Genomic DNA, 240,208 nt, shown 5'->3' with positions numbered 1-240,208 from the left:
CTCTATGTCTTGCTTGGTTTTAAAGTCTTTCCCTTCCCAAAGGTCTGACATGTATACTATTCTGTGTTTACCCAATTTACTTATGGTTTCCTTCTTTATGTTTAAGTCTTTCACCCATTTTGAATTTATCTTGGTGTAGGGTGTGAGGTGTTGATCAATTCCTAGTCTCTCCCACACTGTCTTCCAATTTTCCCAGCAGTTCTTATCAAATAGTGAATTTTTGTCCCAAGACCTGGGATCTTTGGGTTTATCGCATACTATCTGGCTGAGGTCGCTTTCCCCCAGTCTATTCCACTGATCCTCCTTTCTGTCTCTTAGCCAGTACCAAATTGTTTTGATGACTGCTGCTTTGTAATATAGTTTGAGGTCTGGGACTGCAAGGCCCCCCTCATTAGTGTTTTTTTTCATTATTTCCCTGGATATCCTTGATCTTTTGTTATTCCAAATGAACTTTGTTATGCTTTTTTCCAAATCAGTAAAGAAATTTTTTGGGAGTTCCATGGGTATGGCACTAAATAGATAAATAAGTTTGGGCAGGATAGTCATTTTTATTATGTTGGCTCGTCCTACCCATGAGCAGTTAATGTTTTTCCAATTGCTCAAGTCTAGTTTTAGTTGTGTGGTGAGTGTTTTGTAGTTGTGTTCATATAGTTCCTGTGTTTGTCTTGGGAAGGGGTTTACATTCTAATGGGGAGTGGGGAGCTAACATATAATCAAATGGGCACAAATGAAATAGTATCTGTAAAGTGCCTGGCACAAAATAGGTGCATAATAAGTGTTTCTGGTCCTGTTTTCAGCTCAGCTGGGTCTTGGATAACATTTTGTCACCAAGCATGTACTCTCCAGCTGGGTAGGACCTTGCCAGAACTCTGGCTTCTCTGGGAAATCTGCTGGTATTATTCATTTTCCTTTGTTTTATGATATCCCCTCCCCAGATGTCTGGATACTTTTAGCCAATTTGGAAGCATTATTAATTTTCCTTATTGCTTTCTTTGCTTTTGCCCAGTTTCTTAAACTGTTTTTTTTCTCTTGATGTCTTTGACAATTTCAGGATTTTTCCTAGTCTGACTTACTTTGGGATTCCATCCTCTGGAGTGTGACTCCCTGGGGGCTAGATCTGAAAAGCTCAGAGTCTCTTCCCCAGCAGGGCAATTTACATGTCATTGACTTCAGTCTCTGCCCCAAGGACTTCTGGGGGGCCAGAACTGGCTTCAGTGGCAAGCTAGGCTCTTGCCCTCAGGTTTAGTGGAATTCCACCCAGAGTCACGTGACATGTTCTTCCGTTCTCTGACTGAACTATATTTGAGCATCCTGCTCTGCTGCTGTTGCAGCCTGAGTCAGTTTCTGTCTTTTGGTTTTCCCAAGTAGTGTAGAATTGAGTTCTGCTGCAGGCTTGGGGGTCAGCTTGTGCAGCCCAGCTGTTACATGGATGTGGGAGGTGGGAAAGGGATGCTGAATGGCAGAGCTGGGGGTTATTGGATTTCCACCTCATTTGGATTTGGGTTTGGGTTCTTGGTTTCCTAGATCATGGAGACAACGGAAATTGCTTCATCTCTTGTACATAATTCCTTTCTTGGAGTGGTTTCAGGGGTTGTGTGTGTGGCTCAAAGAAAATGTCCTCCAACTTGATGGCCACATGACCAGGAACCAATCTCCTTTCTTACTTCATGCAACCAAATCATGTTCCATTGTGTTCATATACCATAATTTGTGTATCCATTCTTCTTTTTTTTAACCCCTCACCTTCCGTTTTAGAATCAGTACTGTGTATTGGTTCTAAGGCAGAAGAGTGGTAAGGGCTAGGCAATGTGGGTTAAGTGACTTGCCCAGGGTCACCCAGCTGGGAAGTGTCTGAGGCTAGATTTGAATTCAGGACCTCTCATCCTTGGGCCTGACTTTTCCATCCACTGAGCTACCCAGCTGCCCCTCCATTCTTCTGATAGAGGTCTTCTTAATTTCCAGATCTTTGATGCCCCCAAAAGAACTGCTATAAATACTTTTGTACATATGTATATGTCAACATGGAATCTAGATGCCCCCGAACTTGTAGCCTAGAAAGATTAAATGAACCCCAGTTTACTTAGCTTAAGGGTGAAGGCTCCCGGTTTGACCTGGTCACACCAGGAGAGGGAAAGTCCTACTACAGTGCCTCTCAAGACTAACAGACTTTAAGTTGTTGAGTATCTCTTTTGTCCCAAAGGTTTCTCCCCTTAGGCCAAAGACCTTTCCCTTTTGTGTCCATTGTAAAGCATTAACCCCTCACTGTAATTTCTGTCTGGAACTCTTCTTTTTCCTTTATTACCATTGTAATCTCCATCAACTGTCTCTCTCATCCCAAGCCCCCATGTTTCTTCGATATGGGTATAATAGTATGACTGATCTCCAGACCCATGAAGCTCACTGGAGGATAAATGGGAAAATGCTTGGAACTAGAAGTGCAGGGCATTGTTATTTTCTAGGTAAACGGTTGGACCTCTTTTCTTTTTAAAGCAATCTGCATCTTTGTTCTTTATTAATATAGTTTTTGACACCCCCAGAGTCCCCCCAAACAGCCAAAGAACCTCTCCCACCCCCACTCCAGGGATTGAGCTATCCCACTTAATCGTGATTATGATTGATAAGTACATGCCACTCATTCTTCAACTTATCCATTGACAGAAAGGAAGGCGGCTTTAACAGCCTGATAGCACCTTTGTCCATTGTATTCAAACTGAGGTTTGGGGCCTTTTGGTGCCTAGCTTCTTAGGGGAAGGAACACCTTAGGTTAAGGGTGAAGCTTGGCTTTCTCTAGAGCCTCAAAAACGGGAGTCAGGCTTTGCCTTTCTCCCTCCAAGTATGCACGTGTAGCCTTTTGTGTCTCGGGTCAGTTTGGAGGCGCCAGAGCCTGGGTCCCCCCCCCCCCCCCTTGCCCATCTGGGCAGCTAGGGAGGCAGCATCACGTTTGGATCCAACTTTTTGAGGCAGAGACTGTTTTGGAGTAGTCTTTGCACCCAAAGTGACCACCGCCCTAGGAAGCGTTAACGAAAAGTCTGTAGACTTGTGGCGGGCTGCATCTTCTACCGGCCATGCAGGTATCCTAGGGTGTAGTTCCGGTAGCAGCCAGGGGCCCACAGCACTACTTCCGCGGGGCAGCTCTGGCACCCCCGAAAGTAGTTTTTCACTTTCTTTCTCCCTCGGCCCCGCCCTGTTCCGCCCAGCCGGATTCCCTGGGAGTGGGCTGCGTGCGGGACGTGACAGTCTTACTTTATGCGTCACCCCTGCCCACTCACCCCACCAGCCTTACGATGGACGGGCTGGACCAATGGCAGGGCCCCTGGCCCCTGGCCCTGTCCAATGGGGCTTCGGGAACCTCTGCAGGCTGGGCGGAGCTTGGGGAGCTCCTCGAGGTGCACGGCACAGGGCTCTTGGCATAAAGCGCTGACCTCGATCTTCAGAGAAGTCTCTAGTTTAGGCAGTCCGAGTTCCAGTCGCCGCCGCCGCAGCAGCAGCATCCGCATCTGCATCCGCCTCCACAACCACATTCTCAGCCACCGCTCCGTGCTGTCCTCGTCGCCAACATGTCCCTTTCCAACAAACTGACCTTGGACAAGGTGGACCTGAAGGGGAAAAGAGTTATCATGAGGTAATAATTCCCAGCGCTCCCTCTGTGGGGAGCCTCCTTCTTGGTCCCCTCCTCTTCCTTCTGGGCCCTCAGAGGTCCCCTCATGTGCTTGGGCGAGGCAGGGTGTGGGCATCCCTCCTTCCTGTCTTTGAAGGCCGCTAGGCTAATTCCCTCCCTGCCTCTCTGGTCCCCCCCGGCCCGTGCCGCCTCTGGGGGCTCAGGATCCCTCGCCTGGTGGGGCGTTGGTCCATTTTGCGGCACTTGGGGATCCCTGCTCCTGGGAGGGCTCCCAAAGGTCACCCCTCACCCTGCCCTCATGTGGGGCCGGCGTGGACTCCAGGTATTACATAAGGAATGCGGACTCCTTTGGGCTATGCTTCCTCCCCCCCCAGCCCCCGGAGGATTGGAGGGAGGCCTGTTTTTTTTTTTTTTTCCAGCTGCTCAGTCACCATCGGATAGGTATGAGAAGAGTGTCTCCAAGCCCTTGGAATTAAGATATGGGGCGGGGTGCGGGGTTCGAGGTGCTGCCCGCCATTCTCCCTCGAAGCTTTGTGTAACAGGCCTGTGGCCACCGCATTGGACCAATTTTTAGATAAGCGTTTACAACATCCACCCCCCCCCCTTGGGTCCCCTCTTCCCTGCCCCTGACGACTGAATGTGGGTGCGGGATCTTGGGATAATCCTTTTAGAGCCGGAGTAGATCTTAAAGGTCATCTAGTCTAATAGGCTCTGAAAAAGGAAAGGGGGGGATGGGGTGGGGAATTTGTCCATTGACCCGAAGCTAGAAAATAGTAGAGCTGGCGCTGAGACCCGGGTTCCCAGCCTTGTTTATCCTTCCAATTGAGATTCCTGTGCTCCCTGTACTGTCTTGCCAAGCATCCCTTCCCTCCTGCCACTGCTTACAACGTGCTTAACATAAATTTGCTTCTCCACACTTTCTTGTGCGGTGGCAAGTACCTGTGGTATTATTCCCACTTTGCATATGAAACATCCCGGAAGGATGGGATTTTTCTTTCAGGCCCTGGGACTTGGAAAGGGAACTTGAATTCAAATCTTCTGAAACCCAACCCCCACCCAATTTAGTATTTTGGGAGTTGTGGAAAATCCCAACCCAGATTAATGACTAAAGAAAGCTTGGTCCTAGGTTCAAATCTGGCCTCAGACACTTCCAAGCTGTGTGACCCTGGGAAAGTCACTTAACCCCTATTGCCTATTTAAAAAAAAGAGAAGAAAGTTTGGTTTAGAATTAGAGAGCATGGCTCTGCTACCTGTGTGACCTTGGTAGTCACCGTGTCTCAGCCCCAGTTTCTCCCTTTTAAGTGGGAGGGTAAAGTAGAATGACTTAAGGCACCCCCCCCATCTATGATCAAAAGAGCAAATGGAAGCCAGCCATTGAATTGTGGAACATTTTTTATTTCTCCTGGTCAAAAAGAGTCCCTAGGCTGAAGGCCATTTATGTATATGCCATTGCAATCCGCCATCTTTCCTTTTGAGGGAAATGCTTGATTGACAGGTCCGGATGTATTTATTGGTTGTCCAGGGTCTCTCCCAGTCTGGATAGACCTTCTGGCCCTCTATAAACAGATCTATCAGGCAGTGGGGAAGTCCCTTCACCATGCTGTTCCTTTAGCATCCCCGAACATTTATTTAGAAATAGAGCCTAAACTCTGGGCCGAATTTAACTGGGCAGAGACTAGAGGAGATCATTTATGGGAACTCCCCATCTCTAGTTTAGCTATGGCTTAAGTTGGGCAACATGACCCTAGTGTTGCCATGCATCATCCCAGTCATCGAGCAGCACCAACCCTTTTCTGGTGTCCACATTTTTAGATAAGGGACTCTGAAAGGTAGGTTATGCAATCATGTTTTAGGCTTTTCTCTTTCCTTTCCCCCTTCCCCTCACCCCATCTCTAGGTTCCAGGGTTCTCAAGGTCACCTTCACTTGCTTTTGATTCTTCCTCTGCAGGAGGGTGGGGTGGGGTGGGGTGGGATGGGGGCCTCCAGATTACATTGCTGGTGGCTTGCCTCTATCTGCAGCCCCAGGCTTTCTCCTTGCCCCTAGATATGGCAAAATAGAATAGAACTTTGATTTTTGGTACTAACCAGGTTGAGCTTGAAGAAAAGTGGTAGGTGCTTATCTTTCCCTCTGGACCTGATATGATAAGCATCTTCCTTCAAGGCTCAAAGTTTTACCTAATTTAGCTCAGAGCCCAAATTAGCCAGGCCCCAAAAGAAAATGATCTGTCCAAGGTCACCCTGGTGGCAGAGGCTTGTCTATGTCCTAGGTCTCCTGTCTGCTGGAAACTTGGGCAGGCTGAAGCTCTGGACTTTGCCCCCTCTGTATGCCAAAGCTTGTTGTGATCAAGAACATTGTGTGGCTGCTGAGGAAGTTTCATTTTTTGCTCATTTGTGTGGGTCTTTTGAACGCTGAATCCCCCTGGGGATTATGGGACTGGACCCACTTTTTCACTAGGCCCAGTCAGCCATGTGCTTGCTGCCAATTCAATTCGCTTTTGCTTTTCTGCTCCTGTGGTAGCTGTTGGCAGTAGCTCAGAGCCCTGATCTCCTCACCTCCTGCTTTTCCTCTCCAGCAGAGAGAACTATGAGGTTTGCCCACTTTTTGGGCACCCTATCTGGGATGTATAACATGGCCTTGTGTGCTGAAAATATGGTTAATAAAGTGCAGCTAGTACCTTGTGGTTTTCTCAGCCCTATGAGTAAACTCTTTCTGGTGCCATGATTATGCACTGTCATTTCCTTCTCCCTCCCAACTCTTTGCCAATTTGTAAGCATCTCTTTCCTCATTTTCTTTGCTTTTTTTTCCCTCCAGAATGCTGCAATCTGACAGTCTGGGATGGGTTCTGGATGAAAATGGAAGCTCGTGGGGGCTGAGAACAGAAGGGAGAAAAAAAGGACTTTCATTCTTTTTTCATTTGGCAGCTTTTCTGAATCTGTTCTTTTCTTTCTTTCCCCTCCCCCCTTCCTCTCCCTCTCTTTCTCTCTGTCTCTCTCTCCTTCCATCTTTCTCTGAAGATAGAGGGAGAATAGAATATATGACTTGGGTGGGATAATAGAGATTGGAATCATAGACAATTAGGTAATTAGAACTGGAAGTGCAGTTTAGAGATTATTTAATAAGATTTAATTTCATAAATGTGGGAACAAAGAGGTTGACTTATCCAAGAGAGGTTGTGACTTGTTAGTAGTGAGTAGTAGTTAAGAATAGAACCTGCCTCCTGCCTCCCAGGCTTTCACCTACACCAGCACGTGGTGTAGAACTGACAATGTGAACCTCAGGCTTCTCTATGCAAGGCAAGCCCTAGTTCTGCCTTGGGTGAGGGAGGAGAGATGTGGTTAAAGTGCGGGTAAGTATGGGTAAAGATGCCTGTGGCAGTCCACAGGGGAAGATGGAGGGAGAGCCCTCCTGAGCTAAGAGGAAAACTTGCTTTGCTCTGAGAAACAGCCCTAGGAGTCTTCAAGAAGCAGCTTTTAGTGATTAATCTTGAGGTTGCTAACCATCTGGAGACCTGACCTGGGGTGTGCTCCCCTTTTTGACTTTCTGGCTGGCTTGTGGCAGTGTGAGTCACCTGATTTCTTTGCCTGTTCGTGATTCCAATACATGTACTACCCCTGCCTTAGCATGCTAAAAGGAAAGAGCTGGCTATCCCCAAAACCCACTCCCTAGCTCCACTGAGCTTGCATATTACAGGTGAACTCTGGTCCTCACCAGTGCTGAGGAACCTATTTGCACGTGACAGGAGTGAGGATGAGAGCAGAACTGGCTTATTTTTAACTGGTAGTAAGAGAAAGCTATTTGGATCGGCTTAATCCTGCTCAAGAGAGCATGCTTGTTAATGGCAAACTGACAAAAAAGAGTGATGGAGAAAATGTTAGTAATGCAGCTTCAACTTCAAAGCATGGCTCGCCAACATTTATCAGTAACCTCTGGTTTGGAGCCTTCCTATTTCTATCTTTGGGGTTTTTTATCACCACCATTACTAGCTCCCCACCCACACAAGAAAAGAAAAACTTAGGCAGAAGCAACTAGTGGCACTAGTTTAATTTGATAACACATGCCACATTTAACACTTGTAGGCCCCCACCTCCATTGAGAGGAGGGAAGTGTGTGCATTTCCTTGTGTTCTCTCAGGAGAAGCCAAGATTGGTTAAATTGAAATGAATTTTAAGCTGTTTTGGTGTTATTTGCATTATTATAGTCATACATATCACTCTCCTGAGCCTGCTTAGGAATAATTCAGAGCAGTCCTTCCATGTTTCTGAATTGCTCATAGTCATCACTTTTGAGGACACAAACACTTGCATTATATTCATGTTATGATCTATTTAGCCACCCCACAGTCAGGGAGCAGCCAGTGTTTCACCCAAAACTATTTCTATGAATACTGGAGTAGACACCCAGTGGTTGGTCAAGGGAATGAGCAGTTGGGAGATTTCAAAAGAAAAAGGATTCCTAAATGTTTTCCACTAGCCTGTCTAAAGTAAGAGCAGTGCCTAGCAGCCATTTCCCCTTCCCTAGCTCGTCTTTTACTCCCTTCCCAAAGCTTTAACCCCTGACTCTGAAAACCCTGGCTCAAACAAGTCTCTGGTTAGCTTTTTAATCCAGTCGGTTACCTTGTATTCATATAGCACTTTCTTTCTTTTTTTTTTAAAACCCTTACCTTCCATCTTGGAGTCAATACTGTGTATTGGCTCCAAGGCAGAAGAGTGGTAAGGGCTAGGCAATGGGGGTCAAGTGACTTGCCCAGGGTCACACAGCTAGGAAGTGGCTGAGGCCGGATTTGAACCTAGGACCTCCCATCTCTAGGCCTGGTTCTCAATCCACTGAGCTACCCAGCTGCCCCCCATATAGCACTTTCTTTACAGTTTTCTCCTAGTGTAGACAGTACGTACAGGAACTCCAGTTTACAGGGGAAGAGAAGTGAAGCTTTCCCTCTTTCTAATAAATACGTGAGGCCGAAGCTAAGTAAGGGCTGAGATTTCAGTTTGGATATGGAATGAGGAGGTCTAGACTTGACTTAGCTTGAGAGAAGATTGGGAAGCGGTAACGGATGAGGAGGTAGCAGGGGCTTTTGTGTAGGTGTGTTCAAGTGAACAGGAAAGGTAGGACTATAGGAAGTGATGAGGGCCCATTGCAGTGGTGGCAAGAGAGCATGTGAATTTAGCAGGTGAATGTCTCTTGTCTGACTGTGACCCCTTGCCCCCTTCTCTCTCCTTCTTTGTTGGAGGAGGAGAAGAAAGCTTTAGCTCTTTCAGCCCCTCCTGCCCTTAGCTTCTTCACCCTGGGCCTTCTGTGGGCTTTGTGGGATATTGAACCATGAAAATAGAATCCTCTTCATCCTGTTTGAAATGTAGACTGAAGCTGGCCTGGTGCCCTGCTTGTGATATTTAAAAGGAGATACTTGGGATCCAATCAAATAGTCTGAAGCCACCTGCTGCCATACAGATCTCGTTCCTCAGTAGTCTTTTTAAAAAGTTCCTTAAGTCAAACCACTTGATTTTTCCTATTCAATTGTGTTTGTAAGTTTTGCATTGAGCTCTACTTTCTGACTGGAAATTCTTCCTAATTTCTTGAATTTGATTTCTCATTGAACTGCTCTGGAATTTCCTGCTGCTCTTTTAAGTTTTTTGAAGTTTTGGAAGTTTTTATTTAATTAATTTGCTCTTTTAATATAATACCAGAATCCAGAATTGTTCCTTCCCCTGCCGTAGTTCTAGAGAAGCGTTTCTTAGCCTTGTGGGATGGAGCTCAGGCCTTCAAGGCAAGACTTTATCCTCCTTTCTTTCATTAATTCCCTTCTCTTGATTATATAAAAAATTGTTATTTTTTGATATTATGATAATACAGTCACTTCCTAATATCTACAGCTTCCCCCTCCTGCAAGCAAAGAAAGAGTTCAACAAAACCAACCATTTAGGGTTGATTACCTTCTCTCAACTACCTGAACTCTGTGATTTTTAAAAAATTGGTTATTTATTGGTTGTAGAGAGTCAGAAGGTCCTGAATCAGAGTCCTACCTTAGATACTAGGTTACCACTGACTCCCTCCAGCCTCAGTTTCTTCTGTAAAATGAATATAACAAGAACATTCACATCTTGGGGTTATTAGGAGAATCAGCTGACATCACATGCGAAAGGCTTTGTAACCTTGAGAGTCCTATGGAAACATGAACCCTCACTTTACAGTAGCCGACTCTAAACTCTGGTAGGTCCTAGCAAGCCTGGGAAAGGCTTTTAGGGTCAGTTTTTTTAAACCCTTACCTTCCATCTTAGAATCAATACTGTGTATTGGTTCAAAGGCAGAAGAGTGGTAAGGGCTAGTCAATGGGGGTCAAGTGACTTGCCCAGGGTCACACAGCTAGGAAGTATCTGAGATAAGATTTGAACCCAGGACTTTCCATCTCTAGCCTTGACTCGATCCACAGAGTCACTCAGCTGCTCCCTAGGGTCAGTCTTGATCAGGTGAATTTTTGGTATGGGAATTCTTGAGAGGGGTTATAGTCTGTCATTGGAGGGAAATCTCATGAATGATCAAATTCTTGCAGTATGTGCTTGTCAAGAAGCATCATAACACCACATTTTACTGTTTTTAGGTAGATGAAAACATGAGAAGCCTCTTGGTATATAGTAGGTGTAGATCCTCAATTGGGGTTGGGAAGATCTAGATTCAAACCCAACATCAGATACTGGCTGTGTGATTCTGTCACTTAATCTCTCTGTGCCTCAAGTTTCCTCATCTATAAAGCATGGGCATCCAAGGGCTAGCTCTACATCTATGATCCTGTGATATAGACTGTGAGGTGCCAAGGAGTCAGGAAAATATATAGGTCATCTTATTTTACCCATCTGGCAAGAATCATTCATGATATTTTAAAAATTGACAGACAAACCTTGGTCAAGTAGGTAGGGGAATTTTAAGGACAGGCATCTGAAAAATGTTGGGTTTTCTGGGTTGGCTATTGTTACAGAATCACTTTCTTCTAAGTAAAGTAGACCTGACAGTACTTCTCCTTGTGCTGGAAGGACCAACCTGGTCCCTTTATTTGGATAACTTGTGAACACTGGACTGTTCAGTGCTTTATCTTTGTCTCCAAATCCCAGGGCTTCTCGGTGGTTGTGAGAATCCACAAGGGGGTGTTAGTCTTTTTAGTAAGACTTGATTTCCCTGCTGAATTCTTGATCTTTCATTTTCCGTGATCATGCCTCTGAGGACTTGGAGAAAGCAGCAAAGTGATTTGATTGCTCTTAGATCCGATCCCTGTGAACTGATTATTTATCTGGTTGCCTTCAGAATAAGCCTCCACCCAAGCATCTCAATGTATATCGCCTAGGCAGAGATGATTCCAGTTTTTTAATCCTGGAAACCTAGTGTCTTATGAATTAAGATGGCTTTGGTACTTCCAGTTCATTTAAGTGGTTCTGTGAAGGGTCCCGTCCCATCTATACTACTTTTAGTTCATTCTGACCTTGCAATTTTTCTTCTTTGTAGGGTGGATTTTAATGTTCCCATGAAGAACAAAGAGATTACCAACAATCAGAGGTAAGATCCTTAGGAAGTCCCTACACAGATCCCTTGGGCCTAGTTGGGGTTGTGGGCGAGTGTATAAAGCAGGGCTTCTTTGCCACACTCTGTGTCATGGACCTCTTTGGCAGTCTGGTGAAGCCTGGACCTCTCCTGAGAATAATGAGAATTATTAGATTGTAAACTCCCTGAGGGCAAGCACTGTCTTTTTTGTATCTCCAGTATTTAGCACAGTACCAGGCATATTGTACATAATAAACGTTATAATGATTTTCAATACATAAATAAAATGCAGAGGATTATAAAGGAGGTTAGTAAAAATGGATCTCTTCCCCCACCTCCCCAGGCCAGGTTTTCATGATCCTCCCCTGTCTCCTCCAACCCATCTGCCTGCCCACAGACTCGGGTTTAGCACATCTCTGTAAACAGATGATTTCCAATAAATATCATTAAATAATGTTTAGAAGACCTGTTTAGACCACGAACTCTTTTCTACCTAATTGCTCACAGTTTGATTTGTAATATATCATAATCTGGAGATATGATAGCCTGAGAGGTAAAAAAACTTAAAACCAAAACAGGTTCCATTGGGGAACAGTGTCCCCCCCCCATTATTTTTCTAAAGGTGCTTCCTCCTTCCCTTACCTCCTCATTGGGAAAATTTTAAATGTTTCGAATGATGAATACTTAAGATGTCCTATTTCCTGGCCTTCATTGTTCCAAAATGGTATCTAAGAAATACATAGTAGAAACATTATGTATTTTAGTAATTGCTGCACCTGAATTAGTCAGTGTGCTTAAATGAGGCTTTTTCCCTCCTAGGTGTCCAAACGAAAAATTTGACTGTCTAATTTTTTTAAAAAATTGACCAAATTCTGTTCCTAAGCAAGAATAATTTGTGTTCTTGGCTCCAAGACTCAATTAGAAATGATACTACATTTGATGACTTGATGCTGGAGGGATGCTTTCCAATGTTGCAGAATATTACTGTCTTGAAGCTTTTGGTCTGAGGATGATGGATGCACCATGGTGATGAAGTCTTTGCCTCATATTGCCTCTTATTCTTTTTTTTGCCTCTTTTGGATTACTCCATCTTTTGGAGCATGCCAAAGAAGTCTGCCTTTGGAAATGGCACCAAATTCAGAGCTAAGCTAATGCGTGAAAGCCCATCTTTGTTTGGGCAAACCTCTTGTTTTCAGAAGTGAAATTTATCAAAATTTATAAGAAAAAATGGAGACTGGTGTTAGGTTAGCAAATGAGGCCGATAAGACCAAATTTCATATGACAGAAGTTGTATTTATAGAACCATAGGGATCCCTCTGTACCTGAGCAAGAATCTGACAAGAAGGCATCCAAACCAGCCTTTGCTTGAACAACTCCACTAAAAGGGAATTCCTTTCCCAATGCAGGAGGTACCTCATTCTATTTTGGAACTGTTTTCCCATTTGTTGAACCCCAATCAACCTCTGTGGTTTTCTCTATCTCTTATTTCTCCTCTCTGGCCACATTGAACCAAATTGAATCCTTCTAGACAGCAATCCTTTTTTCTAGACTTAGACTCCTTAGTTCCTTAATCTCTTTATCATTCAATTTTCCTTCCATCTCCAAATCTAATTAATATTTATGATTTTTTTGGTCTGGCATGGAATTCTGCCTGAAGACAACAGTGAAATGGACTCGATCTTTTCAAATACCTTGTCCTTCTGATCTTGGACTCCATTAAATTTTGCTCCCCCTTTTTTTCCTCCTCAGCTACTTTTTCTGAAGGTACTTGCCTTTTGGATCCACTTTGATAGTGTGGGGGACACAAAGTCCAAAAATCAGTTTTCTTTGTCTAAAGTTTTCACTTTCTTCAAGTTAGTATCTTCTAACTCAGTCTAGAATAATATTTAATGTCTAAAAATTTTGTGAGTCACTATGATTATTGTATGAATAAACCAAGTTTTAAATATACTAAATGAGATAACATAAAAAATAAAGCTATACATGAATATATAATTAATAAACTTAATGTAACAGGCATGTAAAATTGCATTATTTTGATTTCTTTAATATTTCCAGTTTGTATTTATTTTTAAAATTAAAACATCTTTTAAGAGGGAAGAAAGTCTGCCTCTTCTTCCCTACCATCTTGTCCATTTCAGATATCTACCATATTGACATGATGTAGAAGACTACTATTAATCAGAAGATGAGGATAAGATTATTATCCTAGATAAATGACATTTATTTTAGAGATGTCATGATACTCCCAGGAAGTATCTCATGAAGGAAAGGTCCTTATTAACTGGTAGAACTTTTTTCTCTTTATTACCTCTCACTTTTTGGTTTACAGAATCAAAGCTGCTCTTCCTAGCATCAACTACTGTTTGGATAATGGAGCCAAGTCTGTTGTTCTCATGAGCCACTTGGGTCGGCCCGATGGTATCCCCATGCCTGAAAAATACTCTTTGGAGCCAGTGGCTGTGGAGCTCAAATCCTTGATGGGCAAGTAAGTACTGGACTTGGGGTGTTGAGTGGACTCTATGATGAGTTATGTTGACAGGCATGTTTGTTACTGGTTTCTAATGTTCAGTCCACTCACTTCTCTGCACTTCTCTTGATTCCCAGAGATGTTCTGTTTCTGAAGGATTGCGTGGGTCCAGAAGTGGAGAAAGCCTGTGCTGACCCACCTAATGGTTCCATCATTTTGCTGGAGAATCTCCGCTTCCATGTAGAAGAAGAAGGGAAAGGCAAAGATGCTTCTGGGAACAAGGTAAATCATTCTGTTTAGACATCACTGAGTACTCTATCTGATGAGTGGAAAGTGAGGGGATGGATATGTAAAGGGTGGTAGAAACAAATTTTATTTTGTTTTTTAAAATTTTATTTAATTAAGAAAAATTTTCAGGGGACAGCTGGGTAGCTCAGTGGATTGAGAACCAGACTTAGAGATTGGAGGTCCTAGGTTCCGATCTGGCCTCAGACACTTCCTAACTGTGTGACCCTGGGCAAGTCACTTGACCCCCATTGCCTAGCCCTTACTACTCTTCTGCCTTGGAGCCTATACACAGTATTGACTCCAAGATGGAAGGTAGGGTTTTAAAAAAAAATAAAAAAATTTTTTTCCATGGTTACATGATTCATGTTCTTTCCCTCCCCTCCTTCCACCCCCCTCTTCCATAGCCAACACTCAGTTCTACTGGGTTTTACATGTGTTGTTGATATTTGCACTAGGGTGATTTAGAGTCTCCATCCCCAATCATATCCCCATTGACCCATGTGATCGAGCAGTTGTTTTTCTTCTGTTTTTCTGCTCCCACAGTTCTTTCTCACAAGTCCCTCAGATTTGTCCTGGATCATTGCATTGCTGCTAGTAGAGAAGTCCATTACATTTGGTTGTGCCACAGTGTATTCTAGAGACATTTTAGTAGGCAAGGTGCTCTCTTTAGAAAGGCCATAGCCTCAGCTTAACCACTTGTATAATGATTCTTGATGCTGTGGCTCTATTTTGCTAGAATATGATTTAAATGGAAGAATCGCTCTGGAAAGGTAGTGGGAGTTTCTGGCATGATTCTGAATGTTTCTAAGGTTTTTTCTGATGTGGGGAGTACAAAGGGAATGGCTAAGTTACTAGGCTGAACAACATTTACACAATGACATCATCTTGCCCGGGATTATATCCTTACTTGGAGTTCAGAGGAGGCAGGTGAATGATATGCTCATGGCCAGATTCCCTAGGGCAGCATTGGTGGAGACCCTCTTCCCAGTTCCAGAGGACATTTTTTTCATGCCCCACCCTCTGTCCAGAAGCCCCAAACAAGTATTTCTTCCCTCAGCTCTCTCCAGTACAATATTAAATAATAGAGGTGATAGTGGGCATCCTTGTTTCACTCCTGATCTTATTGGGAAGGCTTCTAGTTTATCCTCATGGGAGATGATGTTTGCTGATGGTTTTAGATATATGCTGTTTATTATTTTTAGGAAAGGCACTTCTATTCCTATACTTTCTAGTGTTTTCAATAGGAATGAGTGTTGTATTTTATCAAAGGCTTTTTCTGCATCTATTGAGATAATCGTGTGGTTCTTGTTGGTTTGCTTGTTGATGTGGTCAATTATGTAGATGGTTTTCCTAATGTTGAGCCATCCTTGCATTCCTGGTATAAATCCCACCTGACCATAGTGAATAACCCTATTTTTGTAAATATTCATCCATATCACCTAAGCTCTCTCCAGTAAGGTAATTCAGGGGCTCACAGAAGGACTTTTCACACAGAAGTGTTCAAAGTATCTTCAGATGTGAATTAATTTTCCTTTGCAATATCTCTGAAGCAGGCAGAAATGGCTCTTCCCTCCAATTTACAGGAAGAGAAGCCGAGTCTTGAGAGACAGAGGAATTTGACCGATGGCAGTTTTGTTGCTACTAGACCCATAGTTGAGGCTCCCAATCCTCTGAGCACTAGATTATTGCAGAGATTTGAATGATACAGACAGAAAGCCAAATGCTGGCTTTACTTTCCTATTTGCCTGAAGGCTAGAAGGAGGAGCCAGAGGTGATCTTAGCACTTTCTGCTTTTAAGGTCTTGAATGCCTTGGAAGGAGCAGAAGTTTCAGGCCAAGAGTCTCGCCTCATTTTGCACATCTGACATTTTCTTAAGGTCAGCGGGGGGAGTGCCTGCTTTTAAGCAGTTTCTTTTCTTAGCACCAGGAGCCCTGGTCCTGCCTTCTCCTATTTTTGGCATCCTCTTATTACAGTAGTAGTAGTAGAGTGCTGACCTACAGTTTAGCTGCCCTTTCCCACTGAAACCCAAGACTTGAGAGTTTGGAAATGGCAGAAAGCAAGTTAGTTGCAGCCGCACGGAGGACCTCAGAGCAGTGCCTTTTGGTGGGATCTATACTGTTCTGTCTACTACAAGATGGCTGCCTAGTTCCATAGCTCACCAGGGCTTCTCACTTGCTTTAAAGTACCATTCCCAAAGCCAATAAAAGTTCAGCTAGAAGGCGGCTTTGAGGTGGTCGTCCCTTTTCTGGCAGACTGCTGACAAAACTTGGGAGCTTCTAGCGCCAGACTAAAATGTAATTGGGAAATGTTTAACAAGGGAAATACAAATACTACAACATGGATAACGATGATTTGTGGCAGTATGAAACACAGGGATCGCTAAGTTTGACACCACTGCTGTAGAGTACTTTGCTCCTCAAAGCTTTGTTCTCCATCCATTCTTTTGACCAGTTCCAAGTGGGCAGGGAGGGGTTCTCTTACCCCATGGAGTAGAAAAGAGCATGACTTAGAAGCAGAAGGCTTAGTATCTATGTGACCTTGTGGAAATCGCCCAACTTACTGGATCTTCCATGTAGTTAGGTGAACAGTGGTGATAATACTTGACCTTTTGAGCTGCCTCTCAGAGAATGCTTATGAAGAAGCACTCCTCTCCACATACTGGCTCAAAGTTGGGCTCTCCCTCATCATCTTGTGCTTTCCACTGACAAGATGATTTTTTCCAAGCTCCCTGGGCTCCCTATTACTTCTAGAATCAAAGATGAACTCTTTAATTTAGTATTTCAAACTCCCCCAATTCTTCGTTCTAACAACACATGGTCTACTTACAGTTCCTCCAAAAGAATACTCCAGCCTCCCATCTCTGCACCTTTGCTTTGACTGACTCATTCCTGGAATGCTCTCCTTCCTCACTTCTGTCTCTTAGTTTTCCTGATTTTCTTCAGGATTCAACTCAGATTCTACCTTCTTCAGGTCCCCCCCCAGCTATTAATGTCCTTCCCTCCCTCAGTGTGTTCCACCTACTTTGTATCTGTCTTGTACCTATCTACTTGTTTGAATATCGCCTCCTCCATTAGAATGTGAGCTCCCAGAGGGGAAGGCCAGTGTTTTTGTGTCCATAGTACTTACCCTGTGCCTGGAAAATACTAAACACTTGAATAGTGAGTGCCTGTTGATGTAACTTGACCTGACTGGCATGGCTTCTTGCCTTTTATTCCTCAATAGCAAATGACATTTTAGAAGAATTTTTGGGCAACAGGCTGAGCATTAAACTAGTATCTCAATTACCCCCTTCTCTTGATTCTCTGGGTGATTTGAAGAAAACCCATAATTCATCTTAGCCTGCTTCCACCAGCTCTAAGGGAGGTTCCCCATATACAGGGAAAGGCTGTGATTAGGTGTGAGATTTAAAATAATTGAGGTCTTAAACTGTGGTGGTTAAAATAGTGGAATATATAAATTGTGATAGATATAAGAGAGGGTGAGTAAGTTTGACCGCAGAAATATGTTTCACTACAGTGTCTTGGGTTTAAAATCAAATATAAGGTGGTCGCCAGGGAAATATTCCCAATTATTCAAATACCCAAGTCAATTGGGTTTTATAGAGATTTTAATTAACAATACAATGAGTAATCAAAGAAAGAGAGAGATAGAGTAAAAAAAGGAATAAGTATGAAGGGCCTCAAGCCAATATGGCCTAGACCTGAGTCTTAAAAAGAGAAATCAGTCAGTTTTTTAACACTTACCACAAGGTCTGACTAAACAAGGATTTTAGTGACACCAGGCCAGCGTCCTTCCTCAAAGAGTCTTCCAGCCAGAGATTGTTTTCAAAGGGCCTCTCTCAAGAGCCTCAAGAGCTCCTACGCCAGAGGGACAGAGCCCCTCAGAGGAGCTCCTCAAGGAGCTCTCCTTCAGAATGAGAATCAGAAACCAGATCTTTTGCTCTTCTCTGAGCTCTTATTTTTAAGGGCAAAATTTCCTCTGTCACCTCCCCTAAGTCCTTACATCTACCAATCACTGTAGATGTTTCTAAAGGACCGCCCATTCTTAGTCCACACCTTAGAAGGTGTGGATTTTTGAGTAATTCACACCAGGAAAGCTCTGAGTAAGTTTTCCAGTTCTTTGTTCCTTGTAAATTCACAAGTTGCTTGACCTTTATAGGTACTTAGCTTAAGAAAAGTATGGGTTTAAGTACTTTTCATTGTTCAGAAAAGAGTTTACAACTTTATCTTCCCCAGGGCAGACCCAAGTAGGTAAAGTAGAATTCTCACATTCCTGCTTTAAGTAGAGTTCACTGCCCAAATGGGGAATGGTCTTAATCCAATCTTATAAAGTAGGGTCTGAGAAATTTTAAGGTTTACATAGGTCATTTTGGAAATAGCCCCGCTGGGTTTCTTTGGAAAACTCTAGGTTTGGGTTCTACATCTTGGTCTTTTGACCATTACATGTCACTGTACTAATAGTGTTTGGTGTCTGTCTGCTGTTCTATGGCTGCCTTTTTCTTGTATGTTTGCATCTCCTGAATCTGTCACCTCACACCCTGACCTTTTAGGAAGTGTCATGCCATCCCTTGGGAGTGTCCTGAGTGATTCAGTGGTATTTTGAGTCATAGGTTTTATTTCTTTGAGATTCTCTGTTTTGGCCCACTTATTCTGGGCTGCTCAGGAAGCCATGTACAACTGTAACCAACTCCAGCTTTAATCTAAATCATCGTCATTGCCACAGTCCCATTTGCCTTCTATTTTGTCTCGGCTTACTGTGTTTGTTTTTGTGAGGGATTCTGCACTTTGAAAGAAGTTCCTTAGTACATAGCAGTTGATGTGAATGTAGAACAAAGTCACTTCTTGTACAAAGGCAGATGTATTCAAATGAGACTGGAAGTGAGAAAAACCAAGGGGATCAGTGGCTCATTGAGGTCCAGGCCATCAGAGGCTGAGCCCTAGAGTGGCTCAAGTTTGTGCAGTTTTGGGGAGGAAATCTATATGCACACAAAAGTCCAGGTGCCTCCTTTGATGGTTGAGGAACTTGAAGCCCACAGAGATAAAGTGACTTTTCAAGAATTGCCAGCTAGCAAGTGACAGAGCTGGGATAGGGATAGTCTGGACCAAGTGGAGTGTCTTCTAACTAATTTCAAGCCTAGTGCCCTTGCCATTATCCCATAGATACCTAAAGCATTAGAAAGAGGAGAAGAAACAACATATGATCTTGTTGGCAATTAAAAAAAATTATACCTACCTGTCCTAGGTCTATAGAGGTGTCAAATAAGATTACCTCTTTTTTCTTTCTAGAGAACACTTATTTTTCAGTTGCTTTCTGAGTTACTGATGTTCCTTGTATTTATTTTCTCAGATTAAAGCAGATCCAGCCAAAGTAGAAGCCTTCCAAGCTTCCCTCTCCAAGCTGGGGGATATCTATGTCAATGATGCTTTTGGTACTGCTCACCGTGCCCACAGGTACCCAGTTCCTTCCGTTGTAATGCTGCGCCAAGAGCCTAATAGTGTTGTTTCCCAGTAAGGTCGGGCTGATCTGCCCTCAAGATGGGAGAGGGGAGAAAAAGTTGAAAGTCATGCCTTCAGTGGTTCATGTTTGGTCTTCCTGAACCCAAATGGGACAATAAAAGCTCAACATTATCTGACAGAGAATGCTAGTCTCTTACATGAAGTGGCAGGGGTCCAAAGCTTATATGTCATTAGTAGGAAACAAATTGAGAAATCATCCCCAGCTCTTGTCGTCAGCTGGCTAATTATTTATTGTGCTTAAGTCCACATGGAGGGAGAGTTTTGACTTGCTCTGTACTGTGTGTTCTCTAGAACATCATGAATTGGATAACCTAGCTAGATTTTTGTGTTGGGCCTCCCTTCTCAGACCTTTGATTTGTCTTTTACCATCTAGGAGAGCAATTTGGGGTTAATTTTGAGCAGTACTAGGTTCAAAGGAAGATAAAACCCCAATCCCTGTCCTTGTGGAACTTTCAGCCTGGCAAGGAGAGGAGATACAAACCCAATTTCCTGTCTAATCATATGTTGAAAGCACATAAATAAGATACAAAACAAGGTGCTGAATTCTAAGAGGAAAGTAAAGTAATTATCAATGGGAAAACAGGGAGTATTTCTTGGAGGAGTTGGCCTTTAAAGGATGGGTAAGAAGACAATAGATAAAAAAGGGGAGGGAGGATATTGCAGGCATATAGATTATCATAAGGAAAGGCCCATTTGGAAACAAAGTCCAGGATGGCTGGAATATCACATTCGTGGAGGGAAGTGATACATACCAGATTGTAGAAGACCCTGAATACACAACTGAAGAGTTCTAACATTTATCCAATGAGCCACTGAGAGCTAGTGAAGAGTTGAGCCTAAAGAATGACAGGAGGACTAGATCATGCGATTTAGATGTAGGAAGACCTTGATATCATTTAGTTAATATACTTATCTTTGCCTTCCAGAAAGGTAAGTGACTTGTTTGTGCTCTCACAGCTCATGCTTGAAGGATGTGGCATTTGACTGCAGATGATAGTGACATGCACAGTAGTGTGTGTCCAGGAGGCGGGAGGGAGGGGTAAGCATTTATCAAGAGCTTGCTTTGCTTTGTTCCAGGCCCAGTGCCCCATGTGATTTACAGATATCTCCTGGTGCTCTAGGTGCACATATATCCTCCTTTCTGCTCTGATTGACTTAGGGAATTAAACCCTGGAAAAGAAGGGGTGGTTCAGATTTCTGTGTGATGGCCAGCAAGAAAGACTTGTTTCACTTTTTTCAGGCAGTGATGAGAAGCCACCCTCACTTTTGTACCAAATCCTTGCTCGCTTCTTTTTTTTGTATTTTTGTTTTTTTAAACACTTACCTTCCATCTTGGAGTCAATACTGTGTATTGGCTCCAAGGCAGAAGAGTGGTCAGGGCTAGGCAATGGGGATCAAGGGACTTGCCCAGGGTCACACAGCTGGGAAGTGTCTGAGGTCAGATTTGAACCTAGGACCTCCTGTCTCTAGGCCTGGCTCTCAATCCACTGAGCTACCCAGATGCCCCATCCTTGCTCACTTCTAAGTTAATGTAACATTTTTAGGTTTAGGCCTAAAGTGGGGAGTCCCTGGTCAATAGCATGTAGGTTTGTTATTGGGACCACAAGTCTCACTCCAAAACATGATAGATCAGTGTCATTTTGCTCTTGCTGGTCCTTCTTGCCCATCACTGGGAGTCAGAGGCTCAGCTTGTTTCCAAGCATCATTCTTTCTTACTTTATGGGTTGAAAACCACAATCCCACAGTATTCCAGAATGGATTACAGCTAGCCTTGGAATTGTCTAGAACCTGAATGCCATTTCTTTGTCTTTCTCTCCTAGTTCCATGGTGGGAGTGAATCTGCCCCAGAAAGCAAGTGGTTTCCTCATGAAAAAGGAGCTGACCTATTTTGCCAAGGCCCTGGAGAGCCCAGAGAGACCCTTCTTAGCCATCTTGGGCGGGTAAGAGGAGTTCTTGCAGTTGAACTGATGGTTAGGGGTGATCCTTTTGTTTTTCTTCACTTTTGATAACTGGAGCCTTTAGATTGTTTATGAAAAAAGTTTCCATATAAATTAAAATTTCTTAGGCCCCTGTATGCCCTTCCCTTGGCCATAGTCCTATATGAAGAAGGCAGGTGGGCAGGCAGAAAAGATCTCTTGTCCCTGATGGAAAAAAGCTAGAAAATGTATTTTTATGTGGTTAAAGTCCTGGGACTTTCTCAAATGGTTCCTTTTCCCTTCTTGGTATTTAGTTATCCCTTTACCCTAAAAGAGATAGGAAATGACTGCCTAGATGAGGCTTCCTTGGGTCAAAGTTCTGCTTCATGTCTGGCAAAGTCACTTGTGTGCCAGCTCTGAGACTCTTGACTGGCAGTCCATGACCTTTCTCGGCAATACTTAAGAGTCCATGGGACAGAAAACACTCAGCATTTCCCAGTGTAAACTGACCCTGAGAATGTGTTTCAGATAACTCAGAAGTTCCACCCCATAGGAGCTGGGCCTCCTAAGCACAGAGTTTCAGGATCCTGAAAGTTTCAAGTGGGAATGGGAATGTTTTCACATTCCTTTTTCCCTCAAAAAATAAGACAGTGAGAATATTCTGGAGTTCTGCCTGAAAACTTCTCATGTTGAGATTGACTTTTAAATTACTATGTCTTTACCTTCCATTTGGGGATTGTGAATAGAGACCACCTATTGGTGCTTGGAAACTAAAAGAATTGAGAACAAAATCAGAACTGGGGTTTGATTTGGTTTCAAGTCAGCCTGGCAGTAATCATTTATTGAGCACCTACTATGTGCTGTGTGTAGTGGGGATAAAAAGAAAGGCAAGACATTCCCTGTCCTCATGGCTCTCACGATCTGATTAAAGCTGATAAATCACAGTCCATTAAAGCTGATAAACCACTGTCCAGCTTTGTCTCCTGCTAATGTGTTTGCCTTTCCCATTCTTTTTAAAAAATTGTCCCTCTTGTGAATTATTTTGAGGTGAATTTCTTGTCATGCAAAATAGCATATGGGCTTTACTGGTGAAATTAAGTGCCCTACCCCTTAAATCTCTTTGTTTGGATGTTTTGGAGGAGGTCTTCTACCACCTTTCTTTCCAAAAAGAAAATGTGTCAAAGGGATAGAAAGCACACATCTCCTTTGCTCTCCTTTCCTTTTTTATAAACAAAAGGCCTCCCCAGCCCCTCCTTGTACTGATGGAGGAAAATAAGGGATTTGCTTATCGAAGAGTGGGGTTTTGCTAAATGGGGAACTTTGCATCGGGAAATGGAGTTCTTTTCAGAGTGAAGGCTAGACTTCTCAAGTTTGTGTCTAGTCTCTGGTTTTTTGCTCTTACCCATGAGTGACAGTACATCTGGCTCCATCATTCAGCGGAGGACCAAATGCTCTTGAATCAAGTGACTGGCACACAGTACCCATACCCAAGGCTATAAATTGAGGCCGAGAAACAGCCAGGTGGTACTCCTGACCCACAACCCCTGGAATATCCTAACTGGAGCCTTTGGATAGATTTGAACCCTGGGATTATTTTATCCCAGAGGAGATTTCCATGATCTATATACACATGCAAAAATATTTGAGGGGAGAAGTGCCATGGTATAAAATTGACTTGGGATATTGATGCCTGGACAGTCAATGCCCCTTTGTGGGATATTCATGTCCATTTCTTTCCCTGGAGCCAAAAAATACAGATGCTTCCCCCCCCCGCTACTTTTTAAAAAAAATATTAAACCCTCACCTTCCGTCTTGGAGTCAATACTGTGTATTGGCTCCAAGGCAGAAAAGTGGTCAGGGCAAGGCAATGGGCGTCAAGTGACTTGCCCAGGGTCACACAGCTGGGAAGTGTCTGAGGAAGTGAACCCAGAACTTCCTGTCTCTAGGCCTGACTCTCAATCCACTGAGCCACCCAGCTGCCCCCACTCCGCTACTAACTCTGGACTTCACTGAGTTGGCAAGGACTGGCTTCATTTGGATGGTACTTCTTTGTTTTCTTTAGAGCTAAAGTGGCGGACAAGATCCAGCTGATCAACAATATGCTAGACAAAGTCAATGAGATGATCATTGGTGGTGGGATGGCTTTCACCTTCCTCAAGGTGCTCAACAACATGGAGGTATGAAACTAAGGCTGCCTATGCATGTTTAAAAGGAAAAAGAAACTCCATACTAACAATCTTAAGCTAAAACAACTCTTCACAGCCCTCAAATTCTGGTTTTTCCTGATGAACAGCCCCCTCTACTTGCTCTTCTCCTTTCTCTGCATTGCTCTTGGATATTGATGAATCATTTGTTAGCTCCCATCTGTTCTGTGAAGCAATCGTTTTGGGGGTGTGTGTCCCTGTGTAGATGTCCTTAGCCCATAGCCTCATTCTTTCTGTCTGTCCTCTCCAGATTGGAACTTCTCTTTTTGATGAAGAGGGGGCCAAGATTGTCAAAGACCTGATGGCCAAGGCGGAGAAGAATGGTGTCAAGATCACCTTGCCTGTTGACTTTGTCACAGCAGAAAAGTTTGATGAGAATGCCAAGACTGGCCAAGCCACCGTGGCCTCTGGCATTCCTGCTGGATGGATGGTGAGGCCCTTTGTTCTAGGCCTTGTGAGGCAAGAGAGGAATTTGTTCATTTAGCCTTCACTTACTGAGTGTCTGTTGTGTGGAAGGGATCACTTTGAGAGAAGGTGCCAATACTGAAATAGTATTATTCCCTTGAAAGAAGGCTCTGGAAAATGGTGACATTGAACCTGTTAAAGAACTGGGACCACCAACTCCTGATTTTAGTTTCAGTATTGCTACAAGTTCACATTTGCAGACACTTAAGTTACATATAAGATTAACCTACCTGGCCTTTCCTAGGGAGGTAAGCTGCAAATAAAATGAATGAAATTAATATTCTTTTCTGTTCCTTGGGATCAGTTTCTCTACAAGATAAGCAAGTAGCTACTTTGGGGACTGCCCTTTGGTTCCTTAGGGTGAAGAAAAATGTTTTTTTTTGCTTCTAGGTGGCCAAGTACATTTCCTTCATGGCTCAGCTTTCATTTATCTTTCTTAGGGTTTGGACTGTGGCCCTGAGAGCAGCAAGAAGTACGCAGAAGCTGTGGCCCGGGCCAAACAGATTGTGTGGAATGGACCTGTTGGAGTATTTGAGTGGGAACCCTTTGCACGGGGAACCAAAGAGCTAATGAACAATGTGGTGGAGGCCACCAGCAGGGGCTGCATCACCATCATAGGTAAAGGGAACCTACCCAAAGCCTAGCCATACAAGCTGACAGACCAGCTTCTTAGGCCAAATGGCATGCATGGCTGCCACCTAGGAGAGCTGGGATGAACCTTCTCTGGGTACTTGGCTAGATCTGGGGAAATCATTGAGGGCTGGAACTGAGGTACCCTTGTGTGGAGGCAAGGAAGGATTCACTGGTTTCCTTTTGAGTGTGAAGAGCACATTGCTTCATCCTTAGCGCTCATGCAATGCTCAACTTTCTTTTCTCTTTTGCCCATCTCTTGTTAGGTGGTGGGGATACTGCCACTTGCTGTGCCAAATGGAACACTGAGGACAAAGTCAGCCATGTGAGCACTGGGGGTGGAGCCAGTCTGGAGCTGCTGGAGGGTGAGTCTTCTGGGACCTTTGCTTCTCCTGTCTTGGGGGGGTCGGGGAGACAATGAATGGAATGAAAAGTGGGGAAAATTCAGTTTTGATGTGAGGAAGGTAGATTGGTATTCTCTAATTTGTTACTGTCAACTGGTTTGAGGAACTTTTGGGAGGTGACGATGTACTTAAATGTGTGGGATCATCTTTCTGGTGCCTTTATTTGAAAATTCAACAATATCTGAGTACCCAATATGGTCATTTGGGGCTAGTCTCATAGAATGCTGATAGGTTTGCCTGGCAAAAAAGCCATCATTTGTCATTGTTCAACTGGCCACGGCTTCCTTCTACCCTTGCTAGCCACTCTGTTCAGGGTTCCTTAGGCTGACCCCTTTCATGAGGCTAATAGTCAATTTAGCTAACATTATTGAGAAGGGGGTGAGATGTTGTCTCCTGGCCTAGACATCTGCTGTAGTGATTCATGTGCAGATCTGCCTGAAAGAGGAGGGCTATGTAAGATGACCTTTTCTAATCCTTGGTTGGAGAAATGAAAAGAAGTGAGATCATTTTACATTGACCTGAGGCCTCGTTTGGGTTTCCTCAGCTGTTGGCAGCGCTCTAGCAGGGACTTAGCATGACTTGGATAATGACTTGGATGTTCCTTTCAGCTAATTTAATAGAAATTTTGTTCACACCAGTGTGTAATGTGTCAGGATGGTGGAGAGGTGATTAGTCTGGCTCCACTGTCCAAAGAAAAAGCTAGAAAATTCTGGGCCAGCTGGCATTTTCACATTTCGAGGGCTTTTTTCATTTTAGCATAATCATACATAATGTTCCTTTCTCCCCCTCTCCAAGACACAAAAATAGGATGTGTATAACTTGCTTCCTCCAGATTTGGAAAAACAAATAACTTTGTAGAAAATGCTGTTAAGTTGGATTCCAGTTTCATAGGTGGGGAAACTTAGAGGAGAAACAGTTGGGCAACTGTCATGGTGTACATGTGTTCCATAGGTTCTAGGAAAGGTTGAATAGAGCAGATCTGATTATGGGCCTAGAGTAACCGTCCCATGTGCATTTCCTCCCTTCCAGGCAAAATCCTTCCAGGGGTGGCTGCTCTTAGCAATGTCTAAAGGTTAGCACTTTTCCTGTCTGCTGGTTCCTGTGTACAACCCATCAAACTTGACCCTGCAGTGCTTCCTGAACCTCTCTCCTTGGCATTAGGCAAGTTTCTCCCTCAAGACTCAACCAGGGGCCAGAAGATGGGGCAATGAGAGCCCCAGAAGCAACTCAACTCCTCTTGTTTCCTGGGTGTGCCTGTTGTCAAATCTCACTTGAACTTCCTTAGTGTGTCCAAACTATTGTGATCTGTAGAGTATAACATACGCACATATTTATATTTTGCCTTTAGAAAGAAAAAGGCTAAAGCCGCTGTTAGCCATACTCTCTTGAAATAGTTTGTTTTATTCAGCTTTGTCAGAAGCTGTTTTTGTCATTACCTACACACAGTATGGAAACAAGAAGAAACTCCAGTTTGGGGGGAAGGTCGACCTGTTAAATAAACATTTCATAAAAGTGCCAGCTCAATTAAAACTGTTTTCTTTCTTATTTCTCTTCTGTCATACTTATTGGTGAGAGTAAGATGGCGGTATCTGGAGAAGGGCCCATTTGTCTTTGCCATTTTCTACTAGGACAGTTCCCTGTATTCAGGTATATTTTCAAAGAGCTTCCAGTGGTTCCACATTTATTTTCTCAGCCTGAGGCCTGGGCCGTCCAAGGGATGGATGCTGTTGGGTAAGTTAGAGGGATGAACTTGGCTGAATGCAGAGGAAATGTTTGAACTAGCAAGTTAATGGGGCAGGACTGCCTTGGAACATAAGGGGATTAAGCCAAAGCCTCATTTGCTTGGCTATTTGAGAGCAAGGAGAGGATATTTTTTTTAATTGGAAAAAATGGCATTTTTGGTGTCTTGTGACTATAGGAAGCTTGAGGAGGTAGTTAGGCTCACATTTTAGATCTAACTAAAAGGGAGTCATGGTAAGGAATAAGAGTCTTTTTCTTCCACAGATGAGAAATAGGCTCAGAGAGGTTCTGTAACCTGCCAAAGTCACATGGAGAAAGAAGGGGAGAGCACAGATAAAACATACTGTGTGCTAAGAGGATCTCATTGGATATAATTTACTAATATCGATATAATAACTAATCCAGTGTTCTTTCCATGCTGCCTTTGCCTCCAACCAGCAGAGCTGGGAACAGTCTGGATGGCAGAGTGGAAGAAGCTCGAGACATGCAACTGCTCAATTGAAAAAGAAGAGTCATGGGGAGTCTTATTGAGTACCTCTTAGGCTCACCACTGTGGGCAATGATCTCTTTAAAGACAGATTTGTAGATGTAGATAGACAGTGAAGACTTAGGTATGAAAATATAGACCATGGGGGGGTGTGCATGTGCTTAGAGATCAGTTGATAAGACATGGCTATTTTGTAGGCGGTGGGGGACCGGGCACTAGATCTATCTATGGTCTAGGGTACTCCTTGGGGCAGAAACTCCCATTAGTGTAGATGATCACCTTTGTAGAAAGAGTTGCCAAGTTCTGAGAAGTAAGTGAATTGCTAAAGATGATAAAACTAGTACAGGTCTGAGGCAGACTTTGAACCTTGGACTTCCTGACACTTAGGATAGTTCTCTAGCTACTTATATTAAAATACATACTAAATTGTGGGTTGTAGAGAGTTGAGAAAGGGGGAGAGGGAGGAAGAAGAGAGTCCCTTCCTGCCTTATGTAGTTATGAAGAAATCATTGAATTTTAGAATTGGAAAGGACGAGATCTTCAACCTCATTTTTCAGAAGAAACATTTCTCCTGGTAGCTTCTGTAGGAAAAAGACCGAGGTTGAGGGGGAAGGAAATTGTGTAGTTGCTTTGGAGAAGTTAGGGTTACTAAAGGCCAGAGATCCAATTTGGAGACGAGAAATTGAAGAGAATGTGAAGAACAAGTCCCAGCTTCAGATTCCTCTTCTGCCTTCAATGAGACAAGGTTGACAGTAAAGGGAGCCGCCTGAGGATATGAAGAAAAGCAGGAGAAAGCAGTTGGCTAGGTAAGTAAAGTGGATCAGTGGGCGGGGCTAGTAGGTGAATCCATTGGTGGGGAATGTGCAGGAAGAGGATCAGTTGAGATCATTGGTTGTAAAGATTTTAAATATGCTTTGGGTGAGAATGCTATAGTGGGGGATTTATCTGGGCTCTTGCATTTGGTGACTCAACCCAGGTATTCTGGGATACCACCTTAGTAGTGATGAGGAGGTAAGGGCTCCACATTCTAAGTTCTTAAGGACATTGAATTGTTCCCAAAGGAAAAAAAAGGCTTTCAACTGGTAAAAAGGGGGAATGGAAGTGGTCCAGGAAGGATTTGACCTTTGTCAGGAGGCTCGACAATGGAAGATGATGGGAAAGTGTCAAACATTTAACAAGGGAGAAGGCAAAGGACAGCTACCTTGTGAGAGTGGGAAGACTGGTTTGAGGCTTCTAAGGGGTGGAGGAATATTGGATATGGTGGAGGAAGGCATTTGTCCTCCAAATGAGGTATAATAGAACCACAGAAACTATTGGGGAGGAAGCAATCTATCTAGTACAGCAAAGAATGGTAGTTGGAGTTCTTAGCTTTTTGTCTAATCCAATGGCCAGAGATAACTGTAATATCTGTATATCTATCTCCGACAACCCAGAACTTCCAAGACTTAAGGGAAATGGATCTACACACTTTGTCATTCACATAGTCATTCACAAGCGATAGAGCCAAAAGGGACTTAAAACGTATTGGGAAGTCTTGGGCATGAAATTATAAACCCTAACAGTGAGGTTGGCATTCTCATTGCTGCCCACTGAAGACAAGGGATGCAGAAAAGAAAACATTGGAGTGGGATGTGAATCATGGGCTAAAAGAATGGGATTTGTACTTTTCAACCATGATTTACAACATAGGGATGTTGATTTTTTGCCAGGGTTGGGGTACAACTAAGCTAGCCTGGTAAGAATGGATTTGCACATGATACCTGGTACTTCTAGCATTCAGCTTTGTCACTTGTTCATTACTTCTTGAGACAGTAATGCTTTGTGATAATGCGTTTCACTACTATTTCTGTGAATCAATGATTCACTCTTTGTCCTGTCTAGTCTTCAGTATTACTGGGTTTTCTTTGAGGCGCTTGGGCCCAAAATCAAGTTTAGGAATGTTAATATTACCAAACTATTAATACATGATAACAGCACATGGGTGGCTCAGTGGATTGAGAGCCAGGCCTAAAGATGGTAGGTCCTGGGTTAAAGTGTGACTTTTAACACTTGGCTGTGTGACTTAACTCCCATTGCCTAGCCCTTATGCCTCTTCTGCTTTGGAACCAATGCACAGTATTGGTTCTAAGACAGAAGATAAGGGTTAAAAACAACCCAAATGTGGTAACAAATCTCTTTCCCCTCAAGTCCAAGTTTAGCTACACCCTCCAAGGTTAATTTCTGAATGACAGTTTCCATTAGTTTAATGCTGCAAAAACAATCATTTAAAAATCATTGGATTGAGTTTTATTTAAAAATTGTGGTCTTGCCTCTCCAAAGCTGTTGAATCAATTCTTTTATATTCAAAATAATTTTCAATTCAACTTTGAATCTGAAAAGATTCAAAAAAGAACAAAAAATAGAATTCTATCCATTCTTGCTAAGTTTGACATGGATTGGAAAAACAAATTTAGATGATAGTTTTTCTTTTACTTGCCTTGGTGATAAGGAAGAGGCAAGAGAATGTACTTGTGTTTTAATAATTTGACTTCATTCCATTTGACAGTATCACTAATAGGATTTGGAGTAGACTGTTGCCAGGTGGGTAAATAATCTACCTTGTAGAGAAGGCTAAAAGGATTATAGGTATCCCACACTTGTCAGTCCCCAGTTCTTGTCTGATAATGTCTTTAAAGTTTATGGAGTGTGTGTGTGTGTGTGTGTGTGTGTGATTATTTCCTTTACATTGGATACCCTTGGGTTCCTTTAAACAGTGAAGCACTCCCTAGTATAATAATTCAACTTGGTAAGAAGCATTTAATTTTTTAAGAATCTTGTATGAGATGAAATGTGTGTAGATCCTCACTTTTGAAATGAGAAATTTAGTGCTTCCTGAACATGTGAGCTAAGATCACAATTTCTTGGGATAATGTGAAAGTTTGGAATAGATGGGAAGTGGAATAGAATTTAAATTTAAATCCACCTCCAAAAGGAACGGGGACAGAGATTTGGACTTGAGAGTCTTCTTGTTGGGGAGAATATGTATGGAGAATAGTGATGGGACTAGATTTTGGCCTCCACAATTTAATACAAAAGTTAGTGAAGGCCTAAAAGTGGAGCCTAGGAATTCAGGGGAGAGACTGAGTAGGGGATGTGTGGGAGCAGCTTTATTTATTACTTATCCACAGAAATAGCATATATAAATAAGGATGAGTGACCAAGGCTTTTTCCCAAAATGGACGCATGGTTGAAATGTCAAGAGAATGAAACTTTATTTAGGATTGACTCCATACAGCTTTAGCTTCATAAATGATTCGATACGTAATAGACCTTCCTTCCATCTTCCACCATAATTATGAATAACATTGAGTTATAATTATTCTTTTTGCATGCAAGTTCTAATGAAAACTACTTAAGATCCTACTAAAGTTTAACAATCTTAAAGAGGAGAAAAAAGTTTTACAACTACATTAGACACTGATTTGTTTTTTTTTTCCTACGAATTAACATGATTACATTTATCTACTTTAGAAATGCACTGAGGCTGTCCGATGAAGCCGTTTACAAGTTATCATAATCATCGTCATCTTCATGTTTTCTTTTCAATGCATTTGGTGACTCAACCGGGGTATTCTGGGATACCACGTTAGTAGTGATGAGGATGTTTTTTTGCCCCATCAGAGAAGGGTTAATCATAACATTCTGAACAGCAGGAGCTGCTGGAGCAGCTGTAAAAGAAAAACAAAACACCCAGAACAGTTAAATGCATACAGGATGGAATTCCAAGGTACAAATAGCCTGCCTTTTTCTTTTTCACTTTAGTTGTTTAAGAATGAAGGAGACTTGGGCATGGTTTTTGGCAATAGGGATAAAGTCGGTAGATAGGGATTAGCAATGTCTTGGGAGTTCGGAGGGGTGGGATTGCAGTTGTATGTAGAAGGATTGGCCTTGGTGAAAACTGCAGTGAAGAAAGTGGGGACAGAAGCCTTCATTATGTGAGATGAGAGAAGGTATGCAGGGAGCTCATGCGAAACAGCCTCAACATTTTTGGTGAAGTATGAGGTGAGATCCTCAGCTAAAAGAAGGAGTGCTGTGAAGAAGGTGGAGGAGTGATGACAAGGTGTGGAACAGATGATGGTGGAGAGTTGATATAGTGAATCAAGGTAAGGAGAAAGAGAAGCTTTGCCTTGTTGCTGTCGGGCACATCTGGGATCAGACTACACATCTGTAGCACTTCTATATGAAATCTCTAACCTACAAAACACCATTGGGGTGTGTGTGTGTGTGTGATTATTTCCTTTACATTGGATACCCTTGGGTTCCTTTAAACAGTGAAGCACTCCCTAGTATAATAATTCAACTTGGTAAGAAGCATTTAATTTTTTAAGAATCTTGTATGAGATGAAATGTGTGTAGATCCTTTTTTTGAGGTTAGCAAAATTATTTTTGAGGAGGTCTGGAGTTCAGGTACACATAACCAAATCATAGCCATTTTCTTAAAAGCTTTGTACCTTTGAGACACCTGAGGATTTCAGAACAAGCACAGGACATATTAGACATCTTGCTGCTATTATTTGGTAAACAGATTTACACGATTACAAATTTACATGAATAACTGAAAGAATAATTGAAAAAAAGATTCATTACCTGGCTTGGCACCCGTTTCGTTACCTGGTTTGGCAACAGCAGATTGGGAGGGTGGCATCTGCACAGCAAACCTTTGATTTGGTGGTGGCCCTGACGCAGGGGCACCAGCTTTATTTGGAGCAGCAACTGGCTGGGCAGGTGGGTTGCCTGTAATGTTAGTCAGATGACTTAGGACCAATATCTAAAGCAATTTCTCGTTTCTTAACTTATGATTGTCTTCAAAGCACAAGGAATAAGAAATTTGGGAAAAGGATCATGGAGTTGAGAATATAAAGTAAATCAGTAGACGAACTCAATGTGCTCATTGGAGGAGAGGCTGAAGGAAGGTGCTGGAGTGTGGAGCTTGGAGGAAGCATGAGAGCTCTAATAGCTCAGGGTATCTGAAGGAGACTTCAGTGCTCTTTATATATGCAAGAAGGATTTGGATCAGATTTTTTCTGCTTGGCCCCAGTGGGCAGAACTAGTGGCAGTGGGTGCAAGATGTAAAGAAGTCCATCTAGGCTCCCTTTTGCTGGGCTGGGGGTTATAGAAAGCCTTTTAGTTCTAAGTAATAATTAAGGACAACTGAGGTCCCCGCCAATATTGCTATCTTACTAAAGGTGAGAAAATATAAGCACACGGAGACTTTTGAATCACCTTGGACTAAAACCAAAATCCAGGCATTAAGAATATTTCCCCCCAGTACTCTCAAAACTTCAATCCTTTGTACTAGAAACCTACCAGCAAGAAAAGCTTACCCAAAGTAGGAGTGCTGGGTCTGCTGCTAACAGCACCAACACTCAGGCGAGGAACGGTTATCCTTCCAGGTGGAGCAGGCCCCTAGAAAAAAAAGAAAAGTCCCAATTCTTAATTCTGATTTTGATATCTTAAATCCATCTGGACTGTTGATGGTTTTAAAACCCTTGAATTTACAAAGAATGTTTTCTTTACAAATAACCCACAAACCCAACGTTATGACAAAAATTTATAACAAAATTATGTTTCCTCCCTTTCTCTTTTAATGTTCCTGTTTTAATATTTTTTCTGGCATTTTAACTCAAGCTGTCCCATATATCCGGAACATTTTAAAGTTACTATTTATACTTGGTAACTAGCACTTGATCCATTACAACATCCTCTGATCTAATCTCAGTCTATTTTTCTTCTTGACTCTCATGCTATGCCTGTTTTAGTTTTCTCAAGCCCCCATCACCACCAATGCCCCCCATGCATCCTCTTTGAGATGACCTTGCATCCTACCTGTTAGAGAAAGACAGAAATAGCACATGAGAAAAAACCCGTGGCAATCTACATGCGCTCCCCCCTCTTGGCTTTGCTCCCTTTCTATTTACTGACTCCTTCCTCCTATCTACAAGCATGTTCAGGTTTCTTATCCTCAAAAGAAAAAGCTTCATCTGCCCCTGCTATACCATTAAGCTCCTCCTATGCTCCCAGAGCAGACTAGCATTGGTTGCCCTAAGTGGCTTTCCAATGTCACCACTCTACTAAAGTTACTCTCTTTGGTCTTTTAATAGGATGCTGTCCTTTTCTCAGTCCACATCCTCATGCTATTTACTCTTACCCCCTTTAGTATTCTTTCTTCTCATGGCTTCGGTGATGCTTTTCTCTTCCGGCATTCCTCCTACGTATGTGACCATTTCTTCTCAGTCTCCTTTTCTGCTTCCTGCCCCTAATTGTGGGCCTCCTACAAGACTCTACTCTGGACCCTGTCTATTCTCTGGATGATCTTATTTGTTCCTATGGATTCAAATAGCCTTGAAAATGACTTTAAAACTATATCCAGAACTAAACTTTCAAACTTTTCACTTCTACATTGACTACTGCTTATCTAGCATATCAATTAGCAATTTATTAAGCCTACCACATGCCTACACAGGCACTATGCGAAGTGCTGGGGATACAAGAACAAAGAATTAATCAATCCCTACTCATGAGGAACAATGGGGGAGACAAGCACATATATAAAAATCTACATAGCACAAATATGAAGGGAGCAAGTACAAATATATACAAGGTAGATTGGGAGGGAAGACACTAGCAAGGGGATCAGGAAAGCCTTCATGGAGATGGTGCTTGAGCTCAATCTTAAAGGAAGAGAGATTCTGAGGCAGAGATAAGGAGGGAGTGCATTCCAGGCAAGTGGGATAGGCAGTGCGAAGGCGTGGAGATGAGAGATGGAGCATCACCTGTGATGAACAGAAAGCTGGCTTGCAGAATAAGAGGTGTGAGGAATATGTCTAATGAGAGTACCAAGGTGAGGGGCCAGATTGTGTAGGACTTTCATGAGGGCCAAATTTAACTGTGTAGGGCTAGAGGACTCATGTGGTCAGATCTGAGCCTACAGAAAATTATTTTGGCAGTGGTGTGTAGAATGGTTTGAAGAAGTGAGAGACGATATTAGGAGGCCAATTAACCATGACTGTTGCTGCGATAATCTAGGTGAGAAGTGATGAACACTTAAACCAAAGTGGAAGCTGTGTGAGTGGAGAAAAGGACTAGGTGAGTCCTAGTTGAGAGATGTAAAGATAGAAATGGCCAGATCTGGTCATTGACTCAGTATGTAGGGCGAGGGAGAGCAAGGAGATGAGGATAATGCCAAGATTACAAACCTGAGACTGGTAGGATGGTGTCTGGGAGAAAAGACAATGAATTCTGTTTTAGACAAGTTGAGTTTGAGATTTCTCAAGGTCATATAGTTGATGTCCAATAGACATCAGACATTTGGTGATGCAGCTAGATACATAGATTTTCTTTTTTTAAAAACCCTCACCTTCCATCTTGGAGTCAATACTGTGTATTGGCTCCAAGGAAGAACAGTGGTAAGGGCTAGGCAATGGGGGTCAAGTGACTTGCCCAGGGTCAAACAGCTAGGAGGTCATATTTGAACCCAAGACCTCCTGTCTCTAGGCCTGGCTCTTAATCCACTGAGCCACCGAGCTGCCCCCTAGACACATAGATTTTCAAGTCAACTGCATAGATGATTAAATCCATGGGCCCCTCAAATTGAGCAGCATCCTTAGTATCTCAAACTCAATACATCCAAAATGGAACTGATCATCTTGATCCATAGACCTACACCAAGTTTCCACAACCTCGCAGTCACCCAGGTTCATAACTGCATATTCATTCTTATTACTCTTTCCTCTCCCTCCATATACCAAAGTTGGTCTAAGTCTTGTTGATTCTACTTCTTCATCTTTCTACTCCAATTGCCTGCATCACTTGCCTGGATTATTGCAATATTATCTTAATTGGCCTCCTGTTTCCATTTTTCTCTCATCTCCCATCCATTCTCTATACAGCCGCTAAAATAATCTTCCTAATATACAGCCCTGACCATCTCAGGAACTACAGGTTCCAGCCAAACTCAATTACTAGTGTTTCCCCTGAATTCCGCATTCTACCTGATGCTTCTGAATGTGCCCAAACCATCCCCTATCCCCAGATGCACTCTCACTTCAAGGCTCATTGCAGGCATCATCTCCTAAGGGAAGAGTTCCATGATCCCTTTAGGTGTTAGTATTCCTCCCTCAAATGATGTGGTATTGACTTATCTATGTACATGTTATATATCATTTCTCTCTCTTTATTCCTAGTGTCTTGCACCCATGCAGTATATATTTGTTTGCATTTTGTCTCCCATTAGATTGCAAGCTCCTTGAGGGTAGAGTTTGTGTTTGCCTCTTTTGGTATTCCCAACCTCAGCATAGTGCCTGGTGCTTAATAAATGTTTATTGATAAGCACCCAGTGTATCTTTGTGGAATTTAATTGATTCCACTTCCAATGATTGTATTTGCATCAGTGAAAACCTTCACTGAAAGACATCTTCAGTGATGGCCTTTCAGGCAGGGAGGGTAGCCGGGGTGCTGGTAGTGGACCCCTTCCTGGAATTGGAAGAGGAGGGATCAAATCCCATCTTTGCTATTCACTAGTTAGCTATGTCATCTTAGGTGAGTACTTCCCCTCCATGGGCCTCATGATTTAAAGCATGTTTAGCATGATTTAAAGAAAGCTTAGCAAGCTTTCTTTCAGCTCTAATCATGGTGACAGCATAAGGCAGGCCCAGCTTCTGATGTTACACATCTTAATATACTTCAATAGGACTCGGACTTGTGCTTTCATTAGTCTAGGGAATTTTGGAGGGAAGAAAGTAGGCATCTCTTTTCTGACTTACTAGAGAGTTCTGAAAGAATAAGTGTCTTGTTTAGGGTCACACAGTCAGGGTGGGTCAGAGGTGGGACTGGAACCCACAGCTTCAAAACAAAGTTCTGATTTTGAGGCTAGCTCACTATCTCTTATATCACATTGCCTCATTTCAAAAGAATAGCTGACTAGACTTTTCAGTACTAATAAGTTATTTTAGCTACTGTCTAGTCAATTTTTTTACTATGGGATAAGGAAAAAACTTATTTTCTTTTTTAAAAAGAATCACAAAACACTCACCTTTTTTGGTAAAGGCTTAAGCCTGTAGTTTGGTGCTGTTAAACAGTATCTGTCGGGTGGGAGTCTAAGTCCTGAATATGGCTTAATCAGTGGTAAAGGGGTTTGATTTTTTTGTCTTGCAATATCTAACAGAAACTGAGAAAAATAAACCCTAGTTAGTGCTGTGTTCTCTCTCTCTCCCCCTCTTCCCCCCAGATAAAACATCAGATGTTTAAATGAAAATTACTCACATCTCTTGGGGGAGGGGAAGTAAAAGACTGATCAGATCGACACTGGATTGCCAATCGCACATCATCTGCATCAACAGTGGCTTTCTTAGCATGGCTTGAATAAATTTTTGCATCATCCAAAATTGTTGTTACATATCCTTTAAGAATGGAGACAATTTCCTCTTAGACATATGAGAAAGGCTTCATCTTATTTGGGTTATGTTACAATAATATCTCTTATTTTTAAGAATTAATTTGAGATCTTATGGCTCTTAAATATATATATATATATAATGTGTGTATGTATGTATGTATATGGAGAGAGAGAGAGAAAGTTTGCCTTATACTATTCATTTAAATACTTACCACAATAAAAATAACTGCCCTCTCTGAGTTCAGCCCATTTTGTATACTTTTTAAGATTAGTTTTATGTGGCTGATGTAGAAAATACAATTCTATCAGAATTATAGAAGACATTAATTAGTATAAAATTACTTGACTGAATTAGAGAAATTTTGGTTTATGGGTCACTCACGGAAGGCAAACTCCAGCATCTGATTGATTACTTTTGGCTCATAATCTGTAATTCCCATATCCTTCAGGATTTGTGCCATCACCTGTGGGTTTAAATAAAGTAGTAAGCTATCCTCACCAAAACATACAGCCTCAAAACTGAACTCTAAAAGTTTGGCTAAAAGCAGTCCAAGGTCACAAGTACCGTCACCCGGAGAGCAAGTTGTTCCCTTTATGTATGTCTAGATTTCAGACGTGTCTTCCTTTTCTGAATATCTAGTGTTTCCAATTCTTAAAGACTTCCAAATGAACTCCCATCCTTTTCCCCTATATGCACTCTGAAAGTCACTAGTTTCCTTTAACCACCTCACCGAATTTCTGCATCTAAATTTTTTAGTTAAAAGGTGGGTGTGAAATAAGAGCTTGAACATTTACTTAGCCTGTGTGTGAATTTTTTCTCCCAGGAAGTTTGCTTCTGGAGGAGTGGCTATAGCAATTTGTCATTTGGGGGATGGAGAAATGAGGCTGGCATTCTTCCAAAATAAATGAGCAAAGGATATGGCCAGGCAGTTTTCAAAAGAAAAAATGCAAGTAGAAGCTTTCTCAGTAAATAAAGGACTAAAGCAAGGATGCCAGCTCTCCCCACTATTATGTGATAGTGATTCTAGAAATGCTAACAGCAATAAGACAAAAGAAAGAAATTTAAGGCATAAAGATAGGGAAAGAGGGGATAAAACTATCCCTATTAGTTGATGACATGGATCTGATTTACTTAGACAATCCTAAGGAATCAGGAAAAATACCAGTTAAGACAATAGCGTCAGCAAAATTGTAGACTACAAAAGAAATTCACAAAAAAAAAATCATTGTTCTATAATAACAAAGTCCAAAAGGCAATAAATCCCACTGAAAATAACTACAAAATGCATAAAATACTTAGGAAGAAATCTACCAAAGCACCCTAAATATTTGTAAAGATTCAATTATAAAGTGCTGCTTAAAGAAACAAGCGAGAAGCTAAAGGAACATTCAGTATTCACGGTTGGATAATACCAACATAACAAGAACCACAACACCAAAGTTAATTTACATTTTTAATGCTATACCACCAAATGGATATATTATAGAATTCAATCAAGTATAAAATTCATTTGGAGACAAAAGATTTTAGAATAAGAAAAATAAGAGGTAAGGACAAAGGGGGAAATAGAACTTTCAGATCTTAAATGATAAAGCAGCAGTCATCAAAACCATCTAGTATTGGCTGAAAAAATAAGAGACAGATCAATGGAACAAACAAGGGAGAATCAGAAACCATTGAATCGAATAACTAGTATTAGCTGGAAAACAAATTAGGAAAGAACTTTTTTGATTAAAAACTCCTTAGAAAGCTGTAAAGCAGTATGGCAGAAACTAGGTTTAGACCAACATCTTATGCCATATTCCACAATAAATTCTAAATGAATGTTAATAAAAATACCATTAAAAATTCAAAGAGAAAGCAGATCATATATGTAAGTAAAAAGGAGACAAAACTATATTTGCTAGTTTTCTTAGAAAATCCTAGGGAATCAGTAAAGATACTAATAATTAAGCTGCATTAGTGCAAGCTACAGAAATCAACAGATTTAACCAAACCCAAATGGCAACAACTTAAATAGCTAAAGGAAAATTCACAATGTTCATGGCTAGGCCATGCCAATATAAGATAAAAGCAGAAGTCATCAAAACTATTTGGGATTTTTTAAAAATAGAGAATTTATAAATGGAAACCAATAACCCAATGTTTCAATAAACTAGAAAACATGACTCAGGAAAGAACTCCCTATTTCATAAAAACTTATGAGAAACCTTAAGAATGCAGTCTGGCAGAAATCAAGAGTTAGATCAGTATCTTATGCCATATTCCACAATAAGTTCTACATGGATACATGATCTTAGCATTCAAGATCATATCATTAGAAGAGAATCGGGCCATGAATCTTGCAGCTCTGGATAAGAAATACAATCTTTTTCTCTTTAGAATATAAAAATGTTCAATTAGACAAAATAAATATTACAATACCATCAAGTCAAATACATAAAAATAAATCCACAATACATATGTAAACCCATATGGGACTCATAAAAATGCACTCAGTAGCTATGGTGAAGAATGGGCAGAAAACACGTGTACTTGTTTCAGTGTCACTGGCCCACGCAGGAACTGTTTGGTCTTTTTACACCAAAGACCAGGGAAATCTTTTTCTCTTCTCTACTTAGAAACAGCCTTTATAAACTCTCAGTTAACCCATCACCTAACCTTAAAAGGATTTCCAGAATTTTAGTGCTTAATATTAATAGCAGTTCTCTTTATGACAAAGAACTGCCAAGGTCGTCAAATTGGCTCTCTAACATCCAATTGGATGTTATGCTGTATAACCAGAATGGAGCTCATAGCAAAATAGTTCAGTTTCACTCTTTAATAAATAAGCCAGCTCACCTGTGCAAAGGGCAGCAGGCACAGCTCCCCCCCCCCCCCCCCCCCCCCGCTTTTCCTCCTCGAGCCAGAGGTGGCAGCAAAGAGTAACAAGCCCTCAAGAAAAGGGTCACTTCTCAAAGTCTAGGTGACACTGGTACTCTTGGTCAATGAAATCAGTTCTCTCTGACAGGGGAAGGAAGCCTTCCCTTAGCTGACTTCTACCTGTTTGAACTCCAGACTGGGCAGATTTTCACCCTACCCTGCAGTTCTCTTCTCGGGTTCCTCTTCCTCTGTGACTGCTGTCTTCTCTGGTCCTTCTGCTGCTCTCTCTACCTGTAGTAGTTGGAGTTCAGTGACTCACATGAGAGCATCTTGGCTTTCAGTGATTCTCCTTTTACTTAAAAAGCCATAACTCCCCAAATAAACCCTGTCAAATTGAGTTTTTTAAAAAATTAACGCCTTTTTTATATCACCAAAAAATTCCCCTCTGTATCCCTCCCAAAAAGACATGTCATATGATAGAAACATTTTAGAGACTACTGCTCCCCCATCAGCAAAACGTGATAAAGTCTAAAATTATACAATGTACCACATTCACTGACCTTCCACTTCTGCAAAAGTGTGGTAAAGAGTGTCTTTTCTTATCTCTTCTCTGGGGCCATGATTTATTTTTTGTAGTTTTGCAATATTATCTTTTTATTTTTTTTTATTGTCCCTTCTGTTTACACTATGGTATTCACTTTGTATATTGTTTTCTTAGTTCTGCTTATTTAACTCAGCATTATTTCATGTATATCTTTCCCTGCTTCTCTGTATTCATAATCATATCATTTCTTATGGCACAGTAATATTCCATTACATTCTTAGACCACAATTTGTTTAGCCATTCCCCAATGAATTGGCATGTGGTTTATTTTCAGTTCCTTGCCTAAACTAAAAATGCTTCTATAAATATTTTGGTGTATAGGAGGAACTTCTTTTTATCAGTGGCCTCCTTGGGGTATAAGTGTAGTGGTAGTATCTCTGGGTCAAAGGTATGTTCCTTTGAGTTATTTTATTTAATTAATTTCAAATAGAAAGGGAAATTCCATTGAGAATAACTATAAAATGTGTAAAGTATTTGGAAATCAATCCACTAAGCAGACAGAAGACTTCTTTATTTTGAATATATGAAAGAATATTCAAAATCACTAATGAGATATACAAATCAAAACAATCTTGAGGTTTCACCTCATGCCTGGCACATTGGCAAAGATGGGAAGAGTTAACATTGGGGGGGGGTCAATAAGCACACTAGTGCATTATGGAGCTGTGAATCATTAAAACCATTTTGAAAAGCAATTTGGAATTACTCAAGTAAATTGACTAAAAGGTCTATCCTGTACCTGGGAACCAGAGATTCCACTTCTAAATTTATACCCCAAAGAGGTCAGTAATAAGAAAAAAGTCCCTATATGTACCAATATATTTATAGCAGCACTTTTGAAGTGGCAGAGAATTGGTATATGCCAATGATTGGGGAATATTTCAATAAAGTTTGGCACATGAAAATCATAAAATATTACTGTGCTGTAAGAAATGAGGAATTTGATTAATACAGAGAAATAAGGAAAAATGTACAAGATTGAATGCATAAGGAAGCAGAACCAAAAAACATACAGGGTCATTAGAACAATGTAAATGAAAAGAATTGTGAAATTATAAATGTTGCAAAATTATTAGGAACAAATATGGTCCCAAAGAAGAGGTAAAATATTAATAATAGTATCACCAACACTATAATACTTTAATATTATATTAACATAATATTAATATAATTTATAGAAATACTTTGTTCTTATAGTGTTACAGATTCTAGATAATATCAAACAATAGTAAATAATAATTATTGACTAGAATATACGGCATTTAAGGTTTACAAAATGTTTTTTGCACATTTAATTTTATACACGCAACAACCCTGACAGGAATCAGAAAATCCTCCCCTCTTCCCTGCTTTGCTGAGGTGGGAGATCCAAGGGTGTGGTATATTTGCATATATTTTCCAGAATTTTCTGGATATTGATCAATTTTGCTGATTTTTCTTCTTTTCTTTCCCTTTAAAAATATTATTTGTCATATGAGATGGCTCTCTGGGTGGAGGTGGGGAAAGGAGAGAGGAGGGAAGAGGGAGGGAGGGAGGGAGAGGGAGGAGGGAAGAGGGAGAGAGGGGGAGAGTGGAGGGAGGGAGAAAGGAAGGAAGGGAAGGGTTGCTAGGAGACATTTTGGTTATATAAAAATGGTAGAAATAAAAATTTATTTTAAAAGAGAAATGAAAGTAATCAACCATTATAAGATGGAATACTCCAAATCACTAATAAGAAAAATCCAAATCCAAACTGTAGTTTTATTTCCCATCCATCAGACTGGCAAAGATGGTAAAAAGGTCTAAATGGTAAAAATTGTCCTAAGGGGCTGTGGAAAGAGGCACAATGATGGTGAAGAAAGGCAAAAAGAGGATAACAATTTACAGGATGACCTCAGTAATGTAAACGATAACAACCTTGAAAGATTGAATACTCATTTAGTACAGCGAGCCAATCATGGCGTCTTTCAATTCTCAGCTAAAATCCCACCTTCTGCAGGAGGCCTTTCTCGATCATTCTCTACGCTAGCGCTTTTCCTCTGGCCATTACATCCACTTTATACTATATATATCCTGACTGTTCAGAATCCTTTCTATATCCTCTTCCCTTTTAGAATGGGGGCTCCTAGACAGCAAGGGCCCGTTCTGTCCCCCCCCCCCTTCTTTGTATTCGCAAGCACTTAGTGCACAACGAACCATTAATCAATGCTTGCTGACAGACTGACGTGAAGGAGGCACACATTTATTTTCTTCTTTATGTGCTTGCTTTCTATACGTCTTCGATCATTTTTATTCTTTGGAATGACATTTTAATTTTTTTCTATCAACAAAAATCTGCTTTCTTTCCCGAGCGCCTCCCCCCCCCCCCCGCCCCCTCAAAGAGAAAGCTTTGGGGGAAAAACAACCACCAACTCGTACAGTCAAGCAAAACAAATTCTCGCACTGGCAATATCCATCTTCTGGTTGATCAATGCGGGGATTAGTAATGGACTGAAAAGATTTGGTGCAAGGGTGGGCTGTATTGCAGAGGTGGGGGGGGGGCGGGGCGGCGGCAACAATGGGTCGTAGAAGTAATACTAAGCGAAAAAGGCTGTAAAACATTTAACAAAACAATCCCTGAGCTAATCGGACGGCCAAAGGAGCCTATGTGGGGGCGGCGGGATTGGGCGGGGGGAGGGGGGGAGCCGGAAAATTTAGAGCCCAGAAAGGCTCTTGGAGAAAGTCAAGGGGAAGGAGGGTGGGGCAGGCGCAGCGGAGAGGCCTCTGCGACATAAACTCTGGAGCCTGAGGGCTTCAATTTGCTAGGGTTCTAGCCGCAGCGCGAGAGGGGGTGCGGTGTGTGTGTGGGGTCAGACAGACCCATTAGAGGCGCCGGGAACGGCGGCCACAGCTGGGCCTGGCAATCGGAGGACCCTCGCCCTCTTTTCCCTTGTCCCCGAGGGCGCGGAGCCTACCAGCTGCGCGCCTCGCTCACACCTACCAGAGCATCCTTTGGCCCGCTCTTGGGAGATGCCATCTTAGCCGGCTCCATGGTACTCGACAGCTAGACTTCCGGTGACGGGCAACTGCGGTGCTCTCTTTATATAGGCCCCGCCCCTGGTTTGTTGGCGGAGGAGGGGCGGGGGTGGGGCCAAAAGGAGGACCGCCGTTTTTTAACTTCCGCTTGGCGGCGCTGTGGAGGCAGGCGGCGGCGGGGGCGCGGGCGGGGGTCTAACTCAGGGGCAGCAGCACTTCTTTACCGCCCCCCCCAACGGGAGTTCTTTGAAAGCAAAGAGGAGCCCCCAAAACGGGTTGGGGCGAACCGAGGAGGAGGAGGAGGAGGAGGAGGAGGAGGTGAAGGAAGAGGAAGAGGAGGAGGAGGAGAAGGAGGAGGAGGAGGAGATGGAGATGGAGATGGAGGAGGAGGAGGTGGAGGAGGAGGAGGAGATGGAGAAGGAGGAGATGGAGGAGGCGGAGGAGATGGAGGAGATGGAGGAAGTGAACGTGTCATTGGGGGCCCTGCCCGCTCCCCCCTCTCCCGCCTCCCACCAGTCAGACAGTATGGTGCGTACCGGCGGCCCACGAGCCCAGCGGCCCCGGCCCAGGAAGCCTAGACCCCTACCCCTACCCCCACCCTCACCCCCTGGTTCTCTATATACCGCAGGGGCTTTGGCCGGTCCTTGGGCTGGGGTCGCATCCCTCACTCAGCCTGGGGTGGGGGTGGGGGAGAGGATGCTGATGGGAAGGGGCAGCCGAGGCACTGGCGGGCTCGCGCTCCCCAGGGTGGGGGGACGGGCGGGGTGTGTGTAAGGAGTAGGGGGCGAAGCCAGCTCGCTAGCTACCTTGAATGCGACAAGGCGTCATAACCCAGACCGAATGCGGAGCTCCCGAAATCATGGCGTACCCTTCCAGAAACGCCATCCTTCCCAGCAAAGAGAGCTCGGGGCCCAGCTCAGCCATCACAGTTGTGCCCTCTCAGTGGAGGCAGGCTGAGGTTGAATCCACCACACCTTTTCTACTCGTTCTGAATTCAGACCATTAATGTCTCCTCCTTTAAAAAAAATGAATACCTTGTTAGATCTCGATCCTCACCCCCCACTTTATCTCTAGCTTTATTGAGAGTCATTATAGATGATGTCCCCAAAGTCTTAGTGCCCTTCAAAGCTATTAAAGTTTATGATTGTACTAGGACTTAGGGGATACTCACTTTAGCCAAGCCAAAGAAAGGAAGAAAAACGAAGAACTTGGAAAGTCTAAAAGAAGACAAACTTGTTGATTAATATGATTTTGGGGTACCTTAATCATAGATATTGTGAAAGTCAATGGCTTAATGTGATAGGACAATGCCATGAATACACCTGATGGGTCATACAGATTGTCCCCAAAGTACAGTAACACTTAAAAGAGCCCTAAGATTTTTTTGACGCCCTCTAAAAGCAAGTGAACTTGAAATCAGTCACCAACTATCATTCTCTTGGCAATTGAAAGTCTGGTCAAATTTGAGAAAAGAGATCTCAGCACACATGTAGAAGGTTGTAGAAATGATTATTAGTTTCTGATTTCCTGTCATCCGACACATGAAACACTTTCTCTGTTACATGTATTAGATTAAGCACCCTATAGGGTTACAAAAAAGGGGCAAAAACAATCCCTGCTTCCCAGGATCTTCTGAGATAGAAAACATTTAAATAATTAGGTACATATGATATATAAAGAGCAGGTGTTTTTTCACCACCACCATCTTCTGTATATTTGGCAGTGACCATTTCATTTCCTCCCATATCCTTAACATCCACTAGACAATGTCAAATAGGGGGTGATGTCACAAAAGTCACAAGGAATGGTTTTGTCTCCCTCTTTAGCTACTTTGTTCTTTATTTTCTCAACCTTCCACTTGCAAAAACTGGTGCCAGTGACAAAGGGTGGGGGATGACAATGGTAAGACTTGGAAATTTGGCTTTGCTCTCCTAGACCCCAAACTTAGAGAAATGAAGGCCACAAGAGAATGGCCAAATTGGACATCATTTATTCATCCTGAGTTCCTCTAGAATAGTTGGGTGCTAAAAATGAACAAAAGAAAAAGCATTTATTAAGCCTTGCTTTGTCCCAAGCACTTAGGGACTGGAGATGCATACCGGAAAGCAAGGACAGTTCCTGCCCTCCCAGGGGTTTATGGTCTAACTGGAGAAAACAACACACTTAATAAATGGATGATGCCAGGGAGAAATACTTTGGTCTGGAAGTTTATAGAGATCGTCAGTGGGGATGTGAGAGTATCATAGACATATACTCTACCTAAAATGATGGCAGAGTTGATTTCATGATGGTTCCAGAGCTGGAAATAGGGAGGAAAGGAGAGGTTCAGGGGGTGAAGCATGAAGTAGTGTTCCAACAGAAGCAGTCACTTGTTATATTATTTACCAAGTGAAATAAATGATATTATACTAACCCTCAACTTCCACTTGTCTTAATTGAACCTTGACACCATTTCTCTGGCTTAAAGTGCTGCTTAGTTTTGTATTGCAAGATTTTTAAGGTGACCAAATAGACAGGGTGGGATGGTGGAAAAAACACTCTATTGGACTCTATAATCCTGTATTGATATATTTGGCTTCTAGGGAAGTTGACTCTTTTTTGACCCTTAGTTTCTTCTGTAAAATGAAGAGTTTGGGCTTGATGACCTCTAATCTTTTAGCTCCAGTCTCTCAAAAGCTCTACCCCTTTCTCTCCCCTCTGATCCTATGCTTGAATTCAATTAAGCAAATACTTATTAGGTACCTACTACCTGCAAGGTAAGAAGCAATGGATTAAGAGGACATCTCATAGTTGTTAAGACCTGGGTTCAAGCCAAGCCTCCATGATCCTGCCTGATGAAATTACAGATCTGGACCTTCCTCACCATAATGCACATATACCTTGTGACAAAAGATGTAAGAAAAAATACAAATATGTGATTTATTTTAAAAACAAACAAATAACAGTCCTGTTTCACTTTTGTAGCTTCAGCTGATCAAACAGTATTCCTGGAAGCTCTCACCACTCTCAGAAGAAGGAGGAAGGAATATGGGAACTGAGGAGAGGCTGAGGAGCCTAAGTAATGAGTCACTCAGCAGCTAGGTAAGTGTTTCCAGACAACCTCCATTATGGGGCCATTTTCCATAAATTGGCTACTTATAAGATGGTTGACTTGTTATTTCTGTGTCTGACACATCCGTCCCCAAAGCATGGCAACCAATTCTGAATGTTCTGGGGGAGGTCAAAGTTGTGATTGATGGCCTATAAAACATCACACACTAGTTTGGACTAGAGAAACCTGGGAATGCTAGAAAGTGACACGTTAAAAGGAGATGATGTCCAGCTGTGACTGAAAATGAATTTTACTAAAAGACTAAGAATCCGAGTTCCTATCCATCCAGGTGCCAATAAACTGTTAAAACACTCACCTTGATTCAACAGCTATTGATTAGCCATGCCATTCTTTGAGATCATAGCAAAGGGACCGACTTTTTCTTTCTGGGTCCTGGATTGGCCAGAATATCCCAGAAAACATTTTAGCATTGTCTAATGGAAAACATGCTAAGCTTGGAGTCAGGTTATTTGAATTCAAACCCTGATGAAGCTATTTACTAGGTTTACAGACTGTAAGTCATGGAGCCCCAATTCTGGCATTGTAAAGTATGAATAACATAAGAGTTTTTTGATAGAGCTCTTGAGAATTATGAGTTATTATGATAATAGAAATACGACTATATTTGAAATTAGAGGCATTGAATTGGAATCACAGATCTGTTATGTCCTCCCTACCTTATCTTGCCACTAAACCATTCTGGGCCTACTTTTAAGAAATTGCTTTTGGTTTTGTATTCATTTCTTTTTCTTTTAAACCCTTACCTTCCTTCTTAGAATCAATACTTGGTTCCAAGGCAGAAGAGAGGTAAGGGCTAGGCAATGGGGGTTCAGTGACTTGCCCAGGGTCACACAGCTGGGAAGTGTCTGAGGCCATATGTGAAGCTAGGACCTCCCATCTCTAGTCCTGACTCTCAATTCACTGAGCTACCCAGCTGCCCCCTCTTCTTGTATTCATTTCTGATGGATCTTGGCAATTAGACCCCTATCCAAGATATTTGATGCAAAGTTCTTGTTGTTGATTTCTAATCTACTTGCTTATCTTATTGGACTAGTGGAAATTTTGTTTCTCTAAATGCTTTTACAATTTCAGTCAGCCAAAATTATTTGGTTTCTCTTGTCATTGTCCCTATTCCTTGTTTGGCCATGAATTCTCACTCTAGAATGGCTGAACAAGTTATGGAATTATATGAATGACTGCAATATTATTGCAGTTGTAAGTTATTAAAAAAGAGATAGACTCAGAGACAATACCTGAGAAGACTTGTATGAACTTTTAGGTAGGGTCAAGTGATCAGAATTAGTAAAATAATTTCTATAATAATGAAGAAAAAAATCTTTGAGAGACTTAGTAAATCTGATCAGTGCAGAGACTCACTAAAATTCCAGTGCGTCAAAAATGAGATGTACTGGGCTACTTCTTGGTGAGGAGCTCATGGACTCAAGGTATCGAATGACACAGAGTTTTGGACATAGTCAAAGGGGCATTTGCTTTGCCTGATCCTGGTTATAAGAATCTTTTTGTTTGTTTGTTTTTCTAAGTTAGTGAGAGAAGATATCTACTGATAATGCTGCTAGGAAAAAAGAGGGTATCAGAACATTTTGAAAATCCACACAAGAGAACAGAAGGAATTTGAGAAGGTGACACAGACAAATAGGACAGTTGAAAATATGTTGAATTTATTATTAGAGATTTAGGGTTTTACTACTTGTATGGTCTTTTTTTGGATGTTAAAAATATAAAATTTATTTAAAAAAACAACACAACAAAAAATTTTCTCCTACCTCTAGCTATGAATGGTGCCTGATGAAATTTTCTTATGCTTTTTTAAAAAAATCACATCCCTTGACATATGGTGTAAGTAGTTAGTTTCAACCTAATTTCATACGAACTGCTTTTTGGTGTTCTTACCACTTCTTGCTAAACAGGGAGTTCTTCCTCAAGTTATTTACATTTTGGAGGATTACTGAATACTGAGTTACTGAGTGATTATTCATTATCTGGTCAGTTCCTCTGATCTGCTTTTCTTTTTTTTTTATCTAGTGCCAAATGGTTTTGGATTTTTTATTTTTTGAGAGATTATTATTTTTTAATTTAAAAATTTATTCTTATTGTCATGCAAAACACACTTCTATACTGGTCATTTTCCCAAAATAAAACCATAAATAAACACATGTGAAAAACGACTCTAACAAGTTCTTTGGAGGTGGATAGCATTCCCCATCAGAAGTCTTTCATGATTGTCCCAGATCATTGCATGGCTGAGAGTAGCCAAATTTTCACAGTTGATCATTGTACAGTATTGCTGTTATTGTGTACAATGTTCTGGTTCTGCTGATTTCACTCTGCATCAGTTCATGCAGATCTTTCCAGCTTTTTCTGAAATCATCTTGCTTATTGTTTTTTATAGCACATATATTAGGTTTTAAAATTTTTATTTTGTTTTTAAATTTTTCCCATTTTAAAAATAACTCTAAGAGCTAGGAGAACTTGTGAAGGCTGTACTATTTTTAAAAATTGACTTAGAAAGTTGGCAAAGGAGAAAAAATTAGGAATCACCAAATTACTAAACCCAAATAGTTTGGCACTATAGTTTAAGAAATCATAAAATTATTCTGATCTATTAAAATTACATGGCAAGGGGCAGTTGGATGGCTCAGTGGATTGAGAGCCAGGCCCAGAGACTGGAGCTCCTGTGTTCAAATTTGGCCTTAGTCACTTCCTAGCTGTGTGACCCTGGGCAAGTCATTTAACCCCCATTGCCTAGCCCTTACCGCTCTTCTGCCTTAGAATCAAGTATCAATTCTAAGAAGGTACAGGTTTAAAAAAAAAGAAAAGGAAAAAATACTACATGGCAGAGTGAAACTATGAGGAATCCACTTGTCCCTACTAAAAGAAACCCCAAATAGAAAATCTATAAGAATATCATAGCAATTTTAGTTGCTTACAAGTCAACAGAAAACATGTTGCAATTATTCCAAAAGAAAGAATACAAATATCAAATAGTCATTATCAGTTTCACAAAAGATTATTTTGCGTCTACTAAAAAGTGAAATCTGAAAGAAAGATATGCTATAAATCAAAAGAAAAACACAAGAAGATATATGCTATAAAACTGACTATAATTGCATAGAGTGCAAAATGGATCTTTAATGAAATCAAGGAATTCCATGTACTCCTGATAAAACTCTAAAGCTGAGTAGAAATTTTGAAATGCAAACCCAGGAATCAAGAAAAATGTAGAAAGGTAAATGCATTTGATCAATTGGAAGGAATTGCAAAAGGACAAAATATGGACATGTATTCTAATAAAGGAAAAGAAATGTGTTCTTTTAGAAAAAAATAAAAATCGCTCCATCATTATAATTTCCTTTCACATAGTTATTATTTCTATGACATGTTCTTTGACCTATCCATGTTTAAGATTTTATTATTAAATATACATTTGGGTCTTTATCTTTTGTTTGTGCCTTTCTCAACTAATTTCTATTTTTATTATGTTATGTTTTCTAAAGTATTAACTTTTTCGCATTGGTTTGCAGTATCTTTGTGCCCTATTACATGTTCAGGTTTTCTGTGAATTCCACATGGTGCTAAGAAAGGTGTATATTTTATTGTCTCATTTAGAAGATTTCATAAGTCTTTAACTTCAATTTCCCCAGAAATTTGTTCAGTTCCATATTTTTTGTTTATCTTTGTTAGACATATTCAAAACTGATAGATGGATATTGAAGTCTCCTGTCACTATTGTATTACTATTGTCATCTACTTGAAGCTCAGATAATATTTCTTTTATGAATTTGCATGCTAGCATATTTGGAGGATATAAGTTTATTACTAATATTAGTTTGTTGTCTATGGCTGCGTATGGCATAATATAGTTTCCTTGTTTAGCTCTTTTCACTTTTTGAATGTTTCTTTTTGCTTTGTTTGATAGTATAATGGTAACTCCTGTTTTTTTTTCCAATTCACTTGATGCATAGTAAATTTTTTCCCTTCCCTTTAGTTTTATTTTGTGTATGTCTCTATTTTTTAAATGTGTTTCTTGTAGGCTAACAGATTGTAGGGTTTTGTTTTCTTCGCCAATCTGTCACTCTTTTTCATTTTATTGGATTGTTTAATCCATTCAGTTTAAAGTTATTAGAGCTAAGTTTATATTTTTCCTCCTTCTGTTTCTAAAATAGTTTTTCTTTTTCAAGTTATGATTCCCCCTTCTTCTGTAAACACAATATTATGTTCCCTCAGTTACTTTACATTAATCTGTTTTTAATCTGTTCTCACTGGTTCTTTCCCTCTCATCCTCCATCCCCTCTTCTGGTTTGCTACCTCTTTTCCCTTTGCCTTTTACCAGTTCATTTTTCTCTCCTACCTTTTTTCTGATTGTATAATCTTTTCCTTTCTTTTTTCCTTTTAGTCATTTCCCACTTGTTCTCCTTCCCTTTGATTAGTCTGTTCATAGTCTTTAAAATTTCATTTTTTGTATTCCATTTTAGAAATTTCACTCTTCACTTTCCATCTTCTCTATCTATTCTAGACCCTTCTATGATTGTAATTATCTGATCTCTTTTTTTTTTTTTGCTCTTGATTCATCTTGCAATCAGAGTTTCCAGGGTATCCATTCTAGTTTCTCTCCTCCAGGCATTTGTAACTACACTGCCTTGTAGAGCTTTCCCTATGGTGCCTCACTTCTAGAACAGTGCCAGTTATTGCAGGTGAAAGAGAGGCCACTGTCTTATAGTAGATCTGCTCCTCCCCCTATAGCCCATCATAGATCTATACCCTCCTCTGTTGATTTTTTTCCCTACATGTGCCTGGAAATCTCATCTCTGTGTTTTTTGTTCTCTCATTTCTCCAGGTGTCAGTTGTCCTCAGGAGTCCTCCCTGCCTTCCATTATAGGACAAGTAGAGTTTTCAAGCACCAAACCCTCCAGGCTTCATCAGTGTCAGGTCCTTATCTCCCTTCAGTGACCATCTCTTTTTATTTGTAGAAATATTTATTGGTGCAACTCCATCCCACTTCTAAAGTAAGGCCTCTTTTCTTTCCTCTCCCTTTTCAGTTCCCCCTCAACCATTCCCCTCTAGGCTCTTCTCTTGAGACCACAAGGGGCATCTTCTCATCGTTAGCTCTTGATCTGACCCTGGTGTTCCTCTTTATCCTTTTACTCCCTTTCTCGATTTTTATGTACCTCTCATATTGTCATATAGTTCCACACAAAAAGCAGTGATTGACCTGCAGGTAGGTCTTGTTCATAGTGCCCCCTATCTAGCCTGTTACCTCTACCTCTACCTTCACTCTTGTCAGCTTGTGTCTATTTAGAAAGAAGTCTTGGGGCAGCTGGGTGGCTCACTGGATTGAGAGCCAGCCATAGAAATGGGAGTTCTGGGTTCAAATTTGATCTCAGACACTTCCTAGCTGTGTGACCCTGGGAAAGTCACTTAACCCTCATTGCCTAGTCTTTATCACTCTTCTGCCTTGGAACTAATATACAGTATTGATTCTAAGGTAGAAGGTAAGGGTTTTTAAAAGAAGAAAGAAAGAAAAAAGACTCTTAGGCTCTTACTGCTGCTCTTGCCTCTTGCATTTCCATTGTTTGGAGTGTTTGAACAAAATGTTTCAAATTCTCCTTTATTGTTGAACATTTATCTTTTTTTTTTCTAAAGTTAATCTCAGATATGCAGGATAGGTGATCCTAGGCTGTAGCCCGAGTACTGTTACTCTTAGGAACATATTTCCTGTCTACATTTTCTAGTGGGTACAAAATAATCTTGTTTTCTGAACGTCCTATTCTTTGTATATTAAGGCCTTGATAGCTTGCAGAACTTGTCATTTCTGAACTGAATTATTACATTTAATCATTATGTGCTTTGAAGTTTGCAACCTTATTGTTTTTTCTGTAGATGATCTATGAATTCCTTTAATTGGAATTTCCTTTTCTAAAAATTCATTTAATTTAGAATTTCTGGGTAGTTTTATTATTTTCTTCATTATGGTGTTAATTTTTATCTTGTATGCTTCTGGGAGATCTAAGAGCCTTAGGTTTTCTGTCTGTAACTTGTCTTCAGGGTCAGTAAGTTTTACTTGCATAGTGAGCATATTTTCTTTTAATGTTATTGTCTTTTGCTTTTCTTCTTCCATGTTTTTGAATTCCCAATATATTATTCTCTCGTGTTTCTTTGAGGAAGTTGACCATTTCAAATTCTAGTTTTTCTATTCTGCTCATTATTTTTCCTGTACAGGAAATAAACTGTGCTCTAATAATTTTCATTTCCCTTTTAAACATTCAGGAGCCACATGCTGTGGTTTCATATTCTCCTCATATTCTACAGGGTCCTCTGTCTCATCAACAGTTCGATTATATTCCTTTGTTTTGCAGTATTTATTCATAGTTGCCTGAACTCATTTACAAATTCTGGAGGCTTTATTTCTTTCTGCTGTTACTGATTTTCCTATTGACTTATCTGTTTATGCTCAAAGTCTTTGAGGTTTTTTTTATTAGAAGGGCTCCATTTCTTTATTTTAATAAATTATTTCCACTTATGATCGTACCCACCTGTGATCTCCATATTAAGGAAGCCAAAGCTGATAGGGATCAGTCAGAATATGGGAATTCTGAACTGCACGGTCTGATCTCATAGCCATACTCAGTCTGTCATGAGGATGATGATCTCTAGAGAACCCTGGGCCACTAGGCTAACTAAGGAGCAGTGAAGTGACCCAGGTTGCAGATAGAACAAGTCAAAGCTTTCATACTGATCAGTGTCGGGATCAGGGCCATGAGGGGCTACTATACTTTTACCTGGGAGAGATAGGGAGACCCAGTTTCAAAAAGAAAAGTAAATTGTTACTCGTAGCTTTCTAACATCACCAAAATTTCCCCCAGAATCCCTCCTCTTTCCCCCTCCCAGAGAGACAACCAATATAACAACTAGTATTTTTAGTGAAAAAAGAAAAAGAAAGATAAAATCAGATAAACTGATCAATACATTGAAAAGGTTTAAAAATATATGCAATGTGATATAACCATGGACTTCTCGCCTCTGAAAGATTGGGATGGCAATGTCTTCTCAAATCTCTCTTTGGAGTCATGCTCGTTCTTTGTAATTTGGCAACCCTTACTTTTTCTTGTTTTGTGCACGTTTTCCCCATTTCCACTGTTGTAGTTATTTTGTATAGCAATTTATTTTTTCTTTCTTTTTTTAAATGACTCCTACCTTCTGTTCTGTTACCTAGTAACATCTCTACGATAGAAGGGCAAGAGCCAGATAAATGGAGTTAAGCAGCTTGCCTGGGACCACAAAGTTAGAACGTGAGGTCATATTTGAATGCAGGTCCTTCTGAATCCAAGCCTAGCACTCTATTTACTGTGTCACCTAGCTGCCCTTGTTTATCATTTTCATGGTTCTTTACTCTGCATTAGATCTTGATCCTACCTTCTACAAGGAACATTTTCCATTTCCCCTTGATGCTAGTGCCTTCTGTCAATGGGTTATCTCCAACTTACCCTCTATATTCCTACCTAGTTGTTTGCATGTTGGATTGCCCCCATTTAGAACCTGAGCTTCCTGAGAGCAGGGACCGTTTTTGCCTTTTTTTATATTCCCCCATTTGGGTATAGTGCCCGGCACAGAGTAGATGTTTAAATATTTCTCAGCCGACTGCTTCTCTACATTTGTTGTTTCTTACAGCCCAGTACTATCCCATTACATGCATCTGCCACAATGTGTTTAGCTACTTCCTTCCTTATCGGTGGGCATTTCGGTTTCTACTTTGTTTCTAACTTTGCTGTCACAGAAAGTACTGCTAGAAATATTTTGGTGTGACTTTCTTCTTTTCAATGACCTCCTTGTGATATAAGGCTAGTAGTAGAATCTCTGGCTCAGAGGATATGGATATTTTATTCCCTTTTTGGGGGTACAATTCCAATTGCTTTGTACCAACAATGTACTAGTGCGCCCATCTTCCCACAGCACCTCCAATGGTTGCCGAATTGTGGGGGGTGAGGTGAGACCTTAGAGTTATTTTGATATGTACTTCTGTTATTGTTAGTGGTTTGAAGCATTCTTTCAAATGGTTGTGAATATTTTGTAACTTCTTTTGAGAACTTTTTGTTCAGATTCTTTAACCATTTATCTTTTGGCCTTATGGTTGTGTGTATGAGATTTATATCTATAAACACATATGTGTATGTGTATATGTATACATACACACTATATGAACACACATACACACACATATATACATGAAATTCAATACCAAACCCTTGTCTCAGATATTTGATGCAAAGATTTTTTTCCATTTGACTGCTTCCCTTCTCATCCTGGATGCTTTGATTTTTGTCTGTTCAGAAACTTTTCTGTCTCATATAACCCAAGTTATCCATTTAATCTTTATAATTGTCTTTATTCCTCATTTTGTTAAGATGATATCTACCTGAAACTGTGAAGGATATATGTTCTGTTTCTCTTCCAGTTTTTTGATGGCATGAGATTTAATATTAAGGCTATGAATCCATTTAGAATGTTTTTGGATTTTAGCATAAGGCTTTGTTCTAAGCTTAATGTCTACCAGATTTTATTTATTTTTACATATTTAAAATATTTTTATTTTTTATTTTAATAACAAATTTCCACATAAGTTTTCCAAAGTGATATGATCCATATTGTTTCCCTCTCTTCTTCTCTCCCCCCTCTTGGTGCTGATGAGCAATTCAATCTGGGTTTATGCATATATTATCACACAAAACATTTCTATATTATTCATTTTTGTAAATGAATAATCTTATAGAACCCAAATTCCAAAATATATACCCAGATAAGTAAGTGACAAATCCTATGTTTTCATCTGCATTCCTACTACACAAGTTCTTTCTCTAGAGGTGGATAACATTCATTTTAATAAGTACTCAAAAGTGTCCTGGATCAATTCTGAGGACTTATTAAAAAGAATGTATTGCTCTTAGTAGCAAAGTCTATCACATTTTATTGTTCTTCAATATTGCAGTTGCGGTAGATGATGATCTCTTGGTTCAGTTTATTTTACTCTGTATCAGTTCACGTAGGTCTTTCCAGTTCTTTCTGAAATCATTCTGTTCATCATTCAATAGTATTCCATCACTATTATATACCACAATTTGCTCAGCTATTCCCCAAATGAGGGACATCCCTTTAGTTTCCAATTCTTTGCCACCATAAAAAAAGCAGCTATAAATATTTTTATACAAACAGATCCTTTACAATTTTTTTTTATCTCTTTGGGATACAGACCCAGTAGTGGTATTACTGGATCAAAAGGTCTGCATTCTTTTACAGCCCTTTGGGCATAATTCCAAATTGTCCTCTAGAATGGTTGGATCAGTTCACAACTCTACCAATAATGCATTAGTGTCCCAATTTTGCCACAACCCCTCCGACATTTATTATTTTCCTTTACTGTCATATTGGCCAATCTGGTAGGTATGAGGTGGTATTGAGTTGTTTTAATTTGCATATCTCTAATCAAGAGGGATTTGGAACCACTTTTTCCATGTGCTTACTAATAGCTTTGATTTCTTCATCTGAAAATTGCCTATTCATATCCTTTGAGCATTTATCAGGGGAATGACGTGGATTCTTATAAATGTGACATAGTTCTTTATATATTTGATTTTCTTTGGAGGTCATCTTTCATCCTCTTTACATTGTTTTTCATCTCCTTTTTCTCATCTTTCATCTCCTTTGCCTCATTTTCTAGCTGGTTGATTTTGGCTTTCAAGACACTATTTTCTCATTTTAGTTCAAGTGCCTCTGTTTCCAGATGACTGATCTTAGTTTTTAAGTTCTTTTCCCAATTGTCTTCAGCCTCTCTTAATTGTGTTTTGAATTGCATTTTGAGTTCTTCCAAAGCCTGTATCCAATTTGCTGGTATTTCTGATTTTTCGTTTGCTTATCCCTCCCCCTTTGTTCCGCTCGCTGTATAGAAGCTGTCCATTGTAATTTCTTTCTTCTTTTTCTGTTGTCTGCTCACATTCACCTCTTCTTTGCTCCCCGTATTTGTCTGTTCTCTTGCTCCTCTCATTTTTTTGGTTTTGGGTGCTTCTGTCAGTCTCTCCTCTTGGAGTTTTGACAGAAAATCTCTTGGTGCAGTCTGTGGGGGAGGGTTATTGAGGTTTGAGCTTCCCTGTCCTCTGGAGGCTTTTGATTGGATTAAAGTCCATCAGTCAATGAGTATGGGTATGGAGCCTGGGCTTCCCTGAGTTCTGAAGACTTTTTATGGGATTAATTTCAGCTTGGTTGGGTTGGGTGTGCTCAAAACCTCCTGAAAGGCTGGAGCAAATATGGAGGATACAGCTCTGGCCAGGCTACCAGCTCTATGCTCTCTCTCTAGCTCCTTCCCTGCCATCTGTGTTTGATGCTCTGAGCTTGGCACAGCCCTGCCCGCAAGGTACACCCTCCAGACCAGCACCTTTGCCCACCCAGAAGTTCCCGCTACCGCTGGAGTCTCAGTGCTCTAGGTGGGCGGGGGGAGGGGTCCTGGGACCTTCCTTCTGCCTTCCCCTTGAACCCGAGTGTTCTCGGATTCTGGCTTTTTTTGGGGGGGCGTGCCTTTTGAATTGAGTCCAGCAGGAGGGTTCCTTGGCTCTGTCTTGTTGTTAGGTTTGATTTTCAGTCCCCTAGGAGCATTCAGTTTGTGATTAGTAAGGATGGGTATTCAGAGGTCTGAACTTCTGCTTCTTCTAGGCTGCCATCTTGACTCCGCCTCCCCCTTATATATTTGAGAGATGAGACCTTTGTCAGAGAAATTTGTTATGAAATTTTTCTCAGTTTGTTGTTTCTCTTCTAATCTTGGTTGCATTGGTCTCATTTGTACAACCCCTCTTAAATTTAATCAAATTAATAATCAAATTACTACTACTAATAATCAAAATTATTCATTTTACATCTTATAATATTCTCTTTCTCTTGTTTGGTCATAAATTATTCCATTCTCCATAGATCTGACAGGTAAAGTATTCTATATTTCCCTAATTTACTTATATCCCTCTTTATGTTTAAATCATATGCCTATTTTGATCTTCTCTTGGTATAAGGTTTGAGATATTGATTTAAACCTAATTTTTGCTATCCTGTTTTATAATTTTCTCAACAGTTTTTGTCAGATAGTGAGATCTTATCCCAAGAGCTGAGATCTTTGAGTTTATCATATACTACATTGCTGAGGTCATTTACCCCCTAGTCTATTCTATTGATCCACCCTTCTATTTCTTAGCCAGGACCAGAATTTTTTTATACCTTCTGCCTTAGAACCATTGGTTCTAAGGAAGAAGAGTGGTAAGGGCTAGGCAATAGGGGTCAAGTAACTTGCCCAGGGTCACACAGCTGGGAAGTAAATGAGGTCACATTTGAACCTAGGACCTCCCATCTCTAGGCCTGGCTCTCAATCCACTGAGCCCCCTAGCTGCCCCCCAAATTTTTTTGATAATTCCTGTTTTATAGTACAGTTTAAGATGTGGTACTGCTAGGCTACCATCCTTCCTATTTTTTCATTAGTTTCTTTGATATTCTTGACCTTTTGTTCTTCCAGACGAATTTTATTATTTTTTCTAGTTCTATAAAATAGTTTTTTTGGCCCTGAACAGGTAAATTAGTTTGGGTAGGATTGTCATTTTTATTGTATTAGCTTTGGCCTACCGAGGAGCAATTAATGTTTTTCCAATTCTTTAGATCTAGTTTTAATTGTGTGGAGAGTGTTTTGAAGTTGTGTTCATATAATTCCTGTGTTTGTCTTGGCAAATAGATTCCCAAATATTCTATTGTCTAGAGTGATTTCAAATTGAATTTCTCTGTCTAACTCTTGCTGCTGAGTTTTGTTGGAAATGCTTGGAAGGGATGATGATTTATATGGGTTTGTTTTGTATCCTGCAACTTTGCTAAAGTTATTAATTATTTCAATTAGTTTTTTAGTTGATTGTCTAGGATTCTCTAAGCTTACCATCATATCATCCACAAAGAGTGATAGTTTCATTTCCTCGTTGCCTACTTTAATTCCTTCAAGTTCCTTTTCTTCTCTTTATTGCTACAGCTAGTGTTTCTAGTACAGTATTAAATAGTGAGAATAATGGGCAATTTTTGCTTCACTCCTGATCTTGCTGGGAAGTTCACCAGACTTTAAATAGGAAATTTTGTCCTAAGTGATTTGTTTTCTGATTTAACAAACATTGACTTACTGAGTTCTGTTGTTTCCGATTCTCCCCTGACTAGGCTTTACTCTTGATCTACCTCTCTATTTTCAAACTAGTGCCAAAGAGTTTGCTGACTGCTAATTTTTTAATATGTCACAAGGGCTGGAAGTACCATTCTTCCTTCATCTCTACCTCTTTTAATTATTTTTTTTTAATATTCTAAATCTTTTATCTCAATAAAATTTTGTATTATTATATCAAGTTCCATAAATTATCCTTCATTTTTATAGCATTAAAATGTATATTACCTTTGCTTATATTGTCTTTTTTATTAGAGTAGCATGACCTTTTTTTAAACCCTTACCTTCCATCTTAGAATCAATACTGTGTATTGTTTCTAAGGCAGAAAAGTGATAAGGGCTAGGCCATGGGGGTGAAGTGACTTGCCCAGGGTCACCCAGCTAAGAAGTGGTTGAGGTCACATTTGAACCCAGTACCTTCCATCTCTAGGCCTGGCTCTCAATCCACCGAATCACCCAGCTGCCCCCACCATGGCTTTTAAAAAACACTTTTTTAAAAATTTCAGATAATACTTTATTTTTCCCAACTACATGCAATAATTTTTAACATTCTTTTTTCAAAAATTTGATTTCCAAATTCTCCTTCCTTCCATTTCCACTCTTCTCCCTGAGATGGCAAGCAATTTTATACTAGGTTATTCTTCATGTGCTCATGCAAAACATCTCCACACTGGTCATGCTTTGGAAGAAGACTCCTATGAAACAGAACCCCCCCCCCAAAACCCACCAAAAAAACCAAAATGAAAAATCGTTTATTCTGATCTGCTTTCAGATTCCATCTGCTCTTTCTCTGGAGGTGGATAGCATTTTCTACCGTAAGTCCTTTGGGATTGTCTTGGATCATTGTAATGCTGGGAATGACTAAGCCGTTCATAATTGATCATTATACAGTACTGCTCTTACTGTGTCCAATGTTCTTCTGGTTCTGCTCACTTCACTTTGTACTTTTTAATATTATAGTTTTCCCAATTACATGTAAAAATACTTTCTAGTCTTCCATTCACTTCCAAGTGTTACTGTTCCCTCCTCCCATTCCGTTGTATTTACTTATTTTTGTGGACTATTGATAGTGGGCTATATTTTCTTTTCCTTGTGGCTCTGCATATAGTAGGCATTTAAAGTAATGCTTATCAATTCAATATATTGTTCTTCTGATTCTATTTTAGTCAAATCGGTAAGCATTTGTTAATTGCCTACTATGTGTCAGGTCCTGTCCTAGGTATACAAAGACCCAAGCCATGCATGCCTTCAGAAAGCTTCCATTGTATTAGGGGAGATGTCCTAAGTATTTATAAAGTGTATAAAATGAATAAGAGAGTATTGTGAAAGGGAAACTAAGAGATGGTGGGATCAGGAGAGTCATCATTGAAGAAGTAACATTTCAGCTGAGTTTGGAAGGAAACCAGCTGAGGAGGTTGTCTGTAAGTGGCAAGAAGAGAAGAAATGTCATGGTTGAGCCCCTTCAGCTAGATCATCCGGTGTGTGAAGGAGGTTAATGAATAATACGCCCAGAAAGTAGCTTAGAGATGGGTTAAATACCTGCTGTAGGAGTTTGTATTTGATCCCAGGAGTACTAGGAAGCCATTGGAGGTTACTGAATAGGAAAGAGACAGGGTCAGACCTGTGCCTCAGGAATATCACCTTGGTAACTATCTGGAGCATATATTTAAGATCAGAGGCACTTGAGACATCACTTCATCCCAATAATTCTATATTCTTCTGATTCCTTCATACTTCTCTTATTTACAATTCTATTCCATCACATCCACATGCCAACATTTGTTTAAGTCATTTGCCAATTGATAGGCATCTGTTTTGGTTCCAGGTTTTTGCTACTACAAAAGCTTTGGTGTTCATTCAGCAAGCATTATTAGCATGAAGGCATTTTGCTAGGCACACTCAGGATACAAGACAAAGGGAGAAACAGGACCTGCCCTCAAGGAGATTATTTCTTATTGGGAAAATGTGTATAAAGAAAATGAAATACAGTATATATTATGTACAAAATGGATGCTAAGTTACTTGTGGCGTAGATAAATGCTACTTTGGGGGATCAGAATAGATTTCCTCTAGGAGGTGGCACCTGAGCCAAAACTTACAGAAGCCTGGGATTTCTTGAAGCAGAGATGAAGAGGGAGGACATTCCAGGTATGCTTCTGCAAAGACCCAGAGACTGGAGATGGAATTATGCATTCAGAAAGATCAGTTTGGCTGGACTGTAGAATGTTAAAAGGAGAGCAAAAGGTAATATGGTTGGTAAATTAGACAGGAGCCAGATTGGAAGAGTTTTAAAAAGCCCAATAGAGGAGTTGATATTTTATCAGATAGGGTAGAGGGAACTAGCTATTCATGAGAATGACATAGTCAGACCTAGAATTTAGGAAGATCAATTTACTCTCCCTGGCTTGAGGGCCTTCTCTTTTCAATCCATTTTCCACTCATCGACAATTAGAAGGATCTTTTAACAACCCAGGTGCAAAATTCTAAGGTCTTGAATTAGGTTAGTGGGCCCTGAATATGTAAGGAGAGAGAAAAAATTGAGATATACTGTGGTGTAGGCAGAATTGATAAGATTTGAGGACTCATTGGATGTAAGGGAGAGTAGAGTTGAGGATGACTCTGTAAAATCTGTTACCCTAAAAAAAGAACTACATATCCCAAGAGCCCACTGACTTCCTGTCATTACGTACTTCCTGTACAGGCAGAGGATAAAGGGTATGGGCTTTGGAGGTTCCCTCTCTCTGATGTAGAATTAGCATTGATGGTGGTAAGTGGGGTTGACTAATAAATAGCTAACTAGCCATAGGCATGTGGTCTTTGTTTTGTATCTTCTTTATTCCTTGATTTCTAATGATCATTAATAAATCTCTTAAAATATAATATTATTATTGAGATTTAATTTTAATTTTTAGACTCTGGGGTTGTGAACCTGAGTGACTGGAAGGATGGTAGTATCCTGAGCAAAAACAGGGAAGTCAGGGAGAGAAGTGGATTTTAGGGAGAAGGTAATCTGTTCTGTTTTAGGCATGATAAGTTTGAAATGCCTATGGCAATCCATTTGGAGATGCCCAATAGATAATTGGTGATGTGGCATTAGACTTCAGGAGAGACTTTGTCTTGGATATACTTGACGTATAGCCAGTAGTGCGATCATTGGGGCAGAGGGTGTGAACAGTGGAGTAATTTTTCTCACATAATCTTAAAGTATTTTCCAGAAGAGTTGGACCCATTTGTACCTCCACCAGCAGTGTTCTTTATTTAAAAAATCCTTAACTTAGACAATTAAAAAAGAGCATTTACATGCACTGAGCAGAACATGGATATTCCACATGAAACCATGAATCTTATACCACTAACTTAAAAATATTTTTTTACCATCATAATATCTTTCTTTCTGTTCTCTGACATTGTTATTATCTTAGCATAGGCCCTTATTACCTCACATCTGAACTGTTGCAATAATAGGTTGGACAATATGCTTATTCCAGGCCATCTTGGCTGTCAAAGTGATCTTTCCAAAGCATGCATCTGGCTATGTCACTCCCTTACTCATTAAATTCCAGTGGCTCCATACTACTTCTAGGATAAAATATAAAGTTCCCTCTTCAGCACTTTAAAGCCCATTATAACCTGATCTCCTACCTTCCTAGTTTTCTTACACCCTCTACTCCATCATATACTTTGGATTCTAGTGACATTGACCTCCTTACCATTTCTTGAACAAAACCTTCCATTTCCTGACTGTAACTGACTACCTGAGGCTTATCTGATGGTTTGCATAGTTTCAGGTTTTATGCCGTAGACATAAAGGTTCTTGTGTAAGGAACTAAATTTTATGGTTAGACTAAATATATGAGAATTTTAAAGATAATTTTGTGGTCGCCGATTTAAAAATTAATATAGCCCAAGTCAAAATGACTTTCAGTAGCTTTATTTACAAAGAGGTGGAACGAGTGAAAGTAGAGAAATGTGAAAGAGGCTAGAGTAAGAAGTCTACCTTATCACCCTAAAGGTTGCTCTGGTCCCCCAGCTCAAACCCTGCAGGGCTCGTAAATCCCTCAGCCAGAGGAGTTGGTGGTGAATAAACAACGGTTCAACCCATGTGGCCTCCTCCAAAAAGGGGAGGCCTCTCTGGAACGAATCTCTCCAGAAGCCAAGAAAGAAGGGTCAGCTTTTTTCACTTACCCAAGTTGTAGCTCCAAGCTACAGTCACAGTCCAAAGGGGAAGATACAAGGGAAGTCTTACCAGAAGCAGTTCAAGTCGCCAGCCCTAGGTCCTTCAAGCTGAAGATTCAGGACAAAGACCTCTTGGACAGGAAGTTCAGGAAGTTGATTATCTTTTATAGTCTCTTTTTTATGTCACTTCCTGTCCAAGAGGTTTATGGAGACGAATTCCTGTCTTTAAATTTGCTTAACACTGCCTAAGGGGCTGTCAGTCACTTCTGGAGGTGTATCTCACTTTAGTAAGTGATTTGTGAACTTAACACTAAGTAGGGATGTCTTCACTTTTGGTTGATTAAATTTAAAAGTAGGCAAGGGGAGAGTCAATCCCATCTTCACACTTGTTACATAGCATTCACGTGAGATAGATTTGGCTACAAGAACATTAGTTAGTGAGACAGACAATGAGCCCAAGATATTGGTTTAAAACTAAGAAAACAACAGTGGTTGATGTTAACATCAAATCAGACAAATGACTAGTGAAAGTGAATGGAAAAGTGAAGAATCATTGAAAATAATAAAACAGCTAAAGGAGAATCTTGATCTAGGCCTTAAGTACTGTTGGCAGGGGAACATCTCCTGCTTTGGGAACATTTTCTGGTAAAAAACAAACCAAAGTGAATACTTGAAGATTTGGGTGGGAGGAGGAAGAAAAGAGTATTCTCTGACTTTATCGGTTAAAAATTTGGATTAACTAAAGCATTAGGTGGTAACACCGAGGCCTTATATTTATCTTATTTTTTTCTAGGTCAGTTTCTTTTCATTTATTTATTTATTTATTTTTTAATTTTTCCCTGGTTACAAGGCTCATGTTCCTTCCCTCCACTCCCCCAACCCCCTCCCATATCTGGCTCACAATTCCACTGGGTTTAACATGTGCCATCAATCAAGACCCATTTCCTTATTATTAATATTTGAACTAGGGTGATCTTTTAGAGTCTTCTTTCCCAGTCATAGCCCCACCAACCCATGTGATCAAGCAATTGTTTTTCTTCTGAGTTTCTTTTTCACAGTTCTTCCTCTGGATGTGGATAGTGTTCTTTCTCTTATGTCCCTCTGAATAGTTCTGGATCATTGCATTGCTACTAGTAGAGAAGCCCATTACATTTGATTTTACCGCAGTGTATCATCAGTCTCTGTATAGAATGTTCTCCTGGTTCTGCTCTTTTCACTTTGCATCAGTTCCTGGAGATCGTTTCAGTTCACATGGAATTCCTCCAGTTTATTATTCCTTTGAGCACAATAGTATTCCATCACCAACATATACCACAATTTGTGCAGCCATTCCACAATTGAAGGGCATCCCCTCATTTTCCAATTTTTTTTACTACCACAAAGAGCATGGGTATGAATATTCTTGTACAAGTCTTTTTCCTTAGTATCTCTTTGGGGTACAAACCTAGCAGTGCTATGGCTGGATCAAAGGGCAGTTAGTCTTTTAGCACCTTTTGGTCATAGTTCCAGATTGCCCTCCAGAATGGCTGGATCAGTTCACAACTCCACCAGCAATGAATTAATGTTCCAATTTTGCCACATCCCCTCCAACATTCATTACTTTCCTTTGCTGTCATGTTAACCAATCTGCTAGATGTGAGGTGATACCTCAGAGTTGTTTTGATTTCCATTTCTCTGATTATAAGAGATTTATAACATTTTTTCATGTGCTTACTAATAGTTTTGATTTCTTTATCTGAAAATTTCCTATTCATGTCCCTTGCCCATTTATCAACTGGGGAATGGCTTGATTTTTTTGTACAATTCATTTAGTTCCTAATAAATTTGAGTGATTAGACCTTTGTCAGAGGTTTTTGTTATAAAGATTGTTTCTCAATTTTTTGCTTCCCTTCTAATTTTGATTACATTGGTTTTGTTTGTACAACCCCTTTTTAATTTAATATAATCAAAATTACTTATTTTGCATTTGTAATTTTTTCTAACTCTTGCTTGGTCTTAAAATCTTTCCTTTCCCAAAGATCTGACAAGTATATTATTCTGTGTTCACCTAATAAGTAATATTTTACGTTTTGTTTCCTTCTTTATGTCCAAGTCATTCACCCATGCTGAGTTTATCTTGGTATAGGGTGTGAGATGTTGATCTAAACCTAATCTCTCCCATACTGTTTTCCAATTTTCCCAGCAGTTTTTGTCAAATAGTGGATTTTTGTCCCAAAAGTTGGGATCTTTGGGTTTATCATAGACTGTCTTACTGAGGTCACTTACCCTAAGTCTATTCCACTGATCCTCCCTTCTGTTTCTTAACCAGTACCATATGGTTTTGATGATCACTTCTTTATAGTACAGTTTAAGATCTGGTACTCCTAGGCCACCTTCCTTCACATTTTTTCATTTTTTCCCTTGATATTCTTGAGCTTGTTCTTCCAAATTAACTTTATTATTGTTTTTTCTAATTCTGTAAAGTGTTTTGGTACTTCAATGGGTATGGCACAAAATAAGTAAATTAGTTTGGGTAGGATTGTCATTTTTATTATGTTAGTTTGTCCTACCCATGAGCAATTAATATTTTTCCAATTATTTAGATCTAGTTTTAATTGTGTGGAGAATGCCTTGTAGTTGTGTTCATATAGTTCCTGTATTTGTCTTGGCAGATAAGATTCCCAAGTATTTTATATTGTCTAGGGTGATTTTAAATGGAATTTCTCTTTCTAATTCTTGCTGCTGAAATGGGTTGGAGATATATAGAAATGCTGATGACTAATGTGGGTTTATTTTGTATACTGCAACTTTGCTAAAGTTGTTGATTATTTCCACTAGCTTTTTAGTTGATTCTCTAGGATTCTTTAAGTAGACCATCATATCATCTGCAAAGAGTGATAGCTTGGCCTACTCATTGCCAATATTAATGCCTTCGATTTCTTTTTCTACTCTAATTGCTACTGCTAGTGTTTCTAGTACAATGTTATATAATAGAGGTGATAATGGGCATCCTTGTTTCCCTCCTGATCTTTTTGGGAAGGCTTCTAGTGTATCCCCATTGCAGATGATGTTAGCTGATGGTTTTAGATAAATACTGTTTATTATTTTTAGGGAAAGTCCTTCTATTCCTTTACTTTCTAGTGTTTTCAATAGGAATGAGTGTTGTATCTTGTCAAAGGCTTTTTCTACATCTATTGAGATAATCATGTGATTTTTGTCGGTTTTCTTGTTAATATGGCCATGTGGATGGTTTTCCTTATATTGAACCACCCTTGCATTCCTGGTATGAATCCTTCCTGGTCATAGTGAATAACCCTTGTGATGACTTGCTGGATATTTTTTGCTGGATATTTTTTTTTTTGCTAATATCCTATTTAAGATTTTTGCATATATTCTCATTAGGGATATTGGTGTATAGTTTTCTTTCTGTGTTTTTGACCTGCTTGGTTTTGGGATCAGTACCATATTTGTGTCATAAAATGAATTTGGTAGAACTCCTTCTTTGCTTATTCTGTCAAATAGTTTGTATAATATTGGGATTAGTTGTTCTTTGAATGTTTGATAGAATTAATTTGTGAATCCATCTGGACCTGGAGATTTTTTCTTAGGGAGTTCTTTGATGGCTTGTTTAATTTCTTTTTCTGATATGGGGTTGTTTAGGTAATCTATTTCTTCCTCTGTTAGTCTAGGCAATTTATATTTTTGTAAGTATTCATCCATATCACCTGTATAAATGGAGATTTTGAACTCTATACTTCAACCCCCAGAAGTCCTTGGTATTTCCCAGAATTCCCAATATTCTCACCTGAGTCTTCACGTAGGTGAGATCACAATTGGTTTTCAACTGGCAGTAACACCAGTTACTACCACGCTCTCTTCCCTTCCTTTGCAAGATGTAGAAACTATAGTGGTAAACTAAGCTCTGGGACTTTGAATGGGCTAATCAGCCATTGGCACATGGTCTTATTTTATATCCTTGATTTCTAATAATCCTTAATAAACCTCATAAAATATAATATTTTTATTATTAGAGACATAATTTAATTTTTACAGTTAATGGCAACTACAAGATTGGATGAGAACTTCTCAATTTTTTTTTAAGATAGCCTAGATAATTTTTTTAAGTCACATTTCTCCCTCCAAGGTTCTCTTGATTCAGTTTGCTCCTGCTGCCTGCTTCTGTGCTCCAGCCATCCACTCCTGCCTCCAGTCATTCGCTCTGGACCTGCTTGACCCAGATCACTCTCCCAGTCCCAACCCACTCCGGCCCTGGCCCCATCCCCCATCCCCCAGCCCCAGCCCCAGCTGATCTCCAGCCTCCGAACTAGATCGCCCCAGGCCAGCCCCAGGACCCAGGCTGCTGGTAGCTGCCACTGTATCTTCAGAATCACAAACCAACTGGTAAAAACTGGGGTGTTCTTTCCTTAGACAACAATTAGCCTCCACATGGCAGGGGACCTCAGGGGGGTGAACGAGAAGAAGGAAGAGACTTTTCCAAATAGGAAGTTGATTACAAGTATGGCGTATTCTATGAGAGAGCAGTGCATTTCCTATTTCAAAGGATATTTTTTAAGTGCGTTGATCCTTTTACTTAATTTACCTGAGATTCAGGGGAGAAATTCATCTCCCTGCAACTCTTTTCCATTTGGGCCTGCCCAATTTGAGATTCCTAAAACCCATGTTCTTCCTTGCTATGGAAAATCCTACCACAGTACTGGCAAAAGGCATCTCAACGGATAAAGCAAAGCAAAACAAAACAAAAACGAAGTTTAAAGAGACTGGAGGTTATATTTTTAAGGCTTTTCAGACTCCAATGTTTTATAAAAATCTCTGTATTTTATTGCATTTTGCTGATTGTTTTGTTTAAGATTTAATTTTGTTGGTTTTAAGTTCATATGTTAATGTATTTAATACTATTCTGTTACACTGAATCATTTTAATGTACTGGGTTTTAACTACTGTTATATTATTTTGCTTTCCCCTATAACTATACTGAATAAACATTATTGAATAAGCCCATATATATAAAACAGCCTTTTTTTCTATTTTGACTTTGTAAATTGTCACATAGAGGATGCACAGACTTCATCAAAACTGGTTAAAATTGTGTAACAACCTTTGGAAGATTTAATGAGCTAAATGTCTCAAATTGATTTTAAGGGGTCTTTAGACATTATTTTTAGATTTTTTTCAACAACTCTGATCCTTTTGCCTGCCTCTAACAGGAGGTAAGGTCAAGTTTAGTAGATGAAGTGAAATACAATTATAATCCCCACCTCCCACATTTATAAAAATGTGAATGGATGGGATATCACAGTCTCATACCAAAGGAGCTGGGAAGTTAATCCCAGGGCATCGTACCTCTGAATGGCTCCCAAAAGAGGAGCATCTCTCATTTATAACTCTTCAGGTCACTTTACCTTTTAACCAGAATGATATCTGGATTTCTTGATGATGTTCTAGACCCAAATAAGTTTTACTTTGTTTAAAAATGTATTTGCCAAGGTTGAAATATTGCTACGCCTGTAAAAATTGTCACAAAAGGTTTTTTTATGTCATACAGCAACTTATGTGAAATATGATAGTGGGTTTGTTTGCTATCATAATTAATTGGGCTATTGAGAATTTTGGGGATATTGGTACTTTTTGAATTTGCATTACATGTTGTACTACTGTTATTTATAAAAAAAACTGTTACCTTGTGAAAATCATTTGCTTGCACTCACAGTGGATCATAGCCAGATATGAAGAGGAAATGGATCTTATTTTTGGTGAGAAGCCTTGTATTCTACATTTCCTTACCTGACACAGTGTGTCAATGATTTTAAATTATATACATTTTTTATTTTTAAAACTCTTTTATATTGTTTTTGCTTGCATGTGCAATAAACTATTTCAGTTTTTATTTTTTCTCTCCTTTTATATTTGAAGCATGTCACCAGTATTGAGATTTTCTTTAACTTTTTTTGATTTTGCAGTAATATAAGTTTAAAATTCATTTGCTATAATGTCAATGCATACCCAAAAAGCTTGAGACTATAAAAATGATGCCATTAATTGTTTAAAAAGATTTATGGGACTTTGCTTAATGATTCTGTCTGGTTCCAGGACAAGAGAATACAAAAGAGCCATTGCACAGTGCCAAAGAAGCACAAAGCTAAATTGCATAGTGCCTATTGAGCACAAGGTCAAAGAGACCAACAAATCCTGGTGGGATTGATTTTGAGCCATGGCAAGAGGACTTGAACATGTTTGAGTTTGTGGCTGTTTAACATGGGTTAAAGGCAGGTCTTCCTTGTTCCACATTCTACCAAGTATTTTGAGTTCTAAATTTTTATTATTAGAGATAATTTAATTTTTACACAGCTAGATTGCCACATTTGTTGCCATATAATTGGGCATAATAGTTTTTAATGATTGCCTTAATTTCCTCTTCATTCGATGTGAGGTCTTCCTTTTCATATTGGATACTGTTAATTTTATTTTCTTCTTTCTTTTTTAATTAGACTGACCAGTACTTTTTCTATTTTATTTGTTTTTTTTTCAAAGTACCAGCTTCTAGTCTTATTTATTAAATCAATAGTTCTTTGACTTTCAATTTTATTAATTTCTCCTTTGATTTTTTAGGATCTCTAATTTAGTCTTAATCGGAGGATTTTTAATTTGTTCACTTTCTAGCTTTTTAATTTTCATTCTCAATTCATTGACCTCTGCCCTCCCTAATTTGTTAATATATGAACTCAAGGATATAAATTTCCCAGAGTACTGCTTTGGCTGTATCCCATAGGTTTTGAAAGGATGTCTCATCATTGTCATTTTCTTCAATGAAATTATTAATTGTTTCTATGATTTGTTCTTTGACTAACCGGTTTTGGAGAATCGTATTGTTTAATTTCCAATTGATTTTTGGTTTACCTCTCCATGTACCCTTACTAATTACTATTTTCATTTCATTGTGATCTGAGAAGGTTGCATGTATTATTTCTGCTCCTTTGCACTTGTTTGCAATGTTTTTATGCCCTAATACATGGTCAGTTTTTGTGAATGAACCATTTGCTACTGAAAAGAAGGTGTACTCCTTTTTGTCCCTATTTATTTTTACTAACTCTGATTTTTCTAAGATTTCATTCACTTCTCTTACCTCTTTCTTATTTATTTTTTGGTTTGATTTATCTAGTTCTGATAGAGGAAGATTCAAGTCTCCCACTAGTATAGTTTTTCTATCTATTTCATCCTTGAGTTCCACTAGTTTCTCCTTTAGAAATTTGGATGCTGTGCCATTTGGGGCATACATGTTAAGTACTGATATTTCCTCATTGTCTATACTGCCTTTTATTAGCATGTAATTACCTTCCCTGTCTCTTTTAACTAGATTGATTTTTACTTTGACTTTGTCAGATATCATGATTGTGACTCCTGCCTACTTTTTATCAGTTGATACCCAATAGATTTGGCTCCATCCTCTTACTTTCACCCTATGCATATTTACCTTCCTCATGTGTGTTTCTTGTAGACAGCATATGGTAGGGTTTTGGATTCTAATCCACTCTGCTATTCGCTTGCGTTTTATGGGTGAGTTCATTCCATTCACATTCAGAGTTATGATTACCAGCTATGTATTTCCCAGCATTTTGATTTCCACTCCTAGTCCTGCCTTTTCTTCTTTCACTATTTCCTTCTACACCAATGTTTGTTTTTAATCAGTCCCTCTAGTTCCCACCCTCATTTTACTTCCCTTTCTATCCCCCTCTCTTCTTATTACCCCCCCTTATTTTCTTTGCAGTCTTTTTAAACTACCCCCACCTTCTCCCTCCCTTATACAGCTTCCTTCCCCACCAGTCCATCTGTTACCCTTCTACTCTCCTATAGGGCGCGAATCTATTCTCTGCCCCAATGGATTGGATTGTTCTTCCCTCTTTGGGCCGATTTGAATGCACGCAAGAGTTGAGTATTTCCTATCTCCAACCTCTTTACCCTTCCAGTGTATTGATGTTCTCTCCCCTCCCACCACAAACTTCTTTGTGACTTATAAATTTACCCCCCTTTTGTTTCTTTTCCCATTTCTTTTAGTATTATCCTCTTTTTTAGCTTTAGTTGTATGTATATATATATATATACATGTTTATGTATTTATGCATACATATACTTATATACCTATTTATGTCTATTATTCATCCTATACAATTTATCACTGTTCCCTCTAAGTGTAATTCTTCTAGCTGCCCAGGTGGTAACAACAATTTTTAAGAGTTACCAGTGACCTCTTTTCTTATAGGGATACATATCATTTTAACTTATTGAGTCTCTTAAAAAGTTTTTTTTGGTTGTTTTGTTTTTCTTTTTTCCCTTTTTTATTACCTTTTGATGATTCTCTTGAGTTATGTGCTTGGACATCAAATTTTCTGTTCAGGTATGATCTTTTCTTTACAAATTCTTGGAATTCTTCTATTTTGTTGAATGACCATACTTTCCCTTGTAAGAATATAGTCAGTTTTGCTGGGTAGTTGATTCTTGGTTGTAGACCTAGTTCCCTTGCTTTCAGGAATATCATATTCCATGTCTTGCGACCTTCAGTGTAGATGCAACCAGATCCTGTGTTATCCTCACTGTGGTTCCATGGTATCTGAATGACTTCTTCTTAGCACTTTGTAATATTTTTTCTTTGGTCTGATAGTTCTTGAATTTGGCTATAACATTCCTCAGTGTTGTCAGTTGGGGTTTAAGTAGAGAAGGTGATCTGTGGATTCTTTCAATCTCCACTTTCCCTCTTGTTCTAGAATATTCGGGCAGTTTTCTTGAATAATTTCCTATAGTATTATGTCCAAGCCTTTTCTTTTGTCATGGTCTTCTGGTAGACCAATGATTCTTAAATTGCCTCTCCTCGAATGATTTTCTAAATCTTCTGTTTTGTGAATGAGATGCTTCATATTTTCCTCAATTTTTTCATTCTTTTGGTTTTGTTTTATAGTGTCTTGCTGTCTTGTGAGGTCACTTAATTCTAGTTGTTGTATTCTGGTTCTTAAGAACTGGATATCATCCCTGGCTTTTTGGTCATCCTTCTCCTTCTGGCCTGATTTTCTTTGGAGGTCATCTTTCATCCTCTTTACCTCATCTCTCATCTCCTTTGCCTTATCTTTCACCTTCTTTGCCTCATCTTTCATCTCCTTTGCCTCATTTTCAAGCTGGTTGATTTTGGCTTTCAAGACACTATTTTCTGTTTCCAGATGACTTATCTTAGTTTTTAAATTCTTTTCCCAATTGCCTTCAGCCTCTCTTAATTGTGTTTTGAATTGCATTTTGAGTTCTTCCAAAGCCCGTATCCAAATCGCTGGGATTTCTGATTTATCATTTGATGATCCCTCCTCTTCTGTTCCATTTGCTCTTTGTTTGTTGCCTGTATAGAAGCTGTCTATTGTAATTTCTTTCTTCTTTTTCTGTTGTTTGCTCATATTTACCCCTTCTTTACTCTCCATATTTGTCTGTGTTTTTGCCCTCTCATTTTTTTGGTTTTGGGGTTTTCTGTCAGTCTCACCTCTTGTAGCTTTGACAGAAAATCTCTCCATGCAGTCTGTGGGGGAGGGGTGTTGGAGTTTGAGCTTCCCTGTCCTCTGGAGTCTTTTGATTGGATTAAAGTCCATCAGTCTGTGGGGGAGGGGTGTTGGTGCTTGGGCTTCCCTGACCTATGAAGACTTTTGATGGGATTAAGTTCAGCTGGGTTGGGCTGGCTGTGCCCTGAGGCCAAAACCTCCTGGCTGGAGCAATATGGAGTGTCTCAGATGCTATGACCAGGCTTCCTGCCCTGTGCTCCATCTCCAGCTCCTTCTCCACCACCTGTGTTTGATGCTCTGAGCCTGGCACAGCCCTGCCTGCAAGGTACACCCTCCAGATAAGCGCCTTTGCCCACCCAGAGGTTCCCTTTGCTGCTGGAGGCTTAGTGCTCTAGGTGGGGAGGGGAGGGGTGCTGAGACCTTCCTTCTGCCTTTCCCTTAAGCCTGAGTGTTCTCGAATTCTGGCTTTTGGGGGGCATACCTTTTGCATTGAGTCTAGCAGGTGGGTTACTTGGCTCTGTCTCATTGTTAGGTTTAATTTTTAGTTCCCTAGGATCATTCAGTTTGTGATCAGTAAGAATGGGTTTTCAGAGGTCTGAACTTTTTCTGCTTCTATGCTGCCATTTTGACTCTGCCTCCCTCATTTTATTCTTACTACCATGAGAGTTAGGTGCTGTCATCATCCCCATTTTATAGAAGAATGACAAATATTCATAACCAAGCAAAACAAATTCTTGCTTTGGCCTTGCCTCAGAAATGTGTCTCAATCTGCACTCTTGAGTGTATCACCTCTTTATTTGGAGGAAGGTATTGTATATTTCATCATGGGTTCTCTAGGATCATTTTTGGCTCTTGTGTTGATTAGAGTTATTAAGTCTCTCAAATTTCTTTGTTTTTTTTTTATATTGTTATCATTGTATAAATTGATATGACTTGTTCTCTTGGTTAATTAGTTCATGCATTGTTGCCAGGTTTCTGAACAACTATCTCCTTAATCATTTCTCCTAATCAAGGGTATGCTGATAAATGCTTAACAACTGGTTTTAAATTTGGTCTGTATTACTAACATGTTCTCTATCACTTTTTAAGATGTGTTTTATTTCATTAAATGTTTCCCAATTACATTAAAACATTTTTAATCATTCATTTTTTCAAATTTTGAGTTCCAAATTTCCACCTTTCCTCACCCTTTCCTACCCTTTGAAGAAGCAAGCAATAGGATACTGATAATATATGTGAAGTCATTCAAAATATATTTACTTGTTAGCCATGTTGCAAAAGAAAACACACAGGATAAAAAAATAAAGTGGAAAAAATGCTTCAATCTGCATTCAGATCAATTTTCTCTTAGGAGATAGATAACATTTTTCATCACAAGTCTGTCAACCTGAATATAGAACCACCAAAGTAATAGTTATAATAACAGATCTTTAAAAAACTTTTTTAATTTGAAAATTATTATTTAATTCCTTGATTTAGAATATTTTTCCATGGTTACATGATTCTTGTTCTTTCCCTTCCCTCCTCCCACCCCCCTCCCGTAGCCAACGACCAGTTCCACTGGGTTTTACATGTGCCATTGATCAAGACTTATTTCGATATTATTATTTGCATTAGGGTGATTGTTTAGAGTCTACATCCCCAATCATATCCCCATCGACCCATGTGATCAAGCAGTTATTTTTCTTCTGAGTTTCTACTCCCACAGTTCTTTCTCTGGATTTGGATAGCATTCTTTCTCTGGATGTGGATAGCGTTCTTTCTCAAAAGTTCCTCAGAATTGTCCTTAAATAATAACAGATCTTTAATGGAGGCAGACAGATTACAATCTGGCAAGACACATAGTACTATACTAGGACTTTTTATCAAACTACAAAGGGGTATTTAAATAGATTTTTAGAGAAAGGGGAAGGGGCAACAGAAAAGTTTTATGAGTTACACAAAAGCTTGAGAAATATGCAATAGCCAAAGGCTAGAGTAATTGGAAAGGTACTGTTGTTTTCTTTAACTAAGTCCTGGGAAAGAGACAAAACCAATTCATGGCTAATTCATTAATTTATCTTTTGTGATCTTTGTTTCAAAATTCTGGGAAAGGGTCATTCTGGAGATTCTTTGAAGACAACATTGTCAGCCCTTCAGAAATGTCATGGATCATTGTCTAGATCAGAGTATCTAAGTCTTTCAGGGTTGATCATCATTACAATATTGTGGTTATTATGTACAATGTTCTCCTGGTTCTGCTCACTTTGTTCTGCATCAGTTCATATAAGACTTCCCAGGTTTTTCTGATGGTATTCTTGTCATTTTTTATAGCATATTAATATTCCATCACAATTTTATACTACAACTTGTTTAACCATTTCCCAATTTGGTCAATATCCTTTGATAATACAGTTTTGTGAGAATGGCTCTTGTTCTTAAACATTTGAATGAATTCCTTCAGTATCTTAAATTCCGAACTTTTAGTAGCGAAACTTGCTATGAAATTTTTTTCCCCATAGTGATATTTTCCTTCTAATTTTGGCAGAATTGGCTGTGTTTGTGCTAAACCTTTTTGTTCCATGTAATCAAACTTGTTTATTTTATCTTCTGTGATCCTTTCTATCTCATTTGGTCATGAACTCTTCTTCTAAAACTACAGATTTGAAAGTGAATTCTTCCCATTTCTCCTCTAATTTGTTTATAATGTTATCTTTTATATCTAAATTATTTATCAATTTAGCACTTATTTTGGTTTATAGTGTGGGTTGTTGGTTTACATATTGTTTTGTCAGATGAGTTTTCTGGTTTTCCCAGATGTTATTGTCAGAAAATGAGTTCTTATGCCAGTAGCTATGATCTTTGGGTTTATCAAATATAAGGCAACTGTGTTTGTTTGCTTCTACAGGTTATGCACTCTTCCATTGGTTGATCTCTTTTCCTTTTTTACCCAATATCAAATTCTTTTGATAATTATTGCCTTGTTGTATAGTTTAAGATCTAATAGGTGAATGCTACTAGGTCCCCTTTTATTCCCACTTTTTTATTATTTCCTTTCAGATTCTTGACTTTTTGTTCCTCTGTTGTTGAGTCATTTCAGTCTCATCTGATTCTTTGTGACTCCACTTGTTTTTTTTAGCAAAGATACTGGAATGGTTTGCCATTTCTTTCTCCAGCTCATTTTAAAAGTGAGAAACTGAAACAAATAGTAGGTTAAAGTGACTTAATTACCAGGACTATACAGCTAACAGGTGTCTGAGGCCAGATTTGAATCCAGGAAGAAGAGTCTTTCTGACTTCAGCCCCAGCACTTTATCCACTGTGCCACCTAGCCACCATTTGTTCCTCGAGATAAATTTAATAATTATAATTATGAATTTTTTTTGCCCTACATAGTTATCCTCTGGTAGTTTGAGTTGACACAATAAATTAATTTAGATAGTATTTTTATCTTTATTATATTGCCTTGACCTAACCAAGAGCAATTCATATTTCTCTGGTGATTTATGTCTGTCTTTATCAGTGTAAAGAGTATTTTATAGTTATATTCATATAGTTTCTATGCGTGTCTTAGTAGGTAGATTCCCAAGTATTTTATACATTCTGTAGTTATAAGAAATGAATGGAATTTCTCTTTTTGTCTCTTCCTGCTGGGTTTTTTTTAGTAATATATAAAAGGGCTGAAAATTTATGTGGCTTTATTTTATATCTTACAACTTTGCTGAAATGAATTCTTTCACTTAATTTCTTAGTTGACTGTCTAGGATTCTCTAAATAAGTATCACTTCATGTGTAAAAAGCAATATGATAATATTGTTTCTTTATGCCTAAACTTATTTGCTCTATTTCTTTTTTTGTCTTATTTAATGATAGCTTGCCTTTCAAAATAGTGGTAAAAATGAACATTCTGACTTTACCCCTAATCTTTTTGGAAAATCCTCTGATTTATCATCATGACATATAAAGCTGGCTTTTGGCTTTAGACAGATACTATTTATCACTTAAGAAAAGGTCCATTGTTTTCTATTTTTTAAAAATCAGGAATGAGTATTGTATCTTGTTGAAAGCCATTTATGCATCTACTGATATGATATGATTTTTGTTATTGTTCTTATTAATATGATCTATTATATTGGTAGTCTTCCTAAGATAGACCCAACCCTTCATTCCTCCCATCAATCTAATCTTTGTGATATGGTGGTCTTGTCTCCTTGTTGTTATTTTATTTGGAATTTTTCTGTCAATTTTCATTAGAGATATTATTTTATGGTTTTCTTCCTCTGTTTTGATTCTTCCTGGTTTAGGTATAAAGATCATATGTATAACATAGAAGGAATTTGGTTAGATTCTCTTCTTTTCTAATTTTTTTTCTCATAGTTTATATGGTATTGGAACTAATTGTTCTTTGAATGTTTGAAAGAATTCACTTGTAAATCCATCTGATCCCAGGATTTTTTTCTTTGGAATCTCATTTATGAGTTTTTGGTTTCTTTTTTGAGATTGGGTTAAATCCTTTATTTCTTGTTATATTAATCTGGGAATTACACATTTTTGTAAATATTCATCCATTTCATTTGGTTTGTCAGTTTTATTGACACATAATTGGGCAGTATGGTTTCTAATAACTTCCTTTATCCATTTGTTGTGAATTCACCCTTTTCATTTTCACCATTTACTCTTTTAAAAAATCAAATTACATAACAGTCTATTTCATTGATTTTAAAACCCAGCTTAGTTTTATTCAGTAATTAGGTAGTTCTTTTGCTCTTAATTTTTTAAAAAACCCTTACCTTCTGTCTAAGAAGCAATACTGTGTATTGGTTCTTAGGCAGAAGAGTGGTAAGGGCTAGGCAATGGGGGTCAAGTGACTTGTCCAGGGTCACACAGCTGGGAAGTGAGGCCAGATTTGAACCTAGGACCTCCTATCCCTAGGCCTGGCTCTCAGTCCACTGAGCTACCCAGCTGCCTCCCTTTTGCTTTTAATTTTGTTAATCTCTCCATTTATTTTCTTGATTTCTACTTTAATGTTTCACTGTTTAAATTTTTTTTAGTGTTTTAGTTTTTAGTTTAGTTTAATTAGTAAATTTTTAGTTTAGTTTATGCCCAATTTATTGATCATTTTTTTCTTTTATTGATGAAAAGGTTTTTAAACCCTCTAAAATATAAAATTTCCCCTAAGGATCATTTTGTGTATATCCCCTAAATTTTGTTATATTGTTTTTTTTGTTGTCCTTATCTTTCATGCAAAAGTCTGTATGTCTTATGACACCATTTCTAGGATTAAATAATTTCATTTCTAATTTTTTATGATTTTTCCAAGCAGTACTTTATTGAATGCAATTTTTATTGCATTATGGTTAGTAAAAGATGTGTTTAATATATCTGCTTTCCTACATTTGTTTCTGGAGTTTTTATGCCCCACTGAATGGTCGTTTTTGTAAAGATGTCATGCAGAGTTGTGAAATATATATTCCTTTCTATTTCTATTCAGTAATTGCTAGACGTCTATCGTATCTAATTTTCTGAAATTTTCTTAAGGTCCTTGACTTCTTTCTTAATTTTTGGTTATGTTTATGTAGTTCTGAAAGGGGTACATTGAGGGTCTCCAACTGTTCTACTTTTATCATCGATTTCTCTCTATAACTTTTAGCTTTTTTGTTTAGGAATTCAGATGTTACCCTACTTGGTACATGTGTGTTTGAATATTGTTATTAATTCATTGTCTGCATACCCAGCCTCTCCCTTAAGCTTTATTATCATATCAGTAGTCTATTTGTTTTTTATTAACTATACTTATACTGAATATATATTTTATATGTACTCATTGTCTCTCCCATTGGAATGCAAGCTCAATGAGAGTAGAGATTGTTTCCTTCTTTGTACTTATATCCCCAGAGCCTACCATAATGTTGGGAACATGATGTAGACCTAATACTTGTTGACTGGTATGGAGGCAAAGTCATGTATTCTTCAACGTACTGGGGTTGGAGGACTGGAGGAGAGAAAGCAGAAAAAGTGGCCTGAGAATTTAAATGGAAAACTGGTTTTTAGTAGAAATATCACCACGGATACATCTGAATAATTTTTATAATTTTTATTGGCCATTTAAAATATATTATCTATTTCATAGTTACAATTTAGTTAACATTTATGTATGGCAGTGTTGACATAAGTTTGAGATACTTTAAGCAAATTACAATACATGGGGAATAATGAAAAGCAGGAGAGATCTAGTATATTCATACTCACTAAGGTGGATCAATTTGGAATGTCTGTCATTGCAAAATCTACACAGCTTTTTTCTGTAGTTCTGTGAAACATACTTTGAGGCAATTCTAAAGCATTTAAAATTTCTAGAAAAGTAAAATTTTGCTTCGTATGTACTCAGCCCAAATTTTAATCTATAAAATCACTTGCTTGCAAAAAAAATCTCTCTAAGCAGGTTCTGTTTTCAATGCAGCTTCTTCTTTTTTTTTAGGGAAAAATAAATATTTGCTGAAGGCAGAATATTTTATAATTCACTCAAGAAAAACGGGCAGGACAAATTCTTCAAATGTAATACTAAATAGCTGCATAAAACTGAGTGTGGGGAAAAGGCATTGATGGTATGATAAAATGGTTAAATTCTGCTACTAATACATTCAAACATACATTTTCCAGGACTTAATAAAAATAAATACAATACAAAATGAATGTATTTTAGAAAATGTTAATTTAGATTGCACCATAATCTATTTTCAAAAATCCTTTTTTTAATGTTTTCCACACCTCAAAAATAATATCTCAAACCTTAATTGTTTTGAACAGCTGCCATTTCAGCAACATTCTTAAAATGTTGAATTCTACTTTTTGAAAGATTTAAAGTTCCGCACACTACTTATATAAAACATGCTACAAACCAGTGCGATTCTTGATGCACACAGGAAGATACAAAATGTCACAGAATATGCAAATATTTGTAACATAAGATCTTATTGTCAAGTTAATTGAGACATAAAACATTCAAAATTTGTGGCTTCCAGCTTTCAAATTCACAACAGAAATCTTGGGTAAGTAGAGAATTTAAAAACATTTACAATAAAAGGTTCGAGAAGGAAGTCATATGAAGTGCATAGTCTTTTCTACAAAATCCTGCAAGGAGTTTAATAATGAGAAATTGTACCATTAGATCAAGATGCAAAATGATCTTTTTTTCAAGAGGAGATCTTTTAAAAATGCTTTATAAATGCAATGTAAAAACATGAGTTATTACATGTAAAACATTTAATAATCCTAATTAAGTTAGAGGTTGAATTTTCTGTTTAGGCCAAGAATAATACAAAATTATTTGCTGAATTTGGAGTCAAAACAGTAAAATGCACTCTTCCCAAAAGACTGTGCCTCTTCTCTTACCCCACTCCCAAAGAGGTACTACAGACTTTCTGTCCAAGCACCAAAATATCACCATCTTCTTCATTTCAGAGTGAAGTTTGCACTGGGCCAAAACTGATTACCAAATGCTGGAAACATTACTTTGAAAATTACAGTACAGAGAGTATAAGACACATTTTATAATATTTCAGAAGAATGCAAGTAGTCGGCCACATACAGTACATTGCTCTCTGTCTATAGAGTCTTATTGTAAGTAAAGTTCCCAAATTGTTGGTACCCTCACATAGTACTTTAAATGATATTAAATATTTAACCTCAACATTAAAACAAAATTATAAGTATTCATTTCACAAAACCACAAATCAAGGCAGGCAATAATTTTCTTCTACAATACATAAAATTCAGTAAAGGATTTAGAAGTGTTCTATATTCCAATCTATGCTCAAAAGAAACACCTGTCATTGAAAATTCACAAATTCTAAACTATATCAAATCTTTCTTAAGAAATCAAAAACTTCTACCTCTTTCTCAAATGTACTTAAAAGGACTTCAACATAAATCTGTTCTTCTAACTGGTTTATTCTAGGCCTAGCAGCTATGTATTAAGGCAGTTCTCCTGATTTTCTCTTACAATAAAACCTGCTTACATAAGACGCAGGAATATTTTAATGTCAATTACATATTCACGGCAAGGCTTCTGCCATATAATCCCTAGCTTTTAGGTGACATTTGAGAAAGAAATCTACAAATCAACCTTGCACAACCATCTCCAGCTATGATTTGAGATAGAACTGCCAAATAATCAGAAATGTTCAGACTCTGCTAAATATTTTTGACTAATTTATTTGATTAAAAAGTACTGAATGGCAACAGCACACAAAACAGCGATAATTGCAAATGCTACGACCAGGATGAATGCGAATTGATCATCGGTTAGACACCTCTTTTTGCTTTTATTTTCTTCTATTAAGTCATCATCCTGGGGTGGGTCTATGTCTTTTTTCTGAGATGAGAATACTGTACTGGGACTGTATGCTCCTAATAGTTCTTGTAATCCACCATTTTGTTGATATTGTCGGCCAGCACATACTCTGAATCGATACTCACAGTTGGTTTGAAAATTTGTGAAACAGAATGAGGTATCTGGCCCCTTGTATACCTAAAGAAAAAGGAGTTTGAAGATAAGAACATTTCTTTTATTTTTCCAGACAATGTAATTTCATAGAGAACAACAAAAATCTGTCATGTCCGGAGTATTTATTTATTATTATTATTTTTATTATATAGAAATATATATAATAATTATAATTATATAAATATATTTATATATAAATAAAAATAAATATAAAATATAATTATATAAATTATATATAAATATATAAATTATATAACATAAATATAAAAATAAAAAATAGAATACAATATATTTTATTATTATTATTATTTATTGAAACAGAACAAAAATCTGTTAAATACTCATTTTGGGAACAAGAGATCAAATAGGTGCATATTTTAAGCTGTGGACCAGATAGATAAAAGGAGAAACTCTTTCCACAGAAGTCTGTATGTCTCGATAGGGCTAGATCTCTTGGGTAAAGATACAGGTGAGATACAATTAGGCAAGGTGAATTTCCCTACAGAATACCACTAGCAATAAGATAATCATGTTACAAATCTAAAGAACAGGATTTTGCTGGCAGTTACCTGATCAGCTCCTCTCCCACTGACAAGCTGTAGAATGTAAATGATGCTGTCTCCTTTCATAGGGGGGAGAGGCTCCCATGTAACCTCACAAAGATTTTCTTCCAGCTGACATATTTTGGGTGCTGGAAAAAAAGAGGAGACTTCTAAATTCAGAGACTCCATTTTTCCTAGAGGATTTGAAATCTATGTAACCCTCTCAAAAAATGATCCACCATAGCTACCCTCACTGCTTTTATCATTTTAAGTGTAAAAACCTTTTGGCATACTAATCCAAGGATCTTAATAGTTTGAAAGAAAACCCTAGGCATTTTGGTTTTAGATAGTTGCTCTGTTTTGACTTGGACAATGAGGTCTTTGTATTTCACATCACATCACTTCAGTGGATCTGTGATCTCTTTGGTATAAACACTGTCTCCAGTGGGACAGAAATCTATCCACAGGTTTTCATGCTGCCAACTGTCTTCTACATAGATGTTTTGGTAAATTCTCTATAGAAGGTTGCTCCAATGCACTGCAAGTCTCTCTGGCCCTATTACCTTACTAGCAGAACACGCCGCCTGTTCACCTCTTAACCCTCATGCTCATTATGTGAACTGGCCCACCTCCTTCTCTAGGCATATATGTTCTTGATGCTATGACCAGTCCATTGCAGCACATTTGTGCTCTTAAGGCTTTACATATCTTCTGACTGGTATGATGCTTGTGTTAATTGGGTTGTAATCTTCTCTGGTGGAGGGAGTGCTCATGCCACTGAGATACCCTTAAGCATCAAATGAGGTCATCATCATTATTATCCCCATATAGTGGAAGGTGTAGGTCTGGTCCCTATATGCTTTCCTACTCTTTATATTCGAATACCGATTGTACACTAGAATCACTGCTCAAATGTCTAGCCCAGTTTAGGTTAGTTGGAGCAGAAATCTGCCCCAACTGAACTGCAGAGTTGATGTTGGTGTGAGGTGTGAGGTGCCCGTGATCTGGCACAGCAGGAAAAAGTCAGTATTTATCACACTTTACTAACCCTGGGCAACATCTGAGACTGTAGTCAGGAGGAGGCCCAGTAAAACTATGTATAAAACAATTCAACTGAGTTCACAATTGGGAAAAACCCTTTAAAGTCCCTCTCCTACTGGCATCTCCATCTATTATGGACCAGTCATTTTTAGAAAAGAAGTTCTTCAAATACTTGTATGACTTTGTGATCTTGTCAGCATGGGTACTCCCTCCAGCAATACAGAAAAGAACTGAACTATCCTAAGTTACAAATCTATTTCATCATTACAATTTTTGATTTAGATAGATACCACACAAAGAATACCCTCCATATTGCTAAAAAAAGCTGGCCAAAAGGTATCTTTCAAGGACTCTCACCGAATTAAGTCACTAACCCCGACTGATAGTATGACAACTGCCCTCTACACTTGGATCTGTGACATCGTTGGAGTGGTTATTCTCACCAAGGACAAAGACCTCTCTCTAATTTAAGGATGGTTATTTAAGAGTCAGAAAAGAGACAATCGTCTGGCATTCCTCTTGGTGAGTGAGCTCTCCTGGAGCTTGTGCGGGCAAAGTTTTGGAAAACCTAGAGTCACTTTCACGTACCCTGAGCCACTGGAAGAGGCCTTTTGTCTCACTAGGATACAAGCCTATTTTAAGGAACCGTATAGAGTTAAATGACATGATCCTACTGATTTTGCTTTGATGTTGTTAAATGCTTAAAATAAGTCTTTGCTGCTAATTTTTATAGGCAGGTATAAAAGCTGAAGTGAAGATCATGTTTAATGATGTCGTTAAATTGATTACCTTTGAGTGCGGCAGGTGGAGATTTGGTTGTAGTGAAGGTATAAATATCAGAAAATGGTCCTTCGCCAGCTTCATTATATGCTTGTATTTTAAAGTTATAAGTCGTACATTCACTCAGTCTCTGGACTTTGTAGGTGTGACAAGGCCCATTCAGAAGGGTGACAAATCTAAAAGAGAAAAAAAGTGGTATTATTTTACATTTTAACCACTCAGCCAGTTCTGCTCTGACCATCTTATAGATAGCCATTGTTGGTTGATTTTCATTTACAGGTTTATGTACTGGAATTCTTCTTTTAAATACAGAACTTTTTATTAAAGTTTTAAAAAACCCAACCCCAAAAGCATGAATGACATTTAGGAACTTGACCTAAGTTTTGATTTGTTGCCTTTTCAGGCATTTTGTGAAGGTTTTATTCAAACATAAGGCAGCATTTACTAAGAACACAAAAGAATTAAGTTGGGTTTTAATAAGATCACTTTCAAGGTCATGTAATACCCAAACAGGTCTGTAATTTGGCTGTAGCTGTAAATATCAAGATGTTAAACTTGGCAGTGGATGATAATATTCAACATTTGATTGAACCATGATAGCATATCACTCTTATCACCACTAAAGAAAAATACCTATCATTCAGAGAAAAATAGCAGAATGGGAGGGGAGAAAACTGGGTGAAATATTTATGTCATTAAGGGCTTCTCTATGAATATAAAATAAACTTTAAACCTTTTCCCCTATCATTGTCATCTGATGAGATTTCACGTCCTCCTGAACTGAGTCCTCCATCCCCAGTGGGGGGATGATCTTTTACTCTTCTAAACCTACATTGAGAAACCTAAACATGCTTTGTTCTTTTCCTTCTTCTCTCTGGAAGATGATGAGGTCCTGCCCCTTATCAACGCTAACCCTTCCACCTGTGCCCTTGAATCTTAAACCCTTTCTGTTTCTTCTATGACTATGCTCTTTGAATCTTCAGTTCCACCCTTCCCGGGATTACAAACTTATTTAAAAAACCCTGTCTAAAGAAGAACTTCATCTAGAACCCAACTAATGAAGCTAATATCCTTTTCTGCCCTTCATGGACAATTTTTTCACAAGAGTAGCCTATGCCCTACCCTTGGCCCTTGGTTTCCATATCCTCTATTGTACTAAAACCCTTTTCTCTAAGGTTGCTTGATGACTTATCTGTTAAAGGTCTAGTTTTTCTTGTCCTTTCTGTAGTGGTTGGTACTGTGAACTATATACCCTTCCCCTTCTGGATATTTTTCTCTTCCCTTGGCTTTGGTGATATGAACCTCTCCTGGTTCTTATATCCCTTTGATCTCTCCTTTGGCTTCTCCAGTGTGGGTATCTCTTCCAAGGTTCTGTCTTTCTCATGTTTTCTTTTTCTGCACTCTTTGACTTGGCAACCTGGAGAAGATAAGACTTTTTGTGGCAGGGGGGGAGTGGATATGATAGCTGGCTTCAAGTAGAACATGAACTAGAATAAGAATTAAACTTATTCCTCTTGGCCCCAAAGGACAGGACTAGAAGTGGTATGTAGAAGTTGAGGGAGATTTGCAGGGACAGTTGAGTGGCTCAGTGGATAGAGCCAGGCCTGGAGACAGGAGATCCTGGGTTCTAATTTGGTCTCTGAAACTTCCTGGGTATGTGACCCTGAGCAAGTCATTTAACCCCAACTGCCTAGCCCTTACCACCCCTTTGCCTTGGAACTGATACTCAGTATTGATTCTGAGACTGAAGGGTGAGGGTTAAAAAAGAGGCAGTTTTGGGTATTTTATGTGAGGAAAAAAGCTTGCCAATTATTATAGAGCTATCCAAAGGTAGAACAGGTTGCCTGGGGAACCCTTGAAACAAAAGGGAGTATGACTACTTGTCCGGTATCCTGAAAGGATCCCTTTTTCAGTATGGGTTGGACAAGATGGTATTTGAGGTCCTAACTCTGAAATCTTTGGGAATATATGAACTTGATATGTATTTGTCAACTTGACTCACTTTGATGTTGATAACTCCCTAATACCAGCAAACCCAACTTCTTCCCAGAGCATCAGTTCTGTATTTTCAAATGCCTGCTAGGCCTTTCCACTAGGACATCCATGACACAACAAATACAGATCTAGCAATGAATTCATCATCTTGCTTCTCTCCCCCTAACTTTACTTCTACTTATGGTTTATCATCTTCTTACCTAGACTTGAAAACCTTATTTTATGACTTGCTCTTCTCTCACTTTTCCTATACCCAATCAGTTGCCCAGTCCTATAGATTCTATTTCAGTAATCTTTCTTCTGTCTCCTCTCCTCTTCCCCCCCAACCTCAAATTCCCTAGTCTGGATCCTCACAATTTCCCCTTGAGCATTTGAATAGCCTTTTAACTAGTTTTCCTACATATAATCTCCCTTATCTCCAATCCATTCTTCACACTGTTGCTGGAATAATCTTCTCAGCTCATGGCTCTGATCATGTCATGTCTCTGCTTTAAAATCTTCAGTAGTTCCCTTTGCCTGCTATATCAACTTGTTATCCTAACATCCAAGGCCCACCATAATCTATAGCCAGAGTATCTTCTTGGTCTTGTTCAGAAGCGTACTATATTCCAGCCCAATTGGACGACTCATTATTTCCCCTCTTCTTGTACTGCCTTTTATCTTTGTCCAGGTTTGCGATGCACACCTAGAGTATACACATCCCTTTCTCCCACCTTGCCAACTCCTTTATCTGTTCATATCCCTTCTTTCAAGATTCAACTTCTTCTATTACCTCTTTCCAGATCCCTTTAGGTGGGCCTCTTCTCTGCACTTAGCACACTGAGTTATTTGTATACACATTCCATCTCTCTCATCCCCTCCCTCACTGTAGATTGGAAGGTTCTTAAAAGGCAGTTATAGTTCTCTATCCTCTTTGATCTCTGTACTCCCACTTTGAACAGAAAGTAGGAGCTTAAAAGTGTTTTTTGGACTGATCCTTGAATTTATAGGTTTTTTAATGGTTTACTATTGTTTCAATAGAATTCATTCAACAGCTAGCCCCCTTTAAGACAGCTCAAATGTCACTTCCTCTAAGAGACCTTTCTCATTCTTTCAGTTGTTAGTTTGGGAGGCAAAAGAGTAGATGGTGAAGGCAGAAGTGATACAACTTTGTATTTTCAGTTTTCTTATCCCTTACTTCATTCTATATACTATTTGATCCATTGACGTACCATCTCCTAGTATTTTCACTAACCTTCATGCTCAAGACTTTCCCCCCTCCTTATCTGCTTCCTAATTTCCTTGGTCTCCTTCAAGTTGTGCCTTAAACCTCTTCTGTGAGAAGCCTTTCTCCTTAACCTTAATACCTTCCTTCTGTGACTGCCTCCAATTTATCCTGTCTATATCTTGTTTGTCCACAGTTGTTTATATAACAAATGCTTGTCAAAGTGAAATATTTCTTGACAGCCTTCTACATGCAGTGCACTATGGGGCATCTGTAAAGAAGCATCATAAAATGTTCTCTGGGAGCTGACAGTCTAGCAAGGTAGGCAGGAATGGACATACACACTCGAACACCAAAAATAAGTAACAGAGAATGCCCGGCTAGAGTGGTCAGAGGGAAGAGGTGGGATGTGATTTGGGTCTTACATGATAGGTAGGATTTCAACAAGGGTATGTGTGAGGTGGAGCATTAGAGACAGGAGACAAACATGTTAGACAAAGTGTAGAGACATTAGGGCTGGAAGGGAGGATATAAGGTGGGGAATAATGATTGAGGAAGGCTTGGAAGATCAAGCTAAGGAATTTGGACCATATCCTATAGGAAAATAAAGAACTAGGGAAGGTTTTAGAATGGCAGTGGGATGATAATGATGGAAGAAACTCGTGTGATTATGAGTTACGGAATGAATAAGCCAGGCACAAAGTGAGAAGGGTGATAAGCAGGGTGATGGAAATAAAAACAATAGATTAATCTGATATGATCTTAAAGAATGAAAAGACTTGGTGACTCATTGGAGGGATCCAGTTAGATATGAAGGGGCAAGGGGAGTACTCAGATGATTCCATGTTTTCAAGCCTGGGTGCCTGGAAGGGCAGTATGGGCTGCAGCTGGATTTCAACCACTCAGTGTTTACCTCACCAAGGGTCAGCTCCTACTTTCTCTAAGTCCAACTCAACTTTGTTGAAGCTTACAAGAAGTTCCGTAACATCAGCCCTTTATCCTCCATGTTCTGTGACTTGATTCAGTTTTTCTTACAGTGACCTTAAGGCCAAATTTCTTTACAAAAGTAGTCCAGTCAGGCATTGCATATTATTTATCTCTAAGTAGGCTTTAAGTTCTCTTTAAGGACTTAAAATGAAGTCCCTCTGCTAACAGGTATCTCAGGAAATGAGTACAGAGGACTGATTTACTACCTTTGTTATACTTCCCATTACCCCCAATGTGGGGCCTCATCCCCACAGCATAACTGATAGAAAAAGGGTAGTCAAGATGGGAACCCTATGGGATGTCCCTCAGTTGGGGAATGACTGAACAAACTGTGGTATATGATGGTGATGGAATACTATTGTGCTGTAAGGAATAATGAACAGGATGATTTCAGAAAGAGCTGAAAAGAACTGATGCAGAGTGGAAACAGAAGGAAAACACTGAACACCGTAACAACAATATTGTGGGATGATCACATGTGACATACTTAGCTACTAACAACAATACCATGATCCAGAACAATTCTGAGGGACTTATGACAAAGAATGCTCTCCACCTCCAGAGAAAGGATTGTGGGAGTCAGAATACAGATGAAAACATTTAATTTGTCACTTATTTATTTGGGTTTATTTTGGGGGGTTTTGGTTTTATAAGATTACTCACTTAGAAAAATGAATAATATGGCAACACGTTTTACGCGATAATACATGTATAACCCAGACTGAATTGTCTGCCAGCTCTGGGAGGGGAGAAGGAAGAAGGGAGGGAGACAGTTTGGCTCATATAACTTCAGAACACATGTGGAAATTTGTTATTAAAAACAAATTACAAAAAAGGGTACCCTATGGAGAGGAGGGCAGAGGAGAGTATGCTCAATTTGTAGAACCCATGACAGAAGGGGAGAAGAGAATAAAAGAAAGTACATCCATAGGATTAATGATCTGATGAGTTTATAAAACCACCCTGGAGTACAGAAAACAGGATATGAAGCTTTAATCCATGAAGAGATTTTCACATATATTAAATAACAAAAGGTCTCACCTGCCAGTCTTATCTTCCATTTGCAAATTGAACTGTACAGAGCTGGAGAGTGAAATTCTGTTTGGGCCATCACCCCATTTCAGTTTTAGGCTTTGATAACTGAAGCACACACATTCAAGGACAGGAGGGTCTGGAGGTAGTGGCTTGGTTTTGGCTTTAATTGATTGGCTAAAAGGACTTTGTCCCAAACTATTGATAGCTTGTATTCTAATTCTAGGTAGAGAAGGAGAAAAAATAATGTTAAGTCACCGTTATGGGAAGATAATTACTTTTTCTATGTGAATGTGAAAATTCTGCTGGATGTACACTGGTACCAAAGATTTATAATCTAATACTAATAATACTAATAATATATTATTAATAATAATAATAGTAATAATACTAATCTTTCCTTTTTAAAATATGGAAGGCAAATTAAAAATTAAGCTTATCTTTATAGGTGAGCATTATTATTTATCGGAAAAGGAAAGAGGCCTTCAGTAGTTCCAAATGTCTCTAAAGAATAATCATGTTTACTGTCATCATAGACAACAGAATTTGGCGTCAGAGAGGAGAAAATCCACCACAGGGTTTTCTTTTAATTCTTCCAATGATGACTGTGTGGCAAATAAGCCTCACCAACCTTTGAAAGTAAAAAGAACATTTTCCTCCCCACGTTTCTAAAAATTAATTTCATTACTATTTTTTATGATGATGAAATCTCTATCAAGATACCTGTGTATAATCTGGTTGAGATTAATTTCTTTTTTGGTGGCGCTTCTACATATAGTAAAAAGCCACTGAAATGATATCATTTAGGTGATAACTTGATAGAGGATTAACTGAAATTGTGCTTTTTTCAGGACTCATTAATCATATCAGATAGGTAGGGTACACTCATACTGGTTTTGTGATCACCCTTTCTATCAAAGGCTTTGAGAAAACAAAAGAAACAAGACAGGTGAAGGGGATAGTTCTCTCTTTTCTTCAAAGCTAAGTCCATGGGAAGTGGATGAAACATTAGTGATGTGAAATAAATTCGTATGTTTCTGTGTTTGTTATAAATATAAACCATTTTAAGGTGAATTTAATGATAGCAGAAAATGAATCTTCAGAATTGAGATACAAAATTATCTTGAGAGGATAGTAAAATAGCGCCGAGTCTGAAAAGAGTAAAGTGAATAGTGGCTGGGGGAAGATTCAAACCAAGATCTCTTCTGCCTCCAAGTCAAGTATTCTTTTCATCATTCACATTATAACAAGTCTTCAGTCCCCATGCTGTTTCTCCCCAGTCTTCCCTCATAGAACTTCCTTTTCCCTCAATAGATGCTAAATGAGGAGAAGAACACAAGGAATACAGAATCCCAGCCAGATGGTGTTCCACAATGAAGGGAACTAATTAGTTGTCAGGAACAGCAGGTAGTGAATGTACTTTCAATGAAATACAAATACATGACAAATCCAGGCAATCCTAAGCCATATATAAATAAAAAGGCCCCGAGTAACATGAGTAACTTACCTGTACACAGTGTCCGGCTGCAGATTTTCCAGGGTGTAGCTCGTTACTCTATCAACAGTTACGATCTGTCTTTCTCCATATTCAATGTTATATCCAGTGATCTCCGACCCATGGCAGTTGGGTTCATCCCACTGAAGAGCGAGGCAAGTCGATGCCAAAGGAAGAGGGATCTTTCCTTCCAGTAGCCGTGGCAGTGACATTGCTCCTGGCACTGATGCCGGTGTTGTTACTATGCCCGTTCCCCCAAACATGCCAATTCCAGCCATATTCACAGCCTGAAAAGGATGTGCTTTTAAAGTCCACCAGTAGCTTGCTGGTTTTTGTTGCTAAATCTTACAACATTAAAAAAACTTATCTTGCCATCAGCCCCAATTCTTAATACCCAGTGCTAAATAGTTGGAATTTGTAAGAGAGCTGACAAGCTGTGTGCAGATTGTATAGCTAGATCAGTGAAGCACATATGCATGGTAATTAAGGCTGAAAAACTTCCTTTTCAGTCTTATTTTGGGATCTCTCATCTATTCTACAGCCATTATCATATTCCCAAGCTAAGCATAGTAAACTAAGCTCTTCTTGCCTATAAAACCCTCCCCATTATGAAATGATAGGTGGTTGTTTTTGAGTTTGACAGATAGAAGCAGGCCCAGGAAATGGGCTTTTCTTTATGCATGTTGATTAATTGGGGTCTCAGGGCCATATTAGACCTCTTGAGTTATATAGACATGTGGAAGCAGGAATGAAGGAGTTATGAGTTGGCATTAGGGCCTTTGATTTTCTGAGTGAAAAATTTCTTATATATTTACACTCTTAATGCATTCATTTCTTACTGATAAGAGTAAATGCCTAAATTGTGAAATAGATAACCTAATCTCACATGGTTTTCTTTCTCTGATGATGAGATTTGATCAGTGTGGCTTTGTGACTTCTAGAAGAAACCCTGATCCCTATTTCCCGGTGGTTCCAGTTAGATAGACGTGCCACTTTATCGGGATTCCCTTCTTGGTGGTTTCTCTGGCTCCTTCTCCTTTTCGGTGGTTGTTGTGACCCCCTAAGAGGGGCAGGGAACTGAAGGGCTTACCTTTCACTTCCCAAACAAAGTTAACCCCTATAGGAACTTGAGGGATCTGTAGAACACTCTTAACAGATCTTAACCCTTAAAGATTACTCCTGCAAATTATACGTCCTCTCCTCAGACCAATCACTACTTACTAAACATCTGTTTTGTACAAAGCACTGTGCTAGATGTTGGGAAATAAAACACATCAAAGAACTTGCAATATGTCTAATATCAATAATTAACAAAATTCGGCAGTAAAACTCCTAAACCAGTGATTTAGAGGAGTCCAGAGAAGAAAGATAACACTTCTGGCTGGGGTGGGAAAACTTCATAGAGGGTCTGGGATCTGAACTGGGCTTTGAAGTATAGACCAATATGATTCAGGTCGACCAAGGAAAGGGATATTTCAGGCAGGGTGAACTCTGTGAACCAAAATACAGAAGTAGACAATTGAGGGGCATAACCTTGGGCCTTAGTTTCGCTAAGGTTTGTGGAGGAGATAGAGCTGCTGTGGTAGGCTAGGGCCAGGGGGTCGAGGCCAGGCTCTGGAGGAGCTAAGACTAAGCTAATGAGGGGTTCTGAACAAGGGGGTGATCTTCATTCACCTCTATTTCCTGAGCATCTTGGAGAATACAAAGAATAGTGCAATAGTTTATTTAGGAAGATTCCACTGTTGAGCTTGAGTGGGGACAGATTAGAGTTTGGAAGAAAGCATCTCTACTGCCTTCCATCATGGGAAAAGACAGGTAGGGTGTTAGGGATCATTCCTCATGTCCCTCTTCTCTGCTTCCACATGCCCCCAAAGCCCTTCTGACCTGAGCAGTAATTTTGGTAGGAAATACACCATGGCAGAGGGCAGAGCAAGGATGGAGATAGGTTAGTAGTCATTTATTGTCATGGTCTCAAGTGAATTCTGACTCGGTTGTAGATACCTGTACTCTGCAAAAATAGGTAGTTGCAGGGGTAAGACCTTTTACTTCATAGTTCAAGCAAGGGCCAGTGTATATTACGTGCATTGATCCTTCTAGTTTTCCCCACTCCAGTCTGTAATCACAAATTTCGGCGCCATTGCACATAGGAACCTGAAAGATGTACCAAACACAACATTTGAGTGCCTTGGCAGCTCTCTGTAGTAGATGCAGCGCTGCTCCCTTCCCTCTGGAAACTTATGAAGAGGAGATTCATTCCCAACAGAAATACAGATGAACCCAAACGGCTAGAAATGGTGGTCCTGTACAAACGCCAGCCCAACTCTCTTTAGAGACCTGTGTACTTGGCTCTGGTTTGGGAGATGAGAAAATAATGGCAGAAGTTTGGGGTGGGGTTGAAATTTTGTTAAAGCTTTTAGAATTAAGTCTTGCAGGAAAGGAGGAATATCCTGGCTTGGAAGAGAAGAGAGAGCACAAGGGAAAATGGACTGGCTGGTGGCTGAGGCAGAAAGTTGCAGAGCATCAGAAGGAAGTGATAAGAGAGCTTAGGAGAGACTCTCATTAGCCAAAGCTGAAGATAAGGGAGGCCAAGGAGAGGAAGGGGCAGGCAAGTTTTAGTTGATTCAAGAGGTAATGGTGAAGCATTCTTGACTGAGTTCTAAAATGAGGGGGCAGTGTGGGACGCTGATCTTTTTAAGATTTTATATGGATTGCTCTAAGATTCTTAGAGAGGAAGTAAGATTCTCAAAGTTATTGCTGAATTGAGGGAATCAGCTTAGTGGGAGGAACAGTCCTGGAATTAGAATCTGAAAACTTGGTTTGACTCTTAGCTCAGCCACTACTACCTGTGTGAGCTTGGGCAAGTCACTTTGCTTTTTTTGCCTCAGTTTCCTCATCTCTGTAAGGAAAGAGAAAGGTATAGTATGATTATTGTTGTTCAGTGGTTTCAGTCATGTTCGACTCTGTGACCCCATTTGGGGTTTTCTTGGCAGAGATACTGGAGAGGTTTGCCATCTCCTTCTCTGGCTCATTTGACAGATGACACTCTATCGATCTACTGTGCCACCTAACAGCCTTCCAGTCTTACTATGAGAGCAAATGTAAAAAAAAAAACCCAAAACGAGATCATCCTCCTCACAGTTAGGCATGTGCGTTGGGGTGGTCAGTGACAAAAAGAAAAGTCCCATAACCACATAGAGCTTTTAACGAAGAAATGGAAATAGAGTCCCATTGATTGGGGGAATGGATAAACAAACTGTGGTATGTGATTATAATGAAGTATTTGGTGTGCAGTAAGAAACATGAAGGAGAAAGAATTCTGAAAAGCATGGTTAGACAAGTGAAGGACTGCAGAGTGAAGGAAGCAGAAGTAGGAAATCGGTAGACACGGTGATTTTAACAATGGAAATGGAAAGACCAGCACTGCCAAAAAGCCAAGGCTGAATGCCTGGTAATTTGAATGACCAAGCTTGGAGCCAAAGAAGAGATGAGAAAATCCATCTTCCTCCCTCCCTTTAGGAGAGTCAGGGTGTGTCTGTGCCCATCTACTCAGACCTTGGTTAGTTTGAACTTTTGAAAAAAACATTCTTTTTTTAAGAAGTTCTAAAAAACCCTAGTTCTCATTTTTATTGTTTAGGAAATAATAAAATGAGGAGGTTGGTCTAGATGACTCCAAAGGTCCCCTTCAGCTCCATATCCTCTGATCCCATGAAGCTCCCTCTTCTTGTTTCATTTAGGCCCAATTAGAGGTTAAGAAGGAGGGGCAAGTAGGATAGATAACAGGACAGAGTTAAAATAGATTGATCTAGGAATGAGAGTTGGGGAAGAATCTATTCTAGCCTAGGTTTTGCTACCAACTAGGTGTGTGCCTCTGAGCAAGGAACTGCAAGTCCCTCCTTTGGGCCTCAGTTTCTCCTTCTGTATAAGGAAGGAGCTGGAGTAGGTGACCTTTTTCCAATTCTGGCATTTTTAGGGACAGAGAGTGTATTTTAGCAGCAATAATGAGAGTTGGTTAAAACAGGTTAGAAGAGTTGTGGGAATGAAGAGAGAGGTGAAGCTTGAGAAAGATTATCCAGGAAGAACAGGGAACACCTGTTAATAGGCTAGATGTGGGGAGTCAAGAGAGGAGGAAAGAAGTGAAAAATAATTTTCAGGTTGCATGACTGCTCACTGGCTTACTTTGAACTAGCATATCTGAATTTGAGGCCACTCTGCTTATTGATTCCCTGACCCCAATTGGAGATCAGTCATTTGGCACAAATTAGTCTCTTAGAATAATGAGCTAATCAACTCCTGGGAGACAGAAAGCTTTAAAATGAAAAAGGAATCCAACTCCAGGAAGTACAGGTTAATGAGATCATTTGTAAACCTTTGTAAACTTTCAAAGAATATAGAAATGTCAGTGCATGTCCCGTAAATCTGGTTTAAAATTCATTTACAGAGGCATTTTTCATTAGAGCTGAGAAATTATCGAACTGCCTCATTTTAGAGATAAGAAAACTGAAATCTAACAAGGATTAAACGATTTGTTCAAAGTCGCCCAGGCAGTTAGCTGTCAAGTTGGGACTCCCACACAGGTGTCCTGTATGCTTTCTGTCACACCCACATTAGCAGCCCTCTTGCAATCAGCCTGGCCCCAGGGACTACACCAACTCCCCACCTTGACAGTGGGGGGGGGGCTGATTCCTGCCTCTCTGCACTGAACCTCCGACCCCCCAATGTCTTTTTTTTCAGACTGATAATCAAATCTATGTTACCTTTGCTCCTGTGGAGTGACAATCTACTGCCCTATGCCCTAGAGGCAGTAGGTGGCGCAATGGATAGACCACTGGGCCTGGAGTCAGAAAGACCTAAGTTTTAAATAGGGCCCCAGTCACTAGCTGTGTGACTCTGGGCTTAATTAAGCTGTTTACCTCAGTTTCCTTAACTCTAAAATGAGGCTAATGATAGCATCTATCTTAAAAGGATGTTGTGAGAATCAAATGAGATAGTGGTAAAAACTGCTTAGCCCAGAGCCTACCACATAGAGGGCACTTAATAAGCAGATGCTTCTTTCCTTCCCCTGGCTCACAAAGTAACGGAGATTCCGAGTGGGAGGCTACCTAGGCTGAAGCTGTTCCCTTATGCCCATTTATCGCAGGCCCCATCCTTCCAGTGTCTCTATGCTACTCATCCTTACATTGTGCCATCAAGAATCTCCAGTTTATTGTTAACAGAGTCCTTCATATCAGACCCATACATCCTCCCCCGGGAAAAAATGGCTTAGTCTATAGTTTGTACTTGTGGGCGTACATGTTGTTTCTCCCTGATGGAACACAGGCTCCTTGAGCAGAGGGAATGTTTCATTTTGGCTTTGTATCTCCTAGCATGGTGCCTGGCAACTAATAAATGCTTGTTAAATTGGATTGTTTAGCTTGGAAGCGAAAGAGGATTAATTTTTTTCCTGCTATTCAGTAAAGCCTCTATTAATGTCCTACTTAAAGGTAACCCTGGGGTCTCTTTAAAGTGCTACAGAAATGTCAGTTTTTCTTATTCTCAGAGGCTACACCAATAGCTGGTTGGAGAGTTCAACCAAGAGAGAAAGGCTTCCAACATGGGCCTGATGGGAGGCTGCAGACCTGTCATCTGATCACTAGCCTAGCTAGGTGTGGAGTCTCAGAATCAAGTGGGCTGTAGTATAAGGCCTTCTGCACCTACCACATCTTCGGAGAATCATCTCCCAAATCACTAACAAAGCCAGAGATCAATGTCCTGTGGGGAAACATCTAGTAAGATTATTTTAGAAAGATTTAACTATTGCCAGTTCCATCCCCAGAAACCAGGCAGTGAGTCCTGGAATCTCAAGAGTTGGAAGGAACCTCAGAGCCCCACAAGATTTTGTTGCAGCCTTCAAGTGGGGACTTGAGGGTTCCCCCACCTCTCGGTGTAGCCCATTCCATTTTGGGATTGCCCAAATCATTAGCAAGTTTTTCTTTTACTTTAAGCTTCAATTTACCTTTTTGCATTTTCTAGATCGCATTCTTTGATCATTATTAGAATAAGTCTGAATCTCTCCTCCAGGTAACATCTCTTCAAATACAGCATCATGATAGATAGCCGTCATGAGTCCTTTGAGAAGGTTTTTCCTAGGCTAAACATTCCAAACTCCTTCATACAGTTCTCATGTGGCATAGCTAATTTTTTTACTACTATGGTTTCCCTCTCCTCCAGAGTCTCCTAAGATGTGGCTTCTTCTCCATGGCCACTTGGCCTTTTTTGAATGCAGCCCAACATTGCGGTTCCATTCTGGGGCTAGCCATATCACATGGATGGCCCCTATGGAGCTTTCAGGCTACCAAAGTTCCTCAATCTTCTTGTCTGACTCTACTGCTCCTTTCCTTTCCCACCTGGTGCTTGTGAAGCTGATTTTTTAAAAATCGCAATGATAAAATTCCATAGTTGTCTTTATAAAATTTAATCTTAGCAGATGGGGCTTATTGTTCTAACCCACCAAGATCTTTCTGAATCACATCAGCCAATGTCTTAACTCTCCTGCTAAGCTGTGTAATCAGCAAATTTTATAAGCATGCCATCCAAATTATTAATATCAAAATGTTATGTACCAAAGGTGCCCGCCCCTCCAAGTACAGATCCCAGGGGCACTAAACAAGGAGGCATTAACTATCCCCCCTGGGAAAATCTGGGATTGTAAAATAGGCATCAGACTACTTTCCTTTCTCTTTCCAAGACACGAAGACTAGATGTCTCCATATATTTGGAATGCTTTGAGTATAGAGTTATAGAATAATATACTTCTCCATCTCCAAAAGAAGTGCTCTACAGAATTTAATATTATACAGAGTTAGTATGGCAGCCAAAATATAGGCCATTCTAATTTTGACATAACATGACTATGAGGGGTGATTACCAAGTAATGAGACTTTGGGGTGTGTTTTTGTCTTTGTGGTTGGTTTGAATTTTTTTTTGGTGGGATTCATTTTGTATTCTTTTTTGGGAAAATCAAGTTTGGAATGGAACCTTTCAACATTTTCAAAATTAATTCCTAGAAAATTTTCTTTGCCTGGTTTAATGGCAGACTTACCTGCAGCTAAAGTACTTCTAAATGTATTTTTCTTTTGGTCTACATCAGTGTTTTAGTCATAGGATTCTCCTTGGCTCTCACTTTCCTCCACATTCAACTCAGAAACTCACCCGTAATTTATTCTGAAGAGAGTTCCTGGGGGCACTGAGAAGTTAAAGGGACTTGTTCCTGGGCAAAAGTGTGTTAAAAAGAACTTGAACTCAGGTCTTCTTGACTATAAGACTAGCCTTCTATCCTGTACACACTCTAAATATTGTGTCCCAAAAGTCTTAGTATAATTTTAGGCTTTAATCACTATAGAAGTATAAATGCTCCAAAGGGACAAAAACATTTGAACGGTTAATTATATACATCTTGGCCAATACATTTCTCTAGTCAGTTTTCGAAGTTTATAAAAAGTTTTGTCAGCTGCTGGTGCTCCTCAGTGATTGGAAGGATTGCAGTTGTGATTCTAGCCTTAACATCATCTGAAGAACAATGTTTTGATGCAGAAATGATCATTTTGACCTGAGTTCACAAGAAAATCTATAGATTGATTAGGTGATTGAGGAAGCCAAGTCAGAGGTAGTCCTCTACCAATCCCTGGCTATTAAAGTGTCAGTCAGAAAAATCACAAATATAGTGCATAAAGACAGCATATCTTGTCAGGTTAGAAATTAAAATTAAAAAGTTATTATTAAGAATTTACAAAACTAAATGAGTGTAAAAGATATTTATATGACTGAACTTTCAAATCTAAACTTTCAAGTTTTTTTCCTTTTGAAGGGTACCATACTTCTGAAGTTATTACAGCTTACAACTGCACTCTGACTCAGGGAACAACCTGTATAAATTGATATTTACTAATATTAATGACTTTTTTGGTCATCAGCAAAATAACTTTGTTGACAGATTTATTCAACAAGCATTTATCCAGAGCCTCATATGTAAAAAAAAGTGTGTTCTAGCTGTTGGGGAATATTAAAAAAATGTCTGTCATTCTCTACCCTTAAGGCTGGTAGAGGAGGAAAAACAGTGACAAATGAATATACTTTGACACATCATATGCTAAATGAGAGGGTTAGCCTCAGTGACCTTGAAGGTCCCTTCTAGCTTTAAATCATTCCATCCTAGAAATGTCTTAAGAAATTTAGGAACCAAGTGTTATGGGATTAGCACAATCTTTTTTGAAATAAGGGGGTTGTTAGTTCCAGACAGCTATTGAAGATCTATTCTTATTTATCATCATGAATGAATAAAAAAGCATTTCTTTACTGAGGTCTTATGATATGCCAAGTGTTGGGGATACAAATGACTTTTCAAATATTTTAAGAGGACAAAACCCTCCAATCCAAATATACTCTAATGGATCTGTGATCAGGTATTCTGTAGTAGAGCACGACTCATTAATGCCTGCCCCAGGGAGCCCCTTGGTGTCTTCTAGAACTTTTGACATGGCCTGGATCCTGAAGGGGCACATAAACTATTCTCTGGTTTCCCCTCATTCTCACTATGTGACTGACTCAGTTTTCTCCAGGCAGAAGCTTTTCAAGATGACTGCTCATCATACCATAACACTTGCCATTTGCTATTAAATTAAGGTCCCCTATCTTTGCTGTGAACTCTGTACTAAAATCTGGAGAGAAAGAATCACATCTCATTTCGTTTAACACAAAAAATCCAACCCAAACCCCAAACAACTGCTCCCTAATCTGATTACTTCCACAATCTTCCCCTGACTGTTGCTAGCCAGCCACATTCTTCCTACAAAATTAAAAGACTTTGAAGGTAACTGCAAAAGAGGAATTTAAAGAATGTTTTAAGCAATGGAAGAATAAGTATCCAGGATGCATTCTGGTATGTTTGTTAGTAATAACAAGACAAATCCCACCCCAAACCCCCACAAAAAAGAAAAACACACCCAGCAGTCTCATTACTTTGTAATCACACCTCATAATCATCTTCTGTCAAAATTAGAATTATCTGTATTTTGGTACCACATGAATTCTTTGTATTATTAAATTCTGCAAAATGCTTGGAATTTATCTTCTTAGCTGTATTAGCTGAAAATTTCAATGGTATCTATTGGTTCTCCAAATGTATTACCTACTTCAAACATGAACTAGAAGACAGGACAAGTGCCAATGCCTTGGCATCCTTGATTCCATGATTACCTTTGGCTGAGGGTTTTCTAGGAAAGAGAATCTGGACCCTGAATTCCAAACCCAGATCTGATCAATACCTTAGGGAAAGCCTCAGGCCTTAAGGAGAACATCTAATAGGATCACTCTGCTCGTGCATGAGCAACACAAAGAATAAGAAGCTTGGCAACATACCTCCCAGCTGACAGCCACACTGGTAGCAGTCTTACAGGTTAACAGAGGTACGCCACACTGATCAGGAGGTCCTGGTGCTGTGGAGATCTGAGACTTGGCTGAATAAGGTCCAAACTACAAAAAGGAGTAATGGCATAAAAGAGATGCTGAAAGTTCATGCTGATTGAAAGAGAAGTCCAAATAGGTTTGAATTTAACAGAGCAGTTACCCCTGTCTTATTTGCTGCTTTAATCCAGAAGCTGTAAGTCCTCCCAGGAAGCAGATTGCTCACTGTGCACCTCAAGCCTGGGCCTTGGTAGACTCTTCTGCACTCGGCTTGGTCAGACTCGGCCATGTCTACTACGTAGTCAATTATCTCAGCTCCTCCATTCACAACAGGAGGAGCTAGGAAATGACAGAGTGATCATTTAAAAACACTTTTAAGACGTTATTTGAGAAACAGGTTTTTGGACTCCCTGAGAAATCATTATGAAGAATTCTCATAGTGACTAGAGTTTGTTAAAATGTTGGCCAAAGGAACAGGAAAATTTCAAATTCGATTCCCTTTAACTTCATAGAGGCAGGTTGGCATAAACATAGGAGACCTGAGTTTGAATATGCCTCAGTGGCCAAAGCTTTCCCAGAATCAGTGAAGGTAGGAGCATTTTTAGGAAAAAAAATCTATAGGACAGGCCTCCCATTTAAGAAAATGGAGCAATTTGCCTAATTTGACATCACTAGGTAATGCCATATCTAGGCCTAGAAGCTTTATCTCCCACCTTCAGCCTGGGAGATAGGTTTACTATATCCACTGGCTGATATGATTTTTACCAACAGAACAATTTGCTGTTGGGCAGTTTATTTAATGCTTACATGCAAACCTAATAGTATAACTGAAAATGTAATAATTCAGCATACTTTAATTTTAAACGAATCCAGTATATCCAAATCAGCATTTATAAAATGGCTAAAGCGGCGAGCCATGATTCCTATCACCAAAGGAGTTTGTTACAGAGCATTCACAGAAGGCTGCCTTTAAGTTTGATCCTGGTGGATTTAAGTACCTATTTGTAGATTAAACTATCAAACAGAGAGGTTGTAGTACAGAAAAATTGCCCAGTGACTCTCACTCCAAAATAATAAGCCATCTCAGAAATTATAATGGGACTCAGCTCCAAGAACATGATTCAACGTACATAAAACTTTTTTAGGACAAAAGTACACCTATCAATGGGACGAAGTCCAAGCAAGTCATTAAAAGATCTCTGCGTTCATTAGCAGACAAGAATGTGAATCACAGAAATGACTATCATCTAAAAAACTGTTCTTTTCCTAAATGCCAAATTTTAAAGTAATAACCACAGTGACTTGCATTTTTACTTTAAATTAACTGTACTCGGACTAACTATACCTAAAGTTGTACCCTAATACAGCAATTCATATTTTCTTTATAGTTCTCAGATGATTTTCTTCTCTTCCCCTTTTTCAGTTTTCCCATTTACCACCTTCCCACTTAAATGAACAATATTCAGTCACAGAATGATATCTTACCCCAGTGCAGGCTGATTTCTCTGGGCTTAGCCCTGTTAGCCAAGTATGGAGACCTGCAAGGTCCAGGAGGAACGGCAGAGGTGTGAATGGATAGGATATCTGAGGCCTGACAGAAGGACACAACACATTATATCCACACTGAAACCCAAGTTTATTTTATTTTAGGATTAATTTGGATACTTATTTTAGTTAGTACTTAAATTTTAAAATCTTTTCATTTTTCTCCTCACCTGGCTTTGCCCTGCAATTCCAAAGCAAAATACTCTCAACTTATATGAAGTGCCAGGTCTGAGATGGTCACATACGTGTTCTCTCAAAGTGCCATCGTATATTACATTCCATGTATTTCCTAGGAGGGAGACAGAAAATATCCAATCCATTTGTAAACAACTGAATATGCGTTTTTGAGAGTCTGTGATTTGTATTATTAAGAAATAACTACTTAGAAAATGAATACAACATGTTTCAATTCTATGTAATAACTCCAGAGCAAAACTGACTTTATAATCAAAAACAGAATGTAAAGAATCCTTACCATTTGAAGCTTCAGAAATTTCCAAAACATACTTGGAAATTTCTGCTCCTCCATTATCTTTAGGTGGATCTGAAATGACATTTTTCATATAAAAATTATTCTCAAATCAACAGAAAACTCTTTATCATTAGATATACAATATCAGTTAATGGTATTCAAATTCCAAGGTAAAAGTTTGTTTAGTACCTCACATATTTAGAAATAGTGATTCTGAAATAGAGTATTAGGCATTCCTTCCACTGATATAGCATGGTGGAGAGGAAAGAAAGCTAGAAAGGGAATCAGAACACCTGGGTTAACATCCCAGCTATGCCTTGGGTGACTTTGGCCAACTAACTTCCTGGTTCTGGACCTCAGATTTTTCACTTGTCAAAGGAGGGAGGGGGCGGACTAGATGACCTCTTGGGTTCCTTGTAGCACTAACCCTATAATTCTTTCAAGTCATCTGTAATCTACAGGCTCAGTGGGCTGCCTTCAGGCACTGAGAAGCCAAGTGACTTTTTGCCCATAGGGCCAAAGCTAGTAGGTGTCAAAGGCAGAACTGGATGGCACCTGGTTTTCCTGGACTCCAGGGCCAGCCCTCTATCCATTACCCTTGACTACTTCTCATCCTGAACCCTCAGAATAAATTATATCTAAGTAACATTTTAAAGTTCTCTGGAAAAGATTATGAGAACGTGTATACACACTGAAAATGCTGAGCTGCTTTAAAGGGCCCAGATATAGAGAAAAAAATAATCTATATAATGTCAACCATTGCCTGTCAACCTGAGAATAAATTAGCACTAACTTTTCCCTCTTAACTGGGAGAGAAACTATTTCCTGGCCCACCATACAACTCAACAATTTCCTGATCTGAATTAGACAACAAACTGCCGCTTCAGCTGTCTCAATATATGAGAGAATGACAATGTAATTAATTACTCAAATAAATTGTGCAGGGAACCATGTGATAGAAGAATGGCTAAGAGAATAAAATGTAAGGCAAACAATCAGACCAAGCAGTTCTCAATACATTCATGTTACTGTTTAGGGAAATTAGGGTGGATTTTTAAATACAGAAATATTACCCCATGCGACTTTCACATTGTATGCTCGGATCTTCCCCTTTGTGTATGGTTTACTTGGGGGGCCTGGCTTATCAGGGTATGTGGTATATTCTACTTCTTCACTTGGGTTACTTTTTCCTTCACTGTTGTGGGCAAAGAGCTGTTTGAGTAGAGAGAATACATTGGTTGATCACTGGAAACATTCATTATATGCCTCAAATACCTGAATAGATTATGCAAAATTTACAAAGTAAGTTACTTTGGTAACTGGATTTAATTAGTAAAGCGTATTTTCATCACTATAGAAATAATGAAAACAACATACTTAAAATAGGAAGCACAGAGTGTTATTAATCATTTGAAAATGCTCAACCTCACTAATAAAGAGACGCAAATTAAAACAACTTTGAGGAACTACCTCACATCCATCAAATTGACAAGAATAATTAAAAACAACAAAACTCAGTGCTGGAGGGGTTATAGAGAAACAGGTACATTTATCCATTGCTGGTGGGATTGTGAATTGGGAGAATCTTTCTGGAAAAGCAAAATCTGGCTGTACAGAGTAAAGATTACAATGCGAGTACTGTCCTCCTGTCCAATAACTCCACTGTTGGGATTAAATTCTAAGAGTATTCCTGAGAGTCAAAAAGAACTCTGCCTTCAAAAGTCTTTAGAGTAGCATTATCTGTGATGCCCCAAACTGGAAGCAATCGAAATGTCTAGTAATACGGTTAAATAACTTGCATGACGTTAATGTAAGGGAATATTATCATACAAGGATCATTCCCTTATAGTATGAGGAATATAAAAGGAAACAATGAACAGAGCTTTATGACATAACGCAAAACAAAAAAAGGAAAACCAGAAGAACAGGGAACATACAATGAGACCGAGGAAAGGTGAGCAGGAATAAATGGGCAAATTGATTCCTAATGGAGAGGGAGAAAAGGTGACTGAAGAAGCATTGAAATTCACTTGTTTAAATGTAGGTTATCAGAAAAAAAAACATTTAAATGGTTGTTGCTGATGCTTAATATTATTTGTTAACATTTAAAATATACTCAAGGTAAAAAATGGATGACCCCAATATACAAAAATATGCAATTGCAAACAAGTACCCTAAATTTATATGAAGTGCTCCTCCGAAGATTTTTTAAAGTGCATGAGGGTTCTTCGCCATTATATTTAGCCTTGAAACCATGACCCTGGAAAGGAGGAGAAAATGTACTTATTAGTGATTAACCAGTTTCCATTGATAATTTTAAGAAGATTTAAAGTTCAGCTAGGAAAAGTGATCCCTAGGGGTTTATGAGGCAGCTGAAGAGGCTGGCCAGGTAGGGAGGGCTCAGTTCTAAGAGCTATAAGTGGCCAGCAAAAGTAGCCTAGTTAGGTCCAGAGCAGAGGAAACTATGTGCATCTTGCATGTGTCAATGTGTCTGTCCACTGCACTCCAAACAGAGATCGAGGGTCACGTGTCATACAGAAGTGCAACTTACAGATCCTTCTTCCTCCATCTCGAGGGTGTAAGTAAAATGGGATTCCTCAGTAGCTGCACCAGGAGGAGGACTCCAATCTAGTGACAGAGTAGTAATTCCTGCTTGATTTAGCTGAGGGGGAGGAGGGGCTGGAGGGACACTTCCTGTTGTGTTAAAGGCAACCGTTTCACTAAATTCACTGGAAAAAAATAGATGGATGGATACAGTTAGTAATTTCCCCCCAAGTAGAAACTTTGAAAAAAAAATTACATGTAATATAATTTACCTTATTCCCAAGTTATTTTTAGCAGCTAATCTAAATGAATATTTTGTGGAAGGAGCTAGCTTGGTTAGCTTGTACTGTTTAAGATGGCCAAAATAACATTCTTTGAAGGTTCCAGGCTTCCCCTATAAACACATAAACATTATATATTAGTTGCTGTGTTAAAGCGTTCTATTAAGGGCAATGTTTGCCAACTTTGGCTATTTCATGGGCTGTTTACTTGTGGTGGGTTAAGAGTGGACACTAGAAGATGGCAGAGAAAAAAAGTGGGGCTTGGAGGAAAGGAAGTGAAAGAAAAAGGAGGAAAAACAGAAAAGGAAGAGGCAGGAGGAGGAAGAGTTGGCTAAAATGGACAAGTTTTACCAAATAAAGACCTTTGGTAGGAAAAGTTTCATAGGGCAGTGAAAATTTGCCATATATTAGTTAGCTAGGTAACAGTGATGGGGGTCACAGTGAAAATATTATTTTCTTATGACATACAGTGTTTTGAGTCAAAATAATAAAGAAACGAAAGGAAAATAGGAAACAAAAGAGTACGTAAGCTGAAAAGTCTATCTTACCTCTTTTAGTTCAAATACCCTTACAATAAAATGTCATGGCAGCCAACTGTCAATTTCCTGTGCTAGTGGCAATAGGGGTGACAGAGGTCAATGAAATCCAGAGATAATCCCCAAATTTAATTTAATTCAAACAACCCAGCACATCTGAGAACTCTGATTTTCTCAGGTGCCCAAATAGGCACAGTGATAAAGTTTAGACAGCGGATCAGTGATTCACAAGTCATTTGATGCTACGTTATATAAAACCGAGTCCAAAGAGATTCTTTACTAAGGATCTAAAATTGACAGGTGTCCACTCATGGGAATTCTTGCCAACTATCCCAATGAATTCAGAATAATGCTTAGTCCAAAGGATCACATACTCTATCAGTAATGATAGCCAGACTTTAAATAATATGAACTCACTTCTCTGCTCTTGTATGAGAGAATTGAAGCTATGTATCATTACTCTTTTTGGTCCATGTACTACGTGTAGAAGTATTTCTTTTGACTAATATTCCTAATTTAATAATTCTAATATTCCATTTAATATTAAAAAGTTTCAATGACATTTTATTATTTGTAAAATACATGCAGGAAATGCTTACCTCGTCCCATTCTAAAAGAAAACCGATTATTTTGGAACCGTTGTCATTAGATCCCTAAGTAATACATAAAAAGAAAATGAGGGCTACAGCTTCTTTCGTTCAACATACTAATATACAGTACAACTATATCTAATAAACAAAAGATTCACACACATAGGGATAGAGCCTGGACCAATGATTTTCTTGGTATAGGGACCTCCCAGATGAGGAAACTTCCCCGTACCAAAGCAGATTAGCCCCCTCTCTGGAATTTAGAGTCTCAGAGTGTTGAGAGGTAAATGTATGATATTTATTAATCTGTTTACATTGATGTGTACTTTTAAAAAAAGCAAAATTCTATAAAGATAAAATACCTATATGTATACAACATGCTCCTGTTTACTGTCACCCTAACTGGAGGATATTTTTGTTCATCACTCCAACAGTGAAGTGAAAAGTACTAGTTAGGTTGAAAAGAAAGTAGAAAAAGAATACCTTTTCCTGATCCCCTCACTTAGTAGTAACCTTTGCTTTCAGATGCCATATAGGCATATAGAGGGCTTCGTTTTTAAAAAAATTCTTATTTAATGCATTAATATGTAATATTCTATATAATGCTGCCTACTGGACTGTAAAATCTATGAGGCAGGCTTTGTAATTCCTCCAGCACGTAGCACGCTGCTCTTATTATTATTATCAAACTTAATTAATAAATTAGGTAGAGATCTTAATTTAAACAAGTTCAGCTGACAGCATGGAGGAAAGGTCGTCACTCATTCTGGGATAGATAGTGTGGATTTTCAGTTTTCCTTTAATACTTCAGAAAGGGAATCAATAAGCAGTTATTTAATACCAGCCTGTAGTCTTCATTAACATAGTTAACACCTCCACCTGAGCCCACTCACATTCATTTTAAAAAGTACATTCAGGTCTGTGAGAAGGTGAACAGGGAAAGATAAATGCGAATATTGTTTTCCCTTCTATTTTGTTTTCAAAGGGTAAAAGGATGATGTAAAAGCAAAATGCAAGGTGATGGGTGGTAAGCACTGAGAAGAACAAGCTGTTCACACTTCTACGTGACTCATCCCACTTAATAAGCCTCTAATAACCTCCTCCTTTCTCTAACATTAATTGAGTTATGATGTGGCCAGCACCAAGAAGCTCTTGGGGAGAATCTGTTGGGAATAAAGGAAAATTAACTGAAGCTGTCAAAATGAGCCCTTCCTTGACATGGCACAGAATTTTTCAAAAAGGTCAATCATCCAATAAGTCTAATTTTATCATCTGTTAAAGAGGGGGATTAACCGTTTGGGTAGAGTTCCTGGCAAAACATGTTGTGTAATACTTGTCTCCTGGACTAAGCAAAGAAGAATCTAATAATCTGAAAAGAATCAAATTAGGCAGAAATCCTTCAGTAAATTGAATACATTCAAAGGGCTCTAATGATTGATTAGCCTGCTGAGACAAGGCAGCTTAAACATTCAAAAGGCAAACCAGGTGGATTTGTGCTAAAAAATAGAAGAACGCTAAGATGTTATTACATTATTGTGGCTCTCAAAAGAATGCAATAGTCTTCCAGGTGGTTCTGTTTGGGGATAATATTGTGCTGACTGCATCAAGCCCCAGAGTATTCATGGGGTTTCCACAATGAGATCTGGCAAGAGACAGCCCAACAATTTACAGAGAAAAACAATAATGCATGAAAAAGAACTGTAGTCCGTTCTATGCCATACAGTTGGACAACCAGTTCATTGAGTTAGTACATCAGCACGTTTACCTGGGATAGGAAACAAGTCGAGATCAGAGTGAGTTATTAAGGGGAGAGGAATCAAAGTTGTGAGCAATCCAAAAAGCATTGAAGAGATACATAGAGGCTATAGAGAAGTAGGCTGTGGCCCATTTCTAGTGGGTGACCTATGCTCAAGATAGGGTATAAGGAATATTACTGGGGAAATGTGTGATCAGGAAAAAAGGACCAGGCAGCCGGAGTGCTCTACTGTTCTCCACAAAGTGTATAAAACAAAAGCAACACAAGCTAAAAGAAGGCCTCCAACACATTGGATGGTTCCTCCAAAAGAGATAAAAGAGAACGTGAATCTGTATTGGTAGAGCATGGCCCAGAATGGCACAGAATAAGGCATGGAGAGGCTGTGATCTGCACTAATGGAGGGGATACCCATATTAATAAACTTGTAGATGCCCTCAGAGGTCAAGAAAAGTGGAATAACATGTTTTTGTCAATTTGTTTATAATAACCTTTACTTTCTGCCTTAGTATCAATCCCAAGACAGAAGGGCCAGGGCAAGGCAAACAAAGTTAAGTGACTTGCCCAGGGACACACAGCTAGGAAGTATCTGAGGTCAGATTTGAGTCCAGGTCCTCTCAACACCGGGTCTGGCACTCTATCCACTGAGCCACGTAGCTGCCCCATAACATGTTAATAAATATTAAGGCATTTGTACATTTTATAGAGAAATAAACATGGTTTTATACACAGGTAAGACTTTCATTCATGCCTCTGCTTATATAAGACATTATATAGGGGATGGGGGAGACAGAAGGGAGAAATGAGAGGGAGGGAGGAACTAGGAAGAAATTGAGATGATTTTTAGAGAAGGAACAGAACTTGTTAGAAGAGCCAATGAAAAGCATTCTTCTGCACATATCCTAGGAAGTGTTTGGAAAGTGTGCTCTTGCTTTTGAAAGTCTGACACATTAACTGTCTGCCAGTAGCTTTGAACCATCTTTTTTTGAGCCATCTTTATAATATTATGCATTTATAAAAAAATTAGCTAATGTATATAAAGTTATTTTCAGATTGTAAAGACCATATAAAGGTCAATTATTATAATTTTTATGAAAAGGATGTTATAAAGGCTTCTTTGTTGTGCCCCTAGTGTGTATCCTTTGTCTTTCTCTAGTTCTACCTGACACATTTAAATGTTGTTTATTTTGAATTTAAAACACTAAATGGGCATTTATAACAGGGGTATACATGAAACTGTGGGTCTCTGTAATATACATCTTGCTTTTCTTTTAAATATATAATAAATCCAGTGTGTAACTTTCAAAGCTGTCCAATTTGTCTACAATTCTTTTTGGTTTTCCATTCTTTTCTGTGCCTTTTTAAAAAATCCTTACCTTCTGCCTCAGAATTAAAACTAAGAATTGGTTCCAAGGCAGAAGAGCAGTAAGGGCGAGGTGACTGGGGTTGTGACTTGCCCAGGGTCCACCTAGCTGCTTCTCTATTAATTAAAAAAATTTTTTTTCACTGACCCAGAAAGATGTTTCAGGGACCAAACTATGAGTCACATTTCAGATTCAAGAAACACCAACAAAATACTAAAACTTCTCTCAAGGCAACAGAAGTCTCCTACCTTCCACTGTAAAATCAGGCTGTTCTTGGTTCGGTTGACTAGCTTAGGTACAGCAGGACGGTCTGGTTCACAACTCTCTGTTGTAAAACTAATCACTTCAGAAGTTGATTCTTCTATAGAGCTGTATGTTGCTGAAACTCTAAACACACACACACATATTACTAATAAGCTTTACAGACATTTTAACTGACATTATTGAATTTCTTCTAATCCCAGAGCTGGAAAAAAACTGTAAGAAACTATGCCCTTTGGAACTTGTACGACTTAACTCTATGAGGTTGACACTAATATAGCCATCGGGGTGGGTCCAAAAGCTGAAAGCTCCCCTGCTTCCCTGTCATGCCTCTACTCAGGAAGAAACAAGTTGTCATGCCATCGCATCATTTGGAGAAGAGTCCCTTTTCCAGGAAAGGCAGGGCTGACACTAGTGAATAGCTATGGCAGACAAGGAGGCATGTTTACCTACCTTACGTGATAGTCGGTTGCTGGCTGGAGATCAGGTAGGCTAACTGTCACTTCATCCCCGCTGTGAAAATTAAAATTGCTTATGAGACCTTCAACAGATTAAAAAAGCCAAATAGCTAATCCTGATTGCTTATGTTAAATTTTATTCCAAGTAAGCACACCAACCACTGATGTTTTTAGGGCAATTAACCCATACTGTAAACATGCAGAAAACAATTTTAGTAATAATGCAAAATCCTTCATTTGCATACCAAGGTCAAGTTAATACGGCTTTACAAAATTAAAATGTTACCATTTGGAGTGGCAATGTGAAATCTTCTCATAATATTAGATTTCTAGTTACCCACTTTATTGAAAATTATTTTGATGTGAAGCCTCAAAAAATATCGAGTGTGTTTTAAAGGAGCCACAGAACTGTCTTCCTGGGATATATGCCTCTCTACTACAGTCAATAAAATGGATTGTACAGTTGATCCTCTTTTCTGTTAGCACTGTGTGCCCAAAGGTGTGTGTCACTGGGTTCAGCTCTGGTTCCTGACCTCTTGATGCCCACAGGCTGGCCCTGCTACTCTGTTTTCTGGGCAGGAAGAGGAATGACAAGGTTGCTAATTCCAGATGCCGAAATTGCTCTTGCTTCCACTGAGCTGAGCTAAGAGGGCAGTTAGAATAGTAGCTGGATAAATACTGCTTAACTAAAACAGTATCTTTGTAGAAGTTTCTTTTTATAAGGTATCATGGGGGGGGGGGGATCGACTTTATCATGGGGTTTAAAAAAGTGCACGATGCCAATTTGTGTAAGATTTCAAAAAAACAAATTTAACTGAAAACTCTCTTACCTCTAGTCCCCTCAGAAGTTTCTATTTGAAAATCTAAAAGTTTTAAAATGTCAACCACTAATTACAACAACACCTCAGCTCTCTTACCAACTAAAGGGACAACCCTATTCAAGTTTTCTCATCAAATCAACATGAGAAATTCAAATAAATTAAGTTTTAGACGGTATCATGAAATCCATTCACTACTTTGATCATTGGGTAAAATGTTAGTAGACCTAGAGTGACAGAAATCTGAAAAAAGAGGCAGACTTACATGTAAATAGTTTTAAATTTGCCACTTTTACCACAGTTGGAGAGTGCCACTTCAAATGTAAATGATACTGGACGGCTGGCCTTTTCTTCATTCGGAGAGCTGACTAGATGACTCCACGAGAGGACAGCTGATCTTGCTTGAATATTAGAAACCTAATAGAAATCATGAAAATTGGGAATGAAAATAAGGGTTCTGTTTCTTACAGAAAAATATGAGAAAGGCCTTCCTTTGCCATATATTCTTTCACTTTCAGATTCCTTTATTTTCTCTTCTAACCTATGAAACACCTTGTGCTGTGTTAGGTTAGATGCCGGGGATTCAAAGACCAAAACAATCTAGGGTCCCTGCTTTCTTGGAATTTCCACTGGGGAAGAGAAGAGAGATACAGTATGAAAAAAGAGATCATTTAGTCCAATGGCCTCAATTTGAGAGAGAAGAAAGTTGAAACCCTTTTATCCAGCGTAAATGACTTTCTTATTAATTTTTCGTAATCACATGGGCAGTTAGTTCTGCAGGACGGCCAGAAGGTGGGGGATGCACACAGCAGCCCAGCTTGGTGGGGAAATGCCTGTGGCTTGCAATATCAGCTCAATCCAACCTGAGTCCTTCCTTCAAACCCCCTAATTTCTCCCTCATTCTAGGATGCTTCCTTGACACTGCCAAGAAACTGTGGTGAGGGATGATTGTGCTTGTTATAAAACTCTTTAGAATCTTTAGGGATATGAAATCACTTCTTTATTTTCTGCAAACTTGTATTCTGAGAGAACTTTCTTACAAAGGCTTATTGTTATACAGACTGGAATGAAATGATTAACTCATTAAAAAAAGAACCCTGCCCCCCCCCCCCATCTGTTTGACCTAGCCTTCTTAGTCTGCTTTGCTAGCTCATGATCCACCTTCTACCTCCAGTTGTGGGTATTCCCTGTAGTTCTCTCCTGTGACCACTGCCCTCCCTCCCTCTGTACTCCTTCTCTAGACTCCCTTGAGTTTCGTCACCATATCACCTTATTGGACATTTCCACCTGGATACTCCAGAGACATGTCTAACAGGTCTAAAAGTCAACTCATTCGATTTCCCTAAACACTCCCCTCTTCTCTACTCCCCTATTTTTGTCAGAGGCCTCACCATCCTTGCAGCCTTCTAGTTTTCAATCTCCCTGTTCTTCTGGCCTCTTTACTCTTCCTTACCCTACATGTCCAGTCAGTTGCCAGATCTTGCCATTTCTATCCTCGAAACATCTCTGGCATATGGCCCCTTTTCTCTTTTCCCTCACCACCACCTTAGTTCAGACCCTTGTCACCTCTCGTCTATTTTATTTCAGTGGCCTCCTAATTGGTCTCTGGCTCAAGCCTCTCCCTACTCGAGCCCATCCTACACACTGTGCCAGGCATTTTCCTTAGGTGCAGATCTGACCATGTAAGCCCCCTATGTAATCAACTCCCTCTCTTGGTTTCCTGTTGCTTTCAGGATAAAATATATACTCCTCTGTTTAGCTTTTCGAATTCTAAACAACCTAGCTTCAGCCTTTCTTTCCAGTTTCGTTACCAGCTTTCCTGTACTCTACCATCAAGCCAACCCAGCCTTCTCTTTGCTCTTCACATATGACACTCCCATCTCAGTGTCTTTGCATTGGCTCTCACCTCTGCCTCCTAGAGAGTGGCTCTCTTCTTGTAAGACGCAGCTCAGGCACGCTTTCTTGATCCCCCTAAGCCACTGGTGCCCCATCTCTCCCAGACCATCTTGTATTTAACTACCTTGGATCTATTTGTTTTTTCCACTTTCTACTTACGCTGAATATATTTTTACAGGGACTCGTTGTCTCCCCCATTGGAATGTAAGCTAAATGAGAGTAGGGATTGTTTTATTCTTTGTACTCGGCATATCCCCAGCATCAGGCACAGCTGAATGATTGAAAAAGCTGACTTCATTCCAAATAAAACTCATCTACTGTGTAATTCGAGAGAGAAATAAAATGCTCTAGTCAAAAGCCAAACATGCCTCTATATGCAAAGCAGGAAGGTGTATTTATGGTAAACTTTTTTTCTAGATTAATTTGGGCACTAATTTAGAGTCATTATCCATTTAAATTGGAGTACTGTATTTCATCACTTTAGATCATTTCTAACAAGGCATTAGTATGATTACTATTTAGCATTTAAATAGTGCTTTGATAAGTGATCACAGAATACTTTAAGTGTACTTTTTTGAGGGGACTAGGTCATTAGGAGGAAATTAAGGTACTAATTTCAAGTGATTTGCTCCAAGTCACAGTAAATATACTGTTCCGATATATCCGAACATTTGGGAATCTATTAGAAATGGAGCAACTCCTTTCCATAGGTGGAAAGTCAACCTTTCTCTAATGCAACCCATAAAATGTTAGGGAAAACATTTAAAATTCAGTAGTCTGGTGAGGGAAAGCTTTGGCATTGTTCTGAATTAATTCTTGAAGATTTTTGTTTCTCACTCAATTCAAGTCAAATGTTTTTTTCTTCTTTAGATCACAGAGAAGCAGTGTGGCATAGTGGATAGAGGGCTGGCCTCAAAGCCAGGAAGACCTGGGCTTGAGTCCCCCTCTCACCCATAGGTACTTGCTGTGTGACCCTGGGCAAGTCACTTAATCAAACGCTCAGGATTCTAGGCAATTCTCTGAATCTGTAAGTTGTAGAAAAGGGACTGACCTGCATTGGATACATGGAGTTTCCTCCCTTGGGAGTGCCCTATACCAGTGAAAACACAGGCTTATCTCCCTCTTATTTGGAACATCAGATGACTGGAGGTAGAATCTCTCTGTTATCCAGTTCTAGGCATGATGATATCTCATTTATAAAATGCTTTCCAATTTGCAAAGTGACTCCTTCACCATAAAACTGTGAGGTACAAGATAAGGCATCTGCTTTTCATGGCTGAGGAAGTTGAGGTTTGGGGAAGATGCTTGACTTCCACAGCTAGTAAGGGCCAAAGTGAGGCCTTAAAGTCAGGTCTTCCTTCTGACCCCAAATGCAGGATTGTTTTCTACTACATCAATGCAACCTTGCTATACAGTAGACCCGAAATAGCTTCATTAAAGAATAAACAATGAACCCTTGCTTTAGCACATGACTACATTTTTTTGTATTACACCGATGGAGAAAAAGCATGATTGGATCCCATGTTTGTCAAAAGCAATTTAAAAAATGAATGAAAAGTCTGGAGAGACTATTTAGCATTACTTACTATAGGTTTTCCAGTGCTAAAGAGGTCCTGCAACTCTTTAATTTCTTTTTCAGGTTCTAGGAAAAAACACACACACACAAATAAATTGTTACAAGGAAAAAAACAGATACTTGTGTATTACCTAATTATAACCACAAGATGGAATCAGATTCATTAGGAGCTCTTCACCAAAGGGCTTTTTATTAATCATCTAATTGCCAGTCAGACTCCTAACCTGACGTATAATAGCATAGAATCTAAAAAGCCAAAAGCTCCCCTAAATGAATAATGTTGTGGAAACCATTTCTAATACATGCTACACAAAGGGGCATGGTTTTCCAATGCGAGCATCTCTTCTAATTAACTTTAGTTGAGCAAAAAACCTTTATATGAAGATAAACTGTCAAATTAAAACATGTCTGTTTCTTATTAGCCTTCATTAGGCTTGGTTAATTTCCAATAGTGAGTTCTATTCATATTGGTGGTATACGCCACACAGGTTCAGTTTTAAGGGAGATATAGTATAAAAAGAAACGTAAATCAGAGGATTTGAGGTTTATGGATTGTAAACACCAAAAACAAAATCCAGAAGAAAAAACCCTAAGTCCCCAGAGTACTTTTTTAGGCTGTGTGAATGTTGCCATTCATTTCTCCAATAGCACTTTCTTTCAATAAAACTAAGCACACAAATCCACCATATTGAAGATAAAAATCCAGGAATGTTGAAGCTGCACTCCAGGGGCAGGCCTGTTTTTCTGGGTGGTATTAGTGGTTTGCTTTTTAAAGCCAAGGCAGCACACCTGTAACCTCCTAAATTACCTGTTTCTATTAGGATTATTGCAGGAGGGACTTCTTATGCTATCAAAAGAGTCATCCAATTTGCACGAATGAAATGCAAGGCCCCAGTTGGTTAAGAGTAAATGAAAATGGACAATGATGTGGTTAATTTTTTTATTTCAGAAAGCACTGGAAAATCTCCAGGGTAGACTATGTTGGAAAAGTCTGCTGAACTTTTCAAAGTGTTAACAAGGCAGTCTTCATGTCCTCTATAAAGGAATTAAATTAAAGGAAAAAGGTGCTCATTCAGCTTTGGGTAGCCTAGATAGAATATGTGCTATTCCCGAAGGGCTCAAAAATGATCCTATGATCTGACAGGAAGAACCTAGGCAAAATATGAGTATTTTGATTTTCTGTCTCCTGAGGGAAATGCTTCTACTTTAACCCAGAGACAGAAAGAGGCATAGTTGTGGACAGTATTAAAGTGTTTTGAAATCTATGCCATGAATAAACATTTTGAGATCTCGTCTGGGCACACTCCCCAGAGACCAAAGAAAAGCTCCATCTAGACTACAAGTTGCTCTTTTGGTAGCTACTGACCCATCCTCAGAATAAGGGTGACTGTCACAGAAAATAGCTATGTGAGTGTTCTCTTTTTTATGGTCACTTTCTATAAGGTCTTCCCTCCCACTCCCTCGGTCAAAAAGGAAAAAGAAAATACTCAACACACTAGTCAATAGCTGTAACTTTATACTGTCAAAGTGTTAAAAGCTTCCATCAAACAAAAGCAGAAAGCCCATCAGAGTTCTTACTAGAATTAGGCAAAGGTTAGACACTGAAGGGACCACTAACCTCTCTGTCACCAAGCCCGGTACTCCTACTAATCCCTTCTAGCACCATAAGCCACGACTTGAGGTCCTACTCTGACAGGCCTGCCACATGGCTGGCTGATATGCCATTTTCTGTACGATCCCAATCTCAAAGCCTCACCTCCCACACAACACCCTTCAGCTTAGTTCTTACTTCCTTTGGTGATACAGGACAAGTGGCCCAAAAGGTCAGTTGCTTTATTTTCAAGCGATCAGTGATGGAAATGCACCTAGTGCTTGCTTTCCACTATAGCATCCTTAGAGAAGATGACTTAGAGGATGCAGAGAACCCTGAGAAGCCCACTGTGGTGCCTTCCAGAACTCTACACGGTCACCTATATGCCTCACCCATGCAGTTTTTACTTTCCTGTGTCTCGATATGTCGGTATCTAGCAAGGACTCACTTCTCTCTGATTCTCATGAGGAGGATCCTTGTCCTGTCCCTCTCCTCTTCACCGAGCTATTTAGAATTCTCCTGGGTGCACTGCTATTAGAGTGGAGTGTGTATGAACACTTTGGGCAAAGAGGAAGACATCCAGAGAGATGAGGCGCAGACCTAGTCACACCATTCCTGTTCTCTATTCTCAGAGTGCCTGATAACTCTCACAGGGCTAGAGTAGCTGAAAGGTGGGACCTGCCCATTAGGTCTCTACAAAGCGGACCACCAAATTGATCTGTTTCAGGGCAGCAGAGCATCAATAGCATGAACTAGTATCAAGCTCTCTTACTTTACAGGTGACCTGCCTCCAGCTCAGAGAGGGTCACTCAAATAAAACCGAGATCTCTTGATCCAGTGATCTTTTCAGTAAACTCTACCATGCTGCTCACTGGACAGTCAATATTTAGGAAACATTTTGAACTTTTCAACAAAATACAAAAGATATTTACAAAACATTTAGAGCTGAATTACCTTAGATGTTTGAAATGCATTTTGGGCTAGGTTCTCCCTCGCATACCTTTTTTCTTCTTTAATATTTTCTCTTTTAAACTGTTGAAAATGGAGTGTTTGAACCCTGCCCCTTCCCTCTTTGGTTCTTTGTTTCTAACCTGATTCTACTTCTAGACCTGCTGAGGGGCTGTTGATCAGTTATGCTGAAACTAGGACTATATTCCCTGGGAGGTTGTGGAGGGAGGTTCTTTAGAAGCAACTTGACGTTAGTTCCCACTGGTTATCATCCTACGTTATTCTACAAACAAAATACTTTCAAGAAGTGCTCGAAGCATAGTCATACAAGGCCCCAAGTATCCCATTCTACAATGCAATTTCCCCCTCTACATTTCTTTGCCTTTTGAAAAGGTATAAGATTAGTGGTCAGTTTTCACATCTTATAAAAAAAAAAACTTCAATTAACCAAGCCATAGGGGAGAAGGTTAACTGAAAAATGACCAGCAAATCATTTTTCTTTCAATTCTAGTTGAAAATATTTCTCTACTCTAATAATAAGCTTTCTTCTCTTTGTAAGTACAGTATATCAACATACCTTTAAATACAGGTCTGCTGGAACACCAATAATCTACAGTATTGTAGAAAGGTATAAAATTTGACTGAATGTCTATTAATCCTAGAAAAAGACTTTTAAAGTAACTCTCTAGGGGCAGCCAGGTGATACAGTGGATAGAACATCAGGCCTGGAGTTGGGAAGACTTGGGTTCAAATCTGGTTTCAGATCCCTCCTAGCTGTGTGACCCTGGGCAAGTCACTTAACCTGGTTTGCTTAGTTAGCCCCTTACCCTTCTGTCTTAAGTTGTTACTAAGACATAAAGTAAGAAATTAAAAACAAAAAACAAAACAACTATCTTGAAAACAGTTTCTCTTAGATCATTTCAATCTTTTAAAAATTAGGTAGAAAAAAAGATTAATTGAGAATTCTTTTTTAATGAAAATATTGTTGTACTACAATAAAGTTGATGACCATTAATGACACTTCTGCCATCAAGATATGACATGCATTGATCTCACCAACGTGAGTACTTTTTAATCTGGACATAGAACAACGATACATTCTTAGCCGGTGGCATTCTAGATTTCATCCATCTTTTGATGAGCCCTCCACAAAAGCTTTACCTAATGTGTTGGGGGTTGGAATATTTTGTGGCTCTCTGGGTAGCCATCTGCCATCCTTTACTCTTGCTACATGTCTGTCTGATCTCTTTTCCCAGACACGTGTGCTCTTGATTTCTTTTACACCATTTCTCCCACTCAGGACTTTAGTTCTAAGTAACTTTACATTTGCCATGGACCTTTCCATTGCCCTCTTGGTCACCTGCAAATCTGACTTTTTAGTGATTACAGCATTTCCAAATTTGCAGAAGAATACTGCTCTTTGAAAGACAGGTTTTGATGGCAGGGAACAGCTTGGAATCACTGAAAGAGCTACACAGATTCTTGAAAGGACTCCAGCTCATTTCTTCAATTCTGGGACCAGCTCACTGTCTGTCTGCACTGCCTAAGAGAATATAACTGCTAGCATTTGTAGAGCATTTTAAGGTTAGCAAAGTGCTTTACTTAGATTATTTCATCTGATTTTCACAGCAACACTGGGACATAGGCACTGCTGTTATCTCCATTTTATAGATGAGAAAACTGAGGCTGAGAGAGGTAGTGATTTTCACAAGGTTACCTAGCTGGTAAGTATCTGAGGTGGGATTTGAATTCAGGTTTTCCTGACTTTGGATCTGACACTACACCAACTAGCAGTCTCATCTCATAAGGCTGCTTGTTCATTCTGGAAACAGATTTTCTTTATCAGCTTGGCTTTTTCCTATGTAGATTGCTAGGGTAATCTCTTAAGTAACCGTGAAGCTCTTTGAGGAAGCCTTTTATTTTTTCAGATTTAATACATTTACCAAGTCATTGACCAAAAGCAACACTGGGAGAATCTCATCATCTAAAGGGGAACCTGCTTTCTTCTAGTCTTTGCAGAGGGCATTTTCAGTGACAATTGAGACCACTTTTCTTAAGTATGTATCTTTGTGCCCATTTTATCCTGGCTTGATAATGACAGCTTTTTGGAGTCAGTCAAAGGACCTGGGGTCAAATCCTGGTTCTAAGTGCTATCATGGATAGAGTTCTAGAATCAGGAGCCTGGGTTCAAATCCCACTTCTAATGCCTTCTGACCCTAGGCAAGTCCCTTACCCTTCTGTGCCTCAGTTTCTTCTGTAAAATGAGAGAATTGAATTCAGTGGCCTCCTGAGGTCCCTTCCAATGGTTCCAGCTACCAAGGAAACTTGTTTATCTTTAAATATGCATGGGAGCCACTTCTAGACCTCATCCTCCAAAGTGGAGAGAACTAGATTAGATTCTGTCAACTCTTGAACTGGGTGGTGGTTTCCTGTCTCTCATACATCTTGGCTGTGTGGTCCTGGACAAGCTGTTTACTTGTACTCCAGGTAACTCTTCTTAAACTCTACATTTCAGAGCAGCTTCTGATCTGTCAGGTTAGAGTGAATTTTCTTCTCAGGATCCTTTGAGAAGACAGGTGGTCTGTTCCCACCCCAGCTCTCCAGCTTCCATGAAACTGAGTTCGCCTGCGGGCCCATTGCCTATTTTTGTACTGGCCCCTGCTAAAAAGGGTTTCTATAGGGTCCTTGGGCTACACTCTGCTAGCCCCCTGATCAAGAGGCTTGCTTAATGAAGAGACAACCAGCCATAAAGTCTGAAGGTCATGGATTCCAGGGGCCCTCCCTACCACAAAGTACTGGCTTCCTGACCATAAGGAATCCACTTACCTACCACTCTCAGGCCACTCTTTGAGACCGCCGCATGTGTTGGTAGACAGAGCTCCCTACCTGGTGGGAGGTCAGTGTAGTTGCAGTTCAGTGTAGACCAGACAGCCTGACCTCTCTGGACAACACAAAAGAAATCCAAATTCCCAACAGCTGGCTAAATATCTCATCTGCCTAAGTGTCTTTAGTGCCTGTTTTTCCAACTGCTAACTTCTATAAACGGGAGGGAGCCTTTTGGTTTTATATCACAATTGTTCTAGAAAGAAAAAGTCTCCCCTTCCAGACTGATAACCACTAACTTGTAGAGATACTTTTCCAGTTCCATGCTGCCAGAGGCCATATTCCGATTTTTTTTGGGCCAAACATGTAAAATGTCACTGGCACAGGGAACTCAAGAAGATGAACCTTAATGGATCTCCTGTATAATTTCCAGTTATCAGACTTGCTCAGGGTCACACAAGTGGCATGAATCAGAGGTGACACTCAGACCCAAGTATTCCAGACTCTAGGCTTTCTCTTTATCCTCTCAATTTGCACTTTAGAGTCCCCATCGATTTCAGGCCATACCCAGTTGGTACGGATTTTAGGTCACAGGATATAGGACCAGGGCCTGGAATTTCACTTTTATAGAGAACTCCCTAATGAAGAAATTCCCTCTACCAATATAAGTCAGCACCTTCTTGGAAACCGAGCTTATAGTTGCTTAGGGCACGGAGGGCCAGGCTAAGTTACTTGTCCGGGGTTATACAGCCAGTGTGGGTGAGAGGCAAGGCTCCACTCAAGTCTTCATGGATCTGAGGTCAACTCTCTAGCTTCTATTACCAGGCCAACTCTAGGTAATAACCACTTCCTTAGAAGCCTTTGGTTTTTACAGTTGACATGGAAGTCTTGTCCAGCAAATTGTGTTTAAGTGTTTTTTAGAAAAAATAATTTAGAGGTAACTCTAGACCTAGAGATGGGAGGTCTTGAGTTCAAATTTGGCTTCAGACACTTTTTCACTGTGTGTGTGACCCTGGGCAAATCACTTAACCCCCATTGCCTCCTAGCCCTTGCAGCAGGAGGAAACAATTGAAGTTTCACAATTCTTACTTTTGGTTTAGACTGGAGTTGATGAGACCTACTTGGAGGAAACCAGATTTTTACTGAGCTCTCAAAATTGCAGCAGTACTGTTGGGGCAATAATGAATGCATAATGAACTTTAGGCACTGAGTCTTCCTTCCTCTGATTTCTTTTAAGCTTACAGCTTGGGTCTATGCTAATTAGTGAGGGTGCCTTCTTCAGGAGAAAAGAAGCAAACTAGAGGGGGAAAAGATGGGGAAAATGGAGAATGATGGGGCAAAGGATAATATTGGATCACTCAGAAGGACAGACCCAGCAGGCTCCAACAGATTACTTTGCTGTCAGTGAGACAATCCCTGACGAGTAGGACAAAATGAGAGCATCATTCTTTGACATGTGAGTATGGGGCTACTGACCCACTGTGAGCGGGGGCTGCAGGATTCTTAGTCTTTCCCCCAGTACCAGCTATCGAGTTACACATTTGGGAGACAGCTGGCATTGTGAGGGTACCCTGGGACTGTGGAAAATCAGAACACTAACTGGCCTGTCCACAAATCCAGTCTGATCATGGCCTCCCAACACCACACAGTATCTAAACAAGCAAACTGCCTATCGCTGACCCGAGAGCTCTAGTACCAACCAAGGACAAAAAGAGGTGCTTATTTAGGCTTCTTCTCTCTCAGAGAACCACTCATTTCAATTAAAAACCATTCAATTCAACAAACACTCAAAAGATTCATGAGTTTGCTTAAAGAAAGTGATAGAAGCTCTTTTATGGAGCCTAGAAAACCACTGATGGCCTGCCCACCATATTGGGGCCAACTCTAAATCAGGGCTCCTTTTCACTGAGTTGAGTAGCTTCTGATGAGAACCCAACTGAAAGATGACAGGAAAAGGGGAGGTTCTGAGTTGGAAACAAAATTATAGTGTTAGCTAAGAATGCCGAAAACTCACCTCCGACTGGCAGAGCAATGGAGCTAAAACAGTGGTGGTGACCAGAGCCCCTTGTTTAGGATGTTCCTGGCATTCAGAGTTGGTTGGGAAGACACAAAAGCAGTTGGCTTGATACCTGATCCTATGACAGGGAGCTTTTATGATGGATGGAGAATTTACATTGCCAGTGGAGCGAATTGAAGTAGGTTTTCTGTTTGTGATATTTAGACCAAGCCGAGTGAGGCAAGGGAATGGTGGGGGAGGAGGTTCTTTATGCTTTTGCGTGAGGAATTCCCCTGTCCCCCTGTTTGCTATAAAACCATAGGTGTCTCTGGGATAGTTACTAGGAATCCTTGCAGCAGACATATAACCTTTCACCACCATTCACTCTCCTCTCTGACACTTACCTCTCTGACACTCTCCCTCTCTCTCCCTCTCTCTCCCTCCCTCTCCCTCCCTCTCTCTCCCTCTCTCTGTCTCTCTCTCTCTGTCTCTGTCTCTCCACTTCTCCCTCTTTCCAACACACACACATGTCCCTATAGTTATAACCACAAACCTTTCAAATTGTGGCTAGCACCCTCAATACTGGAGAGCAGTTTTCCCTTTGTAACATAAATTCAGTTATCTGTGCAGTAAACAGGAAATCATTTATTCTTAAAACTCATAGGGCCTTTTAAAAAAACCAATGAAATAAAAGCTCATTTTCCATGTAGTTTGTCTTTGCTGTGTTGGAGAACATTCCTAGGTTTTTGAAATTCTCATTAGGAAACCAAGTGGCTTCTATTTGCACCTTCTGGGGTGTGACATTCCAATCCTGCTGACTATGGTTAGGTATCTCTTGTCTTTCCCTGGAGCAGGAAGCACTCTAGCACTGACAAGTTGATGAACTGGATACTGTTTTAAGGCTTAAATCACGACATCAGCAAACCTATGAAAACCGAAGGGGCCCAATGATAGCAAGGTAACTAAACTCTCATGAATTGGATAGGAACTGGGATTAAGTCTGAATTGATTATATTGGAGGAAACTTTTTCAAAATGGGGACTCGCCTAACGACATTTGGCAAATGTTTCTGTGGAGAAACATAGATGTCAGCTTTTTCCAAACGCTTTTACAATTACATGAAAGCAAACAAAACCCATGCCCCTCAGTTTTGCAAATAGCCCCATTTTCTTTCTCCCTTGCCAATGTGAGATTAAATAGTAATCACATAATGGGTACGTGCCTTTAACAAACTAATTGTTGGTCTTCTGTTCACCCAAGCCCATTGGTTACATCACATGCTCCACTTAAGGAAGCCAGTAATAATCAACAAGTGGCAGGAGGCACAAGTGGTATTCAGTGCTGGCATTCCCAGCCATGTAAAGTGGGCAATTTCTTTGGCACAGTAACTGCCCCAGGTTTTAAGAGGCTCCTCCTCCTGTTTATGGCTTAGCTCAAATGGATCATCTCAAGAACCTGAGAGTAAGAGGGCTGAGAGGGAGAAGTGTGAGGACATCCTGGTTCGCCATTTTGTCAATTTGTCATTTACTCTTTGACAGTAAGGTAGTCGGTAAGAGGGCCGGCCTTACCTGCAGCTTTTGCTTCTTCCGGTGCGTTGTCCTTGGCTTTTCCACTCTCTTTCTGCTTAGCAGGTTCTTCTACCACATACTGCCCCTTTCCATATCCGTTCTCAGCATTCGCATTGTAAGAACTTTGACCTTTGGATAGCGAAGAAGGTGGAACGCCAGATTTGTTGTTGTTATTGTTATGCCCAATAGCATGTCTGTCTTTGATTCTTTTCTTCAAGTGCTCCTGCATTTTGCCTGTTCTTTCATCACGAGGAATATAATGCGTTCTCCCATGGGAACGGGATTCTAAAACAGACCAGTGTTTGAAACCCCTTGTTTACATACGTAAATGAGGACCCAGAGGCTGACAGAAGTGACACTTTCACTTCTAGAATACTTTCACTCTGCTTCAATTTTGATTCCACTCTGGAAAAATGCCTCCCCGAAACATCAAGATGCAAGGAAAGAAGTAAAGGCGACAGGCAATAGGACCTCCAAGATCTTTCAAAATCTCACTCTACATCTTTAACAGATAAAATGTTTTGATGAGTGGGCAACATGGTTTGTAGAGCCACAAGGTGAAAAAAGCAAGTAGCAAGTACAGCTTGCAGTGAAGTATATTAAACACTCATGGGGAATTTCATCAATGGGAATTTTCACTTATGCCACATAATCATTTTTGCCAGTACAACATGCAGTAATCATTTCTTGAAGTCTTACCTCCCTCTTTACTTTTTTGAACAATTATCCAAGCTCAAAGGTACTGATTACAACAAACTGAAAACATTTTCTATTAAGAACAGACAGCCTTACCATATTCATGGTACATGCGTAGTTGTGGCAGTGGTGGTGGTGGTGGTGGTGGTGGTGGAGGTGGTGGAGGTGGTGGTGGTGGCGGCATTGGATGTTGGTGCATATACTGGGGTGGATGCAGTTCAGATCCTGGAACTGGGGGGTACATGGGATGGGCAAGTAGAGGAGGAGGGTGTGGATGCATGTAATGCTGCATATGTGGAGGAGGATGCATGGCAGGGTGGTAATCAGTAGAATGTGGCAAAATTACTATTTTTCGAACTCCATTTTCTTCCACCACCTAAGAGAGAACACAGGACAGGATCATATTACTACAAGAGAGTAACATACTTCCATACGACTTTTATTTTTTAACTTTAGATTTGTCATCTCATAAGCTTTATCTCTGAGAAACTTGGCTGATGGGAAGTGTGCACACAGGGACTTGCTGTTTTCCCTCAGAAAGTAGATCTTGGGCCCAAATCACCATTTAGTACTTGGCGAAAGAGAAGTCCTTAATGAAGGCAAACCATACTACACGGTAACTTCTTTGGAGCCATTCCTAATTCGCCATGTAGAAGATGTGACTAAGTCATTAAAGCCAAGTCAGGATCCTGGGAAGCAGTGTTTTACCAGCCCACAACGCTTTTCTACTAGATAGAACAGCAGAGTCCTTGAGATCAGAGGCGTCTTGCCTGTTTTTGCATTCCTCCAAAGGACCTAGGAACCATACTGCTTTATTAATGAGAGAATAAGATAAGAAGAAGACGCTTTGCTCTGATAGCAAATGGGTTAAATTTCCTTTGGTTCCTTAAAATTACACAGAACTAAAATTAAATTAAAGGAATAAAACACTTTTCATTTCTGACAAATTAAAAGTACTACGAGAACAATAGGAAAACAGAGTTTACATCACCATACATAAAAAGTAATGGTTACATTATTATCAAGAAAACTGCCAAACCTTAAGAACTGGCTAAAATTGTTTTATAAATCAGATAAGAGGCCGCATAGTGCAGTGGACAGAGAGAAGTCTCCAAGCCCAGGGGTCAGGTCCTGTGACCCTGGGCAAGTCACTGAACCTCTTAGTGGTGTTAGACTCCAATAGAAATAGGGGCCACTTATATGGTTAGAAGGAACCCTGGGGCTTAGTTTAGAATGTAATGTTATCTATGTCTTACTGTATTTTTCTTTATTATATTAGCTATTTCCCAATGACATTTGAGTCTGGTTCCACCTGCATTAGGCAGTGTTGGGGTCACGATGTGGTGCAGCCATGTTTGATGCCTAAGTCTACGATTCTAGGTTGCACAGACGGTGCTGACTAGCCTTGGTGGAAGGAATTTCCTCACCTGACTATTCCCTGTAACAGGGAAGTCATCCTACCTTATCCCCTCAGTCATCTGACAGTATTGTTTCTCAGCCTCATCAAGTTGGGTAATTCTAAATAAGCAGAAATGAACTCACTACATCATAGGGAAGTTTTGATGACTGTGACTGATATGCTGTGAATATGATTGTCCTATGATTTCCCTTATAGAAGAGCATTTGTTTAGTTTTCCAAGTTCCTATAAGACTCTCTGCCACAAGCATATTTAGCTTGTCTTGAAAGCAAAACAAAACTCATAGCACTTCCTGCTTGATTCAACAGGAATTCCACATGGAAATGGTCGTTACGCCAAAATGAAGTCTTAAATTCTTTGTCACAATGATAAAGTGCGATGGCCCCAGAGAAATTTAGCAAAAGGAAATGTGTCAAGTTCAGAGAATATTATGAAAGTGCTCAGAGACCTTCGAGACACTTCATATTATTAATGACATTTTGTGCCCACACACATTATAAACACATTTGAAAATACTGTCAAGTTGTTTATATATGTAATTTGTTCTAAATCTTTCAAGAAACTAATTTCCTCTAACCCTATCTTGACATGGATCAGAGTTCAGCAACACTGCCTTGATTAGCTCTTCCATTTCGGGATGAAAAGACCAAACATCACAAAGCTGAATTCCTGGAGGATTCTGCCTCCCCCTCCCTCCTCCCTTTGGCTCTCACACCATACATTGGCACTTTCCTCTGCCTCACTTCTAACAGGACTTTCAGCAGGAAATATTCTCTCTACAACCAAGAAGCACAGGCCTCTGGATACAAGCAGCTTCCAACTGCTTTGCAAACATGGGCAGACATTTGTCTCCTTTTTCTCCAGAGGTTTTTAATCCGAACTCCAGTTCCCTAGTTTTCTCGGGTTTCTTTTTCCTGACAGATCACATAAATGTCTGCATCCAACAAACACTCTTAGTGGCCACCTAACCCCCATCACTAATTGGTGCAGCCACTATAAACCCCCATCTTTCACCTACTTTTGCTCTCCTGGGGATTTTTAATCCCCTCAGATGTCTTCCTCGCTCTGATTTCTACTACTACTATGGCTAATGCTATTAAAACTTTGAAAAAGCATTTAAACCAAAAAATAGTTATCACCACAGATTAACAGGATCAAGTATCCATTAATGCTTTAAATGAAGGCTCCAAGTACAAAGCCAAGTCGACTTCAGATGGAAACATTACAGTAGGGAGATGGAAACAATGAGACGTACCCTTTAAGCATGATAAAAATATTGGCACATGAGTATTAGACAACTCAGCCCACTATCTGCAAGGGCACATTATGATGAGCTTTACTTTTTTCAAGGTTTCCCATTTGGTTGGACCTATGAATTCTCAAGGTTGCATTTAACGATACATTTTATTTAGAATTCTAGGGAAAATTTCCTCTGAAACTCCCTAAATGTCTTCAGCATTTTTCAAAGCAAATTTTATCAGCACTATTTGATACCATGTCCTAAAGGGAACAAATTCACTAACAGAAACACTGCATTGCTATATAAACCAGTACCTCTCTTATTTTTCCTTAGCTTCAAAGTCCTTCATCTAGGCCCAGCTTTGAATGCATTACATAAAAGTTCGGATTTATGGCCTTGAGTACCCTACGAGAGGACTGGTGAGATGATACTATGGTTACTGCTTTGCAATATATTGACAAATGTTTTAGTGAAAAACTAATCGGTTTTCCCAAATTCACTCACTACAAGAATAGAAAGAACATTAAATATTTTACATAATTGCTTTTCTTTTAATTAAATTGAGATTATAAGTTCTCCTTGAGAGCAGGGACTGTTTTTCATTACTGTATACTTCACTAAGGCCTACCACAGAGCCTTGGCATTTAGTATTTGTTGAATGAATGAATGAATAAGCTCCAAAAATTCTTTGACACAAAAATACCAAATAAAATCTCATGACATACCTGGGACATGTAACCAGGAGGAACAAATATTGGTGGCATAGAGCCATTTAGTGACATCATAGGAACGTGGGCTGGTCCTAAAGCACAGTGATTAAAAATGTTAATATCAAATCAACACAGGACCATATTACTATAATGGCATACTTCCACATTATTTTCCCTAAAAATAATAAAGGCTAGGATTGTACTCCAGAAAATATGGCTCTTTAAGACAATGCCATTTTCTACAAAATCTTAAATGACTTTAAACTCTTGATCATTTTGTTGCCAGCACCAAAATTCACTTTACAATTTAATATTTTATCATTTGCAAATAGCATATTAATAAATAAGAGATCCAATGCCAGTTGTGTAACAAGTGCCTGAACTTACCCTTTCTTTACTAGTAGTAGTAAAATGGAAAGAACACTGGGTATGAGTCAGATTCAGGGCCTATTTACTTGGCTATCTGAGCATGGGCAAGTCACTTAAAATTCTATAAGCCTCAGTCATTTTTGAAACACAGAAAGTAATACTTGCACTGCCTACCTCATAGGGCTGGTGGGAAGAAAGCATTTTTGAAACTATAAAGCTGTCTGAAATTGGGACCTTTTATTATTCAGTCATTTCGGCCATGTCCAACTCTTTGTGACACCATTTGGGGTTTTCTTAACAATGATTCTGTGAGTGGTTTGCCACTTATTTTACAGATGAGGAAACCGAGGCAAACAAAGTTAAGTGATTTGCCCAGGTTCACACAGCTAATAAGTATTTGAGGTTAGATTTAAATTCAGGAAGATGAGTTTTTCTCACTGCAGACCTGGCATTCTATCCACTGAGCCATCTTGCCATTTCTAGAACCTATATAAGAAAATGACTGAAAATGTGACAAAGCATGGAGATGCTATTTCATTGTCTCTAACAGAAATGGGGGTAAACTAGTGTTTAGCCTTAAAAATAGGAACCCCATCTTTGTTTTGAAATCCTAGAATATACACTTTTTTCCTTAAATTATCTAAAGTACTTGTAGTCAAAATCAAAAAAGTCTTTTTTATATGTGAACAATAGCTGAGGTTTTCAGTGGAGTAAGAGTAGTGATGAGGCATCCAAGAAAGCAAATTTGATCATCAAGGGAGGCCAAGCATCCTGGAATAAGAAGCCAACAGTCCCATTGCCCTCTGTTCTGGGCAGACATCAGAATAACCCACTGTAAGGACCTTCATCTGCAGAAGCTGCCAGCAAGACCTGAATCTGGAGCCTTGGGTGTTCTGCTAAACATAATAAACCTTTAGCTAAGGTCTCTGTTAACCCAAGAATGATTAAACAGCTTTGATACAGCTACATACAAACATGTGAATGTTTCTCAAATCTTTTCATGCTATTAGATTCACTACATTGGGTTTCACTCAAATACCACCATTTGATTCAACTTACCTTGGATACACTGAATGTGTCCATCCTCAGTTCTAATGGTGAATGTTTCTCCTGGATTCACCTGGACCAATATAACCTACGAAAAAGATCTATAAGGTTAAACGTGTTGTCCTTCACAATTAAATAGGAGTCTGTCTTTGTTCATTTATTTTATGAGAGTCTTGGGATGGTCAATGGGACCCGCTGGGAACGGTCCAGATCTCAAGGGAAGAAAAAATAGTTAGGCCAATTGAATTAGCCCAGAGTAGAAATTAAAAAGGCCAACTCTTTTAAGTACATGCAGTTCCTTCCTCCTTTTCACTGCACCTCTCTAGCTAAAAACTGGAAATCATAATAATTCAGGATCCACACATAAGCATTTCTCATCAGAAAACAGGTGCCTAAAGGTTTAAAGACAAAACCTGAATTCTGGGCTGGCAGCTCCGACTAATGACCAACAAAATGGGCGCTGACAGTGCCCTCCATATGTACACTGGTGTGGCTGGGACAAAACAGTGAAGCTGAATGACTGCTTAAACAGTCATTTTTATCTTGCCTTCTCCTTAATAAGCTGATAGCATAGCTAAAAGCTGAAGGGACTCTTTCTGAAAGTGAATTTTCATTGGTTAAAACACATTTTATTGGTGTCTTTGGTCTTTAACAACCGAGTCTCTTCTTGGCCACCCCCATTCCAACAGAAACTTCCCCTGTGACAAAGAAAATCAGTTAAACTAAAGCATTCGATGCTGAAAGCCTTATCTGACAATGTATAGGATAGTTCAACCTTCTGCTGTAAGGGAGGTTTCGTTTCATTGTGGATATGAAGTGAGGGCCTGACATTCCACGTGTAAAGTTGGATTTCTTGGGGGGGGGCATTAATCTGTATATAAGGATGCCTTCAGGCTGCATATTGACTTAATTTTATTTTATTTTTTTAAGAAATTAAAAAAAACCCTTACCTTCCATCTTGGAGTCAATACTGTGTATTGGCTCCAAGGCAGAAGAGTGGTAAGGGCTAGGCAATGGGGGTCAAGTGACTTGCCCAGGGTCACACAGCTGGGAAGTGTCTGAGGCCAGATTTGAACCCAGGACCTCCTGTCTCTAGGCCTGGCTCTCAATCTACTGAGCCACCCAGCTGCTCCCTTGACTTAGTTTTAAATGTAATATTATCTCTATTTTATTGTATTTTTATTTATTTTGTGAAATATTTCCCAATGACATTTTAATTTGGTTTGGGCAGCATTATGGGTTGCATGTTTTTCGACCCCTCTAATGTAGACCATAAGAAAATGTTAGCCTGGCCACAGATCTCCAGAGGTGAATTAATCAACCAAAAGAAACTGATACAAATCAAGTCTAAGGTACGATGTTTTTATGAAATCATCACAATTAGAAGTTCCTCTTAGCTAATTCTCTAAGCTAAAGTCACTGCTGTTCCAAAGGGAACTTTAGACATAAAATATTTAAAATGAACATCTATGAAATTGTCAGAAGGAGTCAATCAGTTCTATTCTACATGGGTAGTTGGGTGGTGTGTTGGAACTTAGAGCCTTGAGCTTAGAATCAAGACCTGGGTTTAAATAATGAATGCCTCAGACACTTCCTAGCTGGGCAAATCAATTCCATTCTCTGAACTTCGGTTTCTTCCTCTGTAAAATGAACCCCAACCTTCCAGAGCTGCTCTGAGGATATAATGAGCTAACATGAAATAAGCTTGGTAAACCGTCAAGGGTTAGATACATGTTTACTCTCATTATTGTATCCATGACACAAGAAGAAAGTTAAGGTGACTCAAATTTTCGAGAATGAGTATCATCACTTTTGGAACGTCATCATCACATGGGGGTCTAAAAGAGAAGCCACATCAATTCTGATGACCCTTTGATTTCGGATGGCAGCAGAAGGATCGATTCTTTACACCAAGGCAGACTGTTTCCACTCAGGAATAAAACTCAATCTGCTGGAATCTCCCAAAGAATGAGTTAACTACAGTGGAAAGAGTTGGAGATGCAGATTGTGATTCTTTCCCTAGCTATCTATCTATGTGACTTTGGTGAGGACAATTCACTCCTCTGGGCTCCGTTTTTCTCATCTATAAAATAAAAACGATCGGGACTAGCTGATTTCTAATGTACCCTTCACCTTTACATCCTAGGACTTCTAGCTTTAGCCAGGTAGAAAACAGTGACCACCTTACTTGATCAACATGGTGTGATAAAGGCCATTGGGACAGCGAGGAAGTTATTCAACATATAAAATGTCTATGAGACAAGGAAAAGTCAACTTGACAGTTAAAGAGCTGTTTTATATCCATTTGCACTTCAAAAGACTGCACTATGGTTCCATGAAAGAACCTATTATTTAGGCTTTTTAGAAATAGAAGTTGTATTTTCAATAAAATGACCTATTTGCCAGCTATCGAAGACACTATGACGTCCAGGCAATTCTATAGAAGAGGCATTGTAAAATAATGGAGAGTTTACTCATTTATAAAGTGAAAAGAATGGATTAGACGATTCCCTTCTGGCTCTAAATTTATGAATAGTCCCGGCTGGGTTAAGGACAGGAATACTATGTAGATAACTAGTGCAAATATTACCTTAACATGTCTCTTTCCCTTAAGGCTTTTGGTCAGCTTATTACAAGTGATAATTTTTAAAAAACATTTTAAATTTACAATTTAGATTTATGGCATAGTGATATTCCATTGATGTCCCACTAGCCATTCCCCAACTGATGGGCACCTACTTTGTAATTAGTTCTTTGCTACTTCAAAAATGTGCTGCTATGAATACTGCAGTATTGATGAGGCCGCTCTTTCTGTCTTTGACCTCCTACATGTTTTAGCAATGGGATTTCTTAGTCAAAAGGCTTAGACGTTCTATTTCTTTTTTTTCAAACCGTCTTGGAATCAATACAATATTAGTTCTAAGGTAGAAGAGCAGCAAGGGCTAGGCAATGGGGGTGAAGTGACTTGCCTAGGGTCACACAGCTAGGAAGTATTTGAGGCCAGATTTGAACCTAGGACTTCCCACCCCTATGCCTGGCCCTCAATCCACTGAGCCACCTCGCTGCCCCCTCTAGTCCCCTTTTAAAAAAATTATAATTCCAAATTGCTTTCTGTAATGGCTGGATCAAATCACTGTTCACCAACAATGTATAAGTGTGCCTGTCTTCCCACAGATCCTCTAACATTGACCATTTCCATATTTTGTAGTCTTTGCTCATTTGCTGAGTATCAGAGATCTCAAGAGTTGTTTTAATTTGCATTTTTCTTATTAGTAGAATTTGGAGCAAGCTTTCATGTGGTTAATAGTTTGCAATTCTTTTGCAAAGTTTGTTCACATTTTCTGATCACTTATTCAATGAGGAATAGCCTTTTCTTTTTTTTTTTTAAACCCTTACCTTCCATCTTGGAGTCAATACTGTGTATTGGCTCCAAGGCAGAAGAGTGGTAAGGGCTAGGCAATGGGGGTCAAGTGACTTGCCCAGGGTCACACAGCTAGGAAGTGGCTGAGGCCAGATTTGAACCTAGGACTTCCCATCTCTAGGCCTGGCTCTCAATCCACTGAGCCACCCAGCTGCCCCCTAGCCTTTTCTTTAAAAAAAAAACCCTTGCCTTTTGCCTTTGCATCCATTCTAAAACAGAAGAGTGGCAAGGGCTCTGCAATTGGGGGTTAATTGACTTGCTAGGGTCAGACAGCTAGGAAGTGTGTGAGGCCAGACTTTAACCCAGGCCCTCCCAACTCCAAGCCTGGTGCTCTATCCACTCTGCTACCTAGCTATCCCTGAGGAATAGCTTTGGATATTACTTTCCTATATGTTGATTACCAGACCCTTATCAATAATAGCAAAATATTTTAAAATATTCATCTATATATGTGAATATCACATATGCATACACATCTACTTCCTTCTTTCCTATGGACATATTCAATCACTACCTAAACATTTTCGAACATTTTGGAGCAAGTACAAAGTTGTTACCCATTAGGGGCAGCAAGGCCTTTCTATATATTTGGACAAAGTTTACCCACAAGTAGCTAGGACTAAAGAGATGTTTTTGGAAATTCGTGAGGACAATGATCAGCATTGATAAGTATTACACTGTGCGTAATGGAGACTTAAGAAGAACTGAGGACATGGACCAATTGTTGGGATGCTGTGCCAAAGAAAGGGTTTTGATGTCATGTTGTTGACATCCCTTCAAAGTCACTAAATTTGAAAAGAATACTTATTCTCACCTGTTGCATGCTGTCCCCATTTACCATATGAGGAGGAAGAGGCATGTCATTGACAACAGTTGTAGGTTCTAAAGTAGGAACCTGTTCAGCCATAATACATAAAGGGACTATTTTTCACATTGATTAGCCTGTAAGAAGAAATGAAGCCTTGGGTTAATTAGATGAAGTTTCTCTATTTCCTAAAAAGTCATTTTTCAAAATCCTCTATGAAGTAGCAATTTTTAAGAAATTTGTTTACAGAAAACAGTTTTATAAACATTGCTTTTATAAGTAATACTAAAAAGCTTTCATAGAGGACCTTAAAATGTCATATCCTAAATAAAGGTATATGAATACATGTACACACACACACACATATATGTGCATATCTGTGGATGTATATATATAATATATATATATTATATATATAAAATTGAAGCCTCACCACCACCACGTGAGGTGGTTCTAATATCATTAACAATCAAATATTATGTGCCTACCATGTGCGAGGAGGCAATGTGCTAAGCTCAAGATACAGAGGTAAAAGGGGAGCAGTCCCTGCTCCTAAAGAGCTTCCATTCTAATGGGGGAGACAGTACACAGAAAAGAAATACAAGGTCAATTTGAGAGCAGGGGCCCTGCTAATGCTGGAGATTAGGGAACATTTCATGAAAAAGAAGGTCACACTTGAGCTGTGTGTTGAAGGAAACCATGGATTCCAAGGAGGCAGAGGTGAGGAGAAAGCAAATTCTAAGCATGGGGGGAGCGGGTTGTGTGGTGTGTGGGGGTCATCAAGTAGGCTGCTAGAGTTGGAATGTAGAGTGTGAAGAGGGAAGGAAAGATAGGAAGGGGCCAGATTGACAAGACCTTTAAATGTCAAGCAGAGGAGTTGATAGTTGATGCTGGATGCAACAGAGAGCCACTGGAGTTTGCTGCTAGTACTTTAGGCAAATCACTTTGGTAGCTAAGTGGGTGATGGCCTGGAGTGGGTAAAGGCTGAGACAGAGACCTCGACCAACAGAAGGCTACTGCAATAGTCAAGGTGAGAGTGGATGAGGGCCTGAATGAGGGTGGGTGGTACAAGGGACATGAATGAGGGATAGTCTGAGAAAGAAATACCCAGATTTGGCAATTGATCGGATGTATGCAGTGAGGAAGAATGGTGAGAGGTTGTGAGATGACTTCTATTTTGCAGGTGAGGAAACAGGCTTGGAGAGGACATATGAATTGTCCATGGTTACACAAGTAGGACGTGTCAGAGGTGAAATATGAACTCAGTTTTTCCTAACCCCAGGCTCAGCACAATCACAGATTTTTGGTTCTTCTCATATATACCTCATAGACCTGTGAGAAGAGGCAGCCAACGTGGCACCACTCCAGAGAGTGACAAATGGTTGTAACAGCAAAGCAAAGTTAAATAAGATAGATATAAGCAGGTGATTCCCAAGAACAGTTCATTTCTAAGTCTCCTAAGATCAATACAGATTTCTGCAATATGTGTGCAGGACCCACTGCTTTTGATAAAGGTTCAATAGTGGCATGGCCAAAAAAAGCCAGATTTCTTCTAACTCTAAGGCTATTCAGTAAATCAAACTGCATCAGCTAAAGAAAAATTTAGACCAGGGTACTAGAAGTTTCTAATACCAGCCCTTGCTTATCTTACAGGACTGATGTAAAAATATAATAAAGTCAGTAAAATGGAAACTCGAACATGCCATAAAACACAGAACAATTCTTATTACTGTGAGACCCATTCAATCTTTTCCTTTTCACCGCAGATAAAATACAATTCTCCTACAGATGAATACTATATAAAAACTACCACCCCATGCCTGGAAAGTGGTGCCAACTTAGAACACCCAACATTCATCTCTAGCCGTTTCCAAAATTACACAAGACAAAACTGAAAACTATCTTGAAATTCAACATGATTACCTGGAGACAGTTAATGACAAAGAAACCACAAATAAATACAATATTGGTTGCACTGTACAGGATGACAGTGATTCCTTACCAAGCAGAATCCTATTGCAGAATATAACAGCATAAACACAGCATATAACTTTGCTATCTTTCCCCGTCAACCTCTTAAGAACCTTCCCTTTCACCTTTTAAATAAGTTGATAACAGCATGAACTTGCCATTTGTTGCATTCACTTTCAAGCACTGTATATTGAATCAGAGACTTGCCATCTACAGCCCAGGAAGGGCTTAGGAGCTTTGTTATAAGTACCTTCCTCATTGATGATGCAATAATACACCTCAGGCTGTCTCCTGGCAACCGCTCTGTGCCCGAAGCTGCCAGTGCCATGTGAGATGAAGATTTCAAATGGCCAAGACAGCTAGAACCACAACACTTTGGGGCCTGGTTAAAATGAGTGGAATTTGGGTATGAAGCTTCATGATAATAGAAACTCAAAAGTCCTCAAATGAAAACCAGAGATCAAGTCCAAAATGCTACCATTTTACATCTGGACAAGACTTTTGTTTTTCCCAGTCCCATCAATCTCAGTAGTTACATTATGCTTATTGCCATTGACTGTGATACATGATCTGTAAGAGCACGATGCTAAGAGTCCCAGCCGTGGGCTGGCCTCCCTCCCACAGTCGCCATGGCCATCTGACCAGGTGCATACTGTTTGCAGCCCTGCTTTATCATCTCTGTTGCCTCCAGCCCAGACTCTGCCAGCTCCCCAGCTACAAAGCAGCTAAACAGCTACTGGGCTTAGGCCAAGTGTTAGACAGTAGTTCATTACACATTGCAGCTTCCTACTCGAAGCATCCAAGCTTGTTTAACAGGGTCTTTCCTTCTTAGGCTCAGCTGCAAAGCAGGTCCGGAGAGACAGTGAATGGTCTCTGCTGCACTCAACCAACAGTTCAAGGCCCAGCCTTGGAGATGTAACTGGCCTGTCTAGTTTACTGTCCCACATGTTCTACTCATAGACTTTCCGGGTTGTTAGAGCTGAACAGGACCTCAGAGATGATTGATGCTGGCCCCCTCAGTTGCTCATTAGACCGCCTCTCTTGATGGCTACGGTGTTTGGGGGAACTTGTCACCTGAACTATTTTCTAACACAGCACAGGGGCAGCTTAGACACATATGCCTGGTGCCTCTTTTCTTTTTTGCTCATTACAGGCAAACAAATCTCTCTTTATACCTACTGAGCCTCCTAATGGTAGGTGGATTGCACTAAATGGAGGGTGTTATAAAAAATACTATCATCACCACAGCTATGATTTTTCTTATACTTTTCCGTGACTTTTGTATTTGTATCCTCAGGATCTGGAAAATAGTGGGTACTCAGATGCTTCTTGATTGGTCGAATCTCTCTAAAAACATTCCCTAAGAATTTATAGATGAAACTATAGTTAATAACCCGTAAGCCAGATTTTTATATTAAAGGTAAACATTGTACTTGCCAAAACTGCATGCCAAGTCAGAAAAACACATACCTCATATAAAATACTAGTTACTATTTATTTGCTTTTGGTTAACAACAGACAAAACTGCATAAATTATTTAATCATTCTTGATTATCTCAGTAAGTTATTTGCATTTGAATGTCAGACCATGTCATCCAATTTACCATTCTCTGAATTACCACAGCATATAAAATGTATTCATATCAGATGACATATAATTATCCCTACTAAAAATACCTGTACTATAGTGCTGCCAGTCGCAATGCTAAAATTAAATTATGCTGGAAGTGATGAGTCTAAACCCCCTATTTTTAGTGACTTATAGCTAGGCCTTAAAAATCTTCTCTTCCAGGAATGTGACATACCACACCTCAGTTCAGGAACCTAAACTCAAGTCTTATAGAGGAATCGAAATGTTTAAATTCATTAGAAAGGGGGGAAACCCCTTTAGGCCTTAGTCAAAGGCATTCAGATGAACAAGAACACATCAAACACACTTGTTCATCTCTGGTAACTTGAGGTTCTTTCTATTCTTCTTGCTGGGTTATGTGAAGTTCAAGCTACAGTTATTTTTACTTCACGTAAAACAATTACTGTTTACACACACGTACACACGTGCACACATACGTACACATGTTTCAAGAGGGTTCCTGTGTCCACAATTGTACTAGTAAAGGTATCCCTAAGAAAATTGGATGTAGAAAATTTTGGTCATAGGTTGATGAAGAAGAGAGCTAATTTGTTTTATGTAACTCATAAATCATTTTGTGCAGGCAGCACCTATAGGCAAAGTAGGAGACTGCAGCTGAGCCCTATTGGCATAAATTCCTAGAGAGCTGAGAGTTGTAGAATTAGTGATTCCCCAGTGAGAAAAAATGACACTTTTTGGTGATGGGGCCATTATGATGGCTGATGGCAGAGGAAAGATTCTTGTGTTACCCAAATGCTGCAAAGGAAAAGTGAATTATTAGAAGGGTTCAACAACTGTCAACAGGTTTGAAGGGCTGAGATACTACGATCCCCAGACATGCAGAAGCCAAGCCTCTTCCATATTTTGCCTTTCTTTTTCTCCTCTAGCTGCTACATAAGGCAAATCTCAGCAACCTTTCTGGGCCCATTCCTTCATTTGTACAATAAGGGAGTTGGCTGCTCTCACCTCTGTGGTCCCTTCCAGCCTGAAAACAGTAATCCTGTGCAGCTCTTCATCTGAAATCTAATAGTCCTTCATTCATACCTCTTGGATATTGGATGGTAGGGAGTTACCACATTCTGTCTTTTATCATAGTTATTTTGTATACCTTTCTATAAAATAATTTTCTCCGATGTGAGAATCGAAGATCTCAAGGGTGGGTACTGTGTCTTGCTCATTTTTGTGTGGTTCACAGATGATGAAAAGACATGGATGGGTTGTGATCTGCACCAGTGGTGGAAGGAACAAAATCAGTAAAATCCACTGAATTCTGAAAGGTCATCTGTACTAACATCTAATTGAAAATGCACTTGTATTTCTGAAACACGTCAGGGTACATCAGCTGATCACCAACTAAAGGTGTAGGTAAGAACATCCTGAGCTTTGGAAAACAATTAATATATAAATTCATCAGGAGATTGAAATTCCAAGTCAGATAGTGAGAAAGCCCTGCCACAGGCTCAGCTCCATTTGATTCTAGAGCCCCAAACTGGCAATCCCCCCCCTTTACATGTCACTGTACATGCCTCTAGTTGCCAAGATTCAAATCATTCACTCTAGGAATTCCATAAGTGATTCATGAACCACATATAGAAACTCCTCAATACAGTACAACATTTCTGGGATGGAAAGCGTCAGCCAAATTATTCACACAAATTGAGAAAATGTTGGCCTGAAGTCGCAGAGAAAATCTCACTTTTTTGAGAAGGTAGAACTCTGAACCACCAACACGGTAGAGATGAATACTTTCGAGAGTTCTCTGAAATCATTAAGTACCTGGAAGCCTCAATGTATATCTAAACATTCCAAAAGAATCTGAATGTTAAGGGCGGGTGTTTTTGCTTGCTCTGAGCATCTCAGGGTGGGGGCAGGGAGGGAGAAGCATCATCCACTAATTACAAAATGAACTCATTTACATTATTCTGAAAAGACTAATAAGCATGTTTTATAGCCATTTTCAATCTGTCCCAAACTAGATTTTATTATCTGTGGATGGCAGCTCACATTAATGTGTTATTTTCATTTTTTTTGGCAAGGCTACACAATTCTCGTATAACTAAAGATTCCACAACTGTTACTCTAAAAAAAATCAGGAAGTGATTTGACATGCACTTTATGCTGGATTATCACTGAACAGATGCTAGCCATTTCTTATGGAAGGCTTTTCAAAGTTTCCATTTGTAGTACTTTGTATGTTTTTTCCTACCTAGTGACCATCATCAATACTTTTTCCTTCTTCTCCACACACCACTCTGGCCCTTCTCTAGTTGCTTTAACCTTGCTAAAATCTGGGGAGATGGCACTGGATCTAAGGAGGCTGTGGACAAGAATGATTTTGTTTCAAAGTGGCAACAGTTCTTGAGGCCATTCATGCTGACAACAATAGATAAATTGTCAAATTGGTGCCTGAAACATGAAGCTACACACCGAGTATTGTTTTGCAATAATGTCCTTAACACATTAAGCCAAATACCAGCAGGCATGCCCCCTGCTGTAATACCGTTTGGCTGATTACACGTTTTATACTGTTCATGTGGAGCTGTCCTTTCAGTATTTCATGATTCGTGTTTTCAAAGAATCGATTCAACGCTAGAAGAACATGCCAATGGTGCAAAAGGAAGGCTAGCTCCAACAGGTCTCCACCACTTAGAAGTGGCTGAAGAAAAGCAAATCAAAAAGGACCCTGGTGCCCCTGGCAAATGGTTCAGGCACAAGACCTTTGGGGATTCTTTTGAATAGTGCCTCAGACCCCTCTGACTTTAAACTGTCCTATGAACATATCTCCAAGGGATAGACTCAGTTTCTGCCCCATAGAACAACTCACATTTCCTTAACACTGAAAACTGGAAACTCCTTTTCTTACAACAGTCCTATGAAGCAGGTAGTACAAATATTATCCTCATTTTACAGATGAAGAAACCGGAGCTCTGCAAAGTGAAACGATTTGTTCCTTCTGTAGAGCGAGTCAGTGTCTGGATCAAGAGGAAAGCTCACATCTCAATTCCAAGCCCAACTACTCCTATGGTAATTCAACCATCTTTCTTTGGCCCCTTCTGAAGCTCTTTAGAATGCCACAGACCAGTGGTTCTTGAAGTATAGAAGAGAACATTCTTGCATAAGGGGAGGGAAGGCTGGCTGAAATGAATATCAGGGAGCAAATAGAGGAGAGGAAGGTTTAAAGCTGGAAAAAATCTTCTAGTCCAATCCCTGATTTAAACCCAAGTCTCCTGATTCCAAATGTAGCACTCTGTCTGACCCCTTTTTGCTGGATCCTTTTCCAGATCCCACCTGATAATTGGGATCAGGGGGTTCCACAGTGTTTTCTCCTGAGTCCTCTTCCCTTCTCCCTCTGTACTGCTTCACTTGGTGATCTCAGCAACTCCCATGGATTTATCTATCATCTCTATGGAAATTATTCTCAGATTTACTTACCCAGCTCCAACCTCTGCCCTGACCTCTCCAATTGCCTACTGGAGGCATCCTCTCTATTATCCAGCTTATCACACCTCTAACTTAAGTCTATATCTATGTCCCATAGCCATCTTAAACTCAATATGTCTAAAACTAAACTCATTATCTTTCCCCCAGACCCTCCCCTCTTCCTCACTTTCCTATTACTGAGGGAGCTAGATGGGGCAGTGAATAGAGCACCATTCCTGGAGTCAAGAAGATCAGAAGTCAACTCCAGACACTTAATAGCACTGAGACCCTGGGCAAATCACTTAAACTCTATTTTGCCTGTCTGTAAAATGGGGATAATAACAGCACCTACCTCCCCGTGTTGTCATGATGCTAACCTTAAAGTGCCATAGAAATGCTAGTTTATCATTAGTCTTCTGAAGAGCACCACCATTCTCCCAGTTACCTAGGCTAGATGCCATCCTTGACTCCTTACTCTCCAATATCCAGTCTCTTGTCAAGTTCTATGGCTTGACCTTCACAGTATCTTCTCTGATGAAGTTCCCTTTGTGGTGTAGCCCTTGTCACCTCACGTTGAGATGATAATACCAGTCTTCTGATTGGTCTCCCTGCATCACTTCTCCCAATTTCAGTCCACCCTTCACCTAGCTATCAAAGTGATCTTCCTAAAGTGCATCTCCCTTCTTTCAAACTCCAGTGGCTCTCTGTCACCTCCAGGATCAAATATAAAATCCTCATCAGCTTTGAAAGCCTTTTGAATTCTGGCCCCTTCCTACGTTTCCAGTCTTTTTAAATCGTCCTGCCTTCCACATTCTCTTATGATCCAGTGACACTGGCCTCTTTGAAAAAGACTCAGGTCTCTTAGCTTCTTTGCCGTCTCACTACTTGTCTTCCACACCTGCAATTCTTTCTAACCTCCAGTCTGCTATTTGGCTTCCTTCAAGTCTCAGCTAAAATCCTATCTTCTGGAAGAAGCCTTGACCAGTTCTACTTAATGCTAGTGCCATTTCACTTTATCCTGTAGATATCTTGTTGTACGTACTTATTTGCATGCCAAGTTCCCCATAGACTGTGAGTCCTTGAGGGCAGGAACTACTTTTGCCATTTTTTTTCTCTTCTCAAGCACAGTGCATGGCCCATAAGAAATAATGCTTCTTGACTTGGCTATCCACTAAACCATGTTGCCTCTGGATTAAGTTCCTTGTCAGGTTCTAACTTAAATATCATAAAAGGGCTAAGAAATTCTACAGTAAGATATTTTAAACAAATTCTGGGGGAAAAACTAATTTAACTCAATCACAAAATTTTATAGTTTTGATAACTAACTTCATCTCAGCCAAAAGGCCAAGAAGTAATAAAATTTTATGATTTTGAAAAGAGCATTAATGACAAATTCCAAACATCTTATTCTACTCCTACACATTTCAAAACCTCCCAAGCATACTATTTTAAGAGAAAGTACCCTGCATACAAAATGTGCTTAAACAGTATTTTTCTTCATAATCATACAAGAAGGACTGTCTGATTTTGAGGGGATATATTTGTATTCTCCCAACTACTGACTTTGAAGTAGCAATCTGGCTTCCTATCTTAACACTCAAGTGAAACTCTCTGCAAAATTCAGAGTGATCTAATTACCAAGTTGGATGGCGTCTTCTCAATCTTTGCCTTTCTTGACTTTTCTCCATCATCTGACTCTGTTGACTGCCTGCCCTTTTCCTCCTGAATTCTCTATCCTCTCTGCTCTTTGATGACAATGCTCTCCTGGTGTTCTAGGTGGGCGACTGCTCAAGATCTCCCTTTTCTATATCATTACCCATGTTTGACCCCTTCTTGTTGCATTCTTTTGGTGACCTCATCAACTTCCATAGGTTTGATTGTCATCTGTATGCAAAAAACTCCCAGATCAATATATTCAGCCAGAATATTTCTTCTGAACTTTAGTCCCTTATCACCAACTGCTTATCGGATATTAAAAACTATTGAGACTCATAGGCCTTTTCAAATCAAATGTATCCAAAACAGAAGGCTATTTTCCCTCAAACTCACCACTCTACCAGTGTTCTCTAAGTCACAGTCTCTCGGTATCATTCTGACTCCTCACTTAGAAGGCTTCCACTCCACTTCTTATTCAATGAGGTGCCCAAACTGATCATTTCTACCGCTATGACATCTTTTATATGCCTCCTTATCTTCACCCCCACAGCTGCTTCCCTAGTTCAGACCCTCATCACTTCAGAGTTGGTCATCTCTCCCAAGCCCTCTGCCCCAACTCCAGCAATTCCTTTTTACCTTGAGGATGAAATCTGAACTCCTCTCTCTGACGGTTAATGCTCTTCACGAGCTGGCCCTATCCTACCATCCTAGCCTCACTACACATTTCTCCCCACTCTGGCCAAACTTGCTTACGTGCTGTTCCTCACACTCAGAATTTTCACCTCTGTCTTTTTTCACCTCCCTTTTCACTTCTGTCTCATGAGTGGCAACATGGTACAGTGGATAAAATGAAGCAGTTGGACTCAGGAAGACCTAAGTGTAATTCCTGCCTTAGTCGCTTGCTAGCTGTGTGGCACTAGGTAAAGTCACTGAACCTTTCTTGACCTCGGTTTTTTTCATCTGTAAAATGGAGTTAATAATAGCACTTACCTTACAGGTGGTTTGTTGTGAGGATCAGATGAAATATGCTCTGTAATTCTTCAAATTCTGTATAAATGTCATTCTCATTTAGTCACTTGAGTACTGTCTGACTCTTTGTGACCCCATTTGCAGTTCTCTTGGCAAAAATACTGGCATGGTTTACCATTTCCTTCTACAGTTTATTTTACAGATGAGAAAACTGATGCAAACAAGGTTAAGTAACTTGCTCAGGGTCACACTGCTGAGGTCAGATTTGAACTCAGGAAGAGGAGTCTTCCTGACTCCAGGTTCAGCACTCTATGCACAGCACCACTTAGCTGTCCTCTATATCAGTGTTAGCTATTATTATTATTATTCAAGAAGCAATTCAAACACTACCTTCTACATGAAGCCATTCCTGATACTCCCTTCTTACTGTTTGTGTTGTCCCTCCCTGCCTTGTATTTATTTGTATTTCTTCCTCTTTATAAACTGAGGAAGCTCAGTGGCACAAGACTCGGAGCCAGGAAGACCTGAGGTCAAATCCTATCTCAGATACTTACCCTCTGCCTCAGATTCTTTGTCTGTAAGATGGAAATTATAATAGCACTTACCTCCCAGAGTTGTTTTGAAGATCAAATGAGATAACATGCCCCGTGCTTTACAAACTTTGAAGTGCTATTATTACTTATTTACATACTTGCCTCCTCAGTTAAAATATAAATCCCTTTCCAACAGGAATTGTTAAATTCTTTGTATTTGATTTTCTAGTACTTAGGATAGTGCCATGCACACAGGAGGCAATTGGTAAATGATTGTTGATCTATTGGTAGTAGCTTAGCAAACTGGTGTTGCTCCCTCAATTCATATGTGGGTTGATCAGATAAAACCACTAATTCAGAATCTTAAGTCGGAACTCTGGACATTTTTGGCAAAACCCCCCACAATTTCCTTATCCTTCAGTATAAATGTTTTTTATATGCTAGAATAAAAACAGGGCATAAGTGAAATGCTAGATTTTAAATTCTTTTGAAAATGGAGGCCATGTCTTATTAATCTAGCACATAGTGGGTGCTTAATAAATGATCAACTAAATTGAATTTAAAGGAAAAACATAAATTACAAGAAGCTTTATTTTATTTGCAAGAATATTATATATTCTTGCAAATCTGAAATTCTTCGTAAATAAGAATCAATACAACTACTGCATCCAGGAGTAGAAAGTACGCTGAAGTACTCCCTATTTCTTGAGTCTTTGGTTTATGAAAACTGATATTTCTAGACTGGACTTCCTTTACTCCCTAAAAGACCTTAAAAAATTTGTAGGGAGAAATTATTTCAAAATTTATGCTCGATAAGAATAATATAAACCGTATCAGAGTTGTCTAAGGTAGTACTATGCTCACCCTTTCCAATTTCCATGGTAAAAACATACTCGCTGATATAAATTTTAAGAGTAACTATCAAATTTCAAAAACTCAATTTATGAGATTAAATTTTTCTTTGGCTTCAAATTCTAGAAATTGCTCTTGGGATGAGATTCTAATGCATAATCTGTAAGGCAATGGTGTTTTTAGAAAATCCAAAATGGAGATTACATGAAATAAGCTATATTTGGAAGGTTGTTGGCATGAATGTAAACCTATTAGAAGATCCTTCAGGGGTTGGTGACATGAGGGCAAAGCATGCAAAATTCGGCAGGAAGATATGCCTAAACACACAACTCTGTTTTTTAGTTCCAAAATTCTATAATGACGATCACCTTTGACAAAGTTTGTGTGCTCTGAGGATGGAGGAAATCAAGGAAAAATTCTGCCTCCTCTTATTAGACTTTCAAGAAAAATCAGTGAGGGGTGGAAGGAAAGTACATGAGTATATTTCTCCCCAAAAGATGCTTACATTGCCTTAGCCCACTGATATGGGAAAATGGCAGGATCATTGGGGATTTCACAGGACCACAGATCATGCTGAAACCTCGGAGGCCCAGCTCTCATTTTACAGAGGAGGAAACTGTGACCTACAGAGGGTGAGGTGATGTAGGTAGCATGCACCAGAGAGATGATTTGAATCTGGGACCTCTGACTCCAGAGCCAATTCTCTTTCTGCTGTACCGTTCTGCCTCCCTGTCAATTTATGGGCTCAAGATTTTGTTAAAGAGCTTAGTCAATGTTTCTTTTACAGCATAAAGAGTGCTGGACTTGGAGTCATTTGAGAGAGCTAAATCTGTAACTCCAGGCAAATCCCTTGACCTCCCCTTTCAGTTCCTTCATCTGTAAAGTGAGGATATTATTTGTTCTATTTACCTCCAGATCATTACAAAGTGCTTTGTGTACTTTAAAGCACTCAAGAAATACGAGCCATTACAGGTCTCTTTTTTCCAGTGGAGTTGCCAGATTGTACCTATTCAACTAGGACGAGCATTATAGGCTCTTTCAAACATTTTTCCACCTAAGGCAGAAGTCACTCTGACTACTCTTCAAGACAGATAAGGCTGGAGCTTGCTTGGTTTTTTAAGCAGCCTTTAAGGCTGGGCTACCACTCAAAAGCAAAGTGGAGCATAACCGCACAACCAAGTTTGTTCAGTGTACTAACAATGTAGATTTTAGAAAATGGTTAAAACCTCTCGGAAATCATTTGAAGTTAAGAAAGAAATGAACTCATCTAGAAGTAACTTTATTTTCTAAAAACTTAGGAGTGAGCCTGGTTTAACAGAAGGGACAGCTGAGCTAGAACATCTGAAAACACCATCTGGTGAAAATACACTGCATTGTCAGTAATATTTTTTTAGCCAGCTGCTTTGTAAGTACTTGAGTTCTGAGCCAGAATTTTCTTGGCCCCATGAAGATCCCTTTCACACGCATCCTACAAACGAATACCCAGAGCTTTTCATTGATAATACAGCGCCAGATTTTATGGGCTGAAATAAGACGGCTCAGCAATAAAGTTATACCTTACTGAAGGTTATCATAGAGAAATACACGAGCAAGAATGGATGCTGTTAAGATAGCAAGGAGTCTGAATGAGATGAGGAAGGCTGCTTTCAAGGCTTGAATAATTGTGCCACCCCACCAATCCCCACCCCTAAGAAAAGGTAGAGAGCACTACAGCCAAATGCCTACCCTCCAACCTTTAAAGGAGGATTCTGGATTAAAAAAAATTCAATTTAATTGATGTTCTTTGCAATCTTGATTGTTAGATTTCTACATTTAAAGACATTATTCTGAGAAGGGGTTCAGAGACGTCACCAGACTTCTACAAGGGCAGGTCCAGGACACAAAAAGGCTAAGATCCCCTAGTTTAGTGGGACTAAAGAAAACTCAACCCCCAAGAGACTTACCAGGAGATGAAGAGAGCAACTGGAGATTGGTTCCACCAAAGGAAGGGTTTCTGTTCCTTCTAGCTTCTACCACACTCACTTTTTCCTGTGTGTGTCCCTGACTCTTCTAGAGAGCTGATCAAGACTGTGCAGTGAGAAGCTCTTGAGTTGTCCAGGGATGGGACCAAGTATTCTCACAACTGTCCCCTCGAGTTGCCTGGAAAAGTGGACTGAGTTCCCCCTGGAGGATCACTGGGACAGTGCATTAATAAATAATGTGAAGGGCACAATGGCTAGTTTTTAACCTCTTTCAAGATTACATTCAGTCAAATTCTGTAACATTTGTTGCAAGTGGACCACATAGTTCCTGAGACATTGGCACTGGAAGTACAGATTAGCTACCAAAGTTGCAGTTTTCCCTAGGAACCATTTTTCTTTTCTTTTTTTTTCTTATGGAAGGGGCACCTGGATTTGAACTAGGGGAGCCATCTTTCTTAAGTCGAAATGGAGTCATATTAAGCATCTCTAAGATGGTGAATGATTTTCTGCTTATTGTAAGATACTCAGTCGTGGGTGATACAAAGAACTTAAAACAGTAAGGGAATAGTTCATTTTTATTGAGAAGACCCCCCCTCCCCAGTATTCCGGAAACAGAACCCTTTGCAGACAATAAATTGAGTTCAGGGAAAGACAATATAATTCACTTTATAAAGAAACTGGTCAAACTAATCATCTCAGCCCAACTTTTCACGCTTAATACTGTCGAGAGGCCCTTTCTGAGTCAATTGGCTCACATCTGCCTTTTCCTACAACAAACTCCTGACTGAAGATATGGCAATAAATTAAAGAAAACTTCCCATATTACCTTTGCCCTAATTAAGAGATAACATAAAAGGGCTGAGTGGAGACGCAATACAGTTTAACTGCTTTCTAAGGGTGGAACCAAAGAAATGTATGCTTTGGAAGGTTTAGCTGAAGTAGCAAATTACTATAAAGTCAAGGGCATATTTGTTACCAGTGGGCTTGTGGGTCATGTTATCATTCTCAAGGCCAGGAGGATGTATTCTGGAACATCCATCCTTGAGAAGGGAACAACTAATCAGGGGAATGAGCAATGAAAGACACTGTTTCTTTGTCCACTGAAGATACTGAGAGGGATGAGAACTCAATAGGCTAGGAGAAGTGCAGTCTAGGTGAAGGAGAAGAGATAAAATCATCACTCTTGGTATCATCCCAACATACCCGGAAAGTTGGGAAATACTTGTGCCTCGCTTTTAGTTAGTAATTAGCTGTTTAGAATCAGAAAACAGAATTCTCTTGTAACCTCAACATGATGGGGCAAGCATAGCTACACAATTATTATGGGCTTGCCACAATACAGTGAGTTTAGATGAGTACGCCATATACACAGGGCTCATGATACATTAAGAGGATATTATTGGACCTACCATCCTGATTTCTGTGGCTTTTGGTGGGTATGGGGGGCAGCTAGGTCTGGGCCTGAAGTCAGGGTGACCGAGTTCAGTTACAGCCTTAGCTGCTCACTTGCTATGTGATCCCAGGCAAGTCACTTAACCCTGTAGGCCTCAGTTTCCTCATCTGTCATATGAACTGGTGAAAGCGTAAAACCATTCCAGTATCTTTGTCAAGAAAACCTCAAATGGGATCACCAAGAGTCAGACACGAACAGTTCACTAGGGGTGAACTGTGTTAAGTTAAATCTAAAATCACTTTAATGAATTGGTTCAACTTGGTATGACATTCAAACTTAATCAGGTTCAGAAGTCTCAGGATGTAAAGAAGTCTTGCTATAAACATGTGCAATGGTAATATTTTTGCTTGATTCCCCCATATGGCCACATCACTTAAGAGAACTTTCTTGACTTTAACCAAGGGTGATCTCCATCTTCCTCTTCTGGTATACAGAAGGAAGCACGGATGGAGACAGAGATAAGAAAGGGTGACATTGTTTCAAAGAAAACCTTGAATGTGAATCATTTATGAACACTGTGAACAACTATTAAGAGTTCAGTTCTAAGCCACTGGGAAAGTTATTTAAGCTAGGAGTCATAACTGTTACTCCCTTTTGTAAAGGAAAAAACTGTTCTTCCTGCAGAGAGACGCCTGGATACTTTGTTCTACCTTTCAGCATCAATTTTCTAGCTCTGCTATCTGGTAAAGTAGACATTTCGGCTTTTGAGAATCCTTACCTTTGGGGTAGCATCTGTCACTCTTTCGGTTTAGAAATAAATGATGTGCTATATTTTGATGAGAGAAAAAAGAATCGGTACACAGTGTTAAAAACTAGAGAATCCATTTAAGGTGCTACGAATCCTCGTATAAGCCGGCCACCCAACATTTAAGAGGAAAACTAGATCTGGGTTTCCATTTGTCTTTGCCACAATGATGAGGCTATCAGATCGGACATGTGGCACAAATCTAGGAACCACCATGCTTTTGAGTCCTCTTCATTGATGCCATCAGCCATAAAGCAGGGACCCAAATAAAAAGCCAATCTAGGAGGAGGTCATTCTATTTCTTAGAACAGATAATTTCACATTTGTTTTAACTGAAGCTTTCATCTCCCACATAAAGTAAGATAAATAACTACATAATGAAGGACAGTTTGACAAAGGCTTGGTTGCCAAGGATTTTTTTTCAGGGTAGAGAATCTCTCTGGCTGTTTCAAGAAGTGCCCCTCCCCCAACATAATCTATTTTCCATCTCATTAGGTAGGTCAATTAACTATTCTCTCTACTAAAGTACCTTTCTCAATGCGGCTTTTTAATTTTGCTTTCCATTCTCTTGAAATCTCCTAATAAATTCCTCTAGAAGCTACCAGTCTGTGGCTTTTTTTCTCCCCACAACTTTGCCATTATTCTTCCCACTCTGAACTATAGCTGTGATGCTTCAATATGAAGCAGTCCTTAAAGAAATCAGCCTGTGAGGAAAAACACAAACTGCCGAGAGGCATTTCCACAAAAGGAAAACCCCCAACAACCTAAAGAATTCCTCGAAGGAAGCTCTGTGTAAATTAACCTTAAACAGAGAATTCAGCAGAAAGTTCTGGAGTCAGCCACTTCAGAAAGGGGGGGGGGAGGAAAAAAAAGACAAGCTAAAAGAGATATTCAGGCACTTCTGCAAGATTTATAATTCCGCCTTGTAGTTAAGTAAGAGGAAAACACCTTTAGAATGTCCAAACTGCTCAGAGTTGTGCAACAGCGAGATTTGAAAGCTCTCTTGCACACGGTAGTCAAAGCGTTTTTCTGGCCTAGTGCACACCACACGGAGAAAACCGACAGGTTGGTCATGAGACTTACATGCGTTTAAACACTAATGTCAATGCAGCCAAAAGGAGAAAAGGAAGGAAGCGCACACTCCTTTGTGGATTTTGCAAAACTAGGAGCTGCTCTATTCACTTATTGGTCAGAGATTCACCCTCACTCTATGTTACCTTATGGAAGATGAAAAATATACTAAATCAGATTGGGGAACAAAAGTAGTTTTGAAAATTCTCAAGAGAATGGAAGTGCTTTTCTAAAAGGATGATAATTACCAAGAGTTCTGACTAACCAGATCTTATCCTGTGACACAAATGTGTTCATTTAAAAGAGCATTTTTATTCTGGATACTACTCTCAATCATTTTTATTCTTTTAAACAAAACAGAACTACCTCCTGGAATAATTGAACCTGATTCAAATTCGCAAGAGCAAATGTGAATTCTCTCTCCCTCAGAATTTTCAAGGATGAAAATTCCCGGCTCTGTGTCCCCGTAATTTCATAATTTCTGTCACCTTTCTCATTTCCAACAGCCAAGTGTGTGCTTCAATTCAAAACGCAGAGTTCACTGTGTAGCTCATGTTCCCTAGTCCATTCCAAAAATAGTATTCATCAGACTTAGAATTCTCCATGACAACCACTTACTCAGGTCTTTCATTTTTTAGAAATTGTAATATGAAGTTACATACAGGTGCATTTAGCAAGTAAGCTCTGAAATATCACAAAAGTAATTTCTGGAATATGTTGTTGTCAAGTGTTTGGGGATTTGAGCCTTTTGGCAAATTTCCAGTATGAAAGCAAATGAATATACAGTGTGACTCTTTTAAATTTATATTAAACATCAATACTGATTAAGTAAAACTCGAATAAATAAATTTCATTATTTTAGTTTTGGCCACTAACAATATAAAACTCCATTATTTTTAGCTAAATCACGTGGCTTAGTTCATGAATATCATAATGCCGGTAAAATTTTAGTTGGATATAATAACTATTCATCCTAATAGTGAGATTGAGGCATACCATGAATTAACGGTATATAGTTACATGGTATTTAAGACAATGAAAGATCAGCACATTACAAACATAATTTAAGAGTTTGTCATTTAGAGATCTAGCTAAAGCTATTAAAACTATCAAGTGTATCTAACATGAATTCTTTCTTTATGTTTGATTTCTTTCAGAAGAATCTACATTTATGTCAAAAAAGTGCAATGATGTGTTACATAGCAGTTATACAATAATAACATTTTAATAGTGGTATTTCCCCAAAGATACACATAATGGGTGGGCGAGGACTATAGAGTTAGGCTGTGAAGAAAACAATGAAAAATTCTCAGCATTTCCACTAGTAGATCAACAGATTTCAAAAGTCAGAAAACATCAATATAAAGGAGTTAAATGACAAAGAATGGTACCTCCACCCCCAACCCTGAACTGAAGGCCACTCTAGTTCCAGGCCTTGTTCCAAAAGGCAACCAGCTTGTTTCTGAGCCCAGGTCCAATGTAAGACAATTTTCACTGCATACTAATTAGGTTAGTTAGACAAAATTTGGTAAGTTTTTCTCTCATTGAAAAATGAATTTAGTTCCCCTCAAGCAAAAATTCAAGACTTTGGCCTATTTACATCAGAAAAAACCATACAACTGTAGAATGCCTATTGTCCAGCCTAACACACAGTTGGATGGACAACCCAGAAAACTGGGCTAGTCGTACATATATCTTGGAAAGACACTGTGTGTGGACAAGGAGCTGGACCCAGAATTAAACAGGAAGAAGAAAATGAGCTGGATTGCCTTTAGGAAGGAAACTATTCAGTTCTTCTTCTAATGATCCCAAGCTTTATCTGAAACAAAGACCCATCTTTTTTGTAAACATTATTCTGAACGCTGCTATATTGCTGAATCACAGAAAGAATTAGTATTGGTATTGGAGGCTACCCACAAGGCTTTAGAGAGGTATAGCTATTATGGTGGGCCCAAGTAGATTGTAACACTTTGCAAACTCAGAAATGTATAAGAGGATTAAGCATAAAGAATGCCATCAGAGATGCTGGACTGGAAAAGAAGGTGAGTTGGTTATGTAGCAAGTGTGAGAAATAACCAGTGGAAAGCCTGTGTATTCCACTCTTCTCCATGTAATGTCAAGAGAACTAGAAGAAGACCCCCAGAATGCTGGACAGACCCCAGTGGAAGATTTATGGAAGGAATGAAAAAAAGTCACCCAGGATGAAAGAATATGAATGAATTGTGATGTACACCATTGGAAGGATTACCAACAGTGATACAACATCTACTGAAGTATTAAAGTAAACATTATGAAATTAAATTATTTGAGTGACTGTAAGTCAGAAAAAGTCAAAACTTTTACTCAAGGAATGCTAACTCAAGGCAATAAATATTCATTGAGTAAAATAGTAGGTGGTACAATGGATAGAAGAGCTGTAATTGAGATTAAGACCCGAGTTTCAATCCTGATTCAGTTACTTACTAGCTGTGTAATCCGGGGGACAAGTCCCTTAACCTCTCAGTGACTCAGTTTCTTCATCTATAAAATGGGGATAATAATAGCATCAACCTCCCAGGGTTTTTAATAAATACCAAATATGATAAGACACATTAAAAGTGCTTTGCAAACATTAAAGCCCTCTGTAAATACAAGCTAGTTTTATGTACTATATGCCCAGTACTGCAGTATGTACTGTGGGAGGTAAAAATATGGCATCAGACACATGGGAAAGACAGAAGAAGTGCTCCCTCACTTGGGAATACCATATTCATAAATGTTCAACTAAACACTCAGACCAAAATTCTCTTCACCATTTCCACTCCTCTAGATAGAAACCAAGCTGTTCTGGGTCAATGGTACCACCTGGTGGCCAATATTGAGACTATCTAACACAAAATGTTTGCTTTACTTTTTTTTTTTTGCTACCTCTGGTCCCCACCCCTATCCCCCAACTGCACAAAAGGGAATGGAGAGCCCTCCAACTTGCTCCTCTTGCCACTAGCATTTAGTTAATTACACCTCCAGCAATCAGGCACTTAAAAGTATAGACAAACGGTCTTTTAAGAGAACTGTGGGTTCAAATTCTGCCTTTGATGCCCACTACTAGTATGATCCTGGGCAAATTAGCTAAGCAACCTCCTTAGGCCTCAGTTTTGTTGTCTGTAAAATAGGAGATTCAACCAGATGGCCTTTGAAGCCCCTTCCAGCTATATATCCGTGATCCTACAAACCCCAATTCTTCTTACAGCTCTAATCTAGTTACTTCAGAAAATTATGAGTTAAAAGAAAAGGAAGAGGGGCCTTAACAAAAAAAGAATATTTGTAAGACACTTGTATAAAAGAAAACAAGAGCGCCAATTAAGAATTGAAATTAGACATGATGACAAATCAATGATTTCAGCCTCTAAAGTCCTTGAAAATGCCTCGAAGTCTCTTTTTTATGTCTAGCCTCGTTAACTACCCATTTCTCAAATATCGGTATTTACAATAAAATAACTAATTAAATTGTTTGAATGATAATGATCATAGAATTATGTTTTAGTTTTTATTTTTAAAACTATATAGCATTTCACTTGCATTGTAGGTTATGTGACCCAGCCTAGGAACATAACCATCACTGATAAACATTTTTCTACAGAAAATTTTGTTTCAGAATTCCAAAAAACTTAGAAAATTTTTTAAAAGGATGTTTGGAATTTGGGGACTTCCTGTATATAACAAAGTGTTATACTTAATGTAATACAACCAGACAAATGTTTGAACTAGAGTAACACGAAAGTAAAGGTATCACTCGATGGAGCTGCTAAGGAAATAAAGGACAAAGTCTCTGCCCTCAAAAGGATTCTCATTTCCTAGGGGAGAAATGAACCCAAATAACATTAGCAATTCCATTCTAAGTGTGAAGAAGAGATCCAAAACACCTCAAGAGATCTGAAGAGGGAGGCAGGTTATGATGAGGATTAAATGAGATAATGGATGTACAATTTAAAAACCATAAAGACTTGCAAAATACCAGTAATTATTTTTCATTGTAAATGCTATGAATGATCAGAAAGGAGAAATCAATGTTGGCTGCAGAAGGCTTCATGGAAGATGTAAGATTTGAGGGGATGAAGCACTGTTTACATAATTTTACAGCAAGGTCTTTCTTTGTCCTTAATGTTACTTTACAAGTATTTAAGTTTAGATGATAGAACTTATTATAGCACATGGAAAAACTAACGGTAATTTAAATACTGAAGCCAAAAGTGAATGTAAGTTTTTCCAGTGTCTGAATCCCCTCTCTGTCATCTACAGTGACTACTATAAAATGTTTTTATTTGTAAAGCTGAAGGGCCAATTATACCTGTCTCGCCTCAATATTTCTGCAGCACACTAAGTAAGCATGGATGAAAAAACATTTCTGTACAAATACCCACCATCTCCCCATCGGAATTTAAAGAGGTCCTCTGGGAAAGTGGGAGATCAAGGTAGAGATATGGAAAAGACATACTACATGCATGTAAATGTTATGAATTGTTTGTTTCAGAACACATACGGAACTATACAAAATCCCTACATAGAACTGGAATCATCAGGAACAAAAGGCCAACCCTTAGACTATGAAGAGTTGTAAAACAAGAAAAACTATAGCTTATTTATGGAATATGAAGAAAAGCACAGGACTCATCTGGACAAGTACACATTTTTAGTGCACCTTCAAAGCACCATGTAACCCTTCTTAAACATCATCAAGGAAAAGACCATCGTGAATAACTATCACTAAATATCACTAAAACATCTTCAAAATAGTTAGAAGTGGGAGAGAGAGGAAGCATTGAAAACAGCATATTCAAGAATCACTTAAATACTAAAGGTGCAACTTTCAAGGTATCCTACATAAAGAAACTGCTATTCTAAATATTGATTTGATGGAAAACAATTTAAATCACAAAGTCTTTATTTAGAATTCTTAGTAGATATTATGCACATAAACTGAAAAATGAAATGCTGGGCACCTAAAAAAGGCCAGGCAATATTTTTAAAATATGCAGACTCCCATACTTGCAGATCACAGCATTATCATGCCAGAAATTAACATTCCATGCCCATGCAATTATTGGGAAGATTATATTACACTTTTCTGAAGCAAGAATACAATATGCTTGCTGAAATAATATATCATTTGGGGATGGGGTGTGGAATTATCAAGGGTTTCATAAAAGCAATAGTCCTTGAAAAAATTAGGATTTCAACCTGGAAAAAGAAAAACTGAGAGGAAATATGACAGAAATAAGTCACAAGCAGTAGGGATAGGGCAAACCTGGCCTTGATCACCAAATCTTGCAATTCTAGAACTAGGGGGCATGACTTAACACAGTCTTGGGGCAAAAGAAAAGGAAATCCTACTTTGAAGAGTGGGTTACTGATTTCTAGAACTAAATTACCTCCAAGAATTGATATAGGCCAAAAATGTAAACAGCTTCAAGAATAATTTACATCATGGATGATAAATCTAGTCTGGGTTATTAGGGAAAGGTAGTTATGTTTAGGTTGCATGCTTAACCTTGTAGACTTCAAGGCATAGAGGACACCCATGTTTTCATCTAAAATCTCCCTTGATGACACCATCAGACATAGAAAATGAGGCAGTAGGGACTATTGGTGGTACTCCCAATGGCATTTCTTCCTGAGATTTTCTCCTTCAAGTAATACTATAGCTAAGTTACACTTCCTTTATAACTAAGGCCAAAAAAGGAAAGTCTGAGCTACAGACAGCAGTCACCTTCTAACTCATAAAATTATGTTTAGCTCTGGCAAAGATCCATAGGCTCATAGGGAGCATGTGTTATATTATAATTCCTAGACAGACTCTCAAGCCTCAATTTCAGGGTTGTGGCCCCTTATTCTTTGATGCAGTGAGTGATACTTCATGATCTGAAAAACAGTGGCTTGGGCATGGAAATGTGAAGGGCTACTGTATTAGATTAATATCTATAAACGTACTGCTTTTGTTGGCTTAACATAACCATGACCACTTAAGACATATCTTAATCTCCAAAGTACAATCTCCTCTTCTAGATAGTATGGTATTACTTGAATATCAGAATAACATTTTAGCACTACAGAGTGTGCAAAAAGGAAGTATAGTCTGACTTTTTGGGAGCTCATCAATTTATTCAGAGAAGGACACGAGTCCCAATAATTTCTCAGTTTTTGGAATCCCAAATCTCTGACATTAAATATAAATATAAGTACATACTATCACCTAATATTTAGTTTTAGAAATTTAGCTATTGACTTTTAGAGGTTCTTCAGGCACTACTATAAACTAGGCTTCTCTGAGCATCATGGCTGCTGATATAAAAGTAACAGTAAGAGACATTCATATATTCATTTACATTAGATTTTTTAATCCCGTTCAGAGAGTTCCCCTTCCCCCAATTTTAAAAGCGATATGCAGAAAGAAGTTCTTGCGACTTGCCTTTAAACAGCAACAAAACTGAATCCTTTATTACAGAAGTTTAAAGTGATCTTCATGGATATTATAGGTTTCAATGAACAGCCATGGAGTTGGCTTCAAATCAGTATTTTGTTTTTACCTGGAATGAAAGCACTAGAGATAGTCCCAAGGTCCAAACCTTAAAAAAGAAAATAAAAAGGCCTCTCTTCACTTTTGAGGGAAGAAATTTGCCTGCTTTCAAGGTCTCCAAGTGCCAGATGACTTCTCACTTAATTTTGAGTCACATTTGAGATACAGCCAGAGCAAATTGTATTATGAACTGTGACGTCAATTTATCTCTCAGATACGAAGTATAATAAAAAAGGAAACTGGGATCCTATTTCCCTTATTACGAGAATTTTCATGGAGCTGCACACACAGGTATTTTACATAAAGCCTAAAAAGTATATTTGGGACTTTAGAATACCTTGTCGGTCCTGATCAACCTAGACGATCTGAATTAGGAGATATGAAAGAATTATTTAGTCATTTTACAAAAAGTTCTTCAAAGATAGAATAAAGGGGTCAGTGTGTACTGTACTTACACTTTAGCTAAACTCTTGCTTGCAGCAACAACAATAACCACTGAGCTAACTGCCTTGACTTTGGCTAATTTTACCAGACAGCAGCAGGTGAAATCAATATTACAAAAAATATTGTCTCATAATTCAGGCACAAATTAAGTAATGTTGGTGATCTGATGAAAAGAAAAACTACCATTTAAGGGTGTTTTACAAACTTGGTGACTGTGGAAAATAGTTTTCATCTTATCTTCATTTTTATCTCAAAAGTAGATTAAAGGAAAGCTCCCTGGAACACTGTGAATGAACAAGTGCTTCCAGGATATGTTTACCATCATTGCAAAGCCTCTCAAGTTAGTGATCCATTTATCTTCCGATTGAAATGAATCTTTCACTTACCTTGTTAATAGACTTTGATAGGAATGTAACTTTCCAAGTATTAGTTCAGATGTTCAGAATTAGCAAAGAATAAAGGAAAGAAGTGCACACAAAAGTCCAATGTCTCATGCTGGTATTCCAAAAATAAAAAAGAGGAAAGCTTGGGGGTAGTTGTTATAGACACTCTGCAGGATCTAAGTAATAATCTTTCAACAATTAGCATTTTAAAATCTAGACAAGTGTTTCACGGCAACCAGACTTGAGTGAGGCATGTATTCACATTCTGCAAGGTGGAGTGAAGAAATGAAGGAAGAAAAGTTTGATTTCTTTCATACATGTTATGAATTAATGTAGTATGGCACCTAATTTGTTGGGAAATCTGGCACGATCCTTGCCAAATAATCACTCGGTTCTTAAATAAAATCCACATCAGAACATTTACCCAGGTTTAATTTTTTTAAAATCTTTTTTTTTTTAAAGGCAACAGTCCTAGACATGTGTTATTTGGCCTCATTGCCAAAGTGCTGCCTGTTTCAGGCCAACGCTTGGAAAAGAAAGACTTGTTGCAACAGTACCACTTAGAGTTCCCCAAATAGCTTGTTTCACAAGGCACCTATTCAAGTAATTCTCATAATAAAAAGCATAGGGAGAAAGAGCCAGTCCATTTCCACTTAGTTTTGTAGCTCTGAAGAAAGAGGTACAGAGATGTTACTGACTTTGCCTTGGGCTCTATTCACAGTGATGCACAAAAATGGCAAAAGATACCACAATGGGGTCAGAAAAAGAACTCTTAAAACCCCCCACAAAAACAAGGTCCTGTCAAAACCGTCACATTCCCCAGATTTCTAAGGAGGGCCCACTGGTGCTAAAGGACATCATTTATTTGCACAACTTAATGAATGACATCCTACAACAAAGTCCTTTGCCCTTAGTCAAGAGAATTCCATTCACTTACCAGACACCTTCTGTTTCCCCCATATAGCTTTGTGTGTGTGTGTGTGTGCATAGAGAAATAATATCTAAATAGGTTGATTAAAAAATATAACAGCAGACGCGGCATTGTTGAATATGCATCGCCCAAGAGCCTGTTACCGTGACCCATTTAAGTAGTCTACTTTAAGCTGGAAAGTGCAAGCAGTTGGGCAACAGGCAGTTTCAAGCATTAGTAGGGATAGATAACGGTCCTTCCACCCGGGGAAGCAGCAGACACTTAGCAAATTAACTACACACAAAGCTTAACTCGCCTCTCCCAGGGTCAGCATCCACCTAAAGAACCGCTGAATTAGCCGTGCCAACTCCCCACCCCTCCGCCCAAACGGTGCGTTCCCAGGCAGGAAACAGACCGTTGGCCGGTTACCGGTTATCCGGGGACTCGAAAGCAATCTAGTGGTGTTAGGCTCTAAATCACTACCGAGCCGGGGTGCAGCGGAGACGAGAGGAATCCCTTGGCCAAGGGAGCCGTCCGTAGGTAGCCGCTGCCGATCTCCGGAAAGAAGCCTCCGAAGACTACGTGGCATTAGCAGGCGACAGCACAAGTGCCCAAGTGCTGGTGGCTGCAGGGGAGGTGGCTGAGAGTGCGGGAGGGGGGGTGGGTGGGAAAGAAGTCCCTCTACTCACTCACTCACTCACTCCCGACAGCGCCCGGACAGAGGCACTTTTTAAGCAGCAAATCCAAATACGGCTCCAAGATGTAAAAGGAGCCCTCAGGCTGCGCTCCCCCTCCCACATATTCGGAAACTTTTCCCTCCAGCAGCCCTCCCAAAATATCCCCCCTCCCCCTCCCCCAGTCCGTCCGGCCCCCGCCCCCTGCGAGCTGCCTGCCTGCCTCCCCTTCCCTTCCTCCTCCTCCCTTCCCGCCCCCCCTCCCCTCCTGCTCCCTCACCTCCGCCAGGCTCTCACGCTCAGACCCGAGCAAAGCTAAGCTAGGGTGAGCTGGGTAGGCAGGCTAGATTGGGCTGGGCTGGGCAGGGCAGGGCAGGGCTGGGCGACTCTTGCCTCGCCGCATGGTAACTCTATATCCTCTGCATCCTTCCCACTCCCCGAGGGCTCCCAGCCTCGGCTCTCTTTTGCTCGTCTTGTCTCGCCTAGCCTGGCTTGTGCGCCCCTCGCTCCCCCCGGGCCGGCCCGCGCGCCCCACATGTGTGCGCCCAACAGTAACAGCCGGCCGGCCGCCGCCGCCGCCGCCACCACCGCCGCGGCACAGCGGCGATGTACAGCAGCAGCTGCTGCCCTGCCCTGCCTGCCCCTCCCCCGCCGGCTCGGGGCTCGGGGCTCGGGGCTGGGGGCCAGGGGGAAAGGCTCGGGGAGCTGTCTGCTCCTTCAGCCCAGCACCGACCCAGTCCAGCTGCCCGGGGTGGGGGGGACACGGGGCACGGACACTTACTGCCTGCCACACACACAGTGGGCGAGAAACGGGGGGGGGGGAAGCTGAGAGGCAAACGCGACACTGTCCCGCCCTCCCCCCTTCCCCCCCAGCTGGGAGCCGTCGCGATGGTCGTCGCCCCAGAGCCCCAGCCGGCAAGGTGCCGCTTCAATCTCAGCGCGGAGCCGCTCGTCCGCCGCCGGACGGCCCCGCCATGATGGAATGCGGCTACTGCGCACGCGCCGCGGTGGTGGTGGTGGTGGGGGGAGCCGTGAGGAAAGCTCAGGACCCTCGAGGCTGGGGGTCAGCGACTGGGCCCGGGCACAGACGGCCCCTAGAGGGACCGACCAGGGTAAGGCCGAGCGGTCCCGCGAGCAGGCGCTTGGGGCGGCAGACTGAGGGCCCCCGGGCTTGGGACATCTGCTGCCCTGCCCTAGCCGCTGGGCCACCTAGACCCCCCTAAGGTCTGGGTCAAGCCGGGCTATGCAACTTACCCCAGCGGCATGGAGAGGCAGGGGCGGCCTTTGGGCTTTAGCACAGATGGTGTGAGAAGTCAGTACCCGAGCAGAAACGCGCTGGGCTCGAGGGCCCAGGGGCTCCCTTCCTTCCTTCCTTCCCCCTCTAATGCCCTACAGCCCAGCGAGTCCTGGCTGGCACTTGGATTCGGTTCCGTTTCCTCGTCCACTTACTTTCCCTCGTTGGGGGCCCTGCGAAGCCCGGGAACGCTTTCTCCCTCCTCCCTTGCTCCCAAGCCCGAAGAGGCTAGAGTTCCCAATTTGCAAACAGAACCACGTGGGAGTCGAAGTAGAGGGGATTCTGTTTCTCCGGGGTTAGCAATAGCCCACAAGTGCAAGGGTTGAGGGGGAAAACTCAGTGATTGCTGAGCCCTAGAGCTCCACGCTAGTATCAGCTAACAAAGGGACGGCGAGGGTTCCGAAAGGGCAGGGGCACTGAACAACTTCAGCAAAGAGCGCCGAAAGGCAGGAGGGACTTTGGGAGGCTTCACCGCATGTAGCCCCGCACACAAACTAGCCAGAAAAGTTAGGGAGATATCACCGTTTACCAGGGGTCAAACATGCACCCAGCACCACCCCACCCCCACGCCGATGGCCAGGGCCCGAGTCCTGGGACATGGGAAGGAAGGAACATTTATTAATCGATTACTCTCAGCCGGGCACTGCGATGGTGCTGCTGGGAAGGAGCCTTGGCCTGCAGGAGGACCCGTGGCCACGGAATCTCCAGCGCCCACGGAGTCTAGCCATACTTGACAAAGTATCCGTGGCCCAGTCCACCCAGAGACGGACCATCTGCCCTTTGCTTGAAGACCACCAGAGAGGGAGGGCAACGCCGCTCCCTCCCTGCGAGTAGCCCATTCCGCGCCGGGACAGCTCTTATTGTTAGGAAACCCTGCCTGCGACGAAGCGTCTTGGCAACGTGCACACATTGCTTCTAGGGCTGCTCTTTGGGGCAGAGCAGAACAAGGCTAATCCCTCCAGAAAGGGCAGAAAGGTGTGAAGAAAGAGGGCAGAGAGTAGCGCAGAGTGCTGTGTGCCTGCAAGGGAGCAAAAGCTAAGGGCAGGGACCTTCTGTGGGCAGAGTCCGGGCACACCACTTTGAAGGGGCCAGTTTGGACCCGAAGTGAAGGGCAGCCTCCAAACCCAGGAGCCCGCTGACTCCCCTCGGTCCCCAATTCCCCAGCAGAGTGTTTGGGCTTGTGTGTGGAAGTACAGAGAGACCCAAAGAACGGCACTCGGGAGCAGCCAGTTCAGACTTGAAGCAAGGGTGGACCTGAGAAGGGACTCAGCACGCTCCGTCAAGCTGAACACTGTGACTTCTCGGGGGAGGTTTTTCTCTGCCCGGGGTTTTAATTAACGACACCCAACTCAGTTTCAGCTGCATTGCCCCGAGTCCAGTTGAGGGGAGTGGAGGATCGGATCGGGACGGGCCAGAGCTGGGACCTCGGGGCTCCCTCCCTCATCCAAAGGCACTTCTTAATCCAAATTTGCTGAAAACCCCTGAGATCTCTTTGGTGGGGACGGTGGAAGGATACAGTCAGATACACCTCAACACACTTCCAGGCTCCTGGGAAAGGACTGGCCAAAACAAAGGGAAGGCAAAGCGCTCTAGGAAACGCCAAGGGGGATGGGTCACTTTCATCTGGGGGCAGGCAGAAGTCCTCTCACTGGAGGTGACAGATTGCCTTGGGGACTACACCGGGTGATCCCAGAGGACCCTCCCGCCTCGAAAAGGAATCCAACGTCTTTAGGAAGAAGGCTCTAGAGCTGGCACTGATAAATGCCCTTTCCGGAGACAGAGACTTTGAAATAAACATCCCCAAAGGAAGCATCATTCAACTTCCAAGAGTGCCCAGTACTGCTATTCAGAATCTCTCAAATTGAAAGACTCCACCTACTTTTTCAGCTTCCTCCCCTTGAATCTACTCTTCTTCAAGTGTTAGCAACCAAAACAAATTCAACTTTTCTTCTTAGTTTTCTGGGATCTTCTCTCCTGGCGGATGTCTTTGTCTGTTTCCCTCAGTTGTTAGTGCCCTTCCATCACCGTGTAGCCTGCATTCTGTGCCATATTCCCCATCCTCCTTAATGTTGAGCTAAACTCCTTGAGGGCAATTATAATATGCATGATATATAATAGAAGATCACATGCCACATAATATTCTATCATATAATCACTCTTCTATCGGTTTCCTCATTACTTAGGGCAATTGATTGCTTGAGTCCTGCCTCTGCTACTTACCTTTCCTACCTGTGTGAGCTTGGCAAAGTCACTTCCCCCTTTTGGGCGTCAGCTTCCTCCTTTCTAATTGACAGTTAGACTGGATGAGGAGTTCTTTAACTAGGGGTCCATGCACTTGTTTCTAAAATAGTTTAATTACTGGATTCCAATAGAATTCGTTTCCTTTGTCATCTTCTATATTTTATTTTGTGTATTTATGTCTATGACACCCCCAAAAGGCTAGGAACCTCCAGAGATGAAATCAAAGGTCTCTTCTAGCTCGAAATAAATGATTTTTTGAAGATTTGCTGAATTCTTAAGTACAACTTCATTACATCTAGTAGTTAATTGTTGTTTTTCCTCCAGTGAAACACATCTCTGATTTTGCAACAGAAATCATTGGCAAAATAGAACTAACTTAACAGAAATTTGCTTTATAGTGTATTTAGCCAGAACAACTCTATTCTGTAGGGCAAGGATGCCTCTCTCTCTACCCTTACCTGTTACTTGCATGGCTATATAGGAAAACAATTTGGCTGTTCTAGGGGGCTTAATCAGATGAGATACATCTTTATTTCTAAGTCTTGGTTGGTTATTATTGTACCCAGTAATAGCTCATCTCAACTGTTTTCAGGGAAAAGGCTTAAAAGTTTTTAAAAATTGGTCTATAGAGTCTGTTTAAAGATGTCTGTAACTTTTACCTAGAAGTTAGTGTATTTTTAAAGGTGTTAGAAGTACCCGAGTACAATAAATTTCTTCTATTGGAAGCGCAAATTGTCTGGCCTTGTGAATTCCCAGCAAGCACTTTGTTCGTGTTCTGATTCAATTGTCTTGGCTGAGGAAAACTATGGTTAATGATGCCCTGTTAGATAGTGGATTTATTTCTCATCTCAAGTACTAGAGTCCAGAGCACAAAAGTTCTTAAGGGGTGAATGCTTTACATTCTTTCTGTTGAAGAATATATGCTTTCTAAATCTCAGCAGTAATTATGAAAAGGATTCCCTGATCCAGTCCTTGATCACCGTGGAAAGACTTCTTGAGACTCCTGCTCCTTTTCCTTTTATCTTCTGAACTTGAAAGGCTATTTGGGGGTTTGTGGGCCGTTATGGTAAACCATTGTTCCAAATGGACATTGTAGAAAAAAGATGCCACCACCATCTCCCACCTCCCACTCTGCACTCTGTCTGCTGCTCCTCCTAGGAAACCTGGTGATTTATGACTGGTTTCAAAGCCTAGCCTAAAACCTGCCATCATGCTCTGAAGCTACAGCTATCTCTCAGATTTGAAGCTGCTCCAGAGGCAAAAACTTGGCTAAATCCTTGCTTAAAGTGAGATACTAAGTATTCCAACATGAATCATTAGAATTACCATAAAGTCCTTTTGCTAATGCTAGTTTGGGGAAACAAGTATACCACCTGGATGAGAGAGAGAGAGAGAGAGAGAGAGAGAGAGAGAGAGAGAGAGAGAGAGAGAGAGAGAGAGAGAGGGAGAGAGAGAGATAGAGAGGGAGAGAGAGAGAGAGAGAGAGAGAGAGAGAGAGAGAGAGAGAGAGAGAGAGAGAGAGAGAGAGAGAGAGAGGGAGAGAGAGAGAGAGAGAGGGAGAGAGAGAGAGAGAGAGAGAGAGAGAGAGAGAGAGAGAGAGAGAGAGAGAGAGAGAGAGAGAGAGAGAGAGATCTTCAGCATCTATGGTGCTGATGGGAGTGTGATTTGGCCCTCAGTGGAATCTGGATCGGAGAATACTGAAGCACTTTCTAGGAGACTTAGTGTATATTCCTGGCAACCATTGGTGCCACAGACATGGTTTGCAAAAAGGCTTTTTGGAGGTGTCCAGAAGAACTCAGATGAGAATCAGTAATGAGACTGTGACTAGATATGACCTGGTGGCCATGCCATTACTGAACCGGCTTCAGCACAGTTGAGTTGGGTTGATTTTCTTCCCTCAGCCTGTATCATGGCCAACTTCCACAAAATCGATTGGTTTGACTTCATGGCAATCTGAATCAGCTGTTGAAACAGCTGAGAACATTGAATCGGTCTAGTGTTTTTCAGTTGGCTAGGTAGGCCTCCATTATTCCAGAATGATCTGCACACTGTTAAATGATATATAGAAGGAAATGTGCATCCCCAGGAGAGCATGGCATGTTTGAATAGACGGGGTACAAAACGAGAGAACTCTCTGTAAAGGACGATTGCTGGAGCAGGGTGGAGTGGTAGAATCAAAGGGCACAGGCAGTACTAAAATTAAATTTTAACGAGCTTTTTGGTCCCCTGTAGTCTGGGGAACATTGGTTTTCCAAGTGCACAGAAGAAAAGGGCCTTATCTACATCATTGTGGGGATAGCCTAATTGATATCTCTAGACCTGCTGGCTTTTTGTGTTGCTGCTGGGTACAACTAATTGGTAGGAAGGCATCCCCGAATGGTATGGGAAGGTGTTCCCAAGGATATGGGCAAGCCTGGCCCTGAGGTCCAACAGGTCAAGGCAAGGAACTAAGGCCAAAGCCCCAAGAGCCTCCAATGCAGTCACAGGTATCCCTGCAACTGCCATGTTAGCAGTACAACCCTCCTCATCCCTCTGCAAAAGCCAGCCCCCCAAAAAAGGTATCTGCATGGCTGGTGGAGGGGGAGGTTTGCTTCAGATCATGTGTTATTTGGCTGAAAATGCTTCCTGCTCCATTTTATCACTTGTCACGTAGACAGGCTCTGCGAAGCATGAAAAACAATGTTTAAAGCCAAATAATGGTCCAGTTGGAAAAAAGGCTTGGCTTGTCACTCCCATGCTAGACCACAGAGACCATTTGGGCTGTTGGGTTGGGTTTGTGCCTCAGTCTAAGACCTATTGTTGAGGGACACAGTTGAAAGCCACAGTGAGCCATCCTCTGGCTGTTGCTTTGCTTAAGCCTTTATAGAGGAGTTCCCTGAAATAAACAAATTAAAGCTTAAAATAATCTATAGCTGATTACACTAAAGTCTTAGTTTTCTGAAGCATGGATATCTTTCCTCTCCTAATCAAAATCTTTTAAGCTAAATTGAATCGTAAATGAATCTAAATGAAATAACTATACTTAGATAATTTAGTAATGAAAAGAATAGCATCTCTTTCAATTAATGGTCATAATATTGAGCCCCTCGTAAGTTATCTAAATATAGCTTAGAAAATTTTCATGCTTAGAAAAAAATTCACACTTTGCTTGCTTTCTCTCCAGATTCTTTTTTAACTAATATTTTCTTTGGCCTCAGTTCAACTTTGGCCAGCATAGGCTGCCTTCTCTTGAGTCATGACTCTGTTGGAAACATCAACCATCATTTATTCAATAAAATCAGTCACCTAACCCACTGGGAGAAGAAGTCTCAGCTCCCTTCTAAATGTAGGGAGCTCTAACAAACAGCCCGATCTGTTTCCCTCTTCTTTGCCTGACTTTAGTACAAGGTGGGGCATTGCCCCAGGATCAGAAATTAGCTTAAAAATTGCTGTTAACATGTTGGGGCATTTTCATTCCATAATAGAAAAAATGTATAAGAAAAAGTTTGGCAATATTAAGTCATCGTGCAACTTAAATGAGCTCTAATTTTCCTTAACTGTAATATAGATGAGAAAAACACATTCAATAAATAATAATTTCCCAGGATGGACTGTGATATTGTGGAAAGAATGCTCACTTTGTAGTGAGAGGCTCTGGGTTCAAATTCTAGCTCTGCTATTTCCAACCTCTAACAGGTGGTAGTGGTTGTTCTTTGTACTCAAAGAGGACCAAAATGACACCACTTTGTTGGGGTCCACATATGGTGTGTCCGACTGTGACCAATCATATCAGCGTGGGCTCGGAAGACTCTACCACAGGGCAGGCACAAAGAGCCCGTGTGGACCATTTGGGATGGAGGTGTCTGGATTTGTGCATCTCCCCTTTCCTTTGAGCTACTGCAGTTCTGCTTTGCTCAGAGAGCACAGTGCCTTCTCTCATGTGGGCACACTATGCTGGGCAGTCCTGTGCCAGTGTCTCCCAGGTCCTATAATCAATACCAAAGTTCTTCAGAGAGACCTCAAGAGTGTCCTTGTATCGTTTGTTCTGTGTAAGCTCCGTGTGAGCATTTGCCTTGTGTGACTTCTCCCTATAATAGTCTTTTAGGCAAATATGAGTTTGGCCAGCCCGTCGGAGTTGTGCTCTCTGCAGCAGAGTCTGAATGCTTGGCACTTCGGCTCTAGAAAGAACCTCAGTGCCTGGTACCTTATCTTGTCAGGCGATCTTTGGAATCTTCCAAATGGAAGAGTTTCACTTTCCTGGCTTGGCGTTTGTAGACTGTCCAGGTTTCACAGGCGTACAACAATGAGGTTAGCACAAGGGATGGCTCAGCAGACCTTCAGTTTGGTATGCAGCCTAATACCTCTTGTCTCCTATACTTTCTTTCCTAGACTCCCAAACACTGGCGATGTATGAGTTAACCTCATCACCCACGTGGACATCCCCAGAGAGCATACTGCCAAGGTAAGGGACCTGATTTATACACGGTATTCACAATTTGTCCACGCACTATACCCAGTGGTTCCATGTGTGGCTGGTACAGGGCTGGCTGGTGAAGAACCTCTGTTTTCTTAGTGTTAATTGTCAGCCAGATTAGCGTAGGTGCCAGAGAATTGATCCATACTCTTTTGGCATCTCAATCTCAGAGGTTGCACTGATTATACAATCGTCTGTGAGTGGAAAGACGCTCACACCAACTCTCCCTCCACTTTAGTCTCCGCTCATAGCCTTTTCAAGTGAAATAGTTTAGCATCAGTGTGGTAGCTGACCTTGATGCCATTTTCATTCTTGTGGCAGGAATCTAATTTATGCAGAAGGCAAAAGACTTCACTCAAAACATTTTCCATCTTACCTTTTATTATTTTATTCTCACAGGCACTTCGTCATTTCCTTATCTATAAAATACAGAGGTGGGACATGGAGGTTTCTCTCAGTTCCAGTCCCATGAACCCCGAGTCACAATAAAGGATTGGCAAGATAGGCATGAACCTTTCATTCAAGAGCTCATGAATATTCCCAAATCACATTACTATCAGGATTATCCTGCTTCTCTGGATCCCTGCCTCTGGGCCTGACTTCACTCCTCCTGTTGAGTCCTAGCAGGCCAGTGGGAGAGGAGCTAACAATAAGGCCCTCTAACTCAAGAGGACTCGAAGTGAAGTTAGGCCAGGTTCAGACATAGCTGCCCAGTTGACTAAAAGGCTTCAGGGTCTCAGCAGTATAAATTGTTCGCCTGCTACCTTAACAGCTGTAGGCTAGGTAGGGTCTGGCAAAAGAGGATAAAGAAAGAGTGAACCATGGAGAGAGGAACCAGAAAAATTGGCAAAAGGGAAAGTGGGGGGACAAGTAGAAAGGAGTGGATTGGAAGGTAGGGGGGAACCCACAGATATTGCCTGATTGAGATTCTAATAATATATTTTTAAAAACTATATCAGAGTTGTAAAATATTAGCAATATATAATATTGAATCATTTTATCACATAAAAGTGTGGTCTCTGGTGAAAAGGATGATTTTTTAGTAGTCCTAACTCTTCAGGATGGCCTTTCCAAAGGTCACAATGGAAGAGGAAGACTTAAACATCCATCATACATCACAAGATTATTTTACTTTGGGCCGGATAAAAATCACTGTCCTAAAATTCGCTCTTGTAGAACAGAACAATGGAATTTTAAAGAACTAGGTGTTCATTGGGTGTCCAGAACTACCAGTACACTGGATGAACAGAATGTTCCAATGAGCTATCAGAGACAATTCTATTTTATTTATTAGAGGCAGTGTGGTACAGTGAAGTAGGGGTCAGAAGACCTGAGTTTGAATTCTGGCTCATCCACCTACCATGCTCTGTTGATCCCAAGTAAACCCCTTAACACATGCTAGGGTTAGTACTTGTGTTACTCACCTCACAGGATCATGAAAACTCATAGTAGGATGGGGCTTCAGTGGACATCTGGTTCAAACTGTACATGAGTATGAATGTTCTATAATGTTCTCAACAAGTGGCCATCCAGCCTCTGCTTAAGGGTTTCCAGTGATGGAGAACTCATGTCCTCCTGGGGCAGTTCAGTTCATTTCTGAATAATCCTAGTTAAGAAAAAAAGTATTATTACAATTAACTAATGTACGAGTACCACTTAGCTTGCATTCCAATCAAACACTGGGTACATCATCACCCCAAACTCCCAATTTCAACTATTTACATCTAAATCAGAAAGGCCTTTTCCTCTTTTTTTTGATTACCACTCAGTGATCTCCATCATTTAGTTTAGAACAAGAAGCCATAAAGTTTTCCCTTTTTCTTTGTGATTCCTAGGTTTCCTCACACGGGGATATCTTATTAATATACTATATATTACTCCAAGATATTTATATATCTTGGCTCTTTCTCTTTTTTATTGCTATGTTTGTTTATTCCTTTTTTGTTTTGTTTTAGAAAATGGGTCTTTGCTAAGTATCTCTCTTATTGACAAAGACATTTTGGGGATAGAAATTTGACTCTCTGGCTTCATCTCACACATATTGATTTGTAGTATCTTTGTTATCATTCTCGTTGAGCTATTCCACTATTGTCTATGTTTTCTTTTAATTATCATGTTATTTATTAAGGAACTTCTTTTGTCTTTCTGGATCTAAACTTTTAAAATTCAAAGTATCATTGTTTTAGTAAATAATTTTTTTTGCATTCTGATGTGTGTGTGTGTGTGTGTGTGTGTGTGTGTGTGTGTGTGTGTATGTGTGGTGTGGACAAATTTTCTTCTCTATTTGTCCTCATCTTTTCTGTGCCCAGTGCATGATCAGTATTTGTGTACATTGCGTATTTCCTCAGGAAAGTAGATATCCTTTGTTTTTTAAATGGACTCCTCTCTCCATGTGTTTACTCTGGTCCATGCGCTCTAGTCACCTTTACAATTTCTTTCTTATTTTTTGTGGTATGTTATGAGAACTTGGTGGAAAAAGCAAAGCCTTAAACATCAGTAATAGTGAGCGATTTTGATACCACTCCACCAAAATGAGCCATAGCCAAAAAAAAAAAAAGATAAATAAGAAGGAAATTATGGACGCAACTACAGAGCTTTCCCTATTTTAAAAATGTCACTTTTGTCTTATTTGCAGACCTGGATTCTCTCTCCCACTTTCCAACTGAGAAAGCATGAAAAACAAAACCTCTGTTATAAATACATATAACCAAGCAAAACAAATTTCTGCAATGGCCATGTCAAATAAAAAAAAAGCTCAATCTGCACAACTGTGTTTCTCTTTGTTAAATTTTACCACAGAAAAATTAGGTACATGTGTATATTTAAAATCAACATATTCTTATCTTGACAAGGACATCTAAGTATAATATAATGTCATTTGTCTCTTTTAATGCTTTCTGGTTTGAATTTGACTCTATCCAATGCCATCAGTGTGCCATTCTTCCTGCTTGTGAGTGAGGGGTAGCACAGGAAAGTTTAGACTACCCTTTTCAGTTTAAATCCACACAAATTATTCTGTCTGAAATTCATCTTCTGTAAAGAACACATTGTTTTCAGTTACCTGATCCTCTATGTGACTCTTGTTCTTTTCTCTTGGATAGTTCGATCTATTTAAATTGATGATAATCATTGTCAAATTTGGCTTTTCCTTACCATTCTTTATAAATTATTATCTGTTTATATGCTGGAAATGCAATCTTTTTCATTCTTATGGTTACCCTTTACACTCAGCGAGACAAAATTTTGTTATCTATCTTGCACTATCTTTTAAATTTTTTAAATTTGAATTAATTTATTTAGTCAATTTAGAATAGTATTCCTTGGTTACAAGAATCACATTATTTCCCTCCCTCCCCTCCACCCACCCTTCCCGCAGCCAACATGCAATTTCATTGGGTATTACTTGTGTCCTTGATCAGAACCTATTTCCATGTTGTTGGTGTTTGCACTAGGATGTCCCTTTAGAGTCTACATCCCCAATCATATCCCCTCGACCCATGTATTCAAGCAGTTGTTTTTCTTCGGTGTTTCTACTCCCACAGTTTTTCCTCGGAATGTGGATTGTGTTCTTTCTTGTAGATCCCTTCAAGTTGTTCAGGATCACTGCATTACCACTAATGGAGAAGTCCATTACGTTCGATTGTACCACAGTGTATCAGTCTCTGTGTACAATGTTCTCCTGGTTCTGCTCCTCTCACTCTGCATCAATTCCTGGAGGTTGTTCCCCATGGAACTTCCTCCACTTTATTATTCCTTTGAGCGCAATAGTATTCCATTACCAACATATACCATAATGTGTTCAGCCATTCCCCAATTGGAGGGCATCCCCTCATTTTCCAATCTTTTTGCCACCACAAAGAACTCAGCTATGAATATTCTTGTACATGTATTTTTCCTTATTATCTCTTTGGGGTACAAACCCGGCAGTGCTATGGCTGGATTAAAGGGCAGACAGTCTTTTAGCACCCTTTGGGCATAGTTCCAAATTGCCCTCCAGAATGGTTGGATGAATTCACAACTCCACCAGCAATGCATTAATGTCCCTACTTTGCCACATCCCCTCCAGCATTCATTACTTTCCATAGCTGTTATGTTAGCCAATCTGCTAGGTGTGAGGTGATACCTCAGAGCTGTTTTGATTTGCATCTCTCTGATTATAAGAGATTTAGAGCACTTTTTCATGTGCTTATTAATAGTTTTGATTTCTTTGGCTGAAAACTGCCTGTTCATGTCCCTTGCCCATTTATCAATTGGAGAATGGCTTGATTTTTTTTGTACAATTGGTTTAGCTCTTTATAAATTTGAGTAATTAGACCTTTGTCAGAGGTTTTTGTAATGAAGATTGTTTCCCAATTTGTTGCTTCCCTTCTAATTTTGGATGTATTAGTTTTGTTTATACAAAAGCTTTTTAATTTAATGTAATCAAAATTATTGATTTTACATTTTGTGATTTTTTTCTAGCTCTTGCTTGGTTTTAAAGTCTTTCCTTTCCCAAAGGTCTGAAATGTATACTATTCTGTGTTCACCTAGTTGACTTATAGTTTCCTTCTTTATATTCAGGTCATTCACCCATTCTGAGTTTATCTTGGTGTAGGGTGTGAGATGTTGATCCAAACCTAATCTCTCCCATACTATCTTCCAATTTTCCCATCAGTTTTTGTCAAATAGTGAATTTTTGTCCCCCAAACTGGGATCTTTAGGCTTATCATAGACTGTTTTGCTGAGGTCATTCACCCCAAGTCTATTCCACTGATCCTCCTTTCTGTCTCTTAGCCAGTACCATATTGTTCTGATAACCACTGCTTTATAGTATAGTTTGAGATCTGGGACTGCAAGTCCTCCTTCCTTTGCATTTTTTCATGATTTCCCTGGATATCTTTGATCTTTTGTTCTTCCAAATGAACTTTGTTATGGTTTTTTCTAATTCAGTATAAAAGTTTTTTGGTAGTTCAATGGATATGGCACTAAATAAGTAACTTAATTTGGGTAGGATGGTCATTTTTATTATGTTAGCTCATCCTACCCATGAGCAATGTTTTCCCAATTGTTTAGATCTAGTTTTAATTGTGTGGAGAGTGTTTTGTAGTTGTGTTCATATAGTTCCTGTGTTTCTCTCGGCAGATAGATTCCTAAGTATTTTATATTGTCTAGGGTGATTTTAAATGAAATTTCTCTTTCTAATTCTTGCTGTTGAAATGGGTTGGATATATATATATATATATATATATATATATATATATATAAATGCTGATGACTTATGCGGGTTTATTTTGTATCCTGCAACTTTGCTAAAGTTGTTGATTATTTCGACTAGCTTTTTGGTTGATTCTCTAGGATTCTTTAAATAGTACATCATATCATCTGCAAAGAGCTTGGTCTACGCATTGCCAATATTAATACCTTCAATTTCTTTTTCTTCTCTAATTGCTACTGCTAGTGTTTCTAGTACAATGTTAAATAATAGAGGTGATAATGGGCATCCTTGTTTCACTCCTGATCTTATTGGGAAGGCTTCTAATTTATCCCCTTTGCAGATGATGTTTGCTGATGATTTTAGATATATACTGTTTATTATTTTTAGGAAAGGCTCTTCTACTCTTATACTTTCTAGTGTTTCCAATAGGAATGGGTGTTGTATTTTATCAAAGGCTTTTTCTGCATCTATTGAGATAATCATGTGATTTTTATTGGTTTGCTTGTTAATATGGTCAATTATGTGGATGGTTTTCCTAATATTGAACCATCCTCGCATTCCTGGTATCTATCTTGTACTATTAATGATATAGTAGCTTTGGACTTCCCCTTTATTTATATGATCGATGCTTTACTTTGAGATTTCCCTTCCCTTTCCTCCTTTGACCCTCAGATTTTGATATTTTCTCTATCTGGAACAGGCTTCTAGAACATCTGGTTGTTTAGCCACTGGAGTTCTGAAAAGGTTCTCACATTATTTATCGAGTAGTTTTATTGTTTTGAGAAGTGTGATTTATTTTAAGTACTTATCTTTTTGGCTCCATAGTGTGGTTGTTGGTCCAAAACCTTCTAAAAATGTCTTTTTCTTTGCAAACTTTTCAAAGCTCACGTGCTTGCCTTCCAACAGTACTTGGAGAGCCCATTCCCCTTTGACATTGCTCTCATTGTCAGGAAATCTTTCCTTGCATCTAGAAATTCTATCCATTGCCTCTGATTCTGTCCTCTGGCAGTCCTTTTCCCAACAGCCGATGGTTTCTGCTCACTTTTTCTAGGTTTGCCACCATACAATCTAGGCTGGCCATTTCCCCCCATCATTTCTTTGTGATTTCTTTTTTGCATCTTTGAATTCTAGTTTCAATTTCTAAGATTGGAGGATCACAGATCTAGAGCTAAAAAGAACCTCAGAGACCATCTAATTCCACCTCTTTCCTTTATAGTTGAGGAAACTGAGGCCTAGGGAGCTTAAGGCACTTGCCCAAGATCACATCAGTTAGGGGCAAGATTGGAGATTGAGTCCTCTGGCTCCAGAGTTAATGCTTTTCCCACAGCACCATATTGTCCCTGAGAAATATAAGGGACAGACTATTGTGTTTGGAGATGCGAAGATCTGGGTTCAGATTCCCACTTCTGACAATGAGTAGCCAGCCAGGTGACACTAAACAGATCACATTTACCCTCTGGGTGTCTCAGGCAGCTATCTAGGACTTTTGTACTTTCTACATTGTAGGTGGCTTGCTCAGTCAATGACCGTTGCATATTCAATTCCTCCCTGATTGTGAAGTTTCTCTAAATTATTTGTTCTTCCTTTTTAAAAATCTTTCCCTTCTGTCTTAGAATCCATATGAAATATCTGTTCCAAGGCTGAAGAATGCTTAGAGCTAGGTAACTGAGGTTAAATGACTTGTCTAGGTCCACACAGACAGGAAGGGCTGAGATCCATTTTGAACCCAGAACCTTCCATCTCCAGGCCTGGCTCCCTATTCACTGAGCCACCTAGCTGCCCTCTTCTTTTCGTTCCTGTGATTTTTTTTTAAATGAGGGTTAAATAGTAACAGCAATATTGTGGAATGATCAACTGTGAAAGACGCAGCTACTCTCAGCAATACAATGATCTGGGACAATTCTGAAGGACTTGTGACAGAGGATGCTCTCCACCTCCAGAGAAAGAACTGTTGGAGTCAGAATGCAGATCAAAGCATACAATTTTTTTACTTCAGTTTATTTGGGGTTTGGGTTTTATATGAGTATTCTCTTACGAAAATGAATGATATGGAAATATGTTTTGAATGACACTTCATATATAACCCAGATCAAAGTGCTTGCCATCTCTGGGAAGGGGGAAGGAGACAAATTGGATTTTATAACTTCAGAAAACTTTTGTGGAAAATCGTTATGGCATGTAATTGGGAAAATAAACTGTCTTTATAAAAGGGGGAAGAACTAGGGTTAATTCTTGAGGATTAATGTCTTCTTTAAATGTGTCATTTCTCCCTTTGAAGGAGGGCTTCTTTCAGGACAACCTTGACTTGTTTTTTTTTCCACATTGCTAATGCCACTTTTCTTTCTCTCTGTCTCTCAGGCTCTCTTTGGAGGGGTATGCAAGAAGCCTGGCTCCCTTGTAACCTTGACTGGAGGGAGAGTCCTGGCAGCCAGCTCTAATTGTTAAGAAGTTTCTTTTTGTGTTATTTTTTTCCTCCTGAGATCCAGCCCAAATTTTCTCCTCTGTAATCCTGCCCCCTCATCCTTCCTCATTTGTTTGCTGGGGCCAAGCAGAACAAGGTGAAACCCTCCTCTACCTGCCAGCCTTTCAGATATTGGAAGACAGTTCCCATGTCGCCCCTTCCCGGAATGCTACTCTTCTCAAGCTAAACATCCCTCAATCGATCATTCTCGTGAAATACTGTATTGGTACACCCCCCCCCCAACCTTCCTATTGGATATACACGCGCATAGATAGAAATATGGATATGGCGATCTGTATTAGTACTAGGGAGATTGGTTATATACATATACATCTTCCTATATATCTCTTTATATTAGTAATAGAAAGAGTGGTATTATATATATACATACATCTTCCTATAGAATTATATCTATATGTCTTAGTAATAGAAATATCGATTTTCTCTACATATACATCTTCATATATATTTATATCTCTATATATTAGTCACAAAAAGATTGGTTTTACACATATATATCTTCCTATCCATTAGTAATAGATTGGTTATATATCTTCCTATAGAATAATTTCTATATATTAGTAATAGAAAGAGAGATGTTTTATATATATACATACATACATCTTCCTATATAATAATTTCTACATATTAGTAATAGAAAGAGTATTTTATATATCTTCCTCTAGATTTATATGTATTAATAATAGGAAGATTGGTTATATGCATATATATCTTCCTATATATTTATATCTCTCTATATTAGTCATAGAAAGAGTGGTGTTATATATATCTATCTTCCTATCTATTTATATCTATTAGTAATAATAAGGAGATTGGTTATATAGCTTCCGATAGAATTATTTCTATATATTAGTCATTATATATAATATATATATATATATTTATACATATAAATATATATATTAGTCATAGAAAGAGTGGTGTTATATATATCTTCCTATATATTTATGTATATATCTACATATTGATAATAGGAAGATTGATTTTATGCCTATATATATCTTCCTATAGATTTATATCCATCTCTGTTAGTAATAGAAAGATTGGTTATATATCTCTATCTTCCTATATGTTTACATCTATATTTAAATCTCTATATATGAGTCACAGGAAGACTGGTTTTATGAATCTATATCTTCCTACATATTTATACCTATTTCCATTAGTAATGGAAAGATTGGTTAGACATGTCTTCCTATAGAATTACTTCTATATAGTAGTACTAGAAAGAGAGGTTTTCTATCTATCTATCTATCTATCTATCTATCTATCTATCTATCTGTCTGTCTGTCTGTCTAATAGCTTCCTCTCGATTTCTCTCTCTCTTTCTATTAGTAATAGGAAGCTCGGTTTTACATCTATTGGCGTATCTATCTTCGGATATCTCCGTCTCTCTAGATTAGCGATAGCGAGGTTGGTCACAAAGGCTGATTACTTTCAGCTCAGTCCAGTGCAAATTCTTGAGACCAAATGAGAAAAATCAGATTTAAGCTGGGTAAACTTAGAACAGTGACATCTCACATTTATATAGTGCTTTGCCCCTGGAAAAGTACAACCCTTACACCAAGTCTGTGGGGAGAAGTGATGGAAAACATTAGCCTTATCCCTGTTTTATGAGTGAAGAAACAGAGGTTCAGGGAAAGTGGATGACTTGCCTAAGGACACACAGCTAATAAATGGAGAATCTGAGATTGAGTCCCAGGGCCTAATGAGTCTTTAAATTCCAAGTCCAGGATGCTTTTGAGTGTGCCATGCTTCATCAGTCCTCTGTCTCCTGATTTCTTCCCAGAAGCCCTTCACAGGGAGGACAAAGCTCCGAACTTTGATTATTGGGGCATTTTTTTCTTAACGTCAAACTGAAATCTGCCTCTCTGCAACTACCCCCTCCTCCCTTAATTGCTCCTAGTTCTGCCTTTGGGGGCTAAGCAGACCTCTGCCTTCCATCTCCCAAAACAGAGGAAGAGGTGAATATTGCAAAGGGGCATGTATCAGGGTCTGAAGATAATCTTCAGAATCTGAATACAACAAGAGAAAGGGCCAAAGAGGTGACTGAGGTCTTCTGCAGAGAAGAGCCCCAAAGTTAACGTGGAACTGAACACTTGGGATGGTTTTTTGGGGGGGGGAACTTTTCTAATGAATCTTAATGTCCTGTGTTTGGGGGTGGTCTGGCTTAGCAACTTCTGTAAGGATTAGAGAAGTTTAGTTTCATTTTTATTACACAGTTAACAAACAAAATAATTTTGGATATGAAGAACAAAAAAGAGAATTGTATAGGGAACTGTGAGCTTCTGTTTGGTGCAGTTTTTGAAGTGTGCATTAAATTTAACAAGGCTCAACAAAATTGCCCTGTTCATTTCTGAAGGAGTGTGGTGTGTATAGAGTTATTCCCTGTCCCCCTCCCTGTGCTGTTCCTCCCCACCTTTTCTAGCTATATAAGATTTGGGGGCAGTGGATGCTGGCTCTTTGGTCAAGATCTCACTATTGTTACCCTAAAGTGAGAATAAATATTATTTTTGCCCTCCTAAATGGGAGTCTTCAAGGAGTAACTGCTGAAGCTATGGAATCCGAGGTTCATAGCTTCAAGAGATGGAAGAGAATAAATTTGGAGATCATTTAATCCAAGTCTGCTCTGAGCCCCAGAGAAGGGAATCATCTTTATATAGTTGTAGAGGCATAGCTGGAAAGGTCATCAAGTGAAAGCCCTGAGCAGTTAAATGATTTGTCCAGAGGCACCCAGGTTGTGACAGAGGCAAGATTTGAATCCAAGTCCTCAAATTTGACTTTCCTGTATGCCATACATATGTACGATGGAGCAGAACTGGGCTACAAACATACATCCTTGGACCCTATGTCCAGGTTTTTTTTACTAAACCTTGGGTCTTGATCCCAAGACCAGGCCTCATTTCCCTGGAAATGAGTGGAAAAAAGTAACTGGGAGGGGAAGACACTTTGGGGATCAGTGTATGGATAGTTCTTTGTAAAGAATGCCTATCTTCTTCCTCCCTGTTGTATGCTGGGAGGGGGAGAGTTTGACCTTCACTCGCTTTAAGGACTAAAGAATCTGGGCTGGAAAGATATGATTTGGCCTGTTTATTGTGAGCTCATGTCCAATGTAGCTGGAGGACGAGGAGGTTTTTGATACTGTTATCTCTCAAAAATGTGAAATGGCCTCCATGCCTTAGAATGGACCCAAACAAATGGATGATAACCCTCAGGGAGTTGGCAGAACACAAACATTTTATTCCATTTTGCAAAGCATTTGAAACTTTGGAAGATAACTACCTTGTCCTCATACTTTCTGGACAATTTGTATTCTTGCTGAAAAAGAAAGGAGCCATGAATTGGAAGTCGGGGCAGGGGTGGGGATGGAGAGCATAGTGGGCCTAGGTAACTGGCAAACCTTGGTTTGGATTCCGGCTGTGGGAGTTTGAGCAAAGTGCTTCACCTCTGAGTGTCAGCCTCCTCACTTTGTCAAAATAGTGAGACTAATACTTCTGCTACCTAACTGTGAGGAATGGCCTCTGAAAGCCTTGAAGGCCACAAAAGTCCGAGTTACTAACCTTTTAAAGAGCAGGGCAGAGGTGGGCCGATGGAGTGAGAGCCCTGGATTTGGAGTCAGTGAATCGAAGGTGAAACCAGGCTCTGCCACTCACTACTCCCAGTAGGACCATGGGCAAATCTTCTCAGCCTCACTTGCCTCAGTAGTAGTATGTGGGGGTAGGACTACCTAAACTAGAACATTCAATAATGGAGATAACACTTGCATAGATAAGCATAATGCAGTGACCACCGCTTGACTAACGGGCAATGCCATTCACCAAAATCAGTTCGAAAATTGCAAATACCATCCTGGCAGAGTAATAGGCAAGAAGTGGCTGAGAAGGGCCGAGAATATGCTTTTGGAGTGGAGAGAGAGGGGGCTGGCTTCTGGGGAAGGGGAGTGGAGAAGGCGGTAGCAGTGATGTCTATTTTTGGAGGGGGAGAAGGGCCATTTCCCTTGAAATTTTTCTTGCCGTGTTTTCATGGAGTGAGTGGCATTTGAGCTGGGCTTTAAAGGATGGGTAGGGTTTCGACAGGTGGAGAGATGTTGGGGGAGGGCATGCTAGATGCTGTGAGCCTTTGAGATGCCTGAACTCCAAGTGAGCAAAGGCCCACTTAGCATCTTGGAAGCCACCCTTCTCATGTGGAAGGTCATGAAATGGCTCATCTTCAAAGCTAAAAGTGAAGTGGAAATTTGACATTGATTTAGTTTCCGAGATCGATACAGCCTGAGATGTATGTTGGGAGCCATTGCATAGTCCAGCTTGGCCAGCATGTTTGGTACATGAAGGGGAACAGAAGGTGGGGATTACACTGGAAAGGGGCATCGGGGCCAGACTGTGGAGGACTTGTCATTCAAGCACTGTATTCAGTGGGCAGTTGAAGTTTTTTGAGTGGAGAATGTCTTACTGTCTTCTCTCCCTGGCCCTCGTCCTCAGAAGCCCTGAATCGGGGCCTCTGCCTTTATTTTCCCCAGTACCTAGCATGATAGATTACCCAGAAGGATAGAGGCCAGGCCTGCCATTTCATCGTTATGGGGAACTCCCAGGTGAGGAAACTCCCTCTACCAATGTAGGCCACTGTCTTCTCTGTGACTTAGGAGTCCCAGAGAGTTGCTTGGAGCTCCTTGCCCTGGGGCTCACAGCTAGTGTGTACCCATCAGAAGGGGAACTTGAATCCAGGTCTGTCAGGGACTCCAGGCTGCCTCTCCCCTTTTACAGAGGATAAATGTTTGCTCGGGGAAGCGAATTGGCTTGTCCGCTGTGAAGGCCGTCAGCACATCTTCCAGATCCAAGCCGTAGCTGCCATTCTCAGGGCCCAAGGCTTGCTTCCTTCCCACAGTCATCTTCGCCCTAGTGCTTGCTGTACAGGACCAGAGAGAAGCCTGACCCTCCCACCCAGGCGGCTGCTGAAGAAGCCACCGCAGCCAACTCTGGCCAGGGGACTGAGTGCTGGAAATGAATACTCCTTGTTCAGAGTGCAGAAAAGACGATTGTGCTAATAAAAACAGTTCTTCGTGCCATTTTGGGGAGAGCCTTCTTTAAATGGGATTTGTTTTTTCTTGGGCTTTGGGGCAGGATACATTCACAGACAGCCAGGCTTCCACCTCCCCTCCCAGAGAGGGGGAAGGGGGGAAAGAGCCTTAGCCTGAATCCTCTCACTCAACAGCCAGCAAGAGATCTTTGCCTCCAGCTGACTGGCCTCTGCTCAGGGACTAATCCAGGAGGGCTGCACCAGGACAGATTTAGAGCTTCTTTAAATATACATATGTCACATATATGCCATCTTTTCAAAAGAGCAAGGGGTGATTGCTGCCATATCTTTTTTTCTACTGTAATATGTTACCCAGATTATTTTTACTAGGGGCTACTGTTACTGTGTGGCGATGAGAAAGTTGACTGCCAGGAAGGAGTCTCTTGATGCCAGGTGTTACTTTTGGTCAACTGACAGTGGTGGGCTGCTCACCAATTTAGGGCATTTCATTTCTTGAGTCAGTTTCCCAGATAGACTTGATCACATGCTTAAAAGGGACTATGTTGGAAGCTGTTGACTGAGAGATGGCCAATGCTCAGTTCCTTTTTCAACTAGCTATAAAGCGTGATTAGAAATAGGGAAATGAACATGAGGGAAAGGGGATAAGCTATCACTTGGTTGGGGTTCATTTTAGGTTACCCAACAACCTTGTTAGGAATCCTTGTACCACATACAGAGGGCAAGGAAATTCATAAGCAGTGTCAGCTCACAAAATAGAGGGGGAAAGGGCATGGGAACCAGCTTTACCAGTTTTTGGGTATCAATATCTTTTGTTGTAACATCTTGAAAGTTTTCTTAGGAGAAGTGTCTCCTGTATCTTGTCCTCCCCCTCCCAGGGACCTATTTCCTTTAACAAAGAATGTTTTTGGAAAAGAGCTTTATAGAAAACTTGGGGAGAGACCCAACTAAATGCAACCATCTTGAGAGTGTCTTATTTATGGAATGGAAATGGAATGGAAAAGATCTGGGAAAATGTTGATAACAAGTTCTTTTTTCCCTTTTTTCTTCCACTAGATCAAGTGGTATGTATGCATGTATATAGCTATACACACACATATATACATGCATATAGTATGTATACATATACTCACATATAAAGATATATGTAAAATATGCACACATATTTTTTCCTCCCGTGTTTGGAAGAGACACAAATTTGAGGTAATTGAGGGATTCATTCCTCAGGTACCCAAAAAGGAGGGGAAACCTCAAAGGCCTGAGAAAGAAAAATCTCAGACTTTACAAGGAAAAGGAGATTGAGAGAGTATTAATGACTATAAATCCATTTCCTGTCTTCACAAAAATTTTATGAGCATAACCTCTGCATGTATTGAGGATATTCTTCATGAAAGCATGAGAAGGGAAAAGGTAGGATTCTGTAAATGATATACTGTAGAAGACCATGGGAAGCTAGGAGACCCAGTGGATAGAGTGTCAGACTTGGAGTTAGGAAGACTTCTCTTCCTGAGTTTAGATTCAGCCTCAGACACTTACTAGTTTTGTGACCCTGGATAAGTCACTTAACTCTGTTTGCCTCAGTTCCTCATCTATAAAATTAGCTGGAGAAGGAAAGAGCAAATCACTCTGGTATCTCTGTGAAGGAAACCCCAAGTGGGTCATAAAGAGTTGGACTTGACTGAACAACAATGATAGTAGACCATTTCTTCATAGTCACATGTTTGAAAGGTGAAGAAAATAGAAGTTCTCACTGTATTTATCATTTGTTGACTATAAAAATAATTTATTAACAAAGTAGTATCACACTTGTATTTCCAGCTGCAGGGGAGCCCTAGGCTTGAGGATCTCTTGAGCTCAGGACTTCCAAGCTATAGAGGATTAAGCCAATAGAGTGTCTGCACTAAGTTCAGTCTTCATATGGTGAGCCCCGGGAGTAGGGTAGTACATCAGGATGTTTGAGAGGCAAAGCGGCCAGGTAAGAAATGGAGCATGCTTTGCTTTGGCTCCCATGCCTATCAAACTGAGATTGGGCTCATGAGTAGCCCTGGTACTTTCAGCCTGGGCAAGATAAGGAGATTTATACTTAAAAACAAAACAACCAACCAACCAAAACTTTTAAATCAGTAGAGCAAAATACCACCCTAAAGGTTTTCCCATGCATATGTCAAAAATAACACAAGATTCCTTGAAAGATATGCAACATGTAACAAAGGTAAAGTTGGCAGACAATCCCCTTAAGAATATCTTTCTTGTTTGTATGTATTTTGTTTGGTGTGCTTGAAAAGCCAATAATTCACTCAGGTCTGTTTTTCTTTGTAGAAATGCTTTGAATGCCTTTTAAAAAAATTTAATATACATCTGTTTTCATTAATGATTAGGCTTAGGTTTTCAGGATCTTTCACCTTGAGTTGCATCATAGCCTCCTTTGCTCTTTGGAAGACAGTCTTCCATTCCCTTCTGCTGTTTCTGGTGGGTATAGAATAGTCTTGTGTTACTTGACTTTCTTTTCCTTTATAGTTAAAGGCCTTTCTCTTGGTTGCTTACAGAATTTGTTGTTTGTCATTGGAATTTTTAAGTTTAACCACCACGTATTGTGGAATTTCCAGCCTCAGATTTTTTCTACTATGGAGGCAATCTGCAGATACTTTCAACTACCATGTTGTGGTCTGTATTCGGAAGTTTGGGATAGTTTTATTATATTATTTATTGCATTGTGATATTGAGATTTTTTGGTCTGTGTTCTTCTGAGAGAACAATAACATTCAAGTTGTCTCTGCCAAAATCAGTCTGTTTTGCTTAGATGGAGATCATGTTTACATTTAACATTATTGCTTTTTGTTTTTCTTTTTCCAGATTGCCCTTCACTCTCATGCATTTACATTCCCAGTCAATTATTCTCTCTTTTGTTTCTTTGGTAAGAGTTGCCACCATGGATTCAAACTTTTCTTTTCTGTCAGTTATTTCTTCTATACAGGTCATTTATTCTGATTTCACAATTCTTATTTGTCTTTTAAATCACTGGGTAACATCCTACTGTGGTTCCATGCCCTTTTGGGGATGTATAGGATCCTCTTCTTATCAGGTATTGATTCATTTTCCTTTGTCTTGAAATAATTATTCATGATGTTTGGACTTAGTTAGCTGATCTGGAGGACATATTCCCTCCTATTATTTTTCCTCTTCTGTTTTAATATCTTCCCTGTTGGTCTATCCACTTGTGCTTGAGGTTTTTAGTTGAATTTTTTCTCTCCTGAGATCTTTGGTAATCTCTGTCTTTTTCCCATTTTATTCCTCTCTTGCTCTATTTTTGACACATTCCTTTTTTTAAACCCTTACCTTCCATCTTGGAATCAATATTGTGTATTGGTTCCAAGGCAGAAGAGTGGTAAGGGCTAGGCAATGGGGGTCAAGTGACTTTCCCAGGGTCACACAGCTAGGAAGTGTCTGAGGCCAGATTTGAACCTAGGACCTCCCATCTCTAGGTCTGGTTCTCCATCCACTGAGTTACCCAGCTGCCCCCACATTCCTTTTTGATTGTGATCTAGCCAGACCTCAAAACTGACTCAACTTACTTCTGTGCTGGACAGTTTGCATTTCACTGGCTTCAGTATCTCCCCCAAATGACTTTTAGGGGTACAGAATGAGCTTCAGCCAGGTCCTTTGATTCAGGAAGGCCTGATTAATTTGCACACATTCTGGGATCCTGCTTCATTCCCTCTGTCAGTTCTCTAGCTGAGTCCCAGCCAGAGCAAGTTTATGCCTTTTGGTTTACTGTGGCATGGCATCGAATGGGGAATGCAGGAGGGAGTTGAATTCTGTTTCACGTCTATGGGTCAGCTTATATAACCTTGTCAGAGCATGGTGTGTGGTGGGGTAGGGAGTGCTAAGTGATCAAGTTAGGGGTTATAAGTTAGACTTCTCAGTTACCTCCTCAGGATAACTGGTGTGCTAAATTGAGGAGATAGCTAAAAGTCCTTTATTTCTTCCATGTAATTCCTCTTCTAGAGAGATTTGAGAGGTAAAGATCAGAGAAAGTCTCCAGTCTTCAATCTTGTCATTTACATGACCCAGAAATCTCTAATAATAACAAACAAATCATAAAACTGGAAGAAACATGTTCTTCAAAGGTTTGTCCCTGTCATGAAGGACACCTTCAACAATTCCCTCTACATAATGAGGTACTTTAAATGCTCATTTTTTGTAGATGACATTGTACTGATAACATCATGCCTTTGAACATTGCAAGGTCACTTTAATGAGATCCATAATCACTCATAAGAGTTTGACTTGACTATTCACACAGGAAAAACTAAGTGGATGAGGAATGCCTGTTATTTAGAGGTGGCAGTTATGGCCCTCTGTAAAATGAGGGAATGAAAGTAGATGACACCTAAGGTCCTTTCTAGCTCTAAAACCTACAAGACCTATATTGGTAACATCATCTGTCCAGAATGGGAGACAGGGACTGTCAGGTATATTTGAGCACTACAAGTCATGCCCCAGATACAAGGAGTCTTTGGAATGGCTCTAATCATTAACATTCAGTGGAAAAGGAAACAAATCAGGAGGTAGCATGATACAAAAAGACCTTGGGCAAGTTATTTAACATCCCTAGGTTGGACTAGATGACTTGGAAGATCCCTTCTACCACTAAATCTCAAAGATAACGAGGAAAAGGCTGACCTGGCATTATTTTGACAATTAAAAAAATCCCTATACAGATGGGAGAAAGAGTTCTGTCATCTGTTAAGCTTTGTTTCCCCAAGTCCCACTTCCAAAGACCCAATTACATAGGTGAAGATCTTGCACTGACCACTATAGATTCTCCTCCCAACACCATATAACTTTCATGTGTTGCTGTGTTTCTCCCAACCAAAAAAAAATTGAAGCAAGTTGTCAATCTTCTGGTAATGTCTTTTCTAATTTAGCTAGGATAGCATATTGCCTTGATTGGAAGTTTTTCCAGCTTTTCCAGCTTGGTAGAACCTGACAGAACTTGTTTTGGCCAAACCCAGGCTCATTTCCATGCCATAGTGAGGCATTGATTCAAGAAGCTCCAATGGAGATTCATATCTCATAACAAATAAAAATGGGTAGAGTTATTTGGGAAAGTGGGAATTTTCTTGGCTTCCTTTGGCACTTGGATTTTTCTAATCTTTAAGAAAGGCTCAAATTAAACAGTGATTTTAATAAATATTTGCCAGAGTAGAAGCAGATCCTGAATCCTGTTGTTTTAACGTGATAGAGGGGACATTTTTACTCTATGGCATTTCTGCCTGTCTCGGAAACACCATCGTCCATTCGATTTTTTGAAACAAAAATGACATGGAGAAGTCCAGATGCCTATTTCAGTGATCTGGAGAATGAGTAAAGTCCCATTTCCCTTCTGAGTTTTGTAGACACAGCCATTGTGTGACCTTCCACATGAGAAGGGCAGCTTCCAAGATGATAAGTTAGTTGTGCTGAATTTCTAAGATAGCACTAGCAACATACATAACATTTCCCAGATCAAGTGACCAACGATCAAGAAGGACTGGAGAGGTCAGATTCATGGTAATCCCTGCGGATACAAATTTAAATGCCATATGGACGGGTGTTCTAAGAAAGTCTGCTCAGCAAAATTACAGTTATGCCTTTGTAATTTAGAATGGAAAGTCTAGCTCTGTAACTTAGTAAAGTTACAAGGCGATCGATCCTGGGGATTATATGAAGTGTAAGGAAATAGACATGGTGCACAAATGTTCAGAGAAATGAGTAGCTATATAAAAGGGTTTTTTATGTTGACACCCCTCTGCCCTCCCCCTTGGAGAAACTGAGCCCTAGGGCTGACCACAGAGCTTTTTCTGGATTTGAGCTTCTCCGGAGTGCTTATTTTGGTACTTTATGATGGGACAACATCCTAAGGTATTTCTCCTCATGACCCTATCCCCCAACCACCCTTTAGTATCCGAGGTCTAAGTCTGGAATGGCTCTGGCTGCCCTGACTATACTGGACTCTAGACCATCTGAGCATTGCCTTGAACACTGATAATGGCCCCAGGGCCAATCTAATGTCTCTATGCTTATTCAGAAGTTCCTTCTCTTGTGAGCTAGCTGGAAGTTCCTATCGTTAATTACAAATGGAGAGGCAGAGTAGCATGGAGTCCAGAAGAGCTGAATTCAAGTTCTGACTATAATATATCCTGGCTGTGCGATCCTTGGCAAGTCACTTAAACCTCTCAATACCTCAAGTAACTCTCTAAGACTGTGAGTTGCAGAGAAGGTGCGGATGGATATCTGTGGAGGGAACTTACTCGATGGGCTCTCTGTAAATCCATGAAATCACAGCAAAAAGCCAATCCAACCTCCAAACGTTCTCTTTTCTTAAATCTAACTCTGATTTCTCATCATGGCATGGAGATGAAGGACCCAGACTCCTGGAAGACTCTAAGCAAAACACAAACCCTGGTCCGTCTGACCAAATTCCAAGTAGAATCCTGAAAATTGACTGTCTGTTGCCCAACCCTCAGCCTTTAGCTAAAGTTCCTCACCAAGAGGTTGGATGTTCTTTGATCATGGTGGCTTGTGAACCGAAAGGCTAATGGGTTAGACAATAAAGATGAGTGGGAAAGGGGGTACGTGTCCCCTCTGAAAGGAACGAGTCAACAAAATCCAGGCACCGGAGGGAGAAACCAGTGGGTTTTTGGCCTCACTGTGCCGGAAGTTGATATTCTTTTTTTTTAAACGTGCAGACATTGATCCATATAGTGGAGAATGGAATGAAGATGTTTCAGTAGGATAAAAAAATCATTCTTGAGATGCAGAAACCAGTTTGGCAGGACTGAGAGCTTAGTGTACTATGAGAGATAAGCTAATTTAGATGTAGATGAGAAGGTCTGAAATGTCAGTTGGAAGGTTGGCATAAAATGGGAATGTTGTCTATACTTTAACCCAGAGGTAGGGAACATCTTTTCTATCATGGGCCATTGACTTACAGTTAAAAAACCAACCAAACCATACAGACATGCTCCCACCCCACTCCCAAAATTGACGACTCTCCTCAAATAAAAAGCAACAATTTCGTTTTTGGGAAAGAAGTGTAAAAGCATTCCACTCATTTCATGTTTAAATTAAGAGCAGGGAATAGAACCCACGATAAAGAAACATTCCCATTCTGTATTATGCCTTACTCAAAGGAGGAGGTTGGGCAGTGGAGAAAAAGGAAAGTGTGAAATCAAAAGAAAGCGCAAAAGAGAGGGCAGTCATATAGGGAAAGAGCTCTCTGGAGGAAAAGCATGCACAAAGAGAATCAGCCATAGAAATGGAGCTCCTGGGGCTGAGACCATTACCGGGGAGGCCATCATTGGTGATCCTGGCCATACTACATGGTGGGTGCCACCGACCCCAGTGAAAAACACAGGCTGCCAGGTAGGAGCACTTGTACCAGCTGACATAAGGTGTATAGAGAGGATCTTGTGGTGTGAAGAACCACTCTGGGGAAGGAGAAAGTGAGCCCTCTGGATGCTGATGCCCTGGGCCAAAGACCCAGTGGCCCAGTTCTGGCTCCGGTTTAGGAAAGACAGGGGAAAGTGTGGGAGGCTTTTGCTAACATGAATGCAAATTGCCCTGGGGCCCTGGCTGCTCTAGGGGCCAATCCTTGGACTAAACCATATACCCTACTTAAATGGTTACCCTCTTGTCTCTGAAAACTCTTCCTTTTGTGGCCAATCCAGAGTTGGAAAACTGCTGACCTAATTCCCATGGATGGCATCCATTTTAATGGTTCCAGGGTAGCCAGGGAGACAATGGTGCTTCTGCATAATTTGGTTCCTTGCCCCCATATTTGGTGGAGCTAACGGGTACAAAATAGGGAATAGAGAACAATTTCGGCCCTGGCCTTGGACACACCTGTACAATCGCATGGCATCTGGATGTTCTAAAAGTCAAGTTTTCATAGCATTACATGCACTTCTGTGGTTCCTGTAGCTCTCAAATCATGCATTTCTATTAGCACGAAGTTGATGAAAGAAGAAAGCTAACTGAACTTTTCCTGGTGCCACTCAGCTGAGATGCTTCCCCACTCAAGAGCCCAGTCTCCTCAGCTGTAAAATGGGGGTGGGGGTGGAGGAGAGATTCCTTCCAGCTCGGAATCTTCTAGCTTCACTCTCAGGCAGCCATGGAATCTCTTTTTGCTTTAGAAACATGCCGACTTCTTTTTTTTTGGTCAGGACTTGTGACCAGCTGCTAGGGCTTCACCTCCCTCTAAGGTTACCTTCCATCTCCTTTGCAAACCTCTTGTATATTTCTATATATGTACATGTTGTCTCCCCATTAGAATGTGAGATCCCTTGAGAGCTGGGACACTTTTTGCTTTTTAAAAAATGATTCCCCCGTCCTTGGCATGTAATAAACACTTAATACTTCTTGACTGATGGCTCTCATCTTTCAGGGTAGAAGGCTGGCAATTGCTTGGATACTTACAGTCTTAGACAGTTGTCTAGGACAGCGAGGGATTGACTGACTTTCCCAGAGACACAGTGCCGGTTTGCGTCAGGTGGAACTGGAACCCAGGTCTTTCTGACTCAAAGGACTGCATTCTACTCACTCTACCATACTGTTTCAGTTTTGACAGATAGATGGGGCGAGGAGACGAGGAGGTGAAATATATAATAACAGTGTTGATGATGGTAAAAGGGGAAACCAGCCTCTAGAGCTTAAAGAAATAAACTAGAAGTCAAGGGAACCAGGTCAGAAGGACTCCCATTTTTTTAACCCCTTACTTTCCATCTTGGAATCAATACTAAGCATTGGTTCCAAGGCAGAAGGGCACTAAGAGCTAGGCAATGGAGGTGAAGTGACTTGCCCAGGGTCACACAGCTAGGGAGTGTCTGAGGTCCGATTTGAACCTAGGACCTCCCATCTCTAGGCCTGGCTCTCAATCCACTGAGCCACCCAGCTGTTCCCAGGACTCCATTTTTAATCCATTTACTTTCAGTGTTTTGGAGAGTGATTGTGTGGAATTGTCTTGTATTTGAAAAGCCCATCAGGTATAATTTTCTTAAAACACTGATTCTAAATTTTATGTTAACTTTGACTGATGAAAACCTACTTTGGTAATTTACCAGAATGTGTATTTTAAGAAGGTAGTCTAAAAGTTGCCCTGAGTTTGTCATTGCATTTTCATGATGCTAAGTCTCTGTGTATATGGCTTTTTTTAGTCCTGCATTCTTTTCTCTGTAACCATTAATGTGAGGCTTCAGTTCATCACATTTTTGGTACATTGATAAACATGCCAACACTATCATTTGTTCAGCCTAGAGACATTTGTTTTCTACCAAACTTCTGGCTTTAAGTAATAGTTCACCAGTTCAAGCATTTCAAAATGTTAAGCACACAAGCTAAGACAAAAATACTGTTTGCAGGGCAGAGGGTTGCAGTGGTGGCCACCAAATTGTGAACCTGCCCAACCTGGTCAGGAGATCCTTGGTGGAGGGTTTCTGGGAAGACAGAAGAGTGGCGCAAGGTGGAAGAAGGACTCACATTAGCAAGATCCCATGGGCATCAAAGTGGCACAGGAAGGGAACACGTAGTTTACTTGCGTGGGAGTTGCAAATGGCTGTTTATGTTCCATCCAAAGGACATAAAGTGACCTTTGCATTTGGAAGCAGGAAATCATGTCAAATACTCTCCCCCACTACTCACCTTCATGTACTAGGCACCTCAGTTTGAGCCAGCCTGGATTATGGACTGTTTCCCCAACAGATCCCCTGGTCCACATCAAAACCTAGACTGAGGGGTAGGCAGGGTAGGTAGTTGCCTAGGATATACCACACTGCAGAGGAGAGGTCAGAAGATGGCATCTTAACAGAGTTCGAATGCCAGCAATGCTACTTCTCCAAGCCTAAGGTTTTATGTGCAGACATGAGAAGCAAAGTACCACTCATCACAGTGAAGAAGGTTCCAAACCACTGGTGGACAATAACAGCCTGTCAAAAGCCGGGATGGAGTTTTCAAGCCTTGCCTTGTTCCCTCTGGGCCCCATTCACCTCTACTTTCCAGCTTTTGCTCATGCTCTTTCCTGCCTCTGGGATGCCCTTTTCCCAGGTATCCTTCCAGACCCAGTTGGAGTGCTACCTTCCCCATGAGACAATCTTCACTTGATTCGCATGGTAAGAAGTGATTTCTCCTCTCACTGAATTCAGCCTCACGGCATTTTGATTGTAATGCTTAGCCCCTTACTTTGGGTTATATTTAGTTGAGGGCATTTTCATTTTTTATCCCCACTCATTGACTAGCATGGGGCACTGCACAGAGTAGACCTTCAATAAATCTGATCCACTGTTGGTGGACTCCTCTGGGTGTTAATCTTTTCACCTGCCAAGTTGTAAGGTGTGAAATATTAAGTCCTCTGGAATCTGGCATTCCATTAGCCAATCAGTCAGCCAATGTGTATGTGCCCATATGAGTGCCACTTTGGTATTGATTGTAGGACCTGGGAGACACTGGCACAGGACTGCCCAGCACACTGTGCCCACATCAGAGAAGGCACTGTGCTCTCTGAGCAAAGCAGAACTGCAGTAGCTCAAAGGAAAGGGGAGATGCACAAATCCAGACACCTCCATCCCAAATGGTCTACACGGGCTCTTTGTGCCTGCCCTGTGGTAGAATCTTCTGAGCCCACGCTGGTCTGATTGGCCACAGTCGGACACACCATATGTGGACCCCAACAAAGTGGTGTCATTTTGGTCCTCCTGCCATTAATTTTGAACACACCTATTTAGGTAGTGCCATTTCCTGTTTCATTTTTGCCTTTGGATTCCCAAGACCTCACACAATGCTCTGCTGGGTACCTGGTATTGAGTTATCGGGAAGATAGACTAAAGTACATAAAAGAAACAGGGGGCAAGCTTGTGCTGGGAACTGAGGGTAAAAGAGATCTATAGAGAAGATGGCTTTCAGCAAAGGGTCAGAGAAGACTTCTTGGAGGTCTGGCCTTGAATGATGGGGAGGATTTGGAGAGACTGGGAAAAGGCTCAAATGTGATAATATTCTGAAAAGGTTTGGCATAGTGCCTGGCACACAATCAGTGCTTAATAAATGTTTATTCCATTCTGTTCCAAAAGAGGAGTATATTACATGTGGTCAGAACAGCAGAGGGGGAAAAGAATGCACACATGAGTGTGTGTGTGATGGCTGACGAGGAGAGCAGCCCAAATGGAGTGGAGGGTGTATAGTGGGGAGTTGTGGTGAGATGGGCTGGATGGGCTGGGGGACCCCAGATTATGGAAGGCTTTTTTGGGTCTGCTGCAGTAGGAATCAACATACATTCTCTAAGTAGTAACCTTTAAGCAGTATGGGATAGTGTAATGACCACTAGGCTTACATCTGGGAGACTTGGTTTGAATCCTGTCTTCTGGCAGCTACTGTGGGATTCAGGGCAAGTCACATGATTTCTCTGAGCCTCATTTTGTTCCTCTATACAATGAGGCTAAAAATACTTGGTTTAGATATCTCCTAGGGTCATTATGGGGGAAGGCACATGGTGGATCTTAAAGCCCCACAGAAATGAAACTTATTCACCATAGTATAGGACTTGATTTTATGTGAAGTTTATTACAGCTTCTCTCTCTGAAAATTGGGAATCCATGTACAAAATATGTGCATCCTTGAGTACTAGAACATCAGGTGAAGCCGTTACCCTCATTCCTTAGCCTTATTGGTCAACAACTTTCTGCACTCTCACTAGGGATCTATGTATATTACGACTGGCAAGGAGGTTGGATTCGATGGCCTCCTAGGTCCCTCTCAGCTCTGCTAATGTCCACTATTGGCTGGATAGTATGCTGAAGGCTTGAGCAAACAATTTCTCCTTTATTAGGGATAAGTAGTGACCAACTGGGAGTGGCTATAGCCATTTCTCTACCTAGAAAGCCCCATTCCTGATACAGAATCCCAGAGCTGGGATGCTCTTGGAACATAAACTGTCAGAGAAGAAAGCAACCTTAGGACAATGAATGTCAGGGCTGGATGGGACCTTAAGGACATGGAGTATCAGTGCTTCAAGGACCTAGAAGGGACTTTTTTTAACCCCTCACCTTCCATCTTGGAATCAATACTATATATTGGTTCTAAGGCAGAAGAGTGGTAAGGGCTAGGCAATGGGGGTGAAGTGTCTTACCCAGAGTCACACACAGCTAGGAAGTGTCTGAGGCCACATTTGAACCCAGGACCTCCCATCTCTAGGTCTGGCAGAAAGGACTTTTAGTACAGACAATGTCAAAGCAAGAGGTAACCCTAGAACACAGAATATCAAAGCCAAAAGGGCTCTTAGGACAGAGGAAAGCAGAGCTAGAAGGGACCTTAGGAAATGAAATGCCAGAGCTGGGGGAGTCTTAGAACAGAGATGATCAGAGTGGGGAGAAACCTTAGGACATAGAATATCAGGGTCACAAGGGGCCTAGAGTCAACATCAGCCTGAAGGGGTGGTAGCACAGAATGCCAGAGTTCAGATGGACTTCAGAACAAACAGTGTCCAACCTGGAAGAGACACGAGAATTACAGAATGGCAGATTTTGAAGAGCCTCTAAAATTTAGAATGTCAGATCTAAAAGGAACCTAGAACAGTGAATGCCTGAGCTGGGAGGGAACATGGGACATGGAGTATTGGGGAGGAGGAAATAGTACCTAGCCAAATGCCAGTAGTGGGCATTAGCAGAGTTGAGAGAGACCTAGGAGGCCATCTAGTTGGACCCCAGAGCTTTTCTTGTGGACTTCTCAGGGTATTGTTCCATTGGAAATGAGATTGAAATAAAACGTACCCAGTGTACCGAAAGTGTCTTTCATAACCTTTCCCACTGTTATCATCACTTCATTTCTCCAGAAAGGCCACCCAGCAGGATTTTGGTTGAAGCACAGAATGGAGTAACAGACAACACTGTAGCACAAGTTTACCCACGAGGATTATATTTTTCAGACATGAGCAAGCTGTTTTTTTTAAAGTACAAAGCTTTTACTGTAACATAAAAACCAATGTAAACATTTCCTTAATATTCCTGTCAACATGCCACTACAAAAGTCAAATATATCAAACAACAATACAGCTTCGAGTGAATTTTCACTCATATGCATTTAATAGGACATAATCTTTCTGAAATGTACATATACACTAATATATATATATATATATATATATACACACACACACACACATACAAATACATACGAATGAAAGACAAAATGAACAAAAAGATTTTAAAATTTTCTTCTCTTTTATTTCAGTCCAGGGGGTGGCAGATAGGATGATCACATAACCTATTCCTCATTGAATTTGGGATTTTCCCCTGACCACGCAGGGGTTACTAACTGCTTGGCCACTTGAAGAGGGCCTAGGGATGGCCCTGTTCTCTGCAAACAGAGCCCCCACTAACATTCCACAGGGGTGGCAGGGGGCAAGGGCAGAGAAGAAAGTAGGACATAGCTTTGACCAAAACAGATCTGGCCCTTGACCAGCACGATCCTCCCTCAGGCTAAAGTTGCCACCGTGTAAGGAGCCACACATTGAGAATAGCCATTGCCCCATGTCTTATACCATTCCAGCCCTTGCACGTTTTCCCTCTGGGCCATGTAGGCACTCTCTGTACTCAATGGTCCTTGTCAATCCTCCTGGCGCTGATAAGAGGTCCATGGGGTGCTTTCTGATCCTTCCGCAGTCATTATCAGCTGGCCTACGTGCAAAGGTGAATATTGGAATGGCAGCTGAGTGCTAAGGGCTAACCTAAGATACTGAAAACCCAATTAGCAAGGCTTTCATCCAAAGGAAAATTGTTTCAGATACCTTTTAAACTCAGACTCTTCTCTAAAGTACAGGTATGGAGTCCCTAGTTTCTAGACGGTAACAATACTATACAGAAATTGGTTTTGGGCTGTGAACTTAATTTTGCTACCTTGGGAGTCATGAGGATCCATGACAACACGGGTATAGGAGTTAAGCAGATTTTGCAGGCGCAAATATCCAGATGCAGGCCTTTTATGTTTTGCAGCATTAATATATATGCGTATCTACCTGTCTATCTATCTATTATCTATCTATCTATCTATCTATCTATCTATCTATCTATCTATCTATCTACCTACCTATTTATCTATAACTGATTATAGCAAACAATTATTCGGTTAGCTCCTCTCATTGACAGAAGAGAGATTTTTGCTTGAGGAGTGGCCCTATTCTTTGCACAATTCATCCCCTTTCTCTTGGAAGGAGGTCTTCTTCTTGGGCACATAGGTCATGCTAGACAGAGAATGCTTTCTAAACGTGGACAGCCTCTGCCTGAAGTTACCCCCCGAGAAGAAATAGAGGAGTGGGTCAAAGCAACAATTCGAGGCTGCCAGAGACAAGGTTATGACCACGGACTTCTGCATGGCCAGGATGGCCTCACAGGTTTTACTTTTGTTATTCAAAAAGTGCAGATGGATCGTGCGTTGAATGTGATAAGGCATGAAACTGATCAAGAAGGCAGCCGTTACGACAATGATCATTCCTACAGCCTTCTTACGACTTGACAGGTTTTTCTTCATTGAATTCTTTAGTAAGGTCAAGATGATCATAGTGTAACAGACAATTATGGTAACAAATGGAATAATGAAGCCCAAAAGCAATGCGACATAGTGCAAGGCCATCACCGTTTTCTTACTCTTTGGGTCCTGCGGGGGCTCAAAGCACTTGGTGTGGTTATGACTGTCTTGATAGGTTTTGTTCATCAGAAAAAAGGGTGAGCTGATGAGGATAACAAAGATCCAAATGGCTGCACTCACAACCCTGGCTTTTTTCTGGGTCACCAGGTTGATGTTTTGGACTGGGAAGACTATGGCCACGCAACGGAAAAAACTCATGGCGGTCATAAAGAAGATGCTACAGTATAGGTTGACATACAGAGCATAGGTACTGAGGCGGCATAAGAAATCCCCTAAGAACCAGTTGCCTCGGTGAACGTAGTAAACAACCCGAAAAGGCAGTGTACACACGCAGAGCAGGTCGGCCACAGCTAGGTTCACCATGTACACTTGGAAGGCAGATTTCTCGTGGGAGGTCCTGATAAGCACATAGAGCACAAAGCCATTGCCAAAGAAGCCAATGACAGAGATCATTGAGTACACAGTGGAGTATACTTGGTTGCGGAAGTCATCGATAGTGGAGAGGCAGCTGAGGTTGTCCCCAAGTCTTGTCATATTTCCTACACCGTCCATGGTTCTCTGGGAATGTCCGCTTGGCACCTAGCATATAAAGATGAAACCATCATGTCCATTTTTATGAGGCCATCAATTACAGGAAGTTCTCATGTTCCACTTCATAACTTCAACATGTATCATGTTAAAGCCAGGATAGGGAGTCTTTTTTTCCGACCAAGGGATACTTCACTCACAGTAAAAAAATCAAGCAAGGGCCACATGCAAGGAAAAAGGAGCTTAATTTAGAATCACAGAAGATGAGAGCTGGAAGGACCTTTGAGGTCACCTAGCCCCACTCTCATTTGACAGAGGAGAAAAGCTATGGTCAGCATTGGACTGGCAGGCTTTCTTTTTCGGAGAGAGACACAGATTCATTAAAGGTTCAGCTCCCCTGAGTTGAAAATTAAGAACGGAGGAAGGCACTTCCCTAAATCCACTGACTACCTCACCTGGATATCTGAGCCACACTTCCCACTCAAAATGTCCCAAAGTGAAATTTGCCATTGGCACTTTGACACCTGCTCTTCCTCCTGAGCCCCCATCTCTGCTAACAGAGGGGCCTCCTGGATTCCCAGGCTACATCCCTCCGTGTCTTTTGGGGCAGCAGCTTCCTCTCCCCTGCCTCCCATGTCAAACAAGTTGCTGAATCTTCTGGATTTGGCCAACTTGCTGCTGTCTCTTCTTCTTCCCCCTTTCCACTGTTCCATACTAGTTTAGTCCTCATTATCTCCAGCCCAGTCCTGGGGCCTCCTAACCAGGCTCCTGGACTCCAGTACCCTCTCCTTTAATCCCAGCCGCATATGTTGCCACTTTAGTTTTCCCAATACAAAACTCTGATCACACTGTTCCCTTGCTCCCAAAAGAAAACTAGAACTAAAACTTTGAGCCTCTCCAGTCTCATGCTCTCTGTGCTTACTGAATACAATTTCAAAACTTCAGTTTGGCAAGCATTCGAGGCCTTCCCTCTGCTCCCACCTTCCCTCTCCATTCCCCTTCTTGCACCCTATGCTCCAGATAAACTGCTGCCTCCTAAGCCTTAGCCTCCCTCCATGTTTCTGGCCCTGTTTTTCTTTGCTAGGATACCTTTGCTGTCATCTCTGCTTATCAACATTTCTCCCATTTTCAAGGACAAATGGCACCCTGTCCTGCCATTTTCCCTAGTGGGCCTGGCCAAAATGATTCTCCTCCTCCTCCTCCTCCTCCTCCTCCTCCTCCTCCTAGCTCCTGCTGCCTCCACTTTCTTGCTCCTAACATATTCTACTGTGGATTATCCTTTAGGGGCTTATTTTGCCTTTGTACAGCAGGAAGGCAGGTCCACATCTTCTTTGTGTCCACCTTTACAACCCAGAGCTTTGCACAGGGTTTTGCTCATGGGACGGGCCCAATATGTGTTTACCAAATGAAGAAACTCTTCAATAACTATGCAAGGGGGCTGCAGCCCATCAGCACATACTCCATGAGACCCCATGCATGCTGGGAGGGATGCAACATACAAACGTTTTACCATTTTCTCAACTTTCTTATTATCATCAATTTGGTGAAGAAGGTGGAAAGAGAAGAAACAACTAATTTTGGGCAGAAGAGGTAAAGATTATTTTTAAGAGTCCAACAGATGCTACAAAAAGCCAACTGGAATTAGATTATAGGACAGCTCTGTGGTGCAGTGGATAGAGTGCTGGGCCTAGAGTCAGGAAGACCTGAGTTCAAATGTGACATCAGACCCGTACTAGCTATATGCCCTGACTAAGTCACTTAACCCTGTTTGCCTCAGTTCCCTCATCTGTAAACTGAGCTGGAGAAGGAAATGGCAAACCACTTCAGTATCTTGACCAAGAAAACCCCAAATAGCAGCCATAAAGAATTAGATACGACTGAAATGACTGAACAACAAGAACAAATTTAGATTATTATCTGGAAGTGCAGGTGGCTTTGTTGAAGTTCTTAGGCAAAAAGCAAACTTAAACATTGTTTCATGAATACATACACAAATACATATGAAGAGAGGGAGAGGGGAGAGGGAGAGTGGGGAGAGAGGCTGAGTCACAGAGACAGACAGCCAGAAGCAGGGAGGGAGAGAGGAGAGACAGATAGACAGACAGAAAGAGACAGACAGTCAGAGAGAGAGAAGGAGGGAGGGAGGGAGAGAGACAGACAGACAGACAGAGAGACAGAAAGAGAGACAGGGAGGGAAGGAAAGAGAGAGAGACAGGTAGGGAGAGACAGAGAGAGGGAGAGACAGAGAGAGAGGGAGGGAGGGAGAGAGAGACAGATACAGAGAGAATATATATTGGAGACTGGTATAGTCAAATTTGGAGTCAGAGGATCTGGGTTCAAATCTTGACACTGTCAGTCATTAAGTGGGTGACACTAGGCAGGTCACTCTCCTCCCTGAGCTCCCCTTTCCTTCTCTGTAAAACGAAGGGGCTGGCTTTGCCCTCAGCACAGAGGTCCTTGTCAGGTTTAACTTTGCACACAGTCACTGCCTTGCCCTCAGAACTGATCCAGCGACAAGGTCTCCCATGCGGCCCCCCTCCTCCCTCTGCCCAATGAAAGCCTTTTGGGAAATCGGTTCAGATCGTCCCTTTTTGGTGAGGCCAGAGGGGAGCGGAAGGAGATGGACTTTACTGGCCAGTGGCCTCCGATGGAAAATGGCCCCCACGCTGCCAAAGGGAAAAGGAGAGAGGGACTGGCTTCTTCCCTGACAGACAGTCTGCTGCTCCTGGCTCCCTCACCAGGAAAGCCAGCATTCAGCATTGACAATGCGCCCCCTGGTGGACATTAGGTTCTTAGGCCAGGTTCCTGGAGCCTGGGTGGCTTCTAGAGAGCCGGCTGGGGGAGGCCGAATGGTAGAAATGGAAGGGACCTGCAGGCCTGCCTGTGTGATGAAGAGGTAACTGGTCCAGAGAAACCAAGTCTGAGGCCACCCGACTAGCGACTAGCACTGCCCATTTGAACCTAGGTCCTTTAGCTTTGAGCTCCAGGGCTGCCGACGGAGAGGATCCCTGTGGTTGCAGTGACTCTGTCTTTCTAGAGTTGTCAGGATGTCTCATGGGTCCCGGACCTCCCATCTACACCCCCCCGCCCCCCGCTTTAGAGCAGACTGCTTCTCAGGGCCCATTTGGGCTCCCTTGGCACGTGGTCGAGTTAGCTCTCAAATACCTGAGGGGGGGGTCTGCCTCTTTGTTCCAGCAGCCAGTCCCCCCACCCTTTCCTTCTTTCTGCAACTTAACAAAGCTCCGTTTGCTTGGCTGCCTCACCCCTCTACCACTCCACGAGATGGGCATAACAGTTAGTTATACTCATGTGACCTATCACTGGTCCATCCCCTTATTGTCTAGTGAAGGTAACTAAGGTTTGCCTGGAGAGATATGTGACTTGTCCAAGGCCACCCAGGACCCAAGCAGTGGACTCAGGATTTGAATCTGCATCCATCCTCTTTCAGGGTTGGTGGAAGTGGGAGGAGAAGGGCATCAACAGGATGGAAGAAGTTGAAGCCTACCTGGAACTGCAAAGTTTGACTATTTATTAGCAGCTCCAGTACTTCAAGCATGTCGTTGGGCCTTTGTTTTCTCAGTGGCAGAATTAGGTGATTTCTAAGCTTCCTTCCACCTCTAAAGCCTGTACTCCTGGGCAGGAAGCCTGGTGAAGGCCAGCAAGGCCCAAGGTAGAAAGCAGTACAGTAGTATCATTCCCATTAACCCCATGCTGGGGACTTTCTTCTGACATCAAAGATGCCTTCTTGATGGGTTCTGGTCATCCCTATTCCCAAGTCCTCAAACTTCAAGGGTCACGATGGAACATGCCTGAATGGCGCTCTTGGAGTTGGTCTTGGAAGCAGCCACAGAACTGGGAGGACAAGAGACACGGGCTTGAGCCCCCTAGCAGGAAGCCTGTAGGGACGACATGGCCAAAGGGAAGGCTGAAGGGGAGCATGGAAGAATTCCTGGACCATTAAGAGGAGATTAAGGCCAAGCAGGAGCTGAGGAACAGAGTGGCAAGAGGCAGTGCCAAGGTATGGAAGAATGAAGCAGGATCAGGGCCTTTACTGATACTGTGGATCTACAGACCAGACAAGACAACTAGAGAGCTTCTTGGGAAGGTGGAGGCTCGCTAGAGGATGATGAGTCAACTTTCTCTGGACTCCAAGTACCAGTTAGTCCTATAGGACACCCCTCCCTGCCCACCACTGCCACTTGGGGCTTTCCCAGCTTTGGCTACTCTGGCTTCTAAAGGCCATCTCCAGGGTTCTGGCTCAGGTATGAGACCAGCCAGGAGTCAGTGAAATAGCCTTGGTCTCGATGGGCTCAGTGCTCCCCTTAGAGCAAGGGAGACCATTTCTATGCTAGAAGAGAGGCTCAAATGCAACGTCAATGAGGATGCTTGTATAGTCCATAGTGTTCAATGCCAGGATGCACTGGTCATATCCCTGCCACCCTTGGGGATTTGGCCTCAGTTTGCTGCCCCAAATTCAGTTCTCCAGAACTTGACTTTTATGTATAAATGATCTCTCCTTCTGGTGCCACAAAGAGTTGGAAAGGAATTGTTGGGTAAAAGTATTCGAGATGCCTCCTAGGCAGAATAGCAGAGTAAAAAGAGCCCTGGCCTTGGCATCAAGAGAGACCTGAGTGTGAATCCTGCCTTGGACACTAGCTGAATGACCCTAGCTAAGGCCCTCAACATTTCTAAGCCTCTCTTCTCTAAAATGGGAACAATAATCCTTGCCACCAGGTTGTGGTGGGGAGGAGAAACTGGACGTACAGGCTCTATAGAAAGAAGGGCAGGCGTTGGCTGCCCCCAGCTCCGGCCACTGCTTCCCAGTTGTTTCCCAGTTTGCTGGCATGTTGGCTGGCGTCCTTGCTTCACTGGGAATTAGGCCCTGCTCTGTGTTAGGGGGATGGCTACTGTTCTGTCTCCCCAGTGCTCCTCATTGAGTCTCATCGTTTCAATGGTTGTTGATAAAAACTGCCCATTCCAATCCCCCCATGGCAGGAGCATCTTGCTATTTCCTCACTAGATGGTGCTGTTGAGGCGGGTTCTTCCCCCCCCCCCCCCTTCTACTGTGCTGCTTTTCAAGGTGCTAGACCATTGGGCTTCCTGACCACTGGCAAGTCCTTAGGGAGCTTTTGTTCCAGTGTCTTCCAATGCACTGAGCTCTATAGAGGTGGCCTAAATGCTTGTTAGGGAAATGCATTAAGAAGGAGCTTATTTACTCAGTCAAAAGCTCCCAGAGCTCCTATGGGCCTATTCCACTAGAGGCCAGTTTCCACTGGTAGGTGGGCAACCTCCCCCAGCCCCTCTGAGGGGGCCAAGTAGAGCAAGTCTAATCCCTCCTCCTCATGACAGCCCCTTCACTCTTTGAAGTGATCGCTTCCCTCCTCCATTTCCCTTCTCCAGGCTAAGTCCTCTCTTCCTCACCCAATCCTCCTATGACACGGGTCTGGGCCCGTAACTCTCCTGGCCATCCAGGAGGTTCTGCAGGGTCTCGAAGTCTTTCTTAAAACAATGTGCCAGCTGCTTTCTTAGGCTGCAGTAAGAGGGGAATAAGGAAGCCTCGGGCGTGCTGTTCTCTGCCCTGGCCAGGGCACACCGGGCACACTCTGGTTTAGGAAGGACTCTGATAAACTCGAGAGAATTCATGGGAGGGCAACAGGATGGTGAAAGAATTTGATCCGGTGCCATTTGGGGATTTGGTGAAGCAACCTGGGCGTGCTGAGCCTGCAGATAAGATCTGTGTGACATGAGCTCCCTTCCAGTAGACATAACAGAGGAATTAATCCTGTTTTGTTTGGCCTTGGAGGGCAGAGCAAGGCACGGTGAAGGGAAGGTGCAAAGAGGCAAATTGAGGCTGCAGGTTGTAATAAAAAAGAAAAAACCCAAACCTCATTCTAATCGGAGCTGTCCCAAAGCAGAACAGATTGTCTTAGGAGGCAGCGGGCTCCCCTCATTGGGGTTCTCCCAGAGGCAGGAGGATGGGTGCCTTGTAGGAAGGATTCTTTTTCTGCAATGAGTCGTTCTACCCTAGAGGGTTACCCAGTCCCTTCCCCCTCTGCCATGCTGTGGTTCACATGGATCGTAAAGCCTCGCATAACCCTCAGAGCTTTTCTGGATGAAAGAAATACTGCCCTGTCCTGAGTGGGGGCCTGGAATGGGGGAAAGTCCTGGATTGGGTGTCAGCAGACAGATCTGGCTCCCATCTTTGTCACTTCTTAGATATGTGATCTTGCACTCATTCCCCTTTTGGGGGACTCCATTTCCTCTATAAAATGAAGGGATCAGAATCTACCCTCAGATGATTGCTAAGGCCTTTCCAACTCTATAGCCTAGCATTCCGTGGCCACAACATTAGCGTTCTAGATGTTATCTCCTTGGAGCCCCACAACACCTGGCAAGCTGGTGTTATTATTGTACCTGCAGCTGGTATCCTCATTTTACACATGGGAAAATGGAAATATGGAGGGGTTAAATTACATAGTCACACCATTAGTGTAGGAGGTAGGATTTGAACCCAGGTCCATTTATTGGTCTCTGTCCTGTATCCTTCCCATCATCCTAGAATGCTCAAATTCGGAGGTTTTCAGGGATCTAGTCCTATCCTCTGCCGCTGCCCCACCCTCTGCTCCCTTTTAGGAAAGTGTCCCTTAAAGGAGAAATGTCTTGTTTGGTTAGGGGCCAGATGACTCAGGTGCCCACGCATACTCTATGCCACCTGTTTGTTTTGCATTCAACTTTTTAAGCACCTGAAGTTTTCAGCTCTCTGGAAGATAGACGCCAGAGAGAATGAATAAATCACAAATTGATTCTGACTTTGTCACGGGTGTCTGAACCCGTGATTACTTTGGTACTGTTCTTAACACAGCTGGAATGAGCTTACAGTCCTAGGTCCTACACAGCTGCCTAGGGCACTGAGAGGGCAAGTGACTTGCCCAGGGTCACATAGTCCAGGATGTGTTAGAGGCCAAGGCTTCCTGACTTCAGAGTCTGTTCTCTAGCTACTACACCTCCTGTCTCTTTTTAAATAAGGCAAAGCCTTCTTTCTCAGGGATAATAGGAATGATCACAGTCACAGAGTTAGGGTTTCCGAGGCCCTTCTAGTGACCTCTTGCCTCTTCCAGCTTCAGATCTGTGACCCTAGTGTATATGTGTATTCTGCATGTTCTGGTTTGGGCGGTGGTGACAGGGATCGCCATCCCTAAACTATTGATGAGGAAACTGAGATTTACAGTAGTGAAAAGTCCCTGGATACTTACCAGAGGACCAACCCTGGCCCCACCATTAGCTCTCTGTAAAAACATCTCTCTCTGTCTCTGTCTCTTTCTTTCTCTCTGTCTCTGTCTGTCTGTCTCTGTCTGTCTGTCTGTTTGTCTCTGTCTGTCTGTCTGTCTCTCTCTCATAGTATTCTAATAGAAAAAAGGAGCAAGAATAAACATTCTGAGAATTCCCAAGTGAGCAATTTTCAGTGGAAGGGAATTAGAGCCAAGGAAGGTGAGAAAGCAGAGGCAGCAGGCTGTCCTGGAAGGGCTCAGATCTGGGAGCCAAGGCTCAGCTTGGGCGATAACAGGCCAGGTGACCTTGGATAAGTTACTTGACAGTCCATCGACTGGATTTGTTAAGCACTTCCTATGGGACCAGTTTCCTCCCCTCTAAAATGAGGGCTTTGGGCAAGGTATTCTCTAGGTGCTCTCCAAATGACAAATCTCAGAAAAGGGCTCTCTTTTATATGCCAACTGAAGTCCTGGGCAAAGTGTGCTCAACTTCAAGTGTCGAGGACACAAGACACAACCAAACTGGCACCAGATCCACCTGTTTGCTGCTGAAAGGACTTGGTAGCGGGGAGGCCCGAGAAAGACATTGTGTAACCAGGTCAAGAGAAGAACACTGGCTGAACTCACCAAGCCATGAATTCCTCTTTGTTGAGGTTCAGCTCAAGGGTCAGAAAATAGGATATGTTGGCAGATGAATATCCTTTGGTCTACTGGCTACAGGGAAAGACGTACGCTTATCTCCACTTTCCCAATGAGCTAACTGTGGTTTAGAGAGGACAACTGACTTTCCTCTGATCAAGTCCGACAGCTAGTAAACAGCAAAGCCTGGTCTCCTGGCTCCAAGCCCAAAGCTTTCTCTTCTATGGCAGACTGCTTCTCATGTGGGCTCAGATGCCCGTTTGCCCCTATAACTTAATTTGGGTACAAACGGAAGAGCTTGACACCCCGCATACCACTCATGGCCTCCTAGCCTTCACTGGCGAGTCTCAGAAATCTATTTTATCAGAGAAGTACAAAAGAAACAATAAGTGATTAATAGGTCTCCGGTCCTTGGCTGCCTTAAGCTTTGGGAAGTACTTTCCTCACAGCGCTCGCTCACTCTTGTGAGTTAAGGAGTACACACATTTTTACAAACAAGGAAAGCTGAGGTTCAGAGAGGTTACAAGACTTACCCCAGGTTGTCCAGCTACTTAAATGTTGGTGCTGGGACTTGGACCCCACTCTCCTGCCTCCAACACCAGAGCTCCTTCCACTATATCCCAAGCAGCCTCTGGGAATTAATTTTCCATCAGGTAGCAGACAGTGCCGAAAAGACGATCGGAGAGGGCTTTGCAAGGTTAAAAAGACTTCTGTCTGAAAAATTGAGGGACCCCTTCTTTGGCCTCTGCCTCTCCTTTCTCAATTGTGCTCTGCCCGTGGTCTGGGACTTGTGGGCTGGCACGAGAGCCAAGGCAACTCAAGCCGAAATCATTCAATTCAAAAGGAAGTGAGTTTGCTTAGATTCCTCTGGGGGAGGTCATGGGAGCTTGGCAGGCCTAAATACAGACACAGGAGGGGGGTGATGTGGAGATCAAAGAGCCACTACCATATTTAGGGTTCCCCAATAGGATTCTTGTCCTATTCCTCCCCGCCTCCTAGCCCCCTCCGTTTTCCCATCCCCAGGAGGAAGCTGGAAGTGCTGATTAGAAAACAGACGGACAACAATGACTTTTAGGCATTCGGGTGTTTGAGTTTCCATCCAGATGTTTGGCCTTGTGTGCATACAATCTTCAGTCCTTGGGCCTACTCTGGCAGTATGCTAATAAATCTCCCTCAACTGGCCAAAACAGCTGGCTATTTTTTCATCATTTTCTATTTATGAAGTCCAAGAGGATGAGAACTCAACAATGCACAGAAATAGCCTCTGTGCTGATGGAGGACCCCCTGAATTTGGAGGCTGGGCACTCAGGGGATGGTCCCACATTGTCAAGAAGCATTTAGGGGAAACAGAACTTGGCCTAGGCATTTGAAGAAGGTAGAAATGACTTTTGATTTAAGGAATCATGGAAAGCTTCATGCAGGATGTAGCATTTGAGATTGGCCTTGGAGGCTGGCTATGAGTTGGATTTGGGCAGATTTGGGCTGGGGTGGAAGGGCCTTCCAAGTGGAGAGAATAGCCATGAGTGAGGCCACAGTTGGGGAAAAGTGCCCAATCGAAAATGAGTACTAAAAGACAGGCCTGTAAAGCCATGTTATGACCCAACTGAGAAGGCCCACAAATCCCAGGAAAAGAGTTTAGATTTTGTTAGGCAATGGAGAACTATTCAAGGGTCCTGAATAGTGATATCAAATCAATTGGGCCTTAGGAAGACTGATTTGTCACCTGAGGGTCGAACAGACTAAAGGCAGGGAGACTTGCATTAGTTTAGGTGACTGGCAACAAAGAAAGACCAGGGCAAGAAAACGAGATACCTGGCAGATGGGATGGAGAAAGGCCTAGAGATCCTGAGCTGGAAAGGCCCTTAGATTTTCCACAAGCAAAAATGGCAGGACTCAGTGACTGGGTCCCAGTAGGATGTGAGGTGGAAGCTTTGTACTCTGCTGACTGGGAGGACAGCGGGGAAATTAATAGGAAGAGGTGAGGAGGAGGAAGAGCTTTTGTGGAGGAGAATAATGAGCTTGCTGGTTTCCTGCCATGTTGACTGTGAGGAGCACCATCCAGGAAAAGCTAAAAAGGCAAGGATGAGTGGTAGCCTAGGATAGAAACCAGGGCTGGAGATAGGGACAAGAATTTTCAGCATGAAGGTAGGAGCTGGAATTGTGAGAACTGATAGGGCTGCCAAGGCCGAGAACACAGAGAGCAAAGGCCTAAGAAGGCCATCATCGCTTTGGGATGGCTTAGCGGAAGCCCTTCTTGGAGGTAGTGGGAAGGACCGTGATGGCTCGGGTTTTTCCTTCCTCTGTTTTCTCTGTCACTTCCTGTTGGTACTGCTCTCTGACCTTTGTAGTTCTCACATTCCTGTACAATGGGATGGGTGATGGTTTAAACTAGGCTCCAGGACACTTGTGCCCCCTAGAACACCTGACTTTGGGGTGTTTATGAACATAGTACTGACTCTCAGGTAAATCTGTCGAACAGTGAGTAAGTTAAGTTTCTTTTCAGCATAGAGACCCACTAATCAAAGCCAGGTCACTTATGTATAGAGAAAAAGCACTTCAGGGTTGACACAGCTGCCTTGCTTTCCTCCTATGGCATGTGGGATGGCATGAAGCTCTAGGATTCACCTACAAAAGGTGCTCCCAATACCAGTTATGACATTCCCCATTTTCAGTACTGTGGAAGGGGAGTTCCCAGCCACGCTCAGCCCAAACTCTGGCTGGACATAGGAGCACAAGTCTAGAGCTGGAAGGTACCCAGCGCACCAGATTCTAGTCGGATTCTGAGCTGGTTCTGGAATGGAGATAGGGGAGAATCCAGGCTCTGGGTTAAGATCTGGGGATAAAAACAGTCCCTGCCCTCGAAGATCTCACATTGGAATGGGGAAGACAACATGCAAACAACTCTGAGGGTACAAGGAAGATGGATGGCTGTCTCAGAGAGGAAGACATTAGCAAGCAGGGGGCTAGGAAAGACCTCCTACAGATGGCGAGATCTGAGCCGACTCTTAAAGGAAGCCAGGAGACAAGGTGTGGAGGGAGAGCATTCCAGGTATTGGGGACCTAAAGAGGAATAGAGTCAGGATGTGAAGTGTCTTGTTTAAGGCAAAGCAAGAAGGCCATTGTGGCTTGATCCTTGTGTACAGAGAGGCAAGTAAAGTCAAAGAAGCCTGGACAAGTAAGGGTTAGGTTTTAAAGGGTTTTACATGCCAAAGAGAAAAGTTTAGTTTTGAGCCTGGAGGTAGTGGGAGCAATTGGAGTCAGGAGGGGGCGGCTTGGTCAGACCTGCGCTTTAAGAAAATCATTTTGTACATAGGCCCAAGGATGCTTTAAGTAGGAGAGCCTTGAGGCAGGGAAGCTGGTAAGCTGGCTATTCCAGTAGTTCAGGTGCCAGGTGATGAGGGCCTAAATGAGGGTTGGGACTATGTGAATGGAAAGGAGATACATATATAAGACATGGAACAAGACCTGGGAACAAACTGGACACGAGCAGTTGAGGATGATATCAAAGTTGTTGGTACCCTCGACAGTAATAAAGAAGTCTGAAGAGGGGAAGGTTTTAGCAGAAAGAGAATGAGTTCAGACAAGTTGAGTTTGAAGTGCCTGCAAGACATGGGTTTAGATGTCTAAAAGTTAGTTGGGGATGTGATACTGGAGTTCAGGAGAGAGATGAAGACTAGATTTGGGAACTGCCTGCATAGAGCCCATAGCTGGACACATGGGAGCTCATGAGATCACGGAGTGGGGAGGTATAAACAGAGAACTTAAAGGACATCCACAGTTAGTGGACATGACATGGATGAAGAACCAACAAAGGAAGTTGAAAGGGAGCAGCCAGACACATAGCACCAGAAAAGAACAGTGTCACAGATACCCAGAGAGGTCAGGAAGTATGAGGCTTGCTAAGAGGCCATTAGATACAGCAATTAAGAGATCATTAAAGAAATCAGATTTAGCTGGCACTCAGTAAATGCTGCAATGCTCTGTAGCAAAATGAGCCCTAGATTTGGAATGCAGAGGACCTGGGGCTGAGTTCTGGCTTGATGACTTTGTGAACTTGAGCAAATCATTTTACTCCTCTGGGCCTCAGTTTCCTCCACTGTAAAATGAAAGAGCTGGGACTCAAGATGATCTTATGACTTCATGCCCTCCTTGCCCACAGTCAACACTGCCCAAACCCTATGGATCCCTTTCCAATGAAGGCTTTTCTGTGAGTAGGAATGAGGAAGTCTAAAGGAGGAGGTTCAAGAACAGGACTCCTGAGGGTTTGGGATGCTGAATTCAATTGTAAATATGTCATGTCTGTGACCTAAAAAAGACCCAAAGCTTTTTCCCAGGATTGGCTTGAGGCTGTCTGACTGGACTTTCTTGGCTGCACTTTAAGTTGCTTCCTTGGTTCAGAGGATGCTGGCTTTGAACTGTTGATCTGCTTTCAATCCACAGTCAACAGTCAATTTTATTGAGTTCCTGAAAACCTATTGGCATCCTAAGCAGAAAACCCAATTTCTACCATATTGAACTTTAGGCGTGGAATTGCCATGAAATTATAGAGGAAGGGAATCCATTTCTTAGATTTCTCTAAAGCTTGCTGCAGGCTCACTTGGTGGCCTAAAAGTGTTCCCAGATAGTCTATAGGCCCCAGGTTTTAGTGTTATTATTTTTAAAAGCCCATATCTTTTGCTTCTTAATTAATCACTTTCTTGAAGTTTCATAAAAAAGGAATGATATAATAATAGATTTAGATTAAGAGCTGGAAAGGATCTCGGAAGTCGTCAAGTTAAACACCTTTGTTTTACATATGAGGAAACTGAGGCACAGAAAGGTTAAGGGACTTGCCCAAGGTCTTCCCATGCATTCAAGTGAGTGTGGGTTGCTATTACTTTTACTTTGGCATAATTGGAGCAGGCAGACTAGATTCTAGTCTATAAGGTCTTTGGAAAGAAATAATTAATGGATGGAAAAATGTTGAGAACATTTCATTAGACTATGAGTAATGTAGTTGAGGGTCACTCTAAGGATGATGGAGAAAGGCATGGGTGTGAGCAGTTTGTAACCTATTACCAACAAAGAAATTCACAGAAGAGAGGGTGTAAAGGATATCATTACAGAGGAAAGATAGTGAGATAGTCATATAGAGAGAGTGGGAGATTAACAATGGATAAACTCAAATGAGAGCTCATTCTGAGAGCTAAGTTTGGGGGACCTCCTGTGGAGGATCTGTGGGAGTTCAGGACAAGAGTTACATAGGATAAGGAGGCTGTGGTGTGTGCCTGATGGGAATACTCACATTGAGGTTACAAAGTCATTCAATTATGTCTGCTAGAGGCCCACAGCTTACTTTTCTTCCTCATGTTGATTTTTTTTTGGCTTTACAGGTTGGAGCTTCCTCATTTCTGGTAGCCGTTATTCTAGTATCCATAGCTAGAACCCCACATGTCATCTCTGGTTCTTCTTATGTCTTTGTTCCCCATATCCAGGCTCAGTCAGCCAACTCTACCAACTTTAGTGCTTATTATCTGCTTGGCTCCAATTTAGTGCTTGTTATCCAATTGGCTCCAGTGGCTCATTTTAAGCACTCAATCGATGCTTTTTGGTCTACTTGCTTTGGATAAGGTGTCCTGAAATAGGCTAACCTTACTGCAGCAAGCATTTCATTAATAGTGGATCATATGCCTCGTTAGTGAGCTCGAGAGAGGGGGAGTTCTTGGTCAGAGGAAGCATTTGTTACCCTTTAAAGGGCTACCAAAACATGAGTAGTTATTGCTTTTATAATGATGAAGTAGTTTATGAATACTAAGAGTTTCTCCAGGAGAGCTAAAAGAACAGCTTAGGATTTTGGCAAGAGAAGCTTAGAGAAAAAGAAAGTCATTGTGCCTCTAGCACCATCTTAGGTAGAAGGTGCCCCGACAAGCTAACTCTGGCCCTCTAGCCTGGGAGGATAGACAGGAAGAAGAACAGAAATTTACCCAAGGGATCCAACTGACTTTCCCTGACTTCCTGAGACTTGTCCCAAGAGCCCAGAAATATTCACATCTCTTGAGGAGCCTCCTTCCCATCATCTGTCCCATCATTACAATAAAGTGCAGATTCTACAGTGGGATTCTGTTTGGGGAATTGGGATCTTAGAGTCTCAAGTACTTATTTTTCTATTCCTTTAAATATCCCAAGTGGAACTGCCCTGCCCAGGGCTCTCATCCAGGCCCCCAAACTCAATTTAGGGGAAAGGGCAACTTATGTTGAGGGACCAAGGAGTGTGAATGAAATAGCCTCTATGCTCCTGGACTTAGTTTATGCTTTCTTAGGAAAAAGTCACTTTGGGGGGTTAGAACAAAGATGGTGGAGTAATCCAGAGCAACTCTGAGCCACCATGAGAATTCTCTCTGACCAAGATTAAAATATTGACACAAAATGAATATAGGAGGGAAAGAACCAACAAGGAGACAGAACAAAACAACTTTCAAGAAAAGAAAAACCCCAAAGGTAGGCAAAGAACATCTGGGGCACTGGGGTGAGAGGAGAGCAGAGCTAGCAAGAACCTGTAGCAAGGAGGGAAGAGCAAGCCACCCCCACCCCTATCTGCTGTCCAAGGTTCAGAACCTAAGCCCAAGTCAAACATCCATACCCTGGGATCCTGCTTGGGCAAATAGTGGTACAAGCCAGCCCACACCCCTTAACATTTCAAACCTGTGGAGAAGTCCTGAGCCCTAGCCCAGGGAATTCTAGTCTGGGCTTGGAATAAGGACACAGTTCACATTTTGGAGTGGCTGATAGTACTAAGTGCTAAGTACTGATCTTTTTGCCTAAATCTCAGGGTGGAACTCCAAGACAGGACAATCAGGATCAACTACACAGTGAGACCAAAAACTTGAGCCTAAGCCTGGGGCTATAATTAGATCAGCCCCTGATTTGATCAAGATCAGAGTGAGATCAAAAGCTTACACTTAAGCCTGAGGCAAATATTTAAGCTATGAGCATCTCAAGGGTCAATTGAATCAGCAAGGGGAGGGGGCTCTCAGAATTCTCAGCCCTCAGACTATCACATCATACCCCCAAGCCTATCTATAATTAGATAAGAAAAATGAGCAAACTACAAAAAGCACCTAACTCTAAAAATTTTTTTGTGGAGACAAAGAGCAAGGTACAAATACAGAAGGGGACAGTGAAAGCAAAGGAAACACATGCAAAATCCAAAAGAAAAATATGGATTGGACATAGATTTTTGTAATAACTCAAAAAAGACTTGAAAAACCAATTAAGAGAGGCAGAGGAAAAGTAGGAAAGAGAAATGAAAATGATGAAAGAAGAAACAGGCCAAATGAAGAAGGAGAACCAAAAACTGATGGAGGAATATCAGGCCTTAAAAACCAGAATTGACCATCTAGAAACTAATGATTTCACATGAAACCAAGAAACAATAAAGCAGAATCAAAGGAATGAAAAAAATCAGAGGAAAACATCAAATATATTATTAAAACCAACTGACCTAGAAAATAGATCTAGTAGAGACAATCTAAGAATTATTGGACTACCTGAAAGCCACAATCAAGGAAAAACTTTGGACATCACACTACATCACACTACAAGAAATTATCAAATTATCAAAACTGCTCAGAAATCCTAAAACAAGAAAAAAAATTGAAATTGAAAGAATTCACAGATCATCTCCAGAAAGAAATCCTCAAATCCTCAAATGACAACTCCCAGGAATGTAATAGCTAAATTTAAGAACCACCAATATAAGGAGAAAATTCTTCAAACCACAGAAAGAAACCATTCAAATACCATGGAGCTACAATCAGGATCTCACAGGACCTAGCGGCTTCTACATGAAAGGATCAAAAGGCATGGAATATGATAGTTAGGAAGGCAAAAGATTTGGGTTTACAACCCAGAGTCACCTATCAAGCGAAACTGAGTATACTCTTTCAGGGGAAAATAGATATTCATAAAACAAGATTTCCAGGCATTCCCGAGGAATAATCCAGACCTAAACAAAAATTTTGAAATCCAAACACAAGACACAAGAGAAGGCCAAAAAGGTAAATAAGAAAGAGAAAATTTAAGGGACTCATCAAAATAAAAATGTTTATATGTCTACATGGAAAGAGGCTTTCTGTAATTCTCAAAAACTACTCTTAGAAGTAGAGAAGATAGAAGGAATTTACCCAGAAATAGGGTGAGGAAGTAAGCTGATTATGATGATATGATGTATATGATAATATAAGATGATATGATATGTATGTAAATGTGATGATATGAAATGATATATATGTATGAGATGTGTGCATATGAATGATGTGCAAAAAATCATTCAAGGGCTGAGAGGGCTGCCCTGAGAGAAAAGGGAAGGGAGAGATAGAATGGGGTAAATTATATAACATAAGGAGGTGAGAAAAATCAGTACAGAGAGGGGAGGATAAGGGTGGTGGTGGGCAATGCTTAACCTTTACTCTCTGTGTAAGTGGCTCAGAGAGGGAAAAACAATTATACTCAGTAGGATATAGAATTCTGTCTTACCGAACAGAGAAGTAGTAGGGGAACAAGACAAGGGAAGCAGGGGGTAAAAGAAGGGAGGGGGAAGTGGGGATAGTCCAGTTTCAGGCATGGGGAGAGAAGAGGGATGGGAAAAATCACAAATCATGTAACCATGGAAAAATATTTTAAATAATTAAAGAAAATAAAATTTTGTTCCCGTAAGATTGGATGAGAAAGTGTCTTGTGAATATTCCTCAAAATATACATCCATCTGTAACCAAAGAGGCTAAATTTGGGGAGCTGACATTACTGCCAAACTTCTGGTAGAGAAAAGCAAATGAAACACACCCTCTTCTGTAGGAAAAAAGGGGCCTCACCAACTTAGGGGCTGCCAGTTGGTTCACAGAATCAAAAGGAGCCAATATTGACACAAGAAGGGCATATTTCTGACCAAGAGCAAGGAGATGAGGGAAAAATATACACTGAACTTACTGGACTTTTTAAGCTAGGAGGAATTAGTAAAATAAATTGAATAGAGAAAGGGCAACATAGAGTCTCTTTTGAGGCCAGTCTGTCTTTTCAAAGAGGTGCTAGTCCCCTGGGGGCAAACAGACAAGAATGAACCAAACAGGCCCTGCCTTCAGTGTTACTGACATTCTCCTGGGAGGATACAACAAAGAGGGAGAGAATACTAACCCCTGGGTTCAGCAGGAAAGACTTCCTGGAGGAAGAGGCCCTGAAGGAAGACAAGAATTCTGTGAGGCAGAGATGAGGAAGAAGAGCAATCCTGGTCTGAGGGATGCTTTGTCCAAACACATGGAAGCTAGAAATGCTGTGCTGAGCAACAGCTAGCAGGCGACTTCGTCAGTCTCCTCCAGTTTAAGGCTTCTTGCTGTAATAAACATTATTTGGACGTCTAGAGGTTTTTGTTTAAAGCTCACTGGGATAATTAATTGGGTATGAGGTGGCATGCCTCCTTGAACAAGTCATATAAAGAGATTGCAGCTATTTTCACTTGATCTAATCTTCTTCTTTTTTCACTCTGACTGGCCTTTGAAATTCCAAGAGGCATTATGGAGGTGTGAAAAGCAGAATAGACTTAAAGCCAAAATACTGGGGTTTGAGTTCTAGCCCTGTGACCCTGCCCAAGGAATTAACCGTTCTGAGCCTCAGTTTCCTCCTCCGTAGAATGGAATCAACAGCCCATTGTCTGCCTCTTTTTTCAGGGCTGTGAAGTCCAAATAAGATTATGTGTATAAAGTCATAGAGAAACAGGTGAGTGATTAGGTCTTCAGTATAATTCAAGCAGTGTGGTATGGTGGAGAGCATGAGGGAGGAGCCAGGAAAACTGCCACTCGCTAGCTGTGGGAGGATTCTGGGGAATGTTCCCTAACCTCTCATTGTGATCTGTGTTGGGAGAGAAAGTGTCCCCACCACGAGTGGCCCTACCAATAACATTCGAGACCATTGCCATACAGTATTTGGCTGTAATCCAGGAAAGCAAGCAATTACCAGAGGGCCGAGTGGAGCATCTTTTCTTACTCATTTCCCACTCAAGCAAGATCGTCGTTCTATCTGATAGTTGGACTATGATTCATAGCAGGTGAAACTAAGGTCAACAGCTGTACCCAAGCCAGAAGCTCCTTGAAGGGAGTGTGTCCCAGACTAGGGGGCAGAGGTCCTGGGTTCAAATTCTGTTTCTGCCATTCCCTAGCTTCGTAACCTTGGAAAAGTATCTGATTCACTGTTCATAAAACAAGAGGGCTGGACTGTGCTCTTTCTAGCTTAAGAATTTGCTCGATTTTTTCCTCTTTCATATCCACACCTCCCTCTCTCCCAACTCATCTGTCTCCCACAATGGTTAGGACAGTGCTCTGTAGTCATTCTCAGTTGACGCTATTGGCCAGCTCATGGTTTAAGAGTATGGAGCCAGAACAGCTAATGAGGGGAGGTTCTCACCAAAGCAAAGTATTTTAAGGCTGGGAGGAATCTTAGCTGCTAGGGAGTTCAACACTTCCCTTTCCCTGAGAGAACCTGCCCTTCGGTTAGATGGGAAAACAGGTTCAAGGAGAAGTGACTTTGCCCAGTTCAGGTGGTGTGGTGGTTAGTGGCAGAGCTGGGACTGGAACCTTTGCCTGCCACCTCCCAGTCTAGTGTTCTTTTCACTTTCTACCTCTAAGCCCTGCTAGTTTGCACACCTATAAAACAGGAGCTAGGATCCTGCCTCTACTAACCCTTATAGGGTCTCTGGGAGGAAAACACTTGATAAAAAGCCATCAATTTCAAGAAAATTCACAACGTGCTTCATTTCACGCCCTCCTCTCAGGGCCCACTTCCTTCACAGCTTCCTGGTCAACTTGGATACCTCTCCTCATTCTTCAGTGATGGAAGGGTGAACTTTGAATGCATTCTGCCCTTGTTCCTGGATGGGATGTGCCAATCTACTTCTCAGTGACCTCACTCACCATTCCAGTAACAAAGAGTCCCTCTCACAAAGGTAAGCTCCTAGAAGGCAAGAACTATCTGTGTGTGTGTGTGTGTGTGTGTGTGTGTGTGTGTGTGTGTGTGCGCGCGCGCGCCTGGCACCTCACATCATTTGGGGCACATAGAGCTTAACAGATTTTTCATTCACTGATTTATTCAGCATAGAAATACATATTGTGGTGGTGATTTTTAACATGTGGTCACCCATCCAGACACTTTCTCTTGGACTGCCTTAAGATTCATGACTGTGGGGCAGCTAGGTGACTCAGTGGATTGAGAATCAGACCCAGAGACAGGAGGTCCTAGTTCAAATCTGGCCTCAGACACTTCCCAGCTGTGTGACCCTGGGCAAGTCACTCCACCCTCATTGCCTAGCCCTTACCACTCTTCTGCCTTTGAACCAATATAGTGTTGAAGGTAAGGGTTTAAAAAAAGATTCATGACTGAGATTTTTTAAGAAGGTTGTCTGGGTCTGTGCTCCAGTTAGTTTTGTGCCACCGCAAGATGTGATTCTCAGCCCTCAACTCTCCACACTTTCTTGGAGATCATTTCCCCTCGCCTGGCTTTAACTATGGTCTCTCTGTTAGCTGCTTCTCCAAATCAGCATCTTCAGTTCCAAATTTATATCTGCTGAGCTCCAGACTCATCATTCCCTGCTGTATATTTCCACAGGGATGACCTGGTGGCATTTTAAACTCAACATGTTTAAAGCCATAAGCATCAGCTCCCCCACTCAAAGGAGTTCCTTCTCCTGAATCCTCTCTGCCTTCCAGTGGTACCATCATCTGCTCAGGATCAGTCATTTCTGATCTTCTCTCCTCTTGCTCATCTGCTCGCCCACATCCAGCCAGTCACCATATCCTGTCACTTTTTCCTGGAACGTTTTCAATGAATCAGCCTCTTCCTGTCCATTCCCCAGCTACCACTTAAATTCAAGCCCTTGTATTATACTCAGACTATTGCGCTAGCCTCCTATATGTTCTCCTTTCACTGGTCTTTCTTCTCATCATTTTCTTCCTTTTATCTTGATTTTCACTAGCCTCGAACTGCAATTGGGCATTTCTTTCAATTAGGAAACATGGGCAACACACCACAGTGCATTAGCAATGGGTTAGTAACAAGAAAGGTGTAATTTTCTTTCTGTTGGAGTTCCCAGACTCCCTGAAAGTCACCCGTAGACATCAGAGCTATTTTCCTAGCACATTCAGTGGTTGTAGATCTCTCACAATTGAGTTTCTGGTAATTATTGTTTTGAAATCACTATAGTTACTGGACTGTCTGAAGAGCTGGTGTGATATAGATGCTCAGTAAGTTTCGCCATGGCCCCAAAAGTGTAAGAAGCCTTTGTATAAGTGATGAATAATGTCATTGAACAAACATTTAAGGGCCACTATGACCTATGTGCTGGCATGGCTAAGCCCATAATGCTCTCCTCCTCCTCCCCTCTGGCTTCCTTCAAGATTCAGCTCAGAGTCCACTCTCTGCAAGAATCCTTTCCACGTCCCTCCTTTTGGAAGTGAATTTGCACTGGCTAGACCTTGTAAATGTGTGATCTCCCCCCACTTGAATGGGAGCTCTAAGAGGGTACTTATGCCATTCTTTGCACCCCCAGCGTTCAGCATAGTACCTGCCATATATTAAGTCATTAATAAACTACTTTATACTATATATAATATAATATATACTATAACATATGCTTTTTCATTGATTGAGTGACTTCCGTAGGAGGGCAGAACTATGGAGGAGTCTGGAAATCGTCAAAAACAAATTTAAAAAAGAGACTAGGGATGACTCCTGGAGATACTGGAGAATTACATCTAGAAGGAAGAGAGCAAAGGAGACAGAGCCCTGGATTTAGAAAGGAAGAGTATAAGCTGGAGATGTGGCACAATGATGCTGGATGAGTCTACCTGGGCTGGAGAAGAGTCAGAGGCCTGTACAAAACTCACAGATCTAGGACGTAGCTGTCTGATAGCAGGCCCTGGGGGAGACTGATGGCTCTTTCTGGATCTGAGGTTGCAGCTTGGTGGTGGAGGAAAGGCATGGTATCATGTGTCAACATCAAATTCCATTTGCCCACTTGACCACCTAGGCCATTTCCCCCATCATCTGCCCATGATGATGATCTAGACTAGCACCCTCCACACAAGACCTGAGACCTGCACCTCCATAGCCAGGCCTTCCTGATTCTATGCTCGAGTTCCTAAGGAAAGAAACCTACTCGTTTCTGGAGTTTCCGTCCTTGGGCTCCAGCCCAGTTGATTGGTCCCTCCAGCTGACCTACTGACTGGCCTGAAGTACCAGATCTTACTTCAGTTCTACATTCATTCCCATTTAGCCATGGCTGATCCTCACGCTCCTATTTGTGCTGTTTTCCCTATTAGAATGTAAGCTTCTTGAGGACACGGAGTGTATCTGCCTCTGTCTGTCTCTTATCTATGTCACCGCTACTTAATGTAGTATCTGACACATAGCAAGTAATAATTGCTTTTTGTTTCATTTACACAGTACAAAACAGGTTGGTTTGGAATTCCAAGGACCTTGCTTTGCATCCCGGCCTTGTTACTAACTACCTGGGTCACCCTGGGCAAGTCGGTTATTTTCTTTTAGAGAACTTTCCTCAGTTTCTTCCTCTATAAAAAAGGGGAAGGGAGGTTGCTTTTAATGATCTCTTGACTTTCTTTCAGAAGTTCTAAATTATTGATCCTCAGTATCACTCTGGAGAGCCTGAGACCTTAAAGCTGAGACAGAGCAAAATGTTCATAGAATTTAAAAAATTACAAAATATCGAATGGCCTTAGTATTGAAACTGAACAGATTATTTAATGGAAAATAATCAATGGCCTGCACTTCCCTCACAAAAGTGGGATCATGGAATTTGGAGTGGGAAAAGCCCTCATTTTCAACAGAGGAGGAGAGACTCAGAGAGATAAGCAACTTGCCCAAGGCGACACAGGGTTCTGAACCCAGGTCCTGGGTTTCTTTTCTTTTTTAAGATTTTTTTTAACCCTCACCTTCCATCTTAGAATCCATACTGTGTATTGGTTCTAAGGCAAAAGAATGGTAAGGGCTAGGCAATGAGGGTTAAGTGACTTGTCCAGGGTCATACAGCTGGGAAGTATCTGAGGCCAGATTTGAACCTAGGACCTGTGTCTGGGCCTGGCTCTCCATCCACTGAGCCATCCACCTGCCCCTTAGGGCTTGGGTTTCTAAAGTTACTGTTCTTGCTATCATGCTACCTTGGCTCCTATAAGCCAGCCTGCATCGAATTGCCTCTATATGGGTGCCAAGCTATTACAGACAGGGCTAAAGATGGAGGATCCAGTAAAGAAAAGAACATGGAAGATCTGTTGACAAAAAAATCCCAAAACCAAAACCAAACCCAAATGACTGGCCTTCGTAAGTGGACACAAGCTTATCTGAGGCAACCCTAACCTCCTATTAATTACTGATGCCAAACTGTCTTACTTCTTATTCCTCCTTTCTGCCCTGTCAAAGACTCTGCCCAGGCTGAGCACTGAGAACCTTGAGCTTCCTTCAAGCCACCTCCAAAAGGAAGCTTTCTCCTCTCTCCAGTTAGGAGTTCTTTCTCTCTCTTCGACTTATCCATTGACATGTCTGTCAGCTCCTTGAAGGCAGGGCCTGTTTTTTAGTCTTTCTATCTGCAGCAGCTAGCACAATGACTGCCATGGCAGAAGCCCTCAGTAAATGCTCGTCAGATTGAATGCTATAGCTCACTTTTGCTCTGAGAGTTGGACGCCTAATCAGCAGAGACACGGCGGATGAAGGGCTGCCCTGAAAGCCTAGAACTCTGGGGTCTAGTCTAGACTCTGGTGACCGTGTGTCCTTGGGTAAGTTACTCAACCTCTCCTTCCACAGGCAATCTCTCTGATTAAGTTACAGTGAAGACGCTAGCTGGCATTGGTAGTGGGCGTTTCCTGATCAGGGAGTGCTGCATACCACCGAAATCACAGGTCCAGTCCCTTTCCCTAGAGCAGGGGGCTGTCTAGTCCTCCAGTGTTTATTTTAACTGATTTGTCAAGGCCCTACCTCCTTCTCCCACACAGAATGCCTCTCTGTCCCTGGCATCAGAAACCTTTCGCTGCCCTGGACAACCATCTAGTCCTTATTTCCCATCCTGAACATCCAGAGTGGAAATGACCTTTTTGCTAACCTCATGGTAGCTTTCCCCAAGGAAGAGAGTTTCGACGGCCCACAATGGGTCTACATTGGAAAGCACCTACCTTCCCAGTGTTTTGGTCTGGAATTTGTTCAAGCGTTGAGCCTTGGTAGAGGTGCGAGGTAGATCCTGCCTACCATCCAAGAAGCTGATTCTGGGAGCTCTGAGCTACGAGTGTAGTGAGCAGCGTCTAGCCCCATTTCAGTAAAGGTGTCAAATCAATTGGGACATAATCATGAGCCTCACTCAGTGCCCAGCACATAGTAGGTGCTTAATACAGACTTGGAGGATTACAGTGAAATTTGCCAAGGTCCCTGGCAGCTCCACATGCTGTAATGATAAGAGCATGTTAAACAGAGACTGGCCAGAATGCTGGTTGTGAAGCAAGGGACCTGGGTAATTTACTAGCTGGATGACCTTGGGGAAGTCACTTAACTTCTCTGTCAGTAGGGGCTGAAGTTGTATTTGATAATCTCTAAGTCTCTCCTGTCTCTAAAACAGCAGCGTCATATGAAATGGTTCTTCAGCCTTCAAAAGACATACATGTAATTCAGAACTCTCAAGGAAGACAGTCTCATTTCACTGTTTACTTTTCTGGAAAAGGAGTAAAGAAGAGGACTAGAGTCAGGAAGGCCAGAGTTCAAGTTCCATCCCAGGCACTTACTTGCTGTGTGACCCCAGACACATCTCTTCACTTAACCTCTCTTGAGCCTGTTTCCTCATTTGAAAAACTGGGATAATAATAGCACCAACCTCATAGAATTGTCATGAGGATCAAACAAGAGAATTTATGTCCAGCAGCTTGCCAACCCTTGACTGACTTAGTATGTTAACCAGTGTTACCATTACTAGGCCACTTTTTCCTTTCCTCCTTTTTGGAGCACTTTCTAAATCACCTCGGACCTGGGAAGCATGGCACCCTCAGTGTTGCATAGCAACTCTGCAAGGCCATGATTGTCGTCCCCATTTTACAGATGAGGAAACTGACAGCAATGGCTAGATAGAGAGGAGAGCTAGAAAAGTGCTAAGGACAAAAGCATCTCCCCCAGTCTGCCCAAGGCCATTCTGCTCCTGCCATTGCTAGCAAAGGGTGAGATCAGAGATACAGAGCCTGTTTCGGGCAGTTCTGGAATTTCAGGGAGCAGAGACAGTGTCTCACAATACTACTGAGTTGTCCTACCTACAGATGGTGATTCTCACTCTTACAAGGAGGAGGCAAGAAGCCACAGGTATATCTGTGGTCATCCTCATTGACATCTGGGGGGGCCTCCTTTGTCTCTGGCCTTTGGAAACAAGGTTCCTCATAGAATTGCTCTCCCAAGGTTGATTCTATCTAGGGGGAAATGACCCACTTACTCAGAGGGCCCCCAGATCTTAGGGGCTTGAGGGCTTTATACTGAGGTAGACATAGGGAACAAAGCCTCTTACCATGCGCTCCCACTAAGGCCAATAACAGGGTCCAGTTAACATTCCTTTGCAGTCAGTCATGGGCTGTATTTGGAGATATTTAGCAGTTACTCATTCTCTAACTGGATCTCTCTTTCCCATCTCTTCCTCTGAGTAAACTAGGCTGCAGCTTTGGTCATGTACTCCATTTTCCAGATGAGGAAAGTGAGGCTGAAAGGTTAAGAGACTTGTCCAAGGTCACATAGCTGGGATGCGAACTTAAGTCTCCTGGTCCTGAAGCCCTTGCTGCCTCAAGGACAGCTCATTAAATAATTCTGAATGAAAAGATTGAGGAGCAAGAAGGTGGTCCTTGAAAGAAAGAAGAGGAGGCAAGCCAGATTTGTTCCATGTCAAGAAATCGTAGCTGTGTAGTGGGAGGGGGGAGGCCCAAGGGCTAGGAGCTTAGCACTAGTTAGATAGTTAGGTGCTTCAGGAAAGCTCTTTGCCCCTCTTTGGAGCAGAGTTTCCTATCTACTTAATGATGCCCTTTCCCATATTTGCACTGGAGAACTCTGGGAGGTGGCCCACTTTTCCCCCATTCTGTCTGAAGCCAGAATCACTCCACTTTTAGAGGTGGGAAGAATCCTCTGAACATATTGTCCCATTGGACTATGTCCAAGGGAGACCCACTGGGTTGGATTTGAAACCATGCCATGTGAGTATCAAGCCCAAGAATGTTTAGTCTGGACAAGACAAGATTTAGGGTAAGCACAACAGCTGATTGTATCCTCATTTTATAGATGAGGAACTGAGACAAACGGGTTAAGTGACCTGCCCATGGTCACATAGATAGTAAGGGTCTGAGGCTAAATTTGAACTCTGATCTTTGTGACTGAGCTACCTCATTCATTTGGTCCTAGAGCTAGGAGCAATGGGTACAAGTGGCAAAGAGACAGATGTTCAGCTTTGCATAGGGGAACATTTCCCAACAATTGGAACTATTCAGAAGTGGAATGGGCTGCAGCCCGAAGGGGGCTCCTTAGCCCGGGATGTCTTCAAGCAGAATCTGAATGAGGGAATCCCTTCTTAGACATGGGCTGCCAATATGCCCTCCAAGGTCCCTTGCATGTTGACATTTGGAGTTTTTGAAAAACGAGAAAAAGATCGCCACAAACCTGGGCTTAGTGAAATGTAAGGATTCCCTCCCCCCCCCCCCCGACCTTGTCGTATCCCAGGTGCCAATATACATTTGGACCCAAGCCTGGAATAATGTCCAGGGAGAATCAGGACCCCAAATTCCTGCCAGAAGTGGGTTGAACTTCGAGGGGTGGGAATCCTCTAAGACCCATTCTCATTCTTTTCCTGCACAGGCTTCTCGATGGTTAACATGTCCATAACCTGGGGCGCCACATGACATGTAGACACAAAGATGGCCTGCCCAAGTCATCACCTCTGCCTTATGGGGGCTGCCAAAGAGCTCTGAGGGCACATGGTGAAACATATGCTGCTCCTCTTGGAAAGACGGGGGCCAGACAGCTCACGCAGTCACACGCAGTTACTGCGACTGGTGGCTGGTTTTGTTGAATTGTTTTTGTTTGTTACATGGGAGGGTGGTATAGAGTAGGAAGGGCATCAGGAAATGTCTGTAGCACACAAAAGAAAAGGCATCAACACACAGTTTAAAACTGTACAAAGCAAGGGAGTGATTTGGCAGGCAAGACCAGACTTGTTAAGAGCAGGTGGGATCCAAGAGGCCCTGGGAAGGGCCCCTTGCTGTCCAAATGCTCCCCCGTCAGCATGCCGATACCTGAAATCCCTTAACTTGGGCCCAGAGCATCAGGTTTAGAGCTCTGATGTCTCCGGATGAGGGGAATAGCTGCTGCACATCCACGGGGCTTGTTTGAGCAGGAAGGAGAAAGACTAGATAACAGATCCCTGAAAACTGAACTGAGGGGAGGAGGAGGCTGGAGGGCAAGAAGGGGCCTGGGAGGCCATCATGGTTTGGCTCTAGGTTCTAAGGTTGGCCCGTTTTGGGTTTGTTTGTTTCTAAATGCTGACCTTATGTCTTAGGATCAATAATGTGTGACAGTTCCCAGGCAGAAGAGTGGTAAGGGCTAGGCAATGGGGGTCAAGTGACTTGCCCAGGGTCACACAGTTAGGGAGTATTTTGAACCCAAGACCTCTCATTTCTAGGCCTGGCTTTCAATCCAATGAGCCACCCAGCTGCCCCCTCAACCTGTTTTTAAGTAACAGACCCTTATGAAAAGGTTTGGTTTGGAGATAATGAGGAGGCAAAGGAGAATCCTTAGGATTGAAATGAGAAGAGCTAGATTCCAGTCACAATCCTGCCACTTAATAGCCAGATGACCTTGGGCAAGTCACTCTCTAAACCACCCCTTCCTTCTCTGTAATGATGAGGCTTTGAGGCTGGCAAATTGCTTTAAAACATGGTCTCATTTGATCCTCACTACAACCCTGGAAAGTGAGTATTACCTTTACTTTACAGATGAGGAAATTGAAGCTCACTGGGGTTAAGTGATTTGCTCAGGGTCATACAGCCAGGAAGTGTCTAAGGTCAGATTTCAACTCCTAGAGTTATCCACTTATAGCTGGAAGAGACCCACAGGTAGTGAATGAGTAGTCCAGTCCCCTGACTTTTCATCTAATGCTCTTTCCATTGGACGATGCTATCTCCTTGACTCTAACTCCAGTGCTGAACTACCCCAAGATGCTTTACCAGTAAAAATCCCTGCCCTGCTCAGAAAGATTCAGTCGCTTCCTATGTCCACTGAATATGGTTCAAACTGTATTGCCCAATGTCCAAGGCCTCCTTCCCCCCAATCCAGTGCCGCCCTGCTTTCCTGGACTTATCTTCTAGCGTTCCTCTATGGCCAATCTACACGACACCAAACCTTCTCTTTCCCTCCTCTAGGCCTTGACCAATGTTATTTCCAATGCTGGAATTCCCTCCCTTCCTCCCTTTACCTGTTGAATTCCTAGCAAAACTTTAAAGGCCAAATCAATAGCCCCTCTTCCATGTGGCCTCTCTTGCTCAGGTCAGTACCAGCCCTCCCCCTTTCCCTTTCCGTAGCGCGTCCTTCCCCCTTCTTTTGCACACTACCCATTGGCTACTGTGTATTGTCATTATCATTCAGTGAAGTTCATCCCCTGTGAGGGCAGGGGCTACGGACAACCCGAAACTCATGTCTCCCCGGGATATCAGCCAGCGTGAAAGCCACTGGAGAGAATACAGGAAAGTTCACTGCATTGGCCTGCAGAGGCAAATTCCCAACTGTCTCCATCATGCCAACACTCTCCCACAGCAATGGAGATGCCTCCGGCCCATCTCCTGTTCCCCACAAGAAAGGAATTGGCCTCGCTGCCTCTCAGGATCCTTCCTAACTTGCTCTCTCTGTTTATTGCCTTGCTGAATTGACCAACCTTCCTGTTCTCGATCTAGGTTTCTAGTGCTATCATATTCTAGCCGGCCGTGATCTTACAGCATGACTCTGCAAACCATGGTGGCAAAGGATATTTGGCTCAGAAATTGAGAGCTGGAAGGGGCCTTGGAAAGCCATCTAATCCAGAGCCCCTCATTTGACAGATGAGGAAATCAAGGCCTGGAGAGATGAAGTGTCCTGTCCACGGACACAGAGGTGGGAGCTGATGTGCTCAGGATTGGAACCCAGGTCCTCCGACTTAAAAGCCAATGTACCAAAAAGCCTCCTTACCTCTGAGATAAACTATTGTCAGCCTGGTGTTTCAGGCTCTCTCCATCAATCTGATTCTTGCCTGATGGTCTGGCATGATTCCTATCACCCCCCCCCCCTTCTGCACTCTGGGCCAGGCAAATGACTCACATAGGCCACTGCATCTCTCCTTGCCATGCCATCCTCCGCCTCTCATGATGCCCTCTCACATCTGCCTCAGAGAACTCGGAGATTCCTTCCATGGGACGCCCTCCCCAAGGAGAGGCACCAATTTGATTTTCGTCTTTGTAACGCCAGTGCAAAATCTCTTGGGGAAATGAATTTTGTTGAGTGGTTTGCTGACTGGACTCCAAGAGCTGGCTAGCTATGCAAATAAAGAACTTTCCATTTGTCAGAGCCCTCTAGCAAAGCCAGAGGTCTACTGTTGGGCACGCAGAGCCACTTACATGGAGTGCTTTAGGAGCGGGTGGTAATCTAGCCTGGAAGACATCTAGAAATGAGTTCATACCACATCCAGTCCTAAGACCAGCTCAGCTCCCAGGGAGCATGGCGATGCCACCTAGCTGAGGTCCTTTCCTTTCCCCCAGGGCATAGACTGAAGCTCAGAGGGGAAGACTATCAAACCACCCTGGCAAAACTGGTCACTTGCTTCTGAAACTCCATTTGTTGTTCACTGGGCTTGGAATCAGAAAACCCCGTCTTCAGTCACTACAACATGACTATGTCTTATCAATGCGAGACTGGGCAAGTCACATAAACGCGTGGAGCCTCAACTGTCTTACCTGGAAAATGGGTCTACTTTTACTACCTACCACTTTGCAAACTAGAAAATGCAACACCTTCCTCATCCTCATCCTCCTCATCTTCATTGCTGCCACAAAGTAGCAGGATCTCCCTCCCTTCTAAAGTTTTGATTAGGATGTTAGATCTGGCAAGCTCTATAGTATCTAGTAAGGCACGTATTTGCATGGCCAGGAAAGCTACTAAATATGCCATACTTTGCGTTCTGCTTTAACTTCTTCGAATGGAGAAGGTCAAGAGCAGAAAAGGTCAGAGAGGGGACAGACCTGAAAATGAAGCAGGAAGTGTTCAAAGGGAGCTGAGCAGGTTTCAGAACAGCTGAGCTGGTCAGGGCTTGAGGACATGGAATGTAAAACCTAGGAGGGACCTCAGGGAATACACTATGGGCAGATTGACCCCTGGAAGGGTCAGCAGCAAGGGTTCGGAACTTGGGATCAGAAGTACAGGGGTCTCTCTTCCAGATTGTGCCACTTACCAGCTGTGGCTTTAGGGGCAAATCTTACCACCTCTCTGAGCCTCAGTCTTCTTATCTCTAAAATGGGGATAATACTGATAGCATGCATGCTCCTTCATTCTTGGTCAGTCATAAGCATTTATTAAGCACCTACTATGTGCCAAGCACTGGGAATACAAAGAAAGGCAGAAAAGCCTGGAAGGTTCTGCCCTCAAGGACCTTCTGTTCTATTGGTGGAGACACCATGAAAATAATGGGGTGCATCCAAGATCTCTGTAGAGTATATGGAAGGATTCGGACAGCTGGGGGGCCTGGCTGGGAAAGCCTTCCTGAGGAAAGTGGCATTGGAACTGAGTCTAGAAGGAAGGCAAGGATTCTAAGAGGTGGACACAACGGAGCATTTTACAGAAGAGGAAACCAAGGCACAGAGGGAGGAAGGGCAGTGCTGGGCCCCTGGCTCTTGACTTCCAGGATCTTTCTACTTTGTCTCAAGAAAGGAAACTACTGCTAAAGGAAGCAAAAGCTGACTTAAGAGGGAAGCTCCCCAGAGCTTAGAAAACAGATTGCCACAAGGACATTCTTGCAGTGTGGCTTCACTTGAGAAGCCAGGGTTCTGGGGAAGGGGCTGTCGGGAAGGCGCAGGTGTTCCAGCACCGCCCCTGGCTGCAGGGGCCCCATTCAATTAGCACATCTCAGCCAAAGAAAGGACAAAGAAAAGAATGCCCAGAGCAACCTAGCTCGAAGCCCCCATGTGAGGGAGGCTCATTCTCCTCTTCCTTCCCTGGCTCCCCGGGAATGAGGGAGTAGCCTGGTCCTAACACCTACCCGCTGCATGGTCTCCTTACCTTCTGAAGGGCTCAAGGCTGCCCGCTGGGGATCCTTGGGAAGTCGCCCCCAGGAGCCAGTGCCAAGGGGTCCCGGCAATGCAAGCTGGCCGGCTCTGGGCGAGTGGGCTGGCTGCTGGGTACTCTGTCCTGCCCTGCCCCGCCCTGCCCTGTCCTGCGAGCTTGCACTATTCACATGTTGCCTGCCCTCTGAGGCACTTCTGCAGCCAGATGGGCTGCTGCTGTTTTGAAGAGGACCTCTCGCCTGCTGGGAGAGGGCAGGGCAGGGCACGCTGGCTAGTCACCACTCACCGGCTCCTTCCTCTTTCACATTAGTCCACCCCCTCCGGCTCCGGCGAGGGGGGGGGCAGAGAGGAAGGGGGGCAGCGCTAATGGCAGTTACTGCAGGTTGGGCGAGGGTGGGTGGGCGCCTCGTCTTCTGCCTACGAATTCCCCAGGAAACCCCGCCGCGGCCGGCCGGGACTGTTGGCAGCAGGGAGGATTTTTATGACTCGGATGGGTGGGGGTGGGGGTGGGGGTGGGGGTAGGAGGGGGGAGAGCTGGATTACTTGGAGGCGGGGACAAGTGGATTTTACCAGCACAGGCTAATGTAACTGGCATGAGGCGAAACTTGATTCTCTGGGAAAATAAGTCTTCCTTCCTTCCTTCCTTCCTTCCTTCCTTCCTTCCTTCCTTCCTTCCTTCCTTCCTTCCTTCCTTCCTTCCTTCCTTCCTTCCTTCCTTCCTTCCTTCCTTCCTTCCTTCCTTCCTTCCTTCCTTCCTTCCTTCTCTCCTTCCTTCCTTCCTTCTCTCCTTCCTTCCTTCCTTCCTTCCTTCCTTCCTTCCTTCCTTCCTTCCTTCCTTCCTTCCTTCCTTCCTTCCTTCCTTCCTTCCTTCCTTCCTTCCTTCCTTCCTTCCTTCCTTCCTTCTCTCCTTCCTTCCTTCTCTCCTTCCTTCCTTCCTTCCTTCCTTCCTTCCTTCCTTCCTTCCTTCCTTCCTTCCTTCCTTCCTTCCTTCCTTCCTTCCTTCCTTCCTTCCTTCCTTCCTTCCTTCCTTCCTTCCTTCCTTCCTTCCTTCCTTCCTTCCTTCTCTCCTTCCTTCCTTCCTTCTCTCCTTCCTTCCTTCCTTCCTTCCTTCCTTCCTTCCTTCCTTCCTTCCTTCCTTCCTTCCTTCCTTCCTTCCTTCCTTCCTTCCTTCCTTCTCTCCTTCCTTCCTTCTTTCTCTCCTTCCTTCCTTCCTTTCCAGTCTATGACATTAGTAGTAGATCTTATAGATTCATGGTAGAGCCCCCTCTTGCCTCATGATATTGGGAAACTCCCACCTTGGTTTGGATTCATTCTGCTAGAGGAGAATATATATATATATATATATATATATATATTTACTTTTGGTATAGATATGCCTATAGTCACAGAAGAGTGTGTGCATGCATGCATGTGTGTGTATGTGTATTCTTTGTACTTACTTATACATGCTTCTTCTCAAGAGAAATGTCTCTTGAGGTTAGGGACAGTTTTCTTTTTGCCTTTGCGTCACCAGTGCTTGATACATAGTAGGGGTTGCTGATGAATGGACTACTGAATTTAGAGAACTTAGCCTTGGCTTTGAGTCTCGATTCTGTTACTTTGGGGCTGTGTGACCCTGGGCAAGTCATAGCCCTCCTTGTGGCCCCTCAGGCAGGTTCTTGAACATCCTTATCTGTAGCTCTTTATCAGTTGTTTCTCTGTAACTTGGACAACATCATTCTTAGATCTGCCCTTTGGGGTCAAGTAAAACAAATCAGATCCCTCAGAAATTGTCTTCCCCTCCAAGACAGACAAGCCTTATTCCCCAAGCCATCTGTACTTGCCCAACTTCCTAGAATCCCTAACCTACTTCAAAGGACACTTCAAGAACCACCTCCTTTCCCCAATTGATAATTGGGCAAGGGACATGGATAGGCAGTTTTCAGATAAAGAAATCAAAACTATTAATAAGCACATGAAGAAGTGCTCTACATCTCTTATAATCAGAGAGATGCAAATCAAAACAACTCTGAGGTATCACCTCACACCTAGCAGATTGGCTAACATAACAGCAAAGGAAAATAATGAATGCTGGAGGGGATGTGGCAAAGTAGGGACATTAATTCATTGCTGGTGGAGTTGTGAACTGATCCAACCATTCTGGAGGGCAATTTGGAACTATGCCCAAAGGGTGATAAAAGACTGTCTGCCCTTTGATCCAGCCATAGCACTGCTGGGTCTGTACCCCAAAGAGATAATGGACAAAAAGACTTGTACAAAAATATTCATAGCTGCGCTCTTTGTGGTGGCCAAAAACTGGAAAATGAGGGGAAGCCCATCAATTGGGGAATGGCTGAGCAAATTGTGGTATATGTTGGTGATGGAATACTATTGTGCTAAAAGGAATAATAAAGTGGAGGAATTCCATGGAGACTGGAACAACCTCCAGGAAGTGATGCAGAGCGAGAGGAGCAGAACCAGGAGAACATTGTACACAGAGACTGATACACTGTGGTACAATCGAACGTAATGGACTTCTCCATTAGTGGCAGTGTAATGCCCCTGCACAATCTGCAGGGATCAAGGAGAAAAAAACACTATCCATAAGCAGAGGACAAACTGAGGGAGTAGAAACACCGAGGAAAAGCAACTGCCTGACTACAATGGCTGAGGGGACATGACAGAGGAGAGACTCTAAACGAACACTCTGATGCAAATACTAACAACATGGCAATGGGTTCGAGTCAAGAACACATATGATACCAGCGGAATCACGCTTCGGCCACGGGGGGTGGGAGGGAGGAAAAGAAAATGATCTTTGTCTTTAATGAAAAATGCATGGAAATGATCAAATAAAATACTATAAAATTAAAAAAAAAGAAATATAAAAAAAAGAACCACCTCCTACATGAGGCCTTTTCTGATTCCCCCAGTGGTAGCTGGCTGTCTTTCCCCTCCCTGTCACTGACTGCGATGTGTACCTATTGTTTCCCCTGTAAAATCGAAGTTCTTTGAGGGCATGGACAATTTCTGTTTTCTTTGCATCTCTGCTGCCTAGTATGGTGCCTGCATATAGTAGAGGCTTCAGAATTACTTGTTGATTGCCACATCCCCTTCTTAACCCTTCTGTAGCCGACTTGGCTCATTCCGACCCTATTCTCATAGGCTTATACCATACTTTGGGTTTCATCTTTCCTTACTTGTCCTTGCTTCCACCTTCTATACATGTCTTTTAAAAGTCTTGCTTCCCTGGTCATCCACATTGATCTCTTTAAACACCTCTTCCTTTTTTCCTCACTAGAATGGCTTCTCTTCATGGCTCCAGAATCTCATTTTTAAGAGCTTCCCATCTTTCTTGGGCTGACTTCCCCTAGAATTTTTGCCCATGATAACTTAACAATCCTCTCTCTGATAACCTCTTTGGCATCTACTCTCCACAAAACTGGAATGCATGTCAGACTACACCTGGCTTTCACATATTTTTTTGGCTTCTAATACAGAATGGTCACCTTTTTCCCTTCCCATAGAGTTCTCATTATTTCTACTATAGCAACCAATTCCATTTTGTTGGTGAGAATAAGGTCCAGAATAGCAATTTCCTGTATTGGTTCCTCTATGTTTTGAAGAATTTATCATTGAAGCAATTCAATAAGTTATTAGCTATTCTGTTTGGGGCAGGAAGATCTCTAGAAGCTATCTGGAAGCTTAAAGTCCCCTCTGTGCCAGATTTGAGGTTTGTTTTCTAAATTCCTCATCTATTTCCTCTTTCTGCCCAGGAGGCCTATAGTAAAATCTGAAGTCTCACCAAGACATGAACTCAGATCCCTAGATTCAGAGTCCAGAGTGGGGCATACAGGATGTTTCAGGAGGATTAGCTCCTCTGGTGGGAGGCTTTGCTGAGCCCTTTTCAAGACTCCTCATCTACCTTTTGCATCCACCTTTCACCCAACTCTCACCTGTGGCTCCAAGAAGCTATAGGATGTTCAGTGGCCACACCCTGGTAAAATCGTCTTAGCCCATGGGCTAAACTAGGGGTAACTAACCTGTGTGGTGAGTTGAAGGGGATATCCATTCCCAACCATGTGAAAAAGTTCCCCTGCTGGAATGGGTGAAAGAGAACAATTTGTTCCAAAGGCCATGAAGGCAGCTAAAGCAGGCAATGCGGAATGCTTAGAGCTTGGTCAGATGTCAAAGATGCCAACGTCATCCACTGCATCCCAGATCTTCACCAGCCCTACTGACTCTTGCCCTCTTGCCTTGCCATTGGACTCTGATGACTTTTGAAGAAAGGGTGAGACTGACAACTTTGGGCAACTCTGCTTCACTGAAATCCAATTCATATAGAAGTCAATACATCACCCTGGCAGTATCTTCAGAAGTAATAGGGAATTCTGGAAGAGGTGAGGGTTTGGGTGGAAAGGCAAGTTCCATTTTGAATGTGTTGAGTCGAGGTTGTCTAGTTTGAGATGTTTAATAAGCAGCTGCACATGTGAGAGTGGAGATCAGTAAAGAGGTTTGAGCTGGATAAATCGATCTAAGAATCATCTGCATAGAGATCGTAATTGAATCCTTGGGAGCTGATGAGATCACTAAATGAGGCAGCACAGAAGGTAAAAAGATGACGGCCTAGAATGGAGTCTTAGGGGCACCCATGATTAGTCATCAGTGGGCCTGACAGGGATGACAGCAAAGGAGACAGATTTGATCAGATAGGTAAGAGGAGAACCAGGAGCAAGCTCTGTGTGTCCAAAAAGCTAGAGAGAGGAGAGTGTCCGAAAGGGAGAAATCCAGTGTCAAAGGTTGCAGAGAGAGTGAGAGGATGAAGGATGAGAAAAGGCCATTAAATTCAGCAATTAAGAGACTACTGGTGACTTGGGAGAGATTCATTTTAGTTAAAGGAAATCCAAAGTCAGAATGTAGGGAAGTAGAAAGAGAGTGAGAGGAAAGAAAGTGGAGGCACCAATTGTAGCTGGCTTTCTCAAGAAGTTTAGCTGCTAACGGGAGGATAGGAGATGCTTGGTAGCAGGGAGAGATGGATTGAAGTAGAGGATTTTGAAGATGGGAGAGACATGGGCTTACTTGAAGATAGGGAAGCAGCCAGTAGACAGGCAGAGCTTAAAGAGAAATGAGAGCATGGGGATGATCGAGGGGGCAATGTGCTGGAGAAGGCAGAATAGAGTGGGATCAGTGGTGTGTGAAAAGGGATTTTCCTGGCCAAGGAGAAGGGCCATCTCTCCATGTGAGATAGACGTGGAGGAGAGGGGGAAGAGGGAGCTCTCAGCAAACAGCCTCAGTTTTTTTTTCAGTTAAGTTCTCATGTGAGACGTTGGAGGGAGGGGAACACATTGGAAGTTTTCTTTGTAACTCTAATGCTTAGCACAGTGCTTGGTACACACTAAGTGCTTATTCAATATCTGTTGAAAATACTATTCATATTTTGTATTTACAGAAGTTTATAAGCTCCTCAGATCAGCCTTATCTTTTTTGTTTTGGTCTTTGTACCCTCAGTGCCTAGCACATGTTAAGTGTTCAACAAATGATCAGAGAGTGTTAACTGGCCCTAACCTGTGTTTGGAGTTTCTCAGGTCATCTGATGTAGCTTGCCAGAGTAGCAACTTGATTCCAGTGATGGGTCCTAGCCCCGGTGTTCCCTCCTTCTTCACCTCAGCAGGGCTGGGACCCCATTTGGATGAAGATGTGATGGCAATCACGGAACATTTGAGCCCTGCCTTGATTTCTTTCCCTTCTGAGGCCACTTATAAATCCAGCTGATAGTGGCTCTGAGTAGTGCAGTGGAGTGAGTTGTTTCAAAAGTAATGAAGCCTGTTGGACTAGCATAGGCCTGGTAAGAGGCCACGGCTCTTGAATCCAATGGCTTGGCAGCCTGTTTGGGAAATTGGTCCTGAGTGACTTGCTATGGATTTAACTCACCTGAGCTTCAAGAGAAGGGCCAAGAGGCAAGGCCTTTGGGAAAAATTTAAATCTTTTCTTAATTGAAAGAAAAAGCTGCAGAAAATACCACGGGGGCCAAATCTAAAAACCCCAACAGACTGTCACCTCCCTCTAGGGTATAGCTTTCAAGTGCAATTGTTGCTACAACTAGTAGACTCTCATGCTAGTGTGTCTTCATCTTGTCATTGAGATGGGGCTTCCCCTAGTGGCCTGGACTATGGACTGAGTCAGGATCAAGGCCCAGCTCTGCCACTTGACCTTTCAACCCTGCAGGGGTAAGTCCGGAGGGAACACTAGGGCTAGGATCCATCACTGGAACAAAGCTACTTCTCCCATCCCCTTCTGGAAACTGCTTTATTCTGTCCAGAACTTTGCCTTTTTGGGAGGAGGAGTTATTTGATCTCAGCTAACACAACAATGGTTTCTTCCAGTGTTCAGAGGATCTGCTAGATTGTAAACTCCTTGGAGTGATAGGCTTTCTTTTGCCCCTTTTTGTATTTCCAGTGCTCATCACAGGGCCAGGCACATAGTAGAGCTTAAGATTGATCCATTGCTCCATCATAGGTTTAGAGTTGTGAGGGACTTCAGTGGTCATCTAGTAGAATCCCTCATTTTGTAGCTGAAGAAACTAAGATATGGAGAGATCTTAAGTGACTTACCCAGGGTCACACAGCTTGTAGGCAGCAGGGGATTTGAACCTAAAGGCTGTCAGAGTTGTGAAGAGTCTTGGAACATAATGGCATGTTAGTCTCAGAGACTTTCAACATCTATTCCAACTCAGTCATCTTACAGATGAGGAAAGTGAGGCCCAGGAGGACTGGGATTATGTTGTTGTTCAGGCATATCTGACTCTTTGTGACTCCATTTGGGATTTTCTTGGCATAGACGCTTCCTTCTCCAATTCATTTTATGGAGGGTTAAGTGGCATCAGAGGATATACTGATCATTAGCATGGTTTCTAACTGTTATATTCCACAGAAAGCAAGGCCCAGAGAAGGAAAATGACTTGCTTTGGTCATATAGCTTGTCAGCTTTAGGAGGAGCTTTCCTATGGGGAAGCAGGAACAATTTTTCATGTACACTGGGTCTGAACCTTGTTGCTATTACTTAATGTCTAGGGTGAAAAAGATTTCTAGGAGGTTGTTATGGAACTGCCTTCTCTACATCCCCCGAGTCAGTAAGGACCAAATGTCTAGCTGGGATGGGATAATTCATTCAAACACTGTTTCCTTTTCATTTTGTTTTCCCCTTTGACCTGCATAGAAATGGTATTTAATAAATGTTTGTTGAATTGAATTGCTAAGTCCCTGGGCCTGATAATGATCTTAGCTTCTTGCTACAGTGTACTTCCCCTTCCAAATGCTTAGTTCATAGTACAGAACAGTTCCTTTTTTGGGGCAAAATTAGGAAGGACATGAACTATATTTTCAATAACTTCCTTGCCTTATCTCTATGCTCTCTCCATTTGACACTCCTTTCAGCAACCCAAGATTTACCAAAGAGGAAAGTGCTGGATAAACTTATTATGATGTAGAGAGGACAAACCTAAACATCATACTCCACTTGTACTGTGAGCTATATTGACTGTGCAGGTGCATATCTAGGGGTCAACTGTCTAGTAACCCTGAGTGCTTCAGGGAAAGGTGAGACTTAATGACAGAGTAGTAGTAGCCTTATAAAGTTCATAGAAGTCCCCAGAGAGTTGGCCCCTCTGGAGAGAAAATCTGGAGTGTTATCTTGATTGTTTATGGGCTTGAGTGTACATCCTTTGCATTTTAAATTTTGTCTGACTAAATAAAGCCTGACCTTTATTTGGTGTGGTATTAGCCTGAGTGCTTGTACTGGAATAGAGAGTCCTTTGATCTGTAGTAATGTAGTCATGAGCCAGATTTCAGATTTTAGGAGAAACCCTGGGGTGGGGAGGGAGGATCAGGAACCAGAAAGAGAGAACTCCAAAAAGAAGCAAAATCCTCTTTCTACCACAGAAGGAGGTCAGATACTAATTTGCAACCTAGAGAGTTGATTAGAGGCACTGAGTCCACATATCCAGAGCCACATAGCCAATATAGACCAGAGATAAGATTTGAACCCAGGTTCCAGTCAGTTTCCTAACCCCTAGGGCTTCTCTTCAATGATCATACCATGGTGCCTAGGATTGTAAAGACTTTAAAAATGAGATAGTCTCTGCTTGTAAGGGATATGGTGGGGGATATAAGTAAACAGAAGATAATTTGGGGAGATAGAGCACTAATATCTAGGTAGGGGGATTTGCACTAGGAAGAGGTACCTCAGCTGAATCTTTTTTTCCTGGCTTACTAAGGGTTGTTTTTTTTAAATTTTATAGTATTTTATTTGATCATTTCCATGCATTATTCATTAAAGACAAAGATCATTTTCTTTTCCTCCCCCCCACCCCCCGTAGCCAATGCGTGATTCCACTGGGTATCACATGTGTTCTTGATTCGAACCCATTGCCATGTTGTTAATATTTGCATTAGAGTGTTCGTTTAGAGCAGGAAGAGGTACCTCAGCTGAATCTTGAATAGAAATACAGATTCTATATAGCGAAGGTGAGGAAGGAGAGCATTCTGGGCAGGGGAGACCCTGTGTGTGAAGACCTGGACATAGGAACTGGAGTATCAAGACTGGGGAGAGCTAGTAGGCCAGTTTGGTTGGAATGGAGTTGCCAATATGGGAAGGGGAGCCTGGAAAGGTATGTTGTAGCTAGACTGGGGAGGTATTTAAATTCCAGGAGAAGGATGTTACATTTTATCTGAGAAGCAAGAGGAAGAGTATGTGAGCAGGGAAGGGACATGGTCAGACCTGTGACTTATGAAGGTGATTTTGGGAGCTGCTTGAAGGAAAGACTGGATAAGAGAGAGCCCAGAGGCAGGGAGACTGGTCGGGACATAGCAATTGTCCAGGTGAGAAATGCTGACAATCTGGAGGAGCTTGTGTTCATGGCAGTGGAGAGAAGGGAATGGCTTCTGGGGCAGAATGGAGAAGACTTGGAAACTGATTGAATATGGAGAGTGAGGGAGAGGGGAAGAGCCAAAGATGATTCTCAGTTTGAAAACTTGGGTACCTGCTGGGATGACTCAACAGAAAGAAGGAAGCTTGAAGGAAGGGCAGAGTTAGGGCAGAATTAATCAGCTCTGTTTTGGATAATCTGAGTTTGAGATGTTGATGAGACACACAGGTAGAGATGTTTAGCAAGTCGTTGGTAATGGAAGACTGGCGCTCAGGAGAGAGATCTGGGGAATTTTCTTGAGATGACACTTTAGCTCACAGGAGTTTTTAGTATTATCAAGGAAGACTGGAAAGAGAGAAAAGCTTTAACACCCCTTCTTGGGGGGAGGAAAATGGCTACTTATTTAGTAGAAGAGACTGAGGAGTGGTCAGACAGGTTACTTACTTCTTATGTGACTTTTAGCAAATTTTTTAATTAAAAATTTTTTTCCCATTTGAATAAGTTTATTTAGTCAATTTAGAACATTATTCCTTGGTTACAATAATCACATTATTTCCCTCCCTCCCTCCCCTCCACCCACTCTTCTCCCAGCCAATACACAATTTCATTGGGTATTACTTGTGTCCCTGATCAGAACCCATTTCCATGTTGTTGATGTTTGCACTAGGATGTTCATTTAGAGTCTATATCCCCAATCATATCCCCTTGACCCATGTAATCAAGCAGTTGTTTTCTTCTGTGTTTTACTCCCACAGTGTTTCCTCTGGATGTGGATAGTGGTTTTTCTTGTAGATTCCTCCGAGTTGTTCAGGGTCATTGCCTTGCCACTAGTAGAGAAGTCCATTACATTCTATTGTGCCACAGTGTATCAGTCTCTGTGTACAGTGTTTTCCTGGTTCTGCTCCTCTCACTCTGCATCACTTCCTGGAGGTTGTTCTAGTCCCCATGGAATTCCTCCACTTTATTATTCCTTTGAGCACAATAGTATTCCATCACCAACAGATACCACAATTTGTTCAGTCATTCCCTAATCGAAGGGCATCCCCTCATTTTCCAATTTTTTGTCACCACAAAGAGTGCAGCTATGAATATTTTTGTATATGTCTTTTCCCTTATTATCTCTTTGGGGTACAAACCCAGCAGTGCTATGGCTGGATCAAAGGGCAGACAGTCTTTTAGCACCCTTTGGGCATAGTTCCAAATTGCCCTCCAGAATGGTTGGATCAATTCACAACTCCGACAGCAATGAATTAATGTCCCAACTTTGCCACATCCCCCTCCAACATTCATTACTTTCCTTTGCTGTCATTTTAGCCAATCTGCTATGTGTGAGGTGATACCTCAGAGTTGTTTTGATTTGCATCTCTCTGATTATAAGAGATTTAGAGCACTTTTTCATGTGCTTATTAATAGTTTTGATTTTCTTTAACTGAAAATTGCCTATTCATGTCCCTTGCCCATTTTTCAACTGGAGAATGGCTTGATTTTTTTTTATACAACTGGTTTAGCTCTTTATAAATTTGAGTAATTAGGCCTTTGTCAGAGGTTTTTGTAATGAAGATTGTTTCCCAATTTGTTGCTTCCCTTCTAATTTTGGGTGCACTAGTTTTTAATTTGATGTAATCAAAATTATTGATTTTACATTTTGTGGTGTTTTCTAGCTCTTGCTTGGTTTTAAAGTCTTTCCTTTCCCAAACATTTGACAAGTATACTATTCTGTGTTCGCCTAATTTGCTTAGTTTCCTTCACTTTTAGCAAATTTAAGCCCCTTCCTGCATGACTTTTAGCTTCAGTTTCCTCATCTGTAAAATGGGGACAATAAAAGCATTTATCTCATAGGGTTGTAGTGAGGCTCAAAAGAGCTTTGAAAACATAAAAGCAATCTACATATGTCAGCGATTATCATTATTATCTGTATTGAATCATAACTTCTTTGGGCTTCAGTTTTCTCATCTATAGATTAGATGATGTCTAAGAGTTCTTTCAGCTCTAAAATTATGGCACTTAATACTAACTCATATTTCTATAGCTATTTTCAAAAGCAACTTTCCTTTTAGCAGTCCTTTGCCTTGGAGAGGAGAGACTTGTCCACAGTCACACAGGCATGAGAGGAAGAACTATAATTGAGGACTTTTGACTTGAGAACCAATGCTCCTTTTAAAAAATGACTGATACCTTCCGTATCTCTTACCTTCATTTTCTAATGTATCCCCTCTCCTCTCCCTCTCTACCACTGCTCTAGCCATGATAACCATGCTAAGATATTCTGTGTTCTGACATTCTGGGAGGCTCCTCCCAGTTCTGATGTTCTCTGTTTTAAGGACAGTCCCTGCTCTGACATTACCTCTTCTAAAGTCCCTTTCATCTTTAACATTTCCTGTTCTAAGGCCCCTTGCAGTTCCAACATTCTCTGTTCTAAGGTTTCTAGTGGCTTTGACAATTTTATGTTCTAAGGTACCTCTTGGCTCTGCATTGTATGGTCTGTGTTCCATGCACTGACATCTCTGTTCTAAGGTCCTTCACAGCTGTGCCATTCTGTGTTCTAAGGCCCTTCCTAGGTTTTAAGGTCCTTAGCTGTGCCATGCTCTGTTCTAATGACTCTCTCATCTCTCACACAGTCTAATCCTGACCAGCTCTGACATCCTATATCAATAGCCATAGAAAGGACTTTAAAGGTTCTTTAGTCCAACCTTCTTCCTTTTATAGAGGAGAAAATTGAGTCCTAGAGTAGGAATAATAACAATACTTACCTCCTAGGGTTGTTGTTCTAAGGTTCCTCCCAGTTCTGAAATTCTCTGTTCTAAGGACTGATTCTGCTCTGCCATTCTCTGTTCTAAAGTCCCTTTCAATTTGAACATCATCCGTTCTGTAGAATTCAATTTTCTGATCTATACAATGATGAATTTGGACTAGATAATCACTGAGGTCCTTTGCTGCTCTAACATTCTGTGATCATATAATTTTGCATGTGATATTAGGCAAGTTACTTCCCCTCCTCTCCATTTCCTTCTCTGTCAAATGAGGGGACTAGACTAGATGATCTTTAAGTTTCCTCCTTGCACGTTGCAGAGAGGAGAATTTGAGCTAGCTGTAAGGAAACATTTGCTAACAATTAGAGTTGTTTCAGAATGAAGTTTCTGAGCAGAGATTGTATGACCATTTGGTTATATTTTATAGAGTTTCTTTCTTGTTTAGGCAGGAGTTGGACTAAATGGCCTCTGAAGCTCGCTCTAAATGAATTCCTTTAACCACATCTTCCTAGACTTCTTCTTTCTAAAAAAACCCTCATCTTCCATCTTAGAACCAATTCTGTATATTGGTTTTTAAGGCAGAAAAGTGGTAAGGAAGGGCTAGGCAAAAGAGATGAAGTCATTTGCCCAGGCTCACACAGCAAGGAAGTGTCCCAGGCTGCATTTGAACCTTCAGGCTTTAGGCCTGATTCTCTATCCAATGAGCCACTCAGCTACCCTTCCTAGGCTTCTTCCAAAATTGGCAGATCTTTGCAGAACCATGGAGAAGGACAAGAAGAGAGAAGACATGAAACTCTGCCCTGGTTGGCAACCAAAGGAAGAAAAATGTCTCATGGAAACAATAGCTGGGTGAACTTGAAGCTGATTCCTAGAATACTTCCTGAAGGGATTTGTAGTTTTTATTTTTTAAACCCTTATCTTCCATCTTAGAATCAATACTGTGTATTGGTTCTAAGGCAGGAGAGTGGTAAGGGCTAGGCAATTGAAATTAAGTGACTTGCCCAGGGTCACACAGCTAGGAAGTGTCTGAGGCCACATTTGAACCCAGGACCTCTCATCTATGGGTCTGATTCTCAATATACTGAGCCACCCAGCTGCCCCCCAGAAGGGATTTTTAAAGACATGATTTATGAACACTTAGAAATTAATGTGGTAATCACTAAGAATCAGCATGGATTCACTTAGAATCATGCCAAATGAATTTCATTTCTTTTTCTTTTAGTGTGACTGGACAGGTAGATCAGGAAAATATTGCAGAATTGGACCATCTAGACTTTAATAAGCTATTTCACAGAGTTTCTCATGATCTTCTGGTAGAGAAAATTTCTTTAAAATGTTGGTTGTAAAATAGTAAGATTAGGTTGATCCCCATTGGTTGAATTGTTAATCTATACCCAAATAATATATGTTAATGGATCTCTAACAAAATCAGGGATATACTCCAGGGATGCCCAGCACAGCTCTGTCTTGGGCTACATTTTTTACTAGTGATTCAGATGAAGTCATAGACAGAATGTTTGGCACATCTGCAGATGGCTTGAAGCCGTAAGAGATAGCAAATATGGTGGGTGACAGAACTGGGCTCCTAAAAGCTCTTGACAAGCTGGAACAAATGGCTGAATCTGTTAGAAGATGAGATTGAAATACAAAAGGGACAACTGTAAACAGTTTTAAAAAATCAACTGTATAAGTACAAAATGAAGTGTGTGTAGCAGGGTGGAAGGGCAATATGTCTAAAAATAATTCCTGTGAAAAAGGATCTGACAGTTTTAATGGACTGGAAACCTGGACCACCAGTGTGACACAGCAGCCAGATGGAGCCAAAATGTCCAGAAGGAGGAAAGTGATGCTGTCGCTTCCTTCTGTCTTGGTCTGATCATTATTTAGAGTATTTTGTTTACTTCTGGTTGCCATATTTAAAAGGAACGTTGATAGAAGTGGAAAGTAGCTAAGAAGAAGAGGATGAGGGGCCTCGCCTATGTGGGATGCAAACAATGATAAAACTCAGTCTCTGTCCTTATGGAATTTGATGTTTAGATGGGAGAGCCAAGATCATAGGCACATGAAAAGAGATGACTAACAATACCAGGCAGGGAGAAGCACTCACATTTATATATCAATTTACACAGCGATTTCCTCCCAACTCTGTGAAATATTATCTATAATGTTAAGTATTGGCATCCTCATGTTAGAGATGAAGAAGTTGAGGTATAGAGTCATTTAAATGACTTGTACCAGGTTATATATTGAGTAAGTGGCAGACCTGGGCCTAGAAGCTGAGCAGAACCTTATGGGGGTGGTGGTGGAGAGGGATACTCTTTCCTACAACATTATTGTCACCTCAAATATGTGATCAGTGTCAAATGTATGGCAAACTAGTTAAGGGCTTTTGGGAGAATGAAGGAAGGACAGGTCACTGTGTCAGAGATGGGACTGGAGTTGAAACACAGGAGTCATAGTGCTGTCAGTATATACTACAAATTATCTACCCAAGAGGTAGGAATAGATGAAGAGCAGCAAACAGATCACAAGACTGATATACAGGCACAACAGAGTAGTGATGGGCAACTTCATTTCACTGAATCAATCTCTCTCTCTCTCTCTCTCTCTCTCTCTCTCTCTCTCTCTTTGTCTGTCTTTCTCAGTAAAGGTCAAATAACTACTACTTTCCTGGCTTTTCTTAATGATACTTCAACCATTTATAAGATGGAGAAACAAATGAGGGGTAATTCTATTCTGGATTTGATTCTCATCAACAGGGAGGAATTGGTCAATAAGGTGGCAATTATGGAGGAGAGGAAATCAGAACATATTCTGACATGTACCCTAGCTTTTAAAAGAACAGATTTCCAAGGGTTTAGAGGAAGAACAAATAGAGAAGACAAGCTAGCCTTGCTGAAGAGCGAGCCACCCTGAGGGAGAGACAAGAGGCAGCAAATACCAGGCATGTCAAATCACGATCACCACTTTGACCACTATCTCTCCTCAGACACTGATGGAGATATAGCCTAATACCCTGAACTCAAGATCTTTGCAAACAGCAGTGCCTCAAACCACTAGACCTGCTTCCAGCCCAGCCCCACAGCCATCACTGAGGCAAGAAGTCATTGTGGTCCACCTTCTTCACCACCACTACTATCACCACAACCACCTGGGAGTGGCAGTATTCTGTCAACACCATTCCTGTTTCCAGTCCAGACCTCATAGCCATCATTTGGGGAAACAACTTTTGTGAAAAATAGCCAGCCATCCTCACCAGTTGCCAATCAACTGCCAGACACAGAGCAGCAAGCCAACCTAGCTGAAACAGCAAGGCCCCCTGAGGGAGAGACAGGAGGCAGCACATTCAAGGCAAACAGAAAAACCCCATCACTTCCACTTTGATCAGCGTCTTCTTTTAGTCCCTAATGAGGATGCCCCAGGACCCAAGAGCCCTGGGAATAGTGACATTAAAGAGGAGACATTACCATCAACTTTGCTCCTGTATTTGAAGGACCATGGGACTTTTCTAGCTGACTTGCAGCTGCAACCTGTCCTATGTGTGTTTCCTCTATTAGAACGGGAGCTCCTGGAGACTGACTTTTCTTTTTGCATCTCCAGCACTTAGGGGAGTGTTTTGAACACAGTAAGGGCTTAATATGTGCCACAGCAGCCACAGATGCCAATGTGACTGCCATACAGCAGAGGCTGAATCAGGAGAGCAATGGTGCTGAGAAGTGAGCTGAGAGCCCTGCTAGAGGCTTTGCTCTGCTCAGACCATCATCTATTATAGTGTGGCTCAGTTTTGGGGAACTCATATAGGAGGGGTGAGTATGAAGATTGCCTGAAGGAAATGAAGATGCTTAACCTGGAGAGCAGAAGATACCCATGTGTATGTGTGTGTGACATGAAATATATGTTTTCAAGTATTTGAAGGGCTCTCCTGTGGAAGAGGGGTTAGATTTGTTCTGATTGACTCAAGAAGATGGAACAAGCAACAATGGCTAGAAGCTTCAGAGAAGTTTGATGTAAGAAAAAATTTCTAACAATTGTACTTCCCCCAAAGGGTAAGAGTAAGTAGCTCGGAAGGTAGTAGGTTCACCCTCACTAAAGGTCTTCGAGAAGAGCCTGGATGACTTCTTGTCAGATATGTCACAAGAGAAGTCTTGTTCATGGATAGACTGGACTAAATGACTGCTGAGGTTCATTCTGACTCAGAGATTCTGGGAGGCTCTCAAATGTTAACTACTGTCGCAGGACCAATAATTCCTACAAGCAGTAGTAGTGCTTGGGGTCCTAAGGAAAAGTGTGGAGTAGGTGGTTTGTCTTTATGGTTTCTTCTTCCCTCGCAATCAGCAGCAGCTCATATCCCAAACTTTTCCCCAAGCATTTTTCCAATATGGCCATCAAAAACAATCTTTGAGGTATGACATTTCCTCGGAGTCTGTCTCTCTACTAGGTAAGAGCTCGTCAATCATTCTAACTAGTTCTGCTAAAGGGTGTCCGTGCCATCCATCCCCGGTAACATGTCTGTCATCATTGTGACTTTCTGGAAATGGTACCAGCACAAGAGGCCTGGTTTCTAGTCTTGGCCTCAGTGTGATTCTGGCCAAGCCATCTCCTGTCTCGAGGCCTCAGATTAGAATGGCTCCCTTAATGAAATGCAATTACAGTTTCTTGGTTCTTAAGTCTTTACTTAATGATTCCAGAAGTAACATTGAGGAACTGATCTGTAAACAATTTATATTAAGCTAACACAGCCATTATAATATGGAGCCCCAGGGATTTAGCAGTCCCTAGAGAACCATTAGTATTTCTCCTCAGGCTGGAGATGGCAATTCCCAACAACTGGCACAGTGAAAATGGATTGTAATCAAGTTGCCCCAAGCTTTTGCTGTGCATTAGAGAACAGAGCCCTGGAAATTGTTGAGTAATAGGAAGAGAAATGACTCCTGAGTGCTCAGGATAGGGAGAGAAAGGAAGATTTGAGAACCTAGGTTAAGAAAAAGGAATATGGGTTGGCCAAAGTTAACTCTTTGTCCTTTAGGTCTTTCTAAGTATCCTTGCTTGCTTTATGCCAACCTCGAGAGATACCATACTTCATATAAAGCTGGGGGCAAGAATTGCTCAACTTTTTCCAGGCTGTGGACTTGTTTGCACCTGTGGTGGGGACAAGTACAAGTTTCCCCTGGACCATATTCAGTTAACCATTCATTAAACCACTCCTCCCCCAAACTCTCATTGTGGGTGTGTGTGATGAGAATTTGGGGTAGTTTGTGTGGGTGTATGTATATAAACATC

The 240,208-nt window shown here is 41.1% G+C and overlaps 5 protein-coding genes across 17 annotated transcripts; 2 read left to right on the top strand and 3 right to left on the bottom strand.

Annotated features, from left to right (window-relative positions):
• The first annotated feature begins 3,019 nt into the window (after positions 1–3,019).
• On the top strand, positions 3,020–26,582 carry PGK1 (phosphoglycerate kinase 1). The gene is made up of 11 exons (XM_001363381.5): positions 3,020–3,622; positions 11,109–11,159; positions 13,477–13,632; positions 13,752–13,896; positions 19,249–19,352; positions 21,239–21,358; positions 23,397–23,511; positions 23,789–23,968; positions 24,444–24,621; positions 24,900–24,998; positions 26,067–26,582. Exons 1-11 carry the CDS (start codon positions 3,558–3,560, stop codon positions 26,105–26,107), a joined length of 1,254 nt encoding a protein of 417 aa, XP_001363418.1. The 5' UTR covers positions 3,020–3,557; the 3' UTR covers positions 26,108–26,582.
• Positions 26,583–30,490: 3,908 nt separating this feature from the next.
• Positions 30,491–44,143, bottom strand: TAF9B (TATA-box binding protein associated factor 9b). Its single transcript, XM_056808852.1, has 8 exons — positions 43,965–44,143; positions 43,124–43,402; positions 37,080–37,161; positions 36,565–36,701; positions 36,335–36,469; positions 32,628–32,709; positions 31,891–32,037; positions 30,491–30,971 (listed from the first exon to the last, which is right to left on the bottom strand). The coding sequence occupies exons 2-8, from the start codon at positions 43,172–43,174 to the stop codon at positions 30,805–30,807; spliced, it is 801 nt and encodes a 266-aa protein (XP_056664830.1). The 5' UTR covers positions 43,175–43,402; positions 43,965–44,143; the 3' UTR covers positions 30,491–30,804.
• LOC130456098 (proline-, glutamic acid- and leucine-rich protein 1-like) lies at positions 43,307–69,059 on the top strand. The gene is made up of 3 exons (XM_056808853.1): positions 43,307–43,686; positions 46,123–46,239; positions 66,787–69,059. Exons 1-2 carry the CDS (start codon positions 43,525–43,527, stop codon positions 46,237–46,239), a joined length of 279 nt encoding a protein of 92 aa, XP_056664831.1. The 5' UTR covers positions 43,307–43,524; the 3' UTR covers positions 66,787–69,059.
• A 9,188-nt stretch (positions 69,060–78,247) lies between these two features.
• On the bottom strand, positions 78,248–158,590 carry LOC100019824 (fibronectin type-III domain-containing protein 3a-like). 12 transcript variants are annotated; one of them, XM_007507462.3, is made up of 26 exons: positions 158,394–158,590; positions 131,924–132,051; positions 127,701–127,776; positions 126,288–126,364; positions 123,001–123,280; positions 122,209–122,493; positions 113,293–113,348; positions 110,076–110,227; positions 108,988–109,047; positions 108,522–108,660; positions 105,166–105,219; positions 104,022–104,143; positions 103,757–103,934; positions 103,379–103,465; positions 102,279–102,417; positions 101,209–101,277; positions 100,904–101,022; positions 100,674–100,779; positions 99,352–99,527; positions 99,144–99,257; positions 91,752–91,901; positions 89,763–90,037; positions 88,265–88,477; positions 83,047–83,213; positions 81,244–81,365; positions 78,248–80,698 (listed from the first exon to the last, which is right to left on the bottom strand). In XM_007507462.3, exons 2-26 carry the CDS (start codon positions 132,014–132,016, stop codon positions 80,381–80,383), a joined length of 3,627 nt encoding a protein of 1,208 aa, XP_007507524.1. In that variant the 5' UTR covers positions 132,017–132,051; positions 158,394–158,590; the 3' UTR covers positions 78,248–80,380. The 12 variants fall into 12 exon arrangements, with proteins under 12 accessions (XP_007507524.1, XP_007507523.1, XP_056664825.1 ...); XM_007507461.3 differs by lacking the exon at positions 158,394–158,590 and adding an exon at positions 157,921–158,120; XM_056808847.1 differs by lacking the exon at positions 158,394–158,590 and adding an exon at positions 157,420–157,744.
• Positions 158,591–191,062: 32,472 nt separating this feature from the next.
• On the bottom strand, positions 191,063–223,716 carry CYSLTR1 (cysteinyl leukotriene receptor 1). Of its 2 annotated transcripts, none has more exons than XM_007507451.3 (2): positions 223,272–223,716; positions 191,063–193,083 (listed from the first exon to the last, which is right to left on the bottom strand). In XM_007507451.3, exon 2 carries the CDS (start codon positions 193,054–193,056, stop codon positions 192,034–192,036), a length of 1,023 nt encoding a protein of 340 aa, XP_007507513.1. In that variant the 5' UTR covers positions 193,057–193,083; positions 223,272–223,716; the 3' UTR covers positions 191,063–192,033. The 2 variants fall into 2 exon arrangements, with proteins under 2 accessions (XP_007507513.1, XP_007507514.1); XM_007507452.3 differs by lacking the exon at positions 223,272–223,716 and adding an exon at positions 201,473–201,813.
• Between the last annotated feature and the right edge of the window lie 16,492 nt (positions 223,717–240,208).

The sequence above is a fragment of the Monodelphis domestica genome, chromosome X (genome assembly GCF_027887165.1).
Source record: "Monodelphis domestica isolate mMonDom1 chromosome X, mMonDom1.pri, whole genome shotgun sequence".
Classification (NCBI taxonomy): Eukaryota; Metazoa; Chordata; class Mammalia; order Didelphimorphia; family Didelphidae; genus Monodelphis; species Monodelphis domestica.
The sequence above is the reverse complement of the archived record's forward strand: the minus strand, read 5'-3'. Positions and strand labels throughout refer to the sequence as shown.

Coding starts and splice junctions, on each gene's coding strand:
- PGK1 (XM_001363381.5), top strand. CDS start 3,558: ATGTCCCTTTCCAACAAACTGACCTTGGACAAGGTGGACCTGAAGGGG. Junction 13,897..19,248: donor AAGATGCTTCTGGGAACAAG/GTAAATCATTCT, acceptor TTATTTTCTCAG/ATTAAAGCAGATCCAGCCAA. Junction 21,359..23,396: donor TTCTTAGCCATCTTGGGCGG/GTAAGAGGAGTT, acceptor TGTTTTCTTTAG/AGCTAAAGTGGCGGACAAGA.
- TAF9B (XM_056808852.1), bottom strand. CDS start 43,174: ATGGAGCCGGCTAAGATGGCATCTCCCAAGAGCGGGCCAAAGGATGCT. Junction 36,702..37,079: donor GATGCTGGAGTTTGCCTTCC/GTGAGTGACCCA, acceptor CCATTCTTAAAG/GATATGTAACAACAATTTTG. Junction 32,710..36,334: donor TTAAGCCTTTACCAAAAAAG/GTGAGTGTTTTG, acceptor TTTTTTTTCTAG/GGGCCTGCTCCACCTGGAAG.
- LOC130456098 (XM_056808853.1), top strand. CDS start 43,525: ATGGAGATGGAGATGGAGGAGGAGGAGGTGGAGGAGGAGGAGGAGATG. Junction 43,687..46,122: donor CCCACCAGTCAGACAGTATG/GTGCGTACCGGC, acceptor TCACTTTTGTAG/CTTCAGCTGATCAAACAGTA.
- LOC100019824 (XM_007507462.3), bottom strand. CDS start 132,016: ATGGCTGAACAGGTTCCTACTTTAGAACCTACAACTGTTGTCAATGAC. Junction 127,777..131,923: donor ATGGGGACAGCATGCAACAG/GTGAGAATAAGT, acceptor TCTTTTTCGTAG/GTTATATTGGTCCAGGTGAA. Junction 91,902..99,143: donor GTGTGGCTGTCAGCTGGGAG/GTATGTTGCCAA, acceptor TACATCTTTCAG/GTTCCTATGTGCAATGGCGC.
- CYSLTR1 (XM_007507451.3), bottom strand. CDS start 193,056: ATGGACGGTGTAGGAAATATGACAAGACTTGGGGACAACCTCAGCTGC.